A 288,358-nucleotide genomic window follows, 5' to 3' on the forward strand; every position below is an offset into this window, starting at 1 on the left:
CGTGTTGGACAAAATGTCCTCCAAGTCCCCTTTACCTCATACTGTGGCTCCTTGAAACCTAGAGCATGTCTGCAAAGGCAACATCTCCAGAAACGCCACACTGAGACTTGGACCTTCGATGGACAAAGCTCTTCCATCTGAGGTACAAATTACACGCCCCCACCCCGACTTCTTTAAACTCTCCAATGGCTTTCTCAACCCAGTCTTTAGCTAGCATCAGAAGGGAGTGATTAATGCATTTATTTTATGCAAAGTTAGTATGGTGGACATACCAAGAGTTACATATCTTTGCCTCCACTCAACAAAGAACAACTCGGTAAAAAGTTTTCTTTATTTTATGTTGTCCCATTCGTGTGTTCTCTCCCTCTCCCTCCCCACCTTGCTTTCTATCTCTAGTTCTTAATATGTATAATTTTCTTAAATGTTTTGAGACTTAGTTGAAGACAACTTATTTCTCTACCCTTATATATTTAATGTGTTTTTACTAAGAATAATGACATTCAACACTGATATCATACTATTACATAATTTATAATCTATATTCAAATTCCTTCAGTGGGCCCAATAATCTCATTTATATGCCTTCCTTCTCCCCACACCTGCTACCTCCTGGATCCTTAAGGCTTTACTTACATATTAATTTATACATTCATTTATCATTTATTTGCTAATTTCAAGAAAATAATTTTTCATTATAATGTAAATCATGCTCACAAGAGAATGAGAAAATAGAGGTGGCAAAGAAATACAAACACAGTACCTGACCTCAAGAACAGCTTAATTCCATTCTTTTTATAAATATCTTAAATAGCTTTACAATTTACTATATTGAAGAATACTGTACATACACAATATTACACATATTTAACTTCACATCTTAATTTTATCTTTCAACATTGGAATATTACATACTGTGTTGTGCAAACCTCTTTAAAGAGTGTGCTTTATAGGTGTGTAATAGCTCAGCAAATGTGTGTTGCACAATTCACCTAATCACTGGCCATTGAAGAGAATTCCTGCTTTCATTTTTGTTATACAAATCAGACAATTAACCTATTTGGGCATCAAGTTGTTTTGTATTTCTGGTGATTTCCTTAGGCTAGATTCTCAGAAGCGGAATTTGGGGGTCAAGGGGCATTGGTAGTTTGCCAATGCTCAGTTTCATCATATTCCAGGGATTAAAACTTGATTGCTATTGCTGACTATAATTCAACATTTTTTCTAGTAAAAAGGTACCCATAATTTTCTTCAGGAAATAGCCATTCCCCACATCCAGCCTGTTGGTTTGAATCATGTTTACCTGTCTTCCTGGGAAGACATTACTTAGTATAAGGATACTGGTGTCTTCAATTTTCCTAAACCAAGTGATTGGATTAAATTGGCAAAGTGACTCAATTCAGGGCAGTCAGATTCAGGCACAAAATGCTGGATTCAACTGCTTGTTGAGAAAAGACTTTTTTCCTAGATGGAGCTTTAGACTTTGTGTGCTCACCTGAGCCCACTATGGTAATTAGAACAAAAACCTACACACCTGAAGAAAGGGAGGTACTGAGCTCTGGAGACATCATTTTTGTTCCCTGGGCCAGCCGTGCTGAAATATAAATCCATCCTTGGGCCATTCAGTTCATTGAGACAGTAGTTTTACATTTCACTTAGTGGGTTGGGTTCTGCCCCAGTGCACCATCATCAAAAGAGCCCTAACTAATAGAAGATACATGAAATAAAACTGAGATACAGTGGATTTCAACTTTCCTATTTTACATGCAGTGATATAAAGGTCCAAAGATGGTCACTGGCTTGGCCAAAGTCAACCTAGAGGCAGACCCGAGTCTCATTTCCAGGATAACGCTTTTATCAAGTGTCTGATTACCCCTTCCTTTTAAGAAAAGGTCAATATAATACCTCCGATATTACCTCCGATACCCTGTAATACCTGTACATTACCCTGTAATACCTCCGATTACCTGTAATACCTCCGATATTACAGGTTCAATCCCAGACCACCAATGTAAAAAGAATATTGCAATGAGTCACACACGTTTTTTGGATTCCCAAGGCATAGGAAGATTATGTGTATAGTATACTATAGTACACACTGAGCAATACAATTAGGTCTAAAAAAACCCCAATTTACATATCTTAATTGAAAAACACATTATTTCAAAAAAACACTAATCATCACCAGAGCCTTCAGTGAATTGCACTCTCTTTGCAGGTGGAGGGTCTTGTCTCCATGTTGATGACAGTGCAGGGTCTGCAAAGCACAACTGGGCACAGTTCAATAAAATGAGCTCCACCTGCAGGGTGTTTTCTTAACCTCGGTGTTACCCGCAGTGTGGACTGGTCATCGCTGAAGGCTGTGCACCTAGAAAACGCACCATACAATCACGATGACTGGAAGTACAGTATTTCGAATTTTTGTAGCCTTTCCAAAAGCTTTCTTTCCAAAAAAAATGAGAGATTCTTCCAATTGCTTAGAACCCAATTCAGAGAGTGTCTATCTTTATGGGTTCATCTTGAGCTGGAGAAAGATGTTGAAAGGGAAACTCAATCACTTCCTTATGTCTTTGGCAAAAGCCAGGCATTTTTAGGCAGTTGGCTTGGTTATAAATTCGGTCATCAGTCCCTGGGGACCACCCGTCTGTCCTGGGGACGCCCGTCTGTCCTGGGGACGCCCTTCAGGGGGGCCCTTCTGGAGAAGCCTGGGGCACATGATTCCAGTTTCAGGAGGTTTCCAGTTTCTGGAGCCATGACTTGGTGCTGACTGCGGGAGCTTTGATTTTCAGTCTAATCTGGAAAACCGCACCTGTTCCATAAGTCACAGTGACTTTCTAGAAGGTGTTCCAAGGGCAGAGAGTTTGACTACACTTGTGAACAAGGGGTGTAGCCTGCCATCTCCCACACTGGTACAGTTTTAGAGTTGGAATGGCTGAGAGAACACTATTAATAAAGACTCCTCGTTATTCAGAGGTGGCGACTGGGGCTCCAAAAGAAGACGGCGAGTTCCTCAAGGGCACACAGTGAGCCAGTGGTAGATTTGGGGTGATTCTGTCTTTTTTGCCTAACACTCTTTCCAGGGAACTGGGTTGTATTTCTTACCGCCTGCTTTGTTAATTGGGTCAAGAGAGAATCTCCGCTTGTTTCTGATGATGAGTTACATAGCTTACTGTCACTGTCCCTTGGGCTGTGGGTTTATGAGTATTATCACCTCTTGTTACAATTCTCCGAAATACAATTTAGCCATTATTAAAAACTATAACCATTGTTCCGTGCTTTATTCCTAAGCCTCTGTGAGTGCCATTTGAAATAGGACAGTCCCAGCAGCCTACCAAGATTCTCATTACCCGACTCTTTGGGGCAGACTTTTGCCAGCCTACGGAACCCGCCTGTTGTGATTCATCAGACAGGACTACAGGAGGGCCTCCCAGCCGGTGCCGCTCACACTAAAGAGGCCCTTTGGGGATATTCTCTGCTGCTGCTCCTGGCTAAGGCTCTCCATTCTCTCTTACTGCTGCCTGGAATTTCAGGGCTGCAAAGTTCGGTGGGATATCCCCAAGGTCGCAGCTAGGCATCCTTCATTTGCCTTGTTATGGGTGAGACTGGTTAGAAACACAGAGAATGAGAGAAGCAGCAGGTGATAATTTGACATGCAAATTTTACTTATTTAACATTAAAGTCGCTTTGCCTCCTGATGCTCTTCCAGGGAACTGATTCCTAAATCACTGAGGGTCTAGTAGCCCTAAGTTCCAGGACAACTGATAAACTGGTGTCTCGGCCTCTCCGTTCCTTTGAGCACTTCCATCCGTCTGACCAGGGTCGTGGCAACAAGGATGGCTTTCACAATTTTACACAGCTCCTTCTAGACACTCTCTCCAAAAGTGTTGATACGAGACCAAAAGACAGGATGTGGGGAACACAAAACAGAACGATTTTTAAGCCTTTGCTGTGGACTGCGGAAGGCTGGAGTCCATTTCCTGGCTTCAGCTGACTGGCTGTTTCGATGAATAAGAGCGTTAGCCCTTCGGAGTTTCCACTTTTCCATCTACAATAAAGGTTCCTGGTAGGCTTTTGTTAAGGTTAAAATAATTGATTTTGAGAGCTGGAAAGAACGTTGAACTCCACTGCCCCACGCTAAAACACAATGCTGAAAGTGTCAGTCTCTTCCATCTCATTCCAGAGTAGCTGGGCCAAAACGTGTTCTGAGAGGCTGGGGGAGCGGAAGTCAGCCACGGGGAAGTCAGCCCACTCCTGAGGGGCTCAAATTGGAGATGAGGCCTTGGGGGGACGGGATCAAATCCAACTGAGGAAGAGGAAGAGGTGGTGAAGGTCTCGATCAAAGAAAGCAGGCCGCCTAGTTCAGTTATTGCCCTCTCAACCTTAGGGACAAGCTCTCCAGCCCCTTCAGTAAAAATCACCTTTTTCCCCAACCCCAGGGATAGGGTTCATTTCTCACATCTCTTCAGAGACAGTCATACTGGGGGAATCCAACGAGGCTTCCCCTGACAGAGGAGTTCTTTCTCTTGCAACTGTGGAAGATTGGGGGCATCCAGATGGTAGGTTGGATTGGGAAGTCGGAATGAAACAGGCCAATGGCCCGGCTTTCACGCAGACTGTCACACCCGAAGAGACTACAATAAAGCAGAGATCTCAAAGGTCCGCGCCCGAATGTCCAAGGCGGAGAGAGTGAGCACACTGACTGCCCACCAGGAGGGAGCAGCCTTCAGAGCCGTCCTGGGGCTGCTGATGGAGACACAGGGTAGCGGGCGTGGATGGGTCACTGAGTCCTCAGCACCTAAGATGAAACAGCTGCTGGTCGGATTGTCTGGGACAGTCCCTGACACCTGGATTCTGCAAGAGCATCCCCAAGAGATGTGATCAAGCAGAACCAGATACCAAAATCCGCAAGTGCCCTGAGGGCAACGATGGAGGAGGGCAGGCAGAGACAGGGTCAGCGAGCCGTGGCTACTGGAGGGTGAGCGCATCCTCTGTTTTCCAGAAATTTCCCATCTGCTCAGTCCCAAGTCGCAGTCACGGTCACTTGGCCAGTGTATGACTCTCTCCCATTTCAGAGGAACCCCTTTGTCTTCTGCCCCTTCTCCTCTGCGTGCCTCCTTCTCAGTCAGCACTTCCAGCTCTGAAGGGTTTGATTGCCCTGTGATTAAGGAGGTTTGTTGGGGTCTGACACACTGAGGAAGGGATGGGGAGGAAGCAATAAATATTTAATGAGAATCCTGCTTCCAAGGCTTCCTCTTCAAGGGAAAGATGGAAATCAGAAGTCTTCACTGGAACCCCTGTTGCTGGAGGACAAAGAAATGTTCTCGCACTGCTGTGAAAATGAACTGCTGGCACCTCAGCCAGAGGCAGCCCTGAGAGGGGGAGTCTTAATGAATCACAGAGCAAAGAGCCCTTTCCTGGAAGGAATTATCCCCAGTGCTTTCTCTAATAACACTCCCAGGCCTCAGCCTGATGGATGTGGAGTTATGGCTTTGCAGTAAAGGCTCCCAGGTCATAAGGTTGAGATTTATGCAGCGTTCTTGGCCAATGCTCCCACCCCATTCTACCAGCAGAGCCATCGAGTTGGATCCTTGCAGTTTGCTGAGCCACACCGAGGGGCTGCTGGGGGCCTCCAACTGTGCCAGACTGGAGGGCAGAGCTTTCTCAGGGGAAGCCTCAGAAATTGTGGGGCACTTTATTCGTGACTTGGGACAGGTCAATGCACCTCTCTGTTCCTTAGATTTCCAAGCATATTAAATAGAGATAATGCTAGTACCCACATCATCACACTGTTTTTGAGAATGAGATTATTATTTTAATTTATTGATTTTAGAAAGAGAGAAGAAGAATGGGGGAGAAGGGGGCAAGAAACATGAATTTGTTGTCTCACTCATTCATGCATTCATCGGCTGATTCTTGTATGTGCTCTGACCGGGGATTATATCTTTTTTCTGAGTTAAAACCTTGGCACATTGGGGCGATGCTCTAATCAACTGAACTACCTGACCAGGATGTGAGATATTTTTTAAAAAGCACTTAGAATGATTGACATAGAATAAGCACTCTAAAAACGGTTAGCTATTGTTTTTCACGTCATTGTGGTGGTGATTCTGGAGGACATTGGAGCTTGGAAGTGAAGCGGAAAACAGCTGCATGGAAAAAAGGTAGGAATGTAGTTGGTACAAGGACAACGTCTTCTTAGTAGTAAGAGTTGATATGTCCTGATGGCTTATCAGGCTCAAAGCATTCCTATTCATCACCTCACTGAGCCTCACAGTAACCACCCATATATACATCATCACCGGCAGCATCATTACCTCCATCATCGTGACGGGGGCAGAAATCAAACCCAGGGCTGACTGACTTGGAAGACTGCGTTGCTATTCTTTCCCCTAGAGCCATCTCTGCTGCCCACTTCCTTTTATGCCGGTGTCAGGACACCGGAAAGTTATTATCGCAACCTCTTAAGCTGGCCTTCTTCCATCAGGGACCCCTCAAGGGCCACCACTGATGAGAGTGACCTGTGCCCTCACTTCTGGTCCTCCCCCGAGATAACCCTAACCAGTATCATTGTCACCGCCACACTAGTAGGTGTCTTACTGCCATGGGTCCCGGCTCTGCAAGGCCTTGGGAAGCTCTAGACATCAAATCTTCTGTTCTTCCCCTTGTTCCTCTGAGGTGGCAGCAGCCCCGTCCTTCTGCCTCAGTTTCCCTCCTTAGTAGTTCTGTTCCTGTTTTAACCTGTTCTAAATCTTAGCCTCATAGCTGTGACTTCAGGTATCTGCCTCATACACCAAAGTCAAATTTCTACCTGGGAGCCTACTTTCTAAAATTGTCTAAAATGATGACACTGTCACCTATCTTGCTACTTGTCCCCACATGCATGCCCCAGACACTGTGGTGGAGACCCCTGGCTAATGAAATGGTCTGACAGAGCCTGAGACCCCCCCAGGCATCCTGGGCCACCGAGAATACAGCCCGTCTTTACTCCTCATACTACTGTTTCAGAGTTCGAAGCCAGTCAGCTTCAAACAAAACAACAGGTCAGCTCACCTCAGTCCCTCTCTGTTTTATTTGGATTTGGACGAGGAAGAAGTAATGCTTCCTGACAGGGAATTCACCCCTGGGACCTGATTTCCCTCCATCTAGTCCTTGTCTGGTTTCCTTTTTCCTGTCTTAAAAAGTCTCCCTGAATTCCATGTCCGCATCCTCCTCATCCAGCCCATCTTCCAATATTTCATCACCCACATCGGCCCTCACCCCTGCTCTGTCTTTTTCATGTTGGTGGAGATGATCTGTTGCCCCTGAATAGTTGCGCCTATACTTGCCCCCTGTTCAGTTCTCCCCATGCTTGTCCTAGCTGGCTCATACCACTTCATTCCTCAGATTTCAGGCTGTCATTTGCACCCCTTCCCTGTTCAAAAGTTGATTTGATAGGGGAAGGTGAGGTGCATGGATGTGCGTTGACTCTCTTCAAAGATCTCACCGTCTCCCGCGGACATCTCTGTGCGCTCACTGTTTGCAGACTAGCATGGGTGGGGCGGTGGACTACTTGAGGACAGAAACGCTGATGGAGTCATCATTGCATCACCAGCACCAGCAGTGCTCATGAGATGCTGGGGTCCTGGTTCCCCATTTCCCCTTGGGCTCACCAATTGCCCTGGGAAGGGGGCTGCTTCCATCTGCTCACCTGATGATCTGTTTCAAATCCTGGCCTTTTGGTTATAGTCTGACTGCTCACAGGTGATCTTCAACGTTAACAGCTCTAATGAGAGGTTGTTCCCTGGTGACTTCCCTTTCCCCACAAGAACAACACCCTCAGTGTACATAAATGCATTAATGGGCAAACGAATGACCCACAAGTGAATGCACCCATACAGAGTCTGCTCAAATGGTCCACTCAGCTTAAGGGGAATCACGGAGTGTTATCCTTTGGGGAAGAATAACAGATTGAGGGTCTCACAAAAGAACAGATGGGAGATTTGGGGGAACAGATGCAGGGCCAGGAAGGTCAGAATTAAGAGGTCCGGGGCTTTTGGCTGCTGGTGGCCAGAAATTCTGTGAGGCAACAGGGTGCACATCCAGGCCCCCCTCCTCTTTTCTCCCAACACCCATTGGCAGTTCTCTGAAGGGACAGCTGGACCTAGTGAGCCAGGTGAGCCAGGAGCCCATATTGTGCTCACCTTTCTCTCCACTACAACAGCTGGCTGATTGCTCTGGGTTGAAGAGGTTTATGGGGACCCTGTTAATTGATGCACAAAACCACCCATCAAAAGGTAAACTGATAGCAGCCCTCCCCGAGGCAGCGGGAAACCTTAGTCTGCAGTCTGCCTTCTGTTACCTGTTCGATACCTGGACTAATACTGCTTCCTCAGTAAACACCGGCAGGGAAACAGTTAAGCGCGGTGCGGTGTATTTCACTCCGCGAGGGCAGTCCAGTGTGTGATTGAACATTCCATCATCATTTGCCATCTTCAAATAGCCCATAAGAAACCCCAACCTCTAAGTGCGGTGTTAGAACAAAGAGGGCTGGTTACTTTGCATTGTAGGCAGTGGGCAGGAAAATCTGAGCAAAAGCATTAGGATAAATGGGATGATCAGAAGGATAAGAGAGAGAGACACTTTTCATAGACTGCTTTGGGTGGTGATTTTTCTTTTTAATGAGGAAAGGCCATATTTTGTGGGGAGGAAGAGCAAAAAGTCAAGAAATGTGGTTTTGAATCCCAATTTCCTTTGATGAATACAGCGCGCACCCCAACACCTTTCTGCATGTATCTGACTATGTGTAATACATATAGGTAGTTAAGAAATGACCTTTTCACTATCTGATGAGCTGGAGTCAAATCTTCCTTTTAGGGGAAAGATAAAGTATTTCCAGTAATTTCCAATTTGTTTATTTCTTTTGTTTAGCCATGCTGTGTGCATGACCTGGAGCTATGGATTTTATAGCCATTATTAGCTCATTTAATCCTAGCAAATAATCCCCAAAATAAATACTATAATGCCTGCTTCATAAATGAGGAACCTGAGACCCAGAAACTGAAGTTGGTTACATTGGCCATAGGGTCAGTGGGTCAGCATATTTTTGAGCTGGGCTTCCAGACCTCGCTGATTTAACTCAAGGGCTAGGTGAGGCCAACAGGAGAGTCGTCAAGGGCACTGGATACCTGGCCAGGTTGATTTTGTTGCTACCAAATAGCAACTCATTGATGTTTGGCAATTTATCAATTTCTCCAAGGCTTAGTTCTTTTATGTGTAAAATCGAGATAATGAAAGCACCTTGCCCCCACTTTTGTGGTTATTAAGTAATATCTACAGCACATTAAATAAAGATTCTGGGACAGAGCAAATGCTAATGTCTGTTTGCTATTGTTCCTATCACACTACAGATGCCTAGAGCCTTAGTTACTAGAAGTACCCTCTTATTCATGGACCTGAGACTGGAGAATCTAAATACAGGTGATCAGTTCCAAGAGGGTGTCCATCTTCCCTGAGAGATTTAATAAAACCAAGGTGGCAGGAAATGAGAGAAAGGGGTGGTGTCCAAGGAAGACTTAGATGGAAAATGGGCGATGTATAAGAGAAAGAAGAGTCAAGAACAACTCCCAAGTTGATGGTTAGGCCAAACTGTTCTCTGGCTTGTCGTTAACCAATGTGGCTAAATAGCTGGAGGAGCAAGTAATAGTGACTTGTCTGTAGAGACCTCTCAGCTAGAAGGGTGTATATCCAAGAGACATCGTCTTGTGGAATTATTAATCAATAATTCTGTCCCTAACTTAACTTACGTTTTATTATAAATAAAGAACAATTAGGATCTGGCTTCCAGCCATGGGAGAACTAGCTCTTAGAATTAGAGACTCAGGGCATCACCACTCTCCTCATTCCCGGAGCTGTTCTCTTTTAACCTGAACTCAAATTCTGCATAAAGTTCTTAGGTGCCAGTTTGCAAAAGCCCCCATATAATTACCTTAAATTGGCTTTTGCCTATAAACTAAAGTCAGAACAAGGCCAAGGTGTAAATCAGGCTTGAGGAGAGCCACCTCCGAATGAAGCAACCACTGTGTCCCTGTCCCCTTTGCATAGCAGTGAACATGAGTCAAAGTCCTGTTCTTCATTTTGAAACTTAAAAATGATGCCGAACTCTGAGCAGTCTGAAGAAATGGATGAGGAAGCACAGAACCATTTTTTCCAAGCCAGCCTTTCTCAAGTGAAGGTTTTCATAATAGCCCTGTGTTGGCCATTGTTCCAGAAAGGCACTTGATTTGCATCTTTAGGGCAAATGTGCTGCACATGGAAATTGTTCATTTTCCTTGAGCAGTAAAATATATTGCAGAAGTCAGCACATTGATGACCCCTGAGCTTCGAGGAGGAAGGATGGGGGACTAACAGGCAAGGAGCTTCAACCCTGGGCTGGTTTCTAAGGTTCATTCATTCAGCACCTATTTACTGATCTTGTACAAAATGTCAGGCACTGATACCAGTACTGGGGACACAAGTCCTTGCTCTGATGGAACTTACATTCTTTGGGGAGGTGGGGCATGCTAGCATAACTAAAATGCAGCTAAGTGCAGCCCTGGCCTTCCTTGAGCTCAAACCGGAAGAGATGTTAAGATTTCTGGCAAGAGTATGGAGAGACGGCAAGAGCATGGACAGACAGCAACCACTGTGACTGAGGGCACAGGCTTTGGCGTTTACCAACAGATAAATGGCCTGGACCAGAACTCAGGACAACCTAAGAAACTCTGCGCTCTCCTGAAGGACTGTTACAAAAGGCATGTGACATGATCCAGGGCAGTGATTTTCAATCTTTTCCATCTCACGGCATACACAAACTAATTACTAAAATTCTTTGGCACAACAAAAATATGTTTTTTGCCAATCTGACAAAAATTTGGTATAATTTTGACTGATTCACACACAAAAATAGTAATTACCTACGCTTTTCCCCTCCAAAGTGACTTTTTTAAAAAATCAGGTGCCAATACTTATATATAAAGATTTCTGGTACCAAGAATTAACCGATCAGACACAATCCTCTTATGCAACATGACCAATAAGATGCAACTCTATTATATAACCTATATAGTTATGGCTTAAGATGGGACCATTCACACTGGACACTATTGTTGTGTTGGCTGTTGTCATTATTTTTTTATTTGACAATCTAAAAGAAAAGAGGTCTGCCCCCGAGTAAATAGTCAGCTACTAAATGTTTTAAAAATTCTTGCAACACACTGCTTGAAAAATTGCCGATCTAGGGAACAAGCTCATACGTGCTACATGTAATACTATGTATTGCATAAATTAGAGATGTCCTCATTAGCCTTAAGCAATGGATTTAACCTTCCTGAATCTCAGTATCCTTATCTGTGAAATAGAGATAATTGTACCTTCTGCAGGGTGTGAGAAAGGTTGACTTTGGTACTTTCTGTGAGGCACCTAGCCACCACCGGAGCCCAACAAATAGTAAACACTGTTATAAGTGTTAAACAAAGTGCAAAATGCTATAAGCTAAACGCTCCAGAATCAGTGTTAGTTGCCCCCTTCATGGAGAGTGGAAAAGTTCAGAGGGGTATTTTAAAAAGTCTGCCAACTGGAAAATTCTTTAGAAAAATCATCTCCCAGGGTGTCGTTAGAAATATATTTTGATGAGGACATAAACAATTCACGGACCAAGAAAGTATATTTCCCTTGTGGTAAGTGTTATCCAAAAATCTAATGGGAAAAGGATTGCTGCAGACATTCCAAACACATCCACTCCGAGAGCAGCAAGTTGCAATAAAAAACACTGTCTGAGGTAGAAAAATGTGTGGAGTTTTCTTTCACAGGATAGAGAGGGCCATTTTTTGACATTTATACCTGTTTCTCAGAAATGCAATATTAAGTAACTCCCACTTCCATTTCCAAGAAAGCAAAGGAGGCTCTTTTAGCAGATACCGCTGATGAGCTGGAGATTTTTCTTATCAAACGAATCCTGTTGCAAATGGGCCGTTTCTCCCTGGAGCATGAGCCAGAATCTGCTGCGGGTCTCAGCGGCTGTGCCCCCCACCCCGCAGCACCTAATCCCCATCCCCGGGCTCTGCTGTCAGTGCTGGACTCCCCAGTTTCTGTGGGGACAATGTGGGGTCTCTGTGTGTGTGACTCTGCACATGTGTCTCTCCCTGCCTCTGTCTGTCCCTGCTTCTGACCCGTCTGGATCTTTCTCTTACTGTCCACTCCTCCATTCCCTCTCTCCCTCCCGGCCTCTGAGTGCCTCTGGTTTTTTCTTTCCAGCCCAGGCTCTCGGTTTCCGACTTGGTCTCTCTATCCCAGACTGTAATTTTCTCTGCTATTGACTCTGTCTCTCTGTCTTTCTCTGGGCTGTTGTCTGTCTTTCCTATCTTTTTTTATCTTCTATTTTCTTTCCCCATTCTTTCTCTGCCTCTTTTTCTCTGTACTTTTCTTTCTGCCTCTCCACCTCTTATTTTCCCCTTAGCTACCCTTTTTGAAGATTCTTCCCCCTCTTGGTCTCTTCCTCTGTCTGGGTCTCCTGATGTCCTGCTTATTCTCTCTACCTTCCTCTTTCTGTTTCTGTCTTTGTTTCAGACTTTCTTTTGCAGTCTCTCACGTATTTTCTTTCTGTGCCTTCCCCTCCGCCCCCACCTCTCTATCTGGCTCCTGTGTTTCTCATGGTTTTGCCAAGTTTCATTTTCTCTCCCCTCTCAGCACACACACACACACACACACACACCCCACTCTTTTCCTTTCTGTACCCTGATACCATGGACCCATCCACAGAGGGCAGGTTATAAATTTAAAGGGACTCCTTAACACCCACTCCCCAGTGGGTGTTGTTTGGCTTACGGTGCCTTCGTGAAATCACAGACACATATTCCATTCTAGCAGCAACTTCCTTCTGGTTGAGTCAGCCCTGTACTCAGCACCCAGACACTGCAAGTGGCTGCTCCTCTCCCACCACGCTTCTGAGACCCCCCAGGCCCAGCATCCAAGGGGGCCTCCTCAGAGGTGTGCAGTGGAGGGCTCTCTTGTCCCTCACAGCACGGCACAGCCCCCAAACCAAACCCAGCTCGGAGGGCTTCGGGGCGCAGGACTTGGTCAAGCCAATTTAAACTAGGCTGAAAGAGTCAAAGAGTAGAAATAAAAAGAAGCTGTTACTATTTTTAAGGGGGTGGGTGGGTAGTGTCCGCTACAAGATGAGTTGCCTGGTGGAAAGACACACTGAAAAACACAGGTCCCTACCAGGGAGCAGATAAGGTATGGTATATGCCCAAGGGTTTGCACACTGAAGCTCTGGGAAAACATTTTTCTGTCTAAATCAGGAAGGTTGAACCAGACCATTTTTCACGTCTACAATTCCTTAAAACGGGCAGAAGTTTCTTTTCATCTTAAAGAAAAGCGAGCAAAGAGGACTGCTTCTCGATGGTGCTTCCCACTCCCTACCTGCGAGCAGTAAGGATCATTCTCTTTAACGCACTTGGGACTCTTCCCTAAGGATTGATGAGGATCCCGCACAGGGTTCCTGGATTTCAGCCCTGCTCCAGCAGGGGCCTCTCTGCCTCCTCCGTCAGTCTCACTGAGCTCTGCTCACCGCCCTGAGAACTATCGCCTCCAGGACTTCCTCTTCCCAGGTAGAAGCCACTGACTTTCAGATTTGTATGGGGTCAGACATGAACTGGGAAATGCCATGAAGAATCTTCTCCATGACGGGAAGTCCAGTCCCTGCTTAAATAGGCTCACTGGCAAGAAATTTAATGTGTCCCTAAACAGTGCATTTCACCTGGAGATGACAATGTGCCTTAACAGTAAATCATAGCTGGAGAGTCTCCAGTGTTCTTGGTGTGCAAGCTGCCCTGCAAATGCTGTATCTCCTTTAATTCTCCCTGAAGCCCTGCAAATAGCTGTGCATAAGCCCATTTTATAGGTAGGGAACCTGATATTCAGATAAGCAGAGTGAGTTGGCCAAGGCCCCAGGGTTGTTACGTGGCAGTGCAGGGAATTAAACCTGGATCCAGAGAGCATGGTCTCCATTCTGAAACACTTTCTAAGTGAACTCTGACCTCACACTGTGCATCACGCCTGGGGAAGGGCTCTACCTCCTTAGTGTTTCCACAGCCCCTTTTGCAGACCTCGGCATGAATCCCTCGGTTTAGGTCTGTCTCCCCACTAGGACAAGCATTCCTTGAGGGTGGAGCCTGCTGCAGACCTGTCTCCAGTAGGCACAGGCCCTAACCCAAGAAGGTAAAAATATGTGTTTATTGATAAGGGCTAGACTAGCACTGAGGTCAGCTCGATCTACTCTGTAGATTGTATAAGCAACATGTAAATTAGCTCTGAGGAATCCCAACAGGGCTTTGAATCTCTGAGATAAGCAGAGCTCTGAAGACCTGGCTTCAAATCTGACTTTTGCTAGCCCTGCAATGTGAGATTTCAATGCAAGTTGGTTTCCCTGGGTTTACATTCCATGGACATATAATTTAATAGTTCTTATATACTAGAAAATTCCCCATTCGATCCTTAGAGCAGTCCTGTGAAGTAGGGATTATGATTCCTACTTTATGAATCAACTCAAATAAAAATAAGTGGTGGCAGTTGTCTGAGTAAAGACACGCCCCTCTCGGCATTGCTGTTTCTACTGGTGAGATAATAGAGAGAGAGGTGCTGTTCCACCTATGGAAGGGATGGGCAGTGTAGACACTGCTGCTACCCAGAGTCCACAATGGAGAGAGTAGATGCCTGAGACCTGGACTTCGTCTTAGGGCATCTTCATTAGAAGTTAACCACCATGGTGTTTGGAGAGGCACCGTGATGCTGAGACACGAGCAGGATCCAGGTGCCGTGAATGTGCGTAGGCACGGGTTCTAAGGAAGCTGTGCCAGAGCACAGGGCACAGGCTCCAGGCACCTGAGGCTGTAAGCCAGTTGTCCTCTTTGTCGAGGAGGCGGAGACAGTGGGGTCTGAGCTGGGACCCCTGTCTCCATCTGTCTAGCTCTGGCTAGGACAGGAGTCAAAGCAGCAGCTTCAGAAGCAATCCAGAATTTAACTTACGCCCGAGAAACCAATGAGCCTTCCCTAGGTATTTTTCTCGCAGATTTCCAAGCCTGGCTATTGGTTTTCTGTCACTTCTTTCAGGCCTGATTAACACAGTATAAAATTGAGGGGTTTCCAGCCATTCTTCAAAGAGGAGGAGTCAGTTTCTTTGCTCTCACTCTGACATAAGCAATTGCATTACCTCCGTATGAATGGAGGTTGGGGATGCGAGGAGATGGGATCGATACACAGAAGGAAGGCAGAAGCTGAGCTGAGATGGCTGCGGAGAGGCACTGAGGCTGAGTTACTGGGCCCTGGAACCCAGGGGAACTCAGAGGGGATGGTCAGGGATGATGTGTTCCTCCATCTGCCAGTAGAAGGCAATGCAGCAAGTCAGGCCCTGGCAGGTGGGGATGGTAATAATGGCCATTTTTATCGGGTACTTCACCATAGGCTGTGCCAAGTGTTAGACGTGATTATCTCTTTCAATCCCCACAGAAAACCTCTTGTAATAGGCACTATCATTGTCCCACTTTACAGATGATAGAAACTGAGGCTCAGAGGGCTTAGTGAGTTCCCTGAGATAGTATAACTGGTGAGCAATGAAGCTGTAACAAATCCCAGACACCCTGAAGCCAGAGCTCCTTTCTTGATGAACACCCTCGAATGCATCCAGGTTCAAAGCCAGAGGAGCTTCCAAACTGGACCAATTAGCTCAGCCTATCAGCCTGGGAGATAGGTGGGGGAAATCTCAAAGACTCAATAGGACCGGCTCCCTTAGGGCCAAGAAGCAGTCTCTCTCACTGCTGGAAGTCTAAACTGAGACAACTCACTGGGGTTAGCGTGGTGCAGGGGAAACAGCATAGAGAGATGGAGAACTCTCTATTTGAATCCCAGCTCCATTCGCTGTTCTGGGATTGTGAGCCAATCACTTGACCTCTCCTGGCCCTTCCTGGTCCATAAAATGAGTATGGTGATACCTATGTTTCAGCCAAGTGTCGGGCCCATTATAGGTGATTAGTATCTGTGGGCCCACTTCTCTCTTCTGGGGAGGGGGAGGGATGTAGACCCCCTGTGGTCTTTGAATGTATCCATGAGTCTATCCTGCACTTTCCATTTCCTGGGAAACACGGCAGAATACGCCCACTGATGCAAACACCTGCGGGAGGTCAAAGTCAACGCTGAGGTTCTTCGCTTTGGGTTGGAAGCACATCAGTGCTTATATCCTGCTGAAGAGGAAGCCCGCTTGGTAGACAGATGGGCTTACGATGAAACATTTGGGCAGGAAAACACATTTGTTTTGTAAGGAAAGCTTTCCAACACCAAATTTATGGAGCACATAATTCCTGGGGGAAAGTTCTGTGAGCTTCTGCGCTGGAGACTCCTCACCTTTCCACCTTCATCCTTCAGCCCTTCTTATGTCCTCCAACTCCGATTTCCTCTGGCCACACTGCCCTCCCGCTGAGCACCCAGGCCAGACCTGTGGTAGCTACCTACCTCCTCCTTGTATCGATTCGGCCACCCTGCCTCCTTACACCAAAAGAGAAAGAAAATCTACCTACCAAGTAAATGACCTTCAAAACCTTGCCCTTTCTTAGTTTAAATGCAGGTAAATCAACAATTTTGTTTAAAATGATCAGAAGGGTCGCATGAGAACAGATTAAGTTCTGCCCATTGCCTGACAGCATTAATCTTTTGTGGGGAGGCTGGTAAGACCGGAGTGACACGGTTGACCTTTGACCCACACCTCAGCTGCTCATCACTACTGCACAGACCGCTACAGAGGTGGCTCTCAGCCCGGGCAGCACATCAGAGTCAGCCGGGAAGCTCTGACAAGTTCCCGTGCTCAACCCTGTCACCAGATCACAGAAATCACCCTCTCCAGGGGTAGGACTCAGGCATCAACATTTTTGTTTAACTCCCCAAAGTGACGCCAATTTTATTGCTAAGGTTGAGAACCACCATTCTATGGGGGAAAAAGAACCAGAATAGTTCAGAGGAATAACGCTTGTCCTAAAGCCCACCTCTCACCTCTTTCCCATGGGTGTAGAATTAAATTCCCCACCAACACCAACTCCCTACGACCTTGACTGAGTTTCCAGGTGCCTTCCCGTCTGAGGTTGGGCATTTCAGGCTGAGAGCGGGCTGGCCAGTGATGTGTGTGCTCCCTGACAGCAATTCAACAGCTTTTCTTGGCCTGTGGGAGCATAAAGAGCTGAAAGATAAAGACCTTACATTAAGCTCAGGGGTCTCAGTCTCTCCTCCAGTCTCCCCAGGCTGATAAATAATGGATAATGAAGAACAACGGTGCTATTACGTGCATAGAGCACTTGGCATCTGCCTCCAAGACAGCACTTCCCATCTAATCTGAGGTCCAGTTCAGCATCAAATCTGTTTGGGGGGAGAGCCAGGTCCTTTGGGAGGGTTCTTTGACGCTGCCAGGTTATTCAGTGGAAAAAGGAAATAATTCAACTCCAGAATCAATCCCAGTGTTGGTTTCTGAAAGGCCAAAGAGGTAGTTAGCATGGATGGAGCTCCTCTTCCTCTTTCAGAGCATGGGACGCAGCATCCGCGTATGTTGCAGGAGCAGAGCAGCTGATTTCTCAGAGAGGCATCTGAAATCCAGCTTCTTAGCCACCTCTTACTGTTTCCCTGTTTACAGCATACATCGCAACCATCAAGGCCTGTCTGCTTCATTGTTCTTGGTGTCCTCCACAGGGTTTGAACTTCATACTGGTAACATGACTTCCGTTTTGTAGTTCTTGTGCCTAACGCAGCACCTGGCCTAGAGTGGGCATTCAAATACTGGCTGAAAGGACGCTGGATGTACAACACGGAACATCAGCTTTACACAGAATTTCAAGGCATGTTGTGTTTGATTAGTTATAGATTCTTCATGCCTTTTGCAGAAAGCGAGGCCTTTCAAATGGTGAAGATCCTGGTAGCAATGCAAACGGGGAAACGGTGTAATTCCTACTCGGAGGATGTCTGTATAGCCTTAGAGGAGTCACACCCTCAGCTTTGTGGACAAGAGAGGGATTCCATTCCAACTCACCTGATCAGGTTGATGTCTTCCTGGAAACAGGTGCCAGAGGAGGCAGCCCATCAGTGAGCCTGGCATGTAGCAGCGGCGTTCTCTCCCACTGGATGTGGGAGAACCGAGGGCTCTAATGCACAGAACTTCAGGTACGACGTGGGCTTCTGGGTCAATTACCTAACCTATCTGGGTCTCAGGTTCCTCATTTTAAAAATAATCATATTTAGGCCCTGGCTGGTGTAGCTCAGTGGATTGAGCACGGGTCTGCGAACCAGACGATCGCGGTTTGATTCCCAGTCAGGGCACATGCCTGGGTTGCAGGCCAGTTCCCGGCAGGGGCCAGTTTCCAGCAGGGGATGCACGAGAAGCAACCGTACATTGATGTTTCTCTTCCTCTCTCCTTCCCTTCCCCTCTAAAGATAAATAAATAAAATATTTTGAAAGAATCATATTTAAATAGATACCTTATTAGGACCCTTAGAAAACAGTGTGTCATGGAGAGCTAATTTTTCCAACGCCTTATGGATAAATCTTCGGTTTTGAAAGAAGTTTGAGAAACACCATATAGTCTATGCCTCTGGATCTAGTCAAGATCGAACAACAAATATTAAGCATCTAGCATGTATCACACATTGGATAGATCAGTGAACAGACTAGACATAAATTCCTGTCCTCATAGAGCTTATGTATTACTAAGGAGAAACAGATAATAAATAAAATAAACAAGAAAATACAAAAAAAAAGAAAATACATAATGTGCTAGATGACAGTAAATGCTATAGAGAAAAATACAGCAAGGAAAGTAGTTAGAAAGGAGGGAGAGGATGGAAACTTTTTTTCATTGTTTCTATAGAATCCCATAGAAGGCTCTGATTGGCTAGCATGGTTCATATGCCCACCCCTTCAGAATAACTGATGTTGAAGAAATTTCACAGACTCTATGATTGGCTGGGCTTAGTCATGTGTTCACTCCTGTGCCTTAGGAGACAGAGCTGACTTTCTGAAGGAGTAAGAAGACAAAATTTACAGGGAAAACAACCTCCACTGGTACCACAGCCCAAAAGACCTCTCCTGGAAGACAAACATTTTTTGTTTTTGATGAATTAAGAATCCTGAGAAATTTCATAGTAAATAAATGTATGTATCTTCACTTAACTCAGTAGCTCCCCAGTGCAGGTAGTAACATGCTTATTACTGACAGGGTGCCCTTTGATGAACACTTAGCTGTAAACTTATATAATTAAATCAGTGGTCCATCTATAGTTCATACAATCTCATTACTAGTAAATCTAGAGTTCAAGCAGATTTTTAAATTTTTAAGGAACTTTCTGGAGTCAAAAAGTTCATCCTCTTTTTAAAATTTCTCTAAAAACACATGTCTTGGTACAAATAACTGGCTTAAATGTAAAGCTGGCTTTACATTCCCTTAAATGTAAAGAGAAGTTTGAAGGAATCGGCTTTTAAGGAAGAGTTGCCGCCATAGTTCAGCAAAGACCACGCAAAAAGTAAACGAATGAATCAGAAGTTGGAGCCTGAGTTTGTCTTTTTTTTTCTTTTAACAGGGGAAAGTTTATTTAGAAAGTCACAGAGGTAGAAGAAATGGGCTTGCAAAACAAGTTACCGAGGCAAAGGGGGCCTTTGGAGCTTAGGAGAGAGAAAGGTCAAGGTCACATGCCTGGGGTGAGGGGCACATGGTGGGGAGGCATGGGAAAGGTGCAGGCGTGCTCCCAAGATGGAGAGCTGGAGCACTGAGTCTGAATGGGAGGAAAAACCTTATGAACCACCAGTTGTCCAGGTCGAATTAGCCTAGTTTAATGACAAATTTCCATGATGGCTTTATAGAAATGTATGTAAAATCACAACCCTGTAAAATGTCATGCCATATTCCTTGAGACTTGGGGAAATGTCATGAAGCAAGCTGTATCAGTAGGGTTCTTAATGCTTCCAATAAAAGTCCCTCATGGAGAGGAAAGCAGATATTTACAATTGCTGTTGAGCCACGGGTCACAAAACATAAAACAGCTGGTAGAACAGCAGAAGCAGAGGTCCCTGAACTATTCGCAGCAGCTCTCAGTGTCTGTGGGTAAGACTCAGAACTGACCCCATTACTAAGTCACTGCTTCACTCTAGGAATTCATGTCACCCTCTAGGAAACTTGGATTCTCTCCCAGTGGATGCTGGGATAACAGTAATGAACTCCTGAAGTTTAGGAAGAAAGGTCAGTGAATTTGATGACTAAGGGACCACCTCATTTTCTTCTCCTTCAGACAAGTGTTTTTGTTTTTTGTTTTCAAAAGGCTCAGGTTTTTCCTTCACTCTAAAATTCTATGAATAACCATTTAAAATATCAAAATGCATGAATAAAAAGGTACTCATAATTTCTCAGCTAAAAAATAACCACTGTTAAAGTTTTGGCAAGGTACTTTAACTTTTATGTGGGCTTTTTAATGTTTTTGTTCATGTAGTTACATAGATAAGTGTGCAGTGTGTTTTTTTGTGTTGATAAATATATGTTTTGTGTATGATTGATTCTAGTTTTATATCATAAACATTTCCCCACATCAACAGAAAGTCTTCATATGCATCATTTTAATTGCTCCATAATATTCCATTTATTAAAGGCTCTCTAATTTACTCACTGCTGTACTACATTTGGAAGTGCTTATTGTACCCACATCCCCATGTTTTTGCTTCTATATGTAAAACCTATGTAAAAATCTGCACAGAGGAATTTGGAAAACATTCATATTTCTCCCTCTCAGGAACATTAAACATTAGAAGAAAACATATGCGCTAATGGATGACTTTTCCAAGTCACTGTGAAAGAATCAAAAGAGCAAAAGGACAGTGTTTCTGCTTCCATAGCTGCTCCTACCATTCCTGCAATATACGGATTTGCTTTGACGTGGGGGTGGAGGGTTTTCCTTAGACTGTTGGAGGGAGAAAACTTCAAGAGGGTCAACACTAGAAATTACTCTTTCTCCACTGAAATACAGGGTGGGGAGGGGGAAGCAACAATCAAACGAAATCATGAGGAGGGATGAAGACTTTCACATCCTTGTAAGGAAAGAAAATGACAGCGTTTAGAGTGTTGTTGAAGGCAACTGGTAGCATTCAACTCTTAACAGTCTCGAAGGCCCTCTAAGAACAGAAAATGGAATTTCTAACGAGAGGGCAGGAGCAGCCAATCTCAATTAATCCATTCAGATGTTTGATTTATATTTTCAGTGATGCTAAGAATGTAGTGTATACCACCTTAAGGAAGTCTCCTTCCAAAGGGTGGTGAGTGCACAATGCAACATATAGATAATGCATTATAGAATTATACACCTGACACCTAAATAATTTTATTAACCAATGTCATCTCAATGAATTCAGTAAAAAAGGAAAAAGGGATGTAGTTTATAACCAATAATAGTAAAGATTGCATACATATACATATATATTTTTCTCCTAAGTCACATTTTCCTCAGTAAAATTCTAATAAGACCTTTAGTAAAAACAAGAGCATAGTTCCCTTTTCTACTAGGCAAGTGTGGCGACTGGGCTAATCTTGCCAGTAACTTATGCTTGCTTCAAAGACTAAGCAAGCCACACTGACATGTCTATAAAAGTGCACCAACAAAGTGGTACACTGTGGTACAACAAACCACAGGGAAAGGTACACTGTGTTAAACTTCTCCACATTTGAGTATTAAGGTGGCTTTTCAAGTGTGTGGAAACTGTCTAATTAACTCTTTGGTTCTCTGGCATGACCCATGTCTTGTGGTGGAAGCAGTGGCCTTCCCAGCCTCTGCATATTCAGTCTATACCACACAGATCCTTGGGCCATTCCGTATAATTCACCTGGGCTTTCAAAGGCTGCCACTGTGGAAAATGTGGCACCAAACTTTGAGGTTAGGATCACTTGCTCACTGCTCCCAATTTAGCCAGAGTGGAATTAGTTAATTATCTCGGAGAAATGATTCCCAGGCTTTTCTTTAATTCAGGAAAGATATTTTTCTCCCCTGATGGGGGTGGTTTTGATGGGTGGCTGAACATTTAGTGTGCACTAACTAAAGATTTAGTGTGCACTAAAATCTAATTTTATTTCCTGCTGTTGGGGTAACGTAAGCTCTATTTCCCTGCACTGAGGATAGAAGGCGTCAGTGTGGCGACCTGGCCAATTTCCCATTGATCCCATCCGCGTCAACGGGATGGAATGGGGAGGGAGAATTGACCTATGGAAACCTTTGGCTCAGTGCCCTCAGAAGTCAGGGTGTAAGTTTTCAGGCTCTGCCAGACACCATGGCCAAGGCCAGGGGTGCTCTGTCAAATCTATCCATTTCAATTAAAGGCTAGAGAGTAGGGAAGTAAAATAATCAATTTTGCAAACTGAACTCAATCATCCTGTCGACACTCTATCTTTGCTCCGGATATACTTATGCAGGATATGTTTAAAGTGACTCTCATGGCATTATTCACCAATGACACTGCTGGTTAGAAATTGATCAAAGCTACTTTGTAAAAGTTATCAAGCTAAGGGAAAGTGGCAAAAATTTTATATGTGTGTGTGTGTGTGTGGTATGCAAAACTTCTTTATGCCAAAGAGGTTCTTGTCATTGAAAGATCTCATGACCAAATGTCAAGCTCTATTGAAAAATTAGCTAAACTGTTTAATTCATATTCAATCAAATTTCTTGATTACCATCTCTTTCATGTACCCCATAAATATATGACTTTTATTAATGCCCCTTGCTTCAACAATGATGCTTTCAACAATTTACTATCTCTCAATGCAATGTTTTGGTTATTTATTGAGTAACTATGGCATGCCAGGCTTGGAGGTGTCCATACATTATCTGGTTTGATCCTTAAATCTTTAGAATAGACTTAAATTCCTACAGCTAATTTTGCTCAACTTATTATCTATCTATCTATCTATCTATCTATCTATCTATCTATCTCTCCTTCCCACTCTGTTGTCATTACTTTTTATATTGTGCTCACTGGGACATGATCAATCCATTGAAGGCAAGAACTGGGTCTCTCTTTACTTCTCTCTCTTTAGCATCTATCAGTACATGTGAAACTGAGTGACCAGTCAATGGTTTGAGGACATTCACAAATTATAATAACATTGTCACCCCATTACATGAGTCAATTACCTGATACCTAATCAGTTCAAGTAATTTGACCAAATGTCACCCAATCTGTAAGTGGAAGAGCCAGGATTTGAATCTGGACGGTCTGACCTCTTCTCTAAGACCATGACTGACTAAGATCTCCAGAACCAATCTACACAAATAGGACCCACACCTTACACTAGAGTTGTTTTCTGCCCCTCTGAGCTTATGTCTTTGGATGACTCGCTCTCAAGAAAAGGTGAGGTTCTGCCAGTCAGGAAGAATAGAAATAAAGAAAAATGGCTATGGGTAGACAGCCCAAAAGGGCTTACCACCAAAAAGGAATAATGACGTAGTTCATGGAAACTATAGGGTGAGAGGTGTTATTCAGTGTATGGCCTCACCTACCACTTTAACACTAAGGACCCTGAAACTTTACTTCTAATTAATGCATTTCTCCCTCTACATAAGTATCCAGTGGATATTCCACACCAGAGGTTGCCACAGGCTCTTCAACTGAATAAGCCCCGAAGTGAATGAATCATCTTCTCCACAATATTTGTTTCCTGTCCTGTGGTCCCTCTTCTCTTGGCCCTCTGACATCACATCTATCAGTTCATCTAGGGCTTAAACCTAAATGGCTTCCTATTTATTTATTTATTTATTTATTTTAGAGAGAGGGGTATGGAGAGAGAAAGAAAGGAAGAGAAACACTGATGTGTGAGAGAAACATTGGTCAGTTGCCTCTCACATGTCCCCAGCTGGGGGCCTGGCCCTCAACCCAGGCATGTGCCTTAATAGGGAATCGAACCAGTGACCTTTCAGTTAGTAGGATGATACCTAACCTACTGAGCCACACCAGCCAGGGCCTAGATGGCTTCTTAAAAACATTTCTCCACCCCAGCTACTACCTGCCACTCAAACACATGTATTACTATTCTGAGACTCAAATATCTCTTACATTTGTTGACTCTATGGTTACCATCATTATCTAGGCTTATATCCAGATGGCATTTTATCTGGATTATTTCTACAATACATGAGGCAAGCCATACAACTGCCCAGTGTTTACTACCTTTAGGGTTTCCAGGCCACAATGGGGGCAATGGGGGATTAAACAGAGCCTTGGCCTCCCTTCGTGCACAGGATAGAACTAAGAGTTTGAGGAATCCAAAACAGCTAGAACTCACAGGGTAGCACTCAAGAGCACTACAGAGATGAATGTAAAGAGGAAGCTGCACAAAAAGAGCCCTGGAGACCTGCAGAGAGTCCTTCTCAAGTCTCCACGTGGGTACTCATCAGTGCCGGCATGTAGGGAAACTGCCAGTGGCTGGTGAAAAAAAATAACACATGAAAGAAACAGTCGGAACAATCACTGGAGTTCACACAAGGCCAGAAATAACCTGTGCTTCCACCAGCCAGAGTAACAAAAAAGAAAATAAGTAAAACCATGAGAATATATGTGGTATCAGTAAAGAACCCAGAAAAGGTATTGCCTCCATAGTGGGGTAAAGTTAGCCCTGTGGTCTTAGCAGTGCTCTGAACCTACTTAACACAAAGCTGGAAAGCAACCTTGAAAGTATAAAACTGTTTTTAAGTAAAGTACCTCAGAAGAAACTCCAATCTATTTAAAGGCATGCAAAAATATCTAACAGCCACAGAGGTAAAATTCACAGTGTCATCAACAAAGTACTAGGCATGCACAGATGCAGACAAATATCACCCAACATAAAGAGCAAAATCAATGAATAAGAACAGACCTAGGAACTAAAGAGATGGCAGAAATAACAGATAAGGTCATCAAGACAGGCATAACAAATGGATTTCATAAGCTTAAGAAGGTAGAAGAGAGTATGAACATGTTAAGGAAGGATGTAGAAGGTAAAAAAAGATTTGAATCAAATTCTTTGTGGTAAAAATATTTACAGTGGTTGAGATTAAAGATACACTGAATAACAGTAAGAGATCATATCCTAATTAAGAGAGTAGTGAACTTGAACACATAACAATAGCTACTATCCAAAATGAAATGGCAAGAGAAAACAAAAAACAAAAACAAAATGACCATAACAGCAAAAACAATAGTGCTGTAGGAAAACTTTGAACGGTATAGTACACAGCAATTGGAGTTTGTGAAGTGGGGGAAAGGCTATACTTAAGGAAATAACAGCTAAAACTTTTCCAAAGTTTAAAAAATACTTTTAAACTACAGATTAAAAAATCTAAAAAAAAACCCCTATAAGTAAAAGAATCAGGAAGAACATTACACCAAGGTGTCTTATAATCAAATTGCTTAAAGATAAAGAAAAAAACCTTAAAGCATTCAGAGACGGGTAAAGGGCACCATAAACAGGGAGAAACAAAGATAAGAGTGACACGAGATAGAGTGCGAGATGGCTCGACCTTGTTACATGACTTGCTGGGGGGCAGTGGATGTCAATCAAGAATGCTACACCCAAGGACCGTATCTTTCAAAAATGAAGGAAAAAAATGAAGCCTTTTTTTGACAGACAAAATCTGATATAATTTATCAACAATGGGTTTGCATTGTGTGAAAGGTTAAAGAGACCCTTCAAATTCAAGATATCAGATGGAAATAGAAATCCACATAAAGAAACGAAAATGCCCCTGAAATGATGACTTTATGAGTAAATACAGAAAATTGATTTCCTATTTCTAAAAATCTCATAATTTTTAAAAAATTTATCCTCACCCAAGGACATTTTTCATTGGTTTTGAGATAGGGTAAGGGAGAGAGAGAGAAACATTGATGTGAGAGAGAGAAGCACTGACTGGCTGTCTTCTTGTACACACACTGACCATGCCTCAACTGGGGATCAAACCCACAACCTGAGTATGTGCCCTGACCAGGAACTGAACCCTTGGTCTACGTGATGGTGCTCCGACCAACTGAGTCAAACTGCTCGGGGCTAAAACAAATGTTTTAAAAATGATTTCGTAGTTTTTAAATGTATAGAAGTACAATGTATGACAACCATAGCATGAAGGCCACAGAAGGGAACATGAAAGAGTTGTTTTATAAAGTAAAAGATAACTATTACACATACCAAACCACAGAAAAGAAAATAAAAAGGTACTATTACCAATAAGCAAATGAAGGAGATCATTTAAATTTTTAAAAAACAATCAAAGAACACATAGTGTTCTCCCTGCTCTTCCTGTTTTTGTGCCTATTAATATATATCGTCTCTATTTCTACTCCAGAATATCTGGCAAACATCTGCTCATCTCTCAAGAATCAGATTTACTAACGCCCACTCTGGAGACCTCCTATAATGCTCACAGTCACGCATACCTTTAGAAAAATAATTATGTTATGACATTATTACTATTTGTTTCCATAGCTGACTCCTCACTAGAGTTTAAGTTCTTAAGAAGTGATACATTTTCATCTCTTTAAATTCAGCAAAATAGTGTAATCCTGCCCCACAGTAGGTCCTTAGTAAATATTTTTTGAATGAGTAGAGAGTCTATATTCAATGTTTTTATTACCTCTAATTACCCTTTGGGTCTTACCATCCAAAGCAAATTTACCTAGCTAGTACCTGCTGACTTCCTTGATGCTAACATAATCTGTTGCAAGACTAAAAACTCATCCTTATTACTCCTGAGATCATCAAGACCAAATATTTCCATAAAAACAATAAGATTAGCTCCAAGCAGAGTTCATGGCACTATCTTGCTCCAAGATGAATCCAGTATATCTTTGAGAATTTCTATCGATTAACATGGTCAATGAAATCTTTTCCTGGCAATACACTGCAAGGTTCCACTCAAATGGTTCCTCTTCATAAAGTCTTCCCGGTATCCCCAAATAGAAATGATCTTTTACCTCTACTGAACTCCCCTGGTCCTCTGAATATCCAATTGGCTATCAGGTACAATATGCTTGGATAACACCAACTCTGTGTGCTTCTCTTTCTTCCTAGAATATGAGTTCCCTTAACTTTACTTATATGTTCATCCTTCCCTGGCGCATACTGCCAAATTTAGCATAAGTTCAAGCACTGTCTTAAAAATAAGCAAAGAATGCTGAATGCAACACATGCAATTCTGATAAAGTTTGTTCCAACTATACGGACCTATGGGGAACCACTGAACCAAGGTTGACACAGGGAGAAGCTGAGGCTGAGAGAGATGGCAGCCATAAAATGTCCTTGCATATTGTCTTTTTACCAATCATCTGTAATTCTATATGTTATAAAACTTTACAAGGATATATTTTACTTGAGACTCTTCAATAAGAGGCCAAGATACTACTTTTGCTTTTTATTTGCTTCTTGAAAAAACACTTTTGCAAATCTTATTAAATGCTCATAACCCTTATCAACCCACAAGTCATTCTGTTATTTATTCATTCTTTTATTCTTTCAAGGACTCACTGCAGGCCCAAAGCAGGGTAATATGGAAGGATGAGGACACAAATACAATCTCTTCCCTAGTTAGGCTCCTCGTCATGACAAGGACTGAGCCACACAAATCATTAGTGATACACAAGAACTGAACGAAAAAGGAATGCACCAAAGAGGGGCATTTATACAGAAAAAGTAATGGGGGCAGAGAGAGCAGCCTCGATGACATAGCACCTCAAATGAAACCTGCAAAATAGAAGATGAAGGTCAAAGTCAGGGTGAGCATGGAGGAGGGCAGAGTACAGAAGAAGTCCAGCAGGAGAGCCCCAAGAGACACATCTGCAAAAGTGAAGGGAAAATAATGGAGACGCTTTTGCACATAGCGACAAAATTTAACTTTATTCTGAAGACAGAAAATCACTGAAGTGTTAAGTGAGTGACATGTTTATATTTGCATTAAAGAAAATCAGTATGTTCTTTGAAGAATGTTTTGGAGAGAGTAGGATTCCGGTGAGGAAGTCAAGGAGCTTGCATTGGGTTCCATTTTCCTCATCCAGAGAGTGAGAGAAAAGCAATAGATGATTCCCACAGCTGATAATCTACTGCTTTCTGAACGAGCCCTCTCTTCTTGGACATTATTGAAGGGATTTCAGGCATGGCACTTTGCTTCTCAGAGCCTCTAAACTTCATCATCTCTAAAATGAGAGATTTGGGCAAGGCAATCTCTGAGGTCTCCTTTCATGCAAACAATCCCTGGTCCTAACATCATTTTCTTTCTCTCAGGTAATAACGAAAGTGTCAGAGTATGTAAAACAGTGTCCAATAATTTCACGATTAAAAATTCACAGGAATATTGCACTCAGATGTCTAGTCATCTCCAGCAATGAGAAACTAATTATACTGCAAGATTTTACAAAGTTCCCCCCAAATTGATGGCTCAGCAAAAATTATTAATTGAAACTAAGAATAAACAAGTAACCCTCTATGCGTTCCCCTCCTCCTGTACCCTAGTGTGCTGTCCCCAGTCAGCCCCTTCCCACTGCAGCAAGTGAGAAAATATGCAACGGCCTTTACATTATTGATTCTTTATTAGAATCATGCATCTTGTTTGAACAGAAGACTGCGGGTGACTGAGGGCTCCTGGTGCCCACTGGGTAATTAAGCTTGGGATGATGAAAGTTGGAATTGCTTATTCCTGCCCTTGAACTCCTGGAAGCCCAGTGCAGCCGACCCTTAAATGCAAGTGGTATATACATCATTTGCCAATGAGAAAGCATATATAAATTGGAAATGTCAGAAGTCTAAGCTACCTGGGTTTAAATCCAGATTCACGAGTACGATCCTGGGAAAACTGACAGACCTGTGGAAAACTTAAACCACTAGTCTGATAGGAATAATTATAATGCCTCTATCATTCAGTCTACAGAAAATACAGCACTCACCTCCTTATTTTATACTACAACCTATCTCCTTCTGTAGTTTAGCACGTTATTTAGCCCAGGTTTTTCTTTTTACTATGATATTCATTACTTTTCATATACTATAGGATGCACTAATTTGTTCTTCTTATGTTTATTTCTCCACTACTACAAAGCATGTGAAATCCATCAAAGCAAGGCTCTTTGCTTTATCCCATGATTATTCCTAAAATGTTTCCTGGAAAATAGTAGGTCCTCAATAAACAGTTGCTGAATAAACAGTGAATTTAAAATTGGCTATTAGGCTCTGGCCAGGTAGCTTAGTTGGTAGCTCAGTTGGTTAGAGCCTAATAGCCAATACACCAAGGTGGCAGGTCCAAATCTCCATCAGGGGATATACAAGAAGCAATGAACTAACGCATAAATCAATGGAACGGCAAATCAATGTTTCTCCTTTCCTCTCTCTTTCTCTCTAAAATCAATGAATTAAAAAAAAATAAAGTTTAAAAAATAAAGTTGGCTATTAGCATTCAATAAATACTAAACTGTCATTGATATCAATATCATTAAATTTGATGTAATTTGGTGTTTTTTTTACATTTATCAGGAATTGCCATATTGACTCCTATTTCATTTTTCTACCATTGACAGCATCCAAGGCTGCATTCGCAAGAGATGAGGAAGTTGGGTTTGGCTTAGTTTTCGCTGGACCAGCCTGGTTGACTGCCTGCTCCGACATGCACTCTGCTACATTCGGGGGAAACAGAGAAAAGCTCTAAGTCCCAGCCTTCCAAGCTCACCAAATGGTACTGATCATTATCTTGCAATTAATGATCTGAATCTGAGGCCTCTAATGAACTTATCCCTTATCTAATGATATCACCTGTGATCCTCTCACACTCAGAGACAAATGGTCTTTTTTTCTCTTGCTTCCTCCCATACCCCCCCTCAGGAATTTCAATGCCCACAGCTTGGGCAGCGGGAGTAAACAAGGGCTGTGCCAAACACCTGGGGACTTCTTAAATAGGGACAGCCCTGGCCCAAGCAATTCTGGCTTACTCGGTCTGAGGCAGTGCCCAGGAATCTGCATTTCAACAAGTACCCCATACCGATGATTTAGAGGACGTGCTCCATGTGAGACACAGTTATGGGACATGCGGCGGCTTTGGGGTTCTGTACACAGAGCTACGAATCATGAGCGGTGCTTGCCAAGGGACAACAAGGCCGAAATAAATCAGTGGGTTATCCTATTCGGTGTCGGCGGATGCCATGGCGGACAGAATGACCGAGGGAAAAATAAGGGAGAATCCTGGAGATACAGCTCAGAACAAGTGAAGAAAACCAAATAGATGCTACAGTGGTAAAGGGGCCAGATTGGAAAAATTTATTTTATATTGTCTGCTCCTTCTAACTCCTTGTAGCTTAGGCTCCATCTTAAGCTCCTCTTTCCACTCGTTTTCTATCATCCTTTAAACGTGTGCCATCATGGTACCTCATTCATGCCACTTTAAAATGTCCTCGTGGGTCTCTCCGCTCTCCTCACTTTTGCTGTCATGCACGCCCATCAGGCTGGCAGAGGAGACCGGGATTCTCAGCACGTGGGGCAATCACCCTACGTCAACCAGCTGGCCCTGAGTACCGACTCTGGAGAGGTGGGCTCGCTGCAGGGAACCCAGGCAACTTCAAGGACAGGCAGCCCCCTGCCCTCACTGAGCATTTCCTGAGAGATGGAGACGTGGACTGGGAAACACCAAGACACCAGCCGCTCAGTGAAATGGTTTTCTGTTTCTTTCATTTTGTTTTCAGTCTCCCTCATTTCCTTTCTTCCCTCTCCCTTTCCCCCTCCCCCTTTCTTTCCCCCTCTCTCTTTCTTTCTTTCCTTTCTTTTCTCTCTCTCTTTCTTTTAAATCTACCTGTTTGAGGAGCTGAGGACAAAAAGGGGCTTTCAGAGATAGACACTGATGAGAATGAGGCAGGCTTTCCTTCCCTCTAAAAACAAAATATGAAAATAACAGCTAGATACGTCCTGAACGTCCTGGCCACGGAGGCCCCAATTTACAAATGGGAAACGAGCCCAGGGGGCTGGAGAGACAGCCCCTGTTTCTAGCAGGTGGTCTTAGAGGCCTATTTCCTAACAAGTCCCTTGGGTTCTTTCTTCCTCAGCAAATCATAAAGAAGAACTTATTAAAACAGTATTTTAGAATATGAAACTATCATTTGCAAGCTAGCAAATGATCAACATTTCAATCCTTTCACATGTAAAAGAGATTTAGGTTTCAACGTGAAACTTGCAATTTAAAAAAACAAAACAAAACATAGCTCTGAAGGGAAGCTCAAGTGAAAACACCTACTTGTCAGAGCCTCTTCGGTCTAGAGCTACAGGGCATGCTCCCTTCCAACCAGCACACGGCTACCACTGCCAGATATTTTTTAATTGTCATAATTAATGATGTCACTTCCAAGATGCACAGATTAAAATATCAAATATATCATAAAATATGCATGGTGATAAAATACTTAAATTCTCAGTGTGGCGACCACACGACAATGTTCATCTCCAACCACTTACTTATGTGCTAAATATTTATTGAGTGCCTACTGTGAAGCACTTAATTATAAGCTCTCAGGGTACAATCTTCAATGAAAAAGATACAGACTGCCTTCAAGGATCCTCATTCCAGCTCGGGCAGAGATAATAATGAATGGCTGCACGTGATGACGAGGGCAAGAAAACTACTAAGGGAAGGGAAGGGAAGGGAACAGGGGAACTAGAGAGTAAGTAGGTTCTACTCTATGACGAAGTGTTAAGGAAGGACTCTGGGAGGAGCTGGTGGCTGTGAGCTGCAGGGAGGTGAGAATGAATGGGAGACTATTTGGGTGGTTTTTGCAGTGGTCCACGTGAGACCATGGCAGCTTGGAATAAAGTGGCGGAAGGTCAGTGGTAAGATCCGGACAAAACCGGATGCACTTTGCAGGCAGAGCTCACTGGGGCTTGCTGACACACTGAAGGAGAGAGTGTGCAAGAGGATTCACCAATGACCCGCAGATTTCTGGGTAGAGCAGTTGGGTCAACGGCAGTTCACTTACTGCACTGAGAAGCGTGGGGAGGGAGATTTAAGACTTGTATTTTGTACTGATAATAATACTATACATACAAGTACATGATAGTATATTTATTTGGCAGACTTATAGCCCAAAGTGATTTAAAACTGATCAGATCCTACTTAGCTATTTACTTTTAAAGAATGAATTTTATGGTATATTAATTCATCGTAATTTAAAAACTTCATTAGAATCTCAATATTCTTACTTAACTTTTTAAAAAAGACAGAGGGTGTGTGAGAGGGACTGATCCTTTATTAAAAAAGGTAAGTACCTGGGAGGGGGGCAGGAATTCAGTGCTCACTGGGCAGAGAAACGATGCGGACAAAGCTTGTTGAAACAGCACATGGCCCCATCCCGGGACACCCAGACAGGAGAACTCTGAACGCAGAGCACTAAACCTGGAGTCTCAGCGCCCCGCTTCAAAACTATTATGCCCACTATTAGCATACTGCATGCTCTTGGGGACATCTATCTATGGTCCGATCGAAGTCTTTCTCTGCCCCATCTTCGCAGGTGGAGTCCTGGAGGAGGCCAAAGGGCTGTGTCAGCCTTCTGTGATCACAGTGTTTTGCTGACATGAGGAAACACTGTGTAGGAGACAACTCCAGGTGTTCACATAAAGTTCAGATGCTCCGTTTCTGAAAGGCCGCCAGGCTCTCCGCAGCCTGCCAGAATCAGTGCTTGCTCACAGCGGCAGGATGGCTTCACCCACTGTGTCCGGATCGCTCCTCACCCTCCCCACCCACCACAGGCCATCAAAGAAGACTTCTTGCCATAACTTCCCAGGTGCACGAATTTAAAAACTTGATGGGTCAAATGCCATTCAGGACCATGTCGCCTTTCTCAAAGAGAAGGAAGTACGCTTCCGTCTGCAGTGATAACGGTTTTCAGCCGACCCGAATCTGGCCATTGCACAGGGGGCAGCCACTTTGGCAGCGTTTCCCATGTGCCATTCACTGTGGTTGGCGATTCTCGTTTCTCACAACGATTCAGTGGCACCGTGATTTTTGCGGAGGCATTAAGGAGACATTTCGTGAAATCAGTACAAAGCACACTCAGCTCTTACCTCGATGAGGCAAGGTCACAGGCTAACTTGTCCAGACAGCTATTTCCTCCTTCCACGGATGTTCAGGTCAGGATCAGGTACAACTGTTTCATTTCTATCACAGATCATCGCCATTCTCTTTTGTCTTAGAATAGTTTGCCTTTCCCTTTCCTGTTTCATATGCAGAAACTATCCAAGTAAAATAGTTATTTGTTCAATGGATGCTGGCTAGCTGGAAGCCCACGGAACAATAAGGAGTCAAGCACCATTGTCCTTGGGGTCAAGGTATCAGGCATGCCAGAATTCATCTGAAAGTACTTCCGTGCTTATGGGCCAGTACTTGTACTATATGTGAAGAGATCACTAAGGATTGAGATTTCCAGATTATAAATGACAGCTGCATTGTATTTCTCTTACTCATCTCAGGAATATTCCAACTTCTTGGCACAAAACTGGGACTGGTATGTGTTGGAAGATAGCCAAAATCAGAGAAATGTTACACCAATTTTGCATCTGGAACAAAGGATCTGGGACTTAGAAAACTGTGTTCTTTTGATCCAGGGTTAGGGTGCCACGTGGCCTGCTTCTGTGTCATCAGTGGGCATTTATATGGCTAAGAAATATGCCTGAGACTTTATGAGCCAAAGGCATCCCTGTTTCAGAACCAACAATGTGTTTATTATTCTTACTGATGTTTTTAATGGTGTCCAAAATACTATGGGTGACATAAAAAAATAAATGCACCAGAGTGATAAATGCTTGTATGATCCTAAATAACACACCTAGTACACAAGAGGCTGACGGTAAATCTGGATGTGCACGCACTCCTTAATGTCGCTGGAGCACGGGCTACTGCGGGAAATGGCAACGTGGCGATCTGGCTGCTCAGCCTGTCATCTCTCTCTGATGAATGGGGGGCTTATGGGAAATTTTCCATTAATACTCAAGAGGGCAAGTAACATCAATCATATCTGTCCCTCAGAGGAAATATTCAAATGTAACAATTTCCAGGTAGAAATATTTGAATTTAGAAAAACAATAAAAATTTTAAAGATTTTATTCATTTATCTTTAGAGGGGAAGGGAAGGAGAGAGGGGGAGAAATATCAGTGTATGGTTGCCTCTCGTGAGTCCCCTGCTGGGAACCAGGAACTGGACTGCAACCCAGGCATGTGCCCTGACTGGGAATCGAACCCTGATCGTGTGGTTCACAGGCCCACGCTCAATCCACTGAGCTACACCAGCCAGGGCTTGAAAAACAATAAATTTTTCAAATAATACGGTACTTTGCTGGAGTGGCAGTGGCCAGTGTCAATTTTGAGTCAATTCTCTCAGCGTTGGACACGCAGCAATACAATGGGATCAGATCAACTTTATGTTTAATGAAGATGAACAAAGCTGTGGAAATGCAGGGGTTGGCTCAGTCAAAGGACAGTGTCTTGAGGTGGTGGCTGATTAAGGAATAAAAATGTTGCTGATGAGAAGAGAGCGCCTTTTATTTATGAGACGGCTCAGCTCTTCCCTCAGGACCCACGCCGCATCTGATTCACAATTTTAAACCAGAAAATATACAGGCAAACTCTAGAAATGAAAGCTTTATGCAAACATGAGGTAGCTATAGTGGTGTTGGTGGTAATGGAAATAGTAACAGCAGCCAGAGTGGCAATAACAGCAATAACGGTAGTGGTGGTAGTCATACCAGTAATAATAATAGGAGCCATGGTGACAATACAAGTAGCAGCTCGGGGTATAGAAACGGAGCTGAGAAGACTGGGCAGATGCCTTCCAGCTCTCTCCTGTGTAGACAGAAAGCTAAAGTTAGGAGAGAACAAAGGGTTTATGTAAGGTCTTACAGTAAGTAAACAGAACACCCAGGAAGAGAACTCAGATCTCCAAATAGAACACCAATCTATACATCTGCGATTCTACAAGCTGTTCAAGAGGTAGAAAATCTGGAACTCTTGGCAGTCTTTGTAGAACATCGAAACATATTACCGTAGTTTTGTCCCCACACAAACCAAGAATAGTCCCGGAAACGCCTGCACGCTTGTGCTCTCTACCTGAAGTGCGTTCATTAAAGGGGCGGGGGGGGGGGGAGAATGATAAAGTAAGCCTAATGAACAGTTTCTGAATCTTTACATTATTTGTTTCCTTAATACGCATGTACTTGGATAGTTTTAGGAACTCCCAGGACAATGGGCTGTGCAATACATAAAGAAGGACCTCTGGAGAGACTGCAGTTGGAAAGGTTTTCCAGGTGGCAAAAGAAATCTCCTATGTCCATACATGTGTCCAAGAGAAGACATATTTCAGCTTGGATCCAATTTTAAAATTATTCTTTTTTTTAAAGATTTTATGTATTTTATTTTTAGAGAGGGGAGGAGAAGGAGAAAGAAAGGGAGAGAAACCTCTATGGTTGCCTCTCGCATGCCCCCTCCTGGGGACCTGGCCCGCAACCCAGGTATGTGCCCTGACTGGGCATCGAACTGACGACCCTTTGGTTTGCAGTTTGAGCTCAATCCACTGAGCCACACCAGCCAAGACTAAAATTACTCTTTATGTTAAAGTTTTGGTGCTGTCACTGGAAGGACCCAGAGACCAGAGAATCCAGAGTTCTCCAATGGGAGAAAGAAATCTTTAAGACTGAGAGAAGAGAGAACAGCCGTTCCCCAAGGTGAGTGGATGGCAGCAACCTGGTCTGCAGAGCATGTTACAGGGAAGCAAAGTCCCCTTAGCAACGTAATGACCAAAGAGGGGTATCAAGTGAGCCCCGAAACAGGGCTTACAAATAAAATTTGATTGAAGAAGTCAACCACGCAGCACCAACAAGCATGGGCTAAGATTGACCTGGAATAGCAGGAAGGGAATCCTCAGGAGATGGACAGCCTAAGATCAATCTTCAGACTTCTGTTTTAAGCAGTTCCATGTTAAAGAAGGATTAGACATTAGCGGTGGAAGCCCCCAGGGTGCCCCCTGTAGCATGTTGTATGTCCTCATACAATTCAGTTAGTAGTGCGTTATATATTGCCTGGTTCCGGGTCAAGAGTGTGGTTTGATTATTTTTGGCTCACCCTGTTGTCTCTGTGAAGTCTTGGATTAAAGAATTCCTCCAGAGATTATTATAGACAGGGGGTTAGGCCAAACGAACCCTAACTGACCATGAGGGTCAAGAGTCACGTGTGCACTGCAAGCCCCGTGCTGACAAAATCTTCAGCAGTTCCTTCCTAGATGTGTGAGAACCCAACACAGTCCTTGCCAGTAGATAAGCAAAGACAGATGGAAACATTTAAGGGGGAAAACAGGAGAAAACAAGAAAATAAATGTACTATTTCCCCTTGTCATTTCCGTGGGAGTTAAAATCACCATGAGTCTATCTGCATTAGTTCTCAGATCCTGAATGTCACGTGGCGACCATTTGGGGACAACTTTCTGGATCACACCAATGCCTTTCTCCCCCCCTCACCCGTGGCTCCCTCTCCCGCCCCTCTGATGCTCCATCGCCCCACACTCCTTTCCACTGCCTCACCTTCCACGCGCTGCGTGATCTGTTGCCTTGTAACTTCTTTCGCTCACCCAATCACCACATCCCATTCCCCCAGCAAGAGCCAGGCTGCACTAGAACAATGGGGCTGCTCTCGTGCTTTTGAAACAAGCATCAGTGTACCTATAGCCTTTAAAGACGAGGCCTGCATTCGAGCCTATGCACAGAGACCCCATTTGGAGTGTTGCCAGATGAGGAGCCATCACTCTGGGCCTTGTTTTAACGAGCGGAACAGTTGGACAGAGGTGAGTGGCTGAGCGTGCTGGGGCTGCCCGCAAGGACTTTATCAGTCACCTTTCATGGCCCACAGACGATGGTGTGGGAGCCAATTTGGGGACTGTAATTCCGCCCTAGGCTCTGTAGGAGGCTGCAGTAGAAGCCTCCTGCTCAGAGCGAAAGCCACTATTTGGCCTCAGGAAAAGTTTCCCCAGCCAGGCTTAAACCCCTGGAGACTCAGGGTGTATTATTTAAGCGCTAATATAAGCTAAGAGGAAAGCGACAATACCAGTGCTCCCATAATGGAAAGATCATTATTTTTAGGTTTGTATAGAAAGCAGAGCTGGCAGCTGTGAGGGAAAATGCACCCTTTGAAAAGAACCTACCATTGTTATATTTAAACTGTTGGGATACAGCTTTTGACTCAGAGGCAATTGTCATAGGCACAGAATTACCCCATGAACAGGCACAGGCTTAATGATTTTGAAAGTAGCAATATACAAACAAAGAAAGGTGAGGGGCCACAGCTGAGACGTGTTCTATGACTCATTATTTCTTCTGCCTGCTAAAGAATTTGTAACCGTATTCAGAGCTGATGGAATATGATAAGGCTGCCTTTTTAATTTAATTTTTTTGCTCATAAATATTTACCTGTGTTTCTTCAGGCGGGGTCATGGGGGTCAAGTACTTGGTCAAACAGACTTCCTTTAAAAATACTAGGTCCGCTGCTTACGGTGTAGCTATGGGGAAACTGCCGACCCTCTCAGTTTCCAGTTATTTGCCCAAGAGCTGGAAAATGGAGATAAAAACAGCATCTGTGTCGGAGTGATGGTGAATAGCGTTTTAGTCACCCTCCACGTGTATATTGGCAGCTCTTCTGTGTCTGGCAACGTGTGAGGTGGTAGAGATACAACAAAGAACCAGACAGACACAAGATCCCTCCCCTGTTAGAAGCTTAAAAGCAAGGGAACCAGCCCTGGTTGGTGTGGCTCAGTGGACTGAGCACGGGCCTGTGAACCACACGATCGTGGTTCGATTCCCGGTCAGGGCACATGCCTGGGTGGCAGGCCAGTTCCCAGCAGGGGACTCACAAGAAGCAACCATACATTGATAAAGCAAGGGAACCAGGTAAGATAACACAGTGTGGGGTAAAAAGTAGGTAGTTAATAAACATTAGCCTTGATTCAATAGTAACATCCCAGTGTATGCACCATTGGGCATGGGGTGAAGGGGAGCCAAATTTGTCATCCCCAAATATGCCTCTTCTGCATTAAGATTATACAGAGCTGGTTGTTTTTAAGAAACAGCAGAGATAGAAGAAGCTCTGAGAACTCAGTAGAAGTTACCCTTTTATAAGAGACATCTCTGTGCATATGAGAAATCTCCATTTGTACCACATTCCTGTACCAGAGAAAGAAGGGCAACCAAATCTCTGGAAATTCTTATCAATGGCAAAGGCAAGAACTTAGATCTGCATAGCATCACTACCACTGTTCAGCAGGCCTTTCCTGGTGACCTCCTAGAACTGGCCTCCCTCTCCTCCCAAAAGTTTTCTCTCATCTTTAGCTGCTTAAGGTATTCAACATGGTGACTCGGCCTATTTCAGAGAGTTGCTCAGTTTCCCTGTGTATCTCCCACACATGCAGGAGGAATGCAAGTTTTAACTTCTGTTCATGTTTTCCTGTTAACCTGTCTTTTTATTATGGGGTCTCAGACAAGAACCTACAAGGGTAGAGGGTAATTTTTTTCCTCCCCTTCAGGAGTTAGGTTGACTAGGTTGGATATCTGTTCCACCACGAATGATATGAGGTATCTCCTATCTCGAAATGAGATAATGCACAGTTCCTGGATTCAGGAGAAGTGTGTGAATCAGAAACCTATCAGACACATTGATAATGAGCAGAGAGGACTGGAAAACTGAGTCTAAAGCCAACGAAAACAGATGTCCAAGTCTGGCCTCCATCTCATTTGATTACCCTTTATTGATACTTTCAATATCAGGTATCACTCTAGGGGTTGTGGAGGGGACAGAAGTGAAAAGCATAATGTTCCAGTCTAAGGGCTGGGGGCAGAGGTAGTCCCATGAGGAAGACAGAGAGGCCAGATGCCAATTCTAAGGGTGGGAGAATTCAGTGAGTGCTGGGAGACAAGTGAAGAGCCATGGGGGTGCTGTGGGAATGCAACCAGAGTCAATTCCCAGGCAGGGTAACTGCCTTGGGGGTGGACCAGTCCTGTAGACCCCTGAGTACGCTGTAAGCATAATGCTTCGTCATTCTGCAGTCATGGGTGCCTACCTGGGGAGACACTCATTAAATATGCAACATATTTACTGCTACGCCCCAAACAGGGGAGTGGACGAGAAAAATAGCATCTAGGAAATTCACTAGGGACCAGGCACAGGGCCAGATGCATTCAACATTATCTCCCTTGACCTTTCCAAAAAATATGCAAAGGAGATGCCTCTGCATTCCATTCCAGAAGTGAGAAAACTAAGATTTAGAAGGTCTGGTTGAGTTAAGGGAGATCATAAAATCAGTAACAGACAATACAATATGTGTACCCACAGGTCTCATTGACTCAAATGTTGTTTTCTGCTATACCATGATGCTTTTCACTGGTCATATGTAGATCAGTTTTCCTCTGGGGGTGGGGAGTAAGTTAAGGAAGGCAGAAGCAGGTCAATAAATAGATTCAAAGTGCCATCCAAGTCCAATACACTATTATTGTCAGAGGGCCCAAAGAAATACTGGATTTATCCAGGAAAAGTGATTTTCCAAAGAAAGTGAGGTCCGTGTCAGCTCTGGTATTCAAGTTATTTTTGTCTGTTGATTTCTGCCTTATCCCTTTATAGAACATAATGTACTCTGGCCATATGTAGTAGATTTCTAAAGGGCATGGGTGTATACCATGACATTGAGTAGGACCCAGAACATGATCTTGGAATGATTATGGTGGTTAATGAGCATATTAAAATGGTCATGTTTTCTAGAACTATCAATGAACTGAAATATAATTGGTGCAGTTGGTAGACATTAGAAGGAAATATCAGTTCAGGGGAAGATTCAAGGTAATTAAGCAATGTGTAGTCAAGGATCAGGGTCCTAAAAGAGGAGGCTGCATTGTCCTGTGAGAGGTCAACTTGCAAAATTCATGAGGTTAGTCACCTGGAGCGGTTTTCTTTATGGGCCAGAGTTATCCCATCTCAAAGGCAAGAAGAGATGTGCTTAGAAATTCAGTCAAGGTTTGGCAGCATGTTTAAAAATCCCATAGCCTGCTCAATGGTATTATTAAATCTAATGAAAGAGTATTTTTTAAAGGGGGACTTCTGCATTCAAGGAAAATAATGGTAGAACAACACTTTATCAGTGTTGCTTCTGAACTCCCCAGGGAAATGGATACTAAATACAGCACATACCCATTTTCTGGACCCTACCCAGAGTTCAGCAGGTGTGTCCACTTCCAGAGAGTCTATTTCTCACCATAACTCTTTGCTTTTTTCTCTGCTTCCTGTTCACAATGGGATCATTAAAAAGTTCAGTGTGGGTTACTTGAAATTATGTATGTATATATTCTGATCACTTGCAAGGTGTAGCTTGCAAACCCATAATTGTAAATTAATGTGTTGGCCTCTGAATTCTACATTGATCGCTTGTGATTTGGGTCACTGTGCGTCAGCCCCAGGTGGCCACTTGCCTCTGAGTGCTCTGCCGCCGTGTCTGAACTCAGACTGCTGAGTCAACACCCGGAGTCATGAAGATCACATCAGGCCTGTAGCCCAGAGACACCTCGTCTGAACACCTGGCCAGCACAGCTGGTATTAAGACTCTATTTCAGCACCTGGGAAGTGTTGAAACAACCCGTATATATATATATTTTTAATGTAGAAAGTTATTCCCTGGGCCTTACACTGGAAGACAATGGGTACGGCTCTTTTTTCAACCCTGTTTGAGTGACTCTTGCTATGTGACATTCGGCAAACAGCCATTACTAAGCCTTCCGTGTGTTAGTAGGTGCGGAAGTGAGTCAGACAGCAGCGCTCCCCGCCAGGTAGTAAACCAAGTGCGTTGTTCGCCAAAACCGAGAACTTTGCAGCACAAAGGGAACCTTAATGTACTTAAATGTGTAAACTATCGTGTAGTAGGAGTTTGGGGGATCCGGAATGAAATGCCTAGTGTGATAAAAGAATCGAACCATTTCGCAAACACATAAAATGACCTCACTGAGAAGGGTGGAGGGGAGGGACGGTGACCTAACTTTGGAAATGAGTGGAGTCTGTAAGATGAAGGCAAAGGGCTGCACATGAGCTCTGTACCTGCATCAGTGAAGTGGTTTTCCACCGGGGAGGGGTTCTTAGTTCTCATAATGCTATACAGGTGCCCTGGAAATAAACAGTCAAGTCCATGGTGGTGCGTGGTGGCAGCCAGGTTCTCGTGGTGCAGGGAGGTGACACAGGAGGAAAGGGAAGAGGCTACAATGATCAATGTGGTAACGGGTTAGAAGTTGAAAGTAGTGTGAATTCGTGTTTAGTTTAAAATAGATATAGAGGGTAATATACGGACCTATTTATAGATACATATGCATGAGCATATGAAGTCTGTCCAGAAGGTACACAGCCATATTCTATGAAAAATAGAGATATTTATTGAAGAAGATACAGGATACAAGAAACATTGTACACAGGACAATGATACCTCAGTCCCCTTCAAAGTAGGCACCTTGGGACCTCACACAGTTCTCCCAGTTGCCATCAGCTGCCCCATCACATCCTCCTGAATCTTACTGACTGTTTGAAATCTCTTTCCTTTCAAAGGTGATTTCAGTTGCAGGGAAAGCCAGAAGTCACAGGGCACCAAATCTGGGATGTAGGGGGCTGAGTCACCGGGGTGATCTGATGTTTCACCAAAACACTGTACAAGACGTGATGCATGAGTGGGTGCACTGCTGTGATGAAGCTTCCCGTCACCAGTGGCCCACAGCTGCGGCCTTCTGCCTCATCCAAATAGTTTCCACAGAGGAATGTTCAAGGTTAGCACAAAATTTCACACAGATTAGTTGCTGTACTCACTCAGTCATTTTGAATGCAATGGCCACACAGTGCACATGCTCACTCAATGGTGTCTACCGCCCCCACTGACCAGTACGGTGAAGTCATCATTGTTCACACATGCACATTCCAGCCCTTGGATGCCAGGTTACATCAGTGTCACATACATATTACCAATAGCTGGACTTTTCCCAGACAGGCCTCATATATTCCCCTGCTCACTCTGACAGCCGAGAGGGCCTAGAAGCAATGCTGCCTTGTGATAGTGAGCACACCTAGCTCCCAGATCTCGGTGTCCAACACCATTCACCGACAAAAGGGGAAAAGAAGACTCCCTGGTAAATGGATTATCTTAGGACTGGGGCAGAAAGTACACAAGATGAACTTGGGACAATAACTGGGGCCTGTCAAAGGCATACAGGAGCTCCCAATGACCAAAGCTGGAACAATTTCAGCAACGAAGTAATGGAGTATTGGATGAATATTCTCAGGAGAAAGCAAACAACAATGGGTCCATACTGATACAAATAAATCATTAAGTGGATAAATCAGCGTGGGAGAACAGATAAACCTCCCATGCAAAAGTATTATGAGTAATTTGTGTAGACGTTCCGCATACGGAAGGGGAGAGGACACCCCCATCCTTCAGAGTGGGCTGTGCCCAGTGGCTTCCCTCTGAAGGCTGCAGGATGCAAAGGCGGACACAGAGGACCCCTCACAGCAGAGAGAGCTGACAAACACTGTCTCAGCCAGGTGACTAGGTGGACGGTGACACTGACCATTCGTCCTGAGACCATGCAGCCCTGAGACGAGGTGACGCAAAAAGGGTACTTTACTTTTCTAGTCTTCCCCCTCCAAGTACAAGACTCCTGTCTAATCGTGAGAAAAAACATCCTCCAATTCTCAATTGAGGGAGATTTGAGAAAGCACCTGAACAGTACTCTTCAAAAAAGTTAAGATCATCAGAAACAAAGAAATTCTGAGAAACTGTCACAGCCAAGAGGAGCCTGAAGAGAAGCAGAAACTAGATATGTTATGGTATCCTTAGTAACCCCGGGACACATGAAAGACACTAGGTAAAAAATAGGGACTCTGAATGCAATGCAGATTTTAGCTGTGGTAATGTATCAATGTTGCTTCCTTAATTGTCCCAAATGTATTAGACTGATACAAAGTATTCATGTGAATACTGGGCAGAGCATATTGGAACTCTGAATACTGTCTTCACACAGTTTGGGTAGATTTAAAACTGTCCTAGAGTAAAGAGTTTAGTTGAAAAAAAAAATGATGACTAAAATTATTTCCCATTTCCCTAAAATGTTTTCCTATTTATTTTTCATACACTTTGATTTATGTTACATGTACTTATTACATCATGCTTTCTCAACTATTTTAGATATGTGCATTTCCACTTGTTTTTCAAAACCTTTTATTCCACACACTGCAAGAGCATCAAAAATTACATACCAAGGTAACATAATTTACTCAACCTCTATTCCTGTATATTTAGAGTGTTCCGAAAACATCTCTGTGTATAAAGCTATTTCTTAAGGATGGGGGACAGGTGGTGTTTTCCCTCCACTCATTTTCAAGGACGAGTAGCCGTGATGGGGTCATTTCAAGGGCAGGGAGGAGGAAACAGCAGTATGCACCAAACATAATGCTTATATTTTCACATGTGCGAGGCTGCCCAGCACATCTTGGTGGTCCACAAGCAGACCCTGATTCAGTGGCTGTGGCATCAGGTTGAAGATTCTCATTTCCGACAACCTCCCAGGCAATATGGCTGCGGCTGAGCCACGGACCACACTTGGGACGCCCAGGCTGCAAAGAGCGCTGTGCCTGGGTTCAGGTGAGCTGCACCGTCTGTTTCATCACTTCTCTCACGTGGCCCACGAGATCATGAACATGAAAGCTGCCTGTGAACTATGAAGTGCCTCGTGTAAGTGTTTGAGCTTGCTCTTTCTCTCTCTCTCTCTCATTGGAAAGCTCACTGCAGTAAAGCTCCCCACATTCCATCTTTTGCAAAAGTGTCTCCATCAAAAAAATGGCAACATTAGCAACTAAGACATGCATGAAATGGCTGCAGCACCATTAAGGGTCTTACAGTCCTCCTTGCCAGGAGTTAGACCGTTTAATCCTCATTAGGACCAATATCATCAACGGGAAGGAGTTAAGAGATAGAAGTGGCAATAAAACCGGAGCCTTGTTTTCAAGGAAATTGACATTCTTCGCAGAGCTGGGCAGGGTGCGGGTCGTTAGGAATGGTGGACTCATCATTAAGCAAGAGCCAGTCAATCACACCGAAGACAATGGCAAAACTCGTGTTTTCCCAGAAACTGGACGCTCTCAGGGGCCCGGAAAACACACTTGACAAAATAAACAGGCATGTGGGGGTCTGCATTTCTGTCCCTGGGATGAGGTCCAAGAGACAGATTTTATGCCGACATGTCCATCATAACATCACAATAAGGAAAACCCAGTTTACTTCATTTATTTAATTGACTGGAAATTAATTACGATTTTATCTTATTATGAAGGCTTTGCCGGTGCTGATGGGCAGACGGAAGGATGGATGGGTAAATGGGTTAATAAATAAGTGAAAAAATAACTGAATGAATAAGTAAAGCAGTGAGTGAACAAGGGTTTGACAGACCAAATCACTTGGGATTTGGTGAATAATGTGATCACATTTTTAACATGGCAGAAACCCCATGAAACCTAAGGTGCTAAATAATATAGGAAGAACGTTAAAGCTATTGGAAAGTAGGAAAGTCAAAGGCACCTACAGGCACCCTGTGAAATTGGGAAAGGAGGGAGAGGGATGACAAAAGACTAGACTGAAAAAATCTGTGAGGGCAGGCATCAAACCTAGCTACCCATCACTACATGTATGTCCAGCTCCAAGCACAGCTCCTAACACACAGTGAAGGCTTAATAAATACTGTCGAATGGATGGATGAGCAGGTGATCGCAGCAACTGTGCTAAGAGTTTAAACTGTATGAGGATCACTTGTGGAGTACACGCGAAGGCTCCATTTCCAGAAAGTTTCATTTTCTGTAGGTCTAGGGCAAGTCCAAGGTATTGACTTCTCCAACTACTGTCCCTAGATGACTCAGGTACAGGTAAGCCTTAGTGAGAAACTCCAGCCCATTTAGTATAAGAAATTACTGCCAGGTGGCCCCAACGAGGCACTAGACACGCCACGGGACACTCCGACGTGGACAGTTTAATAACAGCTCAATACTGAAAGCACATCTTTGGTCTCAGGGCTTTACTTCCGGAAGGCTAAATTTTCCAGACCATTGGTTAAGCAGATAATTCTGTAAACTACAAGTTACATTTCCAAATACACTGTATGTTCACAGATTTCTGTGTCCTGTCCTTTCCCAAAATATCAGTCAGAGGGATGTTCTTAACCTTGGACCAACATGAGAACCACCTGGTAGAAGGGTGTTAAGAAGACCAGTAAGACTGTACACACACTGGCAAGGAAACCAATTATTCACAAATACTATAACTATCTCTGATCCTTACCCTGGGGTGTAGTTTGAGAGTGACCCCAACCCCTGGCCCACCAAAACTAACAAAACGTGCATTGATATCATCCCAACTGCAAAACCAGGAATCAGGGCCTTGGGCCCTGGCCTGCACTTGGTTCCCAGGTTGGCCCAGAGGAGGACGTCCAGAGCAGGCCATGCTGGTGACAGGTGGACGGAATGTGATACTCTGTGGGTACCCTGCTGATGGCTGATGGTCTGGCTTAACCCAGAGTTCACTGATAGCTCTCAGAGGAACTGATGGACTCTCTATACATCAGGCCATATTCCAAGAATGCTGTTTTTCTCGGCCAAACCTTTGAAAAACACTGGACATCGCCAGTGTGTTTAAGGCTTTCCTCCTTGGCAAATCACTGGAGGGTTGTTTGGGTGGGTTCCATTAAAGAATAAAACCTTATGCTTTATCAGCCAGCCCAGACGAGAAAGCCAAACCTTGGGTAAGCGGCCCGGGGCCTCCTGGGGCAGCCAGGGTTACATCTACGATCATTTGAATTCTCACATTCTTCTCTCCCTGATCCACAAGCGGAAAGCGTTCAGACTCCCAATTTGTTACAGGAAACTATAATGGAGGCACAGAGACTTACGCAGCAGGGGAATGAGGGTTGAGCGTGGGTCAGCTCGACCAGGGTTCAAACCCTGCCTGTGCCCACGGCCAGCTGCATTCCCTTGTCTAAGTTATGCACACCCTCTCTAACCACCAGTTTCCTCAGCTGGAAAGGTTAAATGGGTTATTTTCTTTTTAAATCAGGGATACATAAGATAATGCATATAAAGCATCCAGGTTATAAAGTACAATAAGCGCTATTTCTGTTGTCTTCGATGACTCATGATTCTAATCAGCTGTTACTCGAAGAAACCCAGATCCTGACGTACGACCACAAAGGAATGTCACCGAAATTTTCATCTGTGAAGCAAAGCAGATTTGAAGCCAGGCCAAGCCTGGCTACCAGCCTTTGTTCTTGTTCCGTCTAATGCCTTGAGAAAAACCCAATGGACGCTTTAAAAAAAAACCTAAAATAGAAAAAAGTGATTCCCCGGGGCCTAGTGGATGACAGGGCTTGAAAGAACTAGGCTGCCTACCGCTCTCAGTCAGGGGCGGCTGGGCCAGCACCTGGTCCCACTTCAGAAACTTTGGTTCACAGCTGAGTCCTGCAACGGAGGGTGCTCACAAACACCTTGGAATGCAGGTGCTAACCTGGCTTGCTCAGCTCCCAGGGCCTCTCCAAGGGGTTTCTGCAAAGAGTTTTAAGTTTGTCAGCTCATTTTTCACTTGCAGCCTCTAACTGTGGAAATGGCAAATGGTCTCGGCTGCCCCCCACTCTGGTTAACACACCCGGCATTTTTACACAGACTCCTGTTTTTAGGATTGCTTTGAGTGCCACAGTCAAAAGCACTCGGGGAGCACCAGGAAACAATGTTTGGACCTGACTCTGCCTCTGAAGGGGAGGCGACGGCACGTGCATAGCTGTAGGGTGAGCCAGAGGACCGGGGTCGGGTGTAGAGAGCAGCTGGAAACTCAGTGGAGCTGAAGCCTTGGGAGTTCAAGGGCTGGTGATGGAGGATATGGTCAGGCAAGTGTGGGAAAGAGGCATCAAAGGGCTCCTCTTGTGCTGGAGTTCTTCTTACTCTGAGAAGCCGCAAGAGACTGGCATAGTCAGGTGATGTCTGTGAAATGCCACTCTCACTCTGGCTGGCTTTACGGAGGGGACAGAGACCACAACGCAGACGCAAGTAAACAAAACGCCAGTTAAGTTCTTTTGAAGTAGTGTTTGGAGTAACACCGATTTTAAAATTGTATATATAAAAAACAAATATGTAATTATATATAAAATATATTCATAATATAATAAATAGAATGACACACACTGTATAAAATATAATTATAAATGATTATATATAAATATAACCTATAATTACATATATGATTAAAATTATATATAAGCACATATTTGACAAATACATACACTTTTTGCTTTATGTGAATATCTTAACCTCTGCCTAACCACGCATCCATGCATGTGTGTGCACACAGCTTAAACAGAGAAGTCACAGTGAGGATGGAGAACGGTCATTAAACTGAGGAGGCGAGTCTAAGAAAAAAATCAATGGGATGTGGGAAGAAATGGGGAAAAGAGCAGGTTTTTCATTTACTGGCTTAGTATGTCTGAGTGGGTAAAGAAATTATTGCAAAGGATGCTTTAAACAAATGCCCTTCCCTGCAGGGTCTTCATTTTGCCGTTTGTAAGATTAGTGGATTGGAAAGCAGGACTGTACTGGGATGGAGGGAGCACGTGCGAACTCTGTCGCAACCACACAATGCCCAAAGTGGCCTTCTGGTCAGTGAGTAGCAGCAGCTGCATTTTTGGAAGGAAGTTGCTGATTTCAGTTTTCAGCATGAAGCTCTACATGCAAATATTTTAAAACCAGAGTTGCTACTTCAGAGCTTGTTGTATCTTTGAAGACTAGGATAGGAACATTCAATAACTCCATAACCTGGGATGATAAATCCGGCTTCTCAGTGTGCCTAGGCTATTTAAATGGAAATTCAACCAAAGACGCTATTTCCCAAGATGTTGAGTTCTCTGCAACATGAATCTATGAGCTGGTTCTGTGCCCGTAGATGATTTACGTACATTGTCTCCACCTTCATTTCCTGAACTCTAAATGGGGTTATTAATACCAATCTCATCAGACTTTAGCGAGGAGAGAATGACAAAGAGTGAGAAAAAATGACCACCATACTGTTGAAGAGAGACAGAGGTCACCTGAAGTTGCCCCTTCCATTCTTCCGTTTAGATGCAGCCTCGTGTCATTAAACATATGACAATTTGAAGTCACAAAGAACTGGAGCTTAACTTATAAACTTCAGCAACTTAAATTCCCCGAGCCTCAATTTTCTCGTCTGTAAGATAGAGCCAAGAGTAGCCACGTCACATGGTTGGCGAAGTACACTCGGGCAATAATCTGTTTTCGTCTACCCTTGTTCAACATAGTCTCAGTAAGTGGCATCCGCTTTTACTGAATGAGCTTCTGCAGGAAGCAGGGCATGGTAATAGCCAATCTGGGACAAAAAAAACATATGAACCATCTCTTTTCAAGCAAGTCAAATGGTGATGAATATGTGTGTGCGCGAATGATGAATATGTAGGAAAGATGGAGGCCTAAGCTCTAAATCACTGGGAAAGAAACGACGTCTAAATATTTTTCTCGTGTAACAAGATTATAATAATTCCATTAACAGCACACAATTTATTGCAGCACTGATCAAATACTAGGTGGCAGACACGGTACTAGGCTTTGAAAGAAGTAGGAGGAGGAAGAAGAAAATACAAGCTCTCGCTTGCTTTCCTCGTAAAGGAACCGGCAAGCAAATGAGAGCAGGGAGGTGAATCAGTCTTCCAAGCGAGGGTGAGCACATGTGTGGCGGTGTACAGAACCGATTCCTTAGCTTCCTTTTCCTTACGTGACTGATACTTGCCTTTGCAAGGCGTTAATGCCTCAGTTAGGAATAGCCCAGTAATCTTGACTGTTTAAAAGAAGAACTAAATCACAGAAGTAATAGAAGATTGTGTTCTTCAGGCGAGGTTCACACAGAGGCCCAAAAAGATGCTGAACATCTTTAAAACATGGGCCTCTATCGAGGGAAGCAAAATGCATTTTCCATTTCTACACAAACTTTAATATTTTTCATCTGGAGTTATTTCTATACTGTCAGCAGAAAAAAATCTTTGCATGTGGCTGTGTATTTACGAGTGAGTTTTATCTCTAAACAGATTTGTAACTAAAAACAGAAATATCTTTTTATGGGAGACAGCTGGTTGGGAGATTAAAGATATACATGGCGGGGTGGGGGGCTCACATTAGCAAACATTCCTAGACATAGAATGTCTGTGAGGATCAGGAATCTTTTAACTTCTGACCTAAAAAATTTCTAACCCCCACCAGTTTCTCAGGATAGATTTCAGCCTATTTGGCATTTCAAAGAGATGGGAAAAAAATCTTGGAAAGCCTACTTACAGAGACATAACTCTTTAAAATCTTAAGGAATTATAGATAACCTATAAATACTACATGTGAACATAAAATTCCTAAATGCACAGTTCCATTTATGGCATTTAGAAAAAATAAATAAATAACCAGCCAAACCAGGCCGGTTCTGGGCTTATTTGCTCTCTCTTGAGATACAAAAAAGATGTGCATCTAAAATTTTGGACTTGATCTCCAAATTTCAAGCATCCACCACATGTTTGCAGTGAAGCTATTCTTGGGTTCACTTTCCAAAGGGCGCTGGCAAACCTGAACTTCCCAACCTTTTTACTGAGGCTGGGTGAAACCCTTCGAGTCTGGTAAACCAGTCTCCAAACTGGACTTGGGACCTCAGTGATCACACCATCCCCAGTGATTTTCTTCCTGGTCCAGGAATGGATTTTAAAATACATGGTCTGAACTCAGGCTGGCTTCCTCTGAGGCCGTGGCCACTGTCAGTGGGACGTGGGTGGGAGAGGGTTTGGGGACAATTACTTTTGTGTAGTAAGCTCCATGCCCCAACTCAGGAGTCACATGTGTTTGAAGCTGCCTTAATAATTTGGGGACATGTCTGAATTAGACCAAGGCATAGAATTGGCTGTACTCAATGGCTTTAACAGCAAAACCAAAGTTGCATTCATCAGTGATGGCAGATGCTGGGGAGATTGATTAATCACTGCAAAGTCCATTTCCCACACTACCCCCCATTTACCTGGGTGTTCCTCATAATCCTGTTATTAAAAATGACTTACCTGTCTTAATTTGAAAAAAGAATGCATGTCTCTCTCAAATTCTGAAACCCAATTATTAATTGCCACAACTAAAAGGTTATAAAAAAACAAATAGGATACAAATGAAACAAGCAGAACTTTGCTAGATATTATCGTTCCCTGAAGACTCTCAACCCGATGCCTCACCTTTTGGGCGCTGGTTGTCATTGTGCAAAGTGGGATTGGCAAGTTCAAACAGATATTAGAGACAGACATATTAGTGATGAAGTCATTGAATGAACGGCTCAATTATGGAACAAGTCACACTTTTACACCTGGTCATGGTCACGGTCACTGTGCTCACACCACTGTGAACAAGCATCCATAGTGTCCTCAGCACTGTGTCTTCTATGCTTTGGGAAATCCTCCTCCTCTGAACAGCTGCTACTACAATACAGAACCCGTATCAGAAAGTCGATAAGGTGGAACTTTTCCAGAGCCTCTCAATCATTAGCATCCAGGAGTGGATGAAGTTCGGATTCTCCCATACCTCTTTCTTGCTCATCGACCCTGCCTGCCTCGTCGTCTTCATTCCAGAATTCAGACACAGGGACCTCCTTGGTCCTTGTTTATCTCCACCCTTTTACGGACATTGCTTCTACGACCCAGAAAATTCTCCTCCTTGAGGGTGTTCTTACTCCCACACACACGCCTTGGACCACTTAGACGACTTCATCTGAGACTCAAAGAACCTTCATGCTGTCGGTGGGGGTGCAGACTGGTGCAGCCACTGTGGAAAACAGCTCAGGGTTATCTTCCAAAATTTAAAAATACGACTGCCAGCCCTGGCTGGCGTAGCTCAGTGGATTGAGCGCGGGCCTGTGAACCAGACGATCGCGGTTGGATTCCCAGTCAGGGCACATGCCTGGGTTGCAAACCAGTTCCTTGCAGGCTAACTACCAGCAGGGGATGCACAAAAGGCAACCATACATTGATGTTTCTCTCCCTCTCTCCTTCCCCTCTAAAAATAAATAAATAAATACAGTCTTTTAAAAAAAAAATACGACTGCCTTTGACCCAGCGATTCCAATTCTGGGAATTTAACCCTGTGAATTATAATGCCTTAGAGGATCCTTTTCCATGTTAGACTGCACTGTAACTCTCAAAGAATGTACCTCAAATTGCTAACCGGACTCACCTTGGAAGGGCGGCAGATTCACAAGGGTTCTATCTCCACATCCCCACCAGAGGACATGGGGCTTGTTCTCATCGCCTAGTCGGCTGCTGCCAGTAAGCCCTATCTAGGGGTTGGAGATACGAGAGGGGACATTTCTGTTCGTGCTCCGGGTCCAACACCAGGCTCCTCGTGTCACTCTGTAGGCTCCAATGTGCAGGGTAAAGACCCGCAGGGACTCAGCCCGGCAGGACTGGGTTTTCACAGCCGCGGCCTATAGATCTCACCTGGGCCAGTCAGCTGCCAGTCATGACTTCTCACCCCTTCCCACCTCCTGGACTTTCTCAGCCTGGCAGTTCTTGTACCTAGCTCACCTGGCTCTATTTCTTTTCTACCTCTCCTAAGAGCTGGGATTCTCCTTGAGGCTTCCTGAATATCAGAGCTCCTTTCTGGGGTGGGGACGATTTTACTTCCAGAGCAATGCTGAGCACGTGCTGTAGCTACAGTACTCGAGTCAGCATGGGCAGGACTGAAGGGGAGCTTGGGGTTTTCCTCCTTGGGTCCCGTCTGTCTTTTCAAAGTAAAGCACAGAGATGCATGGGGTCCAGCAGGAGTAACGCCATTGAACGTGGTTGGTGGGGGATGTGAAACATCTCGCCTGAGACGGAGCAATGGGAATATTTCACCTACAACGTCATAGAATGTGCTTGAGTGTGACATGGTTATGTTACAGAATTACATGCTTATGGTTCTGTAGTAAAAGATTTGGTATAGGTTGCCAGCTCATAAGGAAAGGGGCATTATTTGTGCCGGACCCTGTATTCTGGGGAGCTGTTGAGGAAATCACTGAGGCAGGGGCTGGCTTATCTTTAAGTACATCGTAATGACTACCGGCGAGTCTTTCTGGCAGTGTGTCTTCGAAAATGAAAGCCTTGGGTGGTATGATGAGTACTGTGAAGTAGCATCTTCGTACTGACAACTATAATAATTATTATTATAGTGGTTGTTATTCCACAGAGCTTTATTTGCAAAATTCAAATGGCATGTATTTTTATCCGGTTTCCTGCCAGACACCAGGTGTCCCTTTCCCTGTCACGGTTAATGAATATCAGTTGGAAAGAAGCCTGCCCCTCTGTGAACAGCGCCACAGTGGAAAACGGCAAAGATGACTGGAACTGGGGGTGGGGGTTTGAACTAGGGCAAGGGGACCGGCATTGCTGCTGGATCTGATGATATGAGCAGACACTATTATGTTCTTCATGTTCAGACTCTCTCATCTTCTCAAGAAAACATCAGGGAAAACATTTCCCATTTCAGGGACTGCGGTATTGCGATGCCATGTGACTTGACCAAGGTCATCAGTACAAGGCGGAACCATGATTCACATGTACAGCCTTTCAGACCTAAAACCCCAACATATTGTCTAATTCCAGCTTCCAAGGCCAAGCCACAGAGTTATTTGGTAACCTCCCACCTCTGAAAGGAGTTCCTGTAACAAATTTGAACACTGAGAAAATTCCTGGGTAGTGGCCACCATGAAGGGGCAGGGAGGGGCCCGTGGGTGGGGGTTGGCTTTTCTCCTTCCTAATGACCGTGATGCATTCTGGATGCTCCCAAACCTCACCGCTGTGCTGCGTCAGCACACAGCTGTGGGATGTCCTCCGGAGATGTTTATTTTCACTGACCCTTCCTCTCCCGTGCTTTAGTTTTATTATTATTATTTTTTATGGGCTTAAGTGTGAACAATCACCATCCACATGAAATCTTCCAGCTGCTTCCGGAGCTCTTTGGAGACCAAGGTCTGATAGCCAAGTGCACCCCGCGCTGCTGGAGGTGCTCTCTGAGGGAAAAGTCCTACGAGCGGAGGTGAGGCTGGAGGGGGCAGACAGCAGAGGGGAACCCAAGCCAAGGACGCCTTTGGACCTGCAGTGGCTGAGTAATGATGAGCAGACACACAGAGCACCTGTATCTCTGACCTTGTTTATCTCCCTCCTAGTCCTCTGTGGATTGAAGGACTGACTTTCTACCAGGAACTGCAATTTTTAACCTGATGGGTACATTCCAACTGGGTTGTACTGCTTTAACACTTCTTAAAAATTTTTTCTTTTCAGCTATGAGTCATATAATGTGAGGTTTGCCATTTTAGCCATTTGAAAGCTTACCATACAGTGGTTTCACTTTCAGAACACTCAACAATTGTGCAACCATCACCACTATCTAATCTCAGAATATTTCCTCCACATCATCTCACGGAATCCCGTAACACTCTTCACAGAGGGGAAATCGGAGTCTTGAGGACCTGAAGTGACAATGATTGCAAAGGTGTGGAATGGCAGATCACAGAGGTGTGGAACCACGGATCACAGAGGTGTGGAACAGCGGATCACAGAGGTGTGGAGTGGCAGATCACAGAGATGTGTAGTGGTGGATCCCAGAGGTGTGGAACCACAGATCCCAGAGGTGTGGAAGGGCAGATCACAGAGGTGTGGAACGGCAGATTGCAGAGGTGTGGAGTGGCAGATCACAGAGCCGTGCCACGGCAGAACAGGGATTTACATGCCAGAGGACCTACTTCAAAACTCAGCCAAGCCTGTCCACTGGAGGGCCACTCACCATAAGGTCTGCTGATACATGGGGATATTTCAGTGCCACTACAAACTGTGATTTACTTCTCGTAAGAAACCCAGAAATTAAGATGGAGAAGAAACAGGTTGGTGGCATTAAGCTTACAAATCTATCAGGAAAAAATTAGAGAGGAACCCGGAAATTGCAATCTGTAACTTAGGATGGGGGTTGGGAGGTTTGACTTTGATGTAAATGGAGCAGAGTGCATAAATAAAACACACGCACACACAACCATACAAGAATGAGGTCCCACCAGAAAGTCTGCAATGTAGATTCTACATGCCTGTTGGACTGGTATCTCACTATCTGTATTTCAGCCATGTCTCTGCCGAACTCCTCGGTACGTCACTGTGGTAGATGAGTGTCGTCTAGACTCTGATCTAGGAATCAGTTGTGTAGCCAACAAACTAAGCAGCTTGTGCAGGGTGAAGGCCAGGTTAGGCTGGTTGGAAACCATTAGGGGGGATGGTACAAGAATAGGAAAAGGCAACCGGGCTGGTGTGGCTCAGTTGGCTGGAGCATCATCGCCTAACCAAAAGATTGTGGGTTCCATTCCCAGTCAGGGCACATGCCTAGGTTGCAGGGTGATCCTTGATCCCTGGTCCCCAGCCTGGGCACAGGCATGTATGGGAGGCAACCGATCTATGCTTCTTTCTTGCATCGATGTTTCTCTCTCTTCCTTTCTCTGTACCTCTCTCTAAAAGCAATAGAAAAAAAAATGTCCTCCAATGAGAATTAAAAAAAAAAAAAAGAATGAGAATAGTCATGCCAGACACGTGATCACCAGTATTAGGGGAGACGAACTCAGACAGGAAAGGCAGCATGTAGAGACCGGGAGATGGGAGGTTCTGATCTCTTGAAGCAGAGGGCTGGGGGCGGAAGAATTTCAGAAGAGAAGGAATACTGAGCAGCTTCTGAGGTGACACCCGAAGATCTAATTCCTTGAGCAGGAACCTTCCCTGACACCCTGCCCCCTCTCTCTGCAAGCAGCTCTTTCAAGCCGCTTCTCCTTCATTGCAGAGACTGGACCACAGGGGTGCCCGGGTGATCCCCAGGTCCTCTTCTCACTGGGTTGGAGGTGAGAACTCGACGTGGTCTTCCAAATGGGGTTACATCGCCCTTTGAATCTAGAAAACTCGCTTCAGTGTCAGAAGTATGGCTTTTTCCTCCTCACCACTGGTCAATTAATGCCTGGGGGGGGGTCTCTTTCTCCCAGTTTACGTTGGTTTGGGGGTCTTGGGTTTGCAGTTGAGCCCTTACATTTGAGCCCTTATCCTCAACTCCGTTTCCTCAATGGCCTTGCGTCAATTATATATACCCCCTTTTAATCCCTTATTCTACTGAACTCACCCATTCAAAAGAAAATGTATAAACTCATTGCCCTGAAGAATCAACATAGTAAAAACGTCAATTCTTCCCATATTGATCTACAGGTTTAATGCAATTCCTATTAAAATCTCAGCAAGATTTTTTTCTTTTTTAAAAAATATATTTTATTGATTATGCCATTACAGTTGTCTCATTCCCTCCCTTCACTCCCCTCCACCCTGCACACCCCTCCCTCACCATTCCCCCCCTTTAGTTCATAACCACGTGTCTCAAGTTCTTTAGATTCTATATTTCCCCTACTATTCCTGCCCCCCCATCTACTTTCTACCTACTGTCTATGCTATTTTCTGTACCTTCTCCCCCCTTCTCCTCCTCCCACTCCCCTGTTGCTAACCCTCCATGTGTTCTTCATTTCTATGGTTCTGCTCCTGATCTAGCTGTCCTCTTAGTTTGCTTTTGTTTTAGGTGTGGTTGTTAATAACTATGAGTTTGCTGTCCTTTCACTGTTCATATTTTTCATCTTCTTTTTCTTAGATAAGTCCCTTTAACATTTCATATAATAAGGGCTTGGTGATGATGAACTCCTTGAATTTGATCTTATCTGAGAAGTACTTTATCTGCCCTTCCATTCTAAATGAAAGCTTTGCTGGATAGAGCAACTTGGCTGTAGGTTTTTGGATTTCATGACTTGGAATACTTCTTTCCAGTCCCTTCTTGCCTGTAAAGTCTCTTTTGAGAAATCAGCTGACAGTCTGATGGGCACTCCTTTGTAGGTGATTGTCCCCTTATCTCTTGTTGCTTCTAGAATTCTCTCCTTCATTTTAATCTTGGCTAATGTAATGATGATGTACCTTGGGGTGTTCCTTCTTGGGTCCAACTTCTTTGGGACTCTCTGAGCTTCCTGGATTTCAGCTAGATTTTTTTAAAGACAGACAAACTTATTCTAAAATTTACATAGAAAGACAAAAAACTTAGAACCGGTAAAACAATTTTTAATAATTTTCTTTTCTTTTTTAAAATATTTTATTTATTTATCTTTAGAGGGGAAGGGAAGGAGAGGAGAGAAATATCAATGTATGGTTGTCTCTCGTGAGTCCCCTGCCTGGAATTGGCTTGCAACCCAGGCATGTGCCCTAACTGGGAATCGAACCGTGATCGTGTGGTTCACAGGCCCGCACTCAATCCACTGAGCTACACCAGCCAGGGCGGGCAAAACAATTTTGCAAAAGAAGAATAAAGGAGTCACTCTATCTGGTTTTAAGGGTTACTGTGTAGCCATAGTAATAGAGGCAGGGTGGTACATACTGGCAGGAAGGGACAGACACAGAATAATGGAACAGAACAGACTCCAGATACAGGCTCATATAAATGCATCCAACTGAGAAAATGGTAACCTTTGAAAAGATGGCATTGGAGCAATCGGATACCCATGGGCTAAACAAACACACACACACAACCCACCTTGACCTAAAGCTCACAACCTGGCAAAAATGAACTAAAAGCATATCACAAATATTAAATGAAAAGCATAAAACTATAAAGCTTAAAAAGAGAATAAAATCATCAGGATTTAGGGCTATACAAAAAGGTTTAGATTTGACACTAAAAGCATGAACCATGAAAGGGAAACACATCAAATTGGACCTCATAAGATTTGTAAATTTGCTCTGTGTGAGACCCTGGTAAGAGGATAAAAAGACAAGCTGCAGGCCGGGAGAAAGGACTTGCAAACCACACGTCTGGCAAGGGACTGATTTCTAGACTGTAAGGAGAACCCTTGAAATTCAAGAGAGAGAAAAATAACAAAACATTTCAATTAGAAAATGCACAAAAATCATGAAGAGCTATTTCACCAAAGAGAATATATCGATGTCGAGGAGGCACATAAAATGATATTCAATGCCATTAGCTATTAGGGAAATGTAAATTAAAACCACAATGAGATATCATGACAACCTATTGACATGACCAAAATAAAAAATAGAAAAAAATGCCAAATTCCGGCAACAATAAAAAGCAAGTGAATCACTCACACATTGCTGGTGGGACTGGAAAACAGCATCACCCCTATGAAAAGCAGTCTGGTCATTTCTTAGCAAACTACATACGCAACTATTATATAACTCAGCAATCACACTTGGGCATTTAGCAAAGAGAAATGAACACTTACGTTCACACACAAACCTGTACTGAATGCTTATAGCTTTTATTCACAATAGGCCAAACTTAAAAGCAACCTGAATGGTCTTCAACAGGTGAATGGTTAAGCAAACTATAGTACATCTATGCCATTGAATACTATGCAGCAATGAAAAAGATAAACTATTAATACACATAAAAAGTTGGATGGATGTTGGGGGAATCATATTGAGTGAAAAAAGCCAATCTCAAAACACGATATGTAACACTCTTGCAGTAACACGATTATAGTGTTGGGGGGGGGAGACTAGAGTTCACAGGCCTTAGGACTGGGGTCAGGGGGTGATGAGGGTGGCCATAAAGGGATAATGCCCAGAAGCCTTATGGGAATGGAACAGTTCTGTACTTCGACTTAATGATGGTGGTGGTTACACAAAATCCACACCTATGACAAAAGTGTACAGAACGCCATGCACACACAGAGGAATGCACACAGATGACTGAGGAAACCTGAGTACGCCCTGTGCATTGCACCGGTGACAATTTCCTGACACCGATATTGTACATAGCTATAAAAGATGTCACTGGGAGGAGAAACTGGGCAAGGGACTATACCAGACCTTCTCATATATTAAACTTCCTGTGAGTCCATAATTATTTCAAAATAAAAGTTTAAAAATAAAAATAAAAGTTCCCTTGAGCATAGTATCTCTACAAATGATCCCTGTTTTCCTTCTGCCTATGAAAAGGAGCCTACATTTGCCTTCCATGTTGCACTCTCTCTTTAATTCTATCACTTACTATCTCCTTTCCCTCCTACCAGTTCCTTCTCATTATTCTCCTCCAGGTTTCTGGCAGCACTCTGGTCTCTTCTCAGTCTTCTCTGGATTTGATCACGTGGTGAATATTCTCCCAAGTCTGTCCTGAAGAACACTAACTAGATTAAAGCTATTTGCATAGGGAAGATGGCAACTGAGTGTGATATCCAAACACATTTCTAAAATGTTGAGTAAAACAACTCACTTCGCAGCTAAATTTCTGAGGGCCCTAAATAAGGTGTTTTATTCCAAGTCTGTAAGAATCTGTCATAACTTAGCGAAATCCCCTAAGTATCTTCCCACATAGGCGGTCTCTCGGGGAGCTAATTCATGGGACTGGTGTTCCACATGAGAGCACTTGTGGAAGTTTTGCTATGCAGTGTGCAGCCCCCACGCCTCTGTATCTCCACATACACTTACACATCATTCTTTTCGTGTGTTCTTTCTGACCTCTGAGTCTTTTCATGATTCATGTTATGCGTTCTATTAATGTCTCCCTCAAGGCTCATTATATGTCTTCCTTGCAAGCTCCCATCCTGCTTCCAAAACTCTAATCCTATTGTTTCATGAGATTCAGTATTCAGGATGCACGTCTTCTTATGCCACTTCCCCTCTCCGGATGTTGATTTTCATGGTTTCATCTATTTCTATGGGGCATCTTCTAAATTTGTCTCGGGCAGGTGTTGTCTCTTGAATTGGCATGTATTCAACCAACAACTGGGCGTCTCCACTGGGTGTTATGAAAGCCACTCCAAGCCAGCTTTTCCGAAGGTGAACTGAATTCAAAGATGAAGTCCCCAGTTCTCGATTCACCTTCTCGCCAGAATACAGTGTTTTCACTCCCTTCTAAATTAGGGATCCCTTGTTCTTTTGGATGCTTGAAATAGGTAGCAGAGTCTGACATCCAAATACATTTGTAAACCACACAAGGTTGACTTGATGGGGAAACAGTTTGAAAAAATAAATGAGGGCAACAGATGAATTTATGAATGAGTGGATGGGTGTGTTTGATGGAAAACAGGACCCTCTGTCCTGTAATCCTGACTCCTTCCTTCTGTTCCTTCTCTTGCAGTATCGGAGAAATACTGAGGTTCAAATGGCACCTTCGGTTGGAAAGAAGGAAAGAAAGTAAAATAAAATGCACAAGCACAAAGGGAATCGACCTTGCTGATCACAAAGGCACCACGCTCAAGAGCATCTCTGTTTCTGTGTATACGTAGTTCTCACCATTTCTGATTTCCTAGCCGCCACTCTGGTTTCATCCAAATCCCATCCACCCCTCTTGGTGCCAAAGAACTCCCTTAGATTACTCTGTCTTCAACAGTCTGTGTTGTTCTCAACCAATTTAACACTCACTGATTGAATAACAGAACTCAAGGTAAGAATAAGTCATTGTTCAGGTATTTTGTGTGGGGAGTGTATTATAACTTCAAGATGAAAGAAAAATGGCCAAAACTCACTTCTTCTTCGAGGAATTTTGTTTTCCTTTTTAAGACATTTCACGGCAGTACAATATGGTAGTCATTACCATAGAAGATACAAGACGTGCTGAGAGCAGAAGATATACAGTAATGCTCACTGATTTTTTAAAAAAATAAACGAGTAAGTAAATAAAGAGATTTGCATTTCAGCAATCCGTTCAGGACGGATGAGGAACATTGCGATGCAGGAAGACCAGGCAGAGGGTGTTGCCTGAAGTGAGACCCTGAACTAGGACAGGGTCAGGGAAGGCAGAGAGTTACCTGGACAGTCAAGTACATGGTGCCCTACTTAGGGACCCATGCACACAGCCCCTCTCAGGGATCTGTCATCACGGCATGTTGGGTCAAAGAATGAACGATGGCAGGTCCAAAGTCATAAATCCACAAATTTAAGCACAGTTTATTTTCTTTTCCTTATTATTTTAAATCTTCCTGTTGAATCTTCACGTTTCTTCTTTTTCCCCCCAATTTGTGGCAAATGCATTTGTACTTCTGTTTAGATAATGAAGCATTTTACTAAGTGATATTTTTGCATTTGGAATAATCACTCAATTGTCTTCCCCAGACATATTTATCGTAAGACACTTGGGAAGCAAATTTTTAGCCTTCCAGATATCAACATAGAGTAAAGCTTACCCTGAGCAGTTTACCGATGAAATAAGAGAGACCGAAATCTGAGTTGCCAATGATGATTTTTGGTTCAGGAAGGACCCACGGAGGAAGCAAGGGTTTCTGCTAAGCTGTCCTATGGCATTAAATATCTCATTTATTGCTGATTTAATACATGCAGTTTTGAATTTTGGATTTAGAAAATCATGTCTCCTACCCACCCCCCAGCTACACATGCGGACTCTCATTGGGTTCAAGACATAAAAGGCAACACATTTTGTCCCTAAACACTGTGTTTTTTCATTCTTTGTGCTTTGGTGCATGGGTTTCTTCATGATACATGTTTTCTACAACTCTTCTTTCCCTGTTACTTAACTCCCAGATTTCCACTGTAAGAATGAGGCACTGTCTTCTCCGTCTAGCATACGTCATATTAATGTGTTATTAACATCTGGCACAAAGGATGTGTTTAGTAAACCTGCAAGTGTGCGGAGGCCCCAGGAGAAAATCAAAGACCAGCAAAGAAATGCCTATGTAGAAATCTCTGTAAATGTATACTTCAGATTTTTTTAATACAAATTCTTCCATGAAAGATAAACAGGATAAACAAACATTAAACTCTGGTTAGCAGTACACACTGAAGCAGTTGGGGAGTTGCACAGGTGTCTACCATTTACTTGGAAACGTGTGGGAAACAGATGGGTTGATGATAGACAGAGGGACGGATAAGGGGATGGACATGGGATGAACGAAACAAGTAAAATGTTCCTGGTAGAAGCCAGGGGGTAGGTGTGCAGGTAGTGACTGTAAAAGTCCTTCAACGTAGCTGTATATTTGAAAAATTCTATAAGAAAATGTCGGGGGGAAAATGCAAGGTGGCAGGGAAAGATTAACCAAAGGATGTATAAATGCAAACAAAGCAATCAGTATAATCCCTCCTGGCTCTGATAATCAGCATGGACTCCAATTTTCCCATTTACTTGTTTTTGAGTATCCACTATGCTCCACATAACAATGTTTTGCTACAAAAGAGATAGAAAAGAACCTTTTTGTAAAATATTTCCATGTGAGAAAGAAACCAGTAAAGGTCAGCCACGTGGTCTCTCCGTTTATGTACACGTACTCAGATATTTATGTATCAAGCTGAGATAATACCACAACTCATAAATTGAGAGATTAATGATGGTTTATGTGTGCTTTTTGAGGAATGGGCAGGGACATTCTAGGGAAACAACCAACTCAAGATTTGTAGCAGGATCACAGGGAGCCCTGGCCTGAAGCCATGACATCATTCAAATACAATATTTTATTTATTTGGATTTCAGGGAAATAAATTAAAGACACATTTTAGGGGTGAGAGTGAAGCGTTGGAAATCACATATATCCATCTTCAGACTTTAGAGTTTAGGGCAGACTAATAAATAAAGGGCTGGATTGGTCAGATTTAAGGGAGGTGGAGAAAGCAGACAGGAGGACCCAGGTTTAAGGCCAGAGTCAGTGAGTCTCTTGGGAAAAGCACCTAATTCATAAGCCAATTCACATTCTGTATGACCTAAGCATACTGTAAACTCTCCATAAATTAATCTCCTCGTCTGTAACATGGATCAATAGGCTCTCCCTGGAGCTGCTGGTAGGGACTTCCTGCTGAACGTGAACAGCCCAGTTTGTCTCTGGTCCCTCCCAATGGTCCAGTATAGCGACAGCAGAAGACTGAGAGAGGCACAAGCCTAAAAGGGGAAGAACAAAGGATGAACTCAAAGAAGAAATGGAAACACAGGTTTGGAAGCTAGAAAGCCGATGGAAGAGTAAAAACTGACTCAGCGGAGAGGAAATAGCTGGGGACCCAGCAAAAGCCGGCCACCCGGTCTGAGCACTTGAGAAAAGCTCTGCAGTCGGACACTCCCGTTGTGTCAGAGGGCAGAGCTAGCTGCAAGAACGGACTCAGGAGGTCTCTCCATGTCTATACCAGGTTGCTCACATCCTCCCTTCACCTCCTCCAGACTGTGGGACCAGGTGAGCGCCACTCTCCCACTTCAGCTGGAAATTTAATACCTGGAGAGAGTGAACCTGAAACTCCAGCCTCAAGGCCAGAAGGCACAGATGAGGGTTTAAGTGAGCACACACATAAAAAAGAAAGAGGTTGGGTGAGTGTCTGCAGCCGGAAAGGGGACACTCCACCTCAAACCCGCATTCCTGGTTTGGCTCCTGTAATTTTGGTGAGACAGACGCCTCAAAATTGTAGGAAACATGAGGATTCTTTACCAAGGAAACTGACCAGCTCGACAGAAAGGGGAAAACTAGGTGAATAGATTAATGGAAAGCCAGAGAGACAGAGACAGACAGACACACACACACACAGAGAAAGAAATATTATATGAAGCTTTTTGGGAGTGTGGGGAGAGGGAGGGGGAGGTGAAATGTTTGACCAGGGGAAGTGGCTGTAACAGTGCTGAGCCTCGTCTTCATGCCAGGGAGTCGATAGAGGGAATTTAAAATGAAAAAACACAATATGAGTAGGAGCACATATTTAGAAATCTGAAGGTATATAGATTCGGTGAAAACAGCCAAGAGGTTTGACAGTAGTTGTTAGAAATATAAAAGGGAGAGGAAGGTTTGAGCTTGGAACTGTTAATTTTGTTGCCTACGTTACAGAATTATGTGTTTTTTTAAAATTATGCACAAATTTTGCTTTTACATATGCAGCAGGGCTCATCAATAACACGGGACGCTGCGCTGGAACGGCGAGTGCGGTGGGTAAGGCGTCAGCTCTGGGCTGGGGTGTCTGGGTTCGCAGTCTGGCTCAACCTCCGACAAGCTATGTGGCTTTAGGCCACGGATGTACACTCGTGGTGGTAACCCTCCCATCTGTGAAGCGAAGACAATTTCAAAATAAAACAAAGGACTTACTTCATAGCTTTGCCGTGGAGGTTAAAGAATTAGTAAATTTCAGTGGCTTAGGACAGTTTTCAGGATGTAGGAAGTGTTCATTCAGTACAGTGTCATCACCATACAGGGCCAATGGTGATTACACGCGAACATACATAGTAGATAATAAAAAGATACTAAGGTCTACATTGAGAAGGTAGTTACACACGTGTGCACACACACATTTAACAGGAAAATCCCGGAAATACAGCAAAATAAAAGAGTGATTTTTTTCTCTTAGTTGTGAAGTTTTCTGCACTTCACATTCTTCTACAGTGAACATATCTCACTTTTAAAATCAGAAATAAAATCATAATTTAAAAATGCAAATAAACTTTGGAAGACAAATCTAGCCGTCATAGGGAGAAATTCTAGGAAGGCTCAATGAGAGATGGTATCACCTGGCCCATTGCAACAAGACACTGGCTTTGTGCAAAGGCAGCGTTCTGAAAGCCAGGTGACCTAACTAGTTTTGTCCAGTCTGGGCTCCGGTTGTGACCCAGGGTCCTGGCAACACAAATATCTATCTTGACCAGTATTTTAACGAATTCCTTGACTCACAGGCACATGTAACAAGGATGACTTGTTTAGCCAAAAATGCCTTGTAGCCTTAGTCCAGTGATTTTTCCCATGGTTTTCATCTCATAGCACACCTAAACTAATGATTGGAAGTCTGCAACACTCTTCAAAAAAAGTGTAGTTTTTGCTGATCTGACCATAAACATGGGTATAAGTTTGATTTGTTCGCACCAGACGGCTATGGTTGTGTTGTTGTTGTCATTTTTTTCTAATCTGACAGTCTAAGGGGAAAAAGGTCAGTGCCTCTGACAAAGAACTCAGGCAGTGTGTGTTTTAAAAACTCTGGCCACCGCACACCAGTTGGAAATCCCTACGTCAGTCATGAGCACTGCCATAACTATGGATTGACTGAACTGATAAAGAAACTGGGATGAGAAGCACATAGCATTTACTATGTCAGTATCTCAAGTGTAACTCTGTAAGACAACTCACACGGGTTACCTACCGATCGTGCGTCTGATACAAACTTTCTATCCCTTATTCATCGGGGATATTCAATTCCATCAACAACCACTGTGGTGGGGCAATGGTAACGGTTTTGAAGTTCCTTTTGGGCTTCTTTCCGTGTGCTGCCCAAGGCCCGCTGGCTTGCTTCTGTCTAGTCCTCTCTGTTCCTTTCCACGCTGATCTGCCTTTTCATGTTGCACACAGATGACCACGCTCTACCAGAGTCTTTGATGGGCCACACGTAAAGTCCCTAGCTTTTTCTCATGTTCCCATTAATGTTCACCTATGTAACTTGTAACGTCTTATTTATTGTTTCAACACTGTCTCTCACTCAGCGGGTGTCCCACGACCATCAGCTGAGCAGATGAATTGCGGTGGGTGTTAGCCACGGGGCACCATCTCTCCAAAAAAAGGGCTGGGCAAGATAGTTACCAAGCCCCGAATGTGGCTCGGAAGTGCTCTTGTTCTGTGTCTCACGGATCTTTTCATAAGCACGTTGGCCTCTCTGGGCTTTCCTTTAACGTGCTTTTAACTGTTTCAAAAAAAACACATTGAACAATAAATCGATGGCCTTAAGATCAAATACTTATGGACCGAAGGCATGAAAGAATGGCCACAGGCCTGGCCTCAGACGGGTGGCAGGGTTCTGCTCCTGGTGCTGCCCATTTTCGGGGCCTCAGCTTTTTTGTCTCCAAAAGACAAAGAGCAATGTGCACATAACATACAGACGGCACTCAATACCCATTTTTTGAAGGAACGCTACAGAAAATGAAATATCATAACCCATCTATATGTTGCCTGGCATAACTGTTCAGGTGTTCGCTTTCTTCTTCCACACACGTTACAAGGAAATACAAGTAAACAGAATGATAACCAGAATGATGATTCCTTCCACTAAAAAAATGTGTTACATCATGTTTTACAGGAATAAAACTGCACAACTTTTCTACTTCCCACAGAATTTAAAGAGAAAAGGACAAGTGAAATGATACAAAGAATTCAGTAATTCATTTCACAATGGGCCCCTGTTACATTATCTTTAAGGCCCTTTAACAAACAAAATTAATTTCTACGCACATAAGTTGTTGGCACATTGATAGACTCCTTAATTACAGGGTCTTTGGTTTAGAAAATAATGATTGATTATTTTAGACTGTATTTCACTTGGTTATGGATGAAACCCTGAATATTTGCACAGAGGAATTATTTCAAAGTTATTATGATTAATAAGTGTTACAGACAGGATGTCTGAGTTACTGCAAAATCCGAGACAATGAACAGGGTTGTTCTGAGGCAGATGAGAGGGAAGTGGGAAAATAAATTGTGCCTGTTTATTTATTCCACAAATATTTACTTGATGCCTTCCAAATACTGAGCCTTGTGTCAGACATTAGAGATACAGAGTTAGACGGGGCACAGTTCCTGCCCCCCCAAAAATCAGTGTGATGGAGGAAACCAAGTCTTACACAGATGATGCCATGTGGTGACAGAGGTGCCCCGACGGAGTTTAGAGACGGGTCTCCAATGTGCAGCTTCAGCTGACATGCCAAACACACTCACACCACCTCACGGACAAGAGGACACGAGCCAAAGTCAGAGCGATAAGGAGAGGCCTCCTGGGCGGGCAAGGGCAGGGAAGGAAGACAGGCAGGCTGCTGAGATGGCAAGAACAAGGGCGGCCTTATGTTTGGAGGCCCCTTCCCAGGGCTTGGCTGTGGGGTGGAGGGCACCGATGGGTGAATGACAAGGATGAGGGACAACTTCCAGGTTTCCACGGGAGGTTAGAAAAAAAAAAAGGAAAAAACAGGCAAAAAAGGAGATCACAGTCATGTTTCAAAGAGGCCATTCTGGGGTCCACAGAGGCCTAAGGTGACCCCATGAGGCTCTTTGACAAACTATGTGGATAGAGAGGAAGGGTCGATGCTGGGGTCCACAGTGGCAGTGGGAGGCAGTAAAGGTAAGCTGACCCTCCGTTGCTGACCAAGGGCCCTGCTGTGCAGTATGGAGTGAGGCCGTTCACCGAGGTATGGAACTCGGGGAAATACAGCTTTGATGGCTGGGAGAGACTGCAAAGAAACAAACAGAACACATGGATCTAAACTAATAAACTTTTGTTCATTAGAGGCACGGTCTTAACTAGATGTGACAAAATATTCGACAGAGATAAAACTTGGTTTTCAAAACAGGGATCCGGGCTCGCCCCACCTTCATGCCCTCCACCACAGCCTTGCCGACGGAACACACGGGGAAATCGACCCCCAGAAGTTTCCGTGGTGGCTGTTTCTGCTTTGGGCGTCATCGCACGTCGTAAAAAGGGGGAGAGAGATCCCTACTCTGGGGGAGGACACAGAAGACGGCCTGGCCCGAGGTTGAGAAAAGTACAGATACACATGGCTTCCCTTAAGCCAGGTTCCCAGGTCATGTCTGTGTGTGTAATTACGTAGGAATAAAAATGATAGGAGAGTGAAATCTAATCTCACGGTGAACTGATGTGACTTCCATCTTCTTCTGGTACATGATCCTTGATATGTGGTTATGAACGCATTTCGTCTGTCCCTTCTTTGTTCCACCGTGTCCAATGTCTTGGCAGGAGAGTTCCAGGAGGCGGCAGTGACACCTAACGTGTCCCTGGTCAGCCAGGTAGGGGTACACCAGGAACAGCTAACTGAAACAAGTTTAACTTCGATAGGTATAGACAGTAGGAAATGAGACTGCTCCAGGAATGACCAAAAAGCAAATTTTCAGAGAAGGGGTTAGAAAGCCCGAGACAGGCAGAGATTATTCAAATACTTCCAAACTTGAACCAGCTCCCTGGAGAGGCAGCCTTTGTGTGCTGGGAGCCCAGCACACTGGCTGGGACTCTGGCTCAGCCACTTGCTACCTACATGACCTGGGGACAGATGCTCAATTTCTCTGATGTCTATTCACTTACACACTCGTTCATTCACAAAGGCAGGGTGACACAATTGTCATGCATTGGGCAGTGGTTAAATGGAAGCGTGAATTCACATTTTACAGGTGAGAAAACTAATGTGCGAGGAAGAAGCTAAAGGGGATACACAGTTGAGCCTAGACTTGATCCCAAGTCTCTCCATAGTGACCACAAGAATTTTCTATAGGAGCCCTGGCTGGCGTAGCTCAGCGGATTGAGTGAGGGCTGCGAACCAAAGTGCCGCTGGTTCGATTCCCAGTCAGGGCACGTGTCTGGGTTGCAGGCCAAGTCCCCACTTGGGGGCATATGAGAGGCAATCACACATTGATGTTTCTCTCCTTCCCTTCCTCTCTCTCTAAATATAAATAAAAATAAAAATAAAAGAATTTTCTGTAGGAAATGGTAAAGGAGGACATTATTCTGCTTCAGAGAAGAATGGGACTATCAAGTTGATCTGGGTTCTCTGGAATCACATCAGCATTTTCCCTCTGTTCTCAGATCTATTTAGGGTTGTGGGGCTCCAAGGGTAACTTGGGCAAGAATATTTGGGTAATTTATCAACCCTCCACTTTGCTTAGGCTCTTGGGCTCTGGCCTGAGGGCGTCACACCAGGAGCCCTGTTCACCAATGAATCCCATCAATCATTCAATCCATCCTTGTCCCCAACTCACAGAGAAGAGCCAGAGCAGCTAAAGGGACATGTGCTATTATTTAGGGAACAGCCAGTTCATAAATATGGTTGTTTAAGATGCATGCCTTTTTAAAAAGAAATTGTTTTGCAATAAAGAGGAGTAATGATTATCAGGGCAAGAACCATGAAATAGCAGGTTGAAAATAAAATATGCTTTTATTAAGTCTCCATTTCTTGGTGGCAAAAAGGGAAATAAATAACAGAGTGCAGAGCTAGTGGCTGAGAAAATATTGCTAAGGGTGGAGCCTAATGACTTGACTCGGAAACAAAGGCCCAGCTTTGGAGAGTTAAATACATCGGCGAAAGCAGAATGAGTTTTCCGGTTCTCCACTGACTCTCCGTGCAATGCGTCTCTTTTTTTTTTTTATAAGATTTAGGCCACTATTTATTAAAAACCTTTATTTGCATGAATTATACAACTATATCATCTATATAACATTAACATATATTTTCACTATTATAAATGATTTTAAATTGTTTGCTCATGAATTAAGTTGATTTATTTTAAATACCGAGTAATTAAAAACTATAACAACAACTTAATGACACATTGCTTTTAACAACAAAACTTTAAAAAACTAAAAGTAATTTTTTTTCCTCTCCCTTTCTTTTTTAAAATTTATTTAATTATTTTTCAAGTACAGTTTTCTGTCTATTACTCCCATCCCAACCCACCCCGGTACTCCCCCCTCCCTCCCATTTCCACCCTTCTCAGTTGTTGTCCATGTGTCCTTTATATATGTTCCTCTAAATCCCTCTCCTATTTCCCCTGAAATTCCAATGCATCTTTATCTCCTCAAGTTTAAGCTCAAGATGGACACTTTAATTTTTTTCTTGTATCTTATTCCTGTTTATTTTGTTTTTAGAAGTACTTAGCCATTGTTAGGTTTAAATAAACCCTCTGCTTCATTAGGATTCACTGAAATTTTATAATGCGGTGTTTAAAATTATACCCTAATGAACATTCTTTATCCTCTTTGTTTTTCTTCTCTGATAATCTCCCTTTTGTCTCACCTCTGTGGGCTACCCTGAAGCCATCACATGTGTGTGTGTGTGTGTGTATGCATGTGGCATACATGTAATTTTGCTGGTAGGCTGTCTAGGCTTATCAACCGCTTCTATTTCGTCGGTCACTGCAATGTCAATGTCATATTCCTGTTTAGTAAACGGCTTTGTGCCAAGAGGAAGGTAGAAACATGTTAATTTTCCTCCTCTCTGATCCCGACAAAGACAATCTCATTTTTAGTATCTTGATGAATTTATAAATCAGGCTTTAAGGTTTTATTAAGTTTCAGGTAAGAGTAAATTAACACCTCATTCACAGAGGCTTCATTAATTTCATTTGTTAGCAACAAATGCATCCCCACTTCTTGATACATTCGAATGTGCCCTATAAATATATATTAATCATGAATTCCCAGCAAGAAATATACCACATTGTTGTGCAAAGCGTATTATAACGACAAGTATTTCTAAAGTATGTTTTTAATACATAACTCAAATGATCCAAATGTGGGGGAGCACAAATCACAGCAGAGTTTAGAAACGAACTTTCCAAATTTTGTATGCGTAAATTTCTAGCAAGAACCTTTCTATTTTTCCTATGAATGTGTGCGTTTGGACAATTACTTGATAGGTACCCACACGTATCAATGGCTTCTGAGCGAGTCATAATTAATCCGTCCTCCTGAATGGAATGCAGAGGTGTTTTCCCTTTAAATCACTTCCGCTGTTCCAGTAAATGTGCCACAGCTTGTATTTACCTGAGAGAATATCCTAATTCTATATCCGGTTTTCCTCTTGGCTCAGTGAGCAGTCCAAATACTGGAGAGGTCGTTATTTATGTTTTCGTGTGATTCAGACTGAGAGCTAAAGAATGTGGAAGTTAGACTAAAGAATAAAAGAACCAAGAATACCCAAGCCCATCTTCTCTCCTTGGATGCTGTAGCCTCAAATATTTACCCTGAGTAGGTCCAAAATAAGGAGCGGGGCCGACACTGGCTTTCATGTCAGTAGGTGATACGAACTCGGTCTGGTCACAGATTCAGTGCAAACCTGTGAGTAAGTGCAACCGGCCCAACCGCAGAAGGAATGCCTGGCCACTGACCGACCCCCAGCGTCCTACCACGAGGGAGGCAGCCTTAGCGGTAGTGAGTTGCCCATTACTGGAACTATTCATGCACAGGCAAGAAAACCCCTCAACAGGGAAGGCAGTTTCCCCTCAATGACCATGGATGGTTCCTTTGGCTCATCATTTTATGATGTTCTCCCTTGGCCAAAGGCTCCTGAGGGAGAGCAGTAACTCTTCTTCACTCATCAGGCCAAGTATTTCTTTGGTCACCCAGGTTGGCTTAATTCTCTGTGAAATTAATTTAGAGTCTGGTATCCATTTAGATCTTAAGAGTCTTGAAGCTTGGTGTGATTCTAAGCATTTTTTTTTTGACAAAACAGACAGCAAGTTAAAGAAACGGGTGTTGTAGGACAGAGAATAAATGTTATTTAATTAAAATTACACAGTAAATTCAGTTAGGCTTTGTCATGGGTTGGTTACCTTGTGTCCCCAGAAATTCATATATTGAAGTCCTAATCTTCAGTATCTCAGAATGAGATATTTCTGTGACCTTATTTGGAAATAGGGCCCTTGTAGGTGTACTTAGTTAAGATGAAGTCATTAGGATGAGCCCGCATCCAATATGAGGAATGCGCTTATTAAAAAAAAAAGGCAGGGGATTTGAGACACTGACACACAGGTGCATCCTGGGAGAATTCCGCATAAAGACGCTGTTGTGAAGCCACAACCCAGGGACCTCCCAGCAGTGAGGAGAGAGGCCTGGGGCAGATTCTTCCCTGGAACCGTCAGTGCGATCGTGGCCTGGCCAACACCTTGATTTCAGACCCGGTGGAGAGGCCGCCCTTCAGAATATGCTCAATTCACCCCCAAGTCTGAAGACTGGTCGCAGAAGGTCCGACTTCCCTTACATCTAAAATGATATTCTCTTTTAAACACTTGGACATCTCTTTGAAAGCAATCCTGTAAATGAAAACTCTTCCAAGGTACAAAGGATGAAGCAAATTTTGACCCACTTTCCTGCTCCATGTCGCAGACGCTGCCAGGTTACGGCACCGTGGGTCTCCCAGTCTCGAACCACCCCTGCTCCATGAGGCGAGGACACAGGGGCGCCTCATGCCTGGATCCCACTGGACTCTGGTTTACTTGGGTTTTGTTTGATTTGCAAAACACTGTCACACTTTCATACCTAATCCCTTCCTATTATCAATTCTAGAAGGTAGGCCAAGAGTCTAGTATTTCTATTATAAATAAAATATTGCCTCGTTTCTAGAAAGATTAAGTGGACTGCCTAAGATCACACAGAAAATTAATGACAGGGTAGGGACCCATGTGTTGGTATTTGGTGCCGAATGACTTTGTCTAGTAGATCTCTTCATGTGTCTTAATTCTCTCCTCTAATGCTTACTTTGACCTGGGACTTAAATATCCATTGCGTCTATCTTGGCAAGGGTTAACCATTTTGACTCCATTGTCTTTTGGTTTGCATATGTGACTGGCACAGAAAATAAAGTGTGAGTGGAAATGATATGTTCATGTTTGGACTGAAGTCACTGTGTGGTCCCAACATGCGCAATCCCTCTGGCATAAGACGGGCAGTGTCCCAACAGAAATTCTCTCTCAGCTCAAGTTCTGACATACAGGTGGCATGGTGCACACTACAGTCAACGTGTCGTGGTCGTGTAGAGGGTGTGGGAATAATACTTGGCTGCAAACTAATGAGACTTGAGGGCCCTTCCTTAGCATAGAATGTTGTAAGGTACCTAATATACGCTAGAGAGAAGTTATCTTCTCTGTCCTGCGTCTGGAGGGAAGAAGTGTTATTAAAAAAATCAATAGAGGGGAAAGAGATATTGAATACATTATGCAGACTTTTAATTTATTATGTGCTTTGTTATACTATTACAGATAAATACTTACGTGTGACATCTATGTGTGATAAGACCTAAAAGTTATTGAATATCTACAGTGGGTGTTGGGGGCACTTTATACCTCATTTTCTCTAATGCGCTCATGTCAACCCTGAGATGCAGTGTGGTGGATTATGGAAATGTGACAAATCCGCCCCCCTGAGCCACACCTTCACAATGTAATACAGCAGGTCCCTCCGTGTAATAATGTAAGGGCTAGAAAATGTTTTTTAAAACATATTTCCTTCTTTTTAAAATGTGAACGCTAAACCTCAAAGAAAGCAAGAGGCATATTTAATATTTCTTAGTTAAAGGGTTTTTGGAAGAAGCAGTACTAGAACCCAGTGCTCTGCGCATCCGAGCTGACACAACTGACTCCCTGCGAAGGAAGGATTTTGTGGGGAGTGTCAGGCGTGTGTTATTTCCTCTCACGTGTAACTGCATTCATCTGGAGTTTCTCCTGGTCTAGAATGTTGAGGTGCTCCCACTTTGCACAAAAAGTTTTACAAAGATTGAACTTTGAGCCATTTTCATGATTGGGATCATCAGAGCTTAAATTGCAGACCCATTTCACGATAGGAAGCCAGGAAGGGACCTGGCATCTCAAAGCCACATTTTCTAGATAATTGCCATTAAATGAAATGACCTGTAGAGTGTTCTTCCTTTGACACAAGTTGCCTATTATTTGAAGAGATAAATTACCATGGCGGTTCCGTTTTGAATGCCAATGTCCCTTGTGCGCCTACTCTGTGAAAATCATAGTCTAATGATCTACACATTACACACGTACGATAAAGCAGAACGCATTGTATTTTCTACTTTAACAGCAAAGAAAACATTAAAATTATATAGAAATATTGATATTATAAAAATCGCCTGCATAATATGTCATCCCATAGGTGACTTCCATATATCTGATTACATAATATTACACTAAATTTGAATTATGATTCTTGAACTTCATTGTTCTTGCACACGTGCATGTGAAACAAGAGGAAAATTGTTGTGAAAAACCAATGGAAATGTATTTAGTTACGTACACCCCCTCCTTACTAGTGTTTGAGCACCTGGGAGGTCATTATTCCCAGATGAGTCACTCCAATGGTCACATGGATTATCAGGGATGAAGAAGAACGGTGTGTCTCTCTGTACTCAAAAGTTTGAAGGACCTAAAAACTTGGCAAACACCTTTTTAAAATGATGAGTGAGCTTCTACAAAGAACTCAATGTTAAGGCTCATCTCCTCCTCGTTGTCTGAACTCCCCAGGCAGAGGCCACCTGTGCCCTCACTGAATCTAGTTCTTTTTATTTGTAATAAAACTCTATGTGTGTTGAACACAAATTCTACGTCAGGGGCTGTGTAAAGTGTCTTACAGAGATTATCTAATCCCTCAAAAATCCACTCACTGGTGGGGGAACTGAGGGTTAGAGAGGGTAAGAAACTTCCCTAAACACACCAGGCTGACCTGGCGGGGCTGCAAATGGGTCTCCGCCTGTTGAACTCTGTGCAGTGTTCCCAAGTCTCGCTCCGGGAGTCCACCAGGACCCACTCGGTGGATGGCAGCGTTACTGCTGGGCTGGTCAGCTGGTCGGTTAGCTGGCTGGTTGGTGGGTTGATTAATTGCTTTACATGCCTTTTTCAATAGACTAGGAGCCTCTTAGAAGCAAAGACTATAATTTATTCATTTTTTTCTGGAAGTAATGACTATCTTTTAAACACTACGCACTGTTCTTAGTAATTGGGGTATAATAAGGAATACAATAGAAAACAAAACATCAAAACCTACTGGAGTTTACTTTCTGGTGAGGCAAGAAAGACAAATACAACTTTACAAACAGGTAGATAGTGTCCCCGGTGCTACATTATGGAGAAAACAACCCAGGAAATAGAATGGAGAATGCCAGTGGTTGGAGGAAGGGGAGCTATTTTACAAATGGTGGTGGAGGAAGGCTTTCTAATAAGGTGATGTGACTCCAGGCAGAGGGTCAGTTATTGCAAAGGCCAGAAAGCATGACTATATATGACCTCCGCAGGTGAGGTCAGAGGAGCAGCAAGATGAGGGAGATGCCCATCAGACAGGGCCTGAAGGCTACATTAAAACCTTTGGTTTATGCATACAACTGGTTCCCATCCAATAGGTTTTAGTTTTTTTTTTAAAGAGCTTGACTTAAATAGGTCCCTCCTTGTCTCCCTGACATAGGTTCACCATCAGATGAACAACAGGGGCTGGTAACAACACCTCCATCTCTGCAAACCTCTGTGTGAGCTTCTTACGCAGACTCTGGTTAGTGTAAAAATCTGTTCTCTAATGACTTGATAAAATAGTTAATTTCCAACCAAGATCAATAAAGTCCTGAGAGAGGCAACCTTCGACTAGCCCTAGATGGACTATACTATGCTTAGCACTACGGTTTATGAGGCAATTTAAGATGTTATATTAGGAATTAAATTTAACTAATTGGCATGGGCTGCTAGAACACTCAGCAAAAGTGTGTGTGTGTGTGTGTGTGTGTGTGAGAGAGAGAGAGAGAGAGAGAGAGAGAGGAGAGCGAAAAAAGAGAGGAGAGAGAAAAAAGAGAGGAGAGAGAGAGAAGGAAAAAAGGTGAGAAAAAGAGAGAAGAAAGAGGAGGAGGAGGAGATATCAAGTATCCGGGTTCAAATCCCAGCCCCTCCACTTGAACATGAGATGACTGGCTGCCTACCTGCAGACACTCCCGTTTCCCTTCTTTGCTCATCTTGGCGTTGTCTTCAATATCCTCTCAATGGCCACATCCCCAAGAGAGACTGAGCCCAGCACAATTTCCAGATCCAAATTGCTATCTAAGACCACACTGCAGTAGTTTCATTGATCTTGCCAACTCAATGACTGAGGTGTGCATAGGTACAAAATCTAGATGAATCTACACTCAGGATCTGGGAGACCTGCTAGGAAAACCTTCCTTGATCTCACAAGTCAGGAATGGTCCCTAGGACCAGCCTCTAGGTAGGCGTGCCAGCCGCATGTGCCAGGCTGCCCCACTGGGATAAGTTACAAGTGAAGGGTGGCACAGTGTGAGGCTGGCAGGAACCTGGTCCACTGGGATGCCGTTGAGTCACTGAATTAAACTCTCTCGGACTTGACATGGCAATAGTATCATTTAAGCCACTTTCAGATGATTTTCTGTTCATTGCAACCGAAAGCCAACCAAGTAATAAAAGACACAAGATAAGTGATCTCCTTTCACCCACAAAATACTTAGCGAGCCCTATCAGCTCTGCTGGAAATGCAGGGTACAATTGTGACGTAGTGTCCTAATCCTGCTTTAACTTCAGACTTTGCAGAGTGGTGCTACTAATACGGACCCCCAAATCCTGCTATGGAGATTAGGTTACTGTTATTATTCATCTTCAGCTTTGGAAACCTTAAGAAATCAGTGAAGAGATTACTGTTGGAGAAGTAGGAAAGTTCAGCGGATGCCTCTGACCAGAAAAAATGGTTCCAATTCAAGCTTTGGTGATTGAATGACGACACCCCTTCAGAATATTAACGATATTAACAGTATCTGAAGAGAATAGGTGAGGACATCTAAAATGTAGGTACGTTTTCGTTTTCACTCTGAAGAACGTTAGGCTCCTGTTGTGGTGCCAGGAGGAGAACATAGTTTGGAATCTGGAATCTAGATGGCTCTGTGATTTATTGCTATGTGACTTGGGGAAAGAACATCATTTCTCTTGATTTGTTGAGAAAATAGAAGCTATCGCAGAAGAGAAATCCCACCTGCGTCCATCACCAAATACCCGCAAGTCCCCGCACCTGGGCCCACAAGGGTGCTCTTGTCCTGCTGGGTGAACGCAGCTTCCTGCGCAGGCCAGCTCCTCTGGCCTGCCCCGGCCCTTTGTCACCTCACCGAGGACACCCCCTCTACTGTGATTTTCCTTCTCCCTTACAATAACGAGTTTCCCTTATTTACTCTATCACTCCTATCATGGCACAAAAACACTAATATTCTCCATCTCACCAAAAGCTCTCCCTGCATCCCATAACCCCCTTAAACCTCTGTCTGCTATCTTGGTCTCCCTCTACAGCAGAACTCCCAGAATGAGATGCACCTTCAACGTCTCGATGTCTCCTCATCCCATTTCCCCTTGTACCAACACCAGTGAGGGTTTGAACTTGACTCCTCCCCTGGAACCAGTCCTGTCAATTCTGTTGCCAAATACGGTGGTCATTTATTAGTCTTCATGGCACAAATCAAATCAGCGACAGTTGACAAAAACCCCCTTCATCTTTAAACACTTCACTTGGCTTCTAGGAAAACACCCTCAGTTCCCTTCCTATGTTAGTGGTCATCACTTGTCCCTTTCCTTTTTCTTGTTTTCCTTCTTATTCCCCAGATCTAAATAAGGGGAACTCTTATCTCCCTATACTTAATCCCCATGTTATCTCATTCAGCCCTTGAAATGTTGAACTGTTGTGTTTATCTGCCTATTTGACTAAACATCTCAAAACTAATCCACGCCAAACCAAACTCTTGATTCCCTCCCATCCTCCCTTCCTTTTGGCTCCATCTACAACCTTCCCTCAGCGTCTATCAGTTTCTCAGGGTTTCTCCATGCCCCAGCCTGGCCACCACGATTGAGTCCCGTTCTGTCCTCACAGTCCATTTCCAATGCACACGCAAACCCTGACAGGCTCACCTCTGAAATGTTTTAAATGCAAACATCCCTCGTGTTCCCAGCTGGTACTGCTACCTCCAACTCCAACCCACCGATTTCTCACCTGATTCTGCCTCCCCTACCCTGCCCGCAATCTACACCCTTCAGAGTAGCCAGAATGGCCCTTTTCAGAGAGACCATGCCACAGCTGAGCTCAGAGACCTACAAGACTTTTTATCTCTTTCAGTAAAAATAAACAAATAGGAAGGAAGGAAGCAAGGAAGGGAACTGAAAATTGTCTCCAAGGCTCACAATCTGCCCTGCCACCAACGACCACCTTCCAACCTCCTCTCCTTTTACTCTCCCTCCCTCACGTCCCCCAAGTCACAGTTGCCTCCTTTTTTCTAGAGGATGCCAAATACTCCCAGGGTCTCTGCCTCTGGTGTTCTCTCTGGTGTTGTCTCCAGTTACCTGCCTGCATACCTGCCCCGCTTTGCCAGGCCTCTCCCCAATGTCTTTCCTAATACATCTAAAAGAATCCCTCCCCAATAGCACTCTCCCCTTATCCAGTTCAACTGTTTCCAAAGGCATCTCATCAACTAACGTACTACAGGGGTGAGCAGAAGTAGGTTTACAGTCATTCATAAGGAAAAACACATAATACAAGAATAAATAATAGCCCTGGCTGGTGTATCTCAGTGGATTGAGCACAGGCCTGGGAACAAAAGGGTCACCAGTTCGATTCCCAGTCAGGGCACATGCCTGGGTTGCAGGCCAGGTCCCCAGCAGGGGGCGCACAAGAGGCAGCCACACACTGATGTTTCCCTCCCTCTCTCCCTCCCTCCCCCCTCTCTAAAAATAAATAAATAAAATCTTTTTAAAAAGAATAAATAATTATACAAGAATAAACGCTGTTTTACACAGACCCAACTGTAAACCTACTTTTGCCCACCCCTCTATACGTTTATCTGTTTCCCTTGGGTGTTAGTTTCTCAGACGCCCTCCCCCCACTACCATGTAAGCAGCATGAGATAGCAGTTTGGTTGATTTTATTCACCGCCCTGCCTACAACTGTGTCAGCAATGTCGTCACCTCTCCATAAACCCCTCTTGGAAGAAGAAATGAGTGAATGTAATAACCACCTCTGGTCGTAAAGACTATGTACACAAATACCAATACCACATAAGGTACATTATGTGGTACCTTAACACCACAGGTACCATAAGGTGCATTAATCCCAATACCACATGCTAGTACAAGGTACCAGCATCTGGGTACATTTCCTTATCTTTTCCTACATATACCTTTGTTTGTTTTTTTATTTGTTTATCTGAGAGAGTGAGGATCTTATACACTATTTTACATTCTAACTGTTTCACTTAACGTGAAAGCCGAGCCATCTTCCCACGTTATTCTGAACTGAGTTGAGAATGAGTCCCTCAACAGTAGGGGTGACCCTCCTCCGAGCAGAGGGGTCAGATTTTTATTTTGCCACCTGTCTGCCCCTGGACATGTAGGCTACTTGTGTTTTTTATTTTCGGTTTCACAGCATAAGCATCTGCACCAAACTTTTTTCACTGTTTTAAATAATGTCCGTAGAACTGGGCCAAACCAGAAGGGGAGGCGAGTTCTCCACGTGAGATTTTAAAGCTCGTTTCTACGGCCTTCTAGAAAGGTTAAACCTGCCTGTACTCCGACACGGGGTTCCCGGGACGGCCTTTAACTTGACCCTGCATTGCCTTGGTCATCGCTTTTCCTGTCTTGTTAATGAATTTATTCTCCTTAATTCCCCTCTTCCAGTCCTCTCTAAGAATACACGTTTTAAGTTCTATTTCCAATGCTCCAGAAACATGGTGATTTTTTTTAAAAAAACACATTTCTTGAAGGACCTTGATTGCCCTTATTTTGATGGTCAGTAAGGCTCATGGTTTTTTGTTTGTTTGTTTTTCATGTGGAAAATGTATGATGTGAAGTAACCTTGCTATTTTTCAGTGCCCTTCTGCTTCTAGAACTCACCATTTCCTTCCATTTGTTTGCTATGCTGTGCTTTCCCTCTGCGGGGGGCTGCATTACTGAAATGTGGTTCCCACAACAGGGTTGTGGGCTTCTCTTTGTCCACCCGTGAGCGTGGGAGGCACCACGCTGTCTTGGAAAGAGCACGGACTCGGAGTCTGCGGGCACTGGTTCAACCCCCCAGCGCTAACGCACACTGACTCTGTGACCTTAGGCGGGCTACTGAGTGAGGCCGCACCCAGCTCTCCCGCACCTGCAATAAGAGTGAGAGGAACCGCATGCATNCCTTGCTATTTTTCAGTGCCCTTCTGCTTCTAGAACTCACCATTTCCTTCCATTTGTTTGCTATGCTGTGCTTTCCCTCTGCGGGGGGCTGCATTACTGAAATGTGGTTCCCACAACAGGGTTGTGGGCTTCTCTTTGTCCACCCGTGAGTGTGGGAGGCACCACGCTGTCTTGGGAAGAGCACGGACTCGGAGTCTGTGGGCACTGGTTCAACCCCCAGCGCTAACGCACACTGACTCTGTGCCCTTGGGCGGGCTACTGAGTGAGGCCGCACCCAGCTCCCTCACCTGCAAGAAGAGTGAAAGGAACCGCGTGCATTTCATTGGCTGAGGGGCACGACTGGAGGACAACTGGATGGAAACAGTATACAAAGTTCTTTGACAACTGTAGAGATGTCTGCTCTTTTTCCCTTTGTTCAGCCACTGGTAGATTATTCCTCTCGGCCAGCTACTCCAGTTAGCCGTAGTTGTTGCACGGGCCATCCCTGAAAGAAGAGTAAACCCACCCTGTTAACCCCTAAGGGCCACGTGAACCTCTTTTGGCAATGAAATGTGGACACAGCGATGACTCACTTCCAAGCAGAAGAAGCTTGGTCCATTGTGTCTTGTTGTACTCTGAGTCCGGACAGCCAGAGGAAGACTTCTCTATTAGTGTGCGTCCCAGAGTGAAGATGACCGAGGACAGAGCCACAGATGACCCGCAGTGGACATGCAGCACACGAAAGAGCAAGGAACCCCCATTTTTGAGTCACTAGAACCAGGGGACACATTATTATAGTTTAATCTAGCCTGCCCTGACCACCCAATCCCCCTAAGAGAAACACCTAGAGTGTGTCTCGGTGAAAAAAATGCAAACCACGTAAACAGAAACACCGGGCTTAATTACAATCTAAGTATGACCATGGCTCTTTGCGAGTTATTAAAATTATTTATAGACGCTATTTGCCCTCAAAGAGATCACAGTCCATTATTTCAGCATATGTCGTTATAAATGATCTCTTTTACACTAGGGAAGATGGTCTCTGACCTGGAAACGTGAAAGAGATATCAAAAATGTCCTTCTGCCGAGAAGGTGTGGCGTGAGGAGACTGGTCTCATTGTGTCCACATCATATTCTGTCTACATCCCATAGTGACTAGCTCCCTGCAGGGTCTGTTACTGTAGAAAGACAAAAAGCAACCCCACAAGCTATTTTAGTCTTCCTAATGGAAAAACTAGATGCTGCAGATGAAAGAGTTATTAGAAAAATAAGTCTTAGCTTTTCTGTAAAAGCATCCAAAATGTGCTGTGCATTCTGGCTAGTCCATCAGTGCTGTGAAGGTGTATGGTAACAGACAGGATTTTTAATAAAAATATATTTTATCTATATACGTTTTCCCCTGGAAAGTGAGCAAGGAAGACCAGGAGCCAGAAATAACACCTGAGGCTGAATAAATGCGTTTCAGCCCCACTGCTGACGTACCCTGCTTCCAATGACACACGGAAGCCCTGGATTTACCCAGGCCGCTCACCAGGCTCCGTTTTCTCTCCTCTCTCTCTTGGCACTACGGTTCCTTGTCACCGCTCTCAACTTCTGCTTTGGATGGTATGCTTCTCTGTCCCGGGCCCTTGCCTTTTCTTCTTCTTGTATTTCAAGTTTTAATTGTGACAAGCTACTCGTAATATAAAGTTTACCATACCGACCATTTCCAAGTGTACAGTTCAGGGGTGTTAAGTATGACTGTACATTCGTACTGTTGTACAACCCATCTCCAGGATTTTTTCCATCTTGCGAAACTGGGACTCTGTGCCCATTAAATAACAACTTCCCACTTCCCTCGCCCCAGCCGGGGCAATCTCCGTTCCTGCTTTCTCTTTCTATGAGAGGTTGCCTGCTCTTGATGACAAACTGTGGATCAGACCCAAGCTCCTGTATTATTATCTTTCTAAACCTGAGAGTCAGGCCAAAGCCCACAGCTTAAGTTATATCATCAACCCTGCCTATATTCCTGCCAAACAGATCATTGTTTGAAATACTCCTTTTTGTGAAAATAAATTTTGCATGGCCAAATTAGTTTTGCTGGTGGTCAATTGATCAAAGCTAAACAGGTAGTATTTGAGAACATCTGGGAACGTATGCTGGACATGCTAATGTGTGTCGATGTGTCAATACATATTACGAATCTCCGAGGGAGGAAGAGCCCACGGTATTTTCCTCCCTAAACAAGAAAGCACCTTTTCGAGGACAGTCTAACTCGGACATCCAGGGAGTAGGCATTTGCCCACATAATCCGAGGGCACACAACTCCATAGACTCTCTTGTGGGCGAAGAAACGATAACAGGCATGCGGACACAACCTAAAAACAGTGTCATGACAGAGAGAATTGGAAGTAGCTCACTTGCCAGTGTGGGGGGGAGGAAGTTTATTATTTAACACACTCCCGTGGTGAGATGATGCCGAGCTTCACGGAGGCCAGAGCAGGAGATCCGTGAGTTACGGTTCACAACCCTTTCATAGCTGACAGACTTCCATTGACAGAGAAGTGCCAGGCTGCTCATTTCATTTTAACCTTCATAAAAGCATCAGTCAGCCCTGGCTGGTGTGGCTCAGTGGACTGAGCGCTGGCCTGCAAGTGGAAAGGTTCCTGGTTCAATTCCTGCTCTGGGCACGTGCCTGGGCTGCAGGCCAGGTCCCCAGTTGGGGGAGTTCAAGAGGCAACCACACATTGCAGTTTCTCTCACATGTGTTTCTCCCTGTATTTCTCCCCCCTTTTCTCTCTAAAAAATAAATAAACAAAATCTTTAAAAAAATAAAACCATCATTTAGAGTTGAAAAACAGGGTCCAAGCTGGCTTTATAAGAATGTGGGGAAATGAATTGATATTGATTAATGTGAAAGCACCAGGAAAAGTTTCTCTATCAGCATTATGATGGTGAAATCCATTTCTGCGGGTGAGGCAAGAAGGAGGAGTTTCTTTATACTTGATCTTGGCAGATTGGCTGTGTTGAAGACATCCTATTCTAAAGCCCAGACAAAGTGTATTGGCTACTGTCCATATGCAGGACCCTGTGCTAAAGCTCCTGTGTGGACTGTCATTTTTAATATAATGTGCCCGTCCCATGAGGAAGAAAAGATAATTGTCCCTGTCTTGCTCAGGAGGAAGTCAGGCTCAGAGAGGTCAACTCGCTCAGCAAACTCAGCTGCCTAGTCAATAGTGGAGCTGGGTCAGGAGTCGGACTCGAGTCCGCTCACAGTCACTCCAGGCTAGAAGCGTAACCCCCCCGCCTTGCTCACATCAGCAGGTGTGAAGCTGGCGCCTGGCTGGAAGCAAGTTCAGGCGGGGACACAAATGGTGCAGGTGAGCACCAGCCTTCACGGTGCCATCTGGGAACAGCGTTGTGCGCTTTTCATGCGCGTGACAGTCGGATGACGGAGGAAGACCAGGAAAAGCACTCTCTCTGTGGCACAGTGCAGCCCTCGCTGTAAGGGCAGGACTTCCCAGGAAGACAGAAGATTCAATCCATCTACACCACAGCATGTCCGCAAACTCCGGAAGAAGGAAAGGCACTCAGAGGGAACGTGCTCAAACCCGCCTGTGGCGAAGATACTGTCTCCACTTCTTCCAAAACCCAGGTCCCCTCCACGTGGCTCAGCTGCCTTCTGAGAGGGCCCTGTGGGAAGTTCTGACCATTTGAGCATATGACCCGTCAGCTAGTCTCTTTTTCTCCCTGCAAGGACTTAAATATTTCAAGGGTAGATTCAAAGACAGAGTACCTTGACTCGTTACTGCAAACAGGACACCTTCCGAATAATGTCCCATTGGATGCACATGCTGTATCTTCTTTATCTGTTCATCCCCTGATGGACACCTACTGAGTTTCCATATCCTGACTCTGGTGAGTAAGGCTGAAATGTGTGTGGGAGTGCAGATACAACTTCAAGACCCTGTTTTAATTTCCTCTGGCTCTATCTATGTCCAGAAGTGGGATTGCTGGGTCATATGGTAGGTCCGTATTTAATTTTCACTTACTTGTCTTTTTAAGGAACCGCCAGACTGTTTTCCATAGTGGCTGCACCAACTTGCATTCCCAGCAACAGTGCGTTAGGGTTCCCTTTACTCCACCTCTTATAGGAGCAGAGAGCAGGATGGCAGTTGGCAGCGGGTGTGGGAGGGGTAAATGGGGAGATGCTGGTCAAAGCCAACTCCCAGCTCTCAGGCGAATAAATTCTGGAGGTGTATTGCACAGTGTGGTGATTACACTTAATAATACTGTACCAGATACTTGAGAGTTCCCCAAAGAGTAGATCTCCCACGTTCTCTCTCCACGAAAAAATAAATGGTAACCATGTGCAAGGGTGGGGGTGCTAACCTATGCTGGTAATTGTATCGCAATCTGTGTTTCAAATCAACGTGTCGTCGCCTTAAACTTCCACAACGTTATACATCGATTACATCTCCCTAAAGCTGGGAAAAAATAAAATACCAAAAAGAAGTCATCTTCCTCATAGAGTCACCCATGCAGTGTACTTGTAAGAATAAACTTTAATGGGACAAGTTTCTGATATTCACAGCTACTTTGTTACCCCTGCGTGTGCAGTGTATCCTGGTAAGTACGTGGTACCAGGATCACCTGAGAAGCACACAGAAAACACAGAGTACACGCCCACACCTTAGTCTACGAAATCAACCTGTAAAGCGGGAGCATGAGTCTCTCTGTCCTTACAAAGCTAAGACATTCTAATAATCAGCAGTTCTGAAAAGCACTGTCAGACACTGTTAGGCCAGTCTCACTCCGCCTTCGACTTTATTTCCTCTCCAAATGCTATGATTACAGACACAAAAAGGAAGGAAGAAGGAAAGTCCACAAATGTTGAAGCCACACCTTGGGCGGCCTACATAGCACGCCAAGGAACATGGACTGGACCGCCAGCTTTGTTACTTGCACTGTATGGAAGTGGGGAAATTATTTACTCCTCGGGGCCTGCCTTGTTTTCCTCTGGAAATCAGAGCTAATGAATAGCATCTCCTTCTAGGGTGATGGCAATGTTNCCAGTCTCACTCCGCCTTCGACTTTATTTCCTCTCCAAATGCTATGGTTACAGACACAAAAAGGAAGGAAGAAGGAAAGTCCACAAATGTTGAAGCCACACCTTGGGCGGCCTACATAGCACGCCAAGGAACATGGACTGGACCGCCAGCTTTGTTACTTGCACTGTATGGAAGTGGGGAAATTATTTACCTCCTCGGAGCCTGCCTTGTTTTCCTCTGGAAATCAGAGCTAATGAATAGCATCTCCTTCTAGGGTGATGGCAATGTTATCTTTTGAAAAAGATTTTACTTCTTAAGATTTCTTTTTAGACAGAGGGGAGAGGAGGGAGAGAAACATCAATGTGAGAGAGAAACGTCAATCGGTCGCCTGTCATTTGCTCCAGACCCGGGACCAAAACTGCAACACAGGCATGTGCCCTGACCAGGAATCAAACTGGCGACCTTTTGCTCTTAGGATGGCGCCCAACTGAGCCACACTAGTCAGGGTAGAAATGTTATCTTCTTCACTGGAGTATCAGGACAAATGTAGACATTTGCCCACACTTATGAAATTACATAGCTAAGACGCATGTATTGCATTGAATGTTCAAGTTTTGCGGTAATAATAATAGTGATAATGAAAACAGTACCTACTTGGCAGACGTGTTGTGAGTATAAAATCAGATAATCACAGAGAATACTTAGCATGGTATCTGGCATCTTTTGGATGTCCGCCTACTATTAGAAAGCAGTAACTATTATTATGTTTATATTACGTGTCAGGCATTACTCACTATGTATTATTATCAGAATATCTTTCAGAGTTAAACAGACCCAAAGCCATGGTAGATTTGGAAGATGGGATGAAAACTCAAATTATTTAACACTGTGGTCTCAATGTGTATTCCTTCATGTTTTAAGTGCACGAATTTCTCTTTACCAAAAAGACAACATCTAAAAGCAAATTTCATACTTACTCTGCAACGTTCTTACAGAATGTTTTGCATTCATACCTCAGCTTATCCATGACTTATAATTTTGCAAATGGTGCATACTCCAACACACAGTATATATTTTGATATGCCTCTGTTATAATTAATCAAGCAAAAAATGAGTATTATATTTCCTAATGACAACTTTGTGCCTGCAAAGAAAAACCTTGCCACAATGTTAATATATCTATATGGTTGCCTGCATCGAAATTCACAATCCTTACTTCTATTTTCAAGCTTTAATTGCTATAGGCCATAATAATAATGGATTTCTTGAAAAACAAACCAACCAACCACTTTCCATAGGTATTCTCTTTAAGAAATGCAACATAGTATAATGATACATGACACTGAGAGAACAGGATAAAGAACACCACACATTACAAACGTGTTTTCAGAGAGCCAGATGAATTTGTCACCAATTTTAATTGACCAAAACCCTAGAAAATGCACTTAACAATGACAGACTTTATATACTTCTGGCCACAATGGAGGCGTAGGGAGATGCACTTTGCCTCCCCGCACAACCAAACAAGGACAATAAACTTAAAAACAAAAACTAACCAGAACTGCCAGAAAATCGAACTGTATGGAAGTCTGACAACCAAGGAGTTGAAGAAGAAACATTCGTCCAGACCCACAGGAGCGGTGGAGACGGGCAGCTGGGGCGGAGAGGACCCGGAGCAAGGTGGCAGCTGGAGGGCCAGGGTGGGCATGGTGGCAGCTGGCAGGTGGGCAGTCCCGCATCCGAGGGCAGACAAACGGGGGGGGGGGGGCTGAGGCACGAGACTGGCCACACAACCCAGGGTTCCAGGGCGAGAAAATAAAGCCTCAAAACCTCTAACTGAAAAAACCTGTGGGGGTGGAATCTGCCGGAGAAACTCCCAGCCTTACAGGAAAGTTCATTGGAGAGACCCACAGGGTCCTAGAATGTACACAAACCCACCTGCTCAGGAGTCAGCACTAGAAGGGCCCGATTTGCTTGTGGGTGGTGGGGAATGTGACTGAAAGCTGGTGGAGAATGGAGCAAGCAGCACTGCTCCCTCTCAGACCCCTTCCCAACATAAGGGTTGCCCCTCCCTGGTGAATACCTGAGGCTCTGCCCCTTACTACATAACAGGCATGCTGAGACATAAAAATAGGGCCCACATGAAAGAGCAGATCAAAGCTCCAGAAAAAATACAATTAAATGATGAAGAGATAGCCAACCTATCAGATGCATGGTTCAAAGCACTGATAATCAGGATGCTCACAGAAAATGGTTGAGTATGGTAACAAAATAGAAGAAAAAGTGAAGGCTATGACAAGTGAGATAAAGGAAGATGTACAGGGAACCAACAGTGAAGGGAAGGAAACTGGGACTTGAATCAATGGTTTGGACCAGAAGGAAGAAATAAACATTCAACCAGAACAGAATGAAGAAACAAGAATTCAAACAAATAAGGAGAGGCTTAGGAACCCCCAGGACAACTTTAAACGTTCTAACATCTGAATCACAGGGGTGCCAGAAGGAGAAGAGAAAGAGCAGGAAATTGAAATTGTATTTGAAAACATAATGAGGAAGAACTTCCCCAATCTGGCAAAGGAAATAGATTTCCAGGAAGTCCAGGAAGCTCAGAGAGTCCCAAAAAAGTTGGACCCACAGAAGCACACACCAAGGCATATCATAATTACATTAGCCAAGATTAAAGATAAGGAGAGAATCTTAAAAGTAGCGTGAAAAACAGAGACAGTTACATGCAAAGGAGTTCCCATAAGACCGTCAGCTGATTTTTCAAAAGACACCTTGCAGGCAAGAAGGAGCTGGAAAGAAGTATTCAAAGTCATGAAAGCCAAGGACCTACCTCCAAGATTACTCTGTCCAGCAAAGCTATCATTTAGAATGGAAGGGCAGATAAAGTGCTTCCCAGAAAAGGTAAAGCTAAAGGAGTTCATCATTACCAAGTCCTTATTATATGAAATGTTACAGGGATTTACCTAAGAAAAAGAAGATCAAAAATATGAACAGTAAAATGACAACAAACTCACTATCAACAACCGAAACTAAAAAAAAACAAACCAAACACAAACTAAGCAAACAACTAGAATAGGAACAGAACCACAGAAATGGAGATCACAAGGAGGGATATTAGTGAGGAAGGGGATCGGAGAGAATGGGGGAAAAGGTACAGGGAATAAGAAGCATAAATGGTAAGTGCAAAATAGAGGGAAGTTAAGAGTAGTATGGGAAATGGAGAAGCCAAAGAACTTATATGTATGACCCGTGGACATGAACTAAGGTGGGGGAATGCTGGTGGGAGGAGGGTACAGGGAAGATGGGAATAAAGGGAAGAAAAATGGGAGAACTATAACAGCATAGTCAATAAAATACATTTAAAAAACAGACTTTATAAATAAGGCAAAAGGTTTTGTTGTAAGAAGTGTGTGAAGTGTAATACTATAGACTCTTCGATCAAGAGGACCCCAGGACATACTTATTGAGCTTCTACCTGTGCTGTACTCTGTGCTAGAAATCTAGGGATGCAGACAATGAGAAAAGCAAGGCTTCTTTCCTAAGGAATTCATGCTTTGCATTGGGGATGTTGCCTATAGTAGTTGGGTTTGGATGAATTGCCAGTCTCCTGTCTCCAGAACTCAGAACAGCAGCAACGATAATAACAACAAGCTCCGAGACGAAAAATCTTAAAATAAAATAATAGATATGATCGCCACAAAGAGAAAAATGACTCCTGGGTAAATGACAGAAAGATCTGGCTGTAGCAAAACTGCTTATATTAACATACTTGAAGAAAAGTATGGCTATCACAGGGAGGAGGAACTGGAGACGAAAGAGATTCGCAATGTGTCCCAAGCCAGGCACAGGGGGAAGGGGAGGCCAGACGCGCCCCCATGTGGGCCTCCCCCACCCCCCGCCCCACGTCTGGCAGGGCTGCTGCTGTTGCAGGGATGGCACACAGGCTATGAGTCTGAGGCCACGACAACTTGGATCATCCCTGCACTCTCCTTCTTCGTGAGCGAGGCTCCCCCAAACCTGTATTGTAACAGGTCCTACAGTTCCCAGCACCTGCACACATACTTCCACTTACCGCTGTTACCAGCTGCATTGACACGTTTGGTTTCTTACGAGGGGTTCACAGATGGTGGCTTTCCCAAAAGAAGATGGGAAACGTGTGAAGTGCCTGCTATTTCCACCCAGTTTATATTTTGTTTAATCTTTTTATTTATTTATTTATTTAAAAGATTTTATTTATTTATCTTTAGAGGGGAAGGGAAGGAGAGAGGGAGAGAAATATCAATGTATGGTTGCCTCTTGTGCGTCCTCTGCTGGGAACTGACCCACAACCCAGGCATGTGCCCTGACTGGGAATCGAACCGCGATCCTTTGGTTCACAGGCCCGCGCTCAATCCACTGAGCTATGCCAGCCAGGCCCTGTTTAATCTTTTTAAAAAGATATGTTTATTGATTTCAGGAAGAGAGGAAGGGGTAGAGAGAGAAACATTGATGTGAGAAAGAAACAGTGACTAGTTGCCTCCCATATGCGCCCCATGCTGGGGTCGAATCCATAGCCTGGCTTATGTGCTTTGACTGGGAATCGAACCCCCAACCTTTTGATGTGCAGGACGATGCCCCAACCAATGGAGCCACTGCAGCCAGAGCTGTTTAATCTTAACAACCCCCAAAGCAAGATATCATTATCCCATAATTATGTGTAACCCAGACATCCTTTCCTCCTTGAGTTTACAAGCTGCAGAGAAAAGTACTGTTTCACCAATGGCAACACAGATTCTTAACTCACCCCCCCCCAAAAAAAATCCAGTGTCATAAAAGCATTATCAAATAGGATAAAACTGACTGAACATATCTGACAGGAAAAATACAGGACTTACATCATGTCTTTATGAAAAAATACCCATTAGACATTGCTCTTCCCCAGTCAGCTCCTAAATTCAATGTCAGTGGTACCCTCTGAAGTCGTGTGACATCACAGCCTTGTGTAATTAAGACTTATAAGATAAGCAAGTCATGGGAATAGAACACACGACACAGAGAATATCATCAATGATATCATAAAAACTTTATGTGGTGAAAGATGGCTACTAGGTCTATTGTGGTGATCACATTATAAGGTCTTTAAATGCAGAATCGCTGTGCTGTACTTCTGAAACTACAATAATATTGCATGCCAACTGGATTTTGATTTTTTTAAGTAAATGAAAAAATCTACCTTGACTCTGACTCCCAATTTTTCATTCATCACCCAGGCGAGATGCTCCGTCATGTCAGCAAACTGTCCTGGAGCTACCGTATCCCCGAAAAGGCAGTTTGGGAGCCATTTTTGTCCACTCGAGTGTGTTCCTGTTGCTCACGATCCATTCCACATATTATCTATTTCTTCAAAACGCACATGGGGCTCCTCTTAGGAGAAATTCTGGTGAATGAAGTTGTCGTCATTGTCTTACAAGTAGCTGGGACTCTGCCCTTCTGTTTTGTCCAGATTTTCTCCACTTCACGTTGAGACACCTCGAGTGTTAGGGAAATATGATCAATACTCTCTCTCGTCAGTCATCATTTCTGGGGCTCAGACAAGACTGAACTCTTGGAGTTGCAAAGCGGAAGGCTCAGGGTTCTTCTTCTTCCAAGAAGAACGGGTGTACATTAGCCTGTAAAGTTACCCGAAGGCCTTCAGTGGGTATTTCTGGTGATGATGCAACTTTCCACATGCATTTTCCCACTTGCATGGGAGAAGAAAGCAGAGGCAAAAGAAAAAAAAAATCCAGTAACACAAGACAGCATAGGATTCTGCATCTAATTCTGCAACGCAGTGGGTATCTTCTGTAGGACCTTGAGAGAAAACCCAGGAATCAGAGAAGTGAAGAAAGACTTCAGGGTGTTGGGTCTTGAAAGAAGGCTGGAGAATGTATGAATGACACATAAAAAGGACATGGTGTGTGAAAAACCAGGCACAATCACAATTTACCTGCTTTCCACTCACTTACTGCACTGAAGGTAGCATGGTGGTCAGAAGCAGTTCGGGTGCGATGAGGCTACCCCCAAATACTCCCGCTACCCTTGGTCTCCCAGTTCTTACCCAGGTTATTCTATTTGTCACACCTAAGGCCCCCTTAATCTTTTGGGGATGTTCCTTATTTTGTTGTGCAATAACGCACAAGTTTTTGCCCAACTTTCTGAGGGAAAAATAAGGATGCACATTACACGTGGGTAGTACTAATTCCATATCTATATAAATGTTTTTAATGTTTTTCTCTATGCTTATATGTTAAAAGTGTAACTCCGGAAAGCAAGAACAATATCCATATGCAAGATAATACCCTGGAGTATGATCATCAGTTTTATATAAAAATAGAAAATTGAATTAAAAAAATTAAAATGAAAGGTGTTTTTTCCTTGAACGTTTGGACCAAAAATGTCGGTGTGCATCAAACACAGCAAAATACAGTCTATGAACCACACACACAAACTGATCTGTCCCCATACAGTTGGGAAATGGTCTTCCTGTGCGGGGCGCAGTGACCACAGAATTAACCAGAGAAAGAATCGACCACACGAATCTGTCACTGATCATTACAATCTACACCACAAGCAATGTCTACAACTGTATTATGTTGTGTTTCTCCTTCGATTTCCTCTCCTCTCTTTCTTTCCTCTTTTCTTGCCCCCCGCCCTCTCAGTAAAACAGAGAGAACCGATTTGTCACCAGCCGCACACGGGCTCCAGTCACTGGCTGGATGACAATCAGCAGATCACCTCACCTATGAGAGTCTCAGTTCCCTGAAACGCTGAAACAGGGTGCGTGGCATCAACGACTCAGGATTGCCAGCGCAGGGCAAATGACGTAATTTATGCAAAATGCCCACTAGAGGCAATACGTACGTATCTTTTGGACAGTAGCTGCCCTGACAATAGTGCCTGTCATATGACTATTAACAGTGTTTGTTAATAGTCAGTAGTGGTAGGAGTGACGGTCGTTTTAACATTAGTAGAAATAAACTTTCGTCCGACGCATATGCTATTCCAACTAGACTGGTTACAATTTCCATCACAATTTGTACTTAGAGAAGATCATGGTGGTCCCATAGTATATTCTCTTACCCACATCAGAAGTCCCCCGCGCAATGGGACAAAGCCTGTCCTATGGACATATGGTCTGAATTCCAGTGCCTGAAATGACCCCACACTGTTTATTGTGAGGAGCACAGGTCAAATGGTGAGGACCTTTCTGGCCAGATACCCTCCTCACCTAGTGGCATTCTCCCTCTTTCCTCGATTCTACCCATTAGTCCCAGTCCTATACCCACTGGGGCCAAGCAAAATGAATTTAACCACCCTTCTTCATGACAGCCCTTCAGATATTTGAAGAAAGCGATCATGACCTGCCCCCTGCCCACCCAGAGCATTCTCAAAATCATACATCCTCAAATCACTTCTCTGTGTGGCTCATATTTCAAGCTGTTCAATGTCCTCAATGCCAATGCCACACCCAGGACTGAAAACTCCGGTGCAGTCTACGGCAGAACACAGAGGGCGGAGGAGCTGCCTGTGACCTGCACCGTGCGTGTCAACGCAGCTGAACCAGTGCCCAATCTCTTTGTGCCGAACTTCTCCAGTGTACACTTAAGGAAAACATCCAGATCTATGATGCGTGTCTGTGTCAGAGGTAAGTGGTACATGCATTCGGGTGCACACTTCCCCTTCTCCCTCCCTCCTGCCCTCCCTCTCCCCTGCTAGAAAAGATCCTTGTCCATGGCTTCAATCGGTCACGTATATTATGAGAATTAAACAACTCTACACATGAAGCCTTAGAATGGTGGCTGACCCACGCGAGCATTAAATGAATGCTGGTTATTATTATGTTACCCTCAAGGGCACTGGTACAGCCCATTTACCGAGGACTGTGTGATAGGTTCTGGGGATACACAGAATGTATAAACCATGGCCCTTACCCTTCAAGCAATAAGCACCTTGGAAGAAAAAAACTTTTAAATAACAGGTCAGGTACTATATTAGAATCAGGCACATGGTGTGGTGCACATAACACAAAGGAAGGATGTTAAGTTCGTACGGGTTGCAGAGAGTCAGGAGGGCAAGGATATATCGGGAAAATATTTCTGGAGGATAGGTCACCTGAGCATAGAATTTTCAAAGAATAAGTTGGCATTAGCCAGAGCACGAAGGGGAAAGCTTCCTCTCAGCAGCGGAGATGTGTATGCAAAGATGATGAGGCTGAGGGCATTTGGAGACGGGCAGAGTCTGACAGGCTTCTGTGCCTTTGGCTTCAGGATACAGATGCCTTGTAAGAGGTTCAGTGTTCAGTTTATAGGGAGTTATCATGTCATCAAACTGAATGCCTGTCGGTTCACATCTGAGAATTACCAGGCATGAGAAAGCAACCCGCAGACACCCAAGCTCCACCACGTCTGCGCTGAAGGAACCTGGACATACAGCGTATCACCCGGCACTGCCCTGTCCGCACCTCGAAATGGGTGTAATGATTCTTAGCAGAAAGGCAGGGAGGGCGGCTCCCTTCCAGTACCCGGTGAGGATGCTGCTGCCACTCCTGCTGCTGATTTCCAAATTTAACCTGATATTTAAGGCAGACGTTGGCCAGACAAAACACATAAGCATTCCGGAAGCTACACTGTTCACGAAAAGAAAGTAAAAGATGTTTATCATGGAAAAGCAGTCACTGGCTGCCGGGCGCGAGGGTGAGAGGTAGGGTTAGGAGAACGGGGATGGGAAGGACTGACTGCTATTTTCCGCTGCCTTTGAGACCCGCCTCCTTCTAAGTGACGGTCTGGCTAAAGCTTCCTGCTTCTTCTACCAGAATCTTTTGTAAATACACCAACTTTTAGCTGGAAAAGAAAGAGTCGTACGTTATTGTATACATCTGCCACATCCCCAACAGCTTTATCAGATGATTGATTATTTTGTAGAACGCCCTCCTCTGTTTGCTTCTGTGGCGCATCTGACTTAAAGAAATTAGCCCGTCTGGCTGCATTCTCCCCCTCCCACCGACGTAAGCAAACCTATAGGAAGACAGCCCTTCAGCCTGTAAATAGGCGGTAAATTTTGCCTCTTTTGATAAACATTTCTCAGTCAATCAAGAATCGCTTGTGCTAAAGACTAAATGATGACTATATGTTGTCACATGGCGGAGAGCTGTTAACGCATTTGCGCGAGCTCATGGATTCTGATTTCACTCCATTTTCCCTCCAGATTCTATAGCGGAATCTTTCTCCAGGATCTGACATAACACGTGAGATTTCTTTCCCTTCTCTTCTGTCCTGGTACCCTCTTCCAGAATTCCTTCTTCAAACCTCCTCGTTGGCACATATTTATTAAACACCTACTATGTGCTTGTACACCTGAGATATAGTGATGAGGTATCAATAATTATTGGCCTCTATATATCTCTTGCAGAGACACAGGGGTAAGACTGAGAAGCATATGGGATAATATACACCGCGATGAGATGAAATTATGAACAAGACTATCTGTGGGAAGGGGAAGGGGAGGGGAAGGTCAGGGGACATATTTTGAAGAAGTTTGATCCCTTCGTTCTGAAAGTGATCATGAGGAGTAGTTGGGGGGAGAGAGATGAGCAGAGGAAGAAAAACATTTACTGACTATTTATTATATTCTGGGCACTGTGAACTGCCTGCCACCTTTCTGACTTACAATAATTCTCTCAAGTAGCACAGATGCTGTCACCATTTTACAGATGTGGAAACTGAGACTCACCGCACTAAAGGGTTTGCCCACAGCGAGGGAGGGCTGCAACCAGAACTGCAACTTGAGCAGCTCAATCTCCAAGCCCATTCTCTGCGCCATGGAGCTCTGCTCCCTCCCCCCCCAGGAGCCGAGGAGAAAATGGGGGATGACCAACAGAGGGTACCTGTTAGGTAGGGATGAGAATAGCAACGAATTGTTGACAAACAGTCCTGAATGGCACACCTAGGGGACCTGGCTGACCTTCGCCCTGCACTCTGCAGTGGCCGTCACCACCACCCCATGTCCTATCTCACTGTGTCTCAGGACAGGACCCCGACTGACCCAGGATCGATATAAATGACGTGGTTTTGGAAAAGTGTGCCTGCAGTGATAGAAACCCATCATCAGGGCTTTTTGAGGGAACCGGGAACATAGAACTCCTCCTCGTTTTAGACAAGAAGAAGTGGCGCAGGGGGAGGCGAGTATTGGTCCTAAGCCAGAACCCAGAACCCAGGTCTCTTGCTCAGGGTTCAGTGATTTCTGTTTTTAATTAATTAAACACAAGACAACACTGCCTTCCAGACCCACGGGGATATTTCTGAACACAGGAAAGCAAAGTAGCCTAGTGCTCAAACTGGCTCAGAATAAAACCGCAGGTTGGGGGACTCCAGCTCCCACACCCGGTTGTCTCCAGGCTGGTCCTAGGTAATAGTAAGCACCCACATCCACCCCTTTGCTGGAGCTCTTGACGTGAGAATGATCCTTGACATCGTTCTCTCTCTCACCTGCCACCACCAGTGTAACATAAAATCCTGCTTATGTTTCCAAAACACACCCGGAACGTGCCCCCACCCTTTGATGCCTCCGTCCAAGGGAGCAGCCGTCTCCGGTCTTCCCGTATCCATCCGGCTCTCGTTCACTCACGGCCGTAATGCGTTTTGCCAACAAACACAATCACATCACTCCTTCGAAAAACAAAAAGCCCACGCCTGCCCACTGCATTTGAGGTACCATTCAGGATTATTTTCTTGTTCTGCAACACGAAGCCCTAGATTATTTGTCTCTGTACTTCCTCCAGCTCGGTGAGCACCAGCCTTCCGGATCTTCGTTAGCTTCTCAAACACTCCAAACCCCGTCTTGCCCTAATGGCCTTACAGAGTCTGCCCCTTCCATGGAACGTTCTCCCGCGACACTTATCCTCGCCAACTCCTTTGCATATTTTAAACCTCAGCTTAAAAAGAAGACCTTTAATAGGGCTTCCCCTTACCTCTTCTTACCACCTCCCCCATGTAAATTAGCCTCCCAGTTACATTCCCTTGTAGACTCTGAGCAATTAAGTCACATTTAATAACATAATTAGCAGTAAGCTATTCGAGTCTCCGAGCTTTCCCAACTTCAACCTATGAAATGGGCCTCAGAATACGTACTCTGTAGGATAGAGGTAAGGATTAGCATCAAAGCACTCAATGGGCATTCGATGAAAACATTAAAAGTGTTACTCTGTAATTCTATCCACGTCCACAACAATTTTCCATGCAGCGAGGAACCAGTCACGGCTCCTGACCGGAACTAAGGTAACTGTCAATCAGAACAGAGAGCCTCTTCCAGAATATGGTTCCCAAGACCAAAGCTCTGGAGCTACCTGTGCGTAATATTTATTGCATTCGGCTTTGCACTTCCTGCACTCTATGGAAACATCACTACCAGCTCTGAGCCACCAAGGAGGCGACTGAACAGGGAGCGGAAACACACAGTCATGGGGCAGAGCACTCAACTGCTCACAGCTGTGTGCGTTCATCTGTCTTAAGCTGAAGACACCGAAGGAAGATATTTTTAAAAACCGTTCTCCTTTGGGTAGGGATGACTTCTGCCTTCCCATTCTCAGCACCGAGAGTCAACGTGTCAACGTTTACGAAAACTGGAACACAGAGCTCTCCCAAATCCTGTTGTTCAAAGTGCAGACTATTCGCAAAGCAAGCCACCGCCAACCTTAAACAGCATCCCCAATGGTCCTCCTGGAGCGCAAACACATTTAAATGTGTCTATTCACAAGTTTAAAAAAGACTGCAAATATATGCACATACGAATATTGAAACGGCCTTCTGGGAAGCGTTTTAATAAGCGAACCCCTCAGTCCAGACAACAAACAAACCAGAATTAGAAACCAGAAGCACAGCAGTCATTGGGCATACCTGCAATTCATTTCGGGAAACGTGTGTGTTCCGGAAAAGCTGTTTGCATACCCCAATTTTGTAAATTGGATTACATTTTTAAAAGGCTGATAGAAGGTATCTGCTTTAACTAGCTGTCAGATGGAATCTTTGGAAGGTGAGCCATCATTTTTAAGATGTGGATAACTGGCATCATCAAATGCGCTTTGTGAACAAGGGACACTGGACCGTGTTTAGATTCACGCGGACGATCCGTCTGCTTTTGGCTTTAGGATGCATTCATTCCATTTGCCTCTTTTGTGCATCTATCATTCATGTATTCACTGTACAAATATTTGCTGAGTACTTACCATGTGCCTGGCTCTGTATTAGATGCTCAAGGTGCAGGAGTGAACAGGAGAGGTGATGTGCTTTGCTCTTGCTCTCCTGAAACCGGTACCCTGGTGGAGCGAGATGACCAGTAAAAATAGGGAAGTAAAAATACGCAATACAATTTCAAGTAGATATTCAGGGGTGGGCAAAAGTAGGCTAAGAATATAAGTAGTACAATAATCAATAATACAAGAATAAACCGCTCTGCATACTCACAACTGTAAACCTACGTTTGCCCACCCCCGTGTGTCTTATGAACATGAATATAGACGTCTAAGGGGATAGACAGTGATGGGCTGCAGAGGATTGGAGTGTGGAATGGGTGCTTCTGCTGATGGGGGGAGAACCAGGGGAGTCCCCGTTAAATAAGCAAAATGAGGGAAAAGCCTTTAAGAAAGACTAGGGGCAGGCTGCTTGAGGCAGAGGAAAAAGCCAACGCAAAGGCTCGGAAGCTGAGGCACCCTTGTGCTTGAACGACAGCAAGGAGGTGAGTGTGGCACAGAGGCCTGCGTGGGCCAACTGCTCTTCGCACCAGGAGGGGCAGGGAATGCAGGACGCTCAGAATCCAGAGATCCCTGCTCACCACGGAGAGAGACGGTTTATCCAAAGACATCAACATTGCTTATGTCTTCTCTATTACATCGTCCTTCCTTTCCTACCTTCGCTGCTTCTAGTGACGTTCTCTCCCTCTCCCTTCCTTCCTTTCACACTCTCATCTTTTACCCTTCCACAAACATACATTGTGTACCTGTTGCTTTCCAGGCACCGTGCCTAAAGATCTGACGGATGCCCTGTCTTGGGTGTAGGGACCGGCATGCTTCCTTTCCCATGCCCCCACCCAACCCCCATCAGATCAAGACTAGAACGTGTTGTGCGAGCTTCTCCGCTGAAAAGCAGGCTAGTGGGGCAACCTGTGAAATAGGCTGGGATCCCAGCTCTAATACTTCCCAATTGAATGACACTGGACAGTGCATGCACTTTGCCTGTTGTCTCAATGTTGTCATCTGTAAAACAGAAATAATAATGCATACTTTGAAGGAATGTTTTGATAATCCCCAGCTTTAGCTACAAACTGGTGATTGACATTGTTACTTGATGATTTCTTCTTGCTTTCTTCCTTTCCAAGTGGAACCTCACGGTGAAGGAAGAGCATCTCATACCGGTTTAGTGTGAGACTGAATTGCCTGCTGGTGCTCTGTCTCCTCCAGTGCTCCAGAATATTGTATCCATGATCATGGGATGGAACCCGTGGGGCCTGACAACCCAAGATGACCCAGAGAATGGAGGCCTGGTGGAGAGTGGAAAGTGTGCAGAGTGTGTTAATGGCCCAGGATCTTTACTCTTCCCTGTAGTCACACCCTTTCCCGTGCAACTCTAAGGTATTTTTCACCAAACAAACAAACAAACAAACAGAAAACCAGATTATATTTCTCTACCCCCTAACTTTCAATCTGGCCGATTGGTGTGTTTGGGCCAGCAAAATAAGGTAAGAAGCTTCCAGTTCTAAACCTGCACCTCACGGGGCTGTGGTTATTTCTGCTTAATCGCGTGTGCAGTTAGCACTGTTGTGAGACTATGCCCAAGGTGGTCCCAGGAGGAGGATGAGGCTCACAGGAGGGTGAGCTGAGTTGGCCCCGCCCGGCCCCATCTAGACCAGGCAGCCTCAGCAACCCACAGATACAGTGGTGGGTTTTACAGAGGAAATCATTGTTATTTTAAGCCACTTAGTGCTGAGGTCATTCCTAGCCTAATATTATTGGGGTGATACGTGACTGATATACTTGTCCTTAACTTAATCAGAACATTTATTACTTAAAATGATCAATTAAATATACTTATTGGACTTCTGTGTTTAATACACCAGGTACTGGGGGGACGGATGTACGAACACCAGATGGGTATCACTGTGTATATTGTTGTCTTGGGGAACTGACAGTCTAGGTGAAAGGGAAAGACAAAAAGACGCGCTACAGACAGAGTTGAAAAGGGTATGTTTCAGAGACAGGATGCAGGGAGTCGGGGCTTGAGATGACTGACTGACTGCTCCAAGTGGCGGAAAGGAGAATTGCATCTATGTGATGCTTTCGTTTCAATAAAGAGCAGGACATAAAAGCTCCGGAATTTGACTCCAGAAGGATCCTCCCCAGAACTTATCGTAGGTAAACTCTCACTTAGAGTGGGACACCTGAAGCTCAGAGAAAGAAAACAAGGTGTCTAAGGTGACTCAATGAGTTTGTGGCAAGTCTAGGACACGAACCCAGGGCCCTTGCCCCCAGTTTGACCCTGAACAGCCCTTCCGGACCCTGTATACTTTCAACTGCTATAATATTCCTGACCACAGGTTTTACTACTAACACCAGTTAAGATAAGATTAATCCCCATCATTATTATCATTCATAATTATAACATGACTCCTTTCTTGCTGAGATCATTCAAGGTGTGATAATAATCAGACCTCATAATTAATGATAGTAATTAATAAATTTCACTTATTGAGCGACCGTCCGAAGCACAGGGCCTATTGCTTTAGGTATGTGAGCCCGTTTATTCCTTGCAACAGTGCAGGCACATATGATAATCCCCATTTTCCAGAACTAGAAACTGAATTTCCTGGAGATAAAGCCTCTGCCCCCAGTCACACAGCTACTAAGGGGCAGAGCCAGGACTGAGACCCAGCTCAAAGGCCGGTGATCTTCCCACTTCTCTCTACAGAGCCAGCGGCGGGAAGCTCTATCTCGAATGTCTGGTTCAAAAATGACATCCCGTCCCCTCATTCTCAATGTTCTCCGTATGGTGATACAACCATCTCCCAGCTTGGATCCTGCCTGTCTTTTTATACCAATTACCAAAGGAGGCCCCCAGAGCCCGGCGCTTTGAGAAGGCCTGAGGGAGCCTGGAGCTTCTAAGCGGCAACAAGGAACGGACTCAGCAGGCTCTGGTCATCTCCAGAGGCTGGGGACAGGCACTTCAAAGGCTTGAGAGCCTGCTACCTTTGATGAAGGAACCAACAGGAAATGATCAGCCCAGTGCCAACAAGGACAAGGACAAGAAAAAGCCTGTCTTGGCCTCATCTTTGTCTTGGTTGGAACCAGCAGGAAGCAGAAGGGACTGTTTAATCCTGACTCCAGAGGGACCTCGAACCCAGGCTTCCTCCCGGGAAGTAGAAGGTGAAAGAAAGGTGAGGCAAGTTAAGAGAAACACCCAAACTTTTGGCTGCCTGGATGAACTGAATCTTTTAATTGAAGCTGTCAGTGGGTTCTCCCCCCCCCTTTTCCTTTTTTAATCTAAACTATAATCACACAGGACTCCGCCCAAGTGCTTGATACGGATTTCTAAGACAGATCCTAACATAGTCATAAAAAAAAAATCCCCTCTGAAATGTGCACTTTGTACTGTGTCGATGTGTAGGTGTGTTTAAAATGTCACGAACTGGAATGCCTAACTCTAGTTCCCAGGAATTAATCAGTCGGAAGGGGGGAATGAACTCGCTTTAACACTTACAAGACTCTGCAAAAACAGTCATCAAAATAGAACTTGCTGAATAGAAGTATAGTTATCTTTCCAAAAAACTAAAACGCGCTCTCTCTTTTTTAAAACATTTTTCTCTCTTTAAAACTGCCTTGCAAGAAGTTTTCCCCCCCCCGCGGCTCAGCTACAGGTCATAGTAACCTGAGAATAAAGGTGTAAAAAGATATTCTTTCTGCTTTTTTTTGTTACGATTCCATCATTTTTTAGTGCCTGTATAGATCTGTACAACCATCACCACTGTAGAAAACGTTAGAACATTTTCCTCACTCAACAAAGTTCCTACATACCCATTTGTAATCAATTCCTGTCCATACCTGTAGCCAGAACCACCACTGATCTGCTTTCTGTCTCCATAAACTTGCCTTTCCTGGACATTTTAAATAAGTAGAATCACACGATATGTGGTTTTGCACCTGGCTTTTTAACACATTATTTTAAGGTCCATGCATTATGTCACATGTGTAGTAAGTACTTCTTTTCTTTTTAATGGCGAATACTACTCCATCACATGGATGTACCACATTCTGTTCGTCCATTCACTAGCTGATAGACATTTGGCTTCTTTCCAGATTTGGGCTATTATAAATAATGTTGCTATGAACATTTAGGTGCATGTCTTTGTGTGGATATGCGTTTTCAGGGTTCTTGAGAAGACCCCCAGGCTCTGAACAGCTGGGCTGTGCAAAGGCAGACCGACCACTGTTGGGCGCCTCTGATTCACGCGTGCAGTGTAGATGGAAACCTACCAAGCGATCAAATCACAACAAAACAAAACAAAAACCCAAAACCCCAACCAACAAAAATAACTGCTGTCATTGGATGAACTCTGAAAAGATGGCCAGAAAGTCAAAGGGCAAATTGCAACCAATGTCAGATCACACAGGCTCATCCTTGGACCTGCTTCCCGAACGGAATTCAGGAAGCTTCTTCGTGGGCCGTGAGCCAAGTCCTAACCGTCACAGATCCCGCACACCTGTGCGCACGTGTAATTAGAGTGACCGCGGCTTCACATTCCCTTTACACCCACGTGGGGAAGAAGAGAAAAGCCATACAACAGTTAGTAGCTAACCAAGGACAGAAATCCAAGTATCTCTGAGGGAGGAGGGGGCCTCTCTCCCCTGACACTTATTTCGAGGGGGAGACTGCGGTCACAGCTCCTCGGTACCACCGCTAGGCTCCGTCAGAGTGACTGGAGACCTTTGGCAGTGGCCTCGGACAACTCGAGTTTTAGGGCTTAGAGCAGACGGACAAGGCAGACGAAAAGACAAGGCCAAAGGGGTAAAGAGGGAGGAGCAGTGAGGTGCAGTGAGGGAGGAGTCAGGTCAGGGACCAACCTGCGGGGGTAGAAGGGGCAGGCGCCGCTCCCCACTCACTGCGCTCTTGGGAAAGGGGCACGGCCTCGTCGGCCTCCACAGTCCCTCGCACCCGCGTGTACTGCGGGGGTGCGAGGTACGTGGACCCGGTACCGAGGGGCCTGTCACCTTGGAGGCCTTTGCTTGGGAGGAGAGAATCACAGGACCAACAGAACTGGGACGCTGGAAGCGCAGCGCCCCCTCCCCAGCCGCGCAAAGCGCACTTTAAAGACCGCGGCCCCGCGGAGGGCGAGAGGAGCGTCCGCTCGGCGCAGGACGCAGGCTCCGCAGGGTTCGTGGCGCCTCCGGGATCCCGGCGTCGCGGGGAAGAGCTCTGGCGCGCCGCGGGGGTGGGGTTGGGGCGCGGTGCGGTACCCGGATAGCCCCGCCCCGGCCCCGCGCGCCTCGGCTGCGCCGCGCGCAAACCCGGGAAGCCCTGGGGGCACGCGGACTCGCGGGGCGTGGCCCCCAGCCTGAGGCCTGCTCTCGGACACCCCCTACTTTCCCGGCGCGCAGTCCGAGGCTTTCTCTTCCTTCTTCGCCTTTTCCGTTAACTCCTTGGGTCCTCTCCCTCCTCCTCTTCTCCCTCCGCGTCCTCCTAATCGTTCACGCGGGCCCGCAACTCCTTCCCCTCCTTCCCCATCCTCATCCCAGACCCTCAACCCTCCCGCCCTGAGATTCCATTTTTGCTTTTACCCCTCATTTTTCACCCTCGCCCTTCCTTTTTACCTCCACCCCACCCTAGAAACTTGCTCTAATCTGGTGTTCCCCACCAGGTCACGGTTGTTGCCCTCCATGACCGCGGAATGTGCCCTCCCAACTCCGCTCCCCTGACATCCAGCGCCCCGCCCAAACCCCGGCAGGACTCTGAAGCCCCGGTCCCGCCAGCCTTTCCTCCCGGCGCCTCCGCCGGGGCACGAAGCGGGCCCCGGGCGCCCCAGCTCCAGAGGGACCCTCTGGAGAGTAAAGGGGAGGGTGGAGGGAGAATACGGGCACGGCACCCTCAGGCCCGTCTCCTGCAGAACCTCACTCTCCAGCCCTGGCGGGTGTGCAATTGGGGGCCTGAGGCAACAAGTGACTCCACTGGCGGGGTGGGGGGCAAGGCACCGTTTTGGGGTGCAGTGGTGGCAAGCCCCGGGCCGATCCAGACCAAACCATTCCCTCCACCCAGCTTCGCACGCGAGGCAGTGGAGGCGGGGGGAGCGGAGGAGGAGAATAGAGAACAGAGACGTGGCTCTTCCTAAATCCAAAACCTTCCTCCCCAGGTTTCGCCGCCCGCGCCCCAAGCACAGTTTGCCAGGGATTGGGAACGGAGGCTGAGCGAAAGCAGCCGACGTGGAGGGGTTGACCGAAGGTGGGGTGGCGCGATTCCCGACTGCCTCCGCCACTTGGCCGATGCTTCCCCCAGCCCACCATCCAGGCCTCCCGGGCAAGAGCCCAGCCTGGCCAGCTGGAGCGGATTTGGGCAAAGGAGGAAAAGGGGCTCCCACCCTCTCCCCAGCTTCCATCCGCCGCCCTCCCTGATTGGCTGTGCGTCCCTGGAGCCCAACTTCAGTCGCTCCAGACTCTGTCTCAGCCCCAAAAGAGCCCGAGTGCAACGACACCGGGCGGGAGGGGCGGCCACGAATCCCCGGGTTGGCATCTCCGGCGCCCCTAGGGGGAGGGGCGCGGACGGGGTCGGGCCCCCGCAGCCTCCGCTAGGCCCAGCTCACCGCGTCTCTCGGCTTCGGCTCCTCTCCGCCCCCCGCCCTTTCCTTTCCTCCCAGCGGCGGCCTCCCTCCTCCTCTGTCCCCCCACCCCCACCCCGCCCGCCACCTCCCCCTGGTTTCTCATTCCTGCCACTAGCGCGCTCCGCGGCTCATTCCGCGGCCGCCGCCAGCCGAGGGTAGAGTCGCTCGCAGATGCCGCGGGGGCCGCTCGCAGCAGCCGCGGACTTGTGAATGGGACCCGGACTGGGACCCGGGCTGGCACCGCTGCGCTCGCCCAGCGCTAGGGACCGACGGCCCGAGCTCGCGCCCACCCTCCAGGGCCCCAGGTGAGGCGCGCCGCGGTGCCTTTCTCTCGCTTCTTGCCGGAGGGGTGTGTGTGTGTGTGGGGGGGGGGGTGCTCTGGGTGAGAATGTGCTGGGGATGAGGTCTGACTGTAGAAGGTTTCACTAATGCCAAGGAAATGGGGGGGGGGGGCGGAGATAAGTGAAGATTTGTTTAAAAATAAAAACAGGGAGAAGGGAGCCAGCCGTGGGCGCGGGCAGCGCAGGGGGCACGGGCGCCAGATGTGCGCTCCAGCCTCTTTCCCCTGCTCCGGCCTCCTCTGAACTCCGCACCGAGGCAGCGGGAGAGAGGGTTTGCCCCCAGCTGGGTTAAGGAGATGCAAGGCTGCGCCCCGGACCCGCCGACTGCCCCTGGTCAGGTCCCCGGGGAAAGTCACCCACGGGCAGTGCCCTCCCGCCGGCCCGCCCGCGCTGCGCCTCTTTCCCAAAGCGGCGACGAGACCCTACTCTGCGGGGTTCCTACCCCTTTCCCCGGATCCCCGCTGAACGCTCCCAAAGGCTCAGCCCTCCGTTCTAGACTGCCGGGGAGGCCCCAGAAAACCGGAGGAACCCAGCTCGCGCCCGCGATTCCCCCGCACTTTAATAGCTTGGGTTTGGGTCCGCTGACTGCGGCTCAGGCTGCCGACTGCGGCGCGCTCTCTAGCCCTCAAGCCGGAGTCTCTCGGGCAGCTCCGGGGGCCGTTCATCAGCTCCCGCCAGCCCAACGGGCGGTCTGTGAGCGGTTCACCCTCGGACTCTGGCTTGGGGTTGGCGAATCCTGACGGGGTCAACGTTAAGTTTGCAAACCAAACCTTCCCCGAAGCCTGCGCCTCCTTCCGGAGCGCCCAAGCCTCTCCAGCACGCTCAGCCTCCCTCCCTCGGCTTTGTTGGGGAACTGGGGGCCGAGGGTGGGAAGCGCGCAGTAGCCGGCAGGATGGGCCGGGCGGCTGGGAAAGCACCCCTTCACCCGTCCACCCGGCGGAGGTGGGGGAGAGCCCGCTATAAAGAGGAGCGTCCCCCAGGGAAAGTGGGGTCCAGGAGGGCCCTGAGTCGCTTCTCCTTATCCCTTTCTCGCCCAGGCCCTGCTCTCGCCGGGGCAAGGGGGCCGCCGCACGCCTCCCTTTCCCGGGTGAAAGGTTTTCTGGATGCTAGAAAAAGCCCTGTTGCTTTTGCTGATCGTGCAGCAGGAATTTCACGGGCCATTGCTCTGCTGTTAAGAAATTGCATCTTTTAATTATTTAATAATGCCATCCCTGCTTGATGACGGGGCGCCCCTGAGGGGTGGGGGGCGGAGGGCTGTTCTGAAACCCTGCCGCGTGAGGGAACGTAGACCTGCCTGAAGTCTGCCCTCCCGTTTTCCCCCCAAGGAAATCTTGTTCGTGTGGCTCTGAAATCTCCCCTTGTTTTCCTTTTCCGATCATTCCTATTGGTTTCAAATGAGGCAGGGAGTAAGTTTTCAGTTTAATCACAGAGAAGCCAGGATAATTAATCTGGCAAGAGGCTGGATCAATTGCTTTATCACTTACGCTTGCAGCCGACGTCGATGGTGTTTCGGGGCGTCTGGATTCTCCCGGGATGGGGATGAGGGCAGTTCCTAGGAGCCAGGACCCGCCAGCATCTCATCAGCACCTGGGCCCGGCTGGGTTTTGAGTGCTAGGAAAGGAGGAGAAGAGAATGGGGCTGACCTTCCTTTCATTAATCCCGGGATAATTTTTTTCCCTACAAATACCACAGAGGCATCAGCACCCAGAAGTAACCACTGCCCAACCCCAGCTGCAGGGGGCCTGGCCTTCCTTCAGTAGAACAAAGGAATAAAAGTTGTGAAACAAAGGGGCAGAGTTGTGGCCAGTACCAGAGAGCCCCCAAGCCCCTCCCGGTCATTGAAGTTTGTTAACGGTAAGATCCGATGCGAAGTTTTAGAGTTGGCCAGTGGGCCCTGGAGTTCGAACCTCTGAAACCCGGCCCAGGACAAAGGGATGTGAGGAGAGGTCACGCGCAGACCCGGCAAAGGCATCTGGGAGGCAGGGAGAGTTTGCTGGAGTGAGAAGTATCGTAACATCTTGCGTTGGAGACACTGCAAATGAATGCCTCAAACATGTCTGGCAGCCACACTTGATTATCCATAATGATTTCTGTTACTATTTACATTGTTATGTCAGAGCCTGCATAAGCTGGCCATTTTGTTCCATTGCTGGAAAAAAGAAATCACCCCGACCCTACCCATCCGGGAAGGGAAGTGAGGTGCGTGGGAAGGACAGATAGAATAATCTGTTGAGGCCCAGACATGCAGATTTACTCAGACGGGGCTTCTTGCTGACTAGAAAAATAGGCTTTTAAAACAGTTTGCGTAGAAGCGGTGGACCATCTTGATAGCACTTCAGAACTTCCCTTATGTTCAACGTTCTTATCAGAATGCCAGACAGTAAAATTACTAGAATCCTAAATTCTATTTTCAATTAAGATGCAATCTTGTGTTTAAAAAAAAAAAAGTTATGGCTCCCGTTTTTTTTCTACGATCCAGAATTCATATTGTCTCTATGTGGTGGTAGCTGTGGACATGTATGTTTAATTGTTTATTTGTGCGAGGAGGCGGGACAGGGTTACAGGGAGGTGCCATGATTTGGGGGAATACAGATCAGGGCCAGGCTCCCTTAGTGCTCTCGTCTTCGTACTTCGTGGTTTTTCTTCCACTCTGAATAGCACGACATGGCTGCTTCGTAAAGATTCTGCTTTGGGGACCCTGGGCTGGGGAACGCCATGACGAGGACCCCAGGGCTGGATTTATAGTGCCAGCGCGCAGCGTGTCTCCGAACCGCGCCTGTGACCGTCTGTGACTTGTGACGTTGACAGGGAACGTCAGCGTTGGCCTGCGACATTCAGATCTGTTTTCAGAGCCGTCTAAACAGACCTGCAGATCTGAGTTCCGTCTTCCCTCGCTTTCCTCCCGTGGACAGGGGTGGGCAAAGGTAGGTTGACAGCTGTTGGCTGAGAAAGAGACAGGCGGGTTATGGTGGTTACAGTACTTTTATGAACGGTGTTTCGCGTGTCTGTGACTGTCAACCTACTTTTGCCCACCTCTGTATGTGGACAGATGTTCAAGAAGCATAATCATTTCGTTTATTTTCAATATTGATTTTCTCACTTTGATCATAGGCATAGTTAATAAATAATAATAATAGGAGGACAGTGGCTTACAGAGTTTGAAAGTAGGTAGCAAACCTTTTTTTTTTTTTTTTAGTTGTCAAGTTTGCAGAATGACTGGATCCCTATGGTTTTCTCCCTAGAAAATCTGAGCAGTGTGTAAGCGGCCCAAGCCAGTGATTGGAGAGATTGACGTGTGTTTGGGATGTTTTTCCTCCTTATGAAATTGGTTATTGTTTCATAGAAAGTTGCCTAATTTGTCAAAAAAGACTCATTCTAGATTTACCAAGCAGTGTGAGTTGTCGGCTTTTCCAAGGAAAAGTTATTGCCTCTGAAATGTGTACAGATCGTTGGTCTCTATAAATGTGTGGTTTAATTGACTGGAGGAAGAACATCAACAGGTCTGTTTAAAAAAAAAAACAGCTGGAGAAAGTCGGACAAGTTCTGGTGCACCAGTCAGAAAACGAATCAGCTATTCCGTCTGCATTCCTGTGATAGCCATCCACAACCTCCTCAATGGGCAGGAAGGACTAAAGAAAACACTCAAGGAGCATAATTAGACATCTTTTTGCTATAATTTTACCCTGACATTCAGAGCCTTGTGAGGCTGTGGGAATGCGCTCCTGCGCGGAAGATTGCACTTCTGGCCACTAGAGGGCAATGGCGCCCTTCCCCAACCTTCTGCTCGGGGCCCATCTGCTTTTGAGGGCACCATGAAAAGCCGCTTTGTTGCCACCAGCCTTGCCGGGCCCTCTCAGGAGAGACCGAATTCAATCTAGTTGTGGTTCAGGCTACTGCTCGAGCAGTTTGTCAGCATCAGCGTCTTTCTAGGCGGCGGGTCCCGTTACCTTCCTCCGCTTCTTCCCACCTTGGAGTTGCCTGGAAGTTGGAAAACGCTGTTCACTTGAGAAGGAGCAGAAGATGGATGGGGGCTGGGCTGTATGATGAACAAGGTCAACGCTCACTGAAGCAGTGATTTTCTGGCTGCTGGGGGTTTTTGGTGTTTTTGTGTGTGTGTGTGTGCGCTAGAAAGAGCATTGTTTCAGACTCCGAGGGGGAGAGAATGGATAAAGAAGACACATGTTAGCGACATTGCTGTGGTATCCTTGCCTGTATTTTCAAGCGGTTTTGAAGGCAGCCGAAAGCTGTTTCTGATTTGCAAAAAAGAGTAACAGTTTGATCTTTGGTAAACACTTTGGGGCATGGCGTTTTAATGTAACCGTAAATGATTCCCCATTATCTTTAAACCATTCTTGACGCTGGAATACAGAACGTAACTTGAGCAGAGAATACAATTTCATTCAAGACTGGTCCTCATGCAGCTTAATCGTTTGACTTCCCCCCTCCTAAGTGATACGGAAATTACTGCTTAGGATTAAATTGCATAGTTCAGGCTGCACAAATTTATATTTGTTACTGTTTGATAGTGTCATTATGAAAGTTCACAAGAAGCATGAAAAAAGGGCTATATTATAATTAAGAGGAAAGCTCTATTTTAAAAATAAGTACTGTCCTAAGTGGATTCTTATTTGTCATTTTTTTCCCCAACTGAGTGCCTCCCCCATGAACCAGCAGAGGCGTCCTCTGCAGCTCGGAGTGTGCTGGAATGTCCCCGGGAAGGAATCAATGCGAATAGATTAAGGGAGGGAGTATTCAGTAACTCAGGGGGAAGTAAGACACAGTGATTTGTGGACCAGGGCTCGCTTACCACCAGTCTGGTTCACTTTCAGTTTTCTCATTGCTCTATGGTTTACTTGGGCTCCAGCAGCTGCGAAGCTTGGAATTCTTGTGGAGATAAAGCGTTGTCCTCAGAGCCTCTGTGGCCAGGGTTTCTGCTCAGGCAGAGCACAGGGCGTGCTGGGATGATGCGTGAGACAGGCGTGTGAGAGAGAAGAAGCGAGGGAGGAGGAAAGGGGAGGAAAAGGAGTGAGGCCCAGTGATGATGCTGTTTCCATGGCAAGTCAAATACTGGTCTCTCCGGCCCTGTCTGTCTGTCTGTCTGTCTCATTTAGACCACGTGAGACGCTGGATCCAAAGCTATTGCCTTCTGGCACTGGGCAGTCCCTCAAAGGGCGTGAGTAAGCAGTGCCTTTTTCTCCACTTTTCCCGGCTGTCACTGATGGAGAAAAGTCTTCATTCACTTCGTCCACGATTTCCCTTATTTGTCTGAAATCCTCCCAGCATGGTCCTTTGCCCTGGGCATGATAGGGCGAGTTGAGGTTCCGTCTCTACTTTCCTTAAAGAGGATGGCTTCAGGCTCAGCTTCTTCCCGGATGTGACGATCACCTGACATATAGCCACAGGAGTTCGGGGAGCTCCGCCTTGATTTCAGCGTAAGAAAGCATGGAGCTCTCTCTCCGTCCTTCACTAGGGCTCCGTCAGGGAGGGCAGACAGGGAGAAGGTAGCGCAGCAGGCCTGCCACCAATGCCCGATGCAGCGCAGACACACAACCCCGCCCCAGGTCTCTGGGACGTGATTCCCGGATCCCATCCTGGGGGCTCAGGCCTGTGTCCATTGTCCCCGAGGCCTGGACCGGCTGTTCAGACCCAGAGGCAGCAATTTTCGGTGACAAGCCAGGATCGGGGTGAGGAGAGTAGGAGACCAACACACACAAGTACAGAGTTCGACCCTGGCTCTCTTTAAAGTGTCCATTTTACTCCTCTTGGATTTTCTCCCACTCAGCATGACTTTTAAAATAGGGCGTTACAATATTATTCCTCTTGATCACCGAGGTTGGTTTGTTTGTTTGTTTTGGTGTCTCCTTACATTTTGTGCTTGCCCGACTCCCCTGGTTCCAGCCCTGCCCGGCATTGGGATCCTTCTCCCGTCCAGCCCCACTATCTAGCGTATGACCAAGAATAAGCAGCATGGCTTCTCTCAGATGGAGCACCACACCTGGAAAAATGGAGCTAATAATAACACCTATGTCCTAGGATTGTTGTAAAGATAGAATGAGAAGTGAGTGTGATGCCTGGCTCACGATAAGCACCCCATAAATGCTCGGGCATCCGGGATTATGTTTTACGGCCTCACGCTGGCAGGTAGCAGTTCTTCCTGAGAACGATGAGGCTGGACTCCTGCACGAGCGTTTGCTGTTAGAGCGAGGCTTCGCCCAACTAGGATGAATGGCTTATTCGGGCCTGCCCTTTTAAAAATTATAAGTGTAAGTGATCCATCCTTCCACCCTTGAAAATATTCAAGAGGCCGTTGAGATTTTAGAGATAATTATGGCCTTTGAAAAGGCCCAGGTTCCCACCTTGGCGGTTCCTCTCGGTTCACCCACGTTTCGTATGGGATGCTGTGGTACATCACCTGAAAGTGCCGTCTTACTGGGGACGTTTGCTAAGTGAGTGATGAGAGAGTCATCGCCAGGCTTGCTTTCCTTGAAGAGGGACTCATTGCTATTCCAGACCAGCTTAAATGATAATTAGTCTCTCGACAGATCATCACCATTTCAAGTCTATTCCTGTTTGTTTTTCAGGGAAATGTAGTTTGGGACTTGAAGGGGGTTGAGTGAGGAGTTTCGGCTCCTGAAGATACCTCAGTGGAAGAAGTAAGGGCTTGCCTTGTCTGTGGTCTTCCTCAGGGCCCCCCCCAGAACAGCGCTGTGATTTGGCAGTGTTGAAAATAATGGCAGCCCTCCGCCCCACGCAGCCCTCCGTGGTTTTTCCAACTGTGTTCACTCCCTTATATCACAGGCTGGGCTGTCTAAGGCTCTTGGACCTTCCAGGTTGTCCTGCTGTGTCCCATCTGTAGCGGGCCTGTGTCATCTGAGCACACTTTGCAATGACAGGAAGTATCTGCCTGTGTTTGTCTGGAAACAGGGAGAGGAGAGAGCCAGCTTTCCGGGAGGCTGCTCTGTGCTGGGTGCTGTACCTGACACCTGATTTATCCTGTGCAGTCACCCAGCGATGAAGGTGCTGTCATCTCCGTTTGACAAGTAGGGAAACTGACGCTGGTCTCAGCTCATGAGGCTGGAGGAAGGACAGCAGGGTGTCCAAGCCCATGACTCCACCCATTTTCTCCAAAGTGTGATGCCTGTCGCAAGCCCGGGCTTCCCCAGCTTTCTGGAGAAGAGCAGCTGGTCAGAGAGCTGAGCAGCTGCTACCCCCAGTGTCCCCGCAAGATCCCGGATCTTGTGCATAAAGGGAGCTTCCGGCATCTCTGGTCTGACTCCTCTCAACAGGTTTCCTGTTTGCCGGTCATCCTTCAGCATCTTAAATGTCCTGAGGTCAGCCGTCAAACCACCCCACAGGGATCCCGGGACACTGGAGGTGATACATGAACTCTGTTCATTAGATTCCCCCTTGAAGCAGGAGCTGACGGGTCCCTCTTTTGTAACTTTCTCCTACTAGTTGCACTTTGTCACGGCTCCCCATCACTTTTTTCCGTGTAACACGTATTTGAAAACTGGTGTCCGCTGAAAGTTAAAACCCAGCGTTTGTGGAGCATGAGCTAGTCTCGGGCACTGTGCTGAGAACCTTCTGTGGCACATGAGGCTTACTCACAGGGGCCCTGTGAGCTGTGAGATTATTGCTCACATCTTACAGAGAAAAGACAAAAAAAAAACAAACAGAACCACTGAACATGTCCAGGTTCCGCAGCAAAACTGGGGTTCCAAGTCAGGCATCTGGAACCAAACTTAACGGCGGTGTCAGGACGCCCCGGCGTTCTGTGCTTCGGCTAAGCCGATGGGCAGTTACCATTCCAGACCTCTCACCATCCTCATCGCTCCTGTCTGCCTCCATTCCATCGGGTCACCGTCCCCTTTAACATGTGGCTTCTTACATCAGGCTCCCGACGGCAGACAATAACCACTGCCCGGCAGGTGCACACACTACTTCCTGTGACGAGGGCTGGATGGCCTCCATTGCCAGGTAGAATCCTCAGGAATCAGAGAGCTGAAGCCGGTAACCGAAATGATGAGCCATCCCAGTCGGCCTCCATTTAGAGGTGAGGCTCCCAGGGACACGGAGGAGCCATGACTCTCCTACAGTCCCATGACAATTTAGGGGCAGATGGGACGAGAATGGGACTCAGTCTCCAGGCAACCACTATGTACGTGCAAAAGGTGTTTGTCTGTTTGTTTTAGAGTGCGTATACCTGTGGGCTGATTTTTACTGGAACATTCTCATCAGCTCAAGTATGTGTGCATGTGTGTGTGTGTGTAAAGGTGTGTCCCATGTGTCATGAGCAGTTACCTTGTGAGACCTGAAGGGGAGATTTGGAACGAATGGTCTGTTTGGAACGAATGGTCAGCAAGTCCAGTGTCCTTTGATGCACCGTTTGACAGTGTTTTGCAGAGGGTTCCATTAAACCCTGGTGTTCAGCTGTGTCCTTAACAGTCACCTACCCTTGACCTCTCCCTTCCAGGTTCCATTGATAATGCCGGAAGAGCTGTGTCCTCACCTGGCCACCCCTGGGTTCACAGGGTCTTTGGGCAGGTTTGGGTGGAACTCAATTCCAGGCCCCTTCCCTTGTCATCTGCTTAAATGAAGGGCCGCGTGCAGGGCACTCGGAGTGGTCAGGTCACAGGGCTTTCCCTCAGGAGAAGCTGACTGTATCCACAGCACAGAACACATCAGTTCTGACCATGTGACTTCAGGCTGCCCACAGGAAGGGAGCCAAGGGAGGTGTCAATAAACGGGGCCATAGGAAGGACAAGTCCCATCCAGTCCAGTGGCCAAGAATGCTTTGGGGACGGAATGACAGAATTGCAGTCCTGCATGGTAAGTAGGGACCCTAGAGGCCACCCAGACCCATGCATCCCGGTGCTCCGGTTGTGGCTGCTGTGTGCCGCGGATGACTGGACCATCGCTAACCACCGAGGCACCAGGAACTTCAACTAGTAGAAATGCTTGCTGAGACTGAGCCGAAGCCTGTCTCCCCAAAGGTCGTCGTCTTCTCTGGCGTCGTGCAGAAGAGAGACAATCTTCCTGCACAGCACCATGACTCAGTGTTTAAGCTTTCTGCTCTTAACACCTCCAGAGTGAACACCCCATTTATTTTCCGCTCCAGCCCCCCTCGGAAGGACTGCAGACAGAAATCTAGTCGGCTAGACTCCAGACTATCAACTCCCTTCTACACACTTCTTTTATTGCCGCCCCAGGCTATATTACATTAGCTTTTATTGCCAGCCACATCACCCCGAGGACTTATGCTCCACATTTTATTTGCTTATTTGTTTCTCCTTATGTGCTGCTGCTAAGTCACATTTCCCCACCTGTCCCTGTGCGCATGAGACATGAGGAGGCACCGTCCGTGGCCCCGGAGCCCGGTCTGCCCCTTTCCAGCTGTGCAGCCTGCTTCATCTCTCTCTCTCCCCGCTTCCCAGTAACACGGAGTCTGCCTTGTAGGGTGGCTCTGAGATTAAATGACACTGATACATAAAAATGCTTAAAAGTGCATGGAATGGACTGGCTGTGACTATCGTCTGTTGTACATCCCATCGCCAGGTTCAGTCCGTTGACCCAGTCTCCTTAAACATTTTTACGTCTGTTATCCAGAATACCTGTCATAACTCTCATCTTTGTGCTGCGGGTTAGTATACTGGGTCACCAACCTTGCGTGGCAAAAACCAAAGGAAGCAATGGCCGGAACCAGAACATCTGCATAGAGTCAGGGGCAGAATCTGGCTTGAGCACACCAGAGACGCCTTTCTGTGTGACCCCACACTGGAACACAGTGTTCTGCGTAGTTCTGGTCATGCTTGTTGGTCATTCGGTTGTTTGTTTGTTTGTTTGTTTGGCTGCACAGCGTAGAAGCCCCTTCCTGTGTTTGGAGAATCCCCCACGGTGAGATTCTCTATAGAAAGAAGGGCCTGCCTTCGACTCGAGAGGCCGGCAGGGCTGGAGAACTGCTTCTGTCCTCTCCTGGAAGCTGAGCGCCGATGTGGCGTGCCTTTCCAGGGCGTTTTAACTCGGACTAGTTCCTAACCTGGGCACGGCCGCAGTCACTGGCCCTCGGAACCCGCCTGGCTCTGTGGCAAGGCCTGGTGTGTGGTTCCGACGGCCCAGGTGTCTCCCTCTCCTGCTTTCCTAGTCTTTCTGCGAGAACCGGGCTGCCCGCCGTCTGTGTCCATGGCTTTGAACGAGGAAACCCCAAAGACTCCCATCCCTGGCATATCCTTGTAAGACCGTTGTGAGAGCCCGCACCCACTGCGGTGCTGTGTGGCTGTGTCCCTTCGAGCTCCTCTCGAGTGCTGAGTGGAGTGATGACCGTCGGGTAGTTGGGTGTTGGGGTGCGAGTTAGAGCAGAGGGGTCTTCCTGAAACACTGACGAGTCCAGCTGGGGCTGAGCAGGAATTGGGCTGGACAGGGGCCCTAAGCCAGAGCTCAGTGGAGGAGGCGGGGTTTCCACAGTCAGCTACGGCAGACGACACAGCAGCGAGGTGAGTGATGGGCAGATGGTTTCTTGGAAGGCACAGGGCAGGTTGTGTGTCCAAGGTGCCCATGGACACTGGCTGTGAAGCCAATGCAGAATTCCAAAAAACGTCCAGCGCAGGCTAAGGCCAGATGCGGGGACAAGAGTCCAGATTGGATTCTGGTCTGAGGGTAACCAACTGGAAAGGAGGGTTCTGAGCCAAACATCTCGGAGAAGCCAGGTTGGCATGCAGAGGAGCTCTCCGGGCATTGATGAAAGACGCCTCCGTAAGAATGGGCAGACGGCCCCCTGTCACGTGCCAGTGTTTGGAGGGGACAGATTCCAAACCCTGGCAGTGTGGCGTCTGGGTTGGCCCAAGGACGGGATGATCAGGTAAAAGCTGGCGGTGCTGACAGCTGGGCGAGCTGGGGCAGCAATGTGGGCGGGGAAGGACACACAGGAAAAGGCTCCCTCTGCAGTGGGTCCCCTGCTGTCCCAGGACAGACAGGGACAGGCCCTCCCAGCATCGGGCCCCCTTCTGCACCAAGGCAGCTTTACTGACTTCATCAAAGGAAGCAGCCCTACCTTTCCAGTGAGCGAAGCCTTCGGGGGAGGCTCGGGCTTTCCAAACTTCTGAGACTCGGTAGTGGTGTAAGAGGCCAGGTAGTGGAACCGTAAAATGGCTTTGATTTTGTGATTGATGGAGCCTCTTCCGCAGACCTGTCCCAGTCACTGTCCAGCGGCCCTGAATTCCTGGAGCCGTGCGTTATAATTTCTCCATGATGCTCTCCGGTGGGTCACAGTGGACACAGACCCAGACCACAAACCAAGGATGACCGCCCAAACATGGGCGAGGCGGGCTGGGCGGCTGGGTCAGAAGTTACCTACTTTCCTTCCTCTGCTTATTAAAGCATGCATATGTAAAGGTTTTAAATATTTAACAACATAGTTGAAGGTTCTATAAAATATTTCATCAACAGTATCAGCAAAACTGTATTTAAATTCCACACCCAAATTGAGAATCAGGGTTCATTTATGCAAACAATGGCAGTCCACAGCACTTTGCCCTCAAATATCTCAGTAACCACAGACGTCCCTCTTGAACTGCCTCTCTCCGGTCTGTGCTTTACATATAGACACAGCTGTAACATAATATCATTTTCCCTCTTACTGTTATTCTTGGAACCTAAGCGGCACTATATCAACGAACTGTCTCTATTAGTATTATTATCTTAGAGGGAGAAAATTGCAATTTAGCACTTAGAGCCGGGTACACGGGCCTTCAAAGTAATGCATTGGTGATTCTTGTGTTTTACTCATCACTGTTCCCACTGCAAATATCGCAGAGAATCTTCAACTTCAGCAAATCTCGGCAGTGCACCTGGGAGCATTCGTTAGGGGACTGATGCAGCCGGAGGGACGGATCCCGGGGAGTCACTTCAGCTGCCTGGTCCCCATCACTCCATTCCCGCCGCGCCCTGCACGCCGGAGAGAGGCACGCCTTGGGTTCTTCCCTTGGTAGGCGCATAACTTTCGTCTCTTTGCTCACGCAAGGAGAAAGATCACCTGTCAGCAAGTGTGTGGCCAATTGCTGACAAATGTTCCTAACTAGGCTGCCCTGTGGTCCCCTCCCTCTCGGCAGACCAGCCTGACACCGCTGATGAATAGCCATGTGGCCGTGGGCAAAGCAATTAACCTCAGTTTCCTCATCTGTAAAGTGGCCTTTTGGGTCCTTTCCAGCTCTAAAATGCTCTGGCTCTCAGGTCCACTTCCACAAATCACTTGGCTTCGTGCTTTCTGACCATCCCATCTCAGCCCTCTAGAGATGAATGCAGACAAAATCATCGGTATGCGAATGTACAGACTCCGTTTTCCCAAACAGAATGCGCCTGCATGGGATACTGGGCAAGATACGCCTGCAGGGTGGCAAGACTGTGACTCTGGGGAGTATGCTCAACGCCAAATTCAGGGCTTTGAACTTCACTCCCTAGGTCCTGGGCAGCCTTCGCAGAGCTTGGACAGGGGATTCATGTGTTCAATACTTAATCAGATGCTTTCCGGATCGGCCTGGAGAAGAACTGATACAAAGGGGCGGAGACTTTGAACAAGGAAACGGGCAGGGAGGGTACAGAGGCTGAAGCTGGGATGAGGGCGGTCTCGTTATTATGATAACGATTTGTGTGTACTGAGCATTTATTGTGCAACGTGCACATACTGAGCTCAGCACTTTCCACAAATTATCTCAATTCACCCCCACAACCACAATGAGGTAGAAGCTGCATAATTATCCCCATTTATGAAACATGCAAACCAGGATTCAGGGTAGTTAAACAGCCTTCCCTGGTGTTGCGCGGTTAACAAAGGGATCGGCGGGGAGGCGAACAGGGAGATTGTCTGTTTTTTACTGCTGTGCATGGGAAGGCAGATTTAAGAGGCTTCAAGGGGCAGGTTCATGAAATGCGCTACTGACTGGAAGAGGAAATGGGGATGGATGCGTTGTGAAGTGTATGGCGTGCCCAGGATGGAGCTTTCTAGAGGCCATCCCCTTGCCCGAAAAGAGGAGCCCCCGTATCACGTGGATGGACAGTTGGAAAGGATTTGAACTCGGGCCCTGCAAGATCCAGAAAGCGTTGCGTCCAACATTAATGGGCTTTGGCTTTCTCTTCACCTAGGAGGAGGTAAAGATGACATGAGTCTTCTGTTTTCTCTCACGTGCGACTTAAATTTTAAAAGGATGTGTTAGGCAGAAAAGAAGTTGTGTTTCCAAGATCCATGTCCTTCCTTGAAATTTTGGTTCCTCTCCTGCCCTGGCAGAGAGGAACTGAAGATGTCACCACGAGTGTCACATCAGAACATTTATTTTGTGCCTTGGGTTTACAGCGTGTTCCTAGGGAGTGTTGAGAGAAGATCAGTAAACTCGGTCATTGTCTATCAGTGGGCACTGTCCCCTGGCACAGCACCATGGCCTGTGCAACGTATGTAAAAGGTAGAAGGAGAGTCGCATTGCAGCTCTGATGCATATTAACAAGGACCCAGGGTCCTGAGGTACAAGAGAACCGTCCACATTGGATTTTAAGAGGACCTTGGGAGGATCACGTTTGTTACCCGAAGCTAGGACTTCAAAACAAAGTAACGGCAAACGCCAGCCTGGCAAGGTCTCGTTCAAGGAGACAGAGGCCACAAGGCCTCTGTGCTTTGTGCTTCTCTATCTGCTCTAATATTCCTGGAGCATTTAGATGGGCGCGGCATTCGATCCGTCCTTCTGCCCATCCCTTTGTTGCCAGCCCGCCCACTGGGGGACAAGAGGGAGCTTGCTTCCCTTGTCTGGGTTCAAGTTTCCTCTTTGGTAGGCCGAGGGTTAGAATGGCAACTGGCTTCCCCACAGGAGGGATCTGAAAGGAAGTCTGCGCGCTGTTTAAAAAGTCCGAAATGAAGTTCTGATCACCCCACTTGACCCAGAGAATGCATGCGCTGTTCTCTCAACATCTCCCCCCGGGGTTCAGATTTTTACTCGGACAATAAAAACAAAATTGACGGTAGGCTCTTGGGAACTCAGAACTTAAGTCGCAGTTCTGGCAAAGAGCCTTCCTAACCTGTCTCTTGACTCATTTAAATTAACAGTTGTAAAAACAAAGCAAGTGAGAAAAGCTTTGTGGGTAGGAATGTGAATTGATTAAATGCGTGGAAATAGCATCACCCTTCAAGGATTGCTTATCTTTGCTTAATGTTGAAAATATTGATGCTATCTCTAGTATTGTTTCCCTTGTTTTCACATTTGCATGGGAAGCTATTCAATTAGCATCTTTTTTTTTTTTTTTTTCCCTGAAGATGGTTTCCTTCTGTGGAGAGTGTAGCAGCTTGGCCCACTGAGCATGCCTTCCCGGGCAGGGCCGACTGGGCTGCACAGCAGAGCCCTTGGGGAAGCAGCACCTTTGCCCGCTGTCTTGTCCCTCCTGCCCAGGCTCGGCTGGGTTTGCCACGGGAGAGCGTGGAGGAGGCCACCCCACTGGGAGGGACTGTGCCGATGCAACTTTCATTTTCATACCGAACTGAACATGCAATGAGTTTGTGGGGAACGATCATGGCTAGTGCTGAGGGGCCGGACTGGATTAGGACTGAGGTGTGACTGCTGCTCCGTGAGGTGACCTTGTGCTGTGGGGATGTGTAGATGGAGGTCACCCGGGCTGCTGGACCCAGTGACACCCCCTGGGGAGCGCCCGGGGGGCTGGTCCTGGCAGCAGCTCACCCCGGCTGGGCACACTCCTTCGTCTCCCGCTGTGTCTGGCTCAGCCTCTGCCTCATCCCTGTGTCCTGCTGGAACCCTTACAAAACCAAACCAAATTAAAAAAAAAAACTGTGTATAGTTCATTCTCTATGAAATTTATGCTTTCCTTTCAACAAAAAATATAGTGTCCACTGGGTCTGCAAAGCTGGGCCTGGAAATCCGGCGTGGTTTGGGGAAGGACTGAGAAGACTTTAGTCACTCATTGCAGTGAATGTGTACACAGTGGTTTTAAACCTCTTAGTTATCTCTGAGGCCAGAATTCTTTTGGCCTCATATGTCACAGGTTAACCTTGGAATACATTTCCCCCAAACACTCAACAATTCTTACAAGATCCAGAATACCACGAATATGCTGATTTTTCAAAGTCATCTTAGGTTTCTCCTCATCTTTCAGCACCCCCCCCAACTCTGGCTTTTTTTTTTAAGCTAATGGGACACAAAATGATTTAAACCCTGTCTCTCCCCAATGCTCTGTTGTGCCTTCACAACAATAATACTAAACATGCGTGCCCTTCCTCACTGACCTTGGCATGCGCCTCAAGTTCATTGCTTCCTTCAGTTCTCTTGAAGACAGGGAAAGGCTGACGGGAATGTGGAGCAGAGACCGACAGCTCCAGTGATGCAGGGGGTTCGGACTCCAGGGTTCCGGTCCCGCTGCCACCCCGTTCCAGCTGTGTGGCCAGCTTTTATGCCTCAGTTTCCTCGTTTGCCCACTGGGGCCTACAAAGATCCCAGTGAGTGCTTAGCGAGTCACAGGTATATTATCAATACTATGTCTGTTCTGCCCCGAGACAGTGGAGGTGCAGTGAACTTACACGTCTTACTCTGGGTTATACAGCTCGTGAGTGACAGGGTGGAATTCGGATGCAAGTTCAAGGACTCCCACCCCATTGGTTCCTTTTCATTCCCTCTACTAAAGTTGACTAAGCTGTTGATTCTTCCTTCCACACCAAACCCTCGCCTGGATGTGGTGGGGAGTAGCTTTCCAGTGCTTATGAAGCCTTCCTGCGTCACTTGGGAAGAAACTGACATAAATAATGCTCTCTCGCTCAGCGTGAGTTATGTTTGCATAGCTCTGAGGATGTTAGGAACTCAATTTTCTCCACCAAATCCTTTGTTTTTGAGCTTCTGCAGGGTTATAATTGAAATTTCAGCACGATAGCTCTCCAAGCTGGTGCTGTGCAAGAGACATATTATATAACACGAGCCACATATGTGAGCCACACATGTAACTTCACATATTCTAGGAGTCCAATTAGAAAACAAAAAAGGAATTAGGGGACATTCATTGCGATCAGGCAGCTTCCACTAAAACTGGATTTTTCTCCCCTGAGAGGAAGTGCCACTCTCCGGGAAGGGCATGGAATTGTCCCCTCCGAGGCCATTAAACATAGCGACTCTCCATCCGACCACCCTGCATATCATCGGGAAGGGCCTTACCCTGGTGCAATTCCCCCGGTTGCCCGCTCCCTCCGACCTCCTTAACGTCGCCATCTCTCAGTTGTTCTGAAGATACTTTTCCTTCTCAGAAAAGAGACACTGTTTCTTAATTTCCTTCGTTGGCCACTCACCTCAGCGTGTTCTCTTAAATGTTGGAGAGTTTTAGTGCTTTCTTCCAGGCATCTCTCCTATTACACTTGTTCTCAGGGATGATGGGGAAACTTGATAGCCTCATCTACCATCTTAATTAACACCGGCTACCTCTCGGGCCGCATTCCAAACTTACCTGAGCAAACCTTTAAATATGGCCCTTCTCCTGTATCCCATCTTTCAGGGATGCCATCGCTGTCCACCAAGTTATCCAAACGGAGGCAGCTGAGCAAAGAAACGCACACCCCAGGGGCCCCGTCTTCGAGCCCTCATGTCCTGTCCACTGCCCGTTACTGTGTATCTTATTTCTGACGGTACTCTCACAGTATGTCCGCTTTCCTAATTTTGCTTTTGTCTCAATGTTGTCCCCTGTCATTTCTCTTCTGAGATTGAAGATTCATCCTTATTCTCCCAATTTCTCTTCTCGCTGCCTTCCTTGCATCGTAGCCCTCAGACCTTAAGCTTCAACACTGGTCATCAAAAGTATAATAAGCCCTGACTGGGGTGGCTCAGTTGGTTGGAGCATTGCGCCATGAACCAGAGGGTAGCAGGCTCAATTCCCAGTCAGGGTGCATGCCTAGGCTGTGGGTTCGGTCCCTGGTCCAGGCATGTATGAGAGAAGCATCTGATTGAGGTTTCTCACATTGACGTTTCTCTTCCTGTCTCTCTCCCCCTCCCTTCCTCTCTCTCTCAAATCCAAAGGCCTGTCCTCAGGTAAAAAACATGCATGAGTATAAGGTAATGGAGAACCCACTGTTTCTCTTAAAAGTGTAAGAATATGTTTGGCCATGCCCAGCTCTCTAGGTCTTGCCAGTTCTCTGCGTTGGGGGGCATCTCTGTACACAACCAGTAGTTGTGACTCTGTCTTGAGGCTGACTGTGTGGCCACACTGAGATGCACTATGGCGGGCGGGAAGAAGCCAGGGCTGGGGCTGGCCTGTACGCAGAGCCCAGCTCTGCCCTGTAGAGCCATGTGAATGTGTCTGTGACCTACCTGCGCTAGAGATGACAACACACTGCCTGTAGTGAGGTTCTCTTGAGAGGTCTCTGGGCAGTGAACAGAAATACAGATACACACATGCATAGATACAGGTGTTNACGTTTCTCTTCCTGTCTCTCTCCCCCTCCCTTCCTCTCTCTCTCAAATCCAAAGGCCTGTCCTCAGGTAAAAAACATGCATGAGTATAAGGTAATGGAGAACCCACTGTTTCTCTTAAAAGTGTAAGAATATGTTTGGCCATGCCCAGCTCTCTAGGTCTTGCCAGTTCTCTGCGTTGGGGGGCATCTCTGTACACAGCCAGTAGTTGTGACTCTGTCTTGAGGCTGACTGTGTGGCCACACTGAGATGCACTATGGCGGGCGGGAAGGAGCCAGGGCTGGGGCTGGCCTGTACGCAGAGCCCAGCTCTGCCCTGTAGAGCCATGTGAATGTGTCTGTGACATACCTGCACTAGAGATGACAACACACTGCCTCGTAGGTTGGGTGAGGTTCTCTTGAGAGGTCTCTGAGCAGTGAACAGAAATACAGATACACACATGCATAGATACAGGTGTTTATATGTTACAAACGCACATGCATACAGTAGATATTTAACGAGCACCGAGGATCCAACAAACTGTGTACTATTTCCTGTGACACCGTGCTAGGTACTAGACGTGCAGACAGAAACCAGCATCATCCGGGTGCCAACAGTCTGGAGGGAAGAGAATAGAATTAAGTAGACAGTTTCCCTTCTGTTCTAATCGGTGCTGTGATGCCCACATTTAGAACCCTACCATCTCTTCAGTGTTAAGTAACACAGCAAAGACAATCACCTCGAAGTCTCGTTCTGTGCCTGTATGCTGCTTGCACGGACAGTGGGACAGACTCTGCCCTAACAAAGAATATACTGTGTGTCAGGGTTCAGCGGACGCTCCGGGCAGGCTGCCAGGAGAAAGGTGATTGGATTCCCAGTGGTCGGCCACGGAAAGGGCGCCAACACTGTGGCCTATTTACTTGTCCATTTATTTACGGCCTTTCCCGTCCTCGAGAGGAGTTGAAGTGACCTTCAGAAATACCAGCAGTGTGCTAAGATTTCAACAAAAGATGCGTTACAGAAATTGCGATGGTGGACGGTAACAGGAAGGCTGAAAGACGCGGGGGAGGACTTCACTGAGAAGTGCACTGTAAGTTATGACATGGAGCACCGTTTCCCAGTGACCAGGGCACCTGGAGGAACTCCGAGAGCTGTGTGGCCACCACAAAGTGGAACCATGTCCATGTCTGGGGGGACAAAACATCCCCCGACACCAATGCCAGGAGAACTTCTCCCTAAGAACCTGATGAAGAGACAGCGCTTTCAACAGTTACCTGGACACGAACAGGAAACTAGATGTGGCATGTCTGTATTTACGGACAGACATACGGATGTATTTATGGACAGACATACGGACGTGGCATGTCTGTATTTACGGACAGACATACGGATGTGTTCTCTTTATAGATGCATCTCTAGGGGGGCGAGATTCAAGCAAAGGCCCATGCATGTTAGTCTGGCTCAGTAATCAGGATTCTTGGATAGTGACTGTCGTGGAAGTGAGAGGGTCCTGTCTCAGCCCAGCCCTCCGCTGCCCACTTCTCCATGTCCCTTTAACACAGGAGCCAAGGTGACATGAGCAACAAATAGAAGGATGCCATCTGGTGAACCAGAGCTGCTGGCTGGGCCCAGAGCCACCGAAAGCCCTGAGTTCCCACTGCCTCTGTCACTCTGTGCCTCTACTAACTACACACGGGGCGTCTCCCTTTGTGCCCGTGGCGTTTGCCTTCCTGGCAGTGGGTCACTGGTCTGTGGGTCTCAGAAATAAATGGTGAACAGGTAGAGCATGCGAGGAGAAGTTTTGGCCTGTGTCCTCCCAGGAATGCCCGAGAAAATGGGAGCATTTTGCTTTTGTCACTGATGGAAGTTTGAACCATCTCTTGCAAAGCTCAGGACATCGTGTCACACACGGCATTGCTTTATTTATTTCTTTTTCTCTAAGGAAAAGCCTTGTGATGGACACCATGGGGTCCGTGGCCAACGGGTCCGTGGCCAACGGGCCAATGGGTCAGTGAAGGGTAAGAGCCTGCAATTTGAGCTGAGTTACAGGAGAACTCAGGAGACACGTGTGTGGACTAGGTGAGTGGACACCTGGCATGAGGTCTGGGCTTGGTCATGTAGCTGTGGCCGAGTGTTCCAGGTGTCCCTCCCAGTAATGACAGCTGCCCCGTCGATAGTAAGGCTGACGTGCAAATAGCTGCATACAGATGGTATTGTACGTAGGTAGGCCTTGGGTAGTGCCAAAGACAGCCCAAACAGCAGGTGCCCGTCAGTCCGCCCAGCATATCTCTATCTCCCTGGGCTCCTGACCTCTCTCTGTGCCAGGCTCACAGGTGGGTGTCGTTGGGTGACCTGGAAGGGACACTGGCCTGGGAGACAGACATCCTGAATTCTCATCCGGATTCTGTCATTATTAGTTAAACATCGGGCATCTATTTGCATAGTTTTGAAATAGCGGAGCAAACCTTGGTGACTTCTAAGGACCTTTCCAATGGTGAAGGGCTACGATATTTTCCACAGTGTTGACACAGTAGAGATTTGTAAGTGAACGGGACAGACTCTGCCACCCCCAGAGAGTTCTGGTGGAGGAGGCAGAGCACCCAGGATAGGACAGTCTCCGGTTGGGGTCACTGTCACACAGGAAACAAACGAAGTTTCATCACAGAGAGTTGACCCAGGAAGCCTTCTCTGAGGAGGTGACACTATTTGAGCTTTCTCTTCATCCTTGCAAACTAAACAGTTAAAATGACACCTGAAAGAATAACGTTGGCCTTTGCAAATCCACCTCAGTAATAGCAGTAGGAGACAGAATTGATTGAAGAGAGGACTCCTGCCCTAAATTTTTTTGTGAAATGTGCCAGGATATAAAGAAGGGAAAATAGAGAAAGATTTTTGTACCTTGACCAACAGATGCATTTATAGCTCTGGGGCTTGATAGAGAATTTGTTGGCAGATGCTCTCTTTTTTATTTTTATTTAAAAATTTATAAGAGTTTATTTGAGCCTCATTGATAGAAAATTAAGATGGATCAGGCATTTCACAGAATGTTTATTGAACAGCTACTAAGTGCCTGAGCTTAAGCAAGGAACTGAGGGTAGGGTGTTTGATGATCTACAATCTCCCTGAAGAAAAGCCTAGTCCACAGGGAGAAGCGGTAAACAGAAATAAATATCTCTATTAGATAATGAAATAGAAAGATAATGAAATAGCTTTCATTAGAACAATGATGGCTGGAAGGGATTTGGGAAGTCCAAGGAGACCTTGGTAATGCTGCTGACTTGCTGAAGTAGGATCAAAACAATCCACAGGAAACACGAAAGATGAGTATGTAGGTGAAAAAGAAACTACCCAAATTTAAAAAGCATCGATGTTGTTTCTGATCGGCTGATGAAGGACGGCACATCCTAACGACAGACTCTCGTCGTCACTGGAAGTGTTAGCAAAGGAGCTGTGGCTACGCAGACACACGCTCACAGCGAAATCTTAGGAGGAACAAAGTCGGCCGCTGAATAGTCAGTGCGACTTGCACTTTCTACGTGCACACGCCGGAAGGATGATTCTGAAACGCCAGCAGCGATTATGAAGGGATGGCACGGTTCATTATTTTATCTTAAGTTTTATTCATGTTCAGTTTTGTATTGCCGCACGTCAGTGTACCTGAGGAAGAAACACGTGGCAAATGAGTTCGAACCTGGGTTTTTGGAGGAGACTGGAAACAGTGGTTCCTTTCAGTTCCGTCTGCTTCGGACGAACTACTCGTCCGAAACAGACGCTCAACCTTGAGTTTAAAAATAAACTTTGCATTTGGCTTTTAATGCTAGGCTTTTGCTAATTGCAATTTATTTTTACTGTCCCTATTTTTTTCTCTCTCTCCAGACTTATATGAAGCAGGAATAGAAAGTATGCATGAATTTAAAAACCTGGTTTTATTGTGTATTTCTGTTGGCCCTTGGGAAGAGGTGGGGCGAAAGGATGGCTGATGTATTGGAAATGAAAAGGACGTTGGCGTAACCGCTTTGTAACTGAGAGCTCTGAGGGTTAACGATGAGGGATGGTTTGTCCTGGTCATGTGGCTGCTTTATTGGGACACAGGGCATCATCATGGTGGAGATTGGAAGAATGAGGCTAAAACAAGTGTTGGGTCTAATTGGCCCTGTTCTGTTGGAGGCTATGATAGTGGTGTTGGTGATAATGGTGATGGTAGCATTCAGGGCTAGAATGAGGAGTGGCGGCCAGACTCAGGTGTGGCAGCGGGTCCCTGTCGGAGTGTAGAACCTCCAGGATCCGTCCTTTCAGAAGCAGGAGAGCAACATCAGAAAGGCAGTTGTGAACCCAACACCAAAGCAGGTGGGGTTGCAGGTCTGCAGTCAAGCTTTGCTATTTCGTGAAAACTAAGAACATGTCGGCTTTCAGAATAGAAATGCTTATTTCCATATCTAAATTTTAAAATTCATAGTGCATATGTTCTGCGATTAAAAAGTAACAGGCTTTTCCATTTTTCTCATTCTATTACAGATTGCAATCTTTCCACGTCATCAAAAAGTTATCGAGTGACATCTTATGGGGAGCCAAGAAGTTTCCCATAATTTTCATATATATTCCACATTTGGAATGTTAGAGATTCACTTTTTTGTGTGTTCATTTACAATAATATATTATTACTGGAAATAGATGTAATAATAAATGCAAAATGTTGGCTCTTATCGCATATGCTAAACATTTTCACAACATATGCTCAGCGCTTCATTAAGAGATTTTAAAATAACTTGTATTTAGCAAGAATACATTATCTTTTATTCAGAATTAATTATATGCTGTTGTGTGTACCATAATTTAAAGTACTACCCACTTCTAATATGTAATGTGCAAAGGAAACTATGGTTACAATTCATTAGAATTGGCTTCTTTCCTTTGCAGTTTAGCGCCATAAGAATACATAGAGCTGAAATACTATTTGTTACTTGAAGCAAAAGTTACATGGAGTCCTGATAACTAAGAGTTACAAAGCCTTCTTTCCTTAACACACACACACACACACACACACACACACACACACAGTCTGCCTCAGTAGAATGGAGTAAGTCACAAGAGTAACTCATGCATAATTATTGTACCATTCTTCGCATTCTTTGTTAGCTTTAAGAAAAAGTTTCAAGAAGGGCTTTCAGACCTAGAGGGGAGAGGAGCATTTAGACATCTTTTCTGTGCGATTCAGAGTGTTTCGCATTGTTTGGTATGCCCAGACAGACACTCTTTGAACGCAAACTATGACTGTGTAGAGAATTTGAATTCTGGGTGCCTATTATATAAACGTAACCTGCCTTCTTAAGATTGAAACCCCTAGTCTCAAACAATGACTGGAGATAGATTACTTGTCTGGTTAAGTTTTGCATCCTTCATAGTATCATGTTCTATTTCAACTATTACTTTGTTCATTTTTTTTTTTTTTTTTTTAGCAATGAGGAAAACGATGCCCAGAGAGGCGAAATCCTTACCTAGGGGAGGTAACGTAGCTCATGACTAGGAACCCAGAGCTGGAGTCCAGGTGTCTCTGTTTGGGCACGGCTGTTATTTGGGCTGCCCACAAGTTGCTCAGAACCTCCCCTTCATCCTTAATTATTAACGAGAAGTTCTCTAAGGGAGGTCCACGTGAATCGCATGTTACCTTAACCAAGAATGAAAGGACAAAGGCAGTCTGAGTGCACTGGCGGGGAAATGAGAATTCCAAAATGCAGTTTCGTTTTTGAACTCTACGGGGACATCTGGACTTCTTCATTAAAAGTGGCAGGACCTTAAATAACACTCGTGCTGACCAGGGCGGGCATGAGAGGAGCTCTCTACCACGGTGCTGATGGAGGGTGTAAATCGATGCCAGCACACGCTGGGCAAAACCTTTCTGCAGCCGGGACATCACAGGCTTGGGGGCCTCAGTCCTTCTGCTTCTGTATGACTGGGTGTGGGAGACACTCTGAAACACCCAGACTGAGTTCCAGCAAAATCCTCCTCCGGGTGATTTCTTGGGTGCCTACACTGTACCTCTAGAAAGCTGTAAAAAATTGCTCATCGCCATTCTATTTATTGGAGTCCAAAGTGAAAACGTAGTCGATGACAGCCCCCTTAGAGGAAATCTTTAGTAACAGTTCATTTGTACAGCTGCCCTTGGAGAAGTCATCCTTTAGATCTGTGAAGTTTTTCTTAATCCTCATCCAAGAACATGCTTATTGATTTTTAAAAAGAGAAGAGAGGAGAGAGGGAGAGAGGGAACGTTGAAACATCGATGCAAGAGAGAAATATTGGTCAGTTGCTTCCTGTAGGCCCTACAACCAGGGGTTGAACCACAACCGAGGTACATGCCCTGACCAGGAATCGAACCCACAACCTTTTGGTGTACGGGATGGCGCTCCAACCAACTGAGCAACCTGGCCAGGACAACAATACTTTTAATAATACAAAAAAATGTGTCCATATATGGAAATAGAATATTTATCAGCAGAGGCACAATAAAAATTGTGTAAACCACAATCTACATTGAAAAATAAAAAATGATGATGGGGGTCATGAGGGATAGTTATCACAGGGTGATAAGATTATCCGTCCGTCCACTATGCAATCGTTGTGTTTGTGTATTCAGTCAACTTTAATTTGCTTTAAACTCCTGCATTTTCAAAATGCTCTTGCATGCGGATTAATTGCTATTAAAAATCACTGAAGAGCACGAATAAAGGTCAAAGTGAGGTGTCCCCAGACACCGGCGTCCTGGCTATACTAAAGGATCACCACAGACACACTCTTTAGTAGATTCTTAGACTCTCGTCCAAGGGTAGTCCTTTCCTGGGAAGAGGACCCAATGAAATAGGATTGACGAAGTTCATTAGCATGTCACTTTGCCCATCCTGGTGAGAATATCAGGTGGAAGAGGCTGCATCACAGCTTACCTAACGCAGTCAGTTGACATCAGTCCCCTTCGTTACACGTATCCAACAGTGGGGTTTTAATGTCCGTCCTTTGTGTGGACGGGAATCAAAGTGCTAAGGGCGTGGGGTTTGTAATCTGCTCACAGCGGCCGCACGTGGTGAGTGATTGGCATTAACACGCCAGGCCTGGCTGCCTGTTGCCTTCTCACGGGCTCAGCCTTGGGTTTCAGGCCAGGACGTGGGTGCGGTCCCTGCAACTGGTCAACTCAATTGCCTGATCTGCTGAGTTGCAGAAAACAGTTCTTATACGAAGAAGCGAAGTGCGGAGTTCCTGTGGTAGTGGATACTTCCTAATTCCTAAGGGAAGACATAAAGAATTGGGCTGAATGCCCTGGATTCTGAAAGCAAGGGAAAGTGACTAAGACGTTGTAACTGAGTGGCTGTCCTGGATGGAAGAAGTGACACTGTGTCAGGTCCGAAAGGTAAATAGCTCTGATTACTGGGACCTGACCTCTGGGACACTTCCAAGCCCCACCCAACTGTGAAGCCTGCTCTCAGTCTGAAAGATCCCAGAGTACGCTGGTCTAGGGTTTTCTTTCATCTCAAATGATACATTTGTGTCTCATTTAAAATTCACTCTGAAGGTCCTGAAGTCAAATGTTTGACTTAGATGTTTCCGTGAAAACAAAATTTTTAATGCACGTTCTCTCCCTCCCTCTCTGTTGTGGAACATCGAAGAGGGTTAAATTTATGGGGGTGCCCAATCTCTAGACCAAACCCTGGTCGTGAGAATGATTTCTTCAGGGCTCCGGGACTTGTCTTTGTTTTTCCGGGGTTTTATAAGAGGTGGTCTGCAATCCTCTGCTTCCAGGTTCCCTGGAGAACCTTGTTTGAAAGCCCCCTTACCCAGGCCCGGTGCAGCAGAGGGGGCGGGGTCTCAGAAGCTCCGTTTGTCACCAGCCTCTCTAAAGTCTGAGAAGTGTGACATTAACTCTTTGCCATGTTCAGAAAGCTCTCACCCAGCAATTCTGTTCTTTACTTCCTAACAGCTTTCTTTACCGAGACACAGGAATGTTCAGGAAGGGCAAATAAACATTCTACGGTCACAGAGCGAACAGAGGCATCTAGATTTGACTTTCAAAATGTGTTCCCTGGACCAGCAGCGTCCGTATCACCTAGGGATGTCAGAGGTGCATTTGCAGCCGGCGGGGGCGGGGGGAGCCCACCCTGGGACTTCGTGAATCTGAAACACTGGGGGTGCCTCTAAGAAGCCATCCCAAGGATGTGGGTGATAGACACATAATGTTTGAGAACCGTTGGACTAAAGCATAGTTTTCAGTCTCCTGAAGCTAGCTGCCTGCCTCCGTTTCCCCAAGTTGTTCGCCTCACCGGCTTCCATAAAGGATGAGACAGTCGTTTTTTTCCCATCAGACCCCAGTTCCTTTTAGAGAATCTCACAGACGTAAAGATGGAGAAGAGAGTTCAGAATCAATGTCACAGGCACACTGTGCCTTCACAACAGGTCATGGTGCTACCAGCAAGGCAGTGGTTAGGTGTCTTCAAAGCGGCATCAAAATAGCGTGACAAGACCCACTGGCTTTTAAATGAGGTGACAGGCTCCTCGGGCAAAGCTCGTCCCATGGAGCCTTGGTTTTGACATTTACCAGCTTCTGAGAAAGCTGAAGACGACCTGGGAGCCTTACTTTTCATCCCGGAAAAAAAGGGTAGTGATAGGATCTCCCTTTCACAGAACAGTCTGGAGCATTAAATGAGGCAATGGATGGAAAGTCTGCTGAGGACTTGGTAATCAGCCAGTGCCCAAAGGATGTTATAAGGCATCTAAGCATGGGTATGCATCCCAGTTTTCTGATGTTTTCTTTCCTTCTTAAATTGGGAGTAAGTGCGGTGCCCAAGAGCGATGACTTGGAGTAATAAAACAGAAGGGAGGGGGTGCGTAGACCCCGAGGTCTTCCTCTGAAAGATGAAAGGTCGGACACAGGACCTGTTCGTGGGCCTGTCCCCAGCCTCCAGGGACCGGCTGCAGCACCCACAGGTTTAGCACTCAGTGAACGGACACAGGGCAATTAATCAATAGCTGCATTTAACAGAGAGCTGTTTCACAGTCGAGTTATATCCATTGTTTGGCTCATACTCCCAGCAACCATAAGTAGGAAGGCGTAGTAACTCATCTCCTGGTACAGAGGCGCAGCCTCAAACAGGGAGAGCAGCAGTGACTGACTACGGAGGAGTGGGGTGCCAGCCCAGGGGACCCGACCCCAGCGCTAGGCTGCTTCAACCTCTGGGTGACTTTGGCTGGTCTTCTCTAGCAAAAAGCAACAGGGATGGGCAAGGTTAGAAATAACTCAGTATGCACCTGGGGAAAATACCAAAAAATAAAAAATAAAAGAAATGGTGCTCTTGGATAAATCAGTAATACTGTTAAAATTTTAATGCAGTAGCTGTAAGCTAATTAACTCCTAGCCAAAGTAAGAGAGCCTTTTAATTTTGTTAATATTATGGGAAATTGTATTCTTGCTGGATATAATGCAGGAAGTATGTAAACACAGTTGTGCAGCTGAACTTACTATTTGGAGGCATGAGCCCTTTTAACCCCCTAACCGCTGTGAGGAGGCAGAATCTCGCTGGCCCCACGGCCCATTCTTTCTCTTTTTCTCTTTAGGTAGAACTTTCAAGTTTATTTTGATCTCTAAGTGCTCCCCTCATCCCCTCTCACTGAACAAAAAAATGTGACTATTTATTTTAACATAGGGTTTCCAACCTCAGCCGTGGTGACATTTCGAGCCAATAGCTCCGTGTTGCAGGGGGCTGTCCTCTGCATCACGGGATGTTTAGCCGCACCCCTGGTCTGTGCCCACCAGCATGTCCTCTCTGGTGTGACAATACCAAAACCGACTGCAGACACTGCCAAACGTCCCCTCAGGGGCTGAAGTCCCTTCCGATCTGATCAAGAGCCATGGCTGCAGGGTCTCCCTCTGTCCTCTTAATCGAATGAAATCGGATCTTGAGTGAGAGTCTTAATGGTGTTCAGAGCCTGTGCTGGCATTTATCTTTTTCATCGCTTAGACGGCTTCCCAAGTAGCGGAGTGTGACTGCTTCTGGAGGCACGCATGTTGGTGACTTCTCTTTTTGTCCTGTTAGCCGACACCCTTGCAAAGGGGCTGCAGAGGTTGGTAGGCCAGTTCTGTCTCCCCTTCGTCTTTGATTGGTCAGAGTGTTTGTGACTTTGGCCTTGATTGGTCAGAAAGTTTGTGAGAAGAGAAGACTGCCTCAGCTATGATGTGGTTGCCAGTGTGGCTTGAACAGGAAAGGGATGGTACAAGATTCCCATTTTCCGGCCGTGAATTTCACCTCCCCGCCAGCCAGAGTTTAGGGGCCTGCCCAAAATTTCCAAGCTGATGTGCGTTGATTCTATTCTGCCTCTAATTGGGTGTTAAGCTTTGAATGAATTCATAAATGAATGACCACATGAGTGGATACAAGATGATGCTAGAAGTTTCTTGGGAATTACTCTTCCCTTCCAGAGGGCCCTTTGCCTGGAAGTCGGGCGAATCTGGGCTCTGCGTTTCCCACGTGGGTTGAGACAGGAGCGAGCAGAGCCGTGACTTTGGGGGAAGGTAGAATGGCAGCCATCCAGCCTGGCTGTTGGTGACTGTCCCGTGGTGTGGTCTGCGTGTTCCTCACCTGTGCTCAGATGTTGCTTGGACGTTCTGCCTAGCTGGTCCCCTTCCTGTGAGCAGGGCCTCATGAGTCTACCCAGCCCTGTGGGCAGTTCGGTGCGGCCTGGGGCCCTGCCTTTTTCTCTCTACACAGCTCTTACCTGTTCAAGTGTGAGCTTCCTCCTGGGTATCTTGGAGCTCAGAGCTCAGCTGATCCCTGTGCCTGGCCAGGTGTCAGGGTGATACTCAGCCAAGCCCTGCACCTCCCAGGGTGGTGCTGGGAGGCATTTAACCTGTCACAGCTTAGGCAGCTGAGCACTTTTGAAAAGGATGTGAGTTGGGGGTGGATCTCCTGCCCAGGGCACTTGGATGGGACTTTATCCAGGTGGGAAGGGGAGAGACTGTTTGGCCAACTCCAGCCGGCATGGGAGGCAGCAGCACCTGGCCTCTCGTGGGGACTGGGTGGGTCGTCGGCACCTTCCCTATCCTTCCACCCCATTCTCGGGCACCCGACACAGACTTGGTATGACATTTCCTGGACTTCACTGTACGTTTTCCCTGTAAGTCCCACCTAGGTTTTCCACACAGACTGACTTCAGAACCAAACAGTATAGCTATTTGAAATCATAAGATTTATTGCAGAATATGTTCGGAGCAAAAATTTTTGAGTGATACGATGTCTTTATGGTTTGTAGAATACAAAAAACCCCAAAACTCAGGCTCCCTTCGGGGTTCTGGGCACTGACAATATCAGTCTGCTCCAACGGACACCCAGGGTGACCCGCATTCGGACGGGCTCCACTGCATTGTCACCAACGGCAGATACACCCCACCCGCCTCGTGTGAGCTGCTCTGTCATCACCATTACACGGAACGGCTCACTCCTGGAATATCAAATTCTTATACCAATTTTCAGAATGTACGATAGACCAATTTAAATATTTAATAGGAATATTAAAATACTGAGGATAGAGAAGCATATATAGGAAGTATTGTCCAATGTTAAATACACTCAGTGTGTATAAATGACAAATACATGCATTTTAACATATGAAAGCACATCACTTAAGATGTGACTAAGGAAAGACAATGCCGTACAGTAGGCATTTACTGAGTGGTGATTCTGTTCTGAGCACCGCCATTGGGTGAGAGGCAGGGGACACGGAGAGGAATGAAGGGAGCAGCCAGGCATGTGAAGAAACGGCCATAAAGGGGCAGCACCACGGAGAGAAGGGTGGACATGTGCAGCCGCCAAGTTTTGTGCCTCAGAAATACCCTAAGCGAAATTAGGACAAAAGAGCGAATCTGAGAAATACTCAGGAAGAACTCTTACAAACATAAGAAAAATATGACCACCCCAGTGGAGAAGAGTGGAAGGACCTAAGATACCGTGCCCAGAACACGCCCCCCCCCTACACCCACTCACAGGAAGGATGCCACTGTGTTAATCTACAGGGAAATTCGAGCAAAATACATCCATCCTTTTTAAGAGAAATCTCGGGGAGGGGGAAGGGGTGGTTAGCAGGATGGGGTGGGGAGTGTGACAGACATTCCCTTATAATGCTGGTGGGTATGTTCACTAAAACACCATTGCTGGAAAATAATCTGCAATACGTACATAGATGTGTAAAACCTCACCTCCTTGGGCCCAGTAACTTCGCTTCTCAGCACCCATTCTAAGGGAATAAACAGGTATGCGGACAGAGACCAATGCACAATTAAGTCTGGTGCATTGTTACTTGTAGCAGGGAAGACTTTGAACTGCAAGAGTAATGGCTGGATGGTTACACTGTTCACTGTGCTTCCCGACAGGCACTGGGGCTACTCTGAGAGCAGGGTTCCCAGGGACTGCTTAGCGGTGGTGGGAGCTCAGGGCGTGTATTAAGTTAGCCATGATACAAGGTCTCTACTGTTTTTAAATGGTGGTGGTGGGGCGGGGGCAAAGAATGGCCAGAAATGTTTAGTTTCTCACTTACACATTTCATTTTCCAAAATTTTTTAAAAATATTTTATTTATTTATCTTTGGAGGGGAAAGGAAGGAGAGAGGAAGGGAACATCAATGTATGGTTGCTTTCGTGCATCCCCTGCAGGGAACTGGCCTGCAACCCAAGCATGTGCCCTGACTGGGAATCGAACCGCAATTGTCTGGTTCACAGGCCCACACTCAATCCACTGAGCTACACCAGCCAGGGCCTCATTTTCCAAAATTTTTACAGTGACTAGTGACTCTGCATCATCTGGTAATCAGAAAAACATCAAGAGATAAAACCTAAGCATTGTATTGGCGATCAGAATGCAATGGCGGGTGAGCATTATACCAAAGGAACGAGACATTTCCAGGAGACTCATGGGTGAATTTCCGTCGATGAGCCAGGCAGACGAAGCCAGAGAAAGAGAGATGGATTCAAGGTCTGAGGCATAGTTTGTCCAGGCGAATAAGGGAAAGGAGGTCACTCTGGGACCTCCGGGAGCACGCGTTGCACACATGACGTAAGCGTAAACATACTGGGCGTGTTGAGGGGATGAGGTCAGTCTGGTGTGGCCAGACTAGGTACTTTGCCAGGCAGAGGGCTCCACTGAATCAAGGAAGATGAGAGACACTGGGGCGTGGAAGGCCTTCCGTTCTGAGGCCATGCTAAGGAGTTGACGCGTCAGAGCCCAATCGCAGAATCTGGGAGACTCCCAGCTGAAAACAACACACACCCACACATGGGTTTGCACACGGACAAAGTAAGGTAACGTGCATTACAAGAATCAAAGTAAAAACAAACATAAAAAAATACTTGCAAATACTCTTCAGAAAATATCTTTGGCGGGGAGTGGAATTAATGTTTTCTCCGTGATAAAGCTCAAAGCAAACCCTTGTAGGACAAAAAGTGGACATACTGAAAAATACTTCTGTGTGTACGACATTGTGCTCGTGACTGTCACAAAGTCCCCACATGGGAAAGGCTGTGCCCAGACGGCCTCATGAAGTCTGGGATATGTGTACCTCTCTACCTTCTTGGGACTCAGGCCACTCCTAGGCCAGCAATAAGCACCGGAACACTAGGCTGGGGTGGTGACTCTTTCCACCTAAAAGTCACTCATTTTGAACTTGCTGTTAAACTTGGAGGTGAAGAACAGCTGGGAGAGCTGTTGCTTAACATCAGGCAGTCAGCGGCCCTGGGTTCTCGTCTAGACCCCACCATACATTCCCCAAATGGTACCTAGTTCCATTTTGTCCCTTCAGCTTTCTCCCCTTCGCTGTGGGGGTCTGCAGTCAGTCCGAGCTCTTGGTGTCCAGGACCCCAACGCAGGAACCCTGCATTGCCCACCTGCCCCATCTTGGGACTTCTGGGGCGAAGGTCCGCAGAAAGTGGAGCCTCATACCTGCGTGATGCCTCGTTGATCAAAATGTCAGATCAGAATCCTTTATATTGTGAGATTGCTAACAGCATCCTACAAAGCGTCTGGAGAAAAGACACCAGTTTCCCTCAGGGCACTGGAGGTGTTTTTCAGCTCTATTTCAGTGCGCAAGTCCATGGTCCCCTGGGAAGACCCTCCACGCCTCCTCAAAGGTCCCTGTGCAGTACAAAATCGTGTGTTCCCTGATGCTCATGTTGAAGATACGCCGTGGCCGCTGACATGTTAAATGCGCCTGCTGCCACCAGCAGCACCAACGCATTGCATGTTGCAAGCAGAAGGCAGAGGCTCTGAGCTCAATAAATACATGAGTCTTCACTCATGAGTAAGGATCTGCAAATTGTTTTTCTACACACGGGAAGAGCCGAGCTAGGGCAAGAAACTGTCAAGTCTCATAGACAAACACCCTCACGAACTTAGCGCCTAGATTTCACTATCGGTGTCAGGAAGACTTCCTTGACTTATATATATTGTCAGAATACTTATACACAAAAGACATGTTCCACAAGCGCGCACAGATGATGCTGTAATTTGCTTTTGCTGATACGGCATCTCCGAGGGGTGAGGTGGCGGCGGCAAGAGCCAGCGATTAGAGTCCGAGGAGCCGAGGAGCAACATAATTGCCATCTTCTGCTCCAGAAACAAACTAAACATCTCCATGCTTCCATGTCTGAGACTGCAGTCAACGTGGGTGTGAAGCACACACATGACACATGGATAGATGCATTTCTAATATAAAGAGAAGCAAAAGCACTTGCAAAGAGTCAGCTTTATCCTTGAGAGGAAGGGACAGGATGCTACAAAGTCTTGAAGATGAACAGAGCAGCAAACTGTAGGATGCTAAAGCTGTCTTAACATATCCGATCAAATATTTGTGGAACTTGATATCGCCGAGTTCTGGAAATGTATAATAACAATGTTTAATTTAAAAGGGCCTCTTGCTTCAAACATCTTCCATTGATTATAAAGCCTGTACAGTTCCCTTTAAGGCACCTTGTGGTCCACTTTTTCCTTGTCTTAACTTCAGGAAGCATGTCAGGAGGTAGTGTGTGGGTGAAGGGTAGTGTTTGCTAATTTTATGTTTCCTTTTTTCTTTGCTCAGTTGCCACTGCGTTTTTGGAGTGCTTCTTGTATAATTACACCCTGCAATAGGCTCATTTCTATTGCTACTAATTGTTCTCTTTACATTAAATTTACACGTCTCTGCCCCATGGGCCTTATAATAATTTTTTTGTTTCCTGGAGCCAAGAAAGGAAGAGATACACGTGTGATAAGCTGTCCCATCACGCCAAGGCTCCTTGCTCCATCCCCTGGTCTTGTCCCTGTGAATCATCAGTGATGCTTATATTCATTTTTCCCCCTCAGAGAAGAAAATAGACATTGAGAGATTGATTTTCAGGTGTTCTCGTGTGAGAATGGTAGAGTCGGAAGTTCCATCGGCGACGTTTTTACTTCTCTGTGGGCTTTGCATGGGTGTTTGCTAATGAACGTGAGCCCGTGGGATTATTAGAAACAGCGTGTGCCGTGGACAGCTTATGGGATGTGCAGTCGGGCAAGGTTCCATCTCTGTCCCTGACACTCCCTGGATGACTGTCGGGGAGTTGCTGAGGTTCTCTCCAGTCTTATTTACGGGGATTGACCAGAATTTTTCCCCCCAGTGTTTGTAGGATTAGAAATAGCTCAGTCTTCCAGGATGGGCCAGGTCAGTGGGAGCTGTCCCTGCCCCCACCCTTCCTCAGGTAGTTCAGGCTGCGGGGCCTCTGACACACGTTGTTGGCTGCAGAGGCAGCTCCATGAGCCTCCCACGTGGAGGGGGAGGGGGAGGGCGAGAGAAAGGAACAGGCACAGACAGCCCCGCCTTTCAAGCTGGGACGCCGGAGCCAAGAGGGGTTTGCAGGAGATAAATCAAAGGAAATTGTCTGGAATTGGTACAAACAAAATTTGAGCTGGGGTGGCGAGGAGGGACTCACGTTCTTCTAGCCGGGACACAATTACTGCAGCTCTCCAGGGAAGGCAGCTCGTGCAGTTGGGGGTGGGGGGAGGCAGCTTGCTGGCCGACCCCCTGCGGCAGGGGCCTGGGGCCTGTGCCCAGCCCTCGTCCCCAGGAGAAAGCACTGGGCGGTCCTGCAGTGCCGCTTCCTCCTTATCCCACCGCTTCACCGGACATGACAGGGGCTGTGCGCTACGCCCCACCCACAAACCAGGCGTGGGTTTATTCCAGGTGCCGGCTCACACCAGGGGAGACTCGCAGCCCAGGCGCATCCATGGAACTTCGAACTCCTCTTTGCCTTCTTGGGTGCCAGCTTTGGACTTTGGGAAAAGGGATGTTTTTGTTTTATGTGCCAAACATGCATAGGCGTGTACTATCTCATGGCTACGATGGAAGCTTCAGGACAGCTCCAAGGAGAAGACCCCGCTGTTTCCATTTTTGAGGAGAGGCAGCTTGTTCAGAGACGTTAAAACAACCGCTTCAAGGTCCCATAGCTATTGGGGGTAGCGCTGGTCCATGTGACGCCAGGTCATCTACGCTGGCCATGCGGCCGCGCCTTGTCTAGGGACAGCTTCCCGGGGGCACCGGGCTGTGCCCATGTCATCAAAACACGTGAGTCTTCCGGGAAGTACTGCTTGTGAGAAGTGGATTCTCCTGGAATAGGCTTTGCTGTACCGTGAAAACCAGGGACCCGAAGATCCTTGCCAGGGGGTCACCAGAAACCCTGTTTAGGCAGAGTAATCTCTCAAGGAAGAAGGATTCTTTGCAGCGGCCCACAGCCTGGAGCAACCGTGTCCTGGAGAGGAACATTTGCAAGGGTGCCTGAATGAGGGCGGAGGGGCCGGTGTGCATGGGCAGGGGCCCAGGTGGTAGGATTTGATGGAGAGCCCCCCTGAGCCCACACAGAGAGAGGAAAGGACTTCTGGACAGCGCTAGAGGGGCCGTCATCACACGTGGCTCGCTGTAACGTGGCGCTCCTCTGCCCGAGGGGCTGTGTCTTTCTCAGGGACACGCAAACTGGCCTGAGGTCTTGCCCCGCACGCATCATGGTACGAATCAATGGCCTGGCTCCCGGCCAGGTCTCTCCACCCGCCCCCTTCTCCCTGTCCCTTTAGTCGGGTCTGGCTGGCAGACCAGCCTGGCAGTACACACCCCCAAACGGCACAGAGGTGAGCAGACTACCCACTGAACCAGCTTTTCCTTTTGTGGGGTACGTCTGCTCCTGTCTGCCAGGGCCCACCCCGCGAGGGACACAGTACACGGTGCTGGATCAGGCGGGGGTGTGAGGAGGAGGAGAACAGGAAACTGGGTGTGTGTGTGTGTTTAGGGATGCCTTCTTCCCTTCGCAAGGGTATCCCCAGGTACACACAACTTAATAAAAATGTTAATTATTTCTTCCACCCAAGAATGGAAGATGATTTAATATTTCCCTAATTAAATTTGTGCTATTCTGCACAATAACTAGGAAGGCATTATAAGAAAAATACTGTTTGGAAGACGTGCACACTCTGAAAAAGGCTTGGACATGGAACGAGAAGGGACGGTCCCAAAACACAGGTGCAACCCCAGGAACTTCTTACTCGTGTGCCCGCTCGTGGGCGCTTTCTCTTGGACTGAGGGAAATTACGGCCATGTTTCATGTACCGTAAATAGGTCCAGGTGAGTCACCTCATGGCAACCATCCTGTAAAGTAGACACCATTGGGATCACGTCCCAGATTGAGAACGAAGGTCCAGAGAGGCGAAGTCGCTTGCCTGTGCTCACACAGCCAGTGAGCGCTGGGACCTCCCTCTGAGCCCCGGGTCCCGGTGTCCAAAGCTCTGTGCTCCGGCTCCACCCTGGATCTATACTGAAGGGCCGTGAAAGAGTTAATTCAAGATGATTGACCTGGCCCTGCTTACCACCTTCCTGGGCCATTCGCTCCCTTTGGGGTGGAATGTTTTGTGTTTTTTTTTTTTTGCAGCTAACCACTAACCATGCAGCCCTGTGCTCTGTGACACGCCCGCCCCTGCTTCTACACCAGGCAGAGGGAAGAGGGGAACGGAAAGTTAAGTGAGCTCCCCAAAGGGCAGTCACCGGGAGTCAACGGGTATTTGCTTTTTCCCTATTCGTTTGATTTAGAACAAAACAGAACAACAAATGTTCCCTGCCTCTGGCTCCAAGGACTTAGCGGCAGGTTTAGCAACAGCGGTTCCCATGAATAATGAAAGAGTCTCCACATTGTCTGAAAACAACCAGGACATCAAAGAGACACACCAGAATGAAATCCAGGTGTTTACTTCCTCCCCCCAGTGTTCCCAGCCTTGGCATCACAGTCACCTCCTGGGCACTCACTTGACATGCTGGGCCTCAGCCCCCAGCTCCAGACCTGCGGGAGCAAAACCTGCATTTCGGTGATGTCCCCAGGTAACTTGCACACCTAGGAATGCTGGGAAAGAGGAGGACTCCCCTCCGAGCAGGGCCAGGGGCTGGATGAGGTACGTGAGTCACTTACTGTGTGTTCGGAATTTAAGCGTGCCAAAAAGTGCAGTGATCGCTGTTAGCAATATTTTAAAGACTTTATGTATTTTTAGAGAGAGAGGAAGGGAGGGAGAAGGACAGGGAGAGAGACATCAATGCAAGAGAGACATCGACGGGTTGCCTCTTGCACGCACCGCCCCCCCCCCCCNGCCCCCCCCCCCCCCCCCCCCCGCCCCAGGACTGAACGTGCAACCTAGCCAAGTGCCCTGACCAGGACTCAAACCTGTGATCTTTCACGTTGCTGGACACTGCTCAGTCCACTGAGCCCTACACTGATCAGGGCAACGTAAGCAATCTTTAATGCAACACAACTGGGTTAAAAAAACTTTTTTTTTTTAACAGTGCCTTTCTGGATCCTTGGGAGAGGGCAGGAGAAATTGCTAGGAAAGGTCTGGGAGCGTCGGTGTCTTATTTTCTCTAAGTGTTCTAAATTTTCTGCAAGTGCAGTTGCACCGAGTCATTTCCATTTCGGGCCGTGTGTCTCCATAGTATCGGATTTTCAAACACTGTGATTATACACCGAGGATCTAGCATTACAACCCGAACCTTTCAGCTCCGAGTTCAGTTCGACCGCTGAACACAGGTTACAGCAATACCGAGGACTGTGATCTCAGTACCTCACATTTATCAGGGGCTTGCTCTGTGCCGAGTGCGTTACGTGAAGTAACTCGTTTAATTTTTACAAGAGCCTTGGGAGGGAGGTGCCCTTTTAATATTCTTTTTAGAGATGAGGCAGACCCGCACAGAAGCTAGGGAGCTTGTGTGAGGAAGGCGATCCACCTAGTAATTACAGGAGGCACCGTTCAGATCCGGCAGCTTGCCCTGGACGCCACACTCTCTCTGACTTCACAGAGCTACAGTTAACATACTATCGGATGAATTTACATGGGACCCAACAGTTCCAAAGCAAATTTATGCATGCTTTTTCTCCCTCTTCAGTGTGTAAGCGTTAGGTTGCCAAGCTTTTTATTCTAAAAATCTGTCCCTTTTTACACTTTCTGTGTTAAAACGCTCTTGCAAACAATATGAGAATAATAGATGATGGTAGTTACCTCTTAGAAATGTACATTGAATTTGGCTGCCTTTTCTTGTTCATCAGGCCAGGAGGGGAGGGAGAAGGTGCTTCTGGTTCTAGGGGAGACACATATTTAAGGGCCCTCCCCGGGGTGCTGGGAGCACCTGCGAGCCCAGGTAGGTGGACGGGGCTCTGCTGTGTCTCGGCCGCCACCCCCCCCCACTCGCCCTTTTGGCCTGTGCCTGTGTGGGACTCATTAGCAGTGGGTGTGTGTCTCGGCACAGCAGCTCATTCTGTCCAGGACAGAGCTGGGCCGAACCCCTTCACGGTCCTGCAGCCTTTGGTGTGCCCACAGGAGGTGCCCTAAGATCGTAGCGGGACGGCGGCACTCGGAGATGGCCTTGCCAAGGCCGCATCCTGCCTCTCGGGGAAGACCCAACTGCTGCTCGGCCACCTCTGTGACAGTGGCGTGAGTAGGCATGGGTTTGACAAGCTTGGCCTCTCCATCTGTTGGTCTGAGTGCTACTGGGCAGTGACACTGTCCAGCCTGGACGAGGGATGGGGACGGTGGTGCCGTGATCCCAGCCAAGGGGACTGGCTTCCGCGGACACAAGCTGTAGGTCAGGAGTGCGGGTTTACTTACAAGCCCTGCCCGCTCCGCACCTCTGTGCTTGTTTGCTGGCTCTGAACTCTATTCTTGCATTTCAATCTCCATCAGACTCAGGGTTCGTTTCTGATTCCAGCTTGGTTGCTGCTGCTGGCCCTCGCCGTGGCTCCTGTGTGGAGTAAGGCTGTCTGACTGTGTGTTTGAGAGAGAGACGGTAGGGGCTGGGTCCCGCCGCCAGATTGTAGTGTCTGGGGACACACGCTTGGGCACCCTTTCCACCTTCTGTCTCTGCTGGTCTCCTCCTCATTAAACCTTCCTGGGACCGTGGACTTGACTGCCAATTGGTGCCTGACCTAGTTTCAGAGAGCCGCCCGCTGCCCCCGCTCATCGTAACAGACGGATCACAGCAGCCTGTTTGCTGCGGTTCAAAGTGGGCTCTGTTATTGTGGGGTCACTTCTAGTCCTTGGAGTGTGTGCATGTGCATGTGCATGCATGGATGCGTATGTGTCTCTGTGTGTATTTGTATGTGCGTGTAGGATGCAGCTGCCATTTTCCGTTGGGACTTTGCCTCTGGGCACCGGTCCTGTGGCTTTAGCAGCCGGCGGTTGCTGGGCTTTGCTGGGTTCCCCGCACGGCTCTCCTTTCGTTTTCTGCTTGGAGCCCTTGCCCGGGAGCCCGGGTTCTCACGTGCTCAGCTCTTGTTGCCTCTCTTCTGCTGAGGGGCACTGCGGACTCACTCAGAGGACCTTCGGACTGTTGGTCCAGTGAATGCAGAGCTCAGCGGGGACAGTCACCGGGACAGACAGGCTTCCAATGGTCCCTGCCGCAGCAGTACTGGACCACGACCCCCGCACTTGGCTTTCGCCTCTGCTGGTCTCAGCAGCCACGTGTGAGGCTGGCGACCTTTCCAGCACTGTTCTACCTTGCATTTTGAAACACAGTACTCCCCAAACAAACTATATTTATAGAGTAAAAACCAATCTGTGTTCTCATGTTTAATCAATCATGTGTACATAATTGCCAATCAGAGCTTCTAATCAGTAGGAGTTAATCAGAGTTAACACTTATTTATTTACCGAGCATCTTCTATGTGACTGACCCAGACCAGGTGTTGGGAGTAGGAGAGTGAGGGAGATAATGTCTGAGTGGGAGATTCCAGTGCATCCTACTCTCGTTACCTCGTCATTTAAATCTGGGGACGCTGTACTGGGCACCTGCGTGTGTTTGCGCCGGTGTCACCAGCTCATCCTTTCACTTTCTGAGCAGCCCGGTGAGTAAGGCAAGAGTCACCATTTTTACGCCAGGAAGCTGACCCTGGCGGAGTTGGGTCACCCACTCCAAGGCACACCCTTAACCACAAGGCAGAGGCGGGAATCGAACTCCAGACTGTCCGACTCTTGCCATGGAGGTCATAGTCCCCAGCTCCCCGCGCCCCCTCCTCTCCCTCCTACGAGACAGATGTTTGCTTGTGGGACAGGAGACAGCCCTGTGCTCTCACTGTGATGTGTGGTTTCTGGGGTTTTCCCCCAGTCTTAGTGAGATGTAACATTGTATCAATCCAGCATGTACGACACCATGATGTGATATCTGTATATATTGCAAAATGATTACCACGATCAGTTTAGTTAACGTCCATCACCTCACGCAGTTAGACAATTTTTTTCTTGTGATGAGAATTTTCTTTTTTAGAGATGAGGGGAAAGGAGGGAGAAAGAGAGACAGAAACATCGATGTGAGAGAGAAACATCGATCAGTTGTCTCCTGTACGCACCCTGACCGGGAACCAAACTTGCAACCTAGGTATGTGGCCTGATCCAGAATAGAACCTGCGACCTGTCTCATTGAGGGACAACACCCATTCAACTGAGCCACGCTGTCAGGGCAGTGATGAGAACTATGTAGATGGATTCTCTTAGCAACTTTCAAATATGTAAGTCTGTGTTTTTAGGTTAGTTTGAAGTGTCTATAAACCCTGAGCGCCAGTGAGCCTGTCGTCCCATAGAATAAAGGAGCTTCGAGCTTTCTAAGCATTCAGCTGACTCGCCTCCTGGTCATTAAATGGGGAAACTGATGCTCTTGGCGGCAAAGGGATTTGCTGGCGACCACACAGAGTCCATCTGCACTTGAACTCAGATCCCCTGATGAGCAGACGGGCTGTGTTGGTCACAGCACATTAACTTGTTGCTGGCTGGCTGATTCTGGGTTAGGAAGCAAAGCTCCGAATTCTTCAGGGTAACTTTGTCCAGGTTAGAGCAGCCAGGGGTAGACTGTGATGCAAGTTCACTGAGGGCCGGGGGGGCGGGTAATTTAGTGTGTTGCTGGGTCCCTGGTCTCCAGCACAGCCTCAGGTCGGCTGTAGGTGGTCGGCTGTAGGTGGCCGGCAGGTGTGTGCTGGAAGAAGGAACTGGAGGGAAGGCGGGGGCCGCTGGGATGATCTCCTGCCTCACGTCGGGTGGTTGCTGACCTCCCTCCCCTCTTGGATTCGCCCACACCAGAGGGCATTTGAGCACCCAATTGACGGTATCATTATTTAATTTGACACTTCGGTGACTCAAGTCATTTAGAATCATAAACTACTTTCCTGTTTCTATTTTGGAGTGAGTCGGGTAGTTCTTTTGGCATCTCTCGGAGAGTAGGGTGTGTTAGGGTCGTACGGGGAAGTGACGGGAGGCATGTACTGGTCAGACCACCGGTTCGTGCTGCACGTGGCTGGCTCACATGTGCACGGTGCCACACAGACACTTCCAGGGGTAGGACAAGACTTCATACGTTACGAGTATGTGTCTAGGACACACGACAATTTTTTAGGTATGTAAGAAATGAGGAAAAAGAGAGGGAAGGATTCACCTGCGGTTCACCCACAGCGACTCATAAACTGCCCTCCTTTTTCTCCTCCCTGACACCACTCAATGTAGGAATATTTTTACATTATCATTACTGGAGTTACATCCAATGTAACTCTTTGCATATCCAACAAACTCTTTGCATGTCACTTCACAGTGAACCGCTTTGAAATATCCCAGTAGATTCCGCTTTGCTGTACAATTCACATGATTGCGACTCAGGGACAGGCTTGCTGTTCCGTGCAGGCTCTGACTGGGTCTCACTCAGACACTCTCCGACTCCCAGTGAGTGAGAGGGTATAAGTCTTCCTGGGAGTCTGGGTGGGGAGAAGGGGACTATAAAGCGTCTGCAAGGCCTAGCAGGTTCTGCGCGACACGTCAGGTGTTGACCTGAGTCACCTCGCTGGAGCTGGAACGCTCTAGTTCCCAATGAAAAAAAGAATGCTTGAGCCTGGCTGGTGTAGCTCTGTGGATTGAGTGTGGGCCTGTGAACCAAGGGATCGTGGTTCGATTCCCAGTCAGGGCACATGCCTGGGTTGCAGGCCAGTTCCCAGCAGGGGACTCAGGAGAGGCAACCATACATTGATATTTCTCTCCCTCTCTCCTTCCCTTCCCTCCCCCCTCTAAAGATGAATAAATAAAATCTTAAAAAAAGAATGCTTGAAACACACCTAGAAAAACCTAGAATTAGTTGCCATCAGAATTTAGGAGGGGGGGGTGGTTCTTTCTTTATTTTTTAAAAATTTAACACATTGAGATGACATCTGAAGCAAGCCTCTGGTCTAAACAGTAGGAGCATTTTTCTCCGTTCTGAGAAGGGGCGGCATTTCCCTGGCAGACAAAACAACAACAGCCATAGAAGTTTAAGGCTAACTGCTTCGGGGAGCGAACCTGGTCCTTGAAGTTCTTCAGGAAAAACAACTAGAAAGGCCGGAAACTGCTGAAGTAAGAAAGCCCCGTGGGATTAGTTCTTTCCTGAGGTTACAGGCTTCTAGGGGATGTGACCACAGAAACAATCTGGCGAGGAGAGCGGACTGGGAGGAGGAGGCTGAGAGAGCCTGCGTGAACTCGGTTTGCACCGTGACTCGGCAAGGTCGCTAAAGAGGCTCTCCTTTAGGACGCTAAAACAGGCAGTCTCGTCGACCCGATGGTGCCGTCATCTCTCCTTTCATTTTCCATAGTCGTGTCTTAAATTGGCAGCTCTCCTCTTCCTCCTCGCCCGCCTGCTTCCTCCATGATGCTGCATGTGCTTCGGGTTAGCCATGGCCCCCTACGTGTTCGGGAAGAGAGGGAAGACAGAAAACTTCAGGACCCCCACTCAACTGATGGCTTTGCCTTGAAGTTACTGTACCCTGGCTCCCGCCTCACCTCCTCAGCCTCCTGCCTCCCTTTCTCTTTCTCCTCCTGTCTCACTCTAGCATGGCCCCCAGTTCTCTGTGTGTCCTGCAAGGAGACTGGCACCTGGAAATGCTCAGTCCATAATTATTGAACTGGAGGAGGAATAAATGAATGCATGGTCAGAGCTGCTGAGAAGGCAAAGTCCTGTATTGGAAGGGCTGGGAAGACTTCTGCCTCCCCTGAAGGGGCGCCCCTCCTTCCCACCCTCTGGCACCTCCGCCTGCTAACGTGGAGTCTGTTCCCTTTGTGCGTGTGTGTTGTGCGCGGTCTAGTCAGCTGTCTGCTGTTGTGCACATCTGCCCCCACCTAACCGTGCACAGCTGTTCAGAATGAGCTTCCACAGAAACTCGAAGGAGTTGCTTAACTCCTGGATTCATCATGTCTTTCCTCTTGATTCCTTGAACTTTATGTAGATTTTTAGAAATAAAACCTTATCCCAAACCCTAATATGTATTCATCAAATAAGACAGAGTTCATGTGGGGTTAACTACAAGAACGTAGGAAAGGTGGGGGTCCCAGAACCACCTCCCCACGCTGGCCTTCACCCACCACAGCCCCTGATAGCAGCCTTCGGGGTGGCCCGAATACCTGGCCCCCGCCCCACACAGTTCCTACATCACTGGACTGGATCATCGCTGACTGTCCACTTAGCGCCCACGTCCTGTGGTGTGTGGTGTCCCTCCACCGTGAGGTCTGGGCCTCCGTGCTCATGGTTTGCAGCAAATGCAGATACTGGGCAGTAGGTGTTGTAGGAGCTACAAGTGAACCAGACAACTGGGCTTCTGCTCTCGCGGGGATTGGGGGTGCGGTGGGCAAATGGTTGGGAAAATGACTCCCTAAAGCCTCACAGTGTACGAGGACCTGAGGCCAAAGTGACTGACAAAGGACCTGAGAGCAGCGGGTAGAGTCTCTCCTTCTATGAAGTACGGACTGGGCATCAGCTCCCTGCGGGCGTGTGTGTGCTGCTGTAGGAGGTCCTAAGAAAAGACACTCCTGTGTGCTGTTCACCTTCCTGTCCACTGCCTGATGCTACCCTCTGCCCCTGGAGGAAAGCTCCGCATGAACGGCGGCCCCATCTGTCGGAGACTGTGGTGTCTGCAGATGCTCCAGGGTACTGGTTGACAGGACGCGTGGATGAGAGAGATGACCCTGGTGGGGGGTGGGGGGGTGGTGTGAGACAGAGAAGTGGGGAAAGGAAGGCGGGTCATCAGGAGGTAACGATTTGGCCAGGGCCTTACAAGACAAGGAGAAGTGTATAACAGAGAAAATAGGAACGTGAATTCTGTGCAAAGGCATGCGTAAAAGCAAAGGTAGGGAAGAGAGAGACAATAGCGGGAGCTGAGCAGAGATGGCTGGTTTCTGAAGGAGCTGGCCCAGGTGGAGCAGAAGGCCAGCTGAGCTCCCTCATGCAGGGNTGGTGTGAGACAGAGAAGTGGGGAAAGGAAGGCGGGTCATCAGGAGGTAACGATTTGGCCAGGGCCTTACAAGACAAGGAGAAGTGTATAATGGAGAAAATAGGAACGTGAATTCTGTGCAAAGGCATGCGTAAAAGCAAAGGTAGGGAAGAGAGAGACAATAGCGGGAGCTGAGCAGAGATGGCTGGTTTCTGAAGGAGCTGGCCCAGGTGGAGCGGAAGGCCAGCTGAGCTCCCTCATGCAGGGTCTCCCCCGGGAGGAGCAGGGGCAGGTAGGTTCCGAAGTTCTGGACGCAGTCAACTGCCCGGGTTTGAGTCCCTACAAATCCTCTGTCTTGGAGTTCTCTGCTTTCAAATGGATGTGACGATCCATTGAAGCACAGGGCTTAGAACAACGGGGGCTTGGTTGTTGTCAAAAATAGAAGAGGCCAACCCGAGGAGACAGTTGGAGCTTTGACACCCAGAGTGGCAGGAGCAGCCCCGTGGTCCAGGCTGAGCTCTCAGCAGCCTGTGGAGGACGGGCTCTGGCCCTCACGTCCTCCTGGGAGAGAGACGCTGCCTGGCCGCCTGCACCGGCCCCAGCCCCTTCGCTCTCCTGCTAGAGTCTGGGAGAGTCCTCCTGTGCCTCGCTGCTGCTCTCACTGCCCGGGCGTTCTCCTTCTGTCCCGTTCACCCCGAGGAAGCTGCGCGTGGCCTAAGGCGTTTCTCCTTTCTCACTTTGATTATGTACAGCAGGACCATCGGTGTCTGTACAGTTTGCATCTTTGCAGGCGGCCTTTGGAATACAACAGGGTGTGTGTGCACACAGTGCATGACAGGGCTGACTGGGGGAAGCACCAGGTGGATTCTGTGCCCCGTGAGTTGCCAGCCTCGTTCCTTCTTCACGAAGACCTCGATTTCTGGGGGGGATTAGACTCAGCTCCTGCCTGCGTGTCACCACATGGATTCTGACCGATGCTGGTCTCCCCCTGTAGTTCTGTCTCTGTGCTGGAAGAGAACGCAGGCCCTTCGTCACGGTCCCCTCACTCCCCAGCCCGACACATGGTATTAATGTGGACACCTTGGAGAGGCCCCGAGACACTGCAGCCAGGGGCTCTGTGGGGTCCGCTGCTTGCCCACTTCCCCTCGCGCCCTCTTCTCTCCATCTCTGAAGTAATTACGGTGTCATGGGTCACTGCTCCCCACCCTCCAGTCATTGCATTTGGCTTCACCAGACCTGGGCCCCACCCACACTCCTCTTTACCTACTATTTCCTGTTGACTCATTCTGCTTTTCTTAAATATTTTGAAGAAAACTGTACCATTGATAGGAAACTAGGACTTCTTGTCTAACCCCAAAGTAAGTACAGTGGAAAGAAAGGAAACAGTACAATTGAATTTCCTTGGAGCCTGAGACTGTCTTCTCTGTTCAGAGAGAGGTTCGCTCAGGAACCTCTGCAGACAGAGACTTGGTCTTTGCTGAGATCCGGATGGAAAGAGAATCGGCGAAGCTCTGCCTGAGTCATTGTCATTGAATGTGGATAATAACGGGAGTGATAGTCATGTCTGGCCTGCTATTGTGACGGGCACTGCATGGACTGCCTTCCGTTGAATCGTTATAACAGAAAACTGATATTTTCTGTGATGTTATTTTTAATCCTCCCCTGAGGATATGTTTATTGATTTTAGAGAGAGAGGACGGGGTGGGGAGAAGGAGAGAGAGAGCAAGAAACATCGATGTGAGAGAGAAACATCTGTAGGTTGCCTCCCGCTTGGGCCCTGACCAGGGGTCACATCCTCACCCTTTTGGTGTTGGGGACAATGTTCCAGTCAACCGAGCCACCTGGCCAGGGCGAAAACTGGTACATTTTTTATGATGATGACATCGACGAGTCATTGGTGAATAGTAAATTTTTGTCAGAAGCAATAGCGTAGGCAAGTTGCACGCATTACCTCACTTGCCCTCACCCCTTCCCAGCCCTGTGAGGTCTCACAGTGTCCGTTTCACAGACAGAGGGTCCTACGTCACAGAGCTGGTGAGCAATCACACCCCATGGGCGTGCAGGCCCACTGGACTTGGAGGCCCACACTTGCAGGGGCCGTTAGATGCCCCCGGGCTGGTCTGACTCCCTACTCTCCCTACTCCCTACTCTCCCCCGCTGGCTCCGTGACACACACACTCAGTGTGGCTCCTCAACAGGGTCCCCTGGCTTTCCCCAGGCCAACGGGACATCTTGGCAGGGACTGGGAGACCTTGCCGTGTCTGCACCCCAGCCCAAGAGCTAACAAGACACCTCTGCACACGCGATGGCCTCCCACAGGCCGTCTTCATCACGGCACCAGCGCCAGCCTGTGGAGTCCCAGGCTCCTGTAGAATACCCCAGACGGAAGGGCTCTCAAGGGATGCTCAGCCCGCTGTCTCCCCAAGTGTGCGCAGAACCCTGCCGAAGGCAGGTGGGCTGCTGTTGGCTGGGGGCTGACCCAATTACAAAGTTCAGAGGGCAAGAATAAGAAAGACCCTTACTGACTACCGCATCCACCCAATCCCCAAGGTCAAGTGCTGGGTAAGGAATGTGGTTTAGATAGTTCCAGAGGCAAGTGAGCAACATGTGAATTGTGCGCATGTGTAGAACTTACACTCTTCCAATATCGGACAGCTACAGCTAGCAAAGCCAAGAAGGCACGAGGAAAACCCGTCTCAAAATTCCACCTGGTTTTCTTGGCTGAAGGCCTGAGACGGAGATTTGATAAGTGGGCAGTTGCATCACTTCTGTGGGAGACCTCACAGAGCCTCGGACTTGGACACACATAGGACCATTTGCCTGTCCCTCTGCCTCCCATGACCCAAGCCCAATCTCGTAGGACGACGAACCAACTCCGTGCAACTGTTGACAGCGTTGTTTTTTTCTCCAGTCTCGGTTTTTATCAGTGGAACTGGTAAAAGCAGACTTCACGTTGAACCATTGGAGACATTTTTTTAAATGGAAAGGAAAGAAACAAATGCACCTGAATGTGTGTGTGTATGTGTGTGTGTGTGTGTGTGTGTGTGTATGTGTGTGTGTGTCTGCATGTCCCTGGGAGGTGAGTCTGGGGGCGGGGGACGGCCTCAATCAACCTTCCTGCAAAAAATTAGGATCTTGCTTTTGGCACTTGATTTCTCCCCGGATCTTCAAAAATTTCAAAATCTGTGCGTATGAGGGAAAAGTATTATTCTGCCAACAAAGAGCAGCAAACTGTGACTGAAAGGTTTTACTGACCCAGTTCCCCTGCCGACCTTGAATGAGTCCAGTGGAGGTAATGAGGTGTGATGGGGACGCAGCGTGCCTGCCTGCCACGCTCCCTCGCTGGCTCAGGCTCCCATCGGCCCCTCGCTGGCCACACTCACATCTGTGCCCAAAGAAAACCGCATGTCACCACTTGCTGCTGGCCTTCCGAAGGACTCACTTGTTACGGGCTCATTTGAGCAGAAGCTGTTTGGGCACATTAGTTTGTGCCTTTGTCCACCTGGTACCCAACAGGCAGGAAAACATGCATGGTTCTTGCCCTGGTGGAGCTTTCCAGGCAATTTGAATTCAGTGGAGCCTGTGAGGAATAAGTACCTAGGAAGAGGTAAATAAGAAAATGGCATTTTTCCCCTTAATTTTCCACGGCCAGTGGACAGTCCCACTCGGTGTTGAGAAACCTGGTTTTGCTTCTTCCTGAGCAGTGTGCTCCCAGAGAGAACCCTCTCCTATTATACCATGAATGAGTCGTGTTGCTGTGGACGGCACAGCCTCCTCTTCTTGCTGTGAGAAGAGATTAGCAGGCTGTGCCTATTGGTAGCGCGCAGCAAACACCGTGTGTGTGTGTGTGTGTGTGTGTGTGTAAAAGCTTCTCTGACTGTGTGAACATGGAGATTCGCAATCAGGTTCATGTCTTGGTTGTAAGGGTAGTGTGCCAGATTTGATGAAATGTTAAATACGGTTTTAGGTCCTGGGTTATGTATGGTCTTTGCTGTTATTCATATCCTTTGGGGGTGTTTCATTAGTGTGTTCTGTTTCTCTGTCTCTGTCTCTCTGTCTCTCTCGATGGTTCATAGCCTGGTAAAGTGATGTCATCTTCATCTTTTTGTTTTAAATCATTGGACCACTTCCCCAAATTACTGCCCCGATTTATGTCTGCAGGAAGCAGTGAAGAGTAGCTACTGGATGAACTGCTACAGGTTTGGGCTGCTGTGTCTGCATCCTGGCTTCCCTGTGCCTGGCTCTTGCCAGCGAGGGCGACTTCACTGCCCCTTCACTGCCTGTGCCTCAGTGTTAATTACGAGATAAACAAAGTCACACCACCTGACACAGAGGGCTGTTCGAAGATCACCTTATCCATTACAGGGAAGTACTTAGCCCCAGACCCGGCACAGCGAACTCTCTGTGATGTTAGCAATTGTTCCTGCCTGTTTGGATCCACGCCTGGCTCCGGGAGGTGAGGAGGAGCTAGAGGAGTGAGCCTCCTGTGCGCCCGGCTCATGTCCTGCCCATAAATCCTCAAACATGGTTCAATGCCTCCCCTGGCACCTGAAGTATTTGGAAATAGCGGTCACCCTTTTTCAGACTCAGTACTTGCACAAGCACCTGTCACTCAAGAAGTACTGACGGGTTACCCAGCCTTCTTAATAGCCAGTGGTTCGCAAAACGAGAGCCTGTTGTACAGATTTTAACTAACTTAGGACACAAACCAGACAGCTCGCCATTGCTTTTATCGAGGCTGAATTATTTGGGCCAAGTGAGTATGTCCTTACAGTCCTTAAAAAAGTCACAAGTTATACAATGACGAAATTACAGATTTTACATTTGCCCATTGATATCAAGTAGATACAAAGGCAGTAGGTTTCCAACGCGTTAAAATTTGAAAAAGTACAGGTGGGTGGTGGTTGTCTGTCTAACTGCTGTCATTCATTATTTCTCCAGTAAGCCAAACCCTGTGGAGGGTTAGCTGTGTATTGACCCAGACGAGTGAAAACTGAGTCTGAAATGCGATTTCTGTCTCCGGGGAGCTCAGCACGTCCTTGGATGCAGCATGGAAGGGGCTGAGGCAGTAATAACAAGGAGCTCTCCCCTCTGGGGATGTGCTGTCCTAAGGGGAATCAGAGGTCCTCTGCGTCCACACCTGGGAGGAGGGAGGGTCCCCCACAGGGAAACCGACAGTGAGTGGGAGGAGAGCTCAGACGAGGGAGCGGTACCTGCAGAGAGGCACCCAGGTGTGGTGCTTGCCTGCCAGGGAACAGTGGGTCTCACCTGGGTAGGAGGTGAGGCTGTGGCAGATCAGGGAGAAGTGCGCAAGCGGTGCTAAGGTGTGTGGACATCTCCTGCCCCGATAGGGAACCATTGAGAGTCTTAATATTGTTGCATTTTTTTTAACGTAAAGATAGCCATCCTTCCAGCAGCTGGCTTCCATTAGGAAGGGAGTTTCTGTTTTTCCATCTGTGTTGTGGCCAAACATTGAGGTGTTTGTTCACAGCAAGGAGACAGCAGGTAAAATAGAATAAGTTACAGAAGAGGAGGTGAGCGTGGTGAGCATGTGTGGTTGTGTATGTCCTGCTTGCGTTGTTTACCCCAGTGATTCTTTCTCAAACTCAACCAAGTGACAGTGAACATCCCTGAAACGTCCCTGAAGCATGGTTATATTTATTTTTGTTTGCTTGCCCCCTAGCCTCCCTTCCCCCCAAATTTTTTAAATAACAGTTTTGGCATATTAGGACAAAAATAAAATAATCAAATATCCTCTTTTGGAGAAAGGCTTTTTGTTTCCCTTCAATTCTAAGAGTTCTCAGGTTCTGTTAACAATAGAAATAGACTCCATCTACTTCTGCGACTTTTATAGTGGATGTGCTTAGATTTTCCCCCTTAATCTGACATTTTATCCTTTTTTAAAAAAATTTAGTAGAGAAATCATCATGGCAAAGTGAAAGGCCCGATCCTTTGGAGCAAGGGAAATCTAGCTTTGAATTCCCACTCTGCTGCTAATTAACTCAGTTATCTTGGGCAAGTTATTTAACTTCTCTGAGGTTTAGTTGCCTTCTTTTAGGAGGTAGGAACAGAACAGAACAAGCCCCTCCCACTACTGTGGGGAAGACGCATGTTTACAAACTGCACGTAGAAGCACCGAGGCCCTGTAGATGGAGGGGTAAGTCGTAGGTGGCAAGTCAAACTCCAGCCTCCTCGTATTCTGACTGTTGTTGTGTTTAATGGGAGAACACGGAAGGACCTCGGGTGGGTGAGAAACGAGGCTAAAACGCACAGCGGAGGGAGGCTTGCTCACATGCTAGGTCGCTGTTTGTTTATTCATTTCCCAAAGATATGACAAAGGCTGTGAATATTTATTTAGTTCTGCTCCCAATAGCCCTTCTAATGGGGAATTATGTGGGGACAACGAAAGACATTTGTAAATGTGGCTGATAAGACTGGCATCGGACAAGGAGTGTGGTGTTGGACACAGGAATTCCATTGTGCCCAGCTTCAGTTGTCAAGTGCCCGGGGATCCCAGGATTTATGGTGGCAGGACAATGGGCCTTTCAGGGCCCGGCCACAGGGCTGTGAGACCCCGCTCCCTGGCTTTTCAGGGCTTCCCATCTCTTTATCAGGCCCGGACAATGCCGAATTCAGCTGCTGCCTGAGCCTCCCAACTGTCCATTGGCTGTCAGGTATTGTGCGGTAATTACCATGGTGACAATGGACTCTCTCTCCACCCCATCCTTCGTCCTTCGGTGCTTTGCAAACTGGTGAAGGTTGTCACTTTGCATTAGGTGCCTCTAACGGCATGGCTTACTTAGAAAAACTACTGAAGAGAAATAAAGATAATCGTGTTAAGAGTTGGATTTAAAGGGCCACTCTGGCAAATCCATTTGAAGCCCAGAAACTCTTTATGGATGTTTTCTTGTAATTACAGGCAGGCATCCAGCGTTCCCCTGCACCGTGAATAGCTGGCCTCGGAGGTTTTGCAGGGAGGCGTGAGCTCTGGGCAGCCGGCAACCTCTCACTTCCTAGGGGGTCACAGGTCTAAGCTGAGCTGGTGAACTTTGAGGCTCGGTTTCCTCATCGGAAAAAAAAGGAGACATTAAGATGAATTACATGGTTGCACATTTGTATAGGCAGATATGTGACTATGAATTCTATGTAAATGCTTATCTATCAAATATACAATAAAAGGTAAAACGGATGCATTAAGCATGCACAAACGAGAAAAAGCACAATCGTGTCTTTCCATGATCGCGGCTACTGATTATGGAGTGCCTCTCTAGAGGGAGGGATTGCATTTATTCTCCCTGTTCCTCCCAATAATCCTACAAAACAATTATTCTGCCCTTTTCATAGTGGGGAAACCGAAGCGCCGAGGGTTCTGGCTTGCCCAAAGCCAACTGCTTGGAAGAGGCAAAGCATGGAATTTAAGTCCTGTTCCCTCACGTGCAAAGCCGACTGCTTCCCCCGTTTAAAAAAAGAAACAAAACATTATCATCTATAAACCAATCTTACAAAATATGCTTCTCCATATGGCTTTTGATAACTGGAAAGAAAAACATGCAGCGCTGATTATTAATTGGGCTTATTCATCCCTTTGACAACAGCGGCAACACGGGGCACCCGCCGAAGGAGCAGCCCCCGTGTGCAGGGCACCGAGGGTCTGCTGCCCGTGGGCCCCCGTTCTCCTGCCTGCTGGGCAAGGAAAACTCAGCGGCTCCGCAGAGTGACGGGGCGCATTGCAGCCGGCAGAGCTGTAGGTGCCGCAGCCAGACTTCTTTGCCTAACAGAAGTTTTAAAGAGGTGGTGTTTCATTTATTTTTTTAATAGTAACATATTCAGTGATAATTCATAGTCAACTCCATACCGAAGTGCCTGCAATTCCCTGTGGTGTTGTCAGACCAAAAGGTAGAAATTATCTGTGGGCACAAACCTGAGGACAAGGTGTGATTAACCCGGGTGGGGGGCGGGTCTCGTGGTGGGTTCTGAAAGCTGGCAGGGAAGGACGGGGGTGGGGGGCAAGTTAGAGATCCAGTACAGCTGAAGTGCTTCTGTGTACACACTGGGGCATTTACCACACAGCCTCAGTTTCTCCACCTGAGAAATAAAGCCGTCACTGTCTCCTTGGGCTACCCAGCGTCTCCTGGGGGCAATTCTTTCCTCTATAACCCGTCACCCTGTGTCGTACCTATACCAGCAGTGTGCACGCAGTACGAGGCCTGAGGACCCTGAGCCAAGCCCTAAAGAAGTCATGGGGTGGGGACATTCTAAATCCAGCTCACATACACTTCCAGCCCTGTGTGTGCCAAGCCTTTCACTGCATCAGAATCCAGCGAAAGAAACCCGCCACAATCACACGTCCAGAGGGCAACACACGATGCCTCGGGGAGCCGTGAGATGCAAGGAGAAGAGGGGAAATGAACATTCCAAACCGGAAACGCCTGTTTAGAAAGAAAAGGACTGCAGACACCCCATGACCTCTCTTTCCCCATCAGTTCTGCTAAAAGCACAAAAACCGCTCAGATTTCTTATGCTCATTTTGTCCCCAAGAAAGATGGGGTCGTCACATACCACTGTTTTCCCCAGAATCTACAGCTCCTCTTTCGCCAGTGTCTGCAGAGCTCCCGGACAATCCCCCATCCAGCTCTGCCCTCCTTCCAGAGCTTTTGAAGCCTTTGCAGGCTTCCGGTGAAGGGAATTCTGTAGGACGCAGTTTGCAGGGAGGGAAAGAATGAAAGGCAAAGGGGGAGTTCAGTTCGGTTTTATAGATTTGAGAAGCAAACTGCTAAAAACACACTGGCTACAGATACAGCTAATATCAAGTGGAGAAGGAAAACAGGAGACACACAGACTGGGACGTCTGCACTGCTGAACTTGGATTGGCTGACACTGACTGAGCCCTTGACCTTGGGCAAGAGTCTGACCCCATGGAGCAGAGCGGCGAGATGGAGTTCGTGATATCAGAGTGGTTAGGTGTGTCTGAACAGAGCACATGTCTGTCTCACTTCGCTTTGCACTGTTTTCATTCCTTACTTCCGAGTAACATTCCACCGGAAAATACTGATCGAGAAACAAGTTATCATCTCTTCTGCTTGAGTTGCGTGAACTCGTTGGGGTGGGTCTGGAGAGGGTCTGTCGGGCTGTGTGGTCAGATGGCTACAGTCACGTGAAGGTTTGAAGGGGTCAGATGTCCGAGACGGCGTCTTCACTCTCCCCCTGGAACCCCAGCTGGGATGCCCTGGGATGGCTCCAGGGGACTGGGTGTCTCTCTCTTTGTGCAGCTGCCCCACGTGGCTAGCTGAGCTTCCTCACAGCGTGGAGGGCTAGAGGACTCAGACTTCTGACGGGGCGGCCGACTCCTCCCAGAGCAAGTTTTCTGGGAGCACCAGACAGGCCACCCGGTTTCTTGAGACTCAGCCTCTGAGGTCATATTGTGTCCCTTTTGCCGTGTGTCATCGGTTACATGGGGACAGCTCAGATTCCCACGGAAGGGAACAACACAGGGGCCTGAATGGCTGGGGGCGTGGCTCACTGGGGACAGTGGCGTTTTTAGAGACCGGCTACAGCTTGTCACAGGATTGCGAAGTAGGGCTCTTCCTCCTTAGTTCTGTGCTGGGCGGACTTTCTCATGCGGCTTCTTCTCCATGATTCTTCGGGTCTGGAAATAAGCTCTGTGCTACTCGGTCCCTGGCATAGCGTGTGTCTGGCAATAGCACACGGTGGAACAGTTCACTTGTTCTTGAATCACGGTGTTAGGAGCACAGTTTGGGAGGACTGTGGCTTGCTGCTGCTGCCGCTGAGTTGTTTTGTTGTCGTTGTTCTGGGGAAGGTACTGGATGTGAGGAGCTGTCTGGTGAAATGGAGACGAGACAAGGAAAAGTGGACTTTGGGGGAAAAAAAAGTTATGATAAATAAAGTCAAAGCAAGAAGCTATTTAAGCCCTTAAGGCAGGCGGAGTTGATCCTGGAAGGTAGATGTTCTGGAGACGAAGGATATTCAAGAATCCTTAACGCTTACGTCAGGGGACCTACGACAGCTGCCACCTCCCATGGTTCGGTGCCTCAGTCTTCAAAGACAGCAGCTGTTCCGACACTCCGTATTCTTCTCTTCGTTCATTGAACAGATATACACTGAGCAGCTGCTCTGGGCTGGGAAGTGTGTTAGACACACGGGGAGATACAAAGATGACTCAGGCCAGGATCCAGGCAGAGCACAGCCCCCACACAGGGGAAGGGTTAGTGCCGGGGGCGGGGGCTGCAGCCTTGGTAAAGCATGGCAGCGTTGTCAGCCCAGTGCTCTGGTCTGCTGGCATGGGCACAGCACCTCCTGTCCCCGCTGCCACCACCGCCAGTCCTTGCCCTTGAACCTATCATCCCACAGGGGGCAGGCAGTAGCAGGAGAGACCTTCTCACTGCAGGAAGGAAGGCACGTCATCGGGCTTCCGCTAACATGTGGGTTGTGTCAGAGACAGGCTCTGAGACTTTCATCTCCCCCTCCAGGTGGGATGCCAGTTGTCCAGCAAATGCATGCGAAGTGCACAGCGTATTATAAGGAGTTGGATGTTTGGCTGCTTTTATTGTTGTAATTCAAGTACCAAGTGCACAGGTGGCTAATCATCCCATCCTGTGGTGCCTTCGGATCCACAGCCAGTTCTACCCACTTTGCACACAATCACGATGATTTGTTTACCCACCCCTCCCCGCACCTGGGCTGTTGTCTTCTAAGGGAAAACTCTGTCGTACGTGAACCTGTGTCTCAGAGTGTATCACTTGAATAGTGTTCAGTCTAGGCTACTAATGATCCTCTCACTCTTTTGCAGAAATTACTATATTTTCCGCGAAGGGGCCCTGTGACGATTGTTCCCATTGCCATTTGTTGAGTGACCAATCAGATGGGTGGAGTGCGTTACAGAAATTGGCAGCAAGTGTCCAATGGGTGAAGAAGGTAAGATGAATCAATGTTACTTGGATGATTCAAATGCCGCCAAGTACGTGGAGGTAGGGTGGGTACCTACCAGGTCCATCCTTCCACCCGCCTTGGTTTGAACCTTCACCAAACCCAAACCGGAATCTCAGAGAGGAGCAGGCCTACTTTCTTGGGCTTGGAGGAATGTGATTATTTGCCGTTGTTTTGGGTTCTCTTTGTTGAACACCTTAGTATGTGCCAGTAGAAAGCCTACACAGAAGATTCAGAGAAGCAGGACCTAAAGGGGATTACAATTCTTCAGTTGGACCCTGGTGATATGTACCCCCTTGGTTCTTCTGAAAAGAACTCTTTAGAAAATGAACAAGGTGGCTTACATCCCAAAAGGAAAAGAGATGGCTGGCCCCGTAGACCTCAAAAGACAAAACGCTAGACCGAGAGCCCGAGGCCCAGCTCCGCCATTCCCCATCCATACGCCCTCTGGGAATGAAATTTTCCCTGGGCCACTAGGCTTTCTCAGTTCTTATATTTTAGGCGTCTATGAATCCATTTACATCTTCTTCTGCTCAGTGGTAACTAGCTATTTTTATAGAATGTACACATGTCTGGAGAAAAAGTTAAGAATTCGTTAGACCAGCATGACTTTCCAGGGTTCTGGACCTAACTGTCGAAATGTCTACAGCCCATTTCCACATGGATGTCCAAGCGGTCCCCGAAGTACCTGATTTCAAATACAAGTTACGATCCCCCCCTCGAAACCTTCCCCGTGCCCTGTGACACCTAGATCAGACACACGGCAGGAATCCCACATGCCCCTCAATCCCTTACTTCAAACAGCTGTCTCCTCACGCTAATTCCTTTGGACTCTACGCTCTGACGGTCTCTGAAATGTTCTTACTTCTCTCCATCCCCACAATCACCATTCAGATATAAACCAAACTCACTTCCTCCCAGAGGCCTGCAGTGGCTGCCTGAGAGATGTGCTTTGCTTTGGGGTCACTGCTGCCTCGTCAGCTCCAGCACGAGTCGTCTTCTGTGTACGACCTGGCGGTCTGCATCCTCAACTAGCTCCTAGGACCCTGCGAGGATGGGGCCACGCACGCTGTGCTGTCCAAGCCCACTTCGCAGGCACTCTCTTTGCACCCAGCCCTCACTGTACTCAGGGCTGTAGGAGCTACCACGTGGCACAGCCCGCACGGCCCCAAACCCCGTATGCCTGTCTCCTCTTGGGCTAAGTCTTACTTATTTTTTTTTTAGAATTTTACCATGGGCCTCACTATTTCTAAGAAGTTCTTTCTGATCCCTAAGGCTTGAAGTCTGGGTGTCTGCTAGACAACATGTCAGGAGTCAGAGATGAGACCGTTCACTGTGATTTCCACATCGGGCTGGAATTGTCTATTTTGTTGTCTGTCTTCCCAGCTAGACCTGGAGGTTGTTGAGGGAGGAAGTGACTTGGGGACCTCAGTGCTCCCAGCTGCAAGCACTGTCTCTCACCCAAATAAGCTCTCAATAAGTATGTATTAAACATATGAATAGAGACTTTAAGTATATTTTGCTCACAAAATGGGGAAGAGGGACTGATGTTACCACAGAGGAACAGTCACAATCAAGGCAGCCAGCAGGTATTAAGTGCTTACTGTATGCCAGGCACAGAAGGTCTTAAAAGGTATCCCCTCCCTTAATCCTTGCAAAAGCCTAACATGACAGGCACTATTCATACCCAAGATTTTATCAATGAGAACACTGAGCTTTGGAGAGGATGAGGAACTTGCCTGGGGCCACATTTTTCCCCCAAGAAATTTTTTATTCTTGGGAAGTCTGACTCGAGCTTTTATCTTTTACCACTCCCCTCTCTTGCCTTCTCCCTGAATGAACTGGCTACATTATTGACAAAAACCGTTTCCTCTACACGAGGCCTGAGGCTTCTGCTACAGCTCACACACATGTAGGCAGGTGGTCATCCCTGTGACGGGACCCAGGGGTCCTTGGTGATGCCCTAGGTGTTCCACACTCTTACTTTTAGTGTGGGTCTGGCTGGGGATGGAAAGTTCAGTTCGGGGATGCTCCCTCCACCCCCTGGTCTTTCTTCCTTGCTCTGCGCTGTGTGTGTGAGGGGGATAAGCCAATGAATGAACATGCTCTCCAAGGAAGCAGGGCTGCGCTCCCTGCAAATGCACCNCAATCAAGGCAGCCAGCAGGTATTAAGTGCTTACTGTATGCCAGGCACAGAAGGTCTTAAAAGGTATCCCCTCCCTTAATCCTTGCAAAAGCCTAACATGACAGGCACTATTCATACCCAAGATTTTATCAATGAGAACACTGAGCTTTGGAGAGGATGAGGAACTTGCCTGGGGCCACATTTTTCCCCCAAGAAATTTTTTATTCTTGGGAAGTCTGACTCGAGCTTTTATCTTTTACCACTCCCCTCTCTTGCCTTCTCCCTGAATGAACTGGCTACATTATTGACAAAAACCGTTTCCTCTACACAAGGCCTGAGGCTTCTGCTACAGCTCACACACATGTAGGCAGGTGGTCATCCCTGTGACTGGGACCCAGGGGTCCTTGGTGATGCCCTAGGTGTTCTACACTCTTACTTTTAGTGTGGGTCTAGCTGGGGATGAAAGTTCAGTTAGGGGATGCTCCCTCCACCCCCTGGTCTTTCTTCCCTGCTCTGTGCTGTGTGTGTGAGGGGGATAAGCCAATGAATGAACATGCTCTCCAAGGAAGCAGGGCTGCGCTCCCTGCAAATGCGCCAATTAGATCTGGAGACTGTGTGACCGACGCCTCCCGCATTAGCATGTCGTGCACTCATTGGCTCTGAAGCCCGGCTCAGCAGATGAAATGAGCCCCTTCCGTGGCAGCGCCGGTGAATGGTAAGCATCTCATTACTGCCAGCATCTCATTACTGCTGAGCCAAATGGGTCTCTTCATTTCGTCAGTCCTTTCCATTCCTCACTATGACATGCGGCTGACATTTCCTATTTTTCTGGGTAATAGGGACAATTAGAGTGAGGTATCAATGAAACAGAGTCAGAAGCGAAACAGAAAGTCCTTGAATTTGATTTCTCTTCTAGGAAATCGGCTAGATTTGTTTTCTGCTTAGAAATTAAGCCTGTTTTGAAGAGTTCTGCATAGTGTTCATTTCAGGGAGAGGAAGGTAAAAAAAATGAAAGGACCCTTAAAAAAAAGCAAAAAAGCAAAACAGAAAACGACAGCATGGTATGAATGGAGTGGCCTTTTGATCTTTCAGGGTAAGGTTCTTGTTTTACAGAGAGGGATTTTTCACCCCCAGGAGAAGGAAGGGACTTGGTTTTTCAGCACACTGTAAGGTTTTGGGGAAAACAAAACTAACCAACAACTTTGGTTTGTGACTCCGACCCCCGATCCCCGGTCCCCCACACCGGCACTTCTTGAGCAGGCCCCTGGGACGGGTCACACGCAGACCGAGAAGAGAGAACCTTCCTGAAGGAACTTCCAGTCAAGTCGCTTTGTGTAAAGCACTCAGAATCCAAGTAGGAAGGAGAGAGAGAGTGCTGTGGGGAGAGGAAAACAGGACGACTTCTCACAAATGGCCAGGAAGTGGTTTGGACTTACAGGAGAGCTCGCTCTCTGGCTGCTTTCGGGGGGATGGGTTCACTCGAGCCTCCATTCTGGGCACAGTTTTCTCACTTGGGTAGCTCCTCGGAGCAGGGGAGGAATCAGCTGGGTAGCCACGGGATGGGGCCTCAGCTCCCTGCTGCCAGGCCGGGCTTTCTGCGGGGCCCTGGAGCACAGACTCGAATGGCCTGGAGGACAAAGTATTTGTCCTGATGCTCACGAGAAGCATGCGCTCCCTGAGACCCTCCTGAATGGTAATCTGCAGGGGCATCAGGTCACCGGTTACCCAATTATCTTTCATTTGCATAAAAGCCAATTCCGGAGAGCCGCTAGGTGACGGCTGGCCTGACTCTGCGTCATCCCTGACAGTTCGGAGCGTGGGCAGCCGGCCTCTGAATCCCTGGGCCTGCTGGGTCTGTCTGTGCACACACACTTCCTATTTTGGGATGTGGGCCACTGTGGAGAAAGAGGCCAACTGCCTGTCTATAGCTTTTGTCACCGGCATCATGAACAGACACTCAGTTCATGTGCCAGCTCCTGGGCAGATCTTCCGTGTGTATGACGTGACCGTCACTATGCAGTTAGCAGAGGGTTGCAGGGCGCACTCCCGTGCCAGGCAACGTGAATACCCTACCTTTGCTCGGATCAGCCCCTGAGGAGTACCTTCAAAGAACCAAGGCGGCGGTTCTTTGACCTTAGTCTGTTGAACTAATTATGAACAAAATGGGGAGACCACTCCTGATGGTAACGATGAGAGCTGGTGTTTAATGAGCCTGCCCACGTGGCAGGCTCTCTGCTCTGTGCTTTGCATGCGGGATCTTGTTTGATGTCTCCAAACTTTGGTCCGTGCAGTCATCGCACAGCCATCGTGATTCTTTTGTGGATGAGGATCCTGAGGATCAGAGGTTAATAAGCGTGCCCAGGGCCACATGACTCACAATGGGCAGGGCCAAGGTCGTCATTCCTAAGCACTGTCTTCCGACTCTTTTTTTTTTTATCTTGCCTTCCAGTCTTTACCAAATCGGAGGGCAATTATATTACAGTTCTTCTGGTGTGGCCATGACCTAAATCTCCACTGGAGTATTTATAAGGAGTCATGGACACTTCTGGTTACTGCACGGTGTGCAGCCAAACGTCTGCACTGAGTGAGATGGAATGCACGGGGAGAGGAAAAGAGAACCCTGGACATGTTCACTCGTCAGCTGTCTCTTGGGAACCATACGTTCTCTTGTTTCTGGAGAACCAAGCCCTTTTAGCAGAAAGGGCTTTATGCTAAAGCCCTGTCTCTCTCAGTGCTCACTCAGCAACAAGCGGGTGTCTTTGCCGAGGCCAGCAGGCTCCCTGCACTTGCCTTCTGGACCCCGTGGTCCCTGGTGGGAACAGGCAGTCCCCCTGAAATCTAATCACTTCATTTCCGACAACGGGCCATTTACATGGCGTGACTCTTCTGTTCTGCTTGTCAGTCCACATGGCACCTCAAAGGCTGGTGTAGGGTTCCCTCCTTTTAAAGATCAAAGCCCCTGAGCACCGCTCAAGTTATCAGCACACTTCCTGCCTGCATGACATGCAAGGAACAGCTCGCAGTCGACGTGAGAGGGACCGGGAGTCCTGTGACAGGCAGGAAGTAACCCAAGAAGGCCGTGTTGATTCGGTGTTCCAGCCCAGTGCTTCTGGGCCCACAAGGATTGGTTTCAGGTTTTCCCGTGTTCACTCACCCCCCCAAATAATTCCTGGAAGTCATGGTGACACCCTCTCATGCGTTGTACCAAGACAGACGCATGCTCTTTGCAGGCCGCTGCTCCAGATCTATGGGGTGACAGACACGGAGACGGCTCTCGGCTGAGTAAAGCAGTTGCTCCTGAGTGTGGTGGGGTGACATGTCCAAGGAGTGACTTCCCGGCCGTTCATTCACACATTGAACACGCTCATCAACTGTCTGCTCTGTGCTCAATGCACACGTGCACCTGTGCACAAGACCACTGGAGTTCCCATGTTCACGGAACCCCTGTGACAGTGAGGGGCTCTCCCCGGACCCCGGTGGAGTCTGCCTGTTTCCTTGAGTTGGTTCTAGCTGGGAGGTGGAGCAGCTGCCGTGGTGTGTCAGGACAAAATCAGGCCATTGCCTGTCAGCCCTCTCTGGCTCCTGTGGTTCCCGAGCCTCCGAATCAGCGTTTCCTCTGGAGGCCCCTAACCCAAATTACCCTGTGCCCGGTGGGGGACTCGGAGCTCAAGGCAGTTTGAGCGAGCAGAGAAACAAAGGTAACAAGTCATGCTAAAATTAATTGTGTCTGCCGAGGCTCTAGAAGGCTGTAGCTGGACTCCTGGCAGGAGCCTCCATTCGGAAGCTTTAGAAAAAGTGTGGCGGGGCCAATAAGTTCACCTTTTTAAAAGGCTCTGAATTTTAGAATCTAAGCACCATTCCTCCACATGCCGTTAGGTTGCCATAGCAACAATTCTTAGACTTCCTTTCCTAAGGAAACAATTTTTTAAAGAATTGTCTGCATACGTTCAAGGGCTAGTGAGAAGGTACCTCTCTAAATGAATGTCTCGCGAGTTTCCTGCGGTACCCTATTTCTGTCCGTGACAGATACTATTTTGGACATCTCCACAGTCCCCATTTCTCTTCGGAATTTCTGCTTCACACATGGACCCAGGAGGATTGTTATTCACGGTCCCTAAACCATTCACGTCATGCTTTGGGCCAAGAAAGAAGAAGCCTTTGTGGCTTGTTTAGTCTCCTTCTTGTCTAGGGTTTGAGCTGGCCCCCACCGCCATGGCAGCCAGCAGCCTACGCTCACAGGGAGTGGGCGCGACCGCGTGGCTAGGGCTCAGGGTCGTGGGGGCACAGCCCGGCCCGCGCCCTCTGCCCCAGACCGCCTCCCCCAGCACGGCGCGATGTCTCTCAACTCTGAGTGCCGTCACCTTGCTTCTCTCTAAACCCCAGGATCCGGCGGTGAGTGATTCCTTGCAAGAGAAAGTGCAGGGTCGTCCACCTGGCTTCTGACACTGAGGTGGCCCTGCCTCCGCTCCCTCTCATCTCTGGGAGCCCCGTCCCAGAGCACCCCACTCTCACTTCCCCTGCGGGAGGTTTCCTGCTCCGGCCCCTTCTGTCTGGGCGGGCCAAGGAGGACTCTGGCCTCCGGGTGGGGTGCCCTGGCGATGTCACTTCTTCCCCCCTAGTGCCATGGGCCACTGTGCCTTCATGGGCCCTGGGTACCTTCACCTTCACAAGCTCATATTTCCATGAAAAAATTGAATGCTATATTTTATGATTGCTTTGGTATGAAGATGAATGTAATTTTCTACCCTAAAAGGCTGATGACATTTCTTGTGACTTTAAAGGAAATTATAACATTCCTGTGTGAGGATGTGGAGAAAAGGGAACCCTCGTGCACTGTTGGTGGGAATGTAAATTGGGGTGGTCACTGTGGAAAACAGAATGGAGGGTCTTCAGAAAATTCACACTGCAACTGCCACAGGGTCCTGCACGTCCCCTTCTGGGTGTTCACCCAGAGAAGACAAAAACACGGACTGGAAAAGCCATCGGTGCCCCCATGTGACTAGGAGCGTCATGTACAATATCCAGCCACGGAAGTGACCCAAGTATCCATGGGTGGACGGGCAGATACAGACAGTGCGGCATCCTATGTAAGAAAGAACGGATGTTACTCGGCCATAAAGAAGACGGGACTCATTAAATCTTGTCATTTGCAACAACATGGACGGACTTCAAAGGCATGGAGCTAAGTGAAATAAGTCAGAATAAATCAGAGAAAAGTTGAATAGATACCGTATGCTATTATTTAATATGTGGAATCTTAAAAACAAACAAACCCAGCTATGAAGGCAGACTTTACATAGACAAAGAGGACAGACTGGTGGTTGCTGGAGGTAGGGGTGTGGAGGTGGACAGAAAAGGTGGTCAAAAGCTACAAACTTCCGGTCGTGAACCAAATTCTAGGTGTGTAGCGTACAACGTGGTGTCTGTGGTTAACAACACTGTATTGTGTGTTTGAAAGTTGCTGAGAGAGTTGATCTTAAAAGTTCTTATCATAAAGAAATGATAGTTATGCACAGTGACAGATGGTAACTAGACCTACCATGGTGAATGTTTTGTAATAGATACAAATATTGAATTACTATATTGGGGGGGGACCCCAAAATGGAATTTATTTATAAAAAAATTGTGTGTTTAGTCTCACATGTTTAAACTTCAGGCACCTTCAAAGGACTCTCCACTTGAGGCAATATACCTGCCGAGACATTTTTCCACTGCTCAAAAGTTATTGAACTTGTAGATTTTGATGCCTTTTAGTGCTTCTGTTGTTTTTTGTTTCACCTCTCCCACGTGGACAAAATATTTCCCTTTGAGGACATTTTTCATCCAGGGAAACAAAAAAAGTTGGTCAGGGTGAGGTCAGGTGAATAGGGAGGGTGGGGCACAGGGGTCCTGCTGACTTTCGTCACACCCTGCTGAACACTCAGCACAGTGTGAGGAGGAGCACTTGTAAGTAGCTCATCCCTCATACAAGGGACAAACACATGGAAAGAGTCTTCAGAATTTTCACTGAAGCTGAACACAGCCTCTCACAACAACACCAGCTGGTACACTGATACAGATGGGTTCCTAGAACACTCACCTAGCGGGGGAAGCCTGTACTACAAGGGGCCTGCCCTCCAGATGATAATTACAGTTTTGGGGGGTCGCCCCTTGTAGAGTTGAAATATAATGCTATATATTAATTATACCTTAAGTGAGTTCCCGGAAGAGCTGTGGGTCCCACGCCCTTTGCCGATGACCTCATTGCCATTTTTTGTCCCCAGTCTGCAGGATTCTTAGGATGGAATTTGGATGTTTAATGCTGTGTCTTGGGGCACAGCGTGTGGGGTGTGTGTGCACGCTTTGGAAGCAGGTGGCGCAGGAAGATGACCTCCATCCACCTGACCTCCCGCTGCCCAAGCTTAGCAGGCACTGTGATGAGCCGGTGCCCTCTGTGCCAAGCCCACTTTCGGAAGGGGCGACGCCCTGCCTTCCCACTCCCTACACAGCCCTTTGAAGTTCACAGAGTCCCCTGTGCCTTATCCACTTGGATCCCGTCCGGTGCTCATCCCCCATCTCAGTCTACGGGAGCATAAACTCAGGCTCCAAAAGGTGAAGCAGAATCTAGAAAACTGGGTGGTCTCCTGCTCAGGGTCATACATGATTCTATTTCCCCCCCCACCACCATGAAGACCAATGGCCATGTGCTTTTTATCAAACCACAGAGCTGCCAAACCAAATGAAGTCAAGGTTACTTCATTTTCCTTTAACTTTTTTAGAAGAACCAAGATGTGTTAGAATCAGTAGATCCCCATGTAGGTAGGATTGGTTCTAAGCTGAACTCTGCAATCCACCCCCCAGGTCCCCCTGCATGGGGGGACGGGTGGTCCTAGCTACTGGGGGTGCTCTCAGCAGAGAACCTTCAGCTCTCAGACCCCTCAGGGTTTGCCTCACCTGTGGCTATCCACCTCAGCCAAGGCCACACCCCTTCCTGGGGCAGCCCCCCTCCGATGACTGATCAGTAAAGGGCTGGCCATCTCAGCTCTACGTGAGATCATTTTGAAGGGCCATCCTGAGCCCGAAGCACCGCGCAGGGCGGCCTGAGGCTGGTGTTGGGCCTGCATCACCTCTCACTTCCTACATGTGTCCTCATGTGTTGTTCTCAAGGGCACCTCTACTAACATCCCCATGTGAAACTCCATCCCGGAGTTGGCTTCCCAGAGAGCTCAACCTGCTACAAAAGCTGTTGAATATTTTGCAACAAGTCTTATTGTGTTGTCTGTGCATGAAAACACCAGATTCCTGGGTTCCTTCATTGTCTGCACTGAATGCCTATTCACAGGGGGGCTTAGCGCTGTGCTAGGTACCAAGATACTGAGGGAAACGAGGCGGAGAAGGACCTAAGGACACATAGAACTTAAATCTCTCCTACTCTGGAGACGGAGTTAGTCCTGTGTCTGCTTTCACACTGTGCTGCTCCCAGAGCATCTGGTGGCCCCTGCACTCGGGTGCAGGACAGGAGAAGTCTCTCACGGAGCCCTGCTGATTGCTTTGCAGAGTAAGTGATGCTTCCAAGAGGTTGGGTACCATGTCTGCATGGCCTCGCCTTCCTCCACCATGGACTTGTTTGTTAGCCTGGCTTGGTCCCCCAGAGGGCCCAGAGTGACGTCTGGGTCTGGAGCAGCAGAACCAGGGCTGAAAGGGCCGAGTGTCAAGCGGGGAGGAGTGGGGTGCAGGGGAGAGCCAGTGGGAACCAGAGTCTGGGTCAGAGTGGAATTGAAAAGATTACATGGTGGGGAGACAGGTCTAGATTTAATCTGCAGCGGAACGGAATAAGAGATCAGAGACTGAAATGGAGGTTTGTTAGCGATTGCCCTCACTTAAAACTACTGAATAGCATCTCATCGTACGCAGAATAAAGCCCAGACCCTACCTGTGTGGTCAACTGCCCACCTCCCTGCCCTCACCAGTCCGGCCCTTCCTGTCCCTTGAGTGCCCCAACCTTTGCTGCCTTCAGGGGCCTGGCCCTTGCTGTTCCCTCAGGCCCAGTCTCCTCCTGCCCAGCTCCTTCTCATCCTTTAAAGTTGAATTAAACGCTGCCCCCTAAGAGGCCATTCTTGATGCCCCAAAGCCACCCCTCCTGCCACCAGCCCAGTTATATGACATCCCATCACCTGTCTCATGCTTTACACCAGTCGTCGCAATTTGTGACTATCGTGTCTGTTGCCTTTCCTGTTGTTTTTTTTTATATCTTCTGTTTCCCTGATGAGAGTCGAAGCCCCCCAAGGTTCAGAGACACGGTCTGCCTTGCCCACCCCTACATCCCCCCGTCAAGAGCAACGCGGTCCACCCTAGTCGTAGCTCAGAAAATATTTCCTGAGTGAACGGCTAAGCCACACCCGCGTCTCCAGTGTTTCCCTTATGGTTTCGCCGTGGCCCGCCTTACGAAGCAGCGTGGGGCAGAGGGCTGGCACAGGGCTCCTCTGGGCAACTGCCCTGGGGATAATCTTTAAACATCTCCCTCCCCGATTCCTCATCCTCCCTTCACTCTCTCGCTGTGCTCCTTGGGGCCGTCCTTTAGATCTGAGTGGCATCCGTTTCCCGGGCACTCCATTCTCGGGTTGCCAGCAGACGCACGGTGGCCTCCCAGCGGCCGCCTCTGTGCGTGAACGCGGGCCCTTTGGGCTGCTCCAGCTTCCCCGACCCGCCTCCTGCCAGGAAAGAACGTGCATCTGTGATGCCCTGGGAGATGGGGGCTGACCTGCAGCTTGGTGCCCCAAGTGGTCTCGCCCAGGCAAACACGGAGAATAACAGTCCTGCCCTCCACCGCCTGAGCAGGTATCAACTGGAGGAACGTTCCACTAACCCATGTTTACAAAGCCCGTTCCCATGGATGTTCGAAATCGCGCTCACCCCACTGTATTCTTGACAAATGGTGTTTGGAACCGTTTAGATACTTGATTTCAATTTTGTGCCAGGGTTGCTGGGAGGAGGTTTCTGACGACAGCAAGGCGTGAGCCGTTATTGCTGCGGCTCTATCACGGTCCCCGTCGATAAACTCAACCCGACAGTTCATTACGATGAAACATTAGCAGCCCATGCTCAGGGGAGAATAATCACGGGACACGGCAGCTCGTGGAGGCGTTGGCATTCAAAGGCACAGACAGAGGACGCTCACGCTGGGCTTCGGGGGAGTGGCCATTGGCCAGTCAGAAGCCGCACATCCACCAGGCACCAACTGGTGTGTTCAGCCGTGAGCGGAGGTGCAGAGGGAAAGACAGGGCAAGACCCGTGGGCTTTTCCCTCCAAAACACACCATCCGGTTAGGAAGGCCAGGGGGATTTCGGCTGTCAATCTGACGGCCACACGGGGGTGTCCATCAGAAGCTTGACACTTGGTACGGACTGTAGGGTCAGGAGTAATTCGGTGTGGACTTCAGAGGTTTCTTAGCCCATGAAGACTAGTGGGATGGTGATTAGTAAACCTTTCTAAATGTAGTGGCTACTAATGATTAGAAGTTTGCTTTCTGAGGGGGGCAAGGAAAATGTTCTGGAATGAGATAGTGGTGATTGATATACAGCTTTGCAAATACACTAAAAAACACTGAATTGTACACTTTAATGTTCTTTAATCCTCACCGAGGACATTTTTTTTTTCATTGCTTTTAGAGCGAGAGGAGAGGGAAAATATTGATGTAAGGGAGAAACACAGATTGATGGCCTTCCATACACACCCAGACTGAGGATGCTATGCACCTGGATTGGGGATCGGGCCTCATTATGTGCCCTGACTGGGAATCGAACCCACAACCTTCCAGTTATAGATGATGCTCCAACCCACCGAGCCACACTGGCCAGGGCCTGAATTGTACACTTTAAAAGGGTGGAATTTATAACATGTGAATTTTATCTCAAACCTGTTCTTGCTTTAAGTACTCTACAGACTCTACGTGGCTAAATTATGTGTTCAGAGCATCAGGCTTAGTTGGAATATAGAGAAGGCCGGGTAGACTAACATGATTGGAAGGAAACATACCCATTTTACAGATGAGGAAGTGGAGAGGCAGATGTTCACGCCTTGCTCAAGAAGCCGCAGAGCTGATGACTAGTGGGACTGGGACTTCATGTGTAGTCTTTCGGACCCCAATGCTCAGAGGCATTCACACCAGCCAACTGGTGCCCAGAAAAAAACAGACCCTGCCAAGCAGGAATACCTAATGAAATAGTAACCATGGTTTGTCTGGGCGGAATGTCCCCACCCATTCTCTCCTCTGTTCTCAAGGCTCGCGGGGAGGGATGATCAGCATGGGTGTGTATACAGCTGCAGAGGCTGGTGGGTCTTAGGAGAGAAAGGACTTAGAGAAAGGCGACCGGGTCTGTTTTTCCAGGCTGCATTCTCTTTTCCGGGTATGCAGGGTGTTTCCCCCTCCATCCAGGGAGGGCTCTGTCCCTCCTCCAACTGGGGCTCTGTCTCTATCCTCTTCTCCCAGTGAGGCCGAATGTCCAAGGCAAGCCACAGAGATGTGGGGTCCGTGGGTGTTTAGGAACAAGGTGTACTGTCTGTTCGGTATAGGAGTAAACCTTGCTTCTTTTCCCCTCTGTAGAAGCAGATACTTAATTCCCATTGTGAAGCACATGTCTTGATGAAAGCCCCTGTGGTTAATAAGAGAGCTTTTGATGTCATTCCCAGCTTGCTATGTAAACAATGGGTCCAGTTCTCATCCTGTTGGACAGGACGGAAACCTGACTCAGGATTTGTAAATACTGCCGCATTTAATTTATGGTCACGGGGACGTGCTGTCCCCCAGCAGACAGCGGAATGACAGCACCCTGGGACACAGCCTGTGGAGCCATCGGGACGCGTTAACCTGAGTAGCGGAGTCGAGGCAAAAGCTCCATTTGCCGGCTCCCGCCAGAGCCCCGGTCCTGGCAGGCCCCGCCGGTTGGCTGCGTTCAGGAAGCGTAAATAAAGTTAGATCTTCGAGGAATAACAAGGAACCTGGATTCGTGAAATGGAAATCTTTGTCAAACCGCAGTCATCCTCTTTCCCAGTTCAGGACAGCTTTGTGAGCTTTAAAGGAGGGAAAACAACAGTTTTAAAAAACCAGTGCTTTCGGATTATTAGAGCACACCCAATACAGGGTCTACTCGGTAAGGATTTTGTAGCAACTGAAGGAGGTGTCATCGCCTTTAAGGCACTTAGATGGTGGCTGTCCTATGCAGGGTTCCCTGAATGGGACTCAGGATGGCAGTGGCAGTGGCCATGGCAATGCACCAGTCTTTACCATGTCAGATCTGCAGGTGTCCCTGATGCAGGGCTGTGGAGACAGAAGCCGTAGTGACTGATGGAATCCAGGTCACAGCCAGGTGCTGGCAGCAGGTGCGTGCAGCCTTACACCAGAGAGCCCACTTCCCATGGAGCTCACCTGCACACCAGCTTGTGAGGGTGGCGACAGGCCCAGCCTCCCCCCGAGTCCTGCCGGGGCTCTGCTGGCCCCTGAGCTGGTTCCTATGGGCAGGGCGCTCCCCCTTGCAGAAGGGGGCCACCTGTGAAAATGCCCCTCACAGTGCAGAAGCAGCACAGTGCGGGGGCAGCACAGGGCCCACTGACCTGGGCTGGCATTTTGGTTTGGCCTCTGTGTGCCTTTGAACAGAACACTCTCTTGTGCTCATGTTTTATTTGTTTTAATATAACCAAATCGGCAAAGTCCTTTGTGCTATACATGTTGAAATATTCACAAGTTCTGGGAGTTTGTATGTGGACATCTTCAGGGAGGGGGCATTATTCTTATTCACAGGATTGTTGTAAGGATCAAATGAGCTGATGCATGTGGAATACCCTAGCACAGTTCCCAGCACACAGTAATGACTCAGTAAATGTTTTTCTCTTCCTTAGAACTACAGGTAATTCGTTCGCTTGCACACCTCCAGGAGAGAGCTGGGGATTACCACAGGTGTCACTCCTCAGCTCTGCACTGGGGCCAGACCAGTGTCCCCGTTTGGCAGTGGCTGGAGGCTTCCAGTCATCCGAGCCCTGGAAGGAAGCCAGTCTGCAGAGATAGTTTTGTCTGAACAGTGTTCCCTCCCACAGTGCTGGGTTGGCCAAGGTCTACCTCTTCCCTAAGCCTCCGCTTTCTTATTTGTAAACAGGGTAAGAGGGAGGAGCTGGACTCTGGGCTTCTCCTTTCCATTGAAAATCTAGGAATTACAATTGCACTGATCCCAGATGAATCAACAAATGTGCCTGTGGGTGTTAAGGTACGTTCACTGGCTTCTCAGGGAACACCGCCCATTGCGAAATGACAAGAGCTGTTAGGGACACCTCTCAGGCTCTCCAGCCACCGTGAGCCTGCACGAGGAATCTGAACTGTGGGTGCTTCTGAACCGAGAGCTGCGCAGTGACGTGCGTGGGAGGCTGGCATTGGGCACTTTCTGTAATGGGCGGCTCAGCACACGGATGAGGATGGGAGCTCAGGCTCCAAGCGTAAGGCAGGAGGTGAATTATTCCGTTTTGAAAAATAACATTATTCATGGGTCTGGGATTGAAGAGAAAACAGTCAGAAGGAGAAGCAGCCTACTATGTGTCAGGCGTGTGCTGGCTGCTGCCTTTACAATAATTTAAGGCCCACCACTTTGTCCTGGGCAGGCGAGCATATTAGGTCTGTTTTAAAAATGAGAAAATAGAATCTGGGAAAAAATTGAGTAATTTGCCTGATGCCTCACAGCTGGTAAGTGGCACGAGGCGAGGGAAATTGAATTAACACTTCCAATCCGCCACGGAGCTTCTTTAGCTGGAACGGCAGGCCCTGCCTCAGCCCGAGCGCTCGGGCTTTCTGTCCACGCGACGGCACACACCACGGCCGCTCCGTCAGTGCCCCCGACTGTCCCCACTCGCTCCGTAATGGGCAGAAACCCAAGGCCACAGTTGATTCTGTCTCAGCGTTTTCCCTTTCACCCAAAGTTCTCAAAAATATCGTCTCCACCTGGCCTGCCTTCTTCCTTTCAGCCCTCTGTCTTCTCCTCTCAGATTCCCAAACTATTTCGGACGGAGGGACGAGAGCAGTGGGTGATCGCAAACAGATCGAGACTTCAGCCTCCCAAGTGACCTCTCTTCCCCCGAGAGTCCACCTGCCCCCCACCCCACTCATGCAGGACAGTGCCTGTGCGCCCCCTGTCTTCACCGGTGATCTGGAGCTATTTGGGGGGATTTGCAGGTTGAGTCATTTTTAAAATTGCAAGCACGTTGCCTTAGGAGCATACTGGAAACTCATCCAAGTTATCCAGAGATCAGAAGCATGAAGAACGTGAGGAGGTGATGCAGCTGGACCTGGGCCTCGGCGAGGGGCGACTTGCAGCGCTAACGAGAGGAGAGGAGTCTGCATTTCTGTGTCGGGCGACTCAAGACGCTTCTCCATCAGGACGTTTGGCTGCCTGGGTTCGGGCGTTTACACAGAATCAGTCTCTTCCATTGCAAAATACGGTCCCTGAGGAGGAGGAGGAGCGAAGAAGGCACCTTAGGAGCAGGTGCAGTGTCAGATTCAGCGCCTCTAAGTCCCGAGGAGAGTGAGGTCAAGCCGTGGATGAAGCCGCCAAGCATTGCTGACCTGGTGCACCCATGGGGAAGGTCGAGAGGCCCTGGGGGTGGAGGGGAAACACACAAACACCGTAGCATTTTTTGCTCCGTGAAAAAGGCTGCAGGAATTGGGCAGTGCCCCTCAGCATGGAGTTGTTAACGGTGAAGTCTCTAGGATCAGATGGCTAGAGTCCCTAGTTGTGTGACCCTGGGCAAGTTAACCTCGGGGAGCTTCCAGTGATCTTCATCTGTAAAGTGGGGATAATGTGTAAAACCCCATGGGGGTGAGTGTGGATTAACAGAGCTAGGACAGTGTTCGGCGTGGAAGAAACACCAGTGACGGTGAGGCACCTAGTCACCAGCTACTGTTTATGAATCCACTGGGCCCTGGGGGCATCTGCTGGGGCTGACGTGGGAGGGGTCTGCTCTCGAATGGAGGCTGTGTTCCCCCCCCCCCGAGGAAGTCTTTCCTTTCTCGGGGGGCAGGGGGGGTGGGATTCCCAGCCTTCCAGAGAGCAGCCTTCATCTTCCCAAATACCTCTGACCCTTAAAGAGAAGACCGACTCCGCCGCTCTCCATCCGTAAAACAGGGATGACGGTAACTCCTGCCTTGGGTGGCTGAAGTGCACAACAGGCTGATGTTTGTGAAAGTCCTTGGTAAATTACAGGGTGCTGTAAGATACGAATTATTGTCACTGCTCTTCTCCGAGCATTCCATTCACAAGGCTGGAAATCAGGGACACCAACTGCTGGTTTTCAAAAGGTATTTGTGCCTGTTTAAATATATGGCCATAGACTATGAACAGGGGGGGTTTGGTGGCACTGCCTTCAATCTGACTTAGATATTCGTGGCTCCCCAGTGAGAGCGACTTCCTGGCGGGGATGGCTCGGCTCCGACGCCGGTGGGCGGGGAGGCAGAACAGTTGGCTGTGGTGGCGGGGCTGTGGCTCCCCTGGGTGTGTGGCGTTGTCCTGGATTCTCCAAGGTCTCCCAAGCCTCATTTTCCTCAATTGTAAAATGGGGATAGTCATACCTACCTCACTGAGTTGTTGTGAGGAGTAATTAAGATAACGATCACAAAGCCCTGAGCCTGTGACCTAGTTCAGGGGGCCTGGAAACCTCCTAATGCCGCCCTGCCCACCCCTCTGATTGACAGGGGGCTTCTCTTTCACCTGGACACCCTCACTGAAACTGTCATTAGGGGTAGAGCTCTCAATGTCAGCTGGGCTCCCATTAGCCTCACCAAGGTCACTGCCACCCCAGCTCAGCAGGCCACCTCCCTGCACTGCACTCACTGCGGACCTTCAGGCCTCCAAGTCAGTTCCAGCCCGGCCAGGACTTCACGGCCTCCACCATCTCTCCTCCATAAATCCGTGTGGGAGGCGCTGGTTGGGGCCGGGGTGGGCTAGAAGGCAGCCTGTGAAGGCCAGTGTGATCAGCCCGAGTTCCTGGTCATGTTCCTCACACGGTGAGGGCCTTGCCTGGAGTCGAGGACCCTATGTGACCAGCCAGCTCCATTTGGACAGTCCCGATAAAGCCATGTCCACACGGCTTTGGTGACAAACCAGAGAAATGTGACACTGACCTCAACACTCTTATGTGTAAGGGCCAATCATAACAGGTAGTATTTATTGAGCACTTACTATGGCTTCAAAGAGGTGTCCAGCACTTCCCGAGTATGATCTCACTTAATCTTCAGAGCCACCCAAGGAGAAATGATACACACTGTTACTCTCGTTTTTCAGATGAGGCCACAAGACAAGGAAGAGCACAGCTTGGCTTTAAACCCAGTACCCAGGGCCAGAGCAGAACACCCCAGCTCCCAGGGCACAAAAGGCCTGGGAGAGGGTGACTAGGAAGAACTGACCTATCACCGTGGGCTGTTCTCCAGCCTGGCTCAGCCTGCACTTGGCCTTCCCCATGTGTTAGTGCCCTGGGGCTGCCATAGTAACAAAGCACCGCAGACTGGGTGGCTTCAACAGCAGAAAGGTATTGTCCCACAGTTCTGGAGGCCAGAAGTTCAAAATCAAGGCATCGGCAGAGTGGGTTTCCTCTGAGGTCTGCGGGGGAGGGTCTATGCCTTGCTTCCCTGCCAGCTTCTGGGGGCCTTCGTGTTTCTTGACTTATAGGTCCCATTCCTCCTGGGTCCTCATGTCCCCGTTTTGTGACAACAGTCATATTGGATTGAAGTCCACCCTCATGACTTCATCCTCACTCACTCATCTGAAAAGACCCTATTATCAAATAAGGTCACCTTCACAGGTACTGGGTGGGGGATTAAGACTTCCACATTTTAGGGGGGGACACAGTTAAGCCCACAACACCATCCCAGCTCCTCTCTCCATGACCACGTTGGACATGAAGGTGGCCCCTGTCTCTTCCCCACACATTCCTTCAGCTGGGATTCAGCCCCGGCTCCCCCCATGCTCCCCAGGGTGCTGCCTGCTGCAGACAAGAGGATGGACAAAACACGGTCCCATCGTCATGGGGCCCTGATGACGTTGTACTTGGAGAATTGCAGTCCCTACCCCCTCACGGTCCTGCAGCTAAACTTTTTATCAGCAATTCCAACACCTCATCTATGGGATAAGTGGATGTGTAGCCTTATCATTCTGGGTAAACCTAAAGTGAGGATAACGGAAACATTAATATTTGATCAACTGTATTTGCCTGTGTACACCTCCAGTCCGTCCACTGCTTTGCAAAGTGGCCTGTGATTTCTTTAAAGTTTGCACATGTTTTCTCTTCGCGAGCTTACTGCGGGGACTCATCACAGACCTCCCAGACCAATCCCTGCGTGGGGGGTGATTTATCCAGGGTGCTTCACTTATTAGCTGGAAGAACTATTAGCCTGTGCTCTGTTTAATTAAGCTTCACTTAATGGGAAAACTTTTTTTAACGGGTTTACTGTCACCTCATCAGTTATTTAAGGCAGTTCATTTCACAGCAAGGGGGAAAAAAAAGAAAGGCAAAAAATTTTGCACTTGCTTTAACTCGACTGGTCTGAGCGAAAGCACGCCTGTCTAGAAGATGCCTAATTGCCACGGTGATGGTGCGCTTGTTCTCCATTTAGTCCCAGGCTTCTTACTGAAACGCTAATCACCGCGAGGTCTCACCTCTTGATGAATGATTTTGTGAAAACTTGATATTCCTCAGCTTAGCCGGGAATGTCTGCATGTGAGTGTAATGCCACTCTGACTGAATGGGAAGATAACTAATGCCCTTAATTTTGCAAAGAGGGCTGTGATTTGGTGCATACAGCACGGATCAGGGGGAATCAGGAGAAGGTAATTTCCTTCTTTGCATAGACGCTGCTTCTGTTACATCACGAAAGCTTTTCTTTAGCTGCTTTTGCTGAGATTTAGAGAAGGCTGGGCACCTGTATTTTGGGCTTATTTCTTGTCGCTGGGGTCAAATTTAGGTTATGCCATCTTGTCTGATGTCAGATGTTGGGGAACTAAAGTTCTCCGATTCCAGGTTCGTTTGTCTACCTCACGAGACAAAAGGAGTAAGTATCATTCCTGCTCTAGTTCAAAGGCTAACATTGTAGATTATGCAGGAGACGATTCTTCCCCTTTGTTCCCTGGCCCCGCCCCCAGACACCAACCTTGGCAGGTGGGGCAGAGTTGGTGGTTTTTGCTTGGTGTACCCTCATGGCGGCCTTGGCCACTCTGCAGCTTCTAAAAGCTCTAAGGGTTTAATGCATCCGGAGGGAAAGTGTGTGTCTGAAGCCGAATCCATTAATTTGGCTGATGGAGACCCAGATTATGGAAAGTTGGCTATTTCTACATGGCCGGCTGACTTGCTAATAATGATTTCCCATCTTTGCATGTGGCGGCGTAGACAGGAATACAAGCATTTGCTTCACCTGCATTGGCCAAAGAGTAGAAGTTATGATTATGAAGACTATTACTTCTTATTTGTGTGCGTGGTCTACCAGCTGCCTACGTTTCCCGCCACACCCACTTCACCACTCTTGAGCAATCCCGAGTTTTTGGTCTCAAATTCCTATGGTCACCGGGACACAGGATCTGATTTCCTGTCCTAGATGTTCCCTCCGCCTCGACTGCAGTTCCTACCCTTGAACATGTGAGTCGCTCATTAGTTCAAGATCTCATTCAGGTTTATCACGTAAGTCTTCCCTGGGACCCCTCGCACGCTGGTGGACACGAGCCTGCTCGGAGCTCCCTTGGCTCCTGTAGCTGCCATCCGAGCACATTTTATTCACAATTTTCTGGGCTGCCTCCCAGCCTGCTGACAACACCTTCAGACTCTCAGTGACTTGAGGACCCCGGCAGCCTCCTCTGGTTTAGTGCCCCTCCTCAACTCAGCTCAGCACCAGGTTCCCAGCTCCGGCCAAGGGCATGTTTGGTGAATGCACTTTATTAGTGTATGTGTGTGTGTGTGTGTGTGTGTGTGTGTGTGTGTGTACATGCATGTGTATAAACAGACATCCATGAGTGCTGCTTTCTGAAAAGACCTTGCAAAATGCCTACTAATCTGGCGTGGTTCAGGCCCCTAATACGAATGACCCTGACTGCGAGACTGCAGTATTGGCCGTTCCCTGCGAGCCCGTGTGAACTCAGAGGATGAGAGAGAACATTATTCCTAATTCCTCAGTCAATTAGCATGGCAGATAAGCCTTTCATCCTTAGGCCCTCTTACATTGTAGGTCACCTGTCAATGTTCTTGGGCCTCGCCTGCCTTCTTCCCCAGGGAAATCAAACATTCTTCCTTGGTTATCTCTGAACCTAGCTCCATTGATGTTAAAAGTTCTCCCATTGTCAACATTTCCCCAAATGTGATCTCTCCGGCCCAGTGATGTGCTTCTGTGGGGATGGGGAAAAGCGTTCTGAGTTCACAGAAAAGATATTTGGGGATTTAGGGTGGAATTAACTTGAAGCTTGGAGCTGAAGTTCGGTTCTTTAATTTTACAGATGAGTCTCTACTTAGGTGAAATATAGGACTTCCAGGTGGATTTGAATTTCAGATAAACAATACATCATTTTTCTAGTATAAGTACTGTATTTTTCCGACTACAACACGCATGTCCCCCGCCCCAAATTTGGGAGGAATAAGGGTCGTTAATGCTGCCATTGAGTTTTGTTTACATTTACACTGGTGAAATATTATGTTATTTATGTTATTAAATATTTCACCACATTTTTGCTTCAAAAATTTTCCCCTATTTTCCTCCTCTAAAAACTAGATGTGTCTTATGGTCTGAAAAATATGGTATGTCACCCAACATTGTAGGGGATATAGTTACACTACAAACACTTGTTTAGCTGAAATTCAGATTTATTTGCTATAGTTTTACTTGCTGAATCTAGCACCCTACTTCCCACTAATGTTAATGCCTGGCTTATTATGGTTCCCTGGGCATCACAGGGTTCAAAACATCACACATGCTCTGGAGCCCCAAACCAGTATTCCTTCCCCACCCATGTGATTAGCAGTGGGAATTTTCCTGCTCGAACACAGAGAGCTTTTGGCAGGTTCGTGATGATTATTCGTAGGAACCTGCACTCTCTGAGCAAAGCAAGGGTTGGTTTAACAAGGAACACAACTCAAGAGAAATGGGCCTTGGGAAGGCAGTTTGCCAAAGCAAATTGTGACATAGTTTTTGTCAGTTCAGCAGGGCCGATTGTGAATGCCAGGTGAGTTTCTACGGAGACCAGGTCCTCTCTACAAACAAACAAAAATGCTGCTGTGTGTGGCCACGCAGGACACCGGGAAGGTAACAAAGGGACTGTTTTGGGGATAACCAAAGCCGCAAAATAGAATAAGCAACACAATTCACTCTGGAACTATCTATTTAGACAATAAATATGACGTCTGCAGGTCTCCCATATAAACTTTCCATTCTCCATGCTTACTAAGGAACCGGCTTAAAATTCTTTAGACAGTTGTGAGCGAAAGAATGATCACTATTGGGCTATCATCTCAATTTCTCCTCTTGATCATCTTTCTTATTCCAAGATGGCTTCACTGGAAAAAAAATCACATCTTTGTATTAAGGTCTTTATTTCTGTTTCCATAAAAAAGTATCTTTTCTCATCTACCTGCCCGAAATTCAATCTCAGGGCCAAGTTTGTGATTCATAATTCATTGAAGGAGACGTTGCTTGTTTTTAACTGCATTCAACAAAACACCCCCTTGTTTGGTGTTGCTTTTTTTGTGACCCCGGAGGCATCTTCTCCGCCTTCGGCCCCAGGCACTGCCAGCATTTCACTCTTTAGTTTTGTCAGAACGACGCCTCCATCCAGTCCTCATGCCAAGAAGCACATGCACGAACGTATTCGGGATGCAGTCTCAAACGGTGCTCCCTGTTTTGCGTAGAAACGGCGCTAGCAGGACACAACCCAGGGAACACACCTCCCCTCCTCAGCAGGAGGATCGTACTGGCTGCCCTAGCACCCCGAGGGTTGGGCATCTGTTGAAGGCGATGTGCAAGCTACCGAAATACTGATACAAGAAAAGCATTTAAATCATGTAGCAGCCAAGGGTTCCATTCGCTGCCAGCAGGCCAAAGGGCAAAGGGGTATTCGGCAGAACCTGGTGGAGTCTCAGCCTTGGCACCTGCTGGACTCTCTCAGCTGCAGGACGGGGAAGCGGGGGAAGAGGAGGCACAGGCACGGGTGCGCATGTTTGTGTGGGTTGGGAGAAACTTGAGATTTCAGACTCCTGGATGTGAATTGGTAGAGAGGGTCCATCTCAGGTAACAGCACAGTCCCTGAAGAGAGAGCCACATGTACAGGCCGGAGGCAGCACCCCTTATGGTCTCCTCGGCCCTGATAGAGTTTGGACCTCCAACAAGAGGAGGAAATGCTAGAGGCAGGGCCAGACTGCAGGAAGAAAGTCCTGGCTTGGCCCAGGGGGAACAGCAAAGCCCTCGGCTGTCCAGCTGGGCAGCTGAAGGAGCAGCAGCTCTGGGGTGGCAGGCGACCAGACGGGTAGGTTCCCAGGAAACGCGCTGTAAACTTGGGGTGTGCAGCGCATGGCTCCAGGGGAGAGCTGAGGAGGCTGCTGCATCCTCTCCTCCGTGCCTTTCAAATTGTACCCCTCTCCTTCCGGATCCAGGTCCTGTCCCGCCTGTTTGTGACGTGGCCGGGCCATCCTGAGTATACCTGGACCTCCCTTAGTGTTCCTATTTTTCAGTGATTTCAGTGGGTTGACTTGGTCTGGAGTCATCAGCTACTCTGAGTGTGTGCATGTGTCAAATCAACTAGCTTTCAAATTCAGAATCGCCTCTACCCCACTCCCACCTTGTCGCTCCTTGGTGGGCTTGATTAGGTGGCTGGAGTATTTTTTTTTAATTGTTAAGAATTAGTTTCCATTCAGTAGTACTCTGTATTAGCTTCAAATGCACAGCAAAGTGGTTAGAAAATCTTGTACTTTGCAGAGTGGCCCCCGCTGCTCGGGCACCCATCTGCCCCCACGCTTAGATCTCACAGTGTCATTGGCTGTGTCCCCTGTGCTGCCTCCATACCTCTGTGGCCATTCGGTAACTAGGGGTTTGTACCGCCTCACCCCGGTCTCTGGAGTTGAGAATTTTTTTTTTTAATCCTCACTGGAGGATAACTTTTCTTCATTGCTTTTTAAAGAGAAAGGAAGGGGTTGGGGGAAGAGAGAGAGACATTAATGTGAGAGAGACACATTGGTTGGTTGCCTTGTCCTACATGCCCTGACTGGGAATTGAACCTGTGACCTTTTGGTGTATGGGATGATGCTCCAACCAACTGAGCCACGCAGGTCAGGGCCAGGGTTTACATCTTAAAATGTCTCGGTTTGGAAGAGATGGATGGTGGAGACTTACACCTTGGGGGTGGAGGACGCAAGCCCAGGGACTCAAGCAGAAAGAGATTCTGAACCAGGAGACTAGGCCATATTCCTGTGGCTTCGTGGGCAGCCATCCCTGTGATGTGAGAGTAGGCATTCCTGCTGCAACATCTTGCCGGGAGGCCAAGCAGTCCTGGATGGGCAAGTTCATGACTTACAGTAACTGCCCTGCTGTTCCGTCTTTGTCTGCTCTGTGCTTGCCTGGGGCAGCTGTGCTCCCAAGGGACTTTTCCAGTATTACTGAGGGATGCTGGGGAGTGCTTCCTCCCTTACTGGTAGTACACGGGGTTGCAAACTAGCCTTCCCAGTAACATCGTTTTGGAAAAGAGGTACTTGGTCGATGGACGTAAGATCCCTGAGAGCAAGAGCAAAGCCCATCCGCAGCTGTACCGCCCTGCTTCCCGGAGAGGCGTGATGCACGCCGGGGGACTACCCAGCTGGACTTTGTCACACTGGCGGCACTCTATGCATGGACGTTAGAGTTTCACATTATGTTGTTTGTTTATGTCATTTGGTAACAAGCAAACAAGAGCAAGCTAGTGGCATCTCCTTTTCGTTTGCCGTTGAAAACAGGATCGGGTCTGCTCTGCAGGGTGGGTTTCGAAGGGACTGCCTGCTGGTGTGCGCAGTGGTCAGAGCCATGCTTCCTGTCGGAGAGTAATTCTGGGCCTCAACCTCCGTGCCCTTGGAGGACTATTGATTTGTGGCACTTGCCCCGACCACCACGACACCCCTCCTCTTGTGAGTGGCAGAGCTCATCGTTGGACAATCATCAGCTCACGCGATCTCACAGAGCTGTCTCTCCTGTTGGGCTGGTTCCATTTGTTAGAAGATGTTTATTGTCTCGCTGCCTCCCTACAGTTCCCTGCGCTGCTTGCATTTTATTACTCATTAGCACCTTTGGAGGCTGAGGCGGTGAAGGTTGTAGAGCAAAATCCTGTTCTAATGCGGAAAACGTTCTGAGGGAGAGGGTTTGAGAATCATGATTCATTCATTCAAGGACTGTCTGGAAGATCCGGGCAGGGGAGAGAACACCTGTGGAAGGATAGGGGCGATTCCTCTAAGGAAACATTAAAGGAACTGGGGGTGTTTGAAGTGCTGACTGCAAGACCCTTGGGTGAAATACCCACTTTCTAAAAATTCCAGGAGCTGTGAGTTCTCTGAGGCAAAGAACATGTTTTGCTAAATTCATAGCATTTAACTGTTCCAGAAATCCTAGTCTCCCCAAATACTTCTTCAGTGGTTGCTGTGTGGGATAAAATCTAGCTGTGTTCTGTGCATCCCCCAAAAGAAAAAAATTCAAACCTTCGCAGGAGAGTTTCACAGAGAAGTTCAACAGGAGAGGTGGAAAGGCCAGAGCTCCCGAATGGGCTTAAGTCCCATTTTCTGGCGCTAACCAAACGTGTGAACGAAACTGAATGCCCTGGAAGTGAAGTGTCCTTGTTTCCTCATCTGGACAGTGGAGACGATGATACAAAAGTCCCAGGGATGCTGCAGGTGATGCCCAGGCCATCAGCTCATGTGACAAGGACCTAGCAGCTTTGTCCACACCCCCTGTGACCACTCCATTCCTGTTGCACATCATGGCCTCTGCCGAGGGGCTTCTGGTCTGCACCCTAATATAGGGTGCAGAGCCCGATATCAGTGAGAGCCCTAATATAGTGAGCCTGAGCCCTAATATACTCTCACAGCTTTCCTTGGTTGGACTCAGCCATGACCCCTTCTCCCCCCCACACCATTGCCCAGCCAAGGAGCTACCCCAGAGGTCGGCATCCGCACAGGTCAACACTGCAGAATCCCTTTGTGTCCGTGGGCCAGGGAGAGGATGCCCGTGTACCTGAAAGGAACGTGTTTGCAGCATCTGGCGAGTTTTATAACCCTATCACAGAAAGAGCGGAATTGCATCCCCTTGCTGTAGTACTAACAGGTCATTTACATTTCTCTGCAGCCCACACCACGAAAGGCTGGAGGCCAACATTTTGATAATTACCCAGAGAAATGCCTGGTACTCCTGCCGCCAGCATTTCATCACCCTTCCCCTCACCTGGGAAGTCTGCATGATGCTTTTACAAAGGGCTTCCCAATCCATTATCTCATTCGACCCTCGAATTAACTTGGGAGCTGGGGAGCTCGGGCACCCTTCATCCTGTTGTTCGTGAGAGAAAACAGACACAGAGGGCAAGTGAGTTATCACTTGTCAGTGAGCTGGGGCCTCCGCCCGAACCCGGGAGACTATGGGCGCTGAAGCAGGAACGTCCGAACCCACCCCTGGGCTGAGACGGCAAGCCTGTTAGGTGTCAAGATCTCGGAAGTGGTTGCTGGTTCCTTTGTTTGTTTATTTATTCCTAGGGTAGCCACACTGCTTTTTAAAGAACTATGTTGCCAAATCTATTTGCTGTGGGGTGTGTGGGATCAGTCCGTGCAGCTGTGCCCATGCGTTACAGCCCTTTACCCCTTTATTTTTTCAGGACTCTCTCCTGCTCACATTTGGAGAGCTGCCCACCTGACTCAGCCCTTCATTTCACAGATAGGAAAACAGAGGTCTCGAGTACCGGACCTTGTGTAGAATGAGCTCCTAGCAGGTCTTCGAATGCCTAGCACAGCGTTCTTTACGCACCTTCATTAACTGAATGGACGCTTTCTGCTTCTAGTGAGGATGTTTTAGGGCCTAAGACCAGCGCTGACTAATGAAACCTTTTTCACGGTGATTGAAATAACCACTGAGCACTTGAAATGGGACTAGCGCATGAAGGGAGTGAATTTTCCATTTTATTTAATTTTAATTAATTTACACTGAAAAAGCTGCTAGGTTGCTACCATATGGGAGAGCGTGGCTCTAGAACACAGTGGTTCTCAAGCTCCAGGCTAGAACCACCTGGAGAATTTCAGCAACACTGACTCCTGGTTTTCACTGGTTTGGAGCACAACCTGGGCAATGGGGTGTTAAGACTCCCCAGTTAATGCTAGTGAGCAGTCAGGTTCCAGAGGCCCTGGTCTAGATCGTAAGCTCCATGAGGGACAGAGGCCACGTCGGCTGTTGTGTGACTGTATTCACTGATGATGAATTCAGGGAGGACTTAGCCACGTTCCCAAGTCAGAGGACTTCAGATACCCTGGGGAAGAGGAAGGGCCCTTATGAAGTAGTTTAAAAGGATGATGTGATCCAAAGGCATGGAACGAGTCATTTCTATCTCGGGGAGGGAGAAGGAAAGAGAGTCTCTTTACAGCGATAAGTCTGGTCAGGATTTACAAGTAAGGTGTATTTTTGTTCCAGAAATGCATTTGTTGCAATAAATGTTTCTGCCAGGCAAGTCAAAACTCACATCTGTAATGCACAATAGGATTAACCTGGGATTACAGAAAATCTAATTAAGTGAACCATATTATCTAAGACCCACAAAAGACCTGCCGGTCTGAGAGCGTTCGGCACACCCTTCAGAAGACGCTTTGCATGAGCAGGGGGGCACTTGACTAGTTTGCGTATCCCATCGCTTTTCTTTTATGCTTCACTTTTTTAAAAAAATCCCATTCCTTTTGATAAGTGGCATTAATACCTTAGAAAAGAAAGAATTAGGCTTCAAAGATGGGATTATTTGAAGCCACAATGAGATCATCACGAAGCTATTGTTGGTACATACTTTCTAAAACAAGGTGGGGACCTTCTGTGGTATAGGAGCCACGCGGACAAGAAAGGTCATTTAAAAATGCGGCAGAGTTTAGTGTACTCTCAGCATGATGAGGTGGTTTGGGGAGACAGACATTAGGAAGGGGTCTCCAGAACAGCCCACCACGGCCTGGTAGAAATCCAGGCTGTGAATGCTTGACTTCCTGCACTCACTCCTGCTCGTGGGCTGAGGAAGCCGGGCGGCTGCGTGTGGACCCCACAGGCCTGGGGTCACGGGCTGGACTTCTCAGAATCCTAAAGGCACTCGGCCGTGGTGATTTGAGGCACCCTCTGCTCTCGGTTCAGTAATTATTTCCAAAAAACAAAGCAAAAAACACATCAAGCCCTTGTCAGCTATTAAGGCCACATTGGGATAAGTCTCTTTTTATGTTTATACTTTAAAAACGGAGACTTTGTGGAAAGTGGTTCTCTGCAGGATGTCAAGTTATCTCCCCTCTGCCAGCCTCCCCACTGACAGTCCTTAAAGAGAGCTCTCAGGTCCTTACTCACGGAGGTTGTTCCTTTGCAGAACCTGAACTGGTTGTTTCCATAGAAATAGTTTGAATGGGAGGACTGCTTTAAAGCAGGGTTGGTTTTTTTTCCCCTTTTTGGGGGGGTGGTAGATGCTAGATTCAGTATCTTTCACTATTGATGCTTTTCCCTTCCCCTCCTTGTTTCCTCTATAAAATGAGTTTCGGTTTTGTTCGCTCTGTTATTTTGTACAGGTTATTGATCATCTCTGTATCTCAGTTTTCCCAATTGTCTACTGAAAAGGGACTAACTCTGGAGGGACGTTAGGTTTGTAATGCAGTGCTGAGACGCTAGCATGGAATAATGCCACGACCTGCTCAAACTTGAAATAGCAATGGTGCACCTACTCCCGGGAGACCCTGGGAACCTCACTCTGTGCCAGACTTTCCACTGGAGTGTTAGTCTGTTGGCTTCACAAGCGTAACATGTTTAAACCAAACTCATGCTCTTCATCCCCAAAGCAGCCCCTTCTCCTTTCTAGGCCCAGAGCGGCACCACTGTATAGCAGCCTCCTGCGACTGCAGCCTCACCCTCCATCCCTCCGACCCGTCCAGTTCCCAAGGCCCTCCGAATCTGCCTGGTTCCTGGAAGAACCCCTGTTTCTCCCCCGAGGCTCATTTCTCTAGTTCAGAACCATGTTACCGCCGACCTGAGTGACTGCAGCAACTCCAGGAATCTCCCTTGACCATAGGCCTTCCTCTGGAAGACCTCTAGAGTCCTCTACTTCTGTGCTGTCGTCCATGGCAGTCACTGGCCCTGCTGTGGCTACTGAAGTGTGCAAACCGAGATGGCCCCTAAGTTTAAAGTACACACCAGCTTCTCAAGACCTAAGACAAAGTATCTCATATTTTATAGATCGATTACATAGTGAAATGATACGATTTGGAGCATCATGGGTTAACTATAAATATATATTTTAAAATTTCTTAAAAATGTAGCATCTAGCCCTAGCTGGTGTAGCTCAGTGGATTGAGTGTAGGCTGAGAACCAAAGGGTCGCTGGTTCAATTCCAGTCAGGGCATGAGCCTGGGTTGCGGGCCAGGTCCCCAGTGGGGGCCACATGACAGGCAGCCACACCTTGGTGTTTTTCTCCCTCTCTTTCTCCCTCCCTTCCCTCTTCTCTAAAAATAAATAAATGAAATATTTTAAAGAATGTAGCCTCTGGAAAATTTTAAATCACATGTGACTCATATTATATGTCTATTGGATAATACTGGTTTACTTTATCTTAGCTCCCCCCAATATTCATATCATTGCAGTTAGCAGCTCCTGTTGCAGTGTTATTTTGTGTATCTCCTTTCAATGGACAGCCTCCTGGAGTCCTGGGGAAGGCTTGCACCTTACTGCATGTTGCATGTTGTATTGCATGTTGTGTTGCATATTATATGTATATTGCCTGTTATATCACTGTATCCAGGGCTTACAGTACATATTTTGGTATTCTTGTTGAAGAAGCAAAACTCCAGGTTTGTCCTCCTGACCACCCACTGTGTGAAGGTCAATCCAAGGCTATCCTAAGTGTTCTCCCTGCATCCTCTCCTTCCATGGCAGCGCTCCTTCTGTCAGACCGGTCCCAGTGTTTTTCCCATTTGTAACGTGGCAGCCTGGAGGCTCAGGGAGGTTGAGTCTTGTACCTCATGAGCAGTAACCCTTGAGCTCTCACCCTCCAAGTCCATCTGACTCCTGAGCCCGTGCTCTCAATTGTTTTGCGGAATGGCCGTTTCTCATGTCAGTCTCTCCCCTATGCCTCTGATAGCTCAGACTCCGTCCATCTGCTGGCCAGAGTCCTCAATGGATTCCCATCGTCCATCAGAGGAAGTCCTGGTGCCTGAGACTAGGATTCAGGACCTGTCCCAGCAGCAGGGCTCTGCACTGTCTGGACCCATAGGACACCATGGCCATAGCAAGTGATGTGCACGGGCCTCCTGGAGTTGTGCACGGAGAAGGCCTGCCAGCTGCACCCAGACCTGCCATCAGTAAATGAGGTGGAAACCTCATCTGGGGGAGGTGGTTCTTCCTCAGCACAGCTCACACTCACGGGCTCCTGCAGACGTGGACGATCTTTAGAAAGGCAGTGGCAGCCTCCTCTTTTACAGAAGGAGGCCCAGAGGCCCAGAGGGAGATGTGTTTTTTCTGAGGCCACACAGCTGTTTGGTGGAGGAACCTTTGCCAGAACACAATTCTCTTGACTTGTGATATAAAGGTCTCCCTATTGCCCCAGCATCCCTCCGAAAGTCAGAGAAGAAAAAGGCGTTTTCTACATCTGAACAAATGATCTCCCCAGCCACAGTACTTCACCCTTGGCCAAAAGAACCACCCAACTTTTCCCCTCTTGATTTTCACAGTCTGCCAGTTTTGCTGTTCGATGATAAAAGGGAGCAGTCAAGTTAGCGCCTATACAGGAGGGTGACTGTCATTCGGTGCCCAGGACATTGCAAATGGCATAGAAATTTAGGAACAGGAGATCAGTGGGGCTGGACCCCGGGGTGACAGCCGCTGTGGGGAGCAGTCCTTGATTGCCAAGGTCTTCAGGGAGCTGGCCATGCCTTCTGCCATTTACATGGCCCGTGGGACAGAGGCCATGTTTGCTCTGTGTGGTTTCTAACTGGCCTGTTCATCACTTTGATTTCGCTGAACTGTTGGTTCTAGGATGTAATTTTGTGGCTACTCCATTCCCCCAGGTACCTCATAATCTTCCTTCATTAAATGGCAAATGCTTCTTATTTTTTTCATTCAAGTTCCTTTATTTTTTAGCTTTTTTATTGTATTTTTCCAGTACCATTTAGTCTCCTTATACTCCCCTCCCCACCCTGTAATCACCACCTGTTGTCCATGTCCATGAGTCCTTTTTCCCTTTTGCCCAATTCCTCCACCCCCCAGTTCCCCATTGGCTCACCCAGGTTATCACCTTGCACCAGGTTACACAGGTCAAAACAAAAACTGGCCAGTTTAAAGCTTGGTTATTGTTGGACTAGATGCTAGAGATGGTGGATGCAGTTGTTTACTTGGAAGAGGCTGGAGCAAGCAAGTACTGGAAACTCAGAGTTGGAGAGTACAAATTCACCTGCAAAGACAGTCACTGATTCCTCTGTGGTCTTGTACACAGTCCTTTCTGCGCCGGTCACACCATCCTGCCATTCATCGGCCCAGACAGCTGTCTCATCGTTGCTTGAGCACAGTCTACCAGTCAGAATCATGGTGGCCATGTATCCCCAAGACCCAATCCAGGCCTGGCTCTGTGGAAAGCTATCGCTGAATAAGGAGGCGAATAAGAACGCTTTATGGGTGTTTACCGCTCTGAGACGGGGAAATTCATATCCAGGCTCTGGTACCACGGATGGTGACTCACTATGTCGAGCACCTGTTTATCATTGACATTTTCCCCCTGGTTTTGCCTAAGGGATTTTAGCTCATGCAGAAGAAAAACAGAAAATCAAACGTCTCTTTGCACACATTCAGAGAGTGTTTACTCGTAGTCTGAGATGGCGCTGCTGACAGCATTGCCTGCTGCATACATTGGTATATGTCACTCATTTTAATGATTAACACTGAAAAATATCACAGTGAGAAAAATTTACGTAAGGGTTGAGTAAAGCACAAATAACGAATTCTTTGTCGCACATGTTGTGTTTAACCATCTTATCATTGGAAGATGATTTAATTACCTGGAGAGATAAATAAGTAACCATGGAATGATGTCATAGGTTGGGGGTCTGCAGACTTCAGTGGGATTCCTGTGGTACTTTGTGGCCACGAGAGCCTGAGAATGACAGTCACACCCTAACAGAGTGATATATTCGGTACCCAAGACAGTTCTGGAGCCGAGGTGATCGTTGGAGATCGTGAAGTCTCTTTGTACTGAAGATAAGGAACATGGATCCCAGAGTTTGGGAGCCAGGCAAAGCCAATGCATGGATCCTACAGCCACATAAACTTGAATTTGAATGGCGTTCTTTGCAGTGAGTCAGGGTGAATCCGTGGGTGATTTACTTAACTACTCTGAGCCTCAGCTTCCTCCCACATAAAACACGGGTGATGCTTACATGGAGTGGTGGTGGAAATATAACAAAAGGTGTGTGCCAAGCCCTGAGCAGACTGCCCGGCCCTTGGAAAACCAAGCACCCGGTGAAGGATAATCTGTACTATCATGGCCTAATTCACGTAGCTCCGTAAGTGACAGGACCAGGATTTGGATCCAGGTCTGCCCCACACTGGGCAATGAGTGAGTGCTGTGCCTTCAGTGCTGACCCCTGCTGGCTCTCCGTTTCTCCAGAAGCAGAGGGTCAGACTTACAGTGGAGCAGCTTTAAAATGTCCACCTAAGAGAAGGTCACGGTCATCGATAAGGGACCCTATTTGCGGCACACCTTAACATTTGAATTTGATATCAGAGCACGCAGCACGTATGCTGTGACCCTTTCGGCATCTCCGCTGTGTATTTGGCACCTGAGCAGAAGTGATTATTATCCCGAACTTATGCTTTGTTCCGAGTGTAGAAATTGGAGAATAAGAAATGTGATTCAGGAGGTCTTTTAATACTTCCTCTCCCGTTCTCTGTGATTTCCACGGGCATGGCATAATTCCTGTGATTTGAGTTGAAGCTAGAGACCAGCTCAGTGCTGAGTGATGAGATCTGAACGGGGAGTAAAATATGCTTGAATTAATTTGCATAATAGAATCCGATTGGTTACAAAGCTGTGTTTGTTGAAGTGGAGACCAGAGCGCCTTAGCTCTCCCAGCAAGGGGACGCTGCACATGCAGAGTGGATTTTCGAGTTCTGGTGTGGGCCTCGGTCATATTCTTAATGTAATGGTAACGTGTCTTAAACTGTAAATTAGCTCACTGGAAGTGAAAAGAACGGGTCAGCCTGTCTGATCCTTCCAGCTCTGTGGGGAGGAGAAAGCTGTAGAACGAAAGCCGCTTGCTTTCTGCTAAGCACTTTCGTCTTTCTTTCTGTACCGGGTAACAATTTCCACCAGGAGTCCAAATATACTTAAACACCCGTATATGTCATTTTCTTTTACGGAGACAAAAGCAGGCACAGCAAGAGTTTTATGCTCAAGGCACAGTAGCTTATGACGGGCTATCTGCTCACAAGATAGAAGGGCCAGCCTTGATTTTGCAAATTCGTTTTTCTGTCGTGTTATTACTCCCGTGACTTTCAGCAACATTTATTTTTCCTTCCAAGCAATATGCTCCAACCATAAAATAAAGCCCCCCTATATGTTTTAGGGGAACCCCAATGCTTAGGCATCCCGGCATACTGTTAGAAAGTGCTTTAATGGAAGGGTTATTCAAGAACCGCCGTGGGGGTCTTTAATAAAGCCAGTTAGAATGTTGATATAGTTCCCTAATTATTACCAACGTCAAGGTGTTCTTGGGAGGGTGGTCTCCTATTAATTTTTATGCGTGATTCCTCCAAACTCTCTACCACTGAACACATCAATCAGATCTCTAGATTTTAGAAGCATTCCCCCCCCCCCGAAAAATAAAAAAAATCTCCCTGAACTCATTGTTTTTAACCTATACATGTAGAATTCTGAAATGGGTTTAAAATAAATAACAAAGATTAGCTTTCGGTGAATGGTGCTGTTTAGGGACCTGGGTTACATACGGTGACTGTGTTGTGATGGGCTGATGGAAGTGCCTTCTGTTCGTCTTCAGTTTGATCATTGCTGTGAAATACTTTATCTCCCTATTTCTGGTTTGCTTTTAATATTTTAGTCACAGTATTACTCCTGCCCTTTCACCCCACACCCACCGCCAGTGCCACCAAAACTTACATTATTTTCATCTTAAGACTGTCGTACGTGCTATAGGCAGGTGTGTGCCTGTATCTGAGATGCAGCCTACTCTTAGAGGGGCATTATTACACGAGAATTGCCAGGGGTGAGAACGCAGGTCTTGGAGCCAACTGTCCTGGCTCAGATCCCAGCCCTTACACCCGTCAACTCTGCAACCTCGGCAAATTCCTTACTCTCACTGCGCCTCTGACAACTTCCCTGTAAAATGGGGATCCTACCACTTTGTAGGGCTATTGTGAAAATGCGATGACTCCACCCACTGAAAGCACTTGGAAGACTCTTAGGCAAATAATAATGAACAAATGTGAATTAGTATTAATTACTATTATTTCATCATAGGCATATTATTAATGGGCATCAGGACCTACTATTGGTTTATTTTCGGGGGCTTCTAGGTTACTGTTTTCATTACAGTGCCCATAGCATTTCCTGGTGAACCACAAACAAATGGCAAAAGCTGGTGTTGACCACTTGCTAGGAATACAGAGTCCAGAACCCGCTGTCATGGGTTCAAGTCCTAGCTCTGCAATTTATCAGAAACACACATAATCTCTCCCAAGTTGCTTAATTTATCTGGACTTCAGTTTTCTCATCCTTTCAGGTGAGACTATTCATAGCACCTATTCATAGATGATTAGGTGAATTACCATTTTTTATTTTAATTTATTTTTTAAAAATATTGTTTATCATTTATTTATTTATTTATTTTATTCATTTTTAGAAATGGGGGAGGGAGGTAGAATGAGAGGGAGAGAAACATCAATGTGTGGTTGCCTCTCATGCGCCCCCTACTGGGGACCTAGCCCACAACCCAAGCATGTGCCATGACTGGGAATCGAACCAATGACACTTTGGTTCACAGCCCGCGCTCAATCCACTGAGCTACACTAGCCAGGGCTCCATTTGTCGTTTTTAGATCCATAACAAGCTTTTGCTAAATAAATTTTTCATTCTGAAATTTAATACATTTTAAAAATCATGTCTTGAAGTTAATCTTACACATATATGAGACTGATCATTAAAATAACTTTATATATCACATAGTCATATAAGCACTTACAAATAATGGGCCCAATTAATTGCTTTTGAAAGCAAGTTGGTTTTGCTGGTATTTGCAACAGAGGAAAATAGACAAATTCACGTTTCCAACAAAGGGTTTATTATTTATTGGTCATGTGGAAGCTCTTAAGTTCATTAGCATCAAGCTAAAGTGTTTTTTACAAAGAAAAAGAAAAAAATGTTGTCATCTACTGGCAACACTTTTCGTGTCAGAAATAATTGTGCTTTACAGCAAAATGGCAGCCTGAAGAAAGAGGGGCAGAAATATCAACTTTAATTAAACCCCTTCTTTCAAAGACACTTCACAGTTTGCATGCAAGAATAATTTCTCACCGTGCGAACAAGCACTTAATACTTGGCGTGGTGTCAGTGGGCAGGGATCCTGCCGTGCCATATGTTCTTTCCCTTCTATTTCTTCTCGAGATTCTAAGGAGGCAAAATGGAGTTTGAACTTGAAGTATGTGGTTCAAATCATACTTCATCCATTTATGAATGGCCTGCCTGGAAGTGCTCACTCACTGGACATAAAATCATGAATAAGAGCAACGCTCACCACTAAGATGCAGTCAGGCTAGGAAGGAGACAGTGTATGGATCAGAAGAAATGCCCCGCAGTCTTTTACCAGAGCTCCAGTCATGAATGGGAAGCTGGAAGCCACTTGGAGAACATGGTACACAGTGGCGTCATTTTAGAGAGAACCAGGCAGAGCCACCAAGAGGGGAATTCATGGCCCGATTCAAGCTAGTGGCCGATTCTCCACTCTACCTCCAGCTTCCAGACCTAACCCCAGGGAGCTTCCTATTGCTTCACATTGCCTCGTTTTAGGATGTAACCCCTCCTGGGTCCCTCTCTGTGTTCTTTGCACACAGCCAGTTGGGATCGCAAGGAACAGCATTTGACACGAGGAATAGCATTTGATATATCATTAGATGCCTGAGTCTGAGGGTGAGGCTGTTAAATGATGACATTGCCTTTTTAACCTTTCTCTTCCACACAGCCCAAAGTGTCTGTCACACTAAGTATTAAAGTCCCCATACCTCGAGAAGAGACCAACAGAACCCATCGAAGGGTGGTACTGGGGACAGTGATGGGCACCGGAAATTAACGGCACATGTGGGCCTCCCCAGGTACCACGTCCCGGAATTAGAAAGCAGCAGAAAGGCTTGGGTTGGTGAAGTTAACGGCCATTAGAAGGAAAGGCATCCTGCACCAACAAGTGAGAACTCCACCAGCTCCCTTATTGTCTAGACAACTCAGGCCAGATGGCTGTGGCATCGCCACATAGCTTATTCCTCAGCTCCTCTCCTAGGGAAAGGACCTCATCACCTTCTTCAGGGCCTCTTTGTCTGCAAGTTAAGAGCACCTCCTTCTTCTGAGGGAGGCTGGCCGTCTAGGAAGAGAGGAAGAGACCCGGTGTGTGCCCAGTTCCCACGCGGTGTCTGCCCCGCCTGGGTGCAGGAGTGCTCCTCCGGCCTGCTTTCAGACGAGAGCAGGCAGGCACAGAGTACCGGATGGCCTGCCTAAGGTTATGCAGATGGTGAGACCGAGAAATGGCATTCCGGTCTGGTTTGTCTGCTTCCCAAATGTTCCACCATCCCAAGACCCACACCCCCTCTCCTGTTCCCCCACCACCTCATCTAACCTAGACAGCGAAGAATTTGGTGATGGTTTCTATTTGGACAATACTCAGCGATCTCACCACTTTCATTCAGCCACCCTCGTCCCCCCTCTGCTGAAATGAGGTGTCACCCTCAGGATTGATGTGTCATCCTCCATGCCCAACCATTTCCTGAGAGTCCCTCACATTGGTGGCAGGGCTGGTAGTGGGGACTGTCTGGCTCTGGGAACTAGACTCCAACTGGAGTCTGAGTGTCACTTTCCAGGGGGAGACAAGGATTGTCCAGAGGAAAGAGTGGGGTGCCAAGAGGTGAACACAAACAATGGAACTTCCTCGGGAGAGAATTAAGTGTCCAGCACCAGAAAGACTGAGTCCAGGGAAGAAGCCCAGGGACCGGAAGCAGAACTTAGTGACTAGTGGGAAGCACCAGAGTGCCAGGGGGAGGACTGGAGTGACCACAGATCAGAAACCCACAAGGGTCATGGGAAGGTGTTAGTGGCTCGTCCTTCCTGTTGACAAGTTGCTGAGTCACATCTGGGTGCCAGGAACAAGGCTTTTGGATAAGTTGGTAGGGTGTGCTGTCTTACTTTGCTTCTCCTGGTTGGAAAGCACTTATAAAGTATCTTTGACACCTGCTGGGTTTGGGTAGGATCTTCAGCTTCTCGGGTGGACCTTTGGCCAACAAGAGCAAACCTTGTCCATTGAATCTACACAACAGCCTTCAGTGACCCATCATGGAGAACCTTGCCCCCTCATTCTACTGACAAATGTTTTAGTGAGTGTCAGTGGTCTCATAGGACCTTCCCCGACCTCCCTTCTCTAGCAGGGCCCGTTGTTGCTCTCTCCTTCCTTGTACTCTCCAGTGGTGCTGGGTGTCTGGGGGCCTGCAATTCTGTGACCAGCTTGGGGCTTCAGGACATGCTGTTGCTTCTGCATGGAAATCCCATCCGCTCCTTTCTTTCCTTCTCATGGAAACGCTCACTCCAGGTTGAGCCCAGCCATCCCGCCTTCTAGGAAGTCTCTTCGTTGTCCCCACCGTCTGCCTCTCCCTTCCCAGGCCCCACCAGTCACACGCTTCTCTCCTGGACTCCCACGAAGCCTCAATTTTTTGTCTTGCAAACACATGCCCGAGCACAAGTATGATCAGTAGCAACATAAACATGGAGTACTTCCTGTGTACCACGCATGTGCTGAGACTTAGGGCCTGGACTCACTGAATCCCCTTGCCCACCTTGCTGTGACCATGATAAGTCTCATCCCCATTTCAAAAGTGAGCAAGCCGAGCAAAGAGAAGTCAGTCAGCTTACCCCAAACCCAAAGCCAGTGAGTGGTAAAACCGACAGTCGGACCCCGGCAGCTGGCTTCCACAGCACACACGTTGTATCCTTAATGTGCGTGTTCCTCTCACCCACCACGTGGTGAGCTGAGGAGAGACTGTCGCTGATCTCTGCCTCCTCGGCACCCAGAGCGAAGCGCTCCCATGGTCCGCCGAGCGTAAAACCTAGCGATGGGGTTCAGATAAGGTGGGGTGGAGCCTGCGGCTAATGCGACCTTTCTCTCTGCCCGCAGAAGCCACCCGGGGAAGCGGACAGCCCTGACGTGATGTGCCCGGCGAGCAGAGACAATCCATTCCGAGAGAGGTCTGCGTGACGCGTCTGGGAGGCCCCCATCGGCCGGGCCGCCGCACGGTCGGTGGAAGGGGTGACAGCCGCATTCTCCTGTGCCTACCACGTAACCAAAAATGAAGGAGAACTACTGTTTACAAGCCGCCCTGGTGTGCCTGGGCATGCTGTGCCACAGCCAGGCCTTCAGCGCGGAGCGGAGGAGCCACCTGCGACCCTCGTTCCACGGGCACCATGAGAAGGGCAAGGAGGGCCAGGTGCTGCAGCGTTCCAAGAGAGGCTGGGTCTGGAACCAGTTCTTCGTGATAGAGGAGTACACCGGGCCGGACCCCGTGCTCGTGGGCAGGGTAAGGCTGCCGTGGCCCGTGAGGTGTCTCTCCCTGCACCCCAGGGGTAGGGAAGCACTGAGAAAAACCCTAGGAGGGAGACACTAAGGGTCTGGCCACCCACGGGGAACCACACCGCCACTGCACGTACATGCTTCCAGCCCTTCCTTTTCACACTCACAGACGTATCCACGTTGAGGACACTTCCGTTTTCCACTTACTATTACACCATCATAGCTACGTTTCTTAATGGCCGCACAAGAGTCTGCTGAATGAAATGGTGATTATTTGTTCAGCCACCCGCCAGCAGGGGGCATTTCCCCGACCACACCCACCCCCAACTTGGATGCCCTTTCTCATAACCCTCCCACCCCTTTTATCCCAGCTTCCCTTGCTGTATTACACGTGTCCACTTGTCTGTCTCCCTCCCTCACTGGAGCCTAGGCTGCCTGCCACAGGAACAGTGTCACCCTTTGGTCCCCAGCTCCTGGTACTAAAGCCCAGCTTTGGGGAAGCCTTGTAAATAGCGGATGAGATTAATGGATGTGTAAGAGGGGGTGGGGTTCTATTGGCTTTGGCTGAGGCATGGCCACATTCAGATGGGTGGCTGGGGAGTCCTAGCGCTTATTCAGAGTCCGCATCTCTTATTTGTCTCCTCCAAAACAGTGCAAGGGGACGGAGAGAGTCCATAGCTTGTTTGAGAGGCCGACTGCCTGGTAAAACACGCAGCTGTCTTTCAGAGAACAGGGACATTGACTACAAGGAGGGTGGGGCTCGCATACCTGAGAACCGAGAGCCTGCTTACTGTGTGCAGGGGCGGAGCGAGGCAAACGGCACACGGGGGTCAAGTGTCCCTGACCTCACAGGGGTCTTAACGTATGCAATTCCAAAAATAAAAACTAAATTGAGGAGTAGGGTCATGACGAAATTCAACACAAGTGATTTTGAATTTACATGGTCACCTTTGGGAGGTAGGAAGGGAGGTTTCGTAGAGACCGTGACGATAACTTGTGACCTGAAAGATGAGCAGGAGGGCAAAGGAACAAGGACAGTCTAGAGGGTGCTCATTTCTCAGCCTCGAACATGCCAACAGAGTTGTCTCGGCTGCAACTCAACACTGGAATCCAGCGTTCCCTATTTATAAAATGGGCGTATGTGGAGGAGGTCCATATTACTGTCTCAATAATATTGTCCAGGTTTGGGAAAGAGTGTTTTTTAAGAGATGTACTAAAGAATTTCATTCATTTATACCCAAAATGGAAAGATTATACCCCAAATAGAAGCCAGTGTGGGGGAATGGGGACCCAGGGAAATGGCTGGCACGTAGAATTCCCTGCGTGGAGGAGATGGGCTCGGTGCCCGGAGAGGAAGAGGGACTGCGCTGTGGCAGGGGCTGTGTGGGACCTGTCCCCCAAACAGGACCTGTGCCATTCCGGCATCTCTGGGACAGGCAGCTGCCACGCCCACCAAGTGGAAGCACGGAGAAGGGGGGGAAGTGAAGTAGTGAGTGGCGTCTAAAATCTAGGCCCCCAAGAATGAGTCTAGTGTCAGGCTGGATGGGGGGAAGGAATCCAGGGGTTGGATCCTATGGCTCTTCCTTTTGACACATTGGCCATCTATAGTTTCCAATGAACAGGGGGAAGAGACTAGGTGGCTGGTTCCCTAATAACTCTGACTTGACGACGTTCAAGGTTCAGTGATGTGAGATGCTCTGAGAAAGTGGCACTCGGCAAAGCCTGGGCTTTCGGATTTCTTGCGGGAAATGTGCCACGAGTCTTCCGAGTCGGGAATCGGCTGTGTTGGCCTCAGCGGCCGCATGACCCAATAGCACCAAATGGTTTCCCAAGCTACTCTGTGTGTCGAGCCTTATAAATATCGTTGTCAGTTATATGGGTCATCTTTGTGGGCAAGAAAAGAAAGAACGAATTTACTTGTGGTTTTGAAATTGGAAAACAAGAAAAACTATGAGCGGTATACTTAAAAAGTTGTTTCAGTTTGTTGATTATGAAATAATGTTATTTAATTCCCAAGAGTTTTGCCAAATTCACATGCACCTACAGGTGTCCCCCTGAAATAGTGGGTCCTTCACTGAGGCATTCGATTGCTTTTTTTTTTAAACTGAATCAATAGAGAAAATTCTAAAAAGCACTGTGTTCAATCTTGCTTTGTGACTCTGGACGAGCTCTCCAGGCCTTGGTTTCATAATAATAATTAAAATGGCATTGATAATAAGTATAAATTAACATAATATAATAATACATTATTATGTAAGAAGGAGCTAAAGCCTTTTAGTTTATACTGGGTTCTCTCATGCATTTCTCACGTAGTAGGCAGTAAGCCCCATAGTAGGGCTTTTCGCCCTGTCTGCTACTGTGGAAACCTATGAGAAGGGTGAGGATACTGCTTCCCTGTGCCCACAAGGGGCCTGAGCAGGACAGAAGAATCAGGTGAAGATGAAAGCTGCAGAAACTGAGGTTGGACGAGAAGTGGGGTGCGTTTGTTGTTACAGGAAAATCAGACATGCCATTTGCAGTGGGGTTCCCGTCTTAGGAGTCACGGAGCAGAGTCATGGGGTGCGGGGAGGTCGTTTCTTGGCCTTGGCAAGTGTGGATTTAGGCAGGTACCGTAATTCCTCTGGGCTTTGTCCCGGGATGTGGGGGCAGGGAACTAAGGGTATCTAAGATTCTGCCTGTGGTCTGAGGGGCTGCCTGTGCCTCCCGCCGTCCCACCCGAGGTTTCCTCGCCCCCAGGTGCCACACAGCAGGTCTTCTGGGAAAGTCTAATCGGGGAATTGTTTGGAGAAACAAAGTCCCGGAAACAAGCATTAATGTTTTTGGGGAGACAACTGCTAAAAGAAAAGATAACAGCATTCATGCAATAGATAGCTAAGGTCAATCTGGGCGTTCCCATGGGGAAGGGTCCCCCAGATGGGGCCTCCTTCGAGGAAAACAGGGGTGAGGAGAGGTGTGTGCATTGCGGCTCTTTACTGCATAAAAACAAACAAAGCGCCGTGTGCGTCTGTAGAGATACGGGTGCACATGCGTCGGGCGAGCCGTGGCGGGTCCGCAGGGGCTGGTGTGTGAGTGCGGGGAGCGCAGCAGAGGGAATCGGAGCCGAGACGACTCGTCACTGCAGAAACGTTTGTTGTTTTTTACTATTTGCAACATGCACATATTTTGTTTCAAAATAACTCCATTAATGCTATGCATGTGTATGTGTTTTGTATGTGTGCCTACATGTGGGGAGGAATGGAGAGCGAGTGTGAAACCTAGAATTTAAAGAAAATCAGGGTTCAGGTTTGAGCCCTGGCTTCGCAGCTGCCAGCCGCAGGACCTTGGCCAAGGTGGTCGTCTCTTCTAATATTCTGCTTCCTCATTTGTAAAACAGAGTGGGCACATCTCCCTCTCATTGTATACATATGTGTGCGTGTGTGTGTGTGTGTGCGTGCGTATACACAGCGTGTTGTGGCAAACGGCATGTTAGTGTCTCTCTGTCTCTCCTTGCAGCCTTCATGTAATCACAAATCTCAATTTCTCCTTTTCTAGCTTCATTCCGATATTGACTCTGGTGATGGGAACATTAAATACATTCTCTCAGGTGAAGGAGCCGGAACCATTTTTGTGATTGATGACAAATCAGGGAACATTCATGCCACCAAGACACTGGACCGAGAGGAGAGAGCCCAGTACACGCTGATGGCTCAGGCGGTGGACAGGGACACCAACCGACCGCTGGAGCCGCCGTCGGAGTTCATCGTCAAGGTCCAGGACATTAACGACAACCCCCCTGAGTTCCTGCACGAGACCTATCACGCCAACGTGCCCGAGAGGTCCAATGTGGGTGCGTACGGCAGGCGGGGACCCACTGTGTCTGCTGGGCGGGTGTTCCTGCGGCTGGGTGGGCCAGTGCCCATGCTCCCAGATCAGGGAGTAGAACGTACACTGGAGTCTCAATGGCAGAATAACAGACACAATTTTTATTTGTGTAGCCTCAGCTATTTAAGGTGGACATGAGATTTGAAAATCTAAACATACAAAATATGAGGGAGTGTGGAGGAGGGGGAAGAAGATGACTGAATCCAGGTCAGCCTGGCTCTGGCACTTAGTAGCGGTTCAATGGGCTGTTCTCCCAGCCTGGGTTTCCACCTCTGTGAGATGGGGATAACAATTCCCGGTCTTGCAGGACTGGAGACGAAATGCACGTCAGTCACCAGCGCATGCTGACGTTCAGGTAGCATTAGCAGTAGGGATATTTGTTGCGTGCACGCGCGGTGCTCCCTAATGATACACATGGACTCTGCATCTCATTTTTGCAACGATTCACCTTTGTGATGAGGTCGGTCTTATTTGACACATTTTGCAGAAATACGAGAAACCCAAGCTAAGGAAAGGTTAACTCATTTATCCAAGGTCACCTGGCCTAGTAAGTGAACCCAGAATATGTACTTAGCCATGGCGCTGTCTCCATCGATTAGAGTGATTCTGAAGCAGGCCGGTCTTGTCCTCGTGCGTCCAGGCACTGCGCTGCTGCAGCCTGACTCCCTGCAGGGCACCCCCAGCCACCTTCTCCTGGCACCAGCTTCCACGGGACTCTGCAGAAGGCATGTAGTTGTGGTCTCTTGGGAAACACGCCTCATATTAAGAACGGTTTCCCTTTCAGACCGTGAGCAGGGCTGTTGGGAGTGAGTTTGGTTCCGTGAAGCAGAGATTAAGAGTGCGAATGAGTTCAAGGTCATCAGGGTCAAGCCACCCTGAGGTGGCTTGGATAGTCTCTTTTCTCCTCCAGGTAAAGTCAGACCCTCCGCACAATTTACAAGAGCCAGGCTGAGCCACTTCTTGCCACCTTCTCTTTCCTTTCTGCCCTGCCCAGTCCCTTGGCCTCGCAGTAGTCACCTGGGGACTTCAATGAGAAGCAGCAGACACGGATATTAAATCGCTGAAGAGGAGACAACGGCAGTGTCGGCGGCTGAGCTGGGGGGAAGGCCAGTCACCAGAAAGGATTCTCTGGGGGAATTTTCATGTGTCCACCCGTGGGTGCTCCCCGATGCTGAGGAGGAACACCCAGCTTCCCATCAGGGCCCGTGAGAGTGGTCAGCCGTCAGACAGGACTGGGCGTGTACCACGGTCAGGCCTCTGGCCAGCCAGGCAAACCTGGGGAGTTTCTTATGTCTTTCTCACCTTTCCTTCTTCCGTTTATAAAATCAGGATAACGTAAACCATGGTGAGGGTTAAATAACACAGATGCAAAATTCAGAGAGTTGGAATGGATTTAGTGGAGTTTTAGATGCAAATAAAGCATAAGGAAATAGTAATTTCCCGAGCTGTGCCATGAAGGCAGACACTGGGGCCTGTTCTCCTTTATAAATCTGCACTACCTGGAATAGTGGCTAGAACCGTGCCTGGTTCTGTGGGCAGAGCTCAGGAATGTGGTCCGCACAGAAAATGAATCACAGAAGAGGACTCAGAAAAAAGTGAGGCTTCCTTTTCCAGCCGGTGGGGGAATCCCTGGCTGTGCTGCGTGTTTCACGGTTCTCAGAGGTCGGCCCACGGGCCCCGGCCTCCCGCGTGGAGCCTTGTCCAGCTGCTGAAGGCGCCACAGAAAGAGCTGGCGTTCGGTTGTGGGCCGGATGGGGCTTAGACCCTCAACGCCAGCAACAACCCAGTTGTTGAAATAGGTTGCAAAACTTCACACGTCCCGTACCCAGTATCTCACAGGTGCGGTGGATGTAAGACGGTGCCGAGCGGGGGACCCTGGCAGCCCTTGTGGGGTGTGCCCCACACAGCGCCTGGCACCAAGGAATCGGAGGATGGCTGGTTCTGTCCCACGGGCATCTCTACCCCCATCTGAGGCCCAGCACTTCCTGCCCTCAGATTCTTGTGGCCATCAAAGAAGAGAAGTTTTTTTCTAGAAAAAACACAATCTCATCTTCCGTCAGTTCCCTGGTGTCCTTCCATTCTGACCCACAAACGCTCACCTTACGCCTCAGCAATCTGCTGGAGGGTTGTGCTGTGTGACTGCCAGACCGTTGGAGGCAGGGAGATGCAGCTGTCTTGCCAGGAGGGAACAGCATTCTGCATGATATTTATAGCCATAAATTAATTAAAATGTAGTATTAGCAGCCATTTTATTCCATGCAAAGCAACAATAAAACGATGTATTTATTGCTCTGCTACAGATGGAAGAATGTATTTTGTCTTTTCAAGAAAAATAATTCATCATTAATTATCCTTTATTATACTCTTTGGGAAGATTTTTATTTAATTATTTGATAGGTTGAATATTTTAATTGCATGGGTCTTAGAATGTTTTTGCAATAATGTTCATAGTATTAGTTTAACTACCAAGCATAACAGGACGTGTGAATATAAAAAGTTCATTTTTAAGGTATAGGAATTAAGAGGGAAGCAAGGGAAGGAGGGAGGGAGATTATTTTGCATTTCCAACCCAGGAACAGGAACACATGCTGACTCATCTTTCCTTGGTTTCTCATTTCAACATGAAACTTTGTTTACTAGAACAGAAGGTGAAAAGCCGAGGAGATATCACTAACGAATTTATTTCGCTTTCAAGGAACGTCAGTGATCCAGGTGACAGCGTCAGATGCCGATGACCCCACCTACGGGAACAGCGCCAAGCTGGTGTATAGCATCCTTGAGGGCCAGCCCTACTTTTCGGTGGAAGCACAGACAGGTACCGTGACATGTCACATGTCACTGTGACACGCGGGGTGAATAAGGGCCCGAGACCTGCTCGTGCAACCTGGCGGATTCCCTGTTCTCTCGGGTGTGAAAAGGGCCACCTTCTAGGGTTGGTCCCAATACTGGGCGCTATATGTGTGCCCGGCATCCGATGAGAATACATGTCTCCGTCTGCATTTCACGGTGTCCCGTTAATAAACATAATCTCAAAACACAATTTCTATCTTAAAAGTGTATCATAGAAGTCAACTTCAGTATAAGAGCTTATCTTAAAATGTTTAAATTTTATCACAAGATTTAACTGAGGGTCCAAAGGAAGAGACCACAGCACCTGAGGACTGACATAAAAACGGGCAGCGCCCAAAGGCCTCGGTGCAGCGCAGAGGGCCGGGTGTGCGTGCCCAAGGGCGTCTAGAGGCAGCGCATTCCCTCTCTCGCCACACTCCCAGTCTCAGCGCATTCCCAGCCTCAGCACGGTCCCAGTCTCACTATGTTCCCAGTCTCCCCACGCTGCCAGTCTCACTGGGGAGCCGGGAGGTGCCCAGAGGGCCTTAGCATCCAGAAGGAAGCTTCTGCTCACTTCCAACAGAAGACAAACCGCAAACCAAGAGAATGAACAAATATAACCGCAGCCAAAGCGTTTCACCTGATTTATATCAATTTTTGATTCGGAGATCCTTTTATGAGAATGCACACTAAAACCCTGTGAAACAGCTCGTCCACAATATTACCCCCCGAACCCCTTTCTTTTTCTACAGCATGTCCCCTATATTTGAAAGACGTTTACAGGTAACTCGCAGTTATTGTTACGGTTAAAATATTCTCAAATATGTCTCTGCTTATATGCATAAACACAGACTACTGACCAGCTGTTTTGCTCCTTTACTTGATATGATTTCTGCTTACCCGTGTCATCCTTTATTTGTAACCGCTTGGCTTCGGATCACAATTTATGGGGCTACTTGCTTTGGTTCCGTAAAAAGCATCGGCTTGAACCTTTCCTTTTAGATGTTTGGAACTCGTGGTGGGGGGGCCTCTGCTCGCAACTGTCTTTGTTTCAGGGACTCAGAATTTGAACCCACCAAATTACCGAACGGTCAGGGAAAGGAGGCCCCGTGAGTTCGAGGGTGTTTTTGAGAAACATGTAAACATTGGGGGGTAAGAATAAGGGCTTCAGGCTTCCGCCGTGGCCTTTACAGTTCCATTGTAAATGTGGCCATGTGCACAGAAAGAAAAGGCTTGCACACGTTCCCAAGAGATTTAAGGGATCGTGTCAAATTAAATAATCTATCGTTGTTATGGTGTGTATTTTTAACCCATCTGGTACACTCTGCTAAATTTTAACTTTAACATTTTTTAATGTACTGCGTGAAATATATGCCTTCTGCTTTTAACCTAATATGGAGCATAGAAAAGTGTTTCTAAGAATTGCATGCAGGGATGGAGTTGTTTTTTTTTTTTACTTTAATTTTTTGATGAGTTTTTTTAAAAGATTTCTTTTATTTATTTTTAGACAGAGGGGAGGAGAAGGAGAAAGAGAGGGAGAGAAACATCAATGTGTGGTTGCTTCTCACATGCCCCCAACTGGGGACCTGGCCCACAACCCAGACATGTGCCCTGAGTGGGAGTCGAACGGACGATTCCTTTGGTTCGCAGGCTAATCCCCAATCTACTGAGCCACACTGGCCAGGTCTAAATTTAATTTAATTTATTTTTTAGAGAGAGGGGAGGGGAGGGGAGGGAGAAAACAAGAGGGAGAAACACTGATGTGAGAGAAACATCGATTGGTTGCCTCTTGCACACACCCTAGCCAGGCAGCCTACAACCCAGGCATGCGCCCTGACCAGGAATCAAACCACCGACCTTTCACTTTGCTGGACAATGCCCGGCCCACGTGGCCACACTGGTCATGGCCAGGGATAGACTTTTACATGTGCCAAAAGCATTGGTTTCCGTCATGGACACCCTTGCAGCAATTTCTCAAATGCTTCAGTATTTAGGATCGTTATATTTACATTTCAAGTGTAACATCTAAAACATATAAAATTGAATGCTACATTAATAATTAGGCCAGTTGGATGGAAAAATTCATCTCAATGATGCTCTAGGTGTTGCTGACTTGGGTTATCATGACATAATCACACTGAAGTGACACTTCTGTGAGGGGTGGTGCCATTTCATTCACCTTCGTGTCCCCTGTGCCTGGAACTGTTTTTGTCAAACTGTTGTTGGAAATAAGTATCTGTGATATTTCCTATTTCCCTGGCCAGGCATCATCAGAACGGCCCTTCCCAACATGGACAGGGAAGCCAAGGAGGAGTACCACGTGGTGATCCAGGCCAAGGACATGGGCGGACACATGGGTGGACTCTCAGGGACAACCAAAGTGACAATCACCCTGACCGATGTCAATGACAACCCACCCAAGTTTCCGCAGAGTAAGTAGGTGGGCTTGGCTTTCACTGTTCAACGGTGCTCCAGCCAGCACCTTCTCTGATCCGTCTCTGCTCTACTCCACTTTGAAGGAAAAAAAAATCTAGGGAGATGGAGATTCTATGTCATTGTTGAAAAAAAAAGCCAAAACAAGACAGTAGCAGCCACAGCAAAACAAGTTTAAACAGAATAGACCCAGCAGCAGAAACAGGCAATGTAAAAAGTCCCACAATCCCAGAAACAGAAAATCTGTTCTGCTAGGTATCGCATCACCAGATGCTAGTGATGCACGCCAGCCGTGAATGGACTGTCTCGGATGCAGCGTCCCCCTTTCTGACCTGGGTGTACCAGGTCCTGGATCAGTCACCTATTGCTCTCCAGCAGGCCACCCAGAACCTCTGTGGCCTAAAGCAGGGAGAGTTTATTTTTGTCCTGAGTCTGCAGTGTGGGCAAAACTTGGAGGGGATGGCTTGTTTCTGTTTCCGTGGCATCCAAGGGGGACAGTTCGCTGGGCCTGGAGGATCTGCTGGCCGTGCATGTGGCTGGTGGGGTGGTGGTGGCTGTTGGTTCCTCCCTCTCTACGGAGCGGCTTGGGTAGGCTCTGAAAGTGAGACCCTGGGGACACCAAGCCTGAAACCAGGCTGCCTGCTGTGACCCACTGCATTGCTCTCACTACAGTGTTCAGACTGCCCGAATTTAAGCAGGTTCTCCTAGACCTCGCCTTTCAATAGTAGGATGGGCAAAGTCAAGTTACAGGAAAAGCATGGAGGAGGGGAGATGTTGTTTCGGCTGTTTGGGGAGAAAACAGTCTATCCTAAGACCTAACTAATAGGATGTTGTTAGAACTAAAAGAGCTATATTGAATCCTACAGTGATAGCTGGCCTAATTTGTCAACAAATGTTAGCCATGATTAGTATCTAATTGAGGGATTATGGTCCATCCTTCTACAAAATGTATGGGCTTGCTGAGGAAAATAAAAGAAAAAAAGATTTGGATAGGTTGCTATTAATAACTATAACTATGATTACCATCATTAGTGAATAGTCACTATTACTGCAAATCTCTCTAAGAGCTGATATTTGACAGGTAAAACTGGGTTCCACGCAAGGTTCAGAAGTTGCCCAAAGAACACAGCACAGCCAGCACTGAGCGCAAATCCATTTCCGTATGGCTAGGCGTAGACGGAGGTGCGGTGTGGTCACACCGAGGCCGAGGCCGGCGCGGCCAGACCGTGTCTCCTGCACAGGTTCGGAGGGTAGCCGGGAGAGCCGGGGAGTCTATCGCCAGAAAGGTGACGTCATTCACAAATGAGCAAGCGAAGGAGGCAACCACTTGTGGCCCCACAAAAGCAACAGGGTTGCCTTCGAAGACAACCTTCTAGGCAAGGGAGACAGTGAGATGGAGAATTGCAGTCACCGCTGGTCCTGGAATCCCAAAAGCGATGGGAAAAGACTGCTTTGCCCGACCAGACACGGGGTTGAGCATCTCCAATAAGCTCAATGCTCACGTAGCGCTCTAAACGCCGCACGCTCCATTATCGACACTGTGCCGGTCTGGCGCAGTAGAAGGACAGGCCAAGCCGGAGGATGAGTAAGCGCCCTTACGGCCCTGGCTCCCATCTCATTGGGTAGGAAAGGCTCCTTGAGGCTGTGCAGTCCCCAGGTTCAGGGCCACGAATGCTAATGAGATTAGGAGAAGAAAAGAAATCAGTTCACAGCAGGGGTTTCTAAACTTTCTAGTAGGTAAGCTGGTAATTCCCCTTTGACCTTGAATGTGGAGGGTGTGGCTTGATGAGCTTGAATGTGGGTCCAAACTGAACGTATTCAAAGGCAAATGAACCGAGTCCCCGGACTGAAAAAATCGATGTGAGGGGAAACTAACAGTTACAGAGGTGGAGAAACTTGCCCCGGACCATTCAGCCTCCAATCCTTGCTTCGTGGAATGTTATTGAAAATGTGGAAATGCCGGCAAGATCACCTGCCTCACTTCCCCACTGAAAACCTTCCAGCAGCTTCCCACCGCGTTTGAGCAAACCTGTGGGACATCTCCTACAATGCGCCCCCTTTTTATTAGCACAGTCAGGCCCCCATCTACCTACACACCCTCATCTCTCACCCAAGGCTCCAGTCACCTGTCTTCTTGCTACTCTGTGTGTGTTCAGTGTGTTCCCACCCCAGGGTCTCTGCCATTTGCTGTTCCCTGTTTTTCTCAGGCCTTTCCGGGGAGTTCAGGTGCCTGTTTCTGAGGGATGTCTTCCTGGCCCACCCTCACCAGAATCACTCTCTCTCTCTCTCTCCAGCTTCCTCCTTGTCACCCACATGTATGGAACGCGAGTGTACACAGTCGCACACACAGACACACACAGTCACACACACACATTCACACCAGACTGTCTTGCTACCATCTGCCCCTTATTCTAGCATGTTCTTTCTCCTAACACCAGCAGTGACATCAGAGTGTGTACACACGTCGTGTTTGCAGGGAGCAGTCTTAACGATTTCACTTACTGCCAAGTCTCCAGGGACGAGGACAGTGACTGGCACACAATAAGTGCCCAATAAACTATCGAACGCAAATACCTGAGAGGGTCACACTGTGGGAAAACCTCCCAGGTGACCTAGTGTTTGATCAGACGGTGAAGGAGGGGAGCTAAGAGGACAGTCAGAGGTAGAGCTAGAGATAGAAGGGACGTGATCTTGGAAGATAAAATGTGCATTTGATTTTAAAATAAATATGGCGTTTAAACAGGCTTTTAAACAGAAGGGTTTGGGGTTTTTGTTTCCCCCCTCGGGAATCTGGCTGTGCCATACTCCTGGACCATCCCAGAGACAGGAAGGGAAGTCTTGGCTGTCTGAATGTGTAGAGATGACGTGGCCCTTTATCACTTGCTGATGGGAAATGCAGCCGAGCGTTGTCTTCCTCCCTCACCTGGGGCAGGTGACCCCACCACATCCCCTCAGACCCCGGCGCTGTTTCATCATTCTTTGGTAGAACACATTTCTTTGACAAGCCAGCCATGCGGGATCCTCCTCCCATCCATCCACTTCTTTTCATGTTTTCAATCAATAGAAAGTTCACTTTCCAACCCTTTGAGAAATGTCTTGGGATACAATGGAATCGACAGCCTCACAGCTGGCAAATAAAGGGGGAAATAAAAATAGATGTCTTCTTCTTTCAGGCGTGTACCAGATGTCTGTGTCAGAAGCAGCTGTCCCCGGGGAGGAAGTGGGAAGAGTGAAGGCTAAAGACCCAGACATTGGAGAAAATGGCCTAGTCACGTACAACATTGTGGATGGGGACGGCATGGAACTGTTTGAAATCACGACGGACTATGAAACACAGGAGGGCGTGGTGAAGCTGAGAAAGGTGAGTCAGGCTGAGGAATCCGAGGCATCAGTGGTATGGCCCGCTCTGGCAGGCAGCCCTGTAAGAAGCAGGGAACCAAAGGTTCAAACATGCAAATGTGGGCATCTGGGGGCTGACCCCATTTTGCAGTTGAGCTCAGAGCTCTGGGGAAAGAGCAGGACTGTGTTCCAGAGGGGCAGCTGGCAAAAGAGACTCGTGAAGCCTGCCCGAGGCTGCTAGTTAGTTCTCGGTGCAGATTTGCCATGGCCGGACAGACGGCTGGATAAATCCAGATTTGGGAGAAGCCGTCCTGCGCGGGCATGGAAATCCCCCTGTACCTGGGCCAGGCTAGTCCGTTACCATGGGCTGCTCAGATCTCCTCCTGTCTCCAACATCCAGTTCCACTGCGTTGCCATGATTGTCCCCCAAATTGAACCCCCAAAACAGCAATAATGGTCCCTCTCCCATTGTCAGCTAAACTGTCACTGACGATGCGTCCTTTGGATTAATCCACTGCAATGGGGAGTTTACTGGGTTTTTTTCCTTGCTTTCTTTCTAAAGTCTTAACACCTTCCCACTACCAAATGCTGGCCAGAGAAAGCCTGAGCCTCTTCCAAACATTCTCTTGCTTACTTTTCACAAAAAAAGCATAAAAGGTAGATGGTGTGATCCCTGTGGACAGTGAGACCTCGATGTAATTATGAGGAGACTCAGGCAGATTAAATAAATTGCCCCTGTCATGGGCACACGGTTAGCAGTTCACAGGCAGGGAACCCAAATGGAGAGCATTTCAGAACAACCTTCCCCTCAAGACTTCGGAGAAACGCTGGGCCGGAAAGGGCTGGAAAAGGGGCACCAGATGGAATGCGCCGAAGCGGAGACAGAGCCACAGTGCATTCTAAAAGGAACCCCCCCCTGCCCTCTGCCTTCCCACTTGAGAAATCAACATCTCTCCATCATCAAAGCATACGGAGCATTAAATCTGAATTGGATGATGGGATTACCTTGGTTTTAATCAAGCATTCATTTTCAACTTGGTTTTGTAGCATGAATATTAAGCTCTTCCGTGTGATGGAAAAGATAGGACTGTAACGCCGCTAAAAAATTAATGTGAAGAATCAATAGAGGCTAGTAGCTGGGGAGAAAGCAGGGGTGGGGTGGGGGGAATCTTCCCGTACCAGGTGGGCAGGGAGAGACAGGCTCTAGGAAGCTGCCTTGCCCCAACCCCTGAAGGCATTGTTGGGTTTGGGAGAAATATGACGGGACGCTAAACAGAGAGAAGAGAGGGGTGACTCTGCTGTAAAAGGACATGGAATCAAGGTGAGCTTCGGACACTTGGGAAAGTCAACAGCAGTGACCACGCATGGCGTGACCACGGAACCCCAACCGTCAGCCACAGGGGCTGGGCTTCTCCTCCCGAAAGGTCGCTGTGTGAACTGTGCGCAGAGAGCTGTCTGTCAGCATGGCCCCCTCATGAATATCACTGTCCCTCGTGACGGACACATGAGCACGGACAGCAGCGACTCCTGCCTGCCATCCTTACTGTTCACGTCACTGGGCGGCTGGTCATGCTAAGGTTGTCACCTGTTTTCAGGTATTCGGGGCATAAACACACACTGTGTCTCTGAAGCCCTGAAACATTTAAATCACCCCGTGGGACTCACACTTCGCAAATGAGTTCTCTGCATAAGATGAATTTGCACATTTCTCCCCAATTCGGTGTGTTTATTTTGAGCTAAAGCACTGCTGTTTTGGTTTAAAACAGAGTGAGATGCTATCTCATTTCTTAAACTTATAGCACAAAGTTCCAAATGTCCATTAGAAAAAAAAATGAGAGGGGACTTTGACAGAATAAAAAGATGGGTCCTTGCGGGGGTCATTACATATGATTTAATAATACAACAGGGCATGGGGAAGGAATGGAAATATCTGTGCCCTTTAAAAATATTCTTTAGTGTAGTTTTTTCCACTCTCTTCTTTATTTATTAACCCATTTGTTCTACCAAGAGTTATTGAGTAATTATTTGTCAGGCAAGCCCATCATGAGAAGCTGGACATCGAAAGTTGAAGAGACAGTCCTGACCACTGGGAGATGCCAATTTAACAGGACAGTGAAGTGAAATGACAATTGAGCAGAGCAGTTTTCTCAGCCCCAGCCCTAACGACACTTCAGGCCGGACCGTTTTTTCTCACAGGGGGCTGCTCTGTGCATCGGAAGATGTGCAGCGGGTTGCCCCCTAGCTCCTCAGTAGATGCCAGTTACACATGCCCCCCCCCACCAATTGTGACAATAAAAAATAGCTTGACACACTGCTAATTACCCCCGAGGTAAGTTAGCACGAAATCACTCCCCAGCTGAGAACCAACTATAATAAAGTGTGATGGGATCTATGAATAGGGGCGTGAGGGACTTCTTCCATGGACAGTTCTCGGGTCTCGACAGGTGGGTGGGCATTTACCAGACAGACAAGGAGAGGAAGGGCAGGAAAAAAGAGCTCCCGAGGGCTCCTTGAAATCAGGTATCACTGGAAACAGGGCAGCTTTAAGAAACTTGAGTACGTTCCATCTGGAGGGTTTCGACGTGGATGCAGTGGGACCAGCTGCAGAACCGTTGTTGGAATTCAAGGAAGAAACCACAAAGGACTGAAGAAGGAAGAAGAGAAGGGGATGAAGAATTCAAGAGATGTGGAGGAGGAAGAGCCCTTCATCTGTGGAAGAGCTGAGGAAGCAACCGATATTTGAGGAGCGACTCTGTGTGAGGCCGCGGGAGTGTCAGGTGTATAGTGGTGCGGGAGAGAGACAGAAGGCGCTGCCCCCTAGATACTCAGACCCCCTCTGTGTGGTCGGCCGAGGAAGAACCAAAGAACAAGGATGAAATGGTATCCCTGGCTTGGTCAACTCCTGGGGGGAAATCCAGCCTGTTCAGCGCAAATACCCTTGATCAAGTCTCTTACTTATCGTAGAGACATCCCGGTGCCATTTCTGAGTTATTTACTTCCAACCCAATAAACTCCTTGTAAAACAGTGTGAGAGCAGCAGTAGAAAACATTTTAAATATTCTCTGTTTTCATAAAGTCATTTTCATGTCTAATTATTTCTTTCCATGCCTTGCCCACATGATATGGATGTGAGCCAACCGCATTCAACCCAGCTGCTGTCGTGGGGTGATCTGATTTGTTAACTTAACGTCACATCATAAACATCTTACATGCTGTTACATAATATGCATAATCATTTTTAATGACTACATAACACCCCATTCAGTTGACGGACCATTATTTCCTTAATAAAGTCTCACAGCTGGATTTGGTGTTTCGTGTGTACATTTTCCGGATTAGAGATAGCCCTCTATCATACGCAACAAACATCATGCATTTTTGAACATTGTTTGTTTTGGTTTTCTTCTGAATGTATCCCTCAGGGAGACTTTTCCAGGAGTGGGATTAGTTACCAAGGGGGGTTTAAAAAGATTTTTATGGCTTATGTTGTCTTGCCTCATCTAGTTTTTATCTTAGCTACTCATAACGGGGCTATAAATGTCCACATGGGAGGTGACCTACAATCTTTTTTTGGAAGGAGGCAGAGAATGTGTTTTAGGTACATGTTTAAAGGTTACCCATCTGCCCTGCTTCCCACGAGGTCAGAACGGTCACTTGGAACAGCCGTTCCTGGGCATGGGGGAGGCAAAGGTCAGGGAGAACCATCGAGACCCAGGAGAGGGGATGCTCCCCACCTCCCGGGTGGGAGATGAGGGGCAGCCGATGGACCCCACTGCTTGTCGGCGGGAGTTGAGGAGGACTTTCCAAGGTGGCGAGGCTTGAGTAGCCACAAGAAAATTTAGTAAAACCTCCCCAAAGTAGGAAAGGGCATTTCAGACAAATGTTGGCAAAGATCCGGGGCCTTTTGCTTGGGAGGTGACAGGCACTGCACTAGCGTTACTATCAGCAGGGCTCTCCCCTGGGAACGTGGCTCTGGGCACAGGCCTCAGCCAAGGTCAGAGAAGGCTGCGCTCCAGTGAGATTCAAACTACCTGGAGTTGGAAATGCTCCACTCACCAGGTCTCAGAACCATCGTAGCCCCGCTTTCGTTTTTAACTTCATCGAATAATCAAAGATTTTTGAGAAACTTAAGCAATTTCATACCTCCAGCCTATAAATATCACCCCTTTCTGCTGCTTGGTAGCACAGTGAAGGATGAAACGGCTGCTGAGTTCTAGAAGGGAGGCGCCCCTGGGGGCAGACTTTGCTTCAGAAACCAGGAGTGTTCCCCGACTCTGGGGAACATGGGACGGGGAAGATGATGGAAAACCTGTCCAGGGTGTCTAGTGGGTTTGACCTTCCTGAAACTGGAATTGCCCTGCCTTTGCAGAGTTAGGGCAAGACTCGACCCTAGGGTGCCATCCAAGGTTCAAACAAGCACTTGCCAGGCAGACGAGTACGGCGTGGTGGGCAGACGCATTCCGTGAAAGACCGGGTCTTTCCGAACATCTGGTAGTTGTGCGTCATCCAGAGTGCTAACGTGAAAGTTCTGTTTCCTGGGCACAAGGTTTCTCTGCTACAGTTTTACTCATTTGTCCATTGATTCTCTAGTTCAGAATTAGGGGCGTTTGCCATCCGTTTCCCAGGAACTGCAGCCATTCAAAAGCTACTTCCCATTGTCTTCATATCTGTGTAAAATCTATATAGTTTATAACTGTTTTTCTTTAAGTGGACTTTTTTTACATATTATATATTCTTATAACAAGGAGGCATTATTCTTATTTCCCTATCACTTGCCATAAATAGAGGGTATCCTAAAAACGAACACAACCAGAACAAAATAACATTATTCTAATCTGAGTAGTGAGCTATAGCAGAGCCTCTGAGAGGGGAGGTTAAGAAGCAGGACAGATACGTTAAAAATCAGCACCACACTGAGATATTCTTGATGTGTTCGGAAGTGGAAGAATTGGAGAAGGAATAATTGTGTCAATAAGTTACCTAATGTGAGTCAACAAACCCACCCACCAAAATTATACACAAGCCACCGTAAGACATCTTAGTGGGCCACTGCGGGTCAGGGTCCAAGACTTTGGAAAAGGTCAGATGGTCAGAAACTTTAAAAATGAGGCTATCAGATGAGGAAGCCAGGTGTGTGTAGGTGTGGAGGGGAGCATCGTCTGATAAGACACCTCTGGCTGAAATTCAGGGGCTATTTTGCTTACTAAGATAATTCAGTACTTCACAGAACAGTGTATGACACTTATTTTTGTAGTATTGTAATTCCTCTCCTCCTTGGGAGATTTTGGGGGGCTCTGGGCAGCCAGCCTTAGTGGTGTGTGTTGTACGAGGTGAGGTCCGCTTTAGGTCCTGAGGTCCTTCTGCTTCTATTCTGCTCCTAGAATCACCCACTAAGCATATTCCAGGTGTCAACAATTCATTTGTCTGATTTTCTGACCAAATGGCTCAGGTAATTGGATATTGAATAGACACTGATTTTCTTGCTTTGAGGAACTACACACTCTGCCCTGTAAAACGGGACTTTCTCTTTCATTTTTCTTTCAAGGAATTACTTGTCAATCAATCTTCTCTTCCTTCTTGTCAGCCTGTAGATTTTGAAACCAAAAGAGCATACAGCTTGAAGGTGGAGGCAGCCAACGTGCACATCGACCCCAAGTTCATCAACAACGGGCCTTTCAAGGACACTGTGACGGTCAAGATCGCAGTAGAAGACGCTGATGAGCCCCCCATGTTCTTGGCCCCGAGTTACATCCATGAAGTACAAGAAAATGCAGCGGCTGGCACTGTGGTTGGGAGAGTCCATGCCAAAGACCCTGATGCTGCCAACAGCCCGATAAGGTACCGGGAGATTTATTTGAAAAGCCTGGATGAGGAATTATAGAGGCAGGAGGTTTGGGGAAAGTCTTGCAGAAACCAGAAACCACGTCCTTCCGTTTCAAAGGGGCCCAAGACAATCAGGTCTGATGCAGTGGAAGCAAGGTTAAGATCCAGAAGACACAAGTGTGCTTCACCTCTGCTTCTCACTTTTCGGACAGGCTTGTAGAAGCAACAAAATGTCTCCCCGGGGAAGATTTCCCAGCCAGGTGACCCTGCGCTGGGCCTGCGAATTGTAAAATAGGTGCACTAATGATAACTCACCGAACACCTTCCTATGCTGCAGTTACTCTACTGGGTGCGCAGGCGCGCAGTCCAGTTCATCTCCTTCACTGAATTATTTTTTTTCATGGGACTTGTTCTCCTTAAAGGGAGAGGAGATCTAGGTGCTGTGCAGCAAGGTGACTTGCCTAGAAGGACTTGGCCAATGAGCGGGAGACTAGAAAGCAGGCTGTGAGTCTAGCTGCTGCTGAGCGCTTGGAAGAGGTAACGAAGTGCCAGACAAATACAGGGTGCTTTGTTTACTAGGAACGTTTTTTTGAGACTTCAAAGAGCAAGCCAGAAAGTTGATTTAGGACACAGCCTCCCCCAAGCCCCGTCCCGACCCGAGTTAATGAGCGATGAGGCTGATGATGAAGCAGCTAAGGAGGCCCGAGTTACAGATTCAGGACGCGCGTGGGACAGAAACTTCCAGTTGCTGAAACCTGTCCTGGACTGCATTCTAGCACATGTTGCTCTTTCCAAGGCCATGTCCCTAACTCCCTTCTTGCCGGATTTTTTTCTCCACCTCCTCCTTGGTGTCCCTGCCTTCAGTCTCCCCCTAGTCCCACTGGTCGGTTTAAAACAGCCAATCAGCGTCTCCTACTCACTTAAACAGCAACAAAATAATCTGCCCCCTCCCTCTAAGACAATCTCAGCACTTTTAGCCTGAGGCTGTTGCTCCAGCCCCTCCCCCAACCTCCCCTGTCTTCCTCTCCCTTCTCAGGTGCAGTGAAACAGGGCTACTTCCTGTCCCCTGAAATAGAACCCGCTGTCTCCTAGTTCCGGACCTTTACATGTCCTTCCTTCAGGGTCTCTGTCCCCCTTTCTTTCTGCCTTGCTTACACAGCACTAAGGTGTCACCTCCCACCTCACCATGGCACATCACTGGGACACCCCAGATTGTGTGCTGTCCTTTGCCCACTCGGTCTCTTTGTTCCCTGGGTCTCCTGTCCTCACTGCCTGCTCTCCTAATTGCTTGTCCACCTCTAAAGGAGCTGGTGTTTTTGGACATACGGGCAAGACCTTATAGCATTGCCTAAACTCTCAGCTGCATGAACATTTGCGTATCTTTTCTCCCCCAGACTCTGTAGCATCTGACACACTTCCGTTCACCGCTGTCTTCCCGAAATGTTCTCTCTTAGCATCATTGGCAGGAATGTCACACTTCTCAGACTGCACACCCCTGGCGTCGTCTCTAGTCACTGGTCCTGTCCCTCGCTGAGGCACACACAACCTTTTGACTTTGACCTCTCTCTCTAATCACTCACCTATGGAGACCTGCCCCAGGCATCACTGAACTGCATCTGTGCCCTGAGACTCTCTCTGGCTCCAGGCTGGTCTTCCCCCTGACAGAACGTTGTACTTACTCTGTGCTGTGCTATGTGCACTGTCTTCTTTCTGTACTGGCTCACTCACTTGTTCAGAACAGAACTTGGAGCTTGCACTGACTGTGACAAAGCTACAGAAAAGCCTGGCTCCTCCTCTGACTCTGAACCCAGGCACAGAGGTGACTCTTCACTCCCTCTGCATGGCGAGACACCCCTCGTGCAGTTTCAGCCTCTCCTTCCTGCTGAGTCGACTCTGTCGTGGGTCTCCCTCCCTCTGACACTCAGCCCAGACACTCTCTGTGACTCTCTCAGCCTCCACTAGATATCAAATACCACCTGAGCGCTCTTGGCTCTCTCTCCAACACATCAGCTGCGGTTGCCTCTGTCACGCCTACATCTAACGCTCTTCTCACTTCATTCATGAAATACTGGATCAGACCCTTCAGTGTCCTCTGCCCCTTCCTCTACACGTTCTTGCTCAGGCTGTCTTGCCCACCCCCCCTTATTCCTTAGCCTGGCAATGTGATTCTGTTTACTTGTTCCTCTGAGCAAAAGCCTTCCGTGGTTTTCACTGGCTGTGGGATGAAGGCCACACTCTTGTGGCCTGGCCCGAGAGCCCCCATGGTCTAGCCACAGAGTGCCACAGCAGCAGTGACAATGGTGTGGAGGCTGGGCCACTGGCCATGTGTGAGGCACTAGGTTGTGTATTTTAAACATCTCTTATGTCATGTGATTCTCCCCAAGAACCCAAAAGCTAGGTACTATTCATATTCCAGTTAAAAGCAATAAATAAGCTGAGATTCAAAGGACATGAATTTATACCTAAGACTGTACAAGACCACTTGACTTCTACAGAATAATGTTTTGAATTATTATATTTCTTCCTATGAGTGTGTTGTGTCATGTTAACTAGATAGTAAACTTCCTGGGGACTAGACAAAAGGTTTTCTATTATCTTTGCTGCCTTTTCACTCGGGGCTATCTGCCAAGGGCCCCATGACTGGCCCTCCACTGATGTTTATGAGACCTGTCATGGTTTATCTCCAGTCCCCCCTGGGGAAGGGACGGGTCATTCCACTCCCACTCGCAGCTGCGAAGTCAGATGACAGCCTGGGCGAGCTCATGGTCTGCGTACTGTGAGGTGCTGCTTGTGCCCCTGGTCCCTCTTTCCTGCAAAGAGCTGGATCTGGAACTGGGAGGCCCAGGGTCTAACAGTGGCTCCCCCAGAAACTAGAAAACAGACCACCCAACGCTTGTAAATTGAGGACATTAAACCCCGGGGCATCCGCAGTGTTTGCTACCTCTAGTGTTTGGTCTTAGGACCCTCAGTGAAAGCCTTCGGGCGTATGTATTGTGTAAACTTTAGGGAAACAGAGAACAGGAAACCACCCAATCATGAAGCCCAGCTTGCTCCCTGTGGCAACATGGTCTCCGGGTGGACTCAGTGTGGTGGAGAGAAAGCAAAGGGGCCTTAGAGTTTAGCAGACCCCTGAAAGCCAGGCCCATGCCTCTTACAACCCTGCATGTCCCGGGCAAGCCCTTGCCCCACAGTAAGGGCCACTCCTCTGGCCCCGTCCCCACCTCGCCTTGCCGTAAGTACACTCCAGTACCATTTTGTAAATCATTTCATCTTTTCTTTGAAGAAGGCAAATTTTCTAGTGGACGGAAGTAGCTAAAACCTTTTAGCTATGCTGTCAGGCACAACCCGGAGCCATTGAAGGGGGGGGGGGGGAGAATGCGCCACGCCACACGGGAATGGCCAAGGCTGCTTTGCACATTTCGTCCTGGAATTCACAACGGAGCTACTGTGAGAGCCCCCCAAATTAAGTTCATAAACTAAATAAACTCACTCAAATGGTAGTTAGCATTTTTTCTTTAAAGAAGGAGAAAACTGACTGTTTAATTTTGACCCTTGGTGGATCATCATAAATGATCATAAGTGATCCTTGATGATAAACTTAGATAAATCTGAAAGTATTGAATATCTCACGTGCAAAACCCTGGCAAAGGTCTGATAGCATTGTGACGTTCTGAATAGTCTGGGAGGCCAAGGCAAACCAACTTCCCAAATGCAACTTCATAAATATTCAGATGGTGGGTGATTATCGTAAGTATGGAGAAATATGCAACATGTTATTACGCTTCTCAATCAACTATGCTAAACAGCCCTTTCGTTCGTTGTACTGAATGAAGGAGTCCAATGTGGCAAAATGATTTCTATAAAAGATTCATGTACAAAGTTTGAAAAGTAAACGTGATTAAAAAGAAAACCTAGCTCAAGCAACTCATTCAGAAAGTTGCTTTTAAATATAGTGTGGAGAAAATATTTAAATATTAAGCTGCTTGGAAGGTCTCCTCTAATTGCCTCATTTGCATTCTGCTTAGGTATTCCATCGACCGTCACACCGACCTAGACAGGTTTTTCACTATTAATCCAGAGGATGGTTTTATTAAAACCACAAAACCTTTGGATAGAGAGGAGACAGCCTGGATCAACATATCCGTTTTTGCGGCAGAAATCCGTAAGTGTCCGAAGAGTTTTGATTCTGCTTTACCAAATATTATTCTTTCGGAATCTCTACACGGTGGTAAGTGACAGACAGCTGAGGGAGAAGAAATGTTTTCGACTGAAACATGTTTTTCAATCATTTAAAATGTATTGTTGGTTGTCTGTCTAGGAAGTCGTATATGTAAAAACATGGAGAGGTTTCCGTTTTCTCTGGTGGGACGGGGCACAGGCGTGGCAAGTGAGCGGAGACCCCTCAGCAGTTTGGAACCCAGAACTTCCCCCGAAGGGTTTCCCACTGTAATCTGTCCCTCAGTTTTGTTCAAACCCAGAGCCAAGGTTTGTCGGCTCCTGTTTACCTGGAGCCCAGTGCTTCTCAAACTCGATCATGCATTGGAGGATTGTGGAGGGCTCCTTGTAACAAGGATTTCTGGGCCTCCTTCCCAGAGCCTGCAATTCAGTGAATCTGGGCTGGGGCCTGACCTTTTCATTTCCAACAAGGCCCCGGGTGGTTTTGCTGCTGCTCTGGGGAACCCTGGTGTGAGAACCACTGCCGTGGACTTCACTCAGGGGAGCCAGGCTCTGTCATCAGCATTTGGAACATAACCTTAGCATCGCAGTCAGCGGAAACGGAAAGGCAGTTTAGTTCTCTCTGGTCTAACGTGGGCCTCTGCATACTTCAGTTCTCCCGTACCCGCCATGCCTTTCCCTGGGCTCCCCAAAGGAGTGGCTGGAGCTTGCTGTTTCCTAAGAGTAACCGTGGACCCCTGTGGCTTCCTCCTCGACGCTGACTGAAGTCTCTCTTTCCAGACAACCGGCATCAGGAAGCCAAAGTCCCAGTGTCCATCAGGGTCCTCGATGTCAATGACAATGCTCCCAAGTTTGCCGCCCCGTATGAAGGCTTCATCTGTGAGAGTGACCAGACCAAGCCACTTTCTAACCAGGTAACGCCGCTTTCCCCGTCTCCGGCCTTGGCCGTGAGCAAGGAAAGGCATTTGGAAGTGAGTTCCATTTTGAGGGCATTGCCTGGAGATACCGCCCACAGCCCAAGAAAACTGCAGAGCCCTAGTTCAGCTCTGGAACTATGTCCTCTGATTCAAGTCAGGTTTCTTAGCCAGCCAGGAAGTTTTAAACAAACGATTGTGCCAATGTCAGCATGATTTATTTACAGGCCACCTTTCTCTTCCAGCCAATTGTTACAATTAGTGCAGATGACAAGGATGACACAGCCAATGGACCAAGATTTATCTTCAGTCTGCCCCCTGAGATCATTCACAATCCAAATTTCACAGTCAGAGACAATAGAGGTTCGTACCAAGGGTCCTACGCATTCGGGGAAGTCGAGGTGGGAAGGAGAAATGGGAAGTAAATCGCTTTTATGTTGCAGAGCGTGAAGTATTTTCCCTAATCTTAATAATGCTGTTCTGCGGAAAAGCAAACAAGAAATAATAATGCGATCTTTATTCCGAGACAGGGGTTCATTTGGCGCACATGAATAAGTGAGTCTCATTTCCTTTTACCTTTCCGTTGTCGGCTTTGATATTCATGAAGCAGTGGGAAACCAAGTAGGGAAGCCTACGGGGTCAATATGCAAACAACTTCATTTATCTTTTTTTTAAAGAGGTTGATGAACCCTTGGGGGGAAGCGTGGCTTTATGAATATTGATATCAAGTAGAGGATTAAAAGAGATTAGTTCAACTTTGTCAGGCAACACCGTTTTTGAGCTGGACTTTTCCTCCATTGCACAGTTTGCAGGCATCGTGGCTAGCGGAGCAGGGGACCCGAGAGTGGCTGTGGGGTGTTTGCCCGAAGGGCATGAAGAGAGCATCCTACGGCCCCTGGGAACGTGGGAGAATAAAGTGCTTTCTTCGTCCCCACTGAGGTTCTTCACACTGGTTGCGGTGCGCAGATCCAAACCAGCAGAGCCCGTTATCAAAATTGGTGGTGGAGCCAGGACCAAAAACTAAGTTTCCAGTGGCCAGGGAGGACCGTTTTGGTCTGCGGCTCTTCCTATAAACCCACGAGCGTACGGGTCTGTGATAAGAGGCTGCCAGTGCCATCCTCTGACACAGGAATAAAAACTGGTCCTCCTGGGTGCCCATGTTTGCATCAGCCACATGGCACCTGGGACAGGTGGATGGCTTTCTTGGTGACTCGGAGCAGGCTTGTGGGACCTTGAGTTAATCTAATAAGTGGCATTACTTTCCTCACCACCACTATCACTGTGGCCAAGAGCATAAGTGCCAGCAGCTGAGTTTCAAACACCACGCCAAGAGTCTTCCCACACTCTATCCATTCAATTCTCCCACACACCCTGGCTAAGCGTTGTTATCATCCCCACTTTGAAGATGAGGAAGACAAGGCGCAGAATTATCAAGTAACTTGTGGGAAGTCAATCAGCTACAAAAGGTGAAGGGGTTACGAAGTACGAACGGGTAGTTAGTTACAGAATAGTCCCAGGGATGTGGAACAAAGCGCAAGGGTTAGGGTCAACAACAGCATAACCACTATGTATGCAGCCGAGTGGGGACTGGAAATATCGGGGGAACACTTCATAAAGTGCACTAACCACTCTGCTGTCTGCGCACTTGACACTCATGCAAAATAACATGGAATGTCAGCTGTAATTGGAAAATAAAAATTAAAAAAGGGCAATCAGCTACATAGGAGTTAGACCTAGATTTTAAACCTAGGCACTCAGAGATTAGAGGTTATACCCTTAACTGTTGGGTTGGGTTGCTTTTTTAAAAAAAAATTTTTACTGTGACTGTATTAGAGTTGTCCCCAATTTTCCCCCTTTGCCCTCCTCCACCCAGCCCATCCCCCACTCCCTCAGTCCATCCCCACACCGTTGTGTATGCCCATAGGTCATCCATACATGTCCTTTGTCTAGTCCCTTCCCCTTCTCCCACCATTATCCCCCCCAACTCTGGTCGCTGCCAGTCTGGGTTGGTTATGAAGGCAGAGGAGTGCTCCCCACACCACTTGCATTTGAAGGGATATGCCCTGCCCCACATTATCATCACTTCTTGTACCGATTTCAGCATGTAATTACGACCCTTTTAAATCGGGCACGTGTTACATGCGTCTGTGGGGCAGAGCGTCCTAGGTGCCACGACAGAAATCCCTCCTGGTGCCTTGCTGTCTGCAGTGGAGGGTGTCTGGAAGGCCTGGGTGTGACGGAAGTTACAGGAGAGAAATGTATTTTAAAGCAACCCTATGAAACAATCTCTGATTCACTTGGTGAATGATTTCTATCATTTCTAAATAGAAGCATTCCTCGGAGGTCTTTAATTTCACATTTAACCTAGGATTTCCCTGTACTCATGGGCTTTGGTTCACGTACATGTGTGGGCACCTTAAGCCCTTTAAAGAGAATTCTGCAAAGCCCTGAGATAGGTGAGCGGTTCTCAGCCTCGGCGGTGCACAAACGTCCTATAGGCGTCTCCTTTTGTAAGTGTAGATTTCTCCAGGGCAGGGAGACCCTGGCAAGGAGTGGACGTTAGTGTTTACAGCACTGAATTGAACGAGAGGGCGTCAACAACGCTTTTATAATACTTTCCAAGATACATGCACATCTTCGAATTTATGAGAATCTCCGCCTCCACTCTTGGAATTTTCTTAATTCCCAAATTATGTTCTATCTGCTGTGGATTGGTAGGTGGCTACATTGTTTCCACCCAGGCTGATGTCTGTGTTATGATGAAAAAAAATACTTACAACCCAAAATTTCAGCGTACAATTAGTTTTATCAACAGTGAGGTGATCTCCGGGGTTGTCCAGAAAACTCTGGGCTTCCCACATACCTCTTACACGACCACCTCCTTTATTATCTGTCAAGTGCTTGTGGCGCCACACGGATCTGCGTGTTCGTATTGATCGACAACTGAGAACTGAGACCCGAGACCTAATGCCGATGTATCCCTCGAGTCCCCAGTTCCTCCCTGGGCTGGCATCATCTCCCTCCTCTGCCTTGTCTTCTTTATTGTTATGTGTGCAATAATATTTAGTCGCTGTTAACCCTCTGCAACATTATACCAAGACAGACTGTTCTCTGGGGAGCTGTAAGGATGCCACGCTGTCACCATTCCGCAAGGACGCCCTCTCTGTTTTCAAGGAGACCCTGTTACCGTGAGAGGAGCCAACCTAATGCACAATCCGTGTCACTGCCCTCTCCTGGGAAACGCCAGTCCTGCACCGGGGCTACCGTGTTTGCAGGAAATTGCTACTTTTTAAGAAAAATGACTTTATTAACTATGGCAAACAGTTAATGAAAACTCCCATGTTTAGATCTGTTACAGAACCTTAAAGCAAACACGGCCCTATAATTATCATTTAATAGCGTTTCTTTCCACGAGCTCCTAAAAGTAATCACATATTGCAGAAATCCAAAAGGAGTAATCGCTTTCCACATCCTATTAATAGCCTACTGAGTTACCGCATTTCTCGGCCGAGGCTGTTTTCCATAGAAAATATGAGATAATGGGTTACAGAGTGCTGAGTAAAAGAATCCGGTTTCTACCTTTCTCTGTGTTGACTTCCATTATACCAGGTACATAGTCAGGATGCTGGTTGCCTAAATTCGGCATAAAGCACTGGGCATCTTTATTTTATTACTTTGTTGAGTGTGTTGGGGTGACCTTGGTAAATGAAATTATATAGGTGTCAGGTGTACAATTCTGTACTACATCGTGTATATTGTATTGTGTGTTCGCCACCCTGAGTCAAGTCTCTTTCCATCCGTGTTTATGCCCCCGTTTCCCTCTTCTGCTTCCCTCCCCCTTTCCGTCTGGTAATCACCCTACTGTTGTCTGTCTATGAGTTTTTTTCTTTGCTTAATCCCTTCACCTAGACTCGCCAAATCCATCCCCTCTGACAGCTGTCAGTCTGTCCTCTGTATCTACGAATCTGTTTCTATTTCGCTCGTTGGTTTATTTTGTCCATTAGATTCCACATGTAAGTGAAATCATATGGTACTTGTCTTTCTTTAGAAATAGAAGGGAGGAAGCCATCCTCATACGCACAGATCTTTTCGTTCATTTTATCTGATTCCATTCCTCAACCCGAGCGTCGAAGATGAGTCTGCAGGCAGCAGGAAAGGAGAGCCCTCGGTGGCTTTCTGACATTCAGGCCCGTCTCAGACTGTTAATATTGAGGAGGTAGCTGTTTGGGCAGAGGGAGAGCTAATCCGCTCAGGTTTTGAGATGCATTTGCTTCGAAAATATCAGACTTAATGGCATCGCTAAAGACACAAGAAACATGTGATGGAGAAGGAGCCGAGAAAAGGAAATGCCAAGACAAGCCACTCTCGTCTAGCTAGTTCTTAATTAGTTTATAAAACCTTCTCATGGCCGTCGTTTCACTTAATTTCTCAAACGGCGCTATGAGGTAGGCGTGTTGAATATTTTTACCCCCATTTTCTAGACGAGGAAGGAATGGGAGGCGTCAGAGACGCATCAGAGACTGGCTCGAGGTCATGCTGCCAGTAAGTGAAAACAGCTGCCAAGTTGGAACCCTGGGAGGGTTCTGTCTCGGGTGCATGATACACACTGTACCATAAATATGGAGCTCAGGTCCGATTCATTGATGCTTTCTGCGAAATCTTTGTCCTGGAGTCAAATAATAACTGTCTTCAGAAGAGGAAAAACCTGAAATTCCAACCTAGGTTTCTAGGGAAAGCCTGGGCCGAGCAGGACAAATGATACTTTGGTTTCCGTTTTAATCGCAGCTATCATAATTGTGGGAAAATAGATTTGAAAAGAATTTTATAATTTTCTTCTACTGCACGATTAATGCATATTCCTTAAAGGAAACGCAGAGAGTACAGAGCAGTGGAAATAAAATTTAAAATAATAAAATAACTATGATCGTATACTATCCAGAAATAAGCGCTGCTACTTTGTACGCTCTTCCGGACTCGTCTGTGGCAGGTATTTTGATCTTAAAGAGGCAGCCACAAAGAACACGACCAGCTTTTCTCATATACTGTTCTCAACATGTTCTTCTGAATAGCTTCCTGATTTCTACCTTAAGGATGTCTGATGCCAGTTGAATACTGTTGCGTAAGTTCACTTCCACATGCCATCGCCAAATATCTAATGATGATTTGAGACTAAATTTCTACAGTGGAATTACCGAATCAAAGCTTTTGAGACTTAATTGACAAATTGCCATTAGGGGTATTTATAATACCAGAAGTATGTATAATGACCATTAGTTAAATAGGCCAGATCCCATTTCCTCACCTTCTAGCCAACTCTGGAACAAAAGGGCCAATTTTGTCTAATTGGATAAATTTGCACTTTTAGAATATGTATTAAATAACACCAATGATCCTGGCTAGTGTCACTTTGCTTGTTCTAGAGTTTCACCATTTAAAATTAAGATTTGTGCTGTGAGATATGTGTGTTTGTGTGTGTGTTTAGTGAATTTCCTTTGCATTATTTTATCAAAACATGAATGTCCAATTTTTATTATAATTTTTGAATCCTAACCATAAGATCATATGATTTTGTCTCTTAACCTAATGATTTGATAAAGTAGTTAAATTGAAACATCTTGCCCTGGCTGGTGTGGCTCAGTGGATTGAGCGTGGGCATAGGAAGCAAGGGGTCGCCGGTTCGATTCCCAGTCAGGGCACATGCCTGGGTTGCAGGCCAGGTGCCCAGTGGGGGACCCATGAGAAACAACCGTACATTGATGTTTCTCTCCCACTCTTTCTCCTTCCCTTTCCCTCTCTCTAAAAACAAATAAATAAAATGTTTTTTTAAAAATGAAACATCTTAATATTGAACTGGATATTTTTAATTTCCAAAGCTCTTGCTCCAAACAGTGATGAACAAAGTGGAGAGGAAGGGTTAGGGTTCGAGATGAAATGCTTGTCTTCACACTTTATCCTAGAAGGGGGTCAGTCTTAATATTAGTACATGAATATTTGGCACATAATTAATTCTAGGACTGTCTCCTTTTTAAAATTGCCCATTATCGCCTCACTTCTAATTCCTGGATGGAGCCGCTACTTTGAGAGAAAATGCAGAACCGGAACACATGGCTGCTTCCCAGAACCCCAGGGCTGCACGCTGCCCGATGCCAAATAACTATATTCCACCTGAAGTTGAAGGCGCATCAGACCATGGCATTACCTGGCTATTAGAACATTGTTTATTGATTTGAGCAGCAGAGGGCAATTTTTGGAGGTTGCAATAAGTTTCTATTACAAATACTCTTAGGATTTTTAAGTCAACAAATCGACAGTATAACTGGCCCTGTAGACACCTTGACACACCTTCCTTATTTCATTTGACCTTCTCTGCCCTTGACGTGTCTCCCATACTTAGGGCCAGTGCGAGTTTCATTGTAAACTTGGTATTTCCTAGTTCTTCGATCGCAATGTCTTCCTTCCATCCTTCCATGATCCTGGACAAATGAGCTGTGGTCACGTCCTATGCGCCAGGAAGTGTCCTAAGAGTGGGCTTTTGCAGTGACTAAGACCCAGTCCCTGATGGCAGGGAGTTTCCCAAAGAACATGGGGCCAAGTGACAATAATTCTATTGTGAAAGCACAGCTAATTTGGGTAATGACGACTCATGACCTGTGCGCAGAGGAGCTGTGACCCCCGTGACAGCCCCCAAACAGGCCTGCCTGACCCCAGCCTCGCCACCACTGAAATCGCCAGCACATGTGTATCCTTCTTGCTACACATACCTGAAGATGTCTCTCAAAATTCTCTGGCTCTCCATCTCCTGTGGATGCAACGGATGCTTCCTAGCAAGGAACCGCAGGCCCCCCTTCTCCTGCCCCAACCCCTATAAACTTTGTCTTTATCTCCTTTTTCTTGCTACCTTGAACCCTAAGCTCCAGAATCTTCAAACCGCCTCTGCTCCCCCAAATACACCGTGCTCGCTTGCACATGTCCAGGCTCCGGCTCGGATGGGAACGCGCCCTCTGCCTGTTCCCCCTCGTCCAGGTCTTACTATAAATAACACCTGCCAGGTGAGGCCTGGCCCAGCAGCCCCGGCCCCTCTTAGACCCATCCTCCACTGTGCTCCATAAGTGCTACACGAGCCTTCAGTACTTGTCTCTTCACTCTGCACTCTAAGCAATTATGTCCCTGTCTGTGCCCCACGAGAATGTGAGCTCTGTGGGGACGTTATCCCAACATTAAGAACAGTGGGTGGGCCAAACACATGAATTAAAATAAAGAGTGGCTGGGGAAGACATGCAGTGTGCTTCAGAAATGTCCGGGGTTACTTATTTTTATGGGAAAAAATGACTATATTGTGACACAAGCCTGAGGCTGAAAAAGACAGCCCATCTTTTGTGGTTGGAATGTCCCGAAGGAGCCTTTGTCACGTCACCCACCCCTTCCATCCATGTCGTATTTATTATCCCACAAAGTTATCCTGGGAGCTAGGCTGTGGGTCCAGGAAGGGATGACTGTCACAGGTATTCACTTTGCAAGCATATTCTCTAAGCTGGGCAGTTGCAAATAGGTCAGAAGAGCTCTGACATGGGACACATTCAAAGTTTCTTTTGAACTGCTAAAACACACACACACACACAATGGAACATAACAAAAAGTCAAAGTTTGCATGAAAAACAGATTTAGCTATGTAAGGAAGAAAGCCAAGACAGTTTCACCCCAATTGAACTAATTGAAAAACATAATTTTTTTCTTTCCCTTTTCCTTTTTGTCTAAACTAACTACTTTTTCCCCCCTTATGAGCAGCACCAAATGACATTCAAATCTGCTTCTGGTTTTTTACTTTTATGATTTAAAGATACCCAAACAGATTTCTCTGGAACTATTTTTCCCCTTTAATTGCTTTTGGCAGATCAAAATGGCAGGTGCCTTTTAATGCCCTGCCATGTTCGCTGTGTAAACAATTCTGTTCCTTTTCTGCCTGGAATCCGCTGCTGCAGTTTGTCCAACACGGAGCACGGTGTATCTGGGAACCCGCCCCCTCCCCCAACCAATGAAGAATCGGCCACATTATTTGTTCAAGGCTTCTTCCTGTCACTGACTTAACTAACTCCTGGGATTTCTCAACTCACTTTTAAAGACCCTAAATGTTTACATCCCACTGAATTCTTTAGAGGTTTCAAAGCAAGAAATAGTCAGGCCCTATGTGTCTCTCTCCTTCCCTATCACCAAGGAGAAATTGATCCCAGACAAAAGTGGAAGGAGAGTTGATTCCAAGGGGTGTAACATTATAACAATGAAGAATCTATTAATGCCCACAAATAGTGCACAACACTTAGAATTATTATCCACAGACATGTGAGCAATTGTTCCTACAATGCTGTTTATTGTATTTCCTATGTTGCCCACCCCTCAGTGTCAAAGGTGTTAATGAAAAGGTCATGGTCCCTCTGCCTGGTAGCCTTGACTCAGCGGGTCAGACACTTTTCCTCCTGATACATAAAAGACACTAACCTCTTCTAACATTTCCCTCACTGCAGCATTTCCTTCCTTGCAAAATATTGGGAAGATACTGGATTTCTTTTTGGCTCTTGCCTATTGGTTTTTGTTTATTTTTGAGGGGGTGTACGTGTGCTTTAGGCAATGCTGTGGGAAGAGCTCTTAAGTGTAGGTCTCTCTGCCATAAAATTCTTAAGTTTCTTAGAGTAGCTCTTTATCAGGGGCCTGAGTCTACCTGGATTTTCCTATAGGGTCCAAATAATTATATAACTCTAGTGGGGGAGTTTGGTGAAAAACAAAAAGAGCCAATGTAACTAGCATGCTGTAGAATCTGGATTCTGTGGCCGGATGGAATGGTGTTAGCCGTTAGTCATGCCAAGTAAAAATAATACAGACTTTAAACATATTCTTTGAAACCTATTCTTTCTGTCCCTCAGACTGAAGATGGCAAATACTGGCATCAAAAATTAAAATTGATTTTTCAAACATCACAACTCTGAGTATAAAAAGTTCTAAATAATTAAACTTCCCCATAATGTCTCATGCCATTGTTTAGCATGTATACTGTTGACATCATTAAAGCTTAAAACTCTACTAAGCCTTTTGCGGCAGACACACTGTTTGTATATTTTCACATGTGTACTTATATATATATATTTTTTTTTTCCATCATCCTGACTGATAGTGCATTGCCACATTTCTAGAGACAGTAGAAAAGCCCCAGAAGAAAGTAATCGAATAAGGACTGTTCTACCGGTGATGGCCTAACTAACTGTCCTCAAGCGTGGGGATAGTTGGTTGGGATGGGGGGTCTTTGTGTGGTGGATAGATCTGCTGTGTCTCAAGGCCTGAGCAGAAAGGGTCAAGTCGGTACATTAGGTGAGAAGTGAACATGAAAAGAGCAAGGCTTGGTCTAGACCCTTCAGATCTCTCAGCGCCTCAAACAAGGGCCCCGGCCGGGTGCCCCCAGAACCTGTCTCCACAGGCTCAGGTGTCTGATCGGGCCCAGCAGTGGGGGAGCGTTAGCCCTGACAGAGGAAGACGGGGGTGAGCAGGTGGTGAGGAAGCGCATTTTAAGAGCTTTAGGGAAGCTTTCCACCCAAGGTCAAGCCTCCGTTGTAATATCAGGGTCAGAGCAGAGTGTATTCAACCTCTGGAACAGTGCTTTCTCTTTTCGAGTTGTGCAGACACAGGGGCTGTGCCCACACACCATATACGGTCCATGTAGCTCTGCTTTGCCCCCACTTTTATTTATTTTTTTTGCTAACAGAAATGTGATACCCACTTGAGGACTATTTCCCCACCGGAATTTTCCTTTTAATTAATTTACTTTTTTAAAAAAAATCTGTTGAATAACTGATGACTTTTAATAACCAATGACATTAACAAAGATTGAAGATACGGCCTTAAAAACCTATGTGGATTATGGAAACCAACTTGGCGGTTAATATCAAGGGTCATATCCTAGAAGCCAGTAATAATAATAAAAGGTCATATTCCAGGAACCAGTTGGCATAAAACAATTATCTCAGAAAAGAGTCTGAAATTTGAAACCACCCAGTAAAAAAAAAAATGATGTCAACAGTATATATGAGTTGAAAACAATTGCAAGCAATGTAAGAACCCAAGAGTGGAATATTATATTATAGAGAAATTGATGATTTTTTGGTAAAACTTAATAACATTGGGAAATTCTGAAGACAGACAGAGGGGAAGAACCGTGATGCTAATGTCCTGATTTTCTTCTCTCTCTCTTTTTGAACTTATCATTGTATCACAAAAATGCCCCAGGTTCCTCAAACATAGTCTCCGGTTTTAAGACAGTTGCATGCATCCTTCCAGTGGGCCACATCATCACCGTAATCCTTATATTTTATCCCCAAGCTGGTACCATGGGACCACCATCACCAGGAACCTTTACATTCTGTCACTATGGTGACCAAGTGCGCAGGTGAAAACAGCAGGCATCAGGGGACCAGGCTGCAGCCATAACATTTTGAATCTTGAATTTATTTTCCATGAGTAAAACACTCCCATTTGTGCATGACACACACTAGTGATCCATGGCCCTGTTGGCGCGTTTTTGCCTAAGTCGGGGGGAAACTTAGATGTGGGTACCTGCCTGTAGCCACGGATGAGAACACTGGGCGTCAAGATGAAAAACCGAGGTGCTTGAGAAGCATTCTCTTACCTTGGGACGTACATCGCCTGGGACTGAAGGGCACCGGCTGCGTCCCTACCTCTGGGTGGCCAGCCTGTCTGTGGGGGCGGCCTGCTTCCATCCCAGCTGCGATGGCATTTCCAGGAATTCACTTTCCTCCCTTTGCCAATAAGCTTCTCTCCTTCATTTGCCTGCTGCCCTGCAGGGAGAAAAGAATTGATATTTACTGCATATCCCCAGTGGTCAGGGCACTGTGCTAAGCACCTTTAGGAAGATAATCAGATTTAACCCTAAAATTACTACTTTCTTAGATGAGAATAGAGAAACTCAAGGCGTTGACTTAATGTGTCTAAAGTAAGGCAGTCCATTTGGAGATGATTCAGGCCTCAAACCCAGGTCTGCCTGACCCTAAATACTAACAGATTTGCCCTTTGGAAGCTTTACAAAGAGAAGGATCTAAAAAATCTTTTGATGGAAATGTAAAACTCGATACATTTTCCTTTCTCTGCCTCACCTTATTAACCATGGGGCCAGTTTGCATGTCCCTAAAAATGTGTCACCGTGGAACCTTTTTCCCTCAGGCCATCCATAATCCTTAGGAATGGGTATGTCCCAAGTGAAGGAGCTGTCTTCCGTAGAGAGAATGGCTGGCTGCTTAACATACTTTAGATGAAAGGGACTCTGTCATCAAACTTAAGATGCAAAAGTGACTTCCAGAATACAGGTCTTGTTAATTATTCTTAGAGTGTTTCTTTCTCCGCTCGGTTTTCATGGCGTGCCTGCCCATGGGGATCGTTGCGGTGCGTGAAAGGTCAGTGGTGAGAGTGGACCACACGAGAGACCCTCACAGGCCACAGCCCTGAAGCCTCTGCAGTGTCCCTCCTGAAAGAAAGCCCCCCTCCATGGGTGCTGCGGCCCCTTGGCTCTGGAGAGAACATACTCTATCCACTCAGATAGCCGAAGCACCTAGCACCGAGCCCGGCTGGTTCAACACCTTTCCCGTTCCACACGCACCCTTCACCGCTTCCCCAGCCCTGGAGGGTCTCAATACTGGTATCGATTTTTCCGGTTGGATTCCTGAGCCCTCCGCGAGCACAGCACGGGGAACAGCCACTGGCTTTTGTTACATTATTCGGTTCCCACGACAATCCCACGAGGAGGCATGCTTGATCTCAACCAGGGTCCTCGTTTTAAAAATGAACAAGGTAGGCTCTAGGGGGGACCAGTGACTCATTCTAAAGCACGTAATTAGTGTCTTCCCAAGGAGAGACCCTCCATCCATTTATTCCCCACCTCTTGAGCTTCTCTTAAAGTCCATATGGAAGGCCTCTTTGACTAGAGGAGATTAAAAGAGTTCTCGAACAGCTACTGCCCTCTCCCTCAGAGATGATAGAGGCTCCAGTCCGCTGGGCACGTTAATGAGCCCCCGTGTAAGAGCTGGTGTTTCTGAGAGATCCCGGCTGTTCAGAAACACGGAACGTCAAGAGTCCCCAGGCTGGTGTCCCACTCGGATCCGAGTTTCCCGTCGGCGTCTGATTTTCGTTTACTCCCACGTGGAAGCCAGCCCACTGTGATGTGGGCACCACCTCGCACGCCCGGCACACGGAAGGACAGAGTTTAAATTGCGGCTTCTCCATTCTGCTCACATTTGCTCCGAACCAGCCACGTGGGTAATAGGTGGGACCCACAGATAAATCAGGGATGTCATCCGAATCAGGGACGGATATTTAACCAAGCAATTTTACTCACTTGCTTTCCTTCTTAAAATGTTCTTTTTTCATTTTTACTCATGATGTTGTTAGTGGCATTTCATTTCAGATCATTAAAATGGGGATATCGTAACTTCTAATTTGTGGAAGTCTTACAGCACTCCAAAGAATTTATGAGAATGAAAAAAATAACGTATTTTGAAATAATTTGTTATAGATAAGTAGATTATTTTCTAATTGTGAAGCGTAGAATACTGGGGTAGCCTAGAATACATAAAAAATAGGGAACTGAACTTACAGTTACCATTTTACTTGGCCCATTTATTTTTACTTTTTCATGACTGTCTATAGTATGTATGTTTTTTCTCTGGTGATAAGAGCAATAGATGTCAATCACAAAAAATTCAGAAAATACAGAAACAAGGGCTGGCCCTTCTGTCTTGTTTTGACTGAGATGTTGCAGCAAAGTCAGAGAATCTGCCATTATAAGGCCTGCAAAAGGCAGCGCATACCGTATTTTTCAGACCGTAAGACAGCCCTAGGTTTTAAAGGAGGAAAATAGGAAAACACTTTTTGAAGCCAAAAATGGTAACATATTTAATAACATAATATTTCACCAGTGTAAATGTAAACAGAACTCAACAGCAACATTCACAACCATTATTCCTCCCAAATGTGGTATGGGGAGGTGCTTCATATAGTCCAAAAAATGCAGGAGAGACCCTACCCTCTGTGTTAGTCAGGGTATCTGCTCACGCCTAAAGGAGACAGACTCTGACTTTTGAATATGTATTTTCTCTCACAGAGAACATATTACATTGCCTTTCTTCTAAAATATGTCAATTATAATTTTTGAGAGATTCTAAGATACTTTTTCCTATTCACAGCCAGATCCCGAGAGCTTGCTAGCTATTGGGCCATTGTGTTGGCGATAACACTCACAGTGCTATAACTTACTGATCCTTCCCTCACAATGGAGGCTGGCCACAGCAAGGAACTGGGGGGAGGGGGGGGGTTGTAATTTGATAGAGCCCATTCAAAACTTCAACTGTTTTATAATACCAGTGTTTTCCATTTTCCTCCGGAGCATACAGCCTGGGAAAAATATATTGGGTGTGTAGAGATATGCAGAAAACATGATGAGGAAGCATTTGGGGGGCACAGGTTACAAGAGCCTGAGAAGTGCATAAAGCCAACATCTGGAATTCGAGTTAAGCCTTTCCCAGAACACACAACATTTGTTCCACAAATACTGATGTGTGTCCAGCCCCGGAGAGCCTGAGATGAGTCAGAGAAAATTCCCTCATTCTCCCAGACGTCCACAGCCTAGGAGATGCCACCTAATGACAGGATAGCAGGATGCCAATTTCTACCAGAATATACGGGGTTATGTGGGTCACGAAGGAGGCGATGGAGGGTCGAAAGGCGCCTCCCTGAGGAGATGGCTTTTGGATTCAATGTTGCCACGGCAGGAGTTCACCTGCCGCGATGGGAGAAGGGCTTCGGAGACACTGGAGCAGTGAGTAAAAAGGCAGGGCCTAGGAAAGGGCACTGTGCTTGGGGACAGGAGTGACTCTGCACACTAGGCTGATCTGGGGTGTGTGGGGAGCAGGGTCTGGGGGTGGGCAGCTGAGCAAACTGGGAGTCGTTTTAAGCAGGAGGTTGTGGCGTGTGCAACTGCGTGCCTGATGGTGCTTGAATTTCAAAGAAACTAGAAATCTGCTGCTGGGTCTTATAAAACATTTCCTCTTAAAGAAGATATTTGCCTTTAGGACTCGTGATTCGATTCAGAGTTTGGGCAAGGTTGGGAGGTGGATAGGAAATCTCTGGGAAAAAAAAAACACAACAACAAACAAAACCTGGCTCAAGGCTTGTCGTGAAGTAGGGAAGTGCAAAGAAGGAAAACAGGAGTTTGTTGTTTTTCTTTTTCACACTCTCCTATGTATTTATCCACATCCAGTACTAACACAGAATGTGTGACTGAAGCCCATGCTTGCTTGTACGTGGCAAAATGGACAACACCCAAGTGGAAAACAATGTGGGTGTCTTGCCAGTGAAGGCATTCTGTGTCCACCAGATAAACAAGAGCCAGTTTCTGAGTTTTGTTCCAAAATGCAGAGGGGTGATCCCGTGACCCTATCACCCCCAATGACTGCAGTTTCTAGAGACACGTGGACTAAAGAACAGGTGGGGAAGATCCTGTTTGCTGACCTGGCAGGGGACAAGGACACCCTCAGATCCTCCAGGCCGAACGCGAACATGTCCAGGCTGTGATCCGAATGGTCCCATTCTGAGAGCGCTCCCTGTCTCCCCTCTTCCCACAGATAACACCGCGGGGGTGTATGCCCGGCGCGGGGGCTTCAGCCGGCAGAAGCAGGATCTGTACCTTCTGCCCATCGTGATCAGCGACGGTGGCATCCCGCCCATGAGCAGCACCAACACCCTCACCATCAAGGTGTGCGGGTGCGACGTGAATGGGGGGCTGCTGTCCTGCAACGCCGAGGCCTACATCCTGAACGCCGGCCTGAGCACGGGGGCACTGATCGCCATTCTGGCCTGCATCGTCATTCTCCTGGGTAAGGGACCCTCCCCGGGCACCTGCAGGATGGCCCCTCATAGGTGGCCATTTTAGAGACACCCGTATTTCTCGTGGACAGGCTAGGTACCAGAACCGTGCTGTGTGCTGTGGGTGAGACACAGGGAAGACACATTTCCTGCTCTCGTATGGAGTGGGGGCAGTTGCGGGGGCAGGGAACTTAAGGAGCAGTTAGGGCAGAGCTGGGGACAGGTTGGTGAGCAGGCTGCTAGGCTTCACGGGGCCGCACAGCAGAAGCCACCTGGGGCAGGCTCTGCAGAAGAGGAGTCGAGGCAGAGACCTCGCATATGAGCTGGGGTTGGCCTTACAAGAGGAAGAAGAAGGACTAGAGGAAGGACGATCGTGAGGCAAAGGCTGTGTAAAGGACTCAAGGAACTGGCAAAGGCCTCCTGGCCAAAACTAGATCATTGAGACTCTTGCAATGATCACATTTCATATCTGGGTGCATGCCCCAGCTTATGGGGCCCCCCAAGAAGCTCCCTGTGCACTTGCAGACTGAGTCAGGTGCCCCTCTTTACTGCACCCCCCCCACCTCCACCTTTACTCTGTAATGCCAGGAATGTACTGAGGCTGACAATGACTCTTGCCGGGCCTCAGGAAGATGAGTTTTCCCAGCTTCTCAGAACTTGTGACAAAGATCAAGATTCAAATCCAAGTGTGTCTGACACCCAAGTTATGCTTTTTCCATGACGCTTAGTTCTGCCCTGAGTGAATGAATGGGGTTCAGTTGCATAGGGAAGAGGCGGTGAGTTCAGTTCCGTAGTTCCTGACTGTTGCCGGGAAACCAGGCCCCAGTTTGGCCCTGGGGGATGAAGAGAAGACGCATACAAGATGTCAGTGCTCGATCCGTTCATCATCTATGGAGGAAAATATGTAGGGACAGGTAAACTACAGAGGCACATGGTGAGCGTCAGGATAGGGACGCAAACCAAAGAGGCTGGGGGCGCAAGAGTAGAAAGTGCCTGACATTGACTTCGGAAGCCAGAAACATCTTCCTGGAGGACGTGACCTACTGCCCAGGTTCTGAGTTTCCCAGCTGGTGAAAGAGGCTGGGATGGGCAGATATTGCAAACAGAGGGGACAGAATACAAAAGAGCTCTGCGAAATTCCTAGTCCGGCTGGGGAGGCAGGTGTGTAAACCAGGTGATAAGGGTCATGACGCTGGTGAGAACCCGGTTGGGTTGGTACATGGAGCAGGTGCTGATAGCTCTGTCTGGTGTCAGAATGGGATGCCAGGAGAGCTTTCCATGATGAAGGACAAGGCAGAGTCAGCCAGGCAACGAAAGTGAGAGGTGGTGGTCCAGGCAAGCATGTTGTCGAGAGCAAGGCTCAGAGGCAGGGCCCTGCTTGGCGAGCAGTGGGGGCCAGCTCCTGTCCGGGCAGGTGCAAACACTCACACCTGCATCTCCGTGATGGTGGCCCAGAGGTGCTCTCAGACCACTTGCCAAATTCAGCCGCCAAAGTTTTGTCCAGAGTTGCTGAGTGTGTGGGGAGTGTTCTAATAGAACACTGCAGAAGCCCTTTGTGAGGAGGCGAGAGATAAAGAAGAAAGCCTTGTCTGAAATTTCCTTATAAGTAGCTCTGCTCGCTCATCCCAGATTGCCTGAGCTCAGTGTGGGGTCCCTTCCAGAAGGAGGGGGGCAGACAGAGCTGCTTCATCTGGAGTTCCAGCTGATGCTATTTTTCTCTGTATTCAAACCAAGAAGAGAAGGTTTGACTCTTGGGGTCTTTATAAACTTCCCCTCTCCTTTGGGGTGGTTCGAACAGGATCCAGGGATGCTCATGGTGACACTGCTTATTAAGACAGAGGAGGTAAAGGCTGACCCCACCCCCAGGGCTCTGGGCAGGAGCTGGGCGTCCCCTCGTATAGAATGGTAGGACCCAAGGTCACAGAGTGTGCTGATTCGTGACCTTGGAGAGGCAGCTGTCTTCCTTTGCCCAAAGAAACGGCCATCAACCATTTTTAAGAGGCTGCAGACCACATTTTTAGAATCTTCCTAATTCTCAGGAAGATGGGTTCCAAATTGTGTCAGCTTCATTTGTAAAAAGCTCGAAATAGCCCCACGGTGCCAGTGTGCGTGGATGTAGCATTGTCCTGGCAGCATTCTGCAGAGGAGGGTGGCAGGTGGCGGGCCACTGCCCACCCCTGTGGGGATTCCAGGTAAAGCTCTCATTTCCTAGACCCTTCCCGGTTCTGAAGCATGCACACGCTGTGCCTGACGTACGCAGCCCCCCCCCCCCCCCGCCCCGGGAAGGGAGTCAGGAACACTGGGCTTACCCTGTTCTCACTCTCCTCTTCTGTCCTTGCAGTTATCGTCGTCTTGTTTGTGACCCTGAGGAGGCAAAAGAAAGAACCGCTCATCGTCTTTGAAGAAGAAGATGTCCGAGAGAACATCATCACCTATGACGATGAAGGGGGTGGGGAGGAAGACACAGAAGCCTTCGATATCGCCACCCTGCAGAATCCGGACGGCATCAATGGATTTATCCCTCGCAAAGACATAAAGCCCGAGTACCAGTACATGCCGAGGCCTGGGCTCCGGCCAGCGCCCAACAGCGTGGATGTCGATGACTTCATCAACACGAGAATACAAGAGGCAGACAATGACCCCACCGCCCCTCCTTATGACTCCATCCAAATCTATGGGTACGAAGGCAGGGGCTCAGTGGCCGGGTCCCTGAGCTCCCTAGAGTCTGCCACCACAGATTCAGACTTGGACTACGACTACCTTCAGAACTGGGGGCCTCGTTTTAAGAAACTGGCAGACTTGTACGGTTCCAAAGACACTTTTGATGACGACTCTTAACAATAACGATACAAATTTGGCCTTAAGAACTGTGTCTGGCGTTCCGAAGAATCTAGAAGATAATGTAAACAGGTATTTTTTTAAATCAAGGAAAGGCTCATTTCGAACAAGCAAAGTTTTACAGAATGGATACATTTGCTACACCTGCAAGGACATCGAAGTGGTAAATACTGTGAAGTACCTTTTTCTCGCAAAAAAAAGGCAAATACTGAAGTTTATCGGCTTCACTGGAGGAAAACCACTTGGCAGACAAAATATTTAAGTGAAGGAAAAGTCTGACGGTGAACTTACAATGAAGGGGAATCGTTTCTGTGTTACGAACATCTAAGTCCTTCTTTCTTCTTCTTCTTCTTCTTCTTTTTTTTAAAATTTGTCAAAGAAGCTTCCACAAAATTAGAAAGGACAACAGTTCCGAGCTGTAATTTCGCCTTAAACTATGGACACTCTATATGTAGTGCATTTTTAAACTTGAAACATATACTATCCAGCCAGCTTACACCCATGCGATGTACGTACAATACAATGTACACTTCTGTCTCTTGAGCATCGATCTTGTTACTGCTGATTCTTGTAAATCTTTTTTGCTTCTCCTTTCATCTTAAACTAATACGTGCCAGATATAACTGTCTTGTTGCGGTGAGAGGCGCCCTATTTCTAGGTCATTTTTAATGTATCTATTTGTACAATTTTAAAGTTCTTATTTTAGTATACATACAAATATCAGTATTCTGACATGTAAGAAATGTTACGGCATCACACTTATATTTTATGAACATTGTACTGTTGCTTTAATATGAGCTTCAATATAAGAAGCAACCTTTGAAATAAAAAGAAAAGATTCTTTTTTAATTCTGGGCTTGGTTCTTAACATTGGAAAAATTAAGTGTTTCTTATGACCCCATTTATATTTCTAATTCAAGACACTGTGGTCTGTTGGTAGCCCTATTTATGAACTGTTCTGGCCGGCTGCTTTTATTGTTTACTTAAGATCAAATCTGTTTTTGCCCGTGTGTATCCAGATAAGATTCTGTAAGGTTGTGTAAAGCTCTTTTGTACACTCTCAGTGCTGGCTTCCTGGCTCCTCTTCGCACACGTCTGAAAAAGCAGGATGCTGAAGTCCTAGCCCAGTCCGTGAGTTCGCCATACTTGTTATGTAATGTGCATTTATCTTGTCTCTCGGTAAGTCAGTGGTTATGAGAGATGAATCCCTGAGGGAATGAAATCATCAGAACTCTGAAGTTCAAGATGTAGACTGTATGCCCCACAGCCAGCATTTGGGGGCTGGGAGTCTGAAGAGTCAAAAATATGAATTGGCCGTGGGTGGGGATCAGACCTCCAATGTTATTCCATTCTTCCTCCCTTTCATCTTGCCAGGCGATCATAGTGACTGTGACAGTTAAAACTGCTTACTTTTTCTCCGGAATTTAACTTCTCTTAAAATAAGGCAGAGTTTTAAATTTTGATAAAGAGCAATTCACTCCCACACCTTTGTTTTCCAATATGCTTTGGGCCATAAGCCCAGAATGAGGGCAGGGACCACGGTGGATGCTGAGGGTCAATGCCATGTGATACGTTTGATGTGTGAGAATGCCTGCAGTCTCCTGCAGTCCCCTCCAGCTGCCAGGGGACAGGGACTTTCTCAGAAAGGACATTTCCCCTGCTCAGCTGGGCCAAAGGTCAAAATGTAGCAATACTTGGGGAAAGACCACACCACGTGACCCAGCACGTGCTTCCCCACTTCCCCCAGACACAGGGCACACTCCTTCTCTCGGACTGCAGACAATTTTTAGACTGATGTTTTTTCTTCGTGGTGAAATTCCTTTCAGGCATTTCTTGGTATCTTGCTACATGCTATTTTTATGACTGAGTCAAAATGCATACAAAGAAAGATGTTTCTATGAAACCACTCACTTCCATTTTACTTTGCATTGAAATCCAATTGTCTGAACACGCCAGTGGGATAAATTCTGTGGACAGTGTCACTTCGGAATCTTTCATTTCCGTGAAGGATTGCACATTCTCAATGCTTCCGTAATTGCAGGTTTTGTTCATTTTTTATATAGTTTTTGTAATCCAAAGAATATTTTGCTAGATTTGCACAGCTCTCCAGTTGAATCTGAAATGAAGAAATAACTCAAAAGCAGTATGAATAGCACTTAAACAAGCATACAGCTATAAGTAACCCTGTCACCATGGGTGATCCTTTTTCTATAAATGTATTTGGATTAGATTTGACAAATATGTTTTCACATTTTTATGTTTAAATTTTTTTTACAAAAGGCTGTCTACTTTCAATAGTCAAAAATACTTGTTTTTCTTTCTACCTTCTCTCTCTTTTTTTTACTTTAAACCTCTGTTGTTCATAGAACCCTCTTAGAAGCTTGGAAATAAAATGTCTTTTCTGACTAGTGGAGTCCTTTTTCATTTGGAACGAATTGCCTTTAAAAATGATCTTAGTTTAAGTGGTCCTTCCTCATTTCAATATAAAGTAATCACTGCTTTGTGACATCAATTCAACTAAAAAGGAACACTGCTCTGTTCTTGTCCTTGAGTAGTGGTGATTGCTTGCATTCATCATTCATTCATTCATTCATTCATTCATTCATTCATCAAAATCTTATTTCACAGACCCTTTGCTAATTACTTAAGAATGCAGAATGAATCCTGCTACCTACCTTGAGATGTTTCAATCTTCTAAAACCTGTCCCAAAATATCTATACAGTTGCCTTATCATCACCTATTTACCTCTACACTTACCTGCCTCCCCAGACAATATAACAGGCACTTGCTCTTCAGGATTGAAGGAACCAAAGAAAAGATGCGACAGGAGGTGGTAGGATGTTGACGTGCATACAGGGCAGGCCGATTGCCGCAGTCCCTGGAGAGACCTGGCATTTAGCTAAATTATACCCCCTGGGCCGTTACTACTGGGAATGGTGGGAAGACAGGAGAGCAGCTTATCCACATCACTAGGAGAAACTTACTAAAAATACACATGATGCCCAGAGAGTGTCACTGTGGTTGTCAGGTGGCACCTGGTCAGGACTGTTTGGAACTGCTCCTGGGTAGTTGCGCGGCACCCTTCACCTCCTCAAGAGCCTCTATAGGGCGATGAGGAATGAGCTGGGCTCTCTGAGCAGAAGAGTGGCCAAGTCTGCCTGGCAGGCGGGACGGAGGACAGATTAGGAGCGTGTGAACCTAGAGGCCTGCCACAGGGGTTGGATGAAAGTAAACATGCAATCCAAGGGGAGCCCCGCCTAGTTCAGCACATTGACGATGGAAAAGAGGCAAACCTCTTCTGTGCCCGCACTGCCATCGGTCTGGTCTAGACCTTTGTCATCTCTGACCTGGAAGACCAAAGCAGCCTCGTGGCGGCTGCCAACCTCCCAACGTCTTCTCCCAGAGAAGCGGGGGGCACAGGGACACACAACTCAGATCCCGTGACTCCGTAACCGACACCCCACGGCTCTGCGAAAAGCCCAGTTTCCCTGTTTACTGCTGTACATGACCAGGGCCCCGTGGGCCTCTCCATCCTCCTCCTACTCCATTCTCCCCTCCGAGCCCTGTGCCCAAGGTGCACTGGCTGTCTGTTGGGTCCTCCTACAGACAAAACATGCCCCCTTTTCCATCCAATGTAGGTCACACTTTGTTGGTTTCTTATCAGCCACGAGTGTTGAAACTTACTTTGCTTTTTGGCTTTTCCTGTGCCAGTGGGTCTGAGGCCTCACCAGAATGTAAGCTTCGAGAGGCGGGGATCAGCTTTCTCCCATAATACCTCGCGCTCTTGCTTTCCCAACGTGGGCCCAGCAGAATGGCTCCCGCAAACAAGGGTGGCGAGAAGAAGGGCCATTCTGCCACCCACAAGGTGGTGACCGAAGAATAATACACCATCGACATCCACAAGTGCCCCCAGGCAGTGGGTTCCAAGAAGCATGCCCCTCGGGCACTCAGAGAGATCCAGAAGTTTGCCAGGAAGGAGATGGGAATCCAGGTGTTGGCGCTGACACCAGGCCCGACACAGCTGTCGGGGCCGAAGGAATGCAGAATGTCCCCACTACACTCAGGTGCGGTTGCCCAGAAAAGGCAACGAGGGTGAAGATTTACCAAAGGAGCTCCAAACATTGGTCACCTGTGTACCTGTCACCACTTTGAAAAAGCTACAGTTTATGTGGATGAGAACTAAGTGCTAATTTTTGAATGAAGTTATAAAGTGGCAAAAAGGGGGGGGCACACAGGAGGCAGGGATCCTGTTGTCCTGTTGTATGCCCAGTTCTTTACACGGTGCCTGAAACCTAACAGGTACACAGTCGAAGCTCCTTGAATGAATGATGGCAGATTCACCAGGATTTGATGACCCATCAGAGGATTTCAGTGGGACTTCTAGGCTTCCTGAGCTGAGAAATGGAGTGTGTTGTGATCGTGGTACCTGGGACTGTGAATTTGAAAGCAGAAGTGGCTTTGGTGGAAGGAAGCTGAATTAGGTTCGGATCGGGTGTGTACATCGGGGACGCTGTGTGACAGTGAGTCGGAGCCGTCAGCTCGGCAGAAACAGGGGTTTGCTGTTCGCTCGCTACAGAAGTGGGACTGAGCTCCTGGAGCAGGAGGCATCAGGCGGCTGTTGACGTCTCAGGAGTGACTGCGGTTCTGCTTGGGTGCCGCTGCTCACCCCCAACCGTAAGGCAGTGCTTCCGTGGTGAAGTAAGTGCCTCTGGGGTTGAAGATTAACACGGAATTGAATTTTATTAATAAGGATAATTAGTAGGCATAAACCTTATCCTTGTATGTCAAATGCATTGAAAAATAAGAAGGGAATATAATTAATGCACTGATACTTGTTTCCAATAAGTAAGACTTCTTTGAGCTCCTGCTGCGTAGGAGAGAACGTACTGACTTCAGTCCTCTGACAAGACAAGGTGTGTGTCACATTCCCTGGGTTACCCTGAAGGACACTGTGGACCAGTGAGGCTAAGCATCTCTCCGAAGCATCCCCAGAATCCCATTTCCCCAAATGTGGTCAAGGGCCTGTGCTTTAAACTTAGGTTAAAGAGCCAACAGTAATGAGTGTCCTCCACAGGCAGTAAGAACTTGGGATGGACGTCCCCCAGCCTCCATGGGTTCAGTTCATTTTTTGAGCAGCCATTCACCACCGAGCTGGACGACAAGATCTAATCAGACGTCTGAGTGCCCAGCCCACCCACCATGTCCAAGCAACATGGACAACAGGACTGTCACTTGTTTCTGCTGGGGTTTGCATCTTCCCACAACATGAATGTTGAAAATCAAATACAACAGAAACTGATTGGGCATTTTATAGCTCTTTGTATTATGTTTTATGGAGAAAAAGTTTGATGCTTCATTTTCTTGACGGGATTTAAACTGCGTTTTTAAAACAAGATGTGGTTAATGGCAGGAGCCTCAGTCAGGTCCCAACGGCCAGGGAGGCAGAATCGACTTGCATCCTGCAGAGGAGGTACCATCTTCTTAAAAGGGCCTCTTCACTCCAGGTGCTGTCATACATTTTGAACACGATTTCATAGTTCTCTGTCACTTTAATGGAAATCCTAGACTAAGGTCCATCCTGTGAGGAGCTCAAATCTTCAGCCCAAGAGTGAAAGCAAGACGCCTCTTGCTGGGCGTCGCATTCAACACATCCCTACGTATGAAGCCTGGCTCTGGCACTTAGTTGCTGTGTGACTTTGGACCAGTACCTTGATGGCTCTGAACTTCATTTTCCACAAACATGCAAGGCAAGTAAACAGTTCCTATGACGTTAGTAGTGGTAGGGGATGGATGAGCTCATGTTTCTTGAGCCAATGTCAGTTCCTGGGACCGGCGGGCCACTTAGTATAAGACAAAAAGTTATACTGTTCGTGCCTATATTCTGTTCCCAGCTCAAGCTGCAGAACAAACATAAAGGAGGAACTTGCGACCTCCTGACTCCCTTTTCCTCTTCCAAATCAGTTCACCATCTGACTTCTCGCTCCTGAGCCAACAGTAAAAGACAACACATGGTAGTTTAGTTTCAGGGAACTGCTGATGGCCAGTTTCCTACAACCAAAACATTTTCTTTTGTAAATAAAACTAATGATCTGATCAATGAATTCACTGACATACACCACGATATGTAGAATAATATTGGCAAGGCACAGGTAACATTAACCGAGTCAACCACCTCAGGAGAACCCTGGTTTCATCTGTCTGCCAACAGAATGAGCTCTGTTTCACCCAATCAGTTCCGAGACACAGGCTGTATCCTCATTTGCATCTACTTTGGCCAATCAGAACTGCACAATTTAGATACCTCATTTACATAAAATGGACCTAATGGGGAGCCCGGACAGGAACTTTCACTAGAAAAGGCAGCTCCCTTCGGTCTTGATGGAACATGATTTCAGGTTGCTGCCTGAGTCTGTGTCTCATGGGCTGCAGCCCTCTTGCTCAAATCGACGCTTTTTATTCTTTATTGCAGCCTGAAATTAATTTAGATTTACACTTTGTCAAGAACTGCACAGACGCTGACATTTCTAACATAAGGAATTTTAGATTTGATATATTTTTGCTCATTTGTTGAAACAATGGGGCTCCTTTTATAAACATAATTCTTTGAAAATATTTAGATTTGAAGGCAGACATATAATTTCATTAGAATACTTTTTAAATAACATTTCTGATGAGTGCAATCTAACCACATCTTCATTTAGCACTCGGGAAGTTGGAAATTATTTTATGCTATGATCATTTTCTTTCTTTCATCTTTTTTTTCAAGCACTAGCTGGAATGTGAAAGACACAGTAGTGTTTGGAAATACAACTTTCAAATTTCTTTCCCTTATGAATTGGCGAAGCGGGCCATGCGATGGTGCCGACTTCACAGACCCGATCAGCCCACCTGTGCAGCACGCACCCCTCCTTTTTTCTCTGTGGGTCCCCAACATTGAGTCAGAGCAGAGAAAATACTAGGGGCAGGAAGCCAGGGATGGAGAGGTAAAAGATAAATATAGTCTTCATTTCATGTTCCATGCTGTAGAGCGTTGCAAACCACTAGAAATGGACGGGAATGCCTCTGGCTACCTTCCCTGGCTCCAGGGGGTGACAGTATCTTTATAATGCTCTGCACTGAGATTTGGTGGGACTGGATGTTCATCCCTGATGTTCCCCCAATATGCACTCAAGTCAAACTGGCCCCCGATACCCTGAGCAGACAGACAGAAGTGACATCAGATGGCCTGACTTGCCAGCTCTGAGCAGTTTGCGTAACTTCCGTGAGCATCCTTTTCTTCATCTATGCAGCGGCACAAGCAACCTCCGTCTGGCACTCCTCCAAGAATTCTAGAAAAGATTGATCTAGAATAGCAAAGCAACCAAATCTACAACTTGCCACATGAATGATTTTATTGTTGTTTTTGCTGTTCTCTGGGCCTTTTCCTGCTGTAAACTGGACCTTTCTAGCAAGTGCAAATAATTCTGAAGAGAACCTCAGATCCAAAGCAAATTTAAGGAAATCTCTGGCTTCCTTCGCCTCTTGCAGGACTTGGAGCTCCCAGGCAGGCTTTAAGCTGCCTCTCCGGGGTGGGTCCTGCAGCCTGCCGTGGAAGGGCAGCAGCTCCAGTGGTCCCCACGGCCTAGCCTCTCAACTCACCGCAGTCTCATTGCCAGCATGGAAACTTCCAGACCTAGGCTAGAAGGAGTCTTCATTCAGGAGACTATTGTTTTTCAAGTGTGGAAGGTGTATTTGTGCCTCTCTGGTGGTTGGAAGAAATGGTTTTAAGGAACACTGAATAATAACACACTTTCCAGGGCAAAAGTTTGTCCCTCTTCAATCACCAAGCAGGTGATCTGCACCCTCTGTCAGGAATGCACTTCCCCCTGAAGGTGGCTCCTAGTCCCTGCCCACCACACTGCTCCCTGTCGCTCTTCATGGATGGACGAAGTCTGTCTCCTGGGGCCACACTGCAACCAGGCCCCTCTGAGCTCCCTGCTCCAGTAGGGCTCCCACTCAGCCTCCCTCTCAGCCTGTGCAGCGGCCAGATTGGGCAAGAATCCTGCCAAGCCAGTTTCCTGGAAATCCTCACCCTTGGCATCTCTCTACCCTCTTGTCTTAATCGCCCTGGCCTGCCTTCTGCAAGAATGCTGTCAGGACAATGGAGCAAGAAGCCCCTGACCCCTGACATTTCCTCTGAGTCATTCTGCATCCCCTGACTCCCCACCTGCTGCTTGGATGTAAATCCCCACTGGTCCTCCTTGGGGTTGGAGCTGAGCCCCCCCTCCCTCCCCAGCTAGAACTCCCAGCTGTAGAAGCGTCATGTGACTAAAGCACGCCTTGCCCACCATCTTTAACAAGTGCCGTGAATGACATTTTCTTTAACTGGAGTGCCTGTCAGGTTCTGATTCTTTTCTCTTCTCGGGGCTGGCTGTGTATTTTCAGTAAATGTACTTACTCTCCAAAATGTAAGCCCCCTGGGGTACAGAGCCTTCCACATTTTCACTATGTATCCTGGTATACCTGCTCTAGATGTTTGCTAAATATGTTCTGGACAATTAGGGGCGTCGGTGATGTTTTTATTGCTCTTTCGGATTGGGTAAGACCTAGTGCGGGACTGTATGTCTAGCCAGTGCAAACTTCCACTTCAGAATAGAAAATGAGGCCTCACAATTAAAGTCTTCAGCAGCAAATGTCTAGTTAGAATTTGATACAATGGTTTTCTTCCCATGTGTTTATCTATGCAGTTTCTGTCACTGTCATGGGGGTTTTCCACTTGTATCAATAGCTTAATGATTCCTTTTAAAACTGTGATGTTGCAATTCATAACAAGAAAAAAATGTTAGGCCTTCTTCTCCTTTCTGGCTGAGTTCTGAAAATTCTTGGAATTTCCCAAGTGACGAGAGGGATGTGGATGTCTTCCTGCGTTAATACGATGACCGCTGACTGCACATGTGTGGATGGGGCTGGTTGCTGACCGATGTGTAGGGGCGGGGCTGGAGGTTGAATGCATCGCCAGCAGCCAGTGATTTGCCAATCATGCCCGTGTGATGAAGCCCCCAAGGATACCCCAAAGGGTGGCGTGCTCTAGCTTCTGGGTTGGTGGACGTGTCCAGATGTGGGGGGAGTGAGTGGCTCACACGGGCAGAGTGTGGCATCCCCACGCTCTTTCCCCTTCTGCATTTCTTCCATCTCCCGGTTCCTGAGTTACGTCCTTTTACCAGAAACCAGTAATTAGTAAATAAGATGTTTCTGAGTCCTGTGAGAAGGGTGTGGAAACCCCTGATCGACTATTCCCAGGGAGTGAGGGGCACAGGAGACAAGCAGGGTTTGTGACCGGCATCTGGAGGGCAGGGAACAGGTTTGTAGAACGGAGACTTTAACCTGCGGGATATGATGTCACCCTCAGGTCAGAGTCCTGTCAGAACTGAGCGGCGCCCCACGCTGGTGTCCTGGAATCATTTGTTGGTGGAAAAATCCCCGCCCCTCCCCTACATTGGAATTGGGTATAGAAACTTTTAAAAATACATCTGTTTAGATTTTTTTTTAAAGGATCTATTTAAAGGTAAGTTAGTAGTATATAAGTAGTACGTCTGTCAATCAAATACGATGATTCAGCTAAGGGTGGGGAGAGGGGGTTAGTGCTGAACTTAGTGGTGCCCTAGGGGTGTGGGCAGCGTGGGTGGTGTCCAAAGAGCTCATTTAGGGGAGAGAGAATGGAGGCCCCAGAAGATGAATTTACTTGCTTTAAGAGCCAGGGGACCAAGAAGAGGCTCTAGAACAAAAACACAAATCTCCTACTTGTGACCTAACTCTCAGTTCGAGGACACTTGAACTCCAGAGAGACCAAGCACAGCCAGCGAGTCAGTTCTCACTTTAACGGGTGATATTTTTCCCTGCCCAGATATAAGAACGCCTTTCCCCTCGTGTACACCATTGCTCTGTCTAAATGCCACCTCCTCGGAAAGGCCTCTGTGGACCATGTTACATAAAACAACACCGCTTCTCCCTGAGTCTCCGTCTAGCCCCTTAGTCGGAGACATTATAATTGACCACCACCACCTGACATTATAATCGGCACTAGGGATTTCATTTTTGCTTATGCCCCCTTGGGGATGAAAAAGGGGCCACATACTAAACCGGACCAACTCAGGGGAGGGCTGCATGGCGGGTCTTACAAACTCAGAGACTGAAAGTAACTGCATAGGAAGGTCTGAAATGAAAACTTCCTAACTAAAAGGAGTTCACGAAGGTCAGTCTTTACCTTCACTGAGCCTGTCTATTGTCTTTCTGCATCTTGGATGACAGACCTTTGGCACGTCAGGGTAATTTCCTTTATACAGAGCCCTCAGGGCATAATCTCTCAATAGAACACAGACCAGGAGCCCCACATTGCCATTAACACATTGCTATTACGTTCACTGTTAGTTGTTAACCATCCTGTACCCACCAAGGTAAAAGAAGTAGCTGTCTGTTTTACTCTGTATCCAATCTCAGAGTTTTCTCCCTTTGGTTTCTCCCGCCTTCCTAATATATCTCCGATGCATTTCATGGGATCCCTGTACATCTCCCCTTTTGATTCTGATGCAAAAAGTAAGGGTAAAACTGCAATTTTCTGGACCATTTTCTCAACCTGTTGAGATTTTGCGTCCTGGCAATTGTTGTCCGAGTGGCTAAAATAAGCTCATAAAAATTCTCTCTGGATTTGGACATTTCTTACGTCAACATCCTGTCCCGCTTTAATGAAAACTCCATGAGGACAGGGGCCTTGCGCTGTTCACTTCTGTAAAACCGGAATCTAGAACCGTGCCTGGCAGATGGGGCTCAATAAATCATTGTTGAACGAATAAAAGAATGAATAATAATGATCATGATCAACGCTAGGTACGGTGGCCCAGCCCAGTTGACACATAAAAGTAGCCAAAGCTTGCAAGAACCCTAGGTTTATATAATGTGTTGAGTTCCTAAGGTCAGAGAACAAGAAAAACATCCCTTCCTTGGTGGTTGCAACTCTAGAATCCAAGAGAAGATGGGGCCACCTCGGAGAGAGCGTGGAGACCCTGAGCAGTCCCAGGGGCAGGACAGGGGGACAAGGGTAGGCTGCACGGTGGGTGTGAAAAGAGACAGCCCTGACCGAGCCACACGGAACGGACGGGTTTATCAGAGAAAAGAGAGGGTTTACCAAAGAAGATGGAGGGCAAGACAGGCATGTTGAGCAGCAAGAAGCTCTGACCGGCATTCACCGCAGACCTTGTCCCAGGCAACCTACAACACTGTCAGTCCGATCTTCTCTTTATAATCTTTTTAATTTTCAAGTACCGTCCTTTATTTGTTCAAGAATAAGGGGAAAGATAAGAGATTAGTTGTCTGCCCTGGTCGCAGCACAACTATAGAATTGTTCCAAGATATGAAAACCCACGGACAAACTGTGGTGCATTCAATAAAAAGATTGAACCATCGATACACTTAACAAGATAAGTGAGTTTCAGACGCATTTATGCGCAGTGAAAGAAGCTGGGCTCAGAGGGCTGCATGTGCTTGATTCCATTTTTATGACCTTTCTCATGTACAAAAAACCGAGACACAATCGGGCCGGCGTTAGCTAAGGGTTGGGGGTGAGGGCAAGAGGTTGACTACGCAGCGGGATGGAGGGGTTTTCTTCTGTACCTTAATTATGGTGGCAGTCACATGACTGTCTCTATGTGTCAAAAGCAAGCAGAAACAAACAACACCAAAAGAAAAAGCATCAAAAGCAAAAATAAACAAGTGGGATGAAGTCTATCGAACCTGTGGACAGCAACGGAAACCAACAATGCAGTGACAAGGGGGTCACTCAGAGTGGGAGAAAGTCGTGAAAATTGTGGATCTGGTACTGGACTAGTGTCCAAAATATCAAAGGACTCACGCAGCTCAGCAGAGGAAAAAAGTCTGATTAAAAGAAAATAGGCAGAGGATCTGCACAGACATTTTCCCAAAGAAACCCAAATCCAGACCACACTGAGGTATCAGCTCCCATCTTTAGGACAGCCGTCATCAAAGCAAACAAACAAACAAGAAGCGACAAGTACGTGTGAAGATGTGGGGAAAGGGGGCCTTGCGCACTGTTGGTGGGCTAATAACTGGTGTGGCCGATGTCAAAACGGTACAGAGGGGCCTCACAAAATTGAAAATAGGACTACATACAATCCACCAATTCACTTTTAGGTATCTATCCAAAGAAAATGAAAACATTACTTCAAAAAGATACTCGCGCCCCCGTGTTCGTTACAGCCTCATATACAGTAGCCAAGTGTTTCTCTACAGAAACAGCCTAAGAGCCCTCTCCTGCATGAATGGATCAGGAACCTGGGGTGTGTATATTGTGATATATATATATATATATATATATATTTCATATACACAATGAATAATATTTCAGTGCATAATACATTTGGCCATAAAAAATGAAATCCTGCCATGTGTGACAACACGGATGGACCTCAAGGGCGCTTTGCTGAGGATAATGGGTCGGACAGAGAAAGACAAATATCCTATGATCTCGCTTACATGCCTCACATGTGGAATGTAAGAAACAACAAAAATAAGAGAAAACCAAATGCACACACACACACACACAAATGAAGCTCATAGATAAGAGAACAGACTGGTGGTTTGCTAGAGGCGAGGGCTGGGGGGAGAGAGACAAATGGGTGCACTTTTTCTAGTTTGAAAAACTGAATACAAATTTAAAAATTAATAAATAAAAATAAATGGATCATGGTGCCCCTCTGCTTAGAACCTCTCGTGGGTTCCAATATCATTCAGAGTGAAAACCAATGACCTTAAAGTAATAACTTATAATCAGCTTATGGTCCAAACCGAGACCACTTTAAACATGAAAGGAGATGCTAGAAATACTTAAAAAACTACCAGAATTGTGCACTTAAAAGTGTGAATTTTACTGTATATACCTTACGGCTCCATAAAATAAAGGGAAAAGGTAAGTATTAGGTTGCAGAACTTTTTGGCCTTAATGAACACGAGCACCTCCTTCCGGTGCCATCGTCCCAGCAGGCTTCCTGGTCCAGTAGCTGCTTGGCGAACCTAGGCGCACTTAACCCAGGGCGGGCCTCCTGCCAACGCTAGGCAGCTTCTCAAGCTGTTAGGATAGAGTCCTCAACTCCCATTAATCCCATTAAGAACAAGCCAATGACTTTAATTTGGATTCCTGATTGAACTATAAACCGCACTCCATCTGCTTCTTAGCCTGAACAACAGCGAGGCCAGCACTTCCTGCCGAGGAATTAACTACTCAAATTGGGGAAACGGACAGCTGAGGATGGTGCCAGCCCTCTGGTGAGTAGGGAGGTCTCCTTCGGTCTCAGTATGAGACCGGACACTTCCTTGGTGTGTCCATTCATACCTTTCGGGTACACCTGGCATTTGTGCGGGGGCAGAAAAGTTGCTGCCTCTGTTCACGCAGCTGACAAAAGCATCTCCCCATCACCTGTTTGGGCCGCGTCCCTGCAGACTCCCAGGCTTGTCCCCGTGGTGCTGCCTGTCCCTAGTGTGGGTGGAAAGGGGTGCTCCCCGACCGATGCCTTCGTTCTCACATCTTAGTTGATACTTTTTTTAAATTGAGTTTGAGACTTTGTTCTGTGACCAGCCCAGGAAATCTCTCAGAGCCTTAGGAGTGCTAACTAGGTCCAGGGAAGGTGTGTGCAGCTGTGTGACGAAACCTGTGTGATGAAAGCAAACCAGTGCAGTGATTATATCGGTCAATGGGTTCTGTCTTGTTTTTTTTTTTTTTTTTAATGGTTACCTTGGCCGTGCTCCAAGGCAGAGCTTGCATAGCCAAGCTTGATCTCTGGAGGCCTTTGAGGCACAAAACAAGGAGAAGAGTGGGAGGGTGCAAAGGAATGAGGCTCTTTGGGTGGACCGGGGTGGGGAATGTGGAGTTCAGTAAGTGTTGAGGAGAGGGGTGAGGGAGTGGGGGTGAGGGACTACCTAAAGAGAGTGGAGAGAGACAAAGCACTCTTTTAAGCTTCACTGCTGTCAGCTATATTCAAGATATGTCAGAAGGAAAAAAACCTCCGTTAGTGTGCAATCAATTTGGGTCACTCAAATTTTGCTGCTTTTAACAATTTTTCTTATTCTGCTCTCACTTTTATCATCCATCAGATATATTGGGTCACTGCTGTGACGAACTTCTGCCTTTGACCTGGGAGATACTTTGCCTTTCTCCTATGTCTCCCTCCTGTACATAACCAACATATTAGTTTTACCTTAGCAATGTGTCTCACCTCTTCTCCATACAATGGCTGATAATTTTCTTATGTGAGGCAACTGTTGAAACAGCCTCCTGAACCGTCTCTACCTCTCGTCTACCCTCGTCACTCTGTCCCCCACTGTACTGCAAGAAGGCTTTCTAGGTTGGAAGTCTGACTGAGGTTGCCCCTCGCTGAAAACTCAAAGACTCTGCACTGCTTGCAGGATGAGATACAAACCGGACCGACAAGATATTGGAGGCCATCCATGGTTTTGAGCCAGCCTACTCTGTGCCCATCTCCCTCTGGGCACCAAGAAACACTGACCAATTAGAAGTCCTCCCATCAGTCCCGGCTCCTCTTACTGCATCTCCATGTCGCTGGCCCTACACTTCCCTTTGCTCGACGCGCTCTCTCTAAGTCCCTCCCTGATCCTCAAACTTCTGTTCCTTCTTTAGTTCCCACCCCAAAGCCTCCTCTCTTTTCTGGAAACTTCTTCTGTACTCTTCGGCACCCTCAGTTTCAGACCCTGCTCTCTTCCACCGCATAAATACGAGAGGACATGGAACTAAATAATTCATATTAGAAGAAGTATTTCTCCTAAAATGGACATTTTTTTGATGTGGAATACATTAGTGTTTCTTTGTCTCAACCCCATGATTTCAGAATAAGATTTCACTGCGAACACATAATTATTATACACAATAGTCATTGATACACAACTCACATACAGAATCTGTACATTTAGAGTGCACACGCAACTCGATTTTTTTGGTATATTAACAGGGTTTGGTGCAGGCTCTGATGTCCTGTTCAAACGTTTTCCCTGGTTCTTAATCTTTAGCCTGGCTGCTTGCACTCCCCTCTGAATCCACATAAGCCTCTTATTGGTCAGAGGTTGTGCTTAAGCCCCCCAGCCCACTTGTATTTTCACCCTTGCCCACTGGATGTGTGTGGCTTGGAGGCCGCTGTCACAGTGTGAGAAGTTCATGGTGTTGCCCTACATACAGCCCGGATGGGCGGATGGGAGGTCCCCCGTCTGGCTTCTCCAGAGAAGCCACAGCCAGGAGCACGCACAGTCCTCCAGGCTGACAGGGATGGGCATGGTTTCCTCCGTAAAGCTGCCTTTCTAGACGCGGTCCCCACATCGGTGTTGATCAGAGGCTGCATTTAAGCTCCATGTACTCGAAGGTTTCTGTTCTGTGTTGATGGGTCTGTGTGCAGTTTGGAAAATACGCTCAGGTCCAGCCCAGGACACGGGTGCAGCCTGCCTGCCTCCCACAGTCAACTACGATCTTCTCACGTGTCTGCATCTAGGTGCTCTCTAGAAAACTCTGTGAGCGCTGTCAATTCGCTTCTGCCATGGAGCCAACCAGCCTCCTCTTAACCGCTCTCCACCAAGACCTCCTTTGCTTTCCCAACACCCGGTCAGGGCCTTAGTCTTTTAAAGCCCCGACTGGATAGTTCATCAACTACACACATTTATTTTTCACAGTTCTGGAGGCTGGAAGTCTGAGATCAGAGTGCCAGCGTAGTTTGGAGACGATTCTGTCCCCCATTCATAAATGGCATCTTCTCCTTGTGTCCTGAGTGGCGGCGGGGGTGGGGGGGGGACTAGGCTTCTCTCTCAAGCCTATTCTTTAAAGAACTACTCCCTATCCGCCCTCCTGACTGAAGCACCTCCCAAAGGTCCCGCCTGCTGAAACTATCATCTATGAGGGTCAGGATATTCACATATGAATTGGGGGGGCCACACAAGTTATTCAGAGCATAGCACCCAGAGGCCAGGAATCAGAGTGTGAAGCTCTTTTTCTCATGGCCAGCTGTTCCCCCGGACATCACACAGGAACTGGGGAGGTGACCCACTTTTCCCTGAGTGACACCAGTCTTCCATTAGTGGGGACGCGGGCGCCCCTAGTCTTCCTAACTGGCCTTTTCCAGCATGGCACCTCCTCCCAATGAGTGGACTGGAACAGTGACGGGGAGTTAATGAGAGTCAGGGTGAGAAGCGTTCTTGACCTGTTCCTGCTAAAGTTATGTCTTCCCCCCTAGGTTTGAGGGGTGTGGGTGGGTGGAGAGAGCCTTGTACCTCTCGGCCACTGTTGGAGCAGGGCACAGGGCTTCTGTGCCGTGGGGCTGTGGAATAAAGCTGAGGCAGCCTGTCACTCCAGGGGGGGCCTAACCTGCAGTGTGAGCTGTGGCAGGGGCACCTCCACCTTCTCGGGGGGTGCCCCCATCCGGAGTAGAGCGTCCAGGGCAGAGCTGCTGGGACACGGGACTGGGGCTCCCAGGCCACAGACGCTTGCTTTCCATACTGAAATTGAGTGAATTTTCGTGAATACCTACTTCTTCACCTGAGAATGTCCTTGGGACAATTTCCAAACACTTGAAATAACTGCTTTTTGTTTTGTTCTGTTTTGCAACTTCGCCAGCGAAATTGTTCTTTTGCTGGGGAGAGAGTCCACCGAGCTCCTTACTCCATCGTCCCCAAGCCCTGGAACGCCGTCTCCCCATTGCAAGGGCACGATCTGTCCCGTCAGGCCATGGTGGAGGCTGGGTGCACACTCGTCTCAATTTGCCTACCTTACCACTTGGATTTATCTGTATACACTTCGACCTCCTGACTTTGGGTCTTTGCAGCTCCACTCAGTTTTCATTTAGCTCCCTGATCTTTATACAAAAGTGTTTATTGAGTTCTTTCAAATCCTTGGCTTTATGTATCTGTAGCAGATGTCTATGCGCTTAGCATACGAAAGGCATATGATAGATCTTAGCCTGCCTGCCTTCTCTCCTTCCTTCCCCTGCAGCACTCACCTGCCTTAGGCTTAGGTGCTAATGAAACCCACCTTATCGCCCTTGCTAGACTCCTCAGTCCCCGAGGGGAAGGGCACCCATTTTTCTTTCCCCGAGTTTCCCACAGAGTTGGCACTGTTCTTATCACGTGGCAGGCAGGCAATACAGATCTGTTTATTGATTGGTTACATACAGTGAAATTGTCCTTGCTGGAGTTCTTCCAGAGGAAGAAGAGGTAGGGAGGAAGTGGCGAGAAAGACACCAGCATCAGGTTAGGTCCGTCCGTACGCTCAGGCAAGAGAGCAAACTATGACGGAGGCGGTCGGGCAAGCTCACTCCCTTGGACTGTATCTCGTGCCGGATGATGGGGGTACATGAGAGCTGTCGACGGAGGAGGGCCTGGGCAACAACAAGCATTCCGTCACAAAAGGGACGAAAGAGGCCGCCCAAGGAGAGAAGAATGCGCTGTCACTGCTGAACACAGATCGCAGGCATTGACAGAAATCCTGATGCAAACCTTTTCGGGGACAGTAGAACGCTTGCCATGGAAGGCACACACCTTCCAGAATGAGCTCGCATTGCCTCTCATGGGAACCCAAACCATGGGGCGTGCCAAAGAGCGCGGCAGATAGCAGTGCCAGCTGGATTAGAATGGGGCGTTAATGAACAAAGGTTCATTTTGTATTGGACAAACTGGAATTTTCTCTTTAGCCCAAGGCACGGGTCAAGAGCACCAGGCAAGTTACAGAAATATGTATGTTTACTGTACATTAAAATAGCCAGACTCCGTATTCTGTGGGTGGGCTGGATGGAAATGACCCTGACCCGGGGGGAACGAGTTGGCCTGTGTGTCCGATGCTGCTTGTGTGGACTGAGAAGCCTCAAACACACATGACGTTTATGGGGACCCAGTCTGATGATGAAGGGAGGTGACTGGGAACATCGGGCTGGGTGCCTCATGCATAAAACACTGCCCTGGCAAGGAGGGAGAGAAACTTTGGATAGAAAGATGCCTTTAAAAAATGTACTGCAGCCCTGGCTGGTGTGGCTCAGCGGATTGAGCGCCGGTCTGCGAACCCAAGGGTCGTTGGTTTGATTCCCAGTTGGGGCACATGCCTGGGTTGTGGGCAGGGTCAGGTCCTCAGTGGAGGCCCGTGATAGGTAACCCCACATTGATGTTTTTTCTCCCTCCCTTCCCCTGTCTAAAAGAAATCAATACAATCTTTTAAAAACTATACTGTAAACATCATAGTTAACAAAAAATAATGCCTTTCCACTTCAAGAGTTCCTGGACTGTTCAGGAAAGTGGACACAAAGGGGAAAGCAATCCGCACCAAGTCTGACAGCCTGTGTTTCTGCCCCTTTCCCGTCCCTCACTCCTTTTTGCTCCTGGCCTCTATTACATGCAAGTTTATCATGGTCAGGATCATAATCTATGCATTTTTCCGCACTTGCATCTTTCTCCTACATCATATGTATTTTTTGTTACCAGCTTTCCACAGGCGCCATTTTAATGGCTGCCTAACTGTCCATCCGATGGATGTTATCATTTAATAATTTCTTTCATTACCTAGTTCATATTTTATTATATCAATAGGATAGGAAACTACGGCGTGATAAACATACTTCTGCAAATATATGATGTGCATTTATTTTCCCTTATGTCCTAGGTTATTCCGCCTAAATGGATTCCCGGAAGTGAAGCTATTTAGCCTTTTTTATTTTTTAATATATCAACGGAATGGGAAACTACAGCATGATGAACATACTTCTGCAAATATATTATGTGTATTTATTTTCCCACTTGACCAAGGTTATTTCATTTAAATGGATTTCCGGAAGCAAAATTGCTGGCTCATCATAACGTTGTATGAACACTGTTAAATGCTGGATCCATTAATGCCAAATTGCTTTGCAAGAAGACCTCCTCATCCACTCACATCTCTCAGCAGTGTATGGGAATTCTTAAGAAAAATAAATATTAAGACACAGAGAGAGTACGCCAGAATCTTTAGGTAGGAATTAATGGGATCAGATGACAGGAAATAAAATCACATCAACAATGTACAAATAGAGACAATTCCTGGTATATACCTAATTAATAAGTGGGTGATTATCTTTCTTCCAGAGCCAACTGCCGTGATAGCACCTTCATGCTGCCCTCCCTCGTTACTCCAATCAAAGTAGGCTACTCTTTTCCTTGCAGATATTCCTCCCTTTGACCTCTGTTATTAAGGGTTAGTTCGACTGATGGCGCCTCCTCAAGCTCAGGTTCATCACAGGTACCCATGCAGTGTTTGCTCAATATAACTTGTATGCCCAAGGCCAGTGGGCATACTGACAGAGAGGAAGTAGGAAGAGAGATGAGCTGTGGCTAATTCTGGGCAGACAGGACAAAGTAAGCAAACCGGTTTGCAAAGTTGGCTTTCTCTCCGATCATGAGGAGGAAAATGTTGATGTCGAGATCTTCCGAAGCCATTAGGGAGGAGAGACTAGAGACCTGGGTAGGCGGAGGTCATCTCGCATGTTGGGGTGTAAGGCCGAGTACTCGCACTTGGAGAAATGTGCCTGTCGATGTCTGTGTACTGTGGTAAGGTCTCCCGGGAGTCACGGCCAGATCACACTCCTATTATTTATGCTGAAGATGGAGGTGGGGAGTGTGTTTCCTAAAACACCATGTGTACCCCAGCTATCAATCACCTTGGGAAGCAGACATCTTTGGTAGGAGAGAACCTGGCTGAGGAAATCTCCTGAGTTCTGTAAAGACAATCAGTGTGGCCAGGGTCCCACAGAGGGGAAAGGTAGGCTCGCTGCCTTTGGCTGTAGTCAAATTTTCAGGGCAACCTTTGCATGTCTTGCTCACATGTCTCTGCGCCTCCTGTGGCCCTCAGGGAAGTGGCTTATCTCAGAGTGGGAAGAAAAAAAGCCAGAGGAGCATGGAGTCAGGTAGGGGGCATGCACGGAGTCACTATCAAGACACAACTTTGTCCGGGCAAAGGGTGACCTCCCCAGAGTCCCTGCCAGACAGTGAGCTAAGGTCAGATAAACGACGAGATTCAGAAAAGGCCAGAGGACCTGCTCCTGCACACACCTGGAGCATCACCTTGGGGAGCAGTGGAGACCAGCTCAGGACTGCATTAGGCATGCTCAGTGTTGAAGCACAAAGGGCAGAAGGAGCGTTTGGCACGGTGACTCACAGCAGCGTGGCAGGGACCGGAGGTGTTACTCCACTTGGGGTCCCCTCCTCCTCCCACCATGTGACTCTCACCTACGTAGGCTTAGAGATTCCTCACATGTACCTTCTATGTTCACTGGGTGTTCATACATTGTTGTCAAGGAAAGAGATGGCATACATAGTTTATATTAAACACAGACATTAAATCCTGAATCAGCAAAGTCAAAATCTGGTCACCTTTAAAGAAAAGTTCAGAGAGGAAGAAGAAGGAAACTTAAAGAAGACATTGATTCTTCTCTCTTTACAAAAAATAAAAGCAAAAACCAAACAAACAACCTTGAAACCTATGAAATCAATTAACCAAGAAGCTGGAGATGCAAATATGCTGCAGATCTGAACACATTTACAAAGGAAAGGGAAGGCTTTTATTAAAACACTCATAAATGACCTTTGAACTAGGATGATTTGACCACAGGTGATTGCATCATGTTTACTGTTAAGTTGATACAGTCACTGCTAATTAAGTGTGTCCAAAAACAAAGCAAATTTTCTTGGAATGGAAAGACATAGGGAAACATGGAGAACAGACTTTCTAAGACGTCAGAAAAGCTGACACCTTCTGGGCGTGTGTTTTAGGTCTAGTGGGTATGACCCACTAAAACTCCCAAACACACCTGATGGAGATCAGAAAGGGAAAACTTGAAGGAAAAATACAAAAAAATCTTTTGTGATTCATAAAAAAAAAAGATAGACAACATTGATCCTCAAACTGAAGCTGTGGAATGGAGAAACTTACCTAATACAAAAAGAGCCTTTTTTAAATAAAAACATTATCAGGATGTAATGACATGCTATAAAAGGTTATAAAAAGCATGCAATTAATTGGGGAAGTTGCTATCATTGCTACTATAACTTGGATAAACCAGTAACAGATGGACGATTCTCTGTCAGGAGAATACCCTTCATCTCCGTGCATGCAAGCCCTACCAGGGTCTGTTATGTCCTGAATCAAAGACCCCTCTCCCCCATCCCACAGCGCTTTGTGGTTCTGTATCACGTCTTCACAACAGTTTCTGTTCGACAGAATCTGGGTCTCCTCTGGGGACCTCGACCATAGCCTTTTCACGGTCAGTGGGCATTTGGTAAACATGGACCAAGTGCACACAGGAAAAAAAAACAACTGGTCATTTCGAAGTGCTCTTCCTGAAGTTTCGCTTCAGTGATGTATCAGCTGCGGAAGTCAAGTCTCATTTGCAAATTGATAGTGAAGTGGAATTACCTCAGTCCCCTTCAACTTCAATATTTGATAGCCCTGTGAATCAAATGGAAAATAAACAGCCCCACCGGTGAGCTCCCACTGACCTAGTCTGGGCGGAGTCCTGCGCGCAGCATGAGGATGGCTGAATCAATAGAACCCTAAAGCCTCAAACCCATCTTGGGGAGATGTTTGAACGCCCGAATGGAAATGTTGACCTTTTCTCGTTGGGAACTCACTCCCCGGTTTAATGAAGTTGCAGCCGCAAAGAAAAGTGCAGGGTCAGCTGGAGCCAGAAAATAATTTCACACTGATTGGATGCTGGTCGTTCCTGGTATCAAACCCCCTACCCTGGATCTTGTCACTGCAGACCCTCATTAGGGGGCATAACCCTGAGTGGCTGGGTCTCTAACTCCCCTCTGAAGCAAAGCCAAGAGAAATGAGATTTCAGGAAGGCCAGCTAAGGGATGTGTCTGTCACCTGTCCATTCCTCCAAGGGACTAAAAAAATGGATCAAACGAGACACTGAAATGCTGTCAGCGGGCCAGGGTGCAAAGGTGATAAAAAACGGTGATTTGAAATTCTGGCTTCTCTCCAGTTTCTAGAAACAGGAAAGATGACATGTTCATGGAACACACAGATCTTAGAGTTAGACGTTGAGGACACAGCTTCCCCCTGGGCTCAGGGTGTGGCCTGGGGATTTTTAGTGAACACCCAGACAGCTGGGGAAAGGCTTGACTTCCCCAACCCCCACCCCATGGGAAGGACGGGGCCCTCTGAAATAGACACGGGGCACTCGGACTTCCTAACTGTGCGGCTACCAGAGCAGATGCCACTTTCCCCATCTCACGAAGTGCTGAAATTGTCACTCCCTGGCAGTGATCCGTTCCTTTGACCCACAGGGACCTCTCTCAGCAGAGAGATAAGAAGTTTCTCTTTCCTTATTTAAGAAGATTTAAACAGAGCCTCCAACCGGAAAGCTAAGGAAACTGGGCCTCTTCTGGCAGAGAGGGGGGCCGTTCTTGTTTGCTTTTAAATGGCCGGATCGAGGTCCCCCGCACGGCAGACTGAACTGCCTTCCAGAAAAGAGGCATGAGCTTCTTCTCCTTCAGAGGTGTCCAGGCCTGTTCAGAAAGACTTCTCTGCAACAGGATCAAGCTATTAAAGATGCCAGTGAGCAAGCAACGGGCAAGTCAGTGGCTTGGGTGTCCTTTAAGGCCCACGTCCATCAGCCAATTGAAAGCTTGATTTCATCACCTGTAATGTGGGAATTTAGAAGCATCCCTCCCTCACAGAGCATTCAGGAGAACTGAATGTGCCACTGTGCGTGCTGTGCCTGCCCCGGGGCCACGCCAAGGGAGCCCCTTAATGACAATGAGTTCTCTTCTTACAGAGAATTCGGCTGGCACCAAAGTTTCACTCTCCTGGGAGTTGTGATTAAAATTTGAATATGTATTGTGCTCCGAGGTGTCCACCTGAAATGTTTCAGGAAAGAGAAGTTTTAATAAGTACACATGCCTACAGTGGTGATAGGCTGACATTTCAAAGCAATAATGTTTGCGCGGAGCAAAGACGAAGGCCGGTACCCAACGTGACTGCGCTGCATAATCACCGACCCTCTCCTGTTCCCGAGGCCAGTCTGTGCACCCGAGCTCAGCTCGGCGCCGCCTGCTCTGTTGGCAGGTGAAATCTAACTCCAGTGTCAGCCGTTGATTTGTCACTGCTCTGTTTGTTTAATGTTGCAGTCAGAATGTGTAAATAACAATCCCATGATTTTTCTCCAGAACAGGCACACTCTGACCCCTAGTTGGCGAGACACTCAGTCCTAAGTGTCCTAAGGAAGTGCTACCGATGTGAGGTCCTGAGCGGAGACCCAGGGTGACCGCCCTCTCCCGTGAGCCCTGAGGGGCGGCTGTGAGTCTCATGGAATTTCTCCAAGGGTCCACAAAAGCCTTCCGCTCCTATATCTTTGGTCTACCAGTGAATTCATATAGTCATCGAATCCTAAAGAGAACATCAAAAGGAAATGCCCTGTAACAAAGTGAAGTTATTATGAAATACATTTGGACATATCTATGTCAAGTAATGATTTAAAGAACTGGGAGAGGCCAGCTCCTTTGGGTAGAAAACTGGTATTACACATCCTGTCGAAAACCAGACAAATGGATCACCAAGATACAGGAAAACCTACACGTGCCCCTGTCCATGTGACCTCGGCATAGCACTGTGTAGTTGAAGGGAAGGGACGGCTTTATAAATGACATTTGTAAAATTCACTAATTTTTGAGGGAATAAAATTTTCAGTAAGTACTTCTTGACTACTATGTACTAATAAAAGTTCCTGATAGATAAAGGGCTTATGTATAACATAATCTAAGCACATAAAATTGAAAGAAAATCAACACTTTATGAGATCTGAAAATACTTGCAAATTTTGAAGCGATAAAAAAAATCTTAAGGGAATAAAATCCAACCGTTTTATCTTCCATAAAGTGAAATTTTCTCTACAGTAATATAAAACAAAATAATTTAAGATTCAGAAAACAATTCTTGAAATCATCAGTGAAGATGATGATATCTAAAACAACTGTAGGATTTATACACATTTATAATAAAAACTCTCCCAGTTTAAGGAAAATTCACAATAAATTCTAATCAGAAGTGAGAAAAAAAGAGGATGTTTTCATCTGTTATATAACCGAGTACAGAAAAATGAAGTCATTTGGCATTTGAAATTTGTGGTGAACTGGTTATGCTATGGGGAACAGTGAAAAGCTACAGAAACCTTTCAGAAATTAACACACATAAGTCAAGAGTCATAAAAATGCTCAAGCTCTTTGAAGCCCCAACCAAAGAATTAATATTAAGGAAGTTATTTCATGGCAAACTATGCATCTTATTAAGAGTTAATACCCCAAATATTTAAGAACTCATACAATTTAACATGGAAAAATAAACAGTCCAATTTAAAAATGAACAGAGGAACTGAATCACCATTTTTTAAAGGCTATATATATATATATGTGGTGTAAATGGTGGACAGGTACATGAAAAGATGCTCAACATTACTAGTCATCAGGGATGTGCAAATCCAAAGCCCGATGAGTACTACCTCCCCCTGTCGGAAAGGCTACCCTCAAGAAGACGAGAGATAAATGCTGGTGAGGGTGTGCAGAAAAAGGAGGCCTTGGGCCCTGGTGGTGGGAGTCTAAACTGGCTTAGACACTATGGAAACCGTATGGAGTTTCCCACTAGATTAAAAGTAGGATTGCTACATGATCCAGCAATCCTACTTTTGGGTATGTATCCAAAGGAAATAAAAACAGAATTTTGAAAAGGTATCTGCTATCCCACATTTATTACACTATTATTCACGCTAGCCAAAATATGGAAGCATAAATGTGTCCACCAGCGGAGGAATGGATGAGAAGGTGTGTTATAGAGATACACACCGGAATATTATTCAGCCGCGAGCTAGAAGGGAGTCCTGCCATTCAGTCAAACCTGGGTGCTTTGTGTGAGCTGGCAGCTGCCTCCCCTGCTACCTTTCACCCCATGGGGGTGCGAGCGGGGAGTTCTCCTGCAGCCAAGGCAGCAAGCCTGGCTGCGTCCTGTGGGATGTGTGAGAAGTGACCTTTCCTTCCCATGCAGTGGCTGTCGGTGGCTTAATAAACAATCACATGCTTTAATACTGCCCCCCAACCCCAGCTGCCTTGTCTGCTCTCTGCAGGGTTTTTTTTTTTTTTTTTTTTTTACCACCCGTGGGCCTCCTAACAGGGAGCCTAGGACACTTGAAGGGCAGCTACTTTGCCACCTGCTCAGGTTTACCTACCACTGAGGGAGGCTCAGCTGGGATGGCTCTGCCAAAGGAAAAGAACTATTCAAAAGCAAGATCTCAAGAGACATTCAGCAGTTCGGCTTAAGCTGTCTGCTGCTAAAATTTACTTTTAAGTGCCTGTTTTCTTTGAACGAAGCTGCTTCCGAGAATCAGTCTCTGCTTTCTCATACCCCATGTGGCATATTCAAGAGGGTATGTGCTGTTTTGGGGGGATGATACATATCCTGAGCGACCCCCACTACAAAAATCGCCCCAGTGCATTGCAATCGGCCCGTCTGTTCACCTGCGTCTTCTGTGAGCCTCTCGGGAGACACTCAATTGTCTTGATTGTTGTAACTGGAGCACCTCACGCAGCACCTAATCTGTGAATAAGTGTTTATTGAATGATGAATGAATAAACGCACAATGAGATCTTGCTTATAGTTCCAGTCCTCCGGCAAGGAAGTTGAAGGTCAACATTTCCTCCCTCTGACAAATGTGTAATCTCACACAGCCATCAAGTCTGAGTGGCTGATAGCTCGGACAGGCCTTTAAGAGATCCTCCGCTCAGGACCTTTCTTTTTACAGTTGTCTAAAAACGATGTCGAGACGCATCTGAAGTCGCAGGGTGCACTGGAGCAACGGCCAGATAGCTAGCTAGATGCTGTCCCTCCATGTTGAAATCAACACACACACATACATCTATAAATCTAAACATACACATGTGCTTCTGTGCCCCACAGGTGCATGCATACATTGCAAATATGCACGTTGCACATATTTACTTAAGCTGGATTGCATTTCAAGAATGCTCATTGCATGCTGACCTTCCTCTCCGCACCCCACCCCTTCCCCTGCCCACACACCCTCTGCAAACCTCTGAGGATCTCTGACTGCGGACACTGGCTCTGAGGCTGCTAGGATACCTGTCAGGAGGCGGCCAGAGGCCCACCGTGTTGATCCAGGCTGTGAGTGACCAGAGCCTACACTGAGGTGGCACAAAGAGAAGAGCTCTCCTTGGGGGCGAGAGGCGGGGGGAGGGCTCAGGGGATGGAGTCAAGAAGACGCATTCGTGTTTCTCCTCCCCTGGGAGTCGATTGTGCCTTGAGTTGGTCAGTGACAGCCCTGTTTCTGGCTTGAGATATGCACTGGATGCAAGAGACCAGAAGGGCCTTCCTGGGGGAAGACACACGCACGCCGTGGAGGAATTCTTTCCAGCTCTTGAAAACTTAGAGCTGCGATGTATCAAAAAGTCCTGTAATTTGAGGTGTTCCTGCATTTAACAGATTACCCCCCGTCCCAGGGAGCAGACCCACAGGCTGGTGACACAGAACAGTCCCTCCTCTGATAAATGCTGTCGTGCGTTCCAGAACAAATGCCCTGGCGCCTCCTGCCTCAGTTATCTGCGGGTTCTTCCTCTTGGCTTCGGTCTGTCTGCCTTTAAAACCATCTGTCTTGTCTCTTCTCTGTCTTTGAGGATTACGGAATGGTCTTTTGCTCTGTCCCTGGCCTTTGCAGGCCAACACATGCCCCAGAGGAAACTTTGAGCCCTGTATTTTGCAGTAGAGTTCTCGATGTTTTTGACCTTGGCCTCACTCCTGTAAACAGGGCTTTCTGGCAGCCCTGGCCAGGCTCTTATCTCCCCCATCCATGCAGGGGTGTTAGAGTGTCCCCGGGAACCATTAATCCAGGGCTCCATCCTGACATCAGCTCTTTAGAATCTCTCCGGTGCCTGAGTGCCCCTGGAGGTCCAGGCAGACCACACTGGGTGGCTTTTACCCACAGACCCTTCCCAGAGCAGCGAGCTGATTGACGGCAAAGTGGATGAAACATTTATGGATGGACGACCAGAACGGCACAGGAAGAAAGGAGTTTAAGTGCATGTGCTTGCTGGAGAACCATTATCCACATCAGCACTGTGGTTCCTCGGAGCATCGCCCATTACTCTCATTACCGTTGGCCTCCAAGGAACATCACCTCCATGCACTCCTGTGCAGCTTCGAGCAATCAGATTAGGCAATGGGGCTGCTTCTCCATCCAAGCAATTGCAAAAGACTTGGAGTCTCTTCCTCTTTAAGATGCGTTGAAATACAATACTATCCTTTGCAGTTTGCCCCCCAAATCGTTGAGAGCCAGCTACCTGACTTCACAGAACACTCCGGGGTGAGGGGAGGGAGGCTCGTGCCCACCTTCTCCTGCTGAATATGTGTCACGAGAAAGAAGGGTCCTGCCGCTTCTAGGGGAGCTTGGAATGGGAGAGGTGAAATTCATCTCAACAGAGGCAAGAGCTTTCTCACAAGGCCGTTGCCAACCAAGTCAAGTGCCCTGTCTTGGCAGGCGATGGGAATTCGTGTATCTGGAGGGTTTTAAGCATATGCTTGACAACAGTCTCAGAAACAACAGAGGATTCTCGTCTTTGGTACGGACCCATGTGATTTTTAAGGACTCCTCAAAATCCAAGATTCTAGGAGTTCCTTATGCCCTTTGTACTTTCTCCATTTTTCTACCCATAATATTTTAGGATCAATAATCTGCCTTTTGGGCTTGAATCTCTCACAATGATAGCAGATGTTTTCTTCATGGAATCTTAACTAAGGGTCCTGTTGAGGGACAAGATTCTTCTATAACATAGAACACTTTGGTGCTTCCATTCCCTAAAGGGTCTAAAAGTAGGGTCCAGGGGGTGCAGATGCCTAATTCCTCAGGTTTCTACTTTGGTTCAGTAAAGTCACCTGCGATGCATAGTTCTAAGTAGAGAGGTACACTGCCTACTTTTCACGTTGATTGGCTACTTTTGAAGTGTGAAAAGAACTTTCTTTAATGCAATGACAGCATTCTCAGTACACAGGTGAGAGGAAGGGCACCTGCGGATCGTGCGCTGCCCCTGACCCTTTGACCCATCTCTGTTTCTGTCTGTCTTTTTCTATCTCTCTGTTACACTGGGTCATCTCCCTAAACATGCCACACAAATGCAGGTGTCACAGGTGCCGCCCTTAACACAGGACACTATGGGAGGAACTGACCAGAGAACAGGCAAGCTATGGGGAGAGTGTTTGTGATTTAGAGCCATAAGAAGCAATGCAATGCTTGACCACAGGCTTTGGAGTCTGTTGAAAAGAAATTTGAATTCTAGTTTGACCTCCTACCTCTGAATTTGGTACTTCACCAAAAAAATGGAAGTGATAATACTTATCGCTTCCAACAAGTCAACACCAATAGGTCCCAACAGATCCTACAATAATTTCAATAGGTCCTTGAGACAGGGTCAATTAAGTATTGATTCATTATTAAGATCATAACTAGGATAAAAAGGAAACCATAGATGATATTTTTAAGCTAAAAACATCAGTTTGACATATTTGTCTGTTATTGTATAAATCTGAGAAGGAAGTGAGTCATTTCATAGAAAACGAACATCTGGAACCGACGTGTAGAGAAGCAGCAGGCCTCGCATTCCAGGAACAGCAGTTTTGGGAGCTCGGCGAGTCTCCGTGGCGGGCATGCTGAGCTGGGGACAGACTGACGTGTAGACTACAAGGTTGCAAAGGACTTCTTGTTGATAGAACGTGCGCTTTATAGATTTGGCATGTCAGAGGGTAGGAAGACACTGAAGAGCTCAGCTCTCTTTGGATAAAGATCCATCCTTACAGGTTCAGTCACACCCTGTGTTCAAATGGCACAACAGGGTGAGAGGCCCTGGGCAGGGCAGTGAAGAAAATCGCACTGACTACGTGCTACACGTTGGGTGTCTGCTTGGGTTGGGTGCATGCTTCCCTGGATCTTTTCAACTCAAGCATGGGTTTTGTGAATTTTTTTTTTTAAATTTTCAGGAAGCATCACATTGCAGAGGAAAGCATATTCTCAGAAACTGCTAAATGTTTTGTGACACGTGCCTTCCTTTCATGTGTCCTAAAATACATTAATTGAGCAACCTTGGGCTGATGTTCTGAAGTTTGGTCCATTCTAGCCAAAACCTCAGTGACTCCATAGTCTGTGGTCTTATTGCCTTTTATCCTTTGCATTTTAAGTAAACCATATCATTTCTATAAAATAATGTGCGTACGCACACACACTCTAGAAGTAATCACATTGCATCATAACTTTTGATTTATGGGTCTTTCTACTTCTTGAGAGCATGAACAAGGTCTTAATCGTCTTTGCATCTCAGCTCTTTGCACAGTTGTTACATGAGGATGTATGCAAATTGCTGAATTAATTTATAAAGGAGTTTTAACTAGTTTCTCTGAATCTTCTCAGCAATGATAACTTTTAGTCTCAGACTGAGACGATGCTGGGTAAGGAATGACAGGATCACAAGGCCTGCCATTCCACACCAATGTTAAAATCATCCTTTTTTTTAAAAGAATCTTCTTTTAAGAAAGCAATTTCAGATTAATGGAATGCTTTTCTGCCAATGATGTCCATCATAAGAGAAACCAGTATAATTGACAAAATTTTCATCCCAGCTCCGACCAATCATTTTACGCACAATCAAGCATGAAGGCACGTTTTGATGAGAATGAGCGTCGGTGGTGTGGGAAGCCGGGTTTCTGTAACTCGGGCGCTCTCCTGGTTAAGGGAGCACCACTCTTCTCGGAAAGTACATCAGCACCATTTCCACGGGGGTCCCCGGGAGACGTCTGCCCCTACTCACACACATGCATTAGGGAGGGCTGGGCCATCCAGCTGTCAGGTGGGCTCCTGGTTACCCATTCGAGACTCGGTGAAAACTCCCCTTTGGTGTGTGACCTCATACACAAATGGCTCCTTGCGCCGGGCTTTCCTCGACCCCAACCCATCAGACTACCCTCCTGAGAGATTTCTCACTGGGTTTTAATGTATTATCAAAGCAGATATTATCACGTGGCAAGGGAATTTTCCTTCACACGCTGCTGTCTGTTATAAGAGATACTCTTGCCCTTACTGCCTATCAAGCTACTCACATACACGTGACTGCATTGTACCACCATTTGTGTTTCTGGAAGAGTTTGGAAACAAATGGTCTATTTGAAAGATGTTTTTCTTTTTTTTTGAAAAAGCCTATGAATTCAAATGGGAATGCCAACAATAACCAGGAGTTTGGCTTCTTTTCTTGTTGTAATTTCTAATCAAAGAGACCTCGGTGGACCTTGTCATTTTAGAATCACAAATGTGGTCCCATTCACACAGAGATAATTGAGAAAGGTGGTAAGCTCTGCAGTCCTGCCCAGTCCTGGTAGGCTATCTGGCCTCTAACTCTAACAGTGGTTGGTATATAATGTGTTTGATAACTAATAACTAATATCATCACTGTTGGCAGGCCAGTGCAAGGCTGGAGGGCATGGCCTTGAGCCTCAGCCACTCCATCCTACACCTGACTTACAGCTCCACCTCCACCTGCACAGTAGCCCCTTTTGGATAAGTTCTTCTGCCCGAATCCCATTATCTGCTCTTGTCCTGGAGCTGAGTTCTCTGAACCCATATTTTCTAGTGCAGCGCCAAGCGTGCTTCATGCCAAATGGCTCTGGCCCATCTTTTCTGCCTCAACTATGACTTCTCCCTCCTGCTGCTCTGCACACCACCAGAGAGGACGACCTGTAGGCAGAGTGATCTTAGACAATTTATCTAGTGTCTCCGAGGCTCCCCCCCCACCAATAGGACCTATTGGTACCTATCAGTAGGACCCACCTAAGGGGTTGTGGGAATGCATGCAAAGTGCTGCTGAGCATTGCAAGTTCTCAACAGTGAGAAGAGGCTCACTGGGCAAAGAGGGAAGCCCAGATAGGAGCAAATTATAACAGAGATGAGGAGAGTCCACACAGGAGCAGAGGAAACTCCTAACATGGATCAGCCATTTACACATCAGGGGCGGGACCAAGCATTTTACCTGAATGGACACCTTTTGTCCTTGGGAAAACCTTGAGATGTAAGTATCTTTATTTTTGAAGGGAAGAAAAAGATTTTTGATAGAGATAAAAACTAAAGGAAGAAATGCCTTTTGATGGGTAGAGCCAGGATTTGGTCAAGGTTTATGTGAAGCAAAAAGTACCAGTCTTTTTTTCTTTTTGAAGTAGAAAAGAAACAGAAAAATAACAATTTGCACTATGTTCATAGCTTATAAAATGTTTTCAAACATTTTGTTGATTGGCCATCCAAATCATACAGTAAAATCACAAAGAACCATATGTGAAGTCTGCTATAAATCGGGATATCGTGGTTTAAAGAGGTAAAGAACTGAAACCCAGAAGAGATGAGAGACGGTTCATCCACCCAACAAGGCACCACGCAGACATTTAAAAAATGACGGCACAGCCTACTTCGATGTTGGAAAATGTGCTCCTTGTGTTGCTGAGTGACAGGGATGGTTCAAAAGCCATGTGCCTGGTGTGACACAATGTTTATGAATTGAGCATGCGCTGCTTCCACAATCAGAAAAGGTGATTATGAAAGTGCCAATAAGCCTGGGCCCAAGCCAGACCAAGCCCCCACTGCATGGTCATCCAGTGACTCTCTCCCTAACTAACCTGCAGGCCTCCCCCAGGCCTCGTCTTTCCGTCACTTTGTCCCCACACCTAGTGCAGGGACTGGCGTAGACTGAAGTTTTAAAAGAAAAATGTTCTGTTTGTTTGTGTTAATAATGAGCATGGGCTTATCCAATGTGGTGCATAATCGAGACTTCAACATTTAGACTCAAATGTCCTTAGTTTTCCCGGCTATAAAGTGCCAGATACGAGTTTTTATTCACTGGTCTGTGGTCTGTGGTCCGTGGAGAACTTTTGCTCACCGAGTAAATTTTACTTGAAGTTTCTTTTAAAAATAAATAAGCAACAGAAGTTACCCACAGTTCTGAGTTCCCACTTCTGCCCCAAAACAGAGAATAAAGCCTCTGGTTACTATGCCAATGCAGATTAGTGTCCCAGCGCTCTGGGGCTATTGGTGCGATGTTCTCCCTTTGAGAAGGTCCCCAGAGGCCCCTGCCACGGTCATCAGCATTCAGGGCTTATAACTGTCTTGCCAACTGGACTTTTCCTAGCTGTGCGCTAAGCCTGTCTTTCTTACACACACTTTTTGACCTACCTTCCCTTCACTCTCTAAGAGGGTGTGACTGGCTTTATTTTAATTAGTCCTCATGCCATTTTATCCTCTCATGAACCAACCACGAGAAGTCCCTTCAAGGAGATGGGCAAAGATGAGAGTAAAACTAGAGGAGAGCCTTCTATCCAGGGCAGCTAAAGGCAGTGGGATTCTAATTCTACTTCAGAAGTGAAGTGAGGGATTGTAGCAGAATGTAGCAACATTAAGAAGAAAACTGTTATTGAGAGCATGCACACCTGCACTAGTGCAAACACACACATGCACACACACACAACCATCGAATGACAGAAAGACTGAGCGGGGTTTGGAAACACCATGCAGGTTAAGTCCAGAGAAATCACTTCATACAAAACTATGTGCAGCTTGGCTATTGTAAACTAGTGAAAGACAAACACCATCTGATCTCACCTTTAACAGGAACCTGAGCAACAAAACAAACAAGCAAGCAAAATACAACCAAAGACACTGAAATAGAGAACAGGCTGACAGTGACCAGAGGGGAGAGGGGAGGGGATTTCAGGGGAAAAGGGGAAGGGTTTACAGGAACGAGTATAAAGAACACATGGACAAAAACTAGGGGGGTGGAAATGGGAGGGAGGGCTGGGTGGGTGGGCTGGGATGGGAGTAAAAGAGAGAAAACTGTACTTGAACAACAATTAAAATAAAAAAAATTAAGTGAAAAAAAAAGGGAAAACAAACAAAACAAAAAATGTGTGTAGCTTGTATAAATGTTTGCTCTTGAAGCTTCTTCTTAAAATAAATAAACAACAGGCATCACCCCAGTCCTGAGATCCCATCTGCCCCCATCACAAACAGTAGAGCTTGCCTTGACTAGGCTAATACAAATGACAGAGCACAATGTCCCAGTACTCCAGGGTGACAGAGGTCGCAGGGTCAGAGGAGGTCTTTGATGCGGTGGGAACAGACCTCATAACATACTGGGGTTCTGAATAAACAAAAGCAGAAAAGAGCAGGTAAAGCCTTTTTTGGGGCAAATGGTGTGGTAAAGGCTTCTCCCCAGATCTATTTCCAACCTGCCAAGCTTCCTAGTGGAGATTCCATCCTTCTCCAGATTTTGAAGGTGAAAAGAGTCTACGGCAGGAAAAGGCAGGAAAATTCTGGACTAGAATTCTTCTAAGACACTTTTCCCATCGCTTTATCATTTCGACTCACCACCTTTAAAAGCCACATCAGTTTTGCACTTGAGTTCCAAGTCTGACCGGAGTGGCCTGCGGGTATGCTGGGTTTGCCAGATTCCGTGTGTTCAACTGGGCTGAATTCACAGATGCCCGGTTGGAGACGTGCGGAGTGCAAATGGCACCAGGATTTTTATTGATCAGGAGGAACGCGTTTAGACAACCCTCAACAGATCGGCAAATTGGAGAACTCCGCACGCTCGAATTTCATTCTGCGGGCGGTTCCTTCTCTTTCATTGCCTGCTTGCTCCTTCATTATGCTGACATTCTCCATCCATGTTTCAATGCCGCAGCTGTCTTTTCCTGCTGTGGGTCTCTTTTAGAGTAAGCCATTAACTTGCCATTTCAATCTTCTGAAAAATGCTTATGATTGACAAAATTTTATGAAACAGTGGCAAATTGGAAGAAAATTGGTGCCACTAACGAGGAATGGCTAGGCAGTATCCTGAGAGAAATTTGTCATTGTGGGCTAACAGTGTAATTGGCTGGCTAAAGATGTTGTAAACAGGTCCAACTTTCTCCTCCCCACCCCTCTCTCTTTCCCCTTCCTTCAGTTTTGTGTTGCCCAGGCGCCAAGCTGTGCAATTTCATGTCATTTGGCTTGGCAAGAGTTTTCCAATTATGCCACCCACCCCCAAATTTGAGACCTTTGGGTTTGGTTCATTTTACAGTGAATGCCATGAGTATAGAAGGCATTATTAATACAATAACGATCCTTTTTAAACATCAAGTGGCGAAATTGCTGTGTCCTCACCAGCAATTAGTGGCTCTCTTCATTAGCAGATACACCGTTAAAATCATCAAGCAGGACAGGTATCTAGGCAAACTGAAGTTCTTCTTGCTAATGCGAATTTATTTCTAATTGAGGTATAGTTTACACAAGGTAAGCACATGCATTCTAAGGTAGAGTTGGGACTTCTGACACAGGTGTATACTACTATTAATTGTCACCCAAACTGAAAGAAATTGGAGTTTTTTAAAAGTAGAGTTTGAAGCATTATGTTTAGAGTCTTCCAGCTCCCCCAGCCCCCACAGTAAAGTAGAAGAATTAATTAAAGTAGAAGAATCCTTTGTGAAGCATGATCCTTTAAATCTTTGCAAAGAACCCACGATTCCAAGTCTAAAATAAGCCTTGTCCAGAAGACCTTATTTTTGAAACAGCAGCTGGGTAAATTCAATGGGGGTATGATGACTAGGGTAAAAAATCACTTTTCCCTGGACTAAATTTAAGTCATAAAAGAGGCATCTTTTCAGTCTTCTGTCACCTCCCCTTGAGCCCCGGTTCACAACTCCGTGTTCTGGACTAGAGCACGGGCGTCGGACAGAGCGGGCAAGCCACTTGTGCACGTATTTATTCATTTGTTTACTTATTTTTATTGTATGTGCTGCAGCTTAGCTGCTGGATGCCTCTATAAGGGCTAATTTAAACTGCTTTTGGACATTATATTTTCCCGTTAAGATGCAATTCATGAGACCAATCCATTTACTAGTTATTAGAAAATGTCAAAGGTGCCTTCAATGCAGTAGCACGTTAAGAAATCATCATTTGCTCGAAAGGACCACCCACCTTGGTTCTGAAGTGTCAACCAGAGTGTCAACTGTGTAAAAGTGTGATGATGATGTCCACTCCCTTCCCACGTCTGACTGTATGGGTTCTATTAAAGTAAGTATAGAACTATGACTCTGAAGACGCCCCTACCTACATTATTAATTCGGGGACAAAGAACCATATTCTTGATGCCAACGTGCCATGATTTATACTACCCTTGACAAAAACATAGATTGGGAATGGCTAACGTCAGCGTTTGGAAAGGAAGCGCAGGTCGTTATAAAGGCTTGTCTTTCTTTCAGCTGTGCTAACACAGCCTTGTATGTATGCACCCAGATAGAGACAGATGCGTTGTTCTGGTGTATTCTGCTCCAACAGAAGCTCACAGTGGGGAGGTTTCAGCAGGCAGGAGCTGTTGGGAGTTATTAAAATAGAATAAGGTTAGTATTGACTGTGGCAGGCAAAGGTCAGAGAGGGGCCTGTCTTGCCCATTACTGCTCTTTTTCATATGTATCTAATCATTTTCGGTCCCGATGAGTTCTTTGTGTGCAAAATGCCTGCTTCAAATGTTCTAATACATCAAGCCAAGGTTCATCTCAAAAAATGTCCTCTTGGAGGCTGCTCCAATTCTGGGGCTGTGAATTAATTTTTTAAAGAAAATGCTGTGACACACAATATTGTAGTATCTTAAAAATGCAGGAGGGCTAACACAGAGGGCAACGACGGGAAGGGAAGATGAGCAATAACCTTCATCAGTTGTTACTGGGGCTGGACTTCCCAGCATGGCCAGAGATCAGAAGTGGTGGAGGCTCCAGAAATAACAGAGAGGACGAGAGGAGAAGGCCTTTTATCTGCATTGCCCTGCTCCCAGGTGAGGTCTGCAGCCGAGGCCCCAGGAGGCAGGCACGGCAGTGCAAGGCCTGATCAGGAGACCTTTTCTCCTCTTCCACTGCCAGCAATGACGACATGAGCCTCCAGCAACACCACCTCCACCCAGGCTCCCAGCCTAGAAATGCACACCCACATCCCATCTTAGCCTAACGGAGTGTGGCTGGTTATCATCTCTCGTCACTTCCCAAATCCCCAAGGAATTAAAAAGAATGCATATAGTCTGCTTGGGCCAAGGCCTGAAGCACAAGGGCATGCTTGCCCCGAGAAAGCACATGCAAACTCTAAGGCATGTATCTGTGATGTCAAACAGCCTGGGTTCCTATCTCTCCAGTCACTCACTTGGGAAAACCCTACTCTTTCTGCGCTTCAGGGGTGACCACACAGAAGAAAGCACAGACTCTGCCCGTGGTGACCGCACAGACCAACGATGCCATGCGTGCGCATGCTCGGCACAGGCCTGCCACAAAGCCAGGGCTCGGGGTTTCAGCTCCTTCTTCTGCTCTCCCTCCAGTGCACCTCCCAGGTGCTCCCTTCTCTTTCACCTCCTTCCTGACCTTTAGCCCCCATTTGCTGGTGCCATCAAAACCCCCTTAGGCACAGGGGTTGGTTTCTTTTGCCCAGAATTTAAGGATCCTGGCCTATGAGGAATGCAGCTCTGTTCCTTTGTCCAGGATTCAGTCTCTCATGCTGCCAGGTTCCTATCGTGGACTCCCATTTCGCTCTCATTTTAAAAGTTATGGTAAAAGATGTCACATAAAATGTACTACCTTCACCATTTTAAGGGTGTAGTTCGATGGCATTAAGCACATTCACATGGCTCTGCAACCATCACCCGGAACGGTTCCGTCTTCCCACAGTAACTCTGCACGCCTTCCTTTCCCAGACCGTAGAAATCACGGTTCTACTTTCTGTCTTCATAAGCTTGACCACTTTGGGAACCTCCAATGAGTGCAGTCATAGTGTATTTGCTCCCTCCCCCAACTGGTTTATTTTACTTAGCCTCAGTTCCTCAAGAGCCATCCGTGTTGTAGCAGGAGTCAGAATGCACATTCTTTAAGGCGGAATAATATGCCGTTGTACGCGTACAACGCACTTTGCTCACGCATTCATCCGTTCATGGACTTGGATTGCTTTGTGATTCACGCTGCTGTGGACACAGGAATGCAGGGATCTCTTTTGGGCCCTTCTTTCGGTACTTTTGAGTAGGTAGTAAGAGTGGAATTTCTGGATCACACGGTAACTCTGTGCTTCATCTTTTTGAGAAACTCTCTACTGGGGCTGTACCATTTTACATTGCTGTTGATAATGTGCAAGGGTTTCGATTATTCCCTAGACACCGCCTGTTATCTTGTTTGTTTCTGCTGCTGTTTGCTAGTAGCCATTCTAGTGGGTGTGACGTGGTATCTCACTGTACTTTTGATTTGCATTTCCTAACGATTAGTGATGCTGAACCTCTCGCCATGTGCTTACTGGCCATTGATGTATTATTCTCTCTGGGACAGCCATTCACTTGGCAAGTTTATTATCCTCCGTCTGCAGGTTGGTGGAGTACCTGAGGTCACAGACATTAGACGCAGCTGAGCTGGACCCCGTTCCTGCCACTCCCCAGCTGCGTGAGTTGGTGCGGTGAGCGGGGCCTCTGTGAGGCTCAGTTTTCTTTTCTGTGAAATAGAGGTCAAAATCAGCATTTCCCACAGAAGAATGTTTTGAACTATTGAGAATACTGGCCATTGACGTATTCTCTCTGGAGCAGACCATACAACACTCATCTGTGTCTGCTCCCAAGAAGAACAGGACAGTCGTCCTGATGTAGATGAGCAGGACAGTCGTTATTGTCACCAATTCCATCTCCACTGTCGTCATGGGGAAGGTAAGCTCCTCAATGACCTCGGTTAGTGACAGTTAACCGGAGTGAGGCTGTGCCCTTCCCACCGAAGGAAGGAGCGCTAGACACCTGTGTGAAGAAGAGCATTGGCAAAAAGACTGGGATGATTTGCAATACAGGTTTCACTCTTATAGGCTCCTTCTCTCTACCTCTGCCCCCTTCCACTCATCCCTAGAACCCCCAGCACCCAGGAAAGCACACAGGAGTACCCCTACCACCCCACGGTGTGTGCCAGTGGCGTGGATGAGCCTCCCGGCCTGCTCTCTCGGTAGTGGTTAATTTAGATGGAGTCAGAGCCTGTGTGGCAGAGAACCCCTGGATGGCCCCCAGAGATGTATCATCCAGGTGTGTTTCCTGTGTACACCCAGAGAGACTAGCACCCATGCACCAGTCACCTCGGGACCACCAGCTGTGTCATGCCTATGTGCCAGAGAGCAGGAACTATACAGGTATCATCCCTTTTAAACTTGGGGTTAACTGTTGAATTAGACAATGTCCCCACTTTACAGATCCGGAGACTGAGCCTCCTAAAGTGAGTTAACATGAAGATTTTAGCTCACACTGCTTTCATAGCACACTGGGATTTCATAGCACACCTTGTTTGAGTCTAACTTGCTCATCTTCCCCTAGGATGACTCAGAAACTGCTGTTGTGGTGGGGGAGGGGGCCACCTGCTGCTTGCCTGTGTATGTCATGGTGAGTGGAGGTAAGGGGCACTTTAAGTATGGATTTGGGGGGGAACCAAGAATCCAAAATTAACTCTGCTGTGTCCATGAGGAGAGGGAAGTATGAAATCCCGGTCTAGTGTTAAGGTTAATGAGCTGGGTCATAAATGACGTAGACGGATGAACAATAATTTTTTAAAAAACAGCACTCCATCCATTATGTGGCATTATCCTTATTTTCACAGTAAAAGATATCCCCTTATTTGAAAGTGTAAGTGAGACGCTCTGACATTTGAAAGTATGACATGCAGAAGCGTCAAGAATCCTCCCGTGTTTAAATACCTTTCTAACACATCTTCGTAGATGAGGGAACCGAGGCCGAGAGGACCAGTCAGCCAGCAGGGAGGGGGTGGATCCGGTCGGGGATGGAGATGAGCTTTCTGGGGCTCACTGCATGGAACAATGAGCGGTCCTCATGTCATTTGGCTTAGTGGTAAGACTACGGGCCCCAGAATTAATTCCATGCTAATACTGATCCCAACTCCCCCTTACCTATAGGACCTCGCTAAGCCCTGCCACCCCTGGGGTTCAGTCTTTTCCATCCGGCAAGCAGAAATGATACTGTATGCCCCAGGAGGCTTCTGTGGCTATGAGATGTGACAGCATTTGTGAAAGCTCATTTTGCCACGTTTGGCGCACGCTTCCTGCTTCTAACAAATGCGTTCGCTTCTTTCCCTTCGGATAGTACTTTGAACAAATAAAGTGAGCCTTACGCCATTTCTCAGGTTAGAATGCCCCGGCCACAGCAGCTGACAGCTCCTATGGCTTTAAGTGCAATAAAGGGACACCCGGAAGATTTATCAGCCAGATGTGACGAATGGGCCCTTTCCCTTTCATTAGCTGGTGGCAGCCCATATATTGAAATTACACCCTGTCATCGCTTGGTGACCTTTGAGCTATCCATCCCGGTAATTTTCTTAAATGAATATTCTATCTATTAAACATGTACCTGCCCATTTCAGAGATCAATACCATCCTTTTCAGTGGTCATTACAGGAACTTGTAATGTTATCCTTCAGACAGAGGCTTGAGTCAGAGAAAAGCAATTTGTTCTGTCCAGTGCGAACAGACCTCAACATTTCTCTGTTGGAAAACTCAACCATCTCAGAGAAGCAACTTTTCCTAATGAAGACTTCTCAGTGGCAAGGATTCTGTGCTCAAAAGGGAGTTTGAGTCAGTCATTTGTATGGTCGTTAAATATTATATTTTTATTTTTTAAGTACCTATAACGTGTCAGACTTAGTACTAAGCACTAAGACCTAGAATATTCACACAAATATGCATTATTTTTATATATACATGCATGTATATATACGATATGCATACACATGCATGTATATATGTGCATATATATGTAGAACCACTGATTTGCAGAGACATCATGCAGATTAAAAAAAACGATTATGTCAAAAGACACAGATAGCTACTGTGCTAGGAGAATTTAGGAAAAAAGAGAAAATACCATTTCCACATTGGATATCAAATATGACTTCACAGATTGTGAAGTTTAGGAAGGATTGGGACAAATAAATGCACATCAGGAATCAGAGGGTATCGAAGAGAGAAGACGTGTAACCACAAAATGTGACTCTGAAATAGTAGGCTGACTGTGCACAGTATCAACTAACATCAAGGACATGGATGGGTCTTTAATCTTCTTTGTACTTGAGCTAGCAAGTAGTAGGTGATCATGAAAGTTCATTCGATGATGGCAGCTGTGGAGAAACTAAGCAAGACTTGGGGATAATGAATTGTCTGTAATTCTATAAGAGTTACAGATATGATTCCTGGGAAATTCAAAACAAGGAGGAGAGATATAGGTGTGGCTGTGAATGTGCCTATGGATATCAATCATATAGGCTTCACATCTGGGCTAAATGCGTGCTTGTCAAAGATCATAAATACTGCACTAACAGTTGACCTTAGAAATACATGGTATTTAAATAACAAAGATGACTTCGTTTCATTTAAAATATGGTGCAAAATTCATTCCTAGATTTTAGCGGGGGGAGCTGCCAAGAAGTAAGTAGAAGCAAGTAGAAGCAAGAAGTCTACTTGCTTCTGGGGAAGGAGCCCGTTTCTGAGCCAGAAGTCTGACTGTGGAGCCCGTGATTTGGAAGAAGCTACTTTTACGGCTGGCTAATTTTGAGTTTGTAAAGGCCTCGGGGCTTAGAGATGCGGAGGCACTAAGGCCGACCCCGGGAGAATTCAGCAGGGAGCACACAGCCAAGCCCGAAAACCACATCCCGTCTGATGTGCTCCGGCTGTCCGCGGCGGGAGGTGGGGGAGAAGGGCGGAACTACCGAAGGCCACTCAGCCTTCGACCTAGTTCACAGAGAAGAAGACATGCTCGTGCAGAGTCAGACAGTGACCAGGTGACGACAGACCCAAGCTGGGAGCAGTGTCACACAGTGCCGTGATGGGTCCTTCCGGTACAGTTAGTCTGATTGGAAGAAGATGACAGAATGTTTTAGGAATGCAAAGGAGCAAGCAAAAAAACACTATTGGTTTTGAAGGCTATACAATGTCAGCTGGAAGGAGCGGAAGGAAAGGAAAGCAGCACTTTGGGAATGACCTTGCAAAGACAGAGGGTTCTGAACAGTCAGATACGTCCATGGTGAGCACCTGGCCACAAAGGTCCTGGATAAATGCAGATTACAGGAGCAAATGGATGGTAAATGCATGAATGAATGGATACATATTCATTCAGCACTTTTTTTCTTATAAACCTTCATTATTAATTCACAGGGTATATTATGTCTACTTGAGTCTGTGAGGAGTTGAGCCAATCAATATGTTCCTCATCTAGTTTCTCCAAGAATGAAGTGGAGAGAGAGCAGGGGGCTTCCCTGCCCTTTTCCCACTAACTCTCACCCCTAGATAGCTCTTCCTGGGGGGCTGTGAGTCTTGCCTATCACTGAAGTCTCGGTGTCTGACAAAGAACAACCTCCTGTGAAGCATAATTTGGATTTAAAAATATGTATATATATAGGGCAGCCGGAATGAAGCTTTGTGGTGGCTGCTGAATTTGGAGGGCATTATTTTTAGCCCTGCAAAGGACCAGTGGCACAGAAACAATTAGGATCTTTTGTGGAGTTAATTAAATTTTACTAAGTGTAGTAATCTCAGCGGGCTTTGTACAGTAGAGGTAAAACTAATTAAAACGCAAATTCTTCCTCGTCTAATAAGGAGCCCTAACTTGGGTAGCCCAGGAATGCTGTGCATACTGAGAGATATTCAAAACTAATTTATAAGGAGATGAGGGCAGAACCTTAAAGGGCTCAGTTCTGCAGAAGGCTCACTTGAGAACGCCAAGGAGTATGCTAAATCGGAGGCGCCACTTGAAGAACGGAGAGCAGCCTGGCACAACTTGCTGGGCTGAGGAGAAAACCGGTTCCAGTTTAGACACATGAGGGTGGGGAAGCCGGTGAAAAGGAGGGATCCCGATTTTTATCTGAAAAGCGCTATGTTCCCTCCAGGTTCCTTCTCTTCATTACATTCTCCCAGGGCAGGGCACTGCTCTTCCCACAGGAGTCTTTTCTTGGAAAGCTTCGTGGAGCCACAATGTTTAGTTCACGAGGATTCAAATCAGTAGTTAGTCCACACCAAGTCCCTCCGATGGCCAGCACCGCCCTTTTCCTTTTCTTGTTTTTGAAGATGAGGCCATTGAAAGGTCAAAAACATACAGCCTGCTCTTGAAATGAGCAGAGTATTAAGACGACGGTCCAAGATGGCTCTTTCTTTGGAACCCATTGACACCAATTTCTACCTCTTGTCCCACGAGTATGAATATTTGCAGGTAAGAGATCTGCAATGATTTTTGAATCACAATGGGCAACCCTCGCATAAACTTGGGCACACTTCCATTGACAGGCTATTACTCTCCCATTGATTGAAAGAGGCATATACCTGCTGACACTTTCCTCATTTCTGTCTCATTTCACACCCTGTGGTCTGGCTCTGGACCAGACAGCCCACGGATTTTGGCACAGGCTGCCAAGACCCTTCTAATCACCAAATCTAATGGCTTTTCTTTGTTGCTGCTACCTTCGAGCAGATTGGATCATTTGTCACCGTGACCACCCATCCCCCCGGCACACGGCTTTGTTCGGTTCTGTGATGCTGTTGCAAACACAGCGGGACCCTCTGGGAGCCTGCAGTAGGGAAGCCCCCCCTCTGAGAAGGGGGCTCACTGCACTAGACACACCAAGGACTCTGGCTGAAAACGACAGGTGGGTGGCATCAAATGGGAATATCTATAACATAACTGGACTATTTCCTTTATTCTGTAATAATATTTGCATTGTGTAAGCAATAGATGTACCTTAGAGAGCTTGTAGGAAGGGCAGAAAATAAAAGGAAAATAAAGGTTACATTTATTCAAATCACTTCATCCTTTTCTCCTCCTCCTCTTCCTTCTTTCTGTTTTTCCTTCGTGATCTTAATGCCATACGTGTGTCTATGATGACCTCTGTCATGTGACGCCGCAGCCTGCGCACCTTCCCATGTCACTAACAGGGTTATCACAAGCAGTTTTACTGAAGTGGGGCGAATATAAACTTTATTTTGTACACCTGGTTTTAGGTCCTAGTTTCACCGGGCTGTGTAAAGTCAGGCAAGACCTTCCATGCTTTTCTTTCTGTACGTTTTACTTTACCTGTTTGTTTTTTCTTTTAGTCTGGGTTCCTCGTCTGTGAAATAGGAATGGTTCTGACTATGTCATCAACTTGAGAATAGGATGAAACCGGCTAATGTTTAAAACTGAGCTAGCTGTTGTCTTTGTTCTTGGGGGACAAACCAACTATGGAACATTCATACAGTGGAATACTGCTTGGCCATAAAGAATAAAAATAAATTCTTCAAAAGGTATTATATTATTTTGAATTTAAAAATACAGTGTACAATCACCATGCACAAAAATTAACTCAAAAGGGATTAAACACCTGAATGAAAGACCCGAGGAAACCATGGAACCCCTGGAAGAAAACAGGCAGTGAGGGTCTTCACACAGGTCTTGGCGATGGTTGTTTTTGGAGTTGGCACCAAAAGCAAAGGCAACGAAAGCAAAAATCAATACGTGGGATTACATCTAACGAAAAACTTGCTGCACAGCAAAGGAAACCATCACGAAATGAAACAGCAGCCCATGGAATGGTTGGAAATATTGGCAAATCCACGTATCTGACAAGGGGTTAATATCCCACATACACAAAGAAGTCATACAATTCAATAGCAATGAAATCTGATTTAAAAATGGTCAGGGTATCTGAATAAACATTTTTTTCCTAAAGAAGACATACAGATGGCCGACTGATACATTAAAAAGTCCTCCACATCATTAATCATCCAGGAAATACAAACCAAAACCAAAACAATGAAATATTACCTCACACTTGTTAGAGTGCATTATCAAAAAAACAAGAGATACTAAGTGTTTGCCACGATGTGGGGAAAAGGGAACCCTCGTGCACTGCCGGTGGGAATGCAGACTGCTGCAGCCACTGTGGAAAACAGTGTGGAGGGTCCTCAGAAAGTCAGCATCTAGAACTCCCATAGGACCCAGCAAGCTACTGCTCGGCACTTGTCTGAAAAAACTAACTCAACCAGATGCAGGTTCCACCTTGTTCATTGTAGCGCTATTTATAATAGGCAAGAAACGGAAACAACCCCAGTCTCCATCAGTTCATGAATGGATGAAGAAACTTGATATATATATATATATATATATATATATATATATATACACAATGGAATATTATCCAGCCATAAAAAAAGAAATTTTGTTTCTTGTGACAACATGGATGGACCTCGAGGACATTATGCTAATGAAACAGGTCACGCAGAGAAAGAAGACAAATACCGTATGATCTCACTCATATGTAGAATCTTGAAAAACACACAGTAGTAACCCAAAAGCCTTGCTCATAGATACAGCACACAGAGTGCTGGTTGCCAGGGGTGGCGGGTGGCGGAAGAGGGCACGTGGAACAGGTGAAGAGGTGCAAACTTCCAGTTACAAAACAAATGCGGCATGGAGCTGCAAGGTACAACATGGTGACTATTGTCAGAATACTGTGACACATCTGAAAGTTGCTAACAGAGAAAACCAGAAAGGTTCTCATCACAAGAAAAAAGTTCTGTAACTACGTGTGACGACCAGTGTGAATAGACATAGTCATCATAATGTGGAATCATCATGCTGTACGCCTGAAACTAACGTGATGCTACCTGTCAATTAGACCTCAATACACAACAAGTAAATAAACAAATAACAAGGCTTTCTCCACGGCCGAAAAAAGAAAATCTACAGTGTGTAACAGTTCACACTATTTTATCATGTAGATATTCCATAATTACTTCAATGAACCCCTATCACTGAACGTTTAGTTTCTGCCTGTTTCCTAATATAATATTTCTAGAATGGGTATCTTCATAGCTTTATTACTATAACTTTCTGCACATGGATGTACAAGGTACTCCTTGGAAACTCTGTACTACTAGCTACTCTTGCCAGCCATACGTGACAGGCCTGGTGTGCCCTTGGTTCCCGTCGAGGGCCGCTCCAGCCCCGTATCCCCTGGTAGAGCCCCAGTGGCCTCGCCAGGAGAACTGCACTCAAGGCTCCTGCCCAGGACTCACAAACCTTCATTCCAACCAGGGCTGACTCACCAGCCTGTCCCTTTGGAGGACACTCGACTTTCTACACGATTCTACAAGCAACTCTGATCAACTGCTCCTAGTTCTTCAGTATCAATTCTCTCTCTTCCCTCTAAGTGCTGAGTCCATAAAAAAGATACTCATCTGTGTAAAACCATGCCTATGACGATGTGCAGACGATCAGAGAGATTTCCATTCATTCACGGCGTGTGTAAGAAGACCGGGCCTTGTCTTGGAAGGATGAGAAGGCCTGACATGAAAGGAGGCTGTCCAAATGAGAAAATGCTTCCACCACCTTTGAAGATATAAAGTGGTCCAAAGCTTATATTTGCACTCAAAATCTGACGAGAACTGTGTACTCATCAGCTCTTCTAGTCACCGAACATCACTAAGGTGCCACGTCTCATGTACGATCCTGCCTCTGGGAATACAAGATAAGTACCATGAGCACTTCCTTTGAAAAACCCACTACATGATTGGGTGCAGACCCACAGAAACAGGCTCCCTAATGACACTGTACGCTGATAAGAGGTTTGCTGGGGACACATTGGAACATGAAGGGGTGCGGCTGGAAAAGGGATGGAATAGGAACGCTTCTCACTTGAGCTGGGTCTTTGATACTGAGTGTAAATTCACCAAGGAGACTGGGAAATCCAGCATGGGGAATAGTTTGGATGACAGACCACAATGAGGACGTGTGATGGGGATGGGTCACCTACTGTTTATGTGGCGGGGCTGGTGATGGTCCGGAGGAGATGGGGTGAGAAATGAAGAGGAACAAGTGGGGAAATTATATCCTTGGCCAGGACTCACAGGCCCTGCCAAAAAATCTGTATTCTCTCATCTCGGTGTTGGAAGATTATTAGAGATTTTGGTGGAATTTGCTTTGTCAGTCAATGGCTTTATTTTCCAAGACATTTCTCTGAGCCACAGTGACTCTGGTGAAGGTAAGGGACTTAGCGCATTCACCGAAATTAAGGGGAGGGGTTCTGCTGCCCCCCATAACTCATCCTTTGGTGGGAAAATCAAGTGACTTCCTATGAAATAAGTGAAAGCAAAGCTAACTACAGGCAGTGCTTCCTTCTAAGAGTGTTACATGAAGGGTAGCATCCCGTGGGGACGGCCATCAGAGGCTTTTAATTATTGCAGGGCAATAAGCTAATTACTGTGTATTATCTTCTTCCTTCATAGGACTCCAAACCGAACGGGTAGACTTGAAAAGTTAATTTAGGGCCATGAACAAACAAAACCACCAGCCCCCAGGAGGAAACCAATAGAAGAGACACGTTAGGGTCCTCAAACTCTGCAGGTTAACCCTCCTGTCCTTCTGCAAATGCGGTGCCCCTTCACGTGTGCTCAGGTGTGCTGGGACAACTGTGGGGACCGCTGTGGGGAAACCCTACCCAGAGTCAGAGTTCTCATGCATCATTCACGTCCACCAAGCAAAAGTTCCAGGTCTCACTCTGTGACCTGGGTCAGTCATGGCCTGTCTTAGACTCAGTTTCCCCATTTGGATTTGACGGATTAGATTCCATTTATAGTACCCAATATTTGACTTCTTAGCGCCTTTCTAACCCCAGGGGCACTAATGAGTATAGTTCTTTGGATTCCTACTGCTCTAACGCCTCTTTTTTATATCAAATGTTTAATCATAGTCCCTTTATTATCCTGAAATGAAATTCATAGATAATATAAACTCTCTACACACATATTTTTTTAAAAAAAATCAATGCAATGCCCTAATTGCAATATATAAAAGAAATTAAAGACAAGAGATTATAATAAAATAATAATTACTTGCCATGAGTTAAATATTAATGTTATAATGCTAATGACTCCTTTCCATAAGTTGTCATAATGTCTAACAAGACATTATAAGAGGATATAATGAAGTAGTAAGTCCCCACATCCATACACAAAATCACCATGGCTAAAAACACGTGCTAAAAGAGATGGATCATATAGGCAGTGTACGTACCAAGAGGAGTATATTTGTAACTGCAAACAACTCTTGATAAGTTTTTGAAAAATCTCTTTTCTTATTTATACAGAAATTGTATTCTTGAAAAATTTGGTGCCTTTTTAAGTAATGACATCAATTCCATACACACATATGTTCAATGGACTTGAGCCTAGGTACACATGATTCTAAAGAGTTTTCAATCTACCTCAATACTGGTGGGCTTTCGAATGTCTTATAATTTGCAAGATAAGGTTAATCTGTGCAGGGCTGCTCTTGCACTGCATTTTTTATCTCCACCCACTCAAAGGCCAATATCCTCTCTCCCTATCATCATTAAACACACTCTCTGTGGTACTCTGTCCCCCCCTTATCCATGGAGACACATCCAAGACCCCCAGTGAGTACCTAAAACCACAGATTGTACCGAACCCTGTCATATACCTTGTTTTTCCCTCCACATACATACCTATGATAAAGTTGAACTTATAAATTAGGTACAATAAGAGGTTAACAATAATAATGATATTGTTATAATAGCATAGTTATAATAATAACTATGCATAGTTATAATATACAGTAATACAACTTATGTGCGTGTGGTTTCTCTCTGTCAATACTTTACTGTGCTGTACTTGCTTGCCTTTGGCTTTAAGAAAGCACTTGAGTGCAATCACTACCTTGGAACTTTGGGGCCATTACTGAGAAAGATAAGGGTGACTCGAACACAAGTACTGTGACCCTGTGACAGTGGGAGGGACAACTCTGAGACGGCTTTTGCATGCCTCTGGCAGGGAGCGTACGTGGCCTGGACAAAGGGGAGGTGGTTGTCGGGCTGGGCCAGAGCGGACGGCACGAGATTTCAACACGCCATTGCACACAGAATGGTGTGGGATTAACACTTAGGGACTGTTCGTTTTTGGAATTTCCATTTAATACTATTGGACCACCACTGACCACGGGTGACTGAAACTTCAGAAAGCCAAGCCACACCTGAGGGGGGCCTGCACTCTCTCACGCCAGTACCACGGTTCTTGCTGGAATCGTTACTTAGGCGGTTGAGTATCTTCAGTTCCCTAATGGGGAGCATTCCGAAGGGCTTCTGACCCACGGGACATTTCTCTTTCAGTGTCCCCAGAGCTTCCATGCTGCCGTTCTAACCCCCAGTACCTCCGACAGTATTTGGATCCAGAGTCCTTAAGGAGCTAATTTAGTTATAATGAGGTCATTAGGGTGGGCTCTCATCCAATACGGCTGGAAGAGGAGACTGGGCACAGACACACGCTGAAGAAAGACCACGTGAAGACACCGGGAGAAGATGGCCATCCATCTACAAGCCCAAAAGGGATGTCTCAGAAGAGGCCAGTGTGGCACCTTGGTCTCAGATGGCTATAGTCTCCAGAATTGTGAGAAGATAAATGTTTGCTGTAATAGACACCCATCCGTGGCATTTTGTTGTGCGGGCCTAGCAGACTAATACACCTTTGTTTTTACCACTTCTGGCGATATTACTGCAACCATAACTGTTACCAGCACTTGTGCCGTCACTACTCTGACCCCCTCCACACAGAGTAGTATTTGTTGAGTTTGTGTTACTTCCAGGGTGCATTTACTCCCCATGCCCAGCAGGTACACAAGCCCAGCCTCTGCACCAGCCACTCAGCTACCAGGTGCCTAAACAGGCTTCAGGACCAAATACAGCCTGACTCCAAAGCCCACGATGGCTACTTCTATGCTGTATTTTCCCTCTTTCTCAGGTAAATCAAGCTTGAAGTAAATCAAGTATTTGTATTGCAAGTCCAGAACGACTTGGGCCATGGTTAGGGGTCACGCCTATTTGTAATCTGACTGTGGGGAACTTGTTAGGAGAACTTGGCTGACTGCTACAATCCTGAGATGGCAGGCATTTATAAATCACTTATGAGATATGCATGGGAAAAGTCCAGCCATTGTTAATATAACAAGAATGGTTTGCATGGCATCAATGTAACCCAGCAGCCAAGGAGAGTGGACTGGAATGTGTGTGTGTGAACAATAACGACTTCACTGTACGAGTCAGTGGGGGCGGTAGGTACCGTTGAGTGAGCATGTGTACTATGTGGCTGGCGCATTCAAAATGACTGAGCGAGTACAGCAATGAATCTGCGTCAAATTTTGTGTTAAGCTTGAACATTCCTCTGCAGAAACTATTCACAGCTACAGGCAACAGGTGATTGGCAGCTTCATCATGACAACACACCTGGTTATGCATCACATCTTACGCAGTTTTTTGACGAAACATCGAATCATGCAGGTGACCGATTCCCACTACAGCCCAGATTTGGTACCCTGCAGCTTCTGGGTTTTCCTCAAACTAAAATCACCTTTGAAAGTACAGAGATTTCAGACCATTGATGAGATTCAGGAAAATACAATGGGACAGTTGACGGTTACTGGAAGAACTATGTGAGGTCCCAAAGTGCCCACTTTGAAGGGAACTGAGGTGACATTGTCCTATGTACAATGTTTCTTGTATCTTGTATCTTCTTCAGTAGATGCCTCTATTTTTCATAGCATATGGCTGGATACCTACTGAGTAGACCTCGTACATGTTACAGGTGGTATTACATAGTGAGTGAGCCCAGTAGCCTCAGAATCAGTGTGCCTGGGATCAAACCCCAGCTTACAAGACTTCACTTACAAGTCAACTGTCTTCGCTTCTCTGCATCTCAGTTTCCTCATCTGTGAAGTGACTGTCCCCGTCTCACAGGGTTACGCTGTAGCTAAAGTGAGTTAATTCCCAGAGAGCCTAGCACAGTGTCACAAAGTGCCATCTCCCCAGTCCTTGACATCAGTCCAGAGCATTTTAGCCTCTGACACTGGAATGAAAGTCCCTGGGGGCTTTTGTGATTTTTCCTGAGGTCACATAACTAAGAAATGGGAGATCTGTGTGGCTCCCAGCCCTTATTCTTTTCAAGTGTTCTATTCCTTTTCTCAAATATTTCCAATGTTTTTCTACATTAAAAATAAAAAAAAAACACCCAACACCTGATAAATAATACACCTGTCTTTTTCATGGCAAGGTGGGTTTCATAGCAAGCCTTGAGATCTTGTGCCTTATGGCTATTTTCCATTCTGTCCAAGAAAATAGCAAAATGCCCATGGGTTAGTTTATTCATTCAAACCAGAAATAGATTCCTGCAACGTACCATTTGATATGCCCTACAAAATGTGTAGATGTAAAAGGAAAAATGTAATCTATCACTTAGGTTTTTCTTTCGCTATTTGATGCCAAAGACTGGAAGATAATTAGAACATCTATATACTCAACAGGGAGAAAACACCTGGAAAAAGCTTTTTTTCCCTTTACTTTCTACTCAGATACTACAGCGGCGTGTGGACATATTCAGGTCTTTAAAGAAGTTAAAACCTTTACCTTAACCTGAAGGTCAGGTTGCAGATGGAACTCGGCTCCCCCCATACCAGACCACGGGCAGTCACTGTATTTTGATTATATGAAGAAACTGTCTCTCCATCCACAGCCCCACCCCCACCCCTGAAACACCACCAGATTAAACCCAGCATCAATTTGAGTTTCTGCTCTACTTCACTCTAAGTTCTGTGAATATTGATGGAAATTTCTTTGTTGGATGGCTGGCTGCTTAAATTCATCTGCCATCCTTCACATGGAGTCATTCGGGCAATTAATGTTGTGTGTGTGCCCACTCAAGTAGGGGGCAGGTGAAGGTCATGGGTGTGCAGGCAGGGCATGTGTCTGAAGCTCAAACTTGTGAAATCCAGGAAATATGGTCAAGCACCACCCAGATCAATAATTGTGAAGATATTTTAGGTGATACAGGGGCGGCTGATTTTCCAATTCTTTTTTTTAAAAGACTTTATTTATTTATTTTTAGAGGGGAAAGGAAGGAGAGAGAGAGAAATATCAATGTATGGTTGCCTCCCGTGGGTCCCCTGCTGGAAACTGGCCTGCAATCCAGGCATGTGCCCTGACTGGGAATCGAACCTCGGTCGTGTGGTTCGCAGGCCCGTGCTCAATCCACTGAGCTACACCAGCCAGGGCTGATTTTCCCATTCTTATTTGATAAGCTCCGAGTTGCAGGTCTAATGACCACCTGCCAGTGGGGTTCACCTATGGCTGGTGGACCCCATGGGTCCCATGACTGCACCTGACGCAGGAGGTGAGGCATTATCAGGAGGCGCCGCTGGAGCAGGTGCAGCAAGGACAATCTGGGTGAGGAACTCGACCCCCCCCAGACAGTGGCTGTGCAGCTGTAGACTGACTTCTTCACCCCCCGGGCCTCTGCTTCCTTATTTGTGAGTTGAAAATAATAGTGGCACTTACCTTGCAGGGAAGTTTGAGGTTTAAATGACTTCCTAGAAGTCAAAGTCTTAGAAAAGTACCCGCACCGACACTGAGTTCCCGATTATGATTTCCAGAGGGACTTGGGCCCATGAAACCACTTCACGGAGAACATTAAGCATCAAAAAGGTGATTTCCAAACAAGGTCAAGATCAGAAGGATTAAAGCTCTGTACTTGCCAAGTACAACTATCCACATCAGTTTGCCCGGCGCCAAGGTACATTTTGAGACAAAGACTTTGATCAGAGGGTCGGGTTGGTTTTGAATCCGAGCTCGGCCATTCGCTAGGTGATTGTTTTTGGAGAA

The 288,358-nt window shown here is 46.9% G+C and overlaps 1 protein-coding gene across 2 annotated transcripts; it reads left to right on the forward strand.

The window, feature by feature from the left end:
* Positions 1 to 102,862: 102,862 nt before the first annotated feature.
* Positions 102,863 to 237,338, forward strand: CDH11 (cadherin 11). 2 transcript variants are annotated; one of them, XM_037041591.1, is made up of 13 exons: positions 102,863 to 103,052; positions 157,072 to 157,196; positions 194,971 to 195,370; positions 198,895 to 199,189; positions 201,920 to 202,039; positions 204,318 to 204,485; positions 207,660 to 207,847; positions 213,410 to 213,663; positions 217,674 to 217,810; positions 218,605 to 218,738; positions 218,984 to 219,101; positions 233,411 to 233,662; positions 235,993 to 237,338. In XM_037041591.1, exons 3-13 carry the CDS (start codon positions 195,143 to 195,145, stop codon positions 236,487 to 236,489), a joined length of 2,391 nt encoding a protein of 796 aa, XP_036897486.1. In that variant the 5' UTR covers positions 102,863 to 103,052; positions 157,072 to 157,196; positions 194,971 to 195,142; the 3' UTR covers positions 236,490 to 237,338. The 2 variants fall into 2 exon arrangements, with proteins under 2 accessions (XP_036897486.1, XP_036897487.1); XM_037041592.1 differs by lacking the exon at positions 157,072 to 157,196.
* Positions 237,339 to 288,358: the final 51,020 nt, after the last annotated feature.

The sequence above is a fragment of the Sturnira hondurensis genome, unplaced genomic scaffold (assembly GCF_014824575.4).
Source record: "Sturnira hondurensis isolate 20B ecotype Veracruz unplaced genomic scaffold, ASM1482457v3 Scaffold0003090, whole genome shotgun sequence".
NCBI lineage: Eukaryota > Metazoa > Chordata > Mammalia > Chiroptera > Phyllostomidae > Sturnira > Sturnira hondurensis.

Coding starts and splice junctions, on each gene's coding strand:
- CDH11 (XM_037041591.1), top strand. CDS start 195,143: ATGAAGGAGAACTACTGTTTACAAGCCGCCCTGGTGTGCCTGGGCATG. Junction 195,371..198,894: donor ACCCCGTGCTCGTGGGCAGG/GTAAGGCTGCCG, acceptor CTCCTTTTCTAG/CTTCATTCCGATATTGACTC. Junction 233,663..235,992: donor CTGCATCGTCATTCTCCTGG/GTAAGGGACCCT, acceptor CTGTCCTTGCAG/TTATCGTCGTCTTGTTTGTG.